Here is a 279223-nt window from a genome sequence, read left to right on the forward strand (position 1 = left end):
AAAAGCAGTCAGCAGACACCATGAAAATATCTGTCTCTCTGTGCAAGACCTCCCCTTTTTCTCAGTAAAATTGTGTGCAGAGGTAGTGTGTATCTATGCTTTAATGCAGCAGCAGATCTTCTAAGGGCTGGAGTCTGCTCTTGAGCTCTTTCAAATCAAAAAGCAGTCAAGAACAGGCTACAAAAAGATGAAAATGAGACTCCTGGAGTTTCTGCCATGGAGCATCCCTCTCTTCTGTATGTTGGAGTGACACTTTTGTGGGACAGGACTCAGGTGAGGGAAACGTGTGCCATTGGTTTGCCCATTTTAATGTGCCCTCCCTAGTGCATGCAGTTCCCTTAAAAATAGATGCAGCTTGAAACTCAAAGTCCCAAGTGGGGCAAATAAATGTAACAGGTGTCTCTCTCTGCCTGGGCCTGATTCTGGGCCAGGGGCTGGAGTATCCATCCCTGTGGGTTGTAGACTGGAGTCCTCCCCTTTTTAGGAGGTATGCATGCCATACTATAGGGGGAAAAGTGCATGTTCACCATGGATTCTGTTTGAATGAGAGGTTCTTTGTAATGTCTATCATGTCCAGGAGAGGTTTCCAAGGCTAGAGGGTCGAGTCTCTGCTCTGCAATGTCAGATATTGATGGGGAAGAGTGTGACTGATAAAGTATCTGGTCTGCCTGACTAACCTGACTCTATTAGCCACGTGTGTCAGTAACCTTGCCCACTCCTTAGAGCTCTCCCTAGAACAAAAACAGAGACACATTTTTATGATGATTCGGACTTGGTTGTCTGCTTGTTTGTAATGCCAGAGTGAACACAGTCCTGGTCTGATTTTGCATTTCTCCGGGCTTTTTTTTTTGTCAGGTTCTCCTTTGTTCTACTGCTGGGAGCAGCATGGGCTCATATCAGCTTCGTTTTTGGTTCCTCCCTGGCTGCTGTGTTTATCCCTTGCCGTGCAGAGGATGTTCCCAGTAGTCCAGGGGTGTTTGCAGCACTCAGCAGCAGCAGAACAAGTAAACCTGGTTCATCCTGGAGCTGCCTCAAGGGCTGTACAGAAAATTGAGGACCTGGAAAACTGTGTCAGTCTCTGTGGGCAATACTCAAGAGTATCAGATCAAGCACCTGAAAAGACAGCGTTCTTCCTGTTGCAATCTGCATTGCAGAAGCTAAAACCTGAATTAAGGTAGTAAAACTTCACTGATGAGATGGGCTTGGCACTGCAAGCCAGGCCCTTAGCAAACCTGTGTGAGCTAGACAGTGCCACTTGCCAGAGCCTCCTGTCCATCCCACTGCAGGCCCTGCTGCTTCCTGGCCTGCCTTTCCCAGCAAAGTCTCTGTTCCACAGCCACTGGTGGCATCCTCCAACTCCAGAAGGCTTTTCCTGATTCAGCAGGGAGGGCTCCAGCACTACTCTGTGCCAGTGCTGGGCAGGAGGTGCTTGGAATGAGAGATTCAGCTTGGGAAAAGCATGAGGGGAGTGATCCTGGTGGCACAGCTTGGCACCACCGAGTCCCGAGGCTCTTGCTGCACGAGCAGATGAGTCAGGGGAGCAGCAGACACAGCCAGAAGTAGCTGAGGGGTGTGAGTGGCTGCACTGCTAATTTTGGTACAGCTGAAGTTACGAGGATTATGTTTATGTGTGTGTGATTATAAAATGTGCCTATATCACAGTTACCACATACAGGTGTGTGTGAGTGGGTTAAAATCCATGAGGGCTGTGGTTATTTAGCTGGGGAGTGTCAAAAATATGAGGTTCAGGCCCGAATTTCAGAGGGAAAACCATTTTTGCTGCTAATCTCGTAACAGTTAAAAGTAATAATTGCCTCAGAAGATATATAAGTGCTATTGCAGGCAAATGTCTCATTTCCTGGGATGTCACTGTCCCAAATCTGGAAGTCAAGCAGTGTTCTAACCCAAGAGCAAAAGCTGCTCTTCAGAAAGCACCAGCTTTACTCCCAGCCCTTTCCAAGGTCACCAATGGACCCAGTAATTACAGCGTAGCTCTGCCCTACAATGAACTGCTTTCCTGCCAGCAATTAATTTGCCTCTGTGGGAAGAAGAAATTGAGGCTGGAGACAGTGAAATGTGATCACCACCCAGTTAGAAACCTTTCAGAAATGTCTCAACTCTCAGCTGAAATGAGGATCTTATAATTAGGTTATATTATTATTATTGTTATTATTATCTATATTATTATGTTGTTTTATTAATTAAGCACAGAGTACTAGATACCCACAGTGTGTGTGAGTTCTCTGGTGACAAGGACATGTGTGAGCTGTGCAGGGAAAACAGAAGGGCAAAGCCTCTGGAAAGCTTTTCCTTGCGTGTTACTGGTGCACTTGGGCGTTTCCCAAGATCTGCTCCTCCAGGGCTGGGAGCATGCCCTGCATGTGAGGCTTGTGCTGCTGTCCTTGGCCCTTGCTGTGGAACTGCAGCCAGCACAGGCCCTTTGTCAGCAAACTGGGAGTGGGAAGGACCTGCGTGTTCCCTGGAATGTGTTTTATGTCGAGTGGGTGAGCTGGGCAGCCAGGTACCACAGATCCATACAGGGAAGCAGACTGCAAACATCATACAGCAGCAGATGAGTGGACAAGCCTACCCAAATTGAAGATGAGGCAGAAACTGGTAGAGTGTTTATCAGGTAAAGCACTTTTCTAGTTAGAGCTGCATTTTCAGCGTTGAGGTGAAACTACACTGGGTCCTGGGGAGGCTGTTTGGTGTCTCGGTGTGCCCTGAGGTCACAGCAAGGCCCGGGTGCAGTCAGACAGGGTGTGAACAGGTCTGTCAGCAGTGGCAGGTGATTAAGTAAGGGCAAGCAGGATTCCTAGATCCCTATCTCAGGTGTCAAAGTCCAGAGATCAGTGAAATGCCAGGGATGCACACAAAGAGAAAAGGAGCAGTACCCCACCCTCCTGTGTGCTGTTCCAGCCCCGTTGTGGGCAGCATCAAAGATCCTCTGGAGAAAAGTCTGACAGTTACTAAACCACAGGAGGAAGATTAAGGATTTCTGAGATCTGTTCTGATTTGGCTGATACTGTGCTGTGTGATTTCCTAATTCCTTCCCTTACAAGCTTTTCCTGCTTTGCATAGACTCCAAGGAGCTGAGCACCTGGTGTTGCACAAACTGAAGGAGCCACATCACAACCTCAGCAAATCTGGCTTTTTATGTTTATTAAAGATATTCCCAGTGCACAGGACAGGACAATTTCACCGTCTTCATGCTCTCCAGAGTGTGGGCCTTGTCTGCCTCTTCTCTCAGTAACATCACCATGATGCTGCAAAGGGATGTGCCCCTGCTTGTTTCAGGGATCCGTAATTAGGACACAAGATTGTGCCCTGAGCCAGCAGTGCACCTACTGCATTCCCAGGCTGCACTCCAGAGGTGGAGCCACTCCTCACTGGAGTGTTTGCAGTGTATCATGCCTTCTTCCGAGGCTTCCGAAAGTGAAATGACTTGCCAAAATAAAAGAAAATAATTCACTCTGAGAATCTAGAAAATCCGTGTGGAGAAACAATGTGCTTCTATGCATCACATAAGTAGATTTTTATGGAAAAATCCAAAAAGCTGAATTAATCAAACCCAAAATTCTGTAGGAATCTTTACTTGATCTATAAATATCTGTGCAAGGTTCAGCTACAGTATTTTACAGTGGGAAGGAAGGTTTATGGTTTCAGAGAAAGACTCTTCCGTGGGAATTCTTTCTAAGGGGAAAGTTTTATTGCTGTAGTTAAGTTAGCCTTCAAAACCAGAGTCTAATTACGTATTCTGGTTCTTGGTTTTTGGAGAAATGATGGTGAAACAGGGCTGAGAACACCACTCTGGAATGAGAATTGAAATGAAAGAAAGCTACCAGATCAACCGTTTTTCCTTTTTTTTTTTTTCTCCCTTTTTCAACTGCATGGGTGGAACCACAAAAATCCTGTTTTTCCAAACAGCTGTGACATGTGACCTCAGAACCTTTCATAAGCAAAAATATCCAAAAGGGCACATACTAACATAACATTGTTGCTGTAATCACAATTACAGGAAGAAGTATTTCTAAGAGAAGATGCTGCAGTCCATCCTAGCAGGAAAACCACCTGATGGGCCGCTTGCCTTCTTGCTCAGGAAGGTATTACTTGGATCAGGCTGCAGCTGGCCAGCTGCCAGCCTCGTGGTTTGGAGAGGGAGCTGACTCGTGGCTCGGGAAACACTGGTGCTGCTGATGGGACGTGGGATGGTAGCGCTGCGTCGCAGGGCTTGCCTGCCTTTTAGTGCCGCAGGAAGGCCGTGGGGCAAAGGGGGTGGCATGACATCAATCGCTGGAAAGCCCCTGTTGCAGGTGTCTCTCCCTCCTGCTGGCAGTGATGGGTGGGGAAGTGGAGCAGAACATCCCACTGGCTTTTGAAAAAGCAGCTACATTGATGTGATTTGTTTTTTTTCAAGAGCGGTTTAACTGTGTTAGTGGCAGCTGAACTGCACTTGCATTGTGGCAGAATCCGCTCCCTGCGATGCCTCATTCAGTCCAGAGGCGCTTCACTCTCCCTTCAAGCCTTCCCACAGTAATCTCGGTGTGCAATCCCTCCGCTTGTTTCCCAGAACGCCGCGCCGAGCGAGTCGCCCCAGCAGCGCCATCCCCAGCGGGCACGATGCTTCCGGCTATGCCAGGCATCCTTGCGGGCAGGAACCACCCCCATTCCTTTGGAATACGTTGTCCCGACCCCGGTGAGGCAGGAAAGCATCCCCGGGGGAGCGGCGGCTCCTCCCTCCCGGCGCTGCGGGCGGGGCCCGCGCCGCGCCCGCCCCCGGAGCCCGGCGGAGCCCCGGCGGTGCCTGCTCGGCAGCGGCGGCAGCAGCAGCCATGAAGTCGCTGTGTCTGGTCACCGTGGGGGTCCTGGCCATGACGCTGCTCATCGCCAGCATCTCCCTGCTGGTCGCGCACGTCTTCCAGACGGTGGTGGATCTGCAGGTGAAGCAGGTAAAAGCATTGCCGCGTTGCCGGCTCGGTCCTTGTTTGCCGGTTTGTTCTGTCTGAAAATAGCCGAGGGAGGGAGGGAAGAGGCTGGCTCCCTCCTTGCAGCAGCGGTGGGTGGGTGGGTGGGTGGGCAGGAGCATCCCTGGGCCGTGAACCTCCCCCCCCCGCCCAGCACCACCCGGTTGAGCTGGGGCTCAGAATGGAGCTCAGCCTACACTGGTCCCTGGGTTGGGTAAAAATCGGGAAGAGGATGGGTAAAAATGCCTCTTCTTGAGGGAGCTTTGCTGGCTCTGGGGCAGCAGTTTTATGGAGGAGCCCTCTCCAGAGCAGCAGCACCTGAAGGGAGCAGGGGCCACCTAAAGCACCCCTTCTTTTTGCCATCTCTGTCATAAATTGCATGCAGCTTTCTTACTTGGTCTGCTGCTCCATTTACTGGTGTCTCTGGAGCAGGGCCAGAGGTGCTCTGGGCTGGAACACACGCTGTGTGCCGGTTCCCCAGGCTGGGTGATGGCAGCCAGGCATTTCACCATGTTGTTCCACACTTGGGGACACTCATCCTGTCGTTGCTGTGGATGCAGAGGCCTGCACTGCTCCTGCCCTGCCTAAGCTTTTGTTTCTCTCCCAGAGTGGCTCTGTGCATTTCTGCAGTGGCCCAGTGAGAAAGGTCAGCTCTGTTAGTAACTCTCTTGTTTGTAAACGAACAATTATTTATCTCTCTATCTGAGGAATATCATCTTAGTCCTTATCCTGACAGAGAAGCCAGGAACGCTAACCGATGAAGGGATTTGACCAGTGCTGTTGTCTAAGTGGTGACCAGATTATCTGTGATCTCCTAACCTACTGTTCTTTCCTCTGGGCTGTTGACAGGGAGCATTTCCTGCCGTGGGACCTGCGCTGTCCCAGATCGGTTTGGTTTAGCGAGCACAGTTTTAGGTTGGCAGTGAGCTTACTCCAGGCTCTGTCACTTGGAAGTGCAGCTCCATCCCCCTGATCTTGGCTGTCCTTGGGAAGGAGTCTGCCCTCCCCTGTGTCCCAGAAGTTCTACTTCCAGGTGTTCTTCTGCTGTTACGGCCAGAGCAGTGGGGTGGAAGCAGTGCTTTGGAGCAGGACTGTCGGGAATTAGGCGTGATCCTCCTTACGCGCATTATCTCCCGGCCTGCTCCTTCCCAGGAGCAACTTATGTAAGAGCAACTTGGTGTTCGTTCAGCAGGCCTTGCAGTAATGCAGGATAAAGTTTCCAGAGCTCAGGCTTTTCCTGCCTGCTGCTCTCCAGCTCGTGCTGGCACACATCTGGATTGCAGGGAATGAGGTGTCCGGCTCCCTGCCAGCTCTGAGGGCCTTCTGCAGGAGCCACACACCCCAGGCTGGGGAAGCACAGCTTTCAGCCCCAGAGCAGGGTGCTCCCAGCCACTCTGCTGATCTGGCTGATTTCCACATCTGCTTTATCCCACGTGAGCTTCCCCTCATTTGTGTGTAGTCTGGAAAGCTGCTGTCTCTTGTGTAACCGCGTGTGTAGCTTAGAAAATCTTGTGCAAATAGACAAATCTCAGTTTGGATTTGCCTTTGGAATGGGGCAAGACCTGAGCTTTTGCAAGGAGTCGCTGTTCCTTTGAAGGCTTTCCAGGCGTCCTGGAGCAGAGCTGCCTCGCAGTGAGGGGCTGTCTTTGCAGTCTCAAGTGCAGCTGGAGTGGAAAGCCGTGTTTTGGAATAGCTGAAGCACCTGTGTCTCCAAAGCCAGCACCTGTGAGTGGCTGAGGATGGCTCTGCTTTCACAGGGGGCTGTGTGCAGCAGCCTTTCCAGCCAAAGGCAGGGTGTGGGAAGAGTGGGAATCCAACCTGCTGTCAGACTTCACATCCCCTTGGAAATCAGTGGGCAGATGTGTTGTGACAAGAGCATTGGCAGCACTTTTCCCAGAGGGCATTCAAATCTCATCAACTTATTCTTTATTTGCTTTTTTTTTTTAATTTCTGTGAACTAAACGTGCCATCCCAAGCAGAATTCCAAAACCTGTTTGTTATCAGGGTCTAGCACCTGATACTCTGGAGCTTAGTGGGAAAACATCTAGAATGAACAGGTATGAATCTTCTCCAGGAGAAAGGCATTCCCAGCTGCCAGTGTTGTTGCTTTGTGCCCTCTCATGAGGAGATGCTGGTGTATTTATTGCCATAGGTGTCCAGTTGTGAATACAACCTAATATTTTATATATACATGCACATACACACACAATCAATCTTGGAGCTATGCTCCTCATTTCAAACTTGGAAATCAGTCAGTCCTTTGGCCCGGGTGTTTCCTTCATGCCACATCCCTTAGGCTGAGAATTTTAGAAAACACTTACTCTTCAAACCCCTTGAAATTCCACTGGACTTGTCGCCAGCCATCTCTTGAGCTGAATTGGCTGGAACGTTTCAGGCCCAAAAGGACGAGGAAAATGTTTTCTCCTTTGATTTAGCTGATGTATTGATCATTTTTTGCTGTTGTTGTTTAATGCAAAATACTGGAGCTCTTGGGAGGGTTTAGTATGAAAGCCTAGCTGAAGGATCCATTGAGATGCTCCTTTGGGGCAGGGCATTCCCAGTTTCCAGGAGTAGGGAGGTCTGTTCATGCTGGTCTGAACACTTAGCCCATCACCTTAACAAGTTGCATTTAAACTGTGTCATAGATGAACACATGAAAGTGCATCTTTGAATTAAAACTTTTAGGGGTTCCAGGAAATAAAATTAAAAAGGAATTAAATTTTCCGTGGAGCTTTCAGAAATATTCAGTACCACCACCACTCCCACCATCACTGCCAATAGCTGTTACAGTTGGGAGGGAAAGCTCCCTATTTATTTCCTGTGTGTGAAGCACAGTCAAGGCAAGGAAACGGCAGCAAATGAGAGCGCTGCAGATTCAAGGCTGGCTGATAATTACAGTCAGCAGGAAGGATGTTTTGGAACACTGGAAATGAGCGTGGACTCCACTTGGAAAGGAGAAGCCCTGATGTCCTTGTAATATCCTGTGATAGATGAAAATATCCCTGGTAAGATAGGGTGAAAAGCAGAAGATAAGAGCTTAACATGTTTGATTATTTGGCAGTTTTTGGGAGTCTCTCTGAATCTAGCTCAGAAGTTTGTTAATCTGGGTTTGCTGTCACTGTACAGAGCTATAAATAGACAATTTCTGTGGGAGGTGCAAATTGTGTCATGCAATTCAAGAAATAAATCTGCAATTAATATGTCCAGTGAATACAGAGATGAGTCTCCTTGGCATCAATCATAAGAGAAACAGGATCAAAAGCATCAGGTTGTGTAGGAAATCATATATATGAGGTGCTGGTAGTTCCAGAGGAGTGCTCCAAGCTCCTCAAGCGTGTCTGAAACACATTAATTTTTGAGGTGTGCACAGAATAAATGGGTTTTGATCCTATGGGGAAAGCAGGCTGTAAGTGCAAAGTGCCACCAGCTGGGCTGGCTCACACTGCCATTCAGCATTATTGCTGCCGTGCCAAGCTCCTGCCCATGAGTTTGTCTTTGAAACAGTCTTCTCTTTATGTCATCCTCCAAAATTAAAGTCCACATGAAGAGAAAATGGCTCCTTAAGTGGGAAGGCCAAGAATGAGTCCTGAGGCAAGTGTGGCTGATAAGACCCTGTGAACACTGACCACGAGCTGGCAGCTGTCCAGTATGCCCTGCTTCTGAGCTTCCACTCACAATATTCCACTTGTTTTCTCAGAAGAATAAGAAGAATGAGTGTTGATGAGAGCCATTTAATTGCAAATCATTCCCCTCCTCCTTTTCTTCCGCCTACAGGTGATGTGGTTTTCAAAGATAGAGTTTTCTTTGTGTTTATTCCTGAACATTCACTCTTTGTGCCAGATTTCTCTGTGTGGCCACTGAAGCAGTTCCAGAGTTGTGGCTACATGAAAAGCCTTGATTTTGATGATGGGGATGCTTTATAGATGGGGTGAATTTTATCCAAAATGGGTTGGTAATAAAGTGAGACCTCTATTGCAGAGCTCTACATGACAGGTGGGGTTGTGACTTTCCATATAACATGTATAGACTGATAAGGGGTATCACTGAGGTAAGGGAATTAGTGTTACATTCCTAAGTGCTTCTGTTATAAAATATTGGTTACCAAATAGACTGACACACCATGGGTCTGGAGTTGCTGATGCTGACTTTGCTGTAGGAAAGAAATTAAAGGTAGAGGACAAACAATCTTTCCCCTATTCCAAGACCTTGGAAAGGCACAAATTCTAGAGTGCCTGTGTGAAAGAAGTTTGTCATTCTCAGTTTTGCTCACAGGCCACTGAAAAACAGTCTAATTGCTTGGAAGACAGAATCTCACAGCTGTGTTGGAATCTGACATTCTTGGGCAAAGAAATCACTGAGGCCAGGACTCTTTTGGCCTCCCAACATTGAGTTGTAGTTTTATCTGTAATGTTGCCACGTTCTGTGGTGTCTTGCACCACATGGAGGGTTTTACTGATGCAGGGAAGGAGACAGGATTGCTGAGTAATAGCAGATCAGTCTCCCTTGTGAAAAATGTCAGGCACAATTGTCTGTGGGGAGACAGGGAACTACAAACCAAGTAGGGCTGTCCCTGGCCTGTGGCCAGGAGAGCAGGTGCCTGGGCTGGCTGATATTGAGTGAGCTGCTCCAAAGTGAAGCAAACCTAGAACTGGGGTCTCTCTGGAGTCTAACTCCCTGTGCTCGTTCCCAGGGCATGGAATTCCTCTCTCTCCTGTCAGTACCATGAAGCATGATAGCATTAGCAGCTCATGTGCCTTTCTCTTGTTTCAGGGAACAGTCTTGAAGAATGGCACAGAAACCTTTGAGGCCTGGGAGGACCCTCCTCCCCCAGTCTACATGCAGTTCTACTTCTTCAATGTGACAAATCCTTTGGAAGTGCTCCAAGGCGCCACTCCTCTCGTGGAGGAAATAGGACCATACACCTACAGGTAGGACCTTTCAGGAGTTTCACAAGAACTCTGCTGTGTGAGGAATCCAGGAGGCTTGGGATCCTGCTCTGGGAGAAAACCTAGGTGTTAATGTGTGAGGGAAGGTTTGTCCAGGGGAGCATGGTCACAGCCCACACGGACAGCACTGACACTCGCAGCTGCTTTCAGATGAGGCCAGTGACTTCTGTCAGATTTTGGGCTAAGTTTTGTTGGTGTGGTGCTCTTCTTCACTGCTGAACACAGAGGAAACTGATGCATCCTGGCCTGATGTCTTGTGAGCTGGGTGATGTTTTGGAGGCTGGGGAGAGAGGAGTGTTGCACAAAAGTGTGACTCATGCTCACTCAGGAATTGGTTCCTAGCTGGAGCTGCACCATTCACATGGGTAAAATGTGACCAGAAAAACATTTAAGGGTGGTACTAAAAGGGTTTTCCTGAACCAGCTCTCACTGAAAAACCTGCTTAGAGTTCAAACCTATCTCTCATTTTTACTGATGGATTTATTAAGGCCACGTGCAGTGTTAAATAATGTCCAGCTCCTAGAGCTGTCCTGTGTGGCATAGAGAGATTTGAAAGTCCCCTTAGAGATGAGTTTTCCTTCAGAACTGTATTGTGCTCAGCTGCCTGCAGCTGTGAAAGCCAGGAGCAGGTCTGTGGCAGGAAGGGCTGTGGTTCTGGGAGTCCTGGTGTTATGGGGAATTCATCACCACAGCAAGAAGATGGATTCCTGGCTGTCACCCTCGCTTCTGGTAACACAGGCTCCTCCAGGCCAGGCATGGGCTCAGTGCTAGAAGGAACTGTCTTTACCTAAGCTGCAAAATTATCAAAATCTCTTGGTATTTGAAAAAGTGCTGGAATGATAGCAGAAGCCTTTGTGGGAGCCTTGGTTTCTGCGTTATCTCTTGCCTTTCATTTTCCTCCTTCCCTTCTCCCCCTGCCAGCAATCCCTTGCCCTGTCTCCTCTGCATTCTAGCCCCGTGTCTGTTTAGTCCTGGCAAACTCTATGTGGTACTTTGGCATAATCCCTGCTATTACATGAGCCAATAAAGCTGGAGAAAAGATGATGTACAAGCTCTGAAGTTCCCAAGCTTTCCTTCAGGTGTGTGTAGTGTAACACTGGGCATTAGTCAGCAATATGTTCAAGATTAACAGGACCAGCTCCAGGATTCACAAAGCTGCAGGGCACCACACAGGCTGGCATTCAGTCCTCTTTGCCAGCTTCTTCTTTCCCCTTTGCTTAGCTCTGAGTCTCTCCTGGGTGTCTGGCGCAGCCTGGTTTGGGAAGCTGCACCTTGTCCATGAAGGAGCTCTGCAGGGTGGATGGGGCTGGTGCTGTAGTGGCTGGGCTGGTCCTGCCCCAGGGGAGGCCCAGCCTGAGCTGCTGGTTTGCTGGGAGAGCCTTGCCCTGCATCCCATGCCAAGGGCTGGCTGCAGGCGGGTCCCCGACACCATCCCTCCCTGAGGTGTTCTTGGTGGGGACAGGGAGGGAAGGAAAGAGGCTGCACATTCCAGCTGCTTCTGGCAGGTTTGCTTAGCCTCATTCTGGCATGTCTGGACAGGATTCCCCTGTGCTCTGCTCTTCCTCCATAGAGGAAGAAGGAAAGTTAGGAAGTGGAGAGCTCTCTTGCAACAGATTTCATAACCCTGGCCTGGCTGTGGCTGCAGCAGGCTGTCAGCAGTGGGTGGGGAGGAGAGGAGGCGTGTGGGAGAGCAGGGAGGGATGTTCCAGCCACACTGCACGCTCCAGCCAGGGAAGAAAGCTCCAACTCGTTCCACAGGCCCTGTGTGGCAAAGCACTGAAGCTTCATTTGGCCTTAGCACGTGGCAGAACACCCAAATGCCCTAATGTGAGGCACCTGGCTGCGTGTTTTTATAAAGCAGGGTGTCTGGGGAAAGGCTGGCAGTAGGCTGGGAGTGAACTGGGCCAGACAAGCAGGGAAAAAAATCCAGTCAGTGACAGGGAGGGCTCCAGAGGTCTCGTCCTGCAGCTCAGAGTTTTCACCAGCATACATCATCAAGCACTTGAGGCAGATTCTGTAACAAAAACATAGTAGTGCTGGTGTTTTTAAATCCTGGAAGTTGAACAGGCAGCACATAAAATAAGTAATTACAAAGTTCAAGTTGCTTATCTGCCAAGCCTGCTGAGTTCCAAAGAACACTGGAATATTGTCTGGTCTTGCACATGTTTACAGTATTTTAACTTCAACATCTTAGAGCCTCCTACTCATATACCTCATCAGGGGGTATTATTTTCCTCTCCAGAGCTGGAGAGATGTCTCAGGTTACTCCTGGCCTATTTTAGGAAGGCATTTCGCAGCTGTCTATCTCCATCCACTCAGTTCCAGCCCTGGGGTATAAAATAGATTGCTGTCCAAGAGGGTCTTGCCAAGCCAAGCTGGAAGTGTTGCCACACCAAAATGTTCCTGGGTTTCAGGGATGCTGGGGAGTGGTAGAGACACCTTTAGGGTAAGGAAGATGGGAAGTGGCTGGTTTGTAATAGCAGTAGTTTCACAGGCCTTTCCAGTTTGCTTTAGATGTGAAAGCTGAGCCAGAGTAATGCAGCCTGTTGTGGAGCTGCACTGATGGATCCACTGCAGCCAGATGGATCCAGCACAGTCTGGCAGAACAATCTCGATCCAACCTGAATGCAGAACACCAGAGCACAACATCTGGCAGAACAATTCTCCCTCACATCTTGGGACTTGCCATTTGCCCGGGCAGATGTGAAAGTCAGCAGGCTCCTGAGTCACTGCAGGCTGAGGAAACAGGAGGAGTTTCACCTCCTGCGTGTGCCAGGCGGCGAGCAGCTCACTGCCATTTCCCTTTTGGGGTTTGCTGGAGCCACCTGCTCTGTCAGCCTGCTCTGCACAGCTGCAGAATCCTGGTTGGTAAAGTGCTAATGGCAATGGAAATTTGCTTGTGCTCCTGATGTGTGTGTCAGGGTAATTAGGATCTGACTTTCGGTAGCATTTGATGTTCCTTGTCAACTGGACTGGTCTGTCAGCAATCCTGAGTTTTATCCTGCTGTCTGTGTGCTTAGACAGGAACAGCAGCAACCTCCCAGGCCTTGGGTAGTGAACAGCAAAAATTCAGTTGAATTTCTGTCATGCCCAGGATTTCTGCTCAAGAATTAAAGAAGAACTAAAATGAGGCTTGTTCTGTGGCCATGTCACATGTGAGCCCTAGTGCCACGTGCTCTGAAGCCAGCAGAAGGATTCTGGTGGGTTCTTAGGTCAGGTCCATGACACACAAGCAGCCTGCATCTTTCTGGGAGTGGATTTTGCGTGCAGCAGAGGCAAAAATTTCATTTGCAAACTGGACTTCAAGGGCAATCTCATATATGGTGCCTCTAAATCCTCCTGAGCTATCTGAAATTGTTGTCCTTCCTTTGAGGTTTTTAAAGATGAGGCAAAAATATGAAGTGCAGTTAACAGGCAGGGTGACATTTTTGGAAACACCCCGTGAGGTCTGACTTGGCTCACATAGATGCAGCAGGGAGTTTGTGTCAGTGAGGGAATCTACTTCCAAAAAACTAAAAGTGCCACCCTTTATGTGCTTAAAGCAGTAGAACAGTCATAAGTTAATTGTGATTAATGCTGTGTCTACTTGTTTAACTCAATTAGAGAATTAACTCTTGTCTTTCAGGGAATACAGGCCAAGAGTGCACGTCCAGTTTTTGGACAATGGAACCAAAGTGTCTGCTCTAAACCCAAAGACTTATGTATTTGAACCTGAGAAGTCAGTGGGAGACCCTGAAGTGGATCTGATCAGGACAGTAAATATCCCTGCAGTGGTGAGTTCTCTTTCTTTCTTGCTTGGAAGTCATCCTGACACACTTCAGAAGGAGCAGTATGTTGCTTCATCCTGACTCTCCCTTTGTGGTAGATGAATGTGATGGAAGAACAGGAGAGGCAGCTCGTGTCCTGAGCAGATGCTGGTTTCAGTTTGGGGCTGGACTGTTGTGGGGGGCTTATTTTGTTCCTCCCTCTCCTCAGGCCTCTGCAGTGCCTGTGCTTTCCTCTGGTGCTACGTGATCACACACTCTCCAGGGACAAGGGGAAATCAGGCTTGCTGGGCTTCCATGAGTCAGTAAAACCAGGGCATCAGTGATGTCAAATGCCTAGGAGGAACTCCAGCTTCTGTGTGAGGGAGTTGGGAATGCTTGGGGTTATTTTGTCATACTTGGAGAAGCTGCTTCCAAGTCTGCTTCTCAAACCAGAAACAAACTGCAGTAGAGCAGTTCCAGGCAGAGCTGAATGAAAAGAACCTCTCAGAGTATTAAAGTCAAAAATGCACCCCCAGACTGCGCTAGGTGAAAGAGAGACTCATGGTGATCACAGGCAGACCATTATTTTGGTCTTACACAGGGATAGTATGAGAACAAGCAGATCCCAATTTGTGAGAGCTTCCAGAGGCATCCAGCCTGTACTCAGATACTTGGGGGTGTCATTCAGCCTTAACTCTCCATCCTGGTTTAGCTTCAGTTGCAGGGTACCTTCATTTCAACTTTTCCCCCAGCATTTCCAAAAATGCCTGACTTTACAAATGAGTCCAGAAATGCCCCGTATATAGTAGCAGATAGGACTCAGCTTACTGAAACTTGCAGACAATACCTGTGTTTTCAATACCTCCCAGGCATCTCATGGTGGTAAGGATTATCTCTCCTTCAGATTTTTGGCTGTGATGTACTGTAAAAGGCAGTACGAGAAGAACCACAGGTTGGTTAGCCCAAAGAAATGCCCTCCTTTTGTTATGACCTTTTGAAGACCTGTTGTCAGCTGGAAAGGAAATAAACATTGGAATTTTGGGGAAATGATTGTGCAGTGGTTGGAAAGCGTCTGTGCCTGCGTGCAGCTGATTGTTTATAGCCCAGCAAATCTGACCATTGCTCCCTCATTCCAATGCCCTGGCAGACTGCCATGGAGTGGACCAGGTCAACCCCTCTGCAGTTTGCCACGGAGGTGCTGCTGCTGCTGTACCAGGAGTCGCTGTTCACCGTGCGCAGCGTCCACCAGCTGCTCTGGGGCTACAAGGACAGGTTGCTGTCCACCATCCACGTCCTGCACCCCGAGATCGACCCCGTCTTCGGGCTCTTCAGCAAGGTAACTGATGGCCACGCCTGCTGCTGCTGTCCCTGGGGGATGATGGCTGGATGGGAGGGATGGATAAGCTTTCTAAGGACAGCAACCTCCACTATTGCCTGTACTTGCTTGAATAACGTGGGCTTCGTGGAGCCACATGTGCAAACTGCCAGAAAAATGTCCTGATTTCCTTAGTAATTGAGTGAAATTGGATGTTAATTCTGTGCTGGAGCCATTCCTGGCATGTATATCATTTTGGTCTTTCTTGCTGTTTGGACATGTCTGCAGTGCTGAGGTTATTTCTGTGGGGTTGTTTTCTTCCTGAGGGCTCTTTATTCAGGGGCAGTTCTCAAAGGGAGAAAAGGCTCATCTGGTGTTGTGTTTTCTGCCTTTGGGGAGGGGTAAGGATCTTGCCCAGTCACTTCCACCTCATTCCTGTTCAGGATGGAGTTCAACGATTTGCACAGATCTCAGGGGCAATCCATCACTCCTGGGGTGGGTTTAGAGTGGTGACAGCTTCAGCTCCTGCCACCCCATTGCAGTGACCAGCCAGGTGGCACAGGATGAGTGGAGCCACTGAAAGCTCCTGCATCTGTTTGCAGATGAACGGAACTGATGATGGAGAATATGTTTTCCTGAGTGGAGAGACGAACTACCTGAACTTCTCCAGGATTGTGGAGTGGAAAGGAAAAGAGTAAGTTTCCCAGTGTACTGTTGCCTCTGTCACAATCTGCCCCTTGCTTGCCTGGTGCCAGTTTGAAGAGAATGCAAGTGCAACTTAAACCCATTTCAATCCCTTTTCTTGTTAGCAGAGCTGAGGCAGGAGGAATTGGCTCTGTACAGGTCTGATTCCTGTTTGCCTAGGCCAGGAGCTGGCATTACCTGACTCCTGCTCAGACATCTTTTAGCCCTTGCTCTCTTTGCTTCCCTTTCTTCAGGTCCTTGAGCTGGTGGACAACAGAGGCATGTAACATGATCAATGGCACAGATGGGACATCCTTTCACCCGCTGATCAGCAAAGATGAGAACATTTACATTTTTTCTTCCGATTTCTGCAGGTAAGGAAAAGACAGTGGCACTCAGGCTTCAAAGCAGAGCATTTGCATCCATTCCTCTCGAGGTGTTATGTTAGGCTGGTGGTCCTCCTCCTGTGATTTCATTTAACAGTCACAGTGGTCTGCATTTATTCATGGTGGGAAGGATGAGAGTTACAAAAAACCCTCCCAATCTGCAGTTAAGGATGCGTTATTTGAAAATGAAGATTTGTGAGGTGAAAATTTGGACAAAAACTACAAGGATGGACTGGACTGCAAGGCTAGGAACGAGGGGAATGGAAAGATTTAGATGAGCTTTCCTTAAGCTTCTTTCCTCCAAAGTCTTAGCCTGTGCTGTGCTTTTTCAGAGAGCCTAGGCTGCCCTCTTCAGAGGTTCCTGACTTTACCATGATGCTGTCTGAAATGTACCAAGGAAATCTTTGCCTTTCCTTCCTTACGTAACACCATGTCTGCCCTCTTGCTGACTTTCCAGTGCGTGAAGAACAAAACCGACCTGGAATTATTTAAATCAATATAGATGTGTGTTAGGCTAAATTCAGCACAGATTATTCTGTCTTCCATGACTGTGTTCCTTTCCTGGTCCCTTCCAGCAGAGGTACCAGCACTCACACCACGTGCAGCAGTGCCGTGGGCTGTTTTGTGCAGCAGCAGGATGATGAGATGTGCGTTTGCTGGTCAGACAGCGGTGGGGATGCAAACTGGGCATCAGCAGGGGGACACGTGCAGCTGGGTCAGTGCTGCTGCAGCCTGCCATACCTGGCCCTGCTCTGCTTCCCTGCAGGTCCCTGTTCCTGGTGTATGACAGCTCGGGAGACGTGGCCAGGGTGCCCACGTTCCGCTTCGTGCCCTCCTCCATGGTGTTTGCCAACACCTCGGTGAACCCGGCCAACGCCGGCTTCTGCGTGCCCGCCGGCAACTGCCCCGGCACCGGCGTGCTCAACGTCAGCGTCTGCAAGCAGGGTACGGCCCAGCTGTGTCTGCCCCACAGCCCCTGGGGCTTTGCAGCTCCTCAAGGGCCCCTTCCCCTCTCTGTAAACAGCTTGGAGCTGTGAGGTCCTCCAAGGCTTCCCTGAGTCCTGCTCGGCCTTTTGTTTTGGTGGTGACTCGGTGTTTTCGCGTTCCAGGTGCTCCAATATTTCTGTCAGCTCCACATTTTTACCAGGCAGATCCGAAGTTTGTAGAGGACATAGAGGGCATGCATCCCAGAAAAGAATACCATGAGACATTTCTGGACATCAATCCCGTAAGTGCAGTCTTTTTTCAAGGGTTTTGTAGGTGAATGGATCCAAGCACCTGAGTTTAGGTCACCTCCTTGTGTAGTGGGTGTTGGTGTAGTCCCGTTGACCTCAGAGAATCTGGGATAGCTCTATGGTGCTGGATGGAATGTGAGATCCCTTTGGGCACTTTTTGGTCAGCTGTCCTGTCCCTGTCCCCTCCCACTGACTGGCAGGGCAGTGTGAGAAACAGAAAAGGCCTGGAGGTGTGCAAGCACTGCTCAGCAATCACTGGAACATCCCTGCGTTACACATGCTGTTTTCATCACAGCTCCAAAACGCAGCCTGGTGGCAGCTGCTGTGCAGAAAATGAGTGCTCTCCCATCCAAAACCAGTACAGCAGTGATCTCTACACCCCCACAGACAAATGTGGGTTGAGGCAAAGAGCACAGTTATGACCTGCCTGGTTTACAGAAACAGCACTCTGACTCATTGGGCTGTTATGTGCTGCTAAAGCGGGAGGAAATTCCACAGCTCCTCTCCTAAGGTCCGGTGCAGATCCTGCTGTGTGCTGTGTACCAGGTTCTTCCTGCATTCTCACAGTTCTCATTCTTTCACCTTCACTGTTTTTTTTTAACATTGATCTCTTTTATTCCCCAGCTGACAGGGCTCGTCTTGCGGGCAGCCAAGCGGATGCAGGTCAACGTTCACGTCCGAAAATTACCTGAATTTTTGTGAGTGTTCTCTGCTGCTGGGTGGAGTCTGGTATCTAAGCTGATATTCAGCATGATTTTTTCTGCAGCGTTCTGATGGAATATGGAATGGAGAGAGCAAGTGTGAGAGAGAAGTCCAACAGAATCTCAGTTCTAAGGGGCAGTATGCTCCCCTCTCACAGATGAAGCAGATTCTGCAGTTCCACCTGCAGAGTAAAGAATGTTGTGTGGTAGCTAATCCTCCTGATGTTTACTGGTACAGCTTGGCTGTAATAACTACAACGCAAGTATTTTATCTGCCCAGTCCCCTTGGGAGACTCAGTGGTTGTTTCCCAGTGCTCAGGAGCTGTTGCAGGACATAACTCCTGCCTGAGCTGGGATTCCACATGTGCCAACTGTTGGGGGATTTTTGCTGCTGTGCCCTTGTCACTTGGACAATAGTTCCTGTGTTTTATAAGTAGGAGTAACCTTCAACATCAGCTTAGCTCAATTCCTGCTGCCTGGCACAAATCTGTCTCTCAGTTACTAATGAGCCCTGGATGGATCCCTGTCTTTCACTGCCCACCAAGTCCCAAAATATGCCCTGCTCCCAAACCAGAATTTATTCATCCCTGAGATCAAGATTGTCCTAGTCCAGCAGGGAGGTGAAAATCCACAGCAAAAAGGAACAGCCCAGGGTTTTTTTTTAGGGACACTTTCCTCCTTCATTGTTCTTGTATAATCTGTCTTCACAACCCTCAGGTGGAAAGGTCCCAAACCCATAATTTTTTTTTTCTTCCATGCAGTGAAACTGGCAACATCCGAACGCTGATTTTTCCAGTGATGTATATAAATGAGGTAAATAGTTCTGTGTCTTTCCAGCATTGTGGCATGTTAACTCTTGCAGAAATACCCTCTGAGCCAGCCAGAAAAGAAAATGCTGGTTTTTTGGTGTTTGTACAGCAATAGCTAGGAAGATGTTGCTGTTTCTTAACTGACACCCTCCTGCTGTTTATTGTAGTGCTAATTTCAGCCTTGCCAAACACTCTCAGACACTCCTTTTAAACTCAAAGGAGTTGGCCGTGAGGAAAAGGGGTGCTCAGACAGAGGCAGGACTTCAGGAGATCACACCTTTTTCTGACTCATCTGCTGTGAATATTCCTGTGCTGTGGTCAGATCACTGAATCAATTTGTGTTAGTTCCATTCCTAAACCAAAAATTAAAAGTCCATATTTTCCTTTGAAATGCCGACTAGGTGATCCCTCTGCTCCCCTGGAAGAATTTTGAAGGGGGAAGTATGTTAAGAAGCAGTGAAGCAGTGCTGGAGAGTTGTGGGAGTGTTGTTTCCCTGCCCTTCACAAAAGTGATCTTATAGGAAGCACATAAATAAATAAACTTTTTTTTTTTTAATTTCCTCTTCATCTCTCTCTGCTCCAGAGTGTTCTGATAGATGAAGCATCTGCCAGCAGACTCAGGCACGTCCTGCTGGAAGCCAGTGTTGTGACTGGGATCCCCTTTGTAATCATGGCTCTGGGGATTGTGTTTGGGATTGTTTTCATTGTGCTGGTGTGCAGGTCCCAGAGGATAACTGAAGAGGTAAGCAGCACTTGGATTTCACTTTGCTTGCTGTCCATCTGCCAGCATTTGATTTTGTTTTTGTTTTTTGTGGTTGATTTTACCTCTTGCTGTGTCTTTCTGCACGTGTTTTTATATTGTTTTTGTTGGGAATGACCTTTCTAGGGAGGGGAAGTTTTAATAGAATCAGAATAAACGCACCAAAGCAAAGGAGTGGAGTTAATCCGAGAAGCCTGGTAAGGCAGGTCTTGTCTCTGTGCCCAATTCCCTTGCCAACAGTAGTGAAATAAATCAGCCTGTCTAGAGGACCCTGAAGGATAAGATGCAAAAACTCCACCATATCTGAGGACAGATTTAGTTGGTGTCAGTGTTCTCAGCAGAAGAACTGCATTGTGCCAGTGGGTTATTTTCCAGAATCATAATGTGAATTTGTGGCCAAAGAACAGATGAATTGCACAGACAGCAACAGCAGGAAGTATTCTCCACTATTGTCTATTTACAATTCTATTGTAAATGTCTATTACAGTCTGTAAATCTGTTTATGAGCAGTTCTGTCCCAAGCTGACATGCTGGCATTAAGGTGCATGTCAGGGCGAAAGCTGATGCCAGCATTCCACCATAACAGGGTTCAGGTGGCACCAAGTGTGGAGCCTTTGATTAGAGGAATAGCCTGGGTTCTCTAGGAGGCTGTTTTGTCTTCGTAGTTGCTGTGGGCTTACTGTCTTTGGTGTTCCCTAAATGCTGTCCTACAATTTCCCTCTGTGCCTGGGGAGCCCCTCTGGATCAGTGGGATCCACTGCCATCCCATCCCTATGGGGCTGCACTTCAGTTTCCTGTGCAGGAGAGACTGGTTGCTTTTCCTTTTTTTCCTTTTCCCTTTCCCTTTCCTTCTGAGCCTGCCTGTGCTGTCAGCAGTTTAGCCAGGGTGTCAATCTGTCCCACTGCCCAAGGCCTGTCCTGGGAATTCCTGCCCCACCCTACATGCACAGCTTCTAACCAGCTCTCTTGGGGTCAAAGTGACAAAGGGACACCTGCATTCCATGCTTTTCCTGCTTTGCTTTTTGTTGCTCTTCCTGCAAACAGAGGTAATCCAGCAGTCTGCAGCTCTTCTTGTGATCCCTGGCCTTCCCTCCTGTGTCAGGGGCTGCCCAGGTCCCTGCCCTGGCTGCCACCAACCCTCTGGTGCCTCCTTAGTCAGCCCTGGCTCTCTTGGAGGGAGTTGTCCTTAGAAGGAGGAGCTTTTCCTTTCCCTGCTTGGAGTCTGGGCAGCCCAGCTTCCATGGTGGAAGGTCTCTCATGGTCACGTTTCACTTGCTGTGGTTTTGTTCTTGCAGAGCACAGAAGAAGAGAGGTCCCCGCTCATCAGGACATCTTAGTAGATTTTATTCCCCCTGTGAGCTTGGAGAATAAATGATTAGAGCTGACTTAACACCAAGTGTCCCCTCTGGAGCCACGCTCGTGTCCAGCGTCACCTTTGGTGGGACAGAGGTGGAAGGTAATCTGCGCTGTCAGCCAGGGAGAAGACTTTTCTCTCAGCTACATTACAACTTTCAAACTCCATTTGCAAACTGCTCCGGATCCCGCTTTTCTCAGCCCTGCCCTCTGTTCCTACCCGCACTGGCAGCCACAGAGGATCAGAACCACCTGATTCCCTACGGGAGCGACGCGGGCGGCCTTGCCAACGGCCCTGGGAGCGTGGACGGCCCTCTGGGAACGCAGCGGGCTCCTGGATGGCCCTGGGACAGGGACACAGGCTGCCCTGTCCACGATGTGTCCTCACTGCAGCGTGCTCCGAGCGTTTGTCACTGGTGTCCTTGCTCCTGTCACAGCACACGCGTGCGGCTGACCCGCCCCGGAGCTGCAACTCCATGTGGGACCGAGCCAGCCGGAGCTTCTCCATGCCCACCACTGCGGTGTTCCCACTCTGCTCGCTAGGCAGGCTTTTATCCTTCGGGTGTGGGCTTTGTTCTGCAGCTTAAGGCACCACAGCTCAGCGGTGTTCCTGGCCTGGAGGGGACACGGCTGGTGGGTGGTGTTGTGGGGGTTTGCTGGGAATGCAGACTTGGCATGTTTGGGATGAGAGCACCCCTCCGTGGTATGGACAGGGTCCTGAGAACTCCTGACACTTTTTTTACTTGTCAAGCAGAAGCTTGTGGCAAAAGTCACCAAGGTTCCTCCCCCCTCCCCAATTAAAAGGATATTCTCATCGAGGAATGTTTCCATCGGGTAGTGAAATGTGTTTTTGAAGTGTGTAACTGTCTTCTAAAGAGGGGCATTGGGGTTTGCATCACTTGGGCTTGGTTTGGAGTCTTTTTCCTGGCTGCTGCTTTGGTTTCTTCCCTGTGAGCGTGGGGAGGCCCATGAATGGATTCTGCAGAGCAGCTGCGCCTGGATCCCTGCAAGTGTCCAAGGCCCAGATGGAAGGGGCTTGGAGCAGCCTGGGATCGTGGAAGGTGGCCCTGCCCAAGTGTGAAAACCAGAATTCACTGCTTAGAATTTTTCAAAGTTTAATAATAATAGGATAAAACAAGGACAGTGTTTCCAGCGCTGGGGTGATCCTGGCCAAAGAATACCCTGCTGTTTTACAGACAGTGTTTCTGATGTTGTGGGAGCTCCTTTGTCTGACTGCTTATCCCCATGACATCCTGGGTGTCAGGTCAATATATTTTATTTCTTCTCAAGTCTCCATCCTGCTTGATAAGTGTTTAGTGTGTCCTCCTTAAATTTAACATAGTATTCTCTAATTGTCCTCTGGTGCTCTGGTTTGTGTCATGATTATCACTTGGACAGGCTGGTCAGTGGATAGCCTTACACTGCTTTTAGTTACACAAAAGCCTCTTTATTTTTTTACATCTTATGTTTTGCTAAGGTCTGTAACACAGTACATTCATCACACTATTATTTCCATAAGTGATACAGAGATATTATATTGATTACACCACTATTTCTATAAGCATCACAGGGCATGCTTAAACTGATATATTGTATTATATTAACAGTACTATTCTAAATATTTATAATCACGACATGCATAAGCTACTACATAGATGTGAAAGCCAGTATTATCTGGTCATTTTTCACCCATGGCAGGCAGAGGAGCAAGATGGGCTTTAAGGTGCCTTTGAAATCAAGCCCTTCTGCGATTCTGTGACAGTGTTGTCACCCCAAATCTTGTTTTCTGGGAATAACCCTGGGAAAACGCTCTGGAATCTGCCCATGCTCTGCCTTTCCCAGCATCGTGGGATGCTCTGGGTGCAGCTGCCACAGGAATGTGCCCGGAGGGAGACTCCGTGATCTCCGTGGCCAGCTGTTCCCTCATGGACGTGGGGTGCCTGTGGGAGCCGTCACTGCCAAGTTCCGCCCGCCAGCTCCTACAACGGGCACACCCGAAGGAACGGCGGCACTGCGGTCCCAGTGCTGGGGGAAATCCAGGGAATGCCCCCGATCCTCGGGGAAGAGCTGCCTGTCCTTGTTCCCCTTTATTTCCCTGCGTCCCGTGGGACGTTGAGCCTCTCCCGGCGCCCCCGTCCCGCCGCCCGCAGTGGTACAGCCCGCTGGCGCGCGCCGATTGCGTCACCGCGAGTCGCCTGCGCCACCCGGAAGCGCTTTGGCGGCGGCGGCGGAAAAGCGGCGCGTGCGGCCGGTTTTGTTTGTGGCCGGACCCGCCGCGGGGGCTCGTACGCGCCTCCCGCGGGGGCCTCCGCTCGCCGTCCCACGATCGGCCCCATGGCCTTCAACTTCAGCGCCACGGCGGGAGCCGGGGCCGCCAACCCGACCGGTGAGCGCGGGGGGGCGCGGGGCGCGGAGGGGCGGGGCGGGGGGAACCGAGCAGCGGGCAGCGCGTGCCCCCCCCCCTCTCCTGGCCAATGAGAGCCGCGGCGGCCGGCAGCGCGTGCCCCCCCGCCAATGAGAACAGCGGGCGCCTCAGAGGGCCGCGCGTGCCCCCCGGCCAATGGGCAATCGCGGCGGCGGCCCGCGCGTGTCCCCCTCGTGCTGCTCCCCCCGCCAATGGGAACCGCTGAGGCTAGCAGCGCGTGCCCCCCCGCCAATGGGGATCGCGGCCCCCTCAGGGACCCGCGCGTTCCCCCCCGTCGATGAGAATGACGGCGGCGGCGGCCCGCTCGTGCCCTGCGGCCAATGGGAGCGGCGGTGGCCGGCAGCGCGTGCCCCCCGGCCAATGGGAGCCGCGGCCGCCTCAGAGGCGCCGTCCCGCGCCTCGCGCGGACCCCGGCGGGTCCGGGAGTCGCTCTTGAGGCGCTTGTGAAGAGGTGGCTCGGATCAGCATTTTGCTTGCAATAAATTCGTCGTTTGGACGAGATGCCCTTGGAAGTTCATTTTTTAGCAAGGTAAAAGACGGGTTGACTTGTAAAGTTAGGCTTTTCCCCTTCTGCTTTTGTCACTGTCAGTCGTGGTGAAGTGTAGGACAGAACTTTCCTTGCCCTCACTTAGTGAAATAATTAATTGTTGGCTCCAAACAAGTCCTTGGGACAGGACTCATCTTTGCTCTAGTCAGCCTGAATTTTACTGTCTCTTTTACACACACTCTTTCTGGCCCCATCTGAAAGTAAAACATCACCTTGTGCTGCCTGTACACTGTGCCAAGGTTTGTGACACTCACAGACCAATATCAGAGGGAAATCTGGGATCACACATCAGGACTTCCCGTTGTCTGTCCAGCATGAACCTGCTTCAGCTGCTTCCAAGGGCTGCTGGGCGTATCAGTAAATCCAGCAAGGCTGAGGTGGGCAGGTTTTGGCAATAGAATTTGGATAAGTCTGCCCTGGAGTAACTGAGGCTTGTGTGGTCCAGCCTCAGCTGCTGGAGCTGAGTTTCATGGTTATTCTGCTGTCACGTATCTGAGTGTATTATCTGTGTGAAGATGGTTTACTCTTGCCTTCCTGATATTTTAGTAATTTTGCTACTATCTGTTACACTTAAGATGAATGCAGCTGCACTGAGCAGTCTTAGGCTGTTGAAAATTACTGTTAATGTGAATATTGAATCACAAAGATATGGCTTTGAAATAAGGTGGGGAAATGCTACTGCTTTATGCACTGTACAATTGAAAAATAATGTCTTTACAGCAGCAGTGTGTGGAGCTTTTAACTGTCCTCCTTGTGTCCAACAACTAATATTTAATGCCACTTAATACCTTTTACTCTTGTCTGTAACTATGCCTGTCTTGCCCATGGGGATGGAAAAATGCTTCAGCTTTTCTTTCCTGGGACCTGCCTTTCACTCAGAACTAATGTTGCCTTGCTCTTTTTCTGCTTCCCGCTCGTCAGGATTTGGTGGGCTTGAAACTGCAAACTCCACTGCCAGTGGGTTTAATTTTGGGGGTTTCGGATTAACTGCTAATCCCGCGGTGAATTTTAATATTGGGAATTTCGGTGTTTCCACTACCTCAACTCCACCTTTCAATTTTGGTAACAGTCTGGCGAGCGCAGGTAGATAATGCCTAAATACGTGTTGTGTGGTAAATGTTACCAGCAGGGGTCCAAGAATTACATCCCTCACTGGGGATACGTGTCCACACCTAATCCTCATATCCAGTGAAGACTGGCCATTAAAGCTCTGGAAATGGAATGGGTTGGAGAGCCACAGACATGGAGGGGTTTTGCCTGTTAAATTCTTGAGGAATAGCTTTTGAGGAAAAATAACCCCATAGCCAAAAGTCTCTGGAATGGGAATGAATCCAGGTGATCCCGAGCAATCCCAGCTTTCCCCTGTTTCCTGACATGAGATTCTTGGACTACTGCGGTCGTGTTTTCATCTTCCCCCGTGTCTCCTCATCAGCCTTGCATTGGCTGTCATGAACGCACCACACCTCAATAGTTTCTGTGCAGAAACGAATTGTATACGACCGGCACGAAGTCAGAGCCCAGCTGTGACCTGTTCCCCAAAGCCCTGCATCCCAAAACGGCCCTGCCCCAGCTCTCCGGGGACGCTCGTGCTCCAGGGAACCCTGCACGACATGGGTGCACAGTGGGGGGGTGGCTAAGGAAGCCCTTTGTGGCCCCATGGAGATCCAGCAGATCTGAGCCATCAGCTGATGTCATTTCACTTCAAATATTTCCCATTCCCTATAAAAACACCGGACCAGATGGATTTCTAGTGCTCGTGTTGGTGTGGAATTAGCCCAGGGGGTCCCGTTGCTGCTGCTCGTATAGGAATTCCGTCCATCCCACAGTGTCATCGCTCTCTGTGTCAGCGCCTCTCATCTGTTCTGTGCACTCCAGCAGTCCCATTGCGTTTATTTGCTGTGAACACTCTTGGGCTGGATTTCTTTGCCTTCATTTGAGCTGCTCCAGAAGAGACCGTGGGTAGTCCATTTGATATTTAATTTGATACTTTGGTATTCACTCAGGTCCCTTTTCAAGAAAGGATGACGAAATTTGCAGTGGGTACAAAGGTACCTAAAAATGGTGTTGTCTGCTGGTGCTCCTGCCAGGGTGTCCCGCTCGCTGGCAGGACTGAAACATGGGTGTTACAGGGAACAATTTCTTGTGCCCACTCACATCAAGATTTTTGCTGAGTGGACATAAAATCAGCTTTGATTTATGCTTTTCATTTTGTTTGTGGACAGGAGGACTGTGAGTGTAGTAGATCTAAGGAACCTTGGTTTTTTTTTTTGCTATTGACATGTCAGTTAGGAGAGACAGCATCTTTGTGACAAACCCTTCGTAGCAGACTGTCTTTTGTTGTTTGAGCATGTGTAAAAGCAGCGTGAAACACAGAGACCTTGGTTTCCCGGGCAGGTCAGTGCTCCGCAGGCTGCACCTTGGGCCAGTGCCATTGGCACCACTGGAGCTCAGGTGCTCACTTAGATCCTCTCCTGCTGGCTAGTGACTTCTTTTGCTGAAAACCTGTGGAAGGCAGACTGCTTTTGCATCCATCTACCTATACTAGTGGTTGAATCTCCAAATGAGGTGTAATGGGGAGGATCATTGGGAAACAAGGCTTTAAAGAAAAGGACCCTGTAGAATTTTACCTGTAAATTTTGCCTGTAAGCACAGCAACTGTGTGTACCTGGCCTCAGGCTTTGTTTTTTTTCCTGAGGTTAGGACTGTTTGTAAAGTTCGCAAAACATCAGGTTGTTTATTACACACTTAGCAGTGACATTGACCAGAAGTATTCCTGAGAAGGAATGTAAGAAATAGCACTGTTAGTTGTGTGTGTCACTAGGGAAAGCACGTCCCTCTGGTAAAGGAACAAGATGTCAGTGGACTGCTGCCTTTTTGTTTGCTTTCATGACACACCATACAAGTTCTGGCTTTGTGGTCTGTGTTTTGTCCCCCATTTCCTTGGACGATGAACTCGATCCCCATGCTCACTGTGAACTACATGCTTGTGCCATGTGCCATCCGTCTGTCAGCACCTGTCCCTTAACACCCGAGGTCGCTTGTCGTGTTGTGCCCAGCTCCGGGGCCGTGTGCCGCTGCCTGACCGCAGTCTGTGCTTGGCAGGTGCCTTCGGAGGCTTTGGGACCACCACCACCACCGCGGCACCGGCGTTCAGCTTCTCTGCTCCCACCAACACCGGCACCAGCGGTAAGGGACCGAGGGGCTCGCTGCCTTCAGAGCAAATCCAGGAGTGCTTTGGATTACACGGCTGCTGCGCTCTTCTTCTCAATAATCATGTACTTGTTTCCCCAGGACTCTTTGGTGCTACCCAGAACAAAGGCTTTGGATTTGGTACCAGTTTTGGCACAGGAACTGGAACTGGCTTGGGCAGTGGGTTGGGAACTGGGCTAGGCTTTGGAGGCTTTGGAACTCAGCAGCAGCAGCAGCAGCAGACCAGTGAGTATGGCCTTTGATTTACCCATCCCTTAGCAGTGAAAGCGCAAGACTGCCATCTTCAGTTGCTGGGGTAGTGGAGCAGAAGTGTATTGTAACAGGAGGCTGTTTAACACTTAAACTGGAGCTCAAGCAAGTCCCTGAGCTTCACCCTTGAGCTTCCAACAGTATTTACCCCTTTGGTTTAATGCTGGTAGAATGTAGTTAGATAACTGATGTTGCAGTCACAGCATTACAAGAAGAGGGAAGAAAAAGGCATTGAGGATAATTTAAATGGAGCTAGATAATAAGCAGCTTCAGGCTCTGAATTCACTGAATTTGTAACAGCCAGCCTGCCTCTCAGATTTAGATATTGAGGGTGCCAGATAGTGACATGGATCAATACAGATGTCTCATTAAAAAAAAAAAAATTTCTAATGTAGCATTCAGGAACTTCTGTTGTAGATGAAGAAAGGCTGTAAAAAGACACTTAAGAAACATGATCTGATTTTAATTCATTTATTTATTCAATGTTTTTATTTTGCTTGTCAGAATATGATAAGAAATTATGCTGGTGGTAGGGAGGTTGTAGGTGATACCATGGTCACGGTTGGTCAAGGGGTTCATTTATTTCTCTTCATCCCACCCAGCGTTAGGCACTGGGTTGTTCAACCAGCCTGCCCAGACACCCGCTCAGTCCAACCAGCTCATCAACACAGCCAGCGCCCTCTCAGCCCCGACACTGCTGGGAGATGAGAGGGACGCCATTCTGGCCAAATGGAACCAGCTCCAGGCCTTCTGGGGCACGGGCAAAGGCTACTTCAACAACAACATCGCTCCGGTGGAGTTCACGCAGGAAAACCCCTTCTGCCGGTTTAAGGTATGGCATGGTTCAGCTGCCCACAGAGGGCGCCGATGCCCTTACTCTGCTGAGCCTGAGCAGCTCATGGGTGTTAAACCAGAGTTTGTCACTGTAAGAGTATTCTGAAACAGTATTTTTCCAGGTAATCTGCACAGTTCTGATGCATACTCATCAAATCTGGAAATCTGGGTGGTGTGGAGGGACTAGATAATGAGCCCAGATGTGGATCATGAAAGTAACTATTTCATGTGCTAGCATTCAGGTTAGTGTGTGTGTACTTCGAACAGATCTGTGGAAATTAATTTTAATGTGTGTCTGTGTATGTTACAATAAGACAGAAACAATTAAAAATAACCTTCTTGTCTGAAAGAAACTGTGAACATTTGGAATAAGAACTTCAGGGTCTTTCTTCATAGCTTTGTCTAGATTAAAATAACCCTCTGTGAACCTGGCCTGTGCCAGGTTTAAAATCTGCCAGCCTTTATCCTTGCCAGTGCTCATGCTGACTCCATTCCCTGTGTGAAGTCGTCAGCAGTTCCAGATTTTGCTTCTCATGTTGACAAAGAATTTGTGGCTCTCCATCCTCCACAAATCCTGCACCTGCTGACTGTCTTGCTAAGCCTCAGGCTTGTAAGGGGATTTGGGGCAGGCATGGTGATACCCTCCTTCCCTGAGCTGATCCTTTGGAGTGCAAACTTTGTGTCCTGAATGTAGGTTAATACTGAATTAAGTCTAGTGTTGATTATATACATTATGAGATTTCTGTAACATTTTTGCAGCAACTGTGCCTGCCTAACAAATGTCTGGTTTTGTGTCACCTTTTTCAGTGTTACCTTGAACATTTTATTGGCAATGCACCTGAAAGCTTATTTTCTTGTAAGTTGTTGACTGGAACTGCTTTCACAGTTTCTGAGCTTTGAAAAATTGCCCATTATAAGTTGTGTAATGCAAAATCAGTTATTGTAGAGTTTCATTTACTAAAAAGAGTCTTCAGATTAAACAGTGCCAGATACTAGGTTTACTCTTGTCTCTGTGACTGGAGCGTTTCTAATGCCATGAATTCATGTGCCATAAGTGAAATACTGACAAGTTCCATCTGTGCCACCAGTGGGAGATGCCTGCAAAAAATAGGGGAGAAGGTGGCACAGGGACAGGAGCAGAGTGTCATAAGCTATTTTGGTTACTGCCTCTGGAAACACCTGGCAAAATCAGATAAAAAAAAGCATTACATGAAGGGTTCCACTTGTACACAATTCCAGCCCTAGGACACATTAGAAGCTTGCAGCTCCAGACCAAGAAATGCATGCTGCTAAGGTACATGTTACGGGCTGTTGTTTGAAGGACCACAGTGAAGTAAAATAAATCTGTTCTAGTTTGAAAATGCTGTGTTGCATAAAGAGATCGTGGAAGAGTTATTTATTTAAAACAGAAATACCAGAGGTGTCATGTGCTTAAAAACAAATTCTTCCTTAGCTGTCACTGTTGTGCTCCGTGGCAGGCTGGCGGGTTCTGCAAGGCTCACCATGGCAGGGGATTGCCCTCTGCTAACAAAACTGGGCTCCTGGGCATGTCCCCAACTCATTTCTCTCTTCAGCTGAACTTGCACAAGGGGAAAGGTGCAGGTCACCCACCCACGTGCAGTGTCAGGGCCTCACAAAGCCCTTGCTCTACACCCTATCACCAGTGCCGGCTTGGGGTGAGAGCTGATAGGCAAGAGGAGGTGAAAGCTGCCACTCTGCTTTTGCTTGTAACAAAGTCTGATTATCTGGTTCCATTTGCAATTTGGAAAAAGAGACAGTTTGTAAAATGGTCCTGATTGCTGTGAGCTCTGCTGTGTTGGCAACACCCCTGATGCGAAAAGGATACTTAGAACTTGTTAAAATCCACACTGTTTCAAAAGCTGCTGTACTGATGGGTGTGTGAAAGATTGATTTAAAAGGAGATTGATTTTATGTTCATGCAGCTCTGAATAAATTGTGAGTTAAATTTTGAACCAGTTACTCTAAAAATGGAGGAATTTAGCCCCTTCCCTTCATGCCACAACGATATGCATTTGCTAAGTAACATACCTTAATTTTTTATTTGTTCCTTGGCAGGCTGTGGGTTACAGTTTAATGCCCAACAACAAAGATGAAGATGGCCTCGTGGTCTTGGTGTTTAACAGAAAAGAAGCAGATATTCGAAGCCAGCAGCAGCAGCTTGTAGAATCACTACATAAAATTTTGGGAGGAAACCAGACTCTCACTGTCAATGTCGAAGGTGTTAAAACGATGCCCGATGACCAGTACGTGACATTCCCAGGTTGCCTGTTGATATTGCATGTTAGAAAGGATTGGTGCCTAAGTCTTCCCTTCTCCTTGATTTTAGAACTGTTCATCCTAAGTTTGATTTGTATCTCTTATTCCTTCGTATAGTTGTTCTTGTGGCATTAAGTCCAGTATCTTACCAGTGATTTTAGGTTATCTTAATGTAGTACTGCTATCACCATAGAATATGGTTGGTAAAACTGGGGGGAGCGGAGAATGTAATAGTATTTACAGCCTTTCTCTCTCTCCGTTGCTTTATTAAAGCCTGCAGCTACTGGTACTTTACATCTCACAAAGCTAAAGGAAGTTAAAAGTTATCTGGGAGAAGTGATAGCTTGGATTTTGAGTGGTTGTGTATTGTGTTAGCTCCTTTGTGCTGCTGGCCTTTTCCCAACATTCTGCATTTTGCCTCACTTAGGACAGAAGTGATCATTTACATTGTGGAGCGCTCGCCCAATGGCACCTCAAGGAGAGTTCCTGCAACGACCCTCTACGCCCACTTTGAGCAAGCCAACATCAAATCATCCCTGCAGCAGCTGGGGGTCAGCCTGTCCATGGCCAGGACAGAGCTGTCCCCGGCACAAGTCAAGCAGCTCCTGCAGAACCCTCCTGCCGGTGCGTGGGCTGGGCCTTTTGGGCTCTCTGGGAGAAAAGCTGGTGTCGGCCTGCTGGAAAACACCTGTGAAAAGAAAAAAAAAGAAAAGTTAAAAATCAGAATAATCATGTCTTGTACTCATTTGCTAGTTTTCAGATGGCTCTCTTAGCTTGCTTCTATGGCCACAGACAGCTTTGCATATATATCATTAAGGGCTTTTCATGTCATTTGATTAAATTACTTACTTTTGTGTCTACAGCTTTTATATATGTCCATGTTTAGGATATGAAAGGTTATGAAATCTGGATTGGAAAAGGCACTGGACCTCATCTTGCAGAAAAGTCAGAGTTAACTCCTACTGGGATTATTTTGCCAACTGATTTGGTACTTAGTTACTGATTTTTAAAATATTTGTTTATTGCACACAATAAGCAACTTTAAAAGGACAGATGACCCAAATAGCATATAGCATATAGTGGGAGCAGTATGACTTTAAAGTATGGATAATCCAAATGGAGCACCTATGGGTTATTCCTTTTCCCTGCTTTCAAACCAGTGCTTGACAGCCTTTGGATCTGAATTTACTGCTGCTGCTCAGGACCAGGACTTTTAAAGAGCTACCCTTTAATTAACCTTAATTTGTGTAACAGGCATTTGGGTTAGTATGATTCATAGAGTTTGTGTATTTCACAGCATTTTTATTTTTTCTGATTAGCAGGTGTAACATGTCTCAGATAGCCATACTAAGAATCCCTTTTTTTTTTTTCAGGTGTTGATCCAATTATATGGGAACAAGCCAAAGTTGATAATCCTGATCCTGATAAGTAAGTCAAATAGTGTCCAAGTATTGAAATATTGCAACAAGGCTTGAACAAGGGAGAAGGAGATAATAATTGCATAGTGCCCTACAGGAAACTTGAAAGAAAGTTACCTGAGTAGAACTTGGCCAAACACTGATCCCCTTGAAAGCAGTGAAGATTACTGGAAGTGCCTGTCTTAATCCCTTTACCCATTTAGGCGCTTAGGAGCTGTCAGGATAAAGAGTCTTACTTGGGTTCCTTGGAGGTGTGGTGTCCTCCATTACATAGATTAGTTATTGTGACTTATTTTTTGCAACCATTTTGGTTTTTTTCTCTTTCTTGATGAATGTGCTGCACCTTTGTACCCTCCAGTGGTTACAGATAAATTGGGCTGGTTTCTTTATGAAAAAGGAACAGGTTGTTTGGAATAGTGAGGATGCTAGAACTTTGCAAAAGAATATATGGTTATTTATTAATTTATAAAAGATCAACATAATCTGTGACTTTATATTAGATTCTGTTCATAATTATTAAACCTTACCATGTGTCCAGTATAAAAACATGTTGTAAGAAATATTTGTGTTCTAGGCTTATTCCTGTACCAATGGTGGGTTTCAAAGAACTTCTGAGAAGATTGAAGGTCCAGGATCAGATGACCAAACAGCATCAAACTCGATTAGATGTAAGTGTGCTCATCTTTATTGTACTTGCTGTTGACAAAGGATGTGCTATTAAATGCACCTGCCCCTGTGTGTTCAAAGCAGAAACATGAACCATGTTCTTAAAATATCCCTTAAATAGATCTTTGCCCAAAAACTGAGCAGATTGGTTGGGCTTTAATTTGTTTCATGTTCAGGTTTACTGTTTTGTTACAGGCTAATCCACACCAGCTCTATTAAGTTGTATTGGCATGGACTTTTAACTTTGGACAACCAATTTTCCAGTGCCTTCTGAAAATCTCAGTTGTGTATGAAAACAAGCATAAAGCAGAACAATAGAGGTAGAAGAAAGCTTTCTAAAATCATCTGGGTCAAAGACACCAAATTGCCCAGTTGTGTAGCATCATGAAGCTCCCAGTTTTAAATCAGGCCTACCGTGTTGTGTTATCAAAAACTTCTCTGGCTTCCAATTTTCTCCCATCTCTTCTGCAGATAATATCAGAAGATATCAGTGAGCTGCAGAAAAACCAAACGACAACTATGGCAAAAATTGCACAGTACAAAAGGAAACTGATGGCGCTTTCACACAGAACTTTGCAGGTAACAGGGATAATCTAAATAAGTCCTTTGACACAGTCTAGTGCCAAAAACAGTCTCAGAGGGAAGAAAAACCTGTTCCATCTTGTGCAGGCCAGTGCTGAAAATTATTCTGACTTCAGCTAACAGGTGTTCATTTAAGTAGCAGGCAGAGCTGTCAGGGAAAGCTCAGGTCTACCGTACTTGGGAACCTTCTTTCTCACTTACCCAAAACCACAGGATTGCCCTGAGGTCTTAGAGCAGCAGACTAAATGACAGAGCAAATCCAGTGAGAATCAGGCTGAAGGAAGGACAAAAAGATGTAGATGGGCTGGTGGGGAGACAGATGGGCCAAGTGTTCTCTAATGAACGTCAAAGGCTTCTTTTGTAGGTGCTAATAAAGCAGGAGATCCAAAGGAAAAGTGGTTATGCTATTCAAGCAGATGAGGAGCAGCTTCGTGTACAGTTGGATACAATTCAGTGTGAACTTAATGCACCCACGCAGTTCAAGGTGAGTGGCTGACAGAGTTTGGCTAACACCTCTGGGGTTTCCTCACTAAAAACATGTCAGTTTTCCAAACCATGTGTGTCTATTCGTTGTGGAAGGTCTGGCAATGTGATAGGTTGTAGCATCATGCTCTTTGCTGAATAGCCAATAGCTATTCCAGTAGTTTTGAGTTCTTGGAAATAATGGAGTCGCTTACCCCTTGCATATCTTCCAGAACATCTAAAAATTGAATGAACAGCAATACTTTCAGCGCTGGAGACTCAGGGAGTGGTAGATGCTGAAGCTGTACCAGCTGTAAATGAGTTGTGTTTGACTGAAGCCTATTTCTCTTCCCAGGGTAGGCTGAATGAGCTCATGTCTCAGATCAGGATGCAGAACCACTTTGGAGCAGTGCGGGCTGAAGAACGCTATTACATAGATTCAGACCTCTTAAGGGAAATCAAGCAAGTAAGTGTTACTGGGTAGAACCCTGGCCTACTCTTTGAACTTGATCATTTAAGCCAGACACACGCTGACTGGATCTGGAATGCCATGTTCTTGCCTTGTTTGATGAAGTCATCCTTATAATTGGTCTCAGTGCTAGGGCACCAAGCTATTGTGCAAAACCACTCTGTGGAGATAGGCTATTAGTACAGAAATGCTGTTATTCCTTCTTCAAAGAAATGATGCCAGGATTATCAATGTGCCAATGCCACCAGTCATGACACTTTTGAGAAATATTACCTAGTAAGTCTGTGAAGCTGAACAGTACTCACACTGGTTTCTGAACTGTCTGCAGCACCTGAAGCAGCAGCAAGAAGGGCTGAGTCACCTAATCAGCATCATCAAGGATGACTTGGAGGACATCAAGCTAATAGAACACGGGCTGAATGAGAGCATTCCCATCCGAGGGGGAGCCTTCAGTTGACTGGTGGAGGTTTACACAGAACATGGTAGTGGAGTTCATGGCTCACCTTCCAAGGCTAAAACTGTTGAGGTAAAATAAAACACATATCTTGTAGGAGCAAAATGGTATTTTGTCTGTTACTTTAGAATTAGCAAAGCCTCTTCTAAGCTTTTAAAATTGACCTTTGGAAGGTTTATATTTTATAAAGCTTATATGCTTTAACAAAAGAAGGAAAACTGAATCTGTTCAGATACCATTTTACTATAAAACTATATGTACTATTGTACATTTTTTCCTTTTTTCATTTTTTACAACAGCGTTGTCCTAAAAAATGCAGTGCTGAGGGGATTGTTTCACTAATGACTCAGTTTGTGGAAAGCTTAGCCTGCTTCCATGTTCTGTCAGAACGATCAAGTAGCACCATTGTGTAAACAGCTAACTTAAATCATTACAGAGATGTTTGTTGCTGTAACTCTGTTGTTCTCTGCAATACCAGTCAATTACTGGGGCAAGCTGCAGAAAGTTCATGTTTCCAGTTTCTGTCCTTCCTTTGGACTGCAAGGATCTAATGGTTATGTTTGATCACTTTACATATATGAACTATACAAAGCTTTGCTGCCCCTCTAAGTAACAGTATGTCTGGATGTTGTCTTCTGCCTTTTTTTAAATTGCCCAAGAGTAATAAATTCAGTCTGACTTTGTAATAAGTGGTGTGTGGTGTTGGCTCTCGGTGACATCAGCAAAGCAGTGACGCTGCTCACAGCTCCAGGTAAGTGCACTTCACTCTGCTCCAGGCACTGCAAGGTAACAGGCTGTCAAACCCAGTGCCACAGAGCTGCTTGGCAGCCTCAGTCCCCAAACCAAAATTAAAAGTGTGGCCCCTAGATCCTACCTGGCAGCAAGGGCTGCAGAGCAGGGACCTACTCACCCCCTACCATCGAGAGAGACCTGCTTTTCCCCTCAGTACCAAAGTCACTTAAAATAACTGAAACATAAAACAGTGATCTCTGCAGTAGGAGTTTGTACAGCAGAAAAAAACATGGAAGAGGCAAAATAATTTTATTCATTAGCCATCAGAATTAATTCCATTCATTAAATTTGAAGGATGGAAAGATAGAAATACAGCTGGAATGTGCTGGGACCTGTATTGTGCATTTGAGAGTCTTTGTGGAAGCATGATTGCATTACAATTGAAAAAGCCTGAGTGGAACTCTAGTTAAGGGGGAACATGATTAGTCCAATCTATGCTTTTGGAAGCATAGTTCCAGTTAATAAATTGTCTGCACTGGACAATGAGCTCTATAAGAAATTCAGTGAGACTAGAATTCTCTTTTGGGGGCTGGGGTAGCAGTCTTAAGTTAAGTCTTCTGCCATGGGGCCACTGCTAGACTGTGCTGCTTGTATTTGAGAAACACATTGTTTCTTGTTTTGCAAACTCTTCACATTCCAGCTCACTTCATGAGCTGGAGTCCTACCATGCTTCGAAACTAACAAACCTGCAGCATAGGCTCCCTAGCAGGGGGCTACTTGATCTACTGCCCTGGGCTTTGAAAATTAAATTATCTCAATAGATCTTTTAAACATGTGCCCCCGCTAGAGACAGTGTTGCACATTTGAGGTATTTCTTCCAACATTCTGCTCTACTACTACATGTACTTAGTAGCTCCGAACTTCCAGAACAAGCTTACCACAGCAGGGCAACACGAGCAGGGAAGTAGGTGTCATCACTGGAACAGCACTGCTGCTCACAGAGTTAACTAGAGAAGAAATGAACAGCCAAGCAACAGCAGTCTAGAAAAAACAGTTTATTAAAAGGAAAGCTGCAATCAAACAGGTGCTACCTCCTTAAAACGCTGCCTACAAGTAATACATTGACTTTCACTTTACTGCACGTCAATACACCTGTGACATTTTCTCACATTGACAAGAGAAGCTAAGTTGCATCTTCCCTTGGAGCAGGCAACTATTTAAAACACAGCTTCTTTTAAAAGCAGTTGTAATTTAAGTGCAGCTCATCTATTTCACCTGTTAGCTTCCCCAGATGGGTTACAGCTATCACCTATAGTGATGTCTGTTTTGGGCACCTGCCTTCCCTTTCCCTGCTTGCCATCTGCAGGCACACTCTAGGTTAGGTGGGACAGTCCTGGCTTTGTAGAAATCAAGGCATGGGACATGGCAACCCTCGGCAGGTTCTCAGGACGGGCGCTGTTTGACAAGGCGGAAGGCTTCCAGGAACTCGTTGAAGTCAATGTTGCCATCCTTGTTGAAGTCAATGCTGCGGACCAAGTCGTTAATGCCATCATCCGTGAGTTCAATGTTCATGTGGGAACTGAACAGCTTCCATGTTTGCTGGAATTCCTCAAAGGAGATGAGACCTGTGGAGGAGTGTTTTACATGCTGCAGCTAGATCTAATGTGGAGAACACTGGCTGAAACACAACTTAAAGCAGCAAAGAGGCATAATACAAATGGACATGGCAGAAGCGTGGGAGGGAGCAGGAGGACTCAAGCCTAAATAAAAGCACCTCTACACATATTAAAGGAAGCTCCAAAGCAGAAAGGAACACAAGGCGGTGACCAACAGGCCCTGCAGACGTGCTTACCTGAATGGTCTCTGTCTATGATCCTGAATATGGTCTCTAAGTTGGATCTGTTCCGATAAATGACTTCCAGCAAGCTCGACTGGATGTGCTTAAAGACACAATCACAGTTTTTGTCTTTCTGACACCTCTGCTCTCTCTGAGTTATTGCACATGTCTCCACAAACAATAATATTTTTTGCTCTCAAGAATTTGCCAGCAGTGCTTTATCAACCAGGTATGTTATAACTGGATCCTCTGTTCAGCTGCAGAACAGACTTTCAGCAACTTGTCCTTTCCCATCAGCGTTCTTATGGGCTAACAGTGAGCCAGGCTGCATTTTATAACCACTGTAGAGCTGCATTTGCTGGGCATCATTAAGAAACTGCTACTTGGAGAGTGGAATACAGTTTTCCTACCCACAAGCCTGCATCCAAAACTACCTCTAAATTTTGATTTCACATCCATCATCTTCGTAAAAACAGGCTGGGTGCCCCAGGAATACTTGAGCTCAGGCAAGACTTCCTGTCACCTGCAGTGTGATTTTGGATTATGCAGATACCATCCACTGTCCTTTTGTACTACAATTGACAATTTGTACATGTGAGGGATCTGGTGAGCAGCTGTTCACATCATGCTTCGATGGAAGGGGCTGAGTGCTTACCTCTTGGCTCCTCTGCTCCATGGCCAAGTCATCCAGCCAGGATTTGTATTCCAGCATGCCATCCTCAGTGCTGCGCACCAGCTGCGGCCTCAACATTCGCCAGGGCAGTCCCAGCCGCAGCACTGACTCCACTGCTGTTGCCCAGTTGCTCAGAGTGATCTTTCCTGTACACAAAAGGGAGACACCTCTAGGACACAGGCAGCAGAAAGCACGTGAAGACAAAGACAAAGCCTGAAACTGTGACATACAGCCTAGGTGCTGCTGACAGCACAGCATTATTTTGCAGTGCAGGCACACATGCTTCCGAACCAAGCCTCAGCAAGCTTTTCATCATTGTAACAAATCAAGGCTATGAGGCTGCAAACATCTGAACAAATGCGAGACACTAACTCTTGAGTATTTAATTAGAAATTTGCAGCCCACTGCCCATTTTAGCAGTGGCTGTAACAACTGAGCTGGATTCCTATGAACAGTTGTGCTGGCAGGGAAGAAAGCAAGAAAGCAGTTTTCCCTATGAGCAGTTCTGCAGCCACCATACCCCTTTTTTTCCCCAGCCCACCAATAGGCAGTTCACAGCAACAACTCTTGGTCACTGCACCAACACAGCACTCCTGTTGCCACAGGAACTCTCAGCTCCTTCCTTAAGGGTCTAACAGAGACAACTGCCATCAAAGACATCCCTCTCTTTTCTCTCGTGAGTTTGACTCCAGCGTTGAAGGGGCTCTTCATCCCAGCCCTTCTCAAGTGACAACAGACATGTTCCAGGTCATCTTCCCAAGGCTTCATCAGTACTCCAGCTGCAAGGAGTTCTTATAGGACTAGCCTCAATTACTACACTTCAGGCTAGTGATATCCTGCTTTTCCAGTACCCCCACTTTATGGTGTCACTCAGAAGCATCCACAGAGACTGAGTAATAGCAAATTACTTCTGGCAAGGTTTGATACAGCCTCCCCATGACAGCTGGTGGCAACTTCAGTGAGCAGTCTCCCAACCAGCCACTAACTCAGTCCCTTCAGCCCTATGCAACCAGGCAATGAACCTGCACATCCCTCAGCTCTGAGTTACCTGTATTGTCCCCATCGTAGGACCTGAAGGCAGTGATGAGGGCTGAGGTGTGAGCAAAGAGCTTTTCCCGCAAGGCTCGAAAGGCTGACTCCTCTACTCTGCTGATTCTGGAGGATACAGAACAGAGAGAAGCACTTGAAGGACTTGTCATGAATCAGAAGAAAAACTGCACCTTCCCTCCCAGTGCTCTACCTGGCTTGTCCATGGAATGCCCAGAGCCTCACACAACTGCTCTGCACAGCTACAGGTGCATCTCAATGCTTGTGACAAGGCACTGCATGCCCAGGGCACACTTCCCAGCCACAAGTCCCTGCATTCATTTGTGAAGTAACCATGCAAAAGCACCTCAGCAAAGGTCCAAAGTTAAAACCTGACATGGAAAAGAGGAGCTGAAGAAAATCAGCAAGCTTTAGAAAAATCCCCTTGGAATTTTGTTAACAATCCCTTCTCAACCCTTGAGCTTTCCTCAGTAACTTCAAGTACAAAGTTTAATCCCTCCTGCAGAGCTATTCTTTAGAAAATCAAGCTGTGAAAGTTCATCTCCAGAGTCAAACTTTCTAGAAGCTCACAAAGTTTTCCCTTTGGGAATTTTGACTTGGCGAATACGGAGCAACTAGAAAGCCTTGCCTTTGAGTCATAGTGAGCATATGGGCTGTCTTGTTTGCTTGGTACTGAACGAAGTGGGGGATGAGGTCTGGTCCCAACTTCACATAGGCTCCCCTGTTGCTGCCAATCTCATAGTAGTTTGAGGCTGAAAAGATGGTCAGCACCTAATCCCAAAAAAAGGCATTTGCGGTCAGCACATACATCCTGTAATATTTATATATGTGTAAGCAACACACCTGATCCCCCCTGGAGTCCACAGGCTGTGAAAGCACCATTTTATGTGGAGAAGAGGGAGAGACAGCTGGCAGCTGGCCTGGAAGCCTTGCCAAGTGTGAGTTCCTCATGGGTAGCACTGGTTACACATTGATTTGGCCACATGCTGGGCTTCCTCAGTTTTCCTGTGCTCTCTCTGAACAACCCCACTCTCCAGAGCTGGAGCGCCCTGACAAAACCACTGACCTGACTGTGCATCTTCTGAAAACAGAACTTGGCTGCAGCAGCTCAGTAGCACCCTTTTGTAGCTCATCTACAGGAGCAGCTGCACTAAGTGGGGGCCATGGCAAAAGCAGGTTCAGATCTTTTCTCGAGCGCCACACACAAGGACATGGTCTGCCTGCACAGCCGTGTCCTGAGCAGAGCAGGTGGCTCCAGATTTCCCTGAACTAAGACTTCAGATGGAAACACACTTCAGTTAACTCCCAATAAGCCTGTTGAAGGATTTTGCATGTGCCTAAAGCCCCACTGGAAGAAATGCAGAACTGAGACAAGCCACCCTCCCAAGAAACCACACCCTGGCAGGATGGAAACCCAAGTACCCTTCACACCACCCCCAACTGACCTTGCGGTGGTGACAGAACTCATAGCCCTCCTGCTTGCACTCATGAGAGCGGATGAGGAACTGCAAGTTGTATTTGTCAAGGAACTTCTCCGTCACATCAGGCCCAAAGTAGCAGCCACCACCTCGCACCTTATTTTCTCTGCAGCCCTCCTGAGGCATGGGGTCGCTCCAGAGGATGTCTAAAACCTGAAAGGATTGGAAAAGTTTACTACGCAAGTACAGCTCAGTCTCAGAATCTCTCCCTAGACTGCTGTTATAACCAGAGTGCCAGGGAGCAGACATTTTTCCTGCATTCCAGCTGAAGACTGTCACAGACCTGGCCCACCTCAGAAGTGGCAATATTGCTTGCCATGAGCTACAGGCACATCCAAAGTGTCTGGGGAAAGAGGGATGTCCATAACTCAGGCCTGATATAAGCTTTGCCTTTGCTAGCCTTAAGATGTCCAAGAGCCTTGCCTGTCTTGCTCCATCCCAAAACACAAGTCCTGGGGCAAGAACAACCAGCAGATCCGGAGGCCATTAGTGGGCTTAGTATAAAACGCCTTTGTTCTCTAGCCAGGACCTCCCACAGTCTCCAGAAATAAAAGTGCTAACTCAGTAACCACTGTGTAGATTAAGGCTTAATCCCTTTAACCCTGACTTCAATATATAACACAAGTGGAAAGGTGTGCAGCATTGGAAGGTCATATGTAATGTCAACTAAGTAGCAGCAGTTTCAGAGTGCACAGAAGAGACTCCCAGGCTGGAAAAACAAGGAAAGAAAGTCCCTAGCTGCTCCTCCCAGGAGGTAACAAAGGTACCCAGTGAAACATCCCCATGGCCTTACAGAACAGTCCTTCCTGGCCACCTACCACTGAAGAACCAACTGGTGCAGGAGGCACCCACAGCACACCCAGCTCAGGACCCTGCTAAGACTCCTCACCTGCTTCCACTCCTCCTGGCGAGTCCAGCATGGCTCATCCACATCCTTCAAGGAGACCATGCTGGAATAGGTGAGCTCCTCTGGCTCTGACTCGCTGATGTCCATCAGCCGGCGGCATGTGTCGATTTGCTCCTGCACCGTCTGCCGGAGCCACCTGGAGAACTCCAGCCTGTTGGCTGTGTTGGGAGCCTGGGCTGACTGGGGCTGCAGAGATAACCTGGGAGCTGCCTCATTTGCTGCTGCATCAGTGCCTGATTCGTTCTCCCCATTTATGGCCTGTATTTGTGGTTTTCTACTCGATTCCTTCCTTTTCTTCAGCCTTAACACAGAAATAAACTGAAAGGTATGAGAGAAACAGAGCTGATAACACAGCATGAAACCCAGACCTCCAGCTCTAGTGTGTTCCATTGGCAGACTCCAAGCCTCCAAGCCCCATTCCCTTCTTGCCATCAACTGCTGCTTGACTATGGAGAACTACTAGTGCCATCCTGGATTTGGAGCTGGGACCCATGTCCAGGTTCCATCTGCAAAGGGAACTAGGCAGCAGAGCAAAGGAAGCATTAATGACTAAAGCAAGTGTTGTGATTTTATTTGGAGAAGTAAAGGGGTATTTCCCAACAGGGTGAGTGAGGCAGAAACAAGTTAAATGATTAATCAAACTCCTTCTGGAAATCTAGGGGGTAAAAACAGGCTAAGGAACTGTGGGACAATGTCTCATTATCACTGTATTTTTATTTCAGCACCAGCACATATTCCAGAAGCCAAGATTGCTTCATTCCTTCACAGCTCCTGCATGCACACTAATAAACCAAAGCCTATACCTGAACACAACCTTGGCTAGGGCGACCATCTGTTAGATTTGTCTTGTCAACAGCTAAGCTGGCATGTAGAAATGAGCTTCTCACCACAAATCATCAACACTATCGTCTCTTGCAATAACTGGGAATAAAACCTACTTTGTCCCTTTGAATTTTCTCAAGCATTTCCAGGTCAGTGGTGTCAGAGATGCCCCCGTGAATAATGAGGACTTTCTGATCAATCAGGGTGGCCAGGGGCAGCCAACAGAAGACATTCTGAAACATCCTCAAGATTTTCTTCCCATGCACCTGAGAGAAAGAAAAAAATTGATAAAGCATCAAGTCTTCTAAATGCACAACTCACATGGTAAATGAGACATAAACATAGGCCTACCTTGTATTTCTGCATCACTTCCTTGGTGAAACCATAGCTAAAGGAACAGGAGAAAGGAAGCTCAGTGGGATTTTGCACAAGGCCCTCGAAATGGTGCTCAGCCCTGCACAGAAGCCATACCGTAAGTTCACCATGTGGTCCTCGTGGTTCCCACGGTTGAGATGAACCTCCTTGGGATAGATCAGGAGGAAGGTAAAGAGGATAACAAGGATCTCAAGGGACTGCTTGCCTCTGTCTACAAAGTCCCCATTGAACACATAGGACTTGGAAGGGGAAGGAAGGCCATTCTGTAAAAGCAAGGAACAGGCAGGTGTCACCAGAGAGGCCTCTCCAAGGTGTCCAAACGCCCTCCCCGCAGCTGCAGCCTCTCACTCCTGTCCCAGGTTACAACAGATCATTGCTCATCTTTATCTTGTGGGCCCCAGCAGTGAAACTGGCAACCACAAAGAGTTGTCATTGGTATCAGCACTAGAAAAACACCCATTTGCACTAATAAATGGACATGGATATCAGATTTCCCAGTCAGTAAGGGAATAAGCTACTGATTTGTGAAGCCATTTAAAACCAATCTAATTGACTTGGAGAATTGCACATGAACAGCCCAATTTTGCAAACATATCTCAACATGACCCATGAGATACCCATTGCAATGCCTGGACAACCTTCCTCTCCAAATTTGGTGCCTACCTTGTAAAAGATGAGGAACAGGTCATCCAGCTGGCCATGTAAGTCTCCTGACAGGCACAAAAAGATGAGTCACAATATGTTTACCTTGAACTTTAAAAAAACACTAATATGTAAATTGCTACAAACTATGTCCTTTGTTAATTAATCACCACAGAAATACTTTGGGAAGTGCAAGCCTAGAGGACAAGGATACAGTGTAAGGCTTGAGCTGAAGTTTAAGAAGGACAGTAAAAAAACTTACACCATCTGCTGAAGACTGATTTAGAAGCTTTGTTCATTTATCTTATGTGATGGCACAACATGGCACAAGATTGCCATTATATGGGAGGAAGCTTTACATTCAAAATAACAGTGTAATTCTCATTTAACATAATATTGGAGAGGTTTGTTTTCCAGAGGCTGACTGCATACAAGAGTCTGTCCTATGTATTTTTCAGAAATATCTCGGCATTTTAACATTAGTCAGAATAGGAAAAAAGTAAAAAAGCTTTGTCTCAAATTTACTTATAGGACACAAAGAGGTGTTAACATTCTGGATCTGCAGGTACACGCTGGTGCTAGCCCAGAAAAGCTTCAGGATTTTGTTCTTTAAATAATCCCAGACCACAGAACAGGTCAGACCACTACCAAGTTTTGTGACCAGTCCTCAGCTGGATGTGGTTTCTGTGATTTAATAAAACAACTCCAAGTTTGGGGTGAGAGAAAAAAGGCACCACACACTTTGCTTATAGAGAGCATTTGTGTTCCACGTTTACTACAGAGGGTGGCAGCATGCTCTTGCTCTCATTTTCTCTCTGCCCCACCCTCCCATAGGAGCATTCCACCCCAGAGGCTGCAAGAGACCCACCACACACGGTGACCTCCTCGCTGTAGCAGGTGGAGACATGGCTGATGTTTGGCAACTGCTTGAGGTGCTTCCTGGTCTCATGCAGGAGGTTTAAGACATAACGAGCATGGAGCTGCTACTAGGAGAAAGTGAAGGGATTAAAGCAGGAAATCAGTGTCCTCTGAGCAGCACCACTGTGGCTGCAAAGATTCCACCAGGATATCCTGGATGGTAGAAATTCTCTCTGGGATGACAGTCTGTGCTGACCTATGGGCTTACAAACAAGATGAGGGAAATATTGGGAAACAGCAGGATGGCAGACACTTGCACAAGGCAGCCCAGCCTCGGAACTGAGAGGGCTGGCAAGGCAACCCTAAAGCCCCAGCACCTTGTATACAAGACTATACCCACTAGGCTACACCACCTCAAGGAGCAGCAGAAATTCCAGCCCAATATCACAGGTAAGAAAGTTGCTCCTCTAGATCTTTCTTAGCTTTTCCATATTGAACCAGTCTGTGAGTGACCACATGTCCTGCAGTGATATGCTTAAAGCCAGGGTGTAGCCATTTAATGCAGCTAGAACGTGAGACACATTTGGTTTATAAGTTCTTTTTGGAGAAGGGATATTTTGGCCTAGTTTGCAGTTTAGCACATTAGCTAAGGGATGGCAGCAGAGCACTGCAGTTGTATGAAGGCTTGTCTTGTTAGTTCTGGAGTGGTACTTAGCTTCCTCATCCAAAAACTCACAATTTACATTTTGAACCAGAGTCCAAGTTGCATAGCACAAAACACCAATTTGCTGTCTCCCTCTGGGCCATCCTATACTTATTTACAAATTGAGAAATATGAACAAAAAATGATGAAAAGTCTCAGCATGAGCTGTTGCTGATTTTCCCCTTTTAAAATGAATTTCAGGTTAATATTGGTACAGCCCTACATAAAGTGTTCAGTTTTGTCAGGAGTATATTTTCAGGAAGAAGAACATTTCTATGGCATTAGGAAATACCATATAGCTTTTAACCCCATTTTGTTTAAGAGCCAGCCAGCTTGTTATACTCCAGTCAATTGAGCTTGGTAAGAAAGTTAAGACCAAATCATCTACCCTACACCCCAGTTCAGAGAAGGGGAGAGCATGGTACCTTTTTGGGATCCTTACTTGTTTCTGTTGGAAAGCTTCCAGCAAGGCCGTGGCATGGTCAGGGAGGAGTGGGAAAGAGAGATGGGGTCCAGTGTAGGAGTCTGGCACCTCTATGGATTCATAGTCACAGTATTTTTCCAGCTCTGCCTCTTTGTAACTTTCCCCACTTATGAACATGCGACTGATAAAATCCCCTGGACAGCAGATTAGTGGGGTTGATTAAAAAAAAAAAAAAAAAAAAAAAAAAAAAAAAAAAAAAAAGAGAAACAGACAAAAAAGTAGTTAAGTGGCTCCAGGTACCATCCTAGTAATTTGCTACAGAAGAGCTGTTTGGTTAGGCTGGCTCAGGAGCAAATGCAGCCATGGATGCTGGCTACTGCTTGGCATGCTGCAAAACTTGCAGTGGGGAAAAGGCTGCGGAGACAAATATCCATGTGCAGTGTGCACCTTTCTGTGATTCCATGAGAACATACTGAACCTTTATGCCTCCTTCCAGCTCCTAAGAGCAGGAATTGCCCCAGATCCCTTACACAGCTCACAGTCTCCAGACAATTCACTCTCTAATCCTGATGCCATCACTCTTGAGACTCTCAGCCACATGTGCCATCCTGAAGATTGCCCAACACTGGGCAATGAATTATGCAGCGTGCAGGCTTTGGGGCTGTTTGTGCCACATCTGCAAATAGAACACAAACTTACTCTCTTTGCTGCTGCTTGGTGTGAACTGGTCCATGAGGTAACTGAAGAAGTTGTGAAGCTGCAGGAAGAGGGAAAGCCCATCATTCACCCCAGAATGAAATTCAACAGAATATCAACCTATCATAATCATCTTTCTGGAAGTTTTACCTCTGCCCTTCTCTAGCTGTCTGATATGTTCAGCAACTCTCATCGTACCAATTTAAGTGTTGACTTTCTTGAAATGAAGTCGAAACTGGCTTTACCTTCAGCCACAGGCAGAAGTATGCTATGAGCCCCTCCTCTTTCTGAGAGCAAAGCAGCCATGTAAGAGAATTTTAATCAAAGTTAAAACCTAACAAACCAAATAGACTTGCCTACTGTGTTCACTCCAGAAAAGACTCTGTAAAATTACTCTTGTGGCTTGCTTTTGAGGTTCATTACATGCAACACATGCAGGCAGGGAATCAATAGGTTAAAAAGGGGCAGAAAACCCAGTCCCTGGCCCACTGAAGCACTTAGAGGGTTACCAGCCAGCAGCCAGAAAGTCAGAGTCTAGCACAGAAACCAGCTTCCTATGTGTTTACCTAGCTGCTCTTTTCTCGGCACCATACCTTGATCTGATCCTGCTCGCAGGAATACTCAATGGATTGAAAGATCCTCCAGGTGCAGCGGCGGCGCATTTCCAGCCGAGCCACATGGCGCCGGTACCACTGCTGAATCAAAACAGCTGCCTTGAAAGCTGGGGGACAAGAACAGAACCAAGCTGCTGAGCAGCACTGTCTGCAGCTGAGGCACCTGCAACAGCTCCTTCCCCACTCCTGAGCATGGAAGACAACCTTTCCTTTTCAGGAAAAAGTTCCCAGGAATTGTATTCTTTCACCTAAGGGCAAAAATACCTCTTCTTTTTGCCTTTTTTTGCAAGAGGTTGACCTGACCCTGCCTGACCAGAGACTTCTGAAGCACTTCCAGCCATTGCTGCTGGTTCCTTCAGCATCAGAGTTAACAATAAATTATTAGGGCCTGAAAGTCCTAACATCATCTTCAGTATTATTACAATATCCTCCCTTTCTACATACCTTGATCACTTTTATGTCCATCTTACCATCTTGAGGTGCTGGAGCTTCAGGAAACCAGAAGTTTAACTGAGGCCACACAAAGAGTTGGGGGAAGACAGGATACCAAGTTTCCTTCTAGAGTCTTAAAAATATGGGGGTTTTTAACCTCTCTTTATGCCAAATAAATACCTCAGCTTTTGCAGTTGTGGAAAAGCTTAAGAAGGACTCTATAGTAGCATAAATATCAACACACCTTACAATAAAATAAAGACAAAACTACACCCACAGTGAAAAACAGGAAGCAGAACTTGGGCCATTAATGGCACAGAATGAATGAGATGCCACAATTTCCAGGTACCTGTTTGAGGTTCAAGCCACAGACAGTGCTGACACCAGATGCTTCCCACCAAACTATGGCTATCTGCCCTTTGATCTCTTAAACACAGCCTCTGTGTTCTCCCAAATCCAGTGTGTTCCCTTCAAAAATTATTTCAGATGATGTATGTGCATATTTCAAGTGAAGTAAATGGGTACAGTTTCACATTTCCTTTTTCAAGTTCTGCCACAGAATTTTACATCTAGAATCTCTCATCCTTCTTAACTGCCCTTGATCCCACTTAGACCTGGCTCTGCTACTTGGCATCTCCATTTGGATTACACTGCGTCCCTTCCTGTTCCTTTCTGGAGCCCCACATTTAAAACATCTTCTAACACTGCTTCTCTGTCTTCTTTAGCTGAGGGGGGAAAGTGATGACTGCTGTATCCACAGGCTGGCTTCAAAATCCAAGGGAAACAACGGAGGTAGGGAACTAGGCCTGCTGCAGGAAGTGTATTCCTCTGTCACATTCACCAAAGCAGGATGAGCAATGGGAGGTGTGTGGAAAAATCCCTCACCCATACCCAAAGGCTGCTATACACTGGCAAGAGATAAAGAGATCATATTAATTCAATCAGCTTGCATTAATTACACAACAAATGGCCCTCCAGGTACTTCAGCAGGAAACAGAGACCTTTCCCTAAAGACAGTATCTCAATGGATTATATATTGATTATATATATATTATATATATATATATATATATATATATATATATAATGATCCTTTTAAATTATTTCAGCACTGGGAATTGCAGAGCACAAAAGAGGAAGATCTACAGCTGCTGTTCAGTAGGGATGCGAGACACCCTGAAGTAGTGGGCAAAAAGGTAAGATTTGGCAAGCTTTAACTCAGGAATAACTTCTGTATTCTTTGCCTTCTCTCTTGCTGAGAAAATGCTTACTGATCAGCTGGGCTTGGAAAAAATTCCTTGTGTTAACTCCACGCATACCAATGAAAACAAAAACCTTTGAAACACATGCTATGTGTTTCAAACCTATGAAAGACATGTTTTAAAGTGCATATTTAACATAAATACCACCATCAACAGCATTTAAGCCCCAGATAGGCAAGACACTGTTTTTACTCTGCTTTTATGGAGACTGACTCTGCAACTGAAAAAGCCAGGTATTCTAATTTAGCTGTTTACCTGGGTGAGCTGTATCTGGCAGTGTTTGTATCTGTTTGGGGGAAAAAAAAATCAACAAAGAAGAGAAAGGTTTAGCCACATTTCATGATGATCCAAACCATGTATTGTATAAGCTGCTGAAAGCATAGCAAAGTGGCAGGACTCAAACCAGACTTCACTCCAAGGCCAGGCCAGTTTAGCAACTCTGCTCCTACATTGTCCATTGAAAACAGGCTTCAGACCTTAGGGGGGACAGGGATGACATCTAGCATGCTGGATTTGGGCAGAAGGTCCTAAGCAGCCGCCCTGCTGCAGATGGCCAAATCTGAAGGGTGTTGAGAGCCAAATTCAGAGGCTTTACTGTTGTGGGAAACTGTTGCTGAGCTATCAGATGTAGCACAAGGTCTCAGATAAGTAACTAGTGTTGTGTTACACTTGCTCATCTTAAAATAACCTGAATTTGTTGGGAAAGGCTATGAACCTCTGGTGCTATGGGTGACAGGTAAGTCTAATTTACATCAAAAGAGTTGTTCAATAATGGACAATAGCAAACAAAGTGTGAGTCACAACCTTATCCCCACTTTCAATCCTTATTTTCTTTTCCAAGCACTCGCAAACAGTTTGTCCCATCCTGCTGTGCTGCCACTGTTCATGTCTGCATGATTCAAACAACAAAGACTGCTTATTTACTTTTTAACTCTTCCTTATATCTAAGGTCTTCCTAATCAACTCCCTTTGTTCCACAGCAGACACAGGCACATGCCCACAAAATTGATACCATTACAGAGGGCTTCAAAAAATAAATCACCACAACTTTGAGAGCCATAAACATGTCTGGATTATTAACAGATATTAAGAGCACTGTGCTGATGTAATTGGACAAAATACACAACTTTTGCATTAAAGCTTTTTTTAGCCACGCCATCTCACCTTCTTTGTAACTAGATTTATTTTGGCTGCACCAGTAAGAGCCTTGGAAAATAATCCAGGGGAAGCAGCAGGGTGACATCTCTCTCACTGTCAGCAGACACAACACCTGCATTACCCAGCAAGTGTTTCATCCGGCAGGTATTAATGCTAAATGTTGCTTCGTCTCTAGTTAGGCTTGAGTGGATTTTAACCTACTCCTCATCTAAATAGCTGTTATTTCCTCAAGCCTGCTGTCTTCTGCTGACACCTGAGAAGCCTTGTCACAGGATACTGAAACATAGAACCTCATTTAATTGCTGTGAAGAAAACCCAGAGGAGAAATACATTCAGTGCAACCTCCCAACAGCACAGGCAGGAAAAAACAGGATAAGATCACTTTCCTAAGAATCACTCACCATTTTCAGACTTCTGCAGGGAGTACTTGTAATTGACATTTACAGAACTACCAGATCCCATGTTCTCCAACCAATGTTCCAATGTCGCAGACTGGCCCAGTGTCACCAAAACCACAAAAGAGATGCAGGGAAGACCATTTGGTCAGAATCAAAACAGCTGCAACATGCCCCACAGTGCCAAGAACCTACAATTAAATATATTAACACTTATTATCAACAATCAGATGGCCTCTCTTGTGCCCAAGTACATTTTCTACTACCAGGTTTCTCCAGCTACTCCCAGACAATCAGATGAGAATTTCTGTCTCACTGCTTCACATTTCAAGTGAGCTTTATAAACAGCAATCAGTTCAGCACCTTTAGCTACTCGCATAAAAATAGGTACTGTGATTGTTTGACAAACATAAAAAAAGCTTTTTAATACTGATGAAGAACTATTAAAAAGTCATTAAGAAGCAGTATGTACAGACAAGCATGCTGTAGCACTGACAAATATTCACACAGACCCCTGCAAAGGATAACTCATTATGAGGGATGAACATAAACCTGATATTTAATCTAACCACAGCTAGCAAGAAGATGAGTCTAAAATAACAATTATCTATCAGAAGAAAATAACCAGCTTTGTTAAACACTGTTTGCCTTCATTCTCATGCATTTGCTTGAGTGTGGGAGTATATTATGCCATCAATGGCCTGTATAAAAGGATAGACATTCAGACTTTAGTAAGCTCACTGCTGTGGAAGCTGTGGTCAGGGTAAAGAGATCCTAATGCAAGATTAGGTGAAACTCTGAAGTCTCTCGCTTTGAGGGTAACCAGAATGTCATTCACAGACATTTTTCCTTTGGAAAATAAACAGTCACATAGTACTGCCAAAGCAGCCCCAGGCTGTACCACTGAAGAAGTCACAGGTTTTTATTTTCCCCTGAAATTCAGTGAGGACAAAGATGAGAAATGGAGGGAAAGAAATTAACACTTGTAAAAATGTTAAGATTGGTGTTGGCAGGAGAACACAGCTCTGTATTTTGAAGTATTTTGAAGGGTCAGGACAGAGTAACTACAGAGGCACCACTGCCCAGGAGAAGAAAAAGTCCTCCTCCTTTCCTCACTTCCTGCAATCCTTTTGCTTCCTTCAATCTCCTTCCACCTAACCCACGTCTTTCTTCTCAAAATAGCTCAGATCTGCACAAACGGTAATTGAAGGAGCATGTCCGGTGTTGTGTAAGGTGAGTGATGTATGTTGGCTCAGGAAGGTGAGCCCTGCTCAGCCACACTGCAGCACAGAGAGGTTCTAAAGCACAGCAAAGGCTGCAACTCTCTCTCCTTTGCCCAGGATGCCCAACTGTACAATGGTATCGTCACAATGCCACAAGCGGGTGGCACAACAGGGTGCCACAATGCTCTCAGCAAAATAGCCACACCATTAACAGTAGAATTTCATATCAATATCACAAATTGCCTGAAATCAATGCCAAATGACACCCAATTTTACCTCGAGCCTTACCTTCTTTGTGCTCAAATAATGCAGCTACTCTGATTTCTCCAAGGAACAATTGCACACGAAACTCACCAGTTATAGCTCTTGTTTGTAACCTCCTGTATCAGGGAAATCAGAGTTCAGGAAGAACTTTGGAACTTCTGAGCATAGGCCCATCTGGCCTACACAAACAAAAATTTCACTTAATAACACAGGTGTGAGGATTTCAACAAGTTTTAGTTTTACAGAGAAGTAACAATAAAAATTATTAATTCTTCACTGGCCCCATTCCCAGGAACTGGAACACTTCTAGGTTACTTTTGAAACAATGGAGAACAAATTTGAAGCAAACACTCAAGTATGGTGTTCAGTACTTTGCCTGCTGAGGATGTGTTCACGGGTACCACCACGGTCTGCTTTGATAAAATGTGACCTTGGATTTGAGGTCACCTTTGGCAACAATTTTCTCTTATTTCTTTCTCTCTCTGCAAAACTAACAGGCATTTATTATTTGGGCAGCCCTGCTTTAAACACATTTTTGCCATCCATAGCGAGGGATAGCCTAGTGTTAGTGTGCCCTAATTATCATATCATAAAAAGGCTTATCAGCAGATCCCACCCCAGCAGTTTCTGGAGCCATGAACTTCTTCATTTGTTGCCCTCAGATTTTTGTCAGGGCCACAGGCTGAGCAAAGGAGCATACAGGAGTAAATCAGGCTCCAATAGAATCAAACCTGTTCCAAGGCTGGATGGACTCAGGAAGAACAGAACCAGTCCAACTGCTCAGCACTTGAGATCCTTCCTCCTCCACCCAACAGTGATATGCACCCTTCCCTTCCTAAATTTATGCACTTAAGAAATGGAAGAGGAACAGAGACCCATCAAGGCACACCCTCAAAGACTGAGCAGCAGCACCACTTCAGGTACAGGTTGTATTAACTTCCATGTGAGAAACAAGATCCATCCAGGAAACAGCCAACACAAGCAAGCACTCCTTCCTCATCTTGCTCTTGGCTGCCACTCTCCTGCAGAAATACTTCCTTCTCTCGGGTGCAATCAGGAGGCCTCCACAACAGGTTTTCCTCACACCTCCTTCGCACTGGGCTGTCCCTGGTACACACCATGGCACAGAGCACCTGCCAGCCAACACCCACGCTCTAAAACCAGGTGACAAAAGCCACTGCACACACTTAAACCACCACGAAAAAGGCAAAGACTTGAGAGCCCCACATGGGCACAGACAACCAGAGGAACACCAAGTTCAGGGCCTCAGGAAAAGGCCACACACTCATAGAGAAGATGCACATCCTCTGACCACCAGAAGTAATGTTTCACAGCCAGTAGAGATAAAGCAGCCAGAATCCATGCACTTTCTGAGCCACTGGGTAACACAGTTCTTGCAACTCTTCAAATACAAGCAGAGTACTTGCTCAGTAACACCATTTAGTACGCCGTGAAATTCAGGCAAGGAAACCTTGCACAAATCCACTTGAATCAATCACCCCAAAACACAAACAAAATCCTAGCTACATTTCCTGGCTTAGCCTAATTATTTTAACTTCTCCAAAACAAAAGCAAGGGACAGCATTCTGAACCAAATCCAGTACACTGGGAACTTGTGCACATCGTAGCCCATGTGATGCTCAACCGACAGGACCTGCCAGAAGTAACTTCACTAATGTGAAGCCTGTTCCTAAGAAAGGTGATATTTCATGTATCATGAACAGGATGCCCACTAACCTGACAGTTTTATAAACATTCCAGGAATGGAGGGAACAGGTGAGCAGAACATGGAAGGCAACAGGAGGACTTAACAGACTAGAAAGTTTACTAGGGAAAAACCTAAAAGATACGTTGGAGGGAAACAAATTTTAAGTTTTGCTGAAAGAAAAACAGCATTAGTTTAAGAGCTACAGGTTAATTAAAAACCAATCAAATACTTCTCCCAAGGATCAAAATGCTAGCTGGCACTAGGAAAAGTGATGATCCTGCCTCACCTCAGAGTAAAGACCTATATAGGGCCCACATGCACATCAGACCCGGCACCACTCGCAGCTGCAAACAAGATGAAATAAAACAAGTGTGTTTTATCTCAAACACACACCTACAGGTACTGCAGTGCCAAAACAGGCAATTACAGATACAAAACTTCCAAATGCAGCTTTATACACCTTGGCATACAAAAAGGATATTTTACCTTAAACTTTAAGCTATTTCTGAACACAAAACCCTGTTGCAAAGAATTAAAAAGAAAAACACAACTTACCTTGCCAAGTCCTAATTTATGGATGTGTTGAGATAAACACAACTGAAGCTCTCCAATTGATAAATTTTGGTTGTATTCAGTACCCAAATGATCAGTGATTTCTGATGCTATTTTTTTAGTCACAGATGCAAAATCTGCTCCTCAGAATCCAAATAATAAACTAAGGTGTTCCCTTGGGCAGGCAGCATGACAGGCCATGTCTCCGTGCACGTGCAACTCAGAGCTGTTGCAGACTCCTTGATTTATTTACTGCCCGGTTATGAACAGACTTTAGAATCTTCTACCATGTGACACTTAATAAAGGCTACAGATCTCAACTGGATTAGGATTACTGAAGGGATTATGAAGGAGAAATACAGCATGTTGGCCTCTCACATCCTAAAGAGTCAGCTCTTACACACTTTCAAGCTGCCCTCTGCTAAATGCAAGCTTCTGAAGGAAAATAATTCAAGGTTTCACCCCTTATTTGTGTTGGGCTGAAAAACTATTTTGATGCTTTGTAGCTGGAGAATCTCTAGTGCAGAACAGAAGGGATGTGGTAAAAGCAAGGACAATTTATCTCTTTTTATTACTTCACAATTCCAGTACTTGAGAAAGCAGGAAAACCACTGTTTTTTCCAGTCTTTAAAAAGTACACACACAGAGCATATGAAATCTCACACAGAAATATGATCAGCAAGCTATTCAAATACCTATAAATTATTGTCTTTTTTTTTTTTTTGAAAAAGCAATGACAACAAAGTCATAGAATACCAGGCTACAGAAATACTGCCAGGATGTTTGGTTCCAGTCTTTCTTGGCAAACTCACACAAAACATCCAAACTTACAAAAAAAATTCAATCATGACTACATTTAAATGTTTCCAGCATTAAGATGGTTTTGTTTAAAGTATTAACAATCACATCTCTACATTTTTATCAAACTTCAGTTCTTATCGTGAGCTAGCTACTCACAATTTAAATTATCTAAGTTATAAGATATATTACTTAGCAGTTGATCAGTATTCATATTTTCAGCTTGTTATTAAATGAAAACCAGGAAGTTATATATCTTTTGAATTAGCATTAAATCATTGAAGGTGACAGAAAGACTTGATTTTGCTGACAGTCAGCATCTTGGAGTGTTGGTTACCACAAAAAATACAAAGCTTTCAAGAAAGTAGTTTATAAGGGGGGAAAAAAAAAAATCTATATTCCTCACTTGTTTAAACCTCATAACTTCAGACAGCTGCCAAGCCACAAACAACAGTGGAAGCAAATTGCTTCTTGAATATTCCTAGGAACTAACAACTTGGACATTCCAGGTTGTTTGTACAATGGAAACAGGCCAAATTTATGTACCAGAGCATCTGGGCACACCCCTGCCAAGGATCATCAGCCTAATGCTGCAGAGGTCAGGACGACTACACAAAGCCACACCTGTAAGGATCCTGTAGCTGTGGGTGGCTGTTATTTAAAGAAAACCTGGTGGGATCATACATCACTGCCTACTCTGTGAATTAAAGCAATGTTATTCTGGAATCTCAAAAACAGTGAGCATTTTAAAATCTTGCTGCAGGAACTCCTTCAGATTTATCATCTGGCTGCTGTACATCACTGTCTAAACTGGGTCAAGGCAAAGCTTGCAGCACTTCTATCCAGGCAGGAGGAGAGGATGCAGGTAAGTAGGTTATGAGACTCAGCACAAGGAGATAAAGGGCCCTCAGCTCCAGAAGGTACACTCAGAGCAGTTTGCATAACCAGTGCACACCCACCACAGGCAGCATGGCATGGATCTGGAAGTGGTGCTCTGTCACCTTCACACAGGTGACATTTTATCCAATGAAGAAGGGAACTTGCCAGCTTTACTTGAAGCCACCCACTGACCTCAAGTCTTCAAATCCCTCAGTGTTTCAGGAGTACACCTAAGTGTCTAAACTCAATATACAGTCACAGCACCACCTGACAAAAGCCCCACTGCTCTGCACTGTAAAACAATATATTAACTTTTACTGCAGGTAACTTGATCTGAACGCACAAAAACAAATGCAACTGTTTTTTAACCTCACTGCTACCCAACACAACCTCCTCTCGTCTACCAAGGAGAAAAGGGCATTACCACAATTCCTGAAACAGCTCCTGATTTCTGATAAATAAAATACCTGTAGTCTATAGCTGTGTATGCTACTGACTGCATATGCCTAGCATCTGCCCCCTGCTAGGCCCAGGATCAACAAATCCTCATACATGAAGGAAAAGGATGATGACCCAGAAGTAACCCCACAAGCCTTCATATATCAAGCTATCAGCTGAATTTTTTTTTTTAATTATTCCAGACATACAGGCTAAGTCATTTACAAAACATATTTATTAGTCAGCACTGAAGTACACTGCAGTTGCACAACTCATACCAAAAATAATACAAGCTATTTTTACCCATCAACATCTAGTAGAGCATGAATTAAATTACAGGACATTTCAAGCTTTCATTACAGGTCATTAACAGGATCACCTGCAACACTGTCAAGAGTTAACGAAGCACTGTTTCCTGAATGGTTCACATCTTTCATGAACCAAAGCCACTGTATTTCTCCTAGGAGTCATTTAAAAAGCATATGTTAGTCTTGCACAGCTTCTGCTTCTCACTCGGTGTGTTGAACTAGAAAAACAGGCAAGAGAGCACAGGTTTGTTCAGAGTTAAGTGAAAAACAAGTTCTATGCAACCTCTAGAAAGAATTATTCTTGCTAAAATCCAATCTGACAGAACTGCTACAAATATAATAGCAATAATGTTTTTTAAAGCTTATTTAAACTGGAATACAGTTTTTTATGCTCTTGCCAAGGCCATGCAACCAGTTTCTTGGCATAGAAATTCTCATATCTCTCTGAAGCTGTCCCATGAGGTACCTTGTGAGCTCAAGAACTTGGACTTATTCTGCACATTCACAGGACAAAGCCCCCAAAGGATGCTGCTCACATGCAGTCAATAGTGAGCAGCCATTACCAACCAAGTTTGATTTTTCTTGGTGCTAAGTGCACCATCCTCTCCTGCTAGAATTCAGTTCCTTCTGGCAGGGCTTCCTGTTATCATCCACCTGGAAACAAGCAAGTTCCATAGTGGGGCTGGTAAAAATAGCCGAACATTCCCAGAGGCCACCTCTACCATTAGATTGCAATTTCTATCCCTTCCCCTCTGATCAAAACCCTAAGATATTCTCCAAGAGTTTCACTGGGAGAGACAATATTTAACTCCCTCTAAAACAACAAGGGAACATATTTATCCAAGAGCAATAAACAAGCAGAATCAGGAATTCAGACTGGGTCAGAGCACCACTGCAATGCTTTGTCCCTCAGTGACTTTGCAGCTGAAATGTTTGTGTAAGTACCGATGCCACTTACACCTCTGCCACTTCCACCTCTTCACTCCGCAGTTCTCATCCATGTCTGGTACCGATCCGGAAGCGCAGCACTCATAACTGTGGTGTACACTGTGTTACTGGCAGGGAAAGAGCAACAGAGCGAGTGAGTGACACCCCAAAGGCAGGAAGGGGAATCCAACTAGCTAGCAAAGCAGCAGGACAAGTATTTATGAAACAAATATTGCGCTTAGGTACAGAAGGATTAGGAAAACAGACTGATTAAAGACTATTGGCACTAATTTTTAGTGTTTTCCCCCATGCAGAGCAACTGTATAAACAATTGATACTGTATCTATGTCACAGCTGAGATGAATCTTTTCCTTTTCCAATTACCTCACATCAGCATGGCAGAGGAGAGGTAGAGGAAGCCATTGCCAAGCTCCAATGACAATGACTGACTCAGAGAATATGACCAAGCTCCATATAAAAGCAAGTCATAACATGATAACTTGCAAAAGTGCAATTTCTGGAACAGCACAGAAGAATGGTGTATGAAACACATTGCTTGGAAATCAAGTAAATTGTATCTAAAAGCTTTATAACACTTCCTTTATTACAAATCAATCAGAGCTCTATCAGAAGTTACTGTCAGTGTTAACACAAACCCAAAATTTCCAAAAGTAGGCAAAGGAGTCTGTGTCAGATGCAGCTGCTCCTCCAAAGGAGTAATTTGTTTCACTACTCCAAAGCGATTTCCCATTACCAGACTGAGCACAAACAAATGCAGTTCCCTAACTGAAGTGGCACATCCAAAAGGAACGGTGTTATGAAAGTACAGGGCCATGAGCACAAGCCAAAATCTAAGCTGGGAAACCGTGTGACTCAGACACATAAGGGAGATCCTAAAGAAGTTTGTGGCATACTTTCAAGTGCCCTGAGGCACAACAGGAGGCACAGGTCAACATCTCTCAATCTAATACTTACTTGTTTAAGACTGGTTTCACTGACAACACCTGTACAGAAAGGTGGAAGAGTTGTCATTTGGGGAGATAAAGAGGGAAGTAAATGGCTATTTAGAAACAGCAGCAGAATCAAGTTATGGAAGGAATAATATAAAGTCAAGGACTTCCTGCCTTTTTTAAACATCAGGCCATTTTACAGAAGTACTTTCAAAAAAGCCCTCTGAAAGCCACTCCAATTCCCAAAGGTCACCATGTCTAATACTAAGCGCCTGTGCTTGAAATAAGAAACTGCACTAAAATGATGGGATTCACCTCCCACACTTTGCACCTGAATTGGTACAACCTGTTACAAGAGTTTAGAAGCATTTTGAACAACTTTCAGTCTTCAACCCTGTAGAGACAGCTGTGCAGTAAGCCTTGTTCTCCACCATAAAGCACAGCTTTTACATCCCTGATAAAAGAACACTTCTGCTTCGTCAAAGAACTTGAAGAGCAACTCACAATGCAGAATTTGAGAAATACCTTAAAGAGTGTATCAAAGTTGATGTTGTGCTGTCCAGTAGCATTGAGAGCTTTGATGGCTGCAGTTCTGTGGAAAAGCAACACATTATCAATTAAAACATACTTGTCTGTTCCAAAGGCTACAAAGCAGCAACACAAACATCTTCATACTAAAGACCTTGACATTGCAATGCCTGCCTTGATCTAAAAAAACCCCAAGTTGTGTGACTGAATCTCATCTCACAGTGTTGAAGTTCCTGTTACTACTCTATTGAGTACATAACAAGAAGGAGCCTGCCAATCCCTTTTTGAACACTATACAGCCTAAAAATCCCATTGAAGCACCTTCCTAGTGTCATCCAATACTTTGCAGTGTTGATCTAAGTCATTTACCTTCTACTAAATTTTGCTTTCTGAGCAAGTTTTTGGCCTATGCATTATCTTTACAATTTCTCATTCTTTACACTAACCACTGTCTCACACCCTTTCCTCTGGCATCTGTGAATATTGCTCTACACCATAGGTACTCCCTTCAGAGTGGCTTTACAGGAGCTCAGTGAGCTGCTTGCTCAAGGAGCAAACACCTGCCCATATCTCCAGCCACTTTTGCAATACATGTTCTCTCCCCACAGAGCTTGCAATCAATTTACCTGCGATCATCAAAAGGAGGAGGGGTAGTCCAATGATCATAGTTTGTCTCCACACGGAACCACCTGCAACAAGCATATAGGCAAACGAAAGGTGAATCACTAGGTAATGCATAAAGTCCAACAATCAGTATCCCTATATTGCCAAAAGGAAACAACTCCCTCAAAAGGCAATTCCCTCTGCTTCTGCAAGCCCAAGGGCCCCATGCTGGTAGCTGCAACAGCCTTTACCATGAACTATGGAACACAGGAACGGTGTGGTGACCCCCTTCTGCTGTAACCATGACCAAGAGGTGCCCCAGATCTCTCAAGGAAGTTGTGCCACTAAGCCAGTCACTCAGAAGGGAACGTGAAAAGCAAAAACCAAGTAGTTTTTTCCCTACTTACGCTCCACCTAGGGGATCAAGAGGCCAGAGATCTGCTGGCCCTCTTCTATTCCTTGTTATGACCATGCCTTCTTTGGGTGAGACGCCTCCCACAATATAGTAAACCTCAGCAATGATGGGAATGCCAGCCAGTCTGAGAACAGCGGACTGGAAGTCCTCTGCTTCACTCAGGGTCTAACACAAAAAGGAGATGACAGCAAGGTTAAGCACAAAAACAAGCAATGGGACATCTTCAAAAAAAAAAAAAAGGACCAGCTTTTTGGAAAATGGTAATTGACTCTAAAGTGCTACTTGAAAATATTAATATAACAACATAACAAAATAGCATGAAATAACCCCAGCACATGTATTCACCATCTAGGAATTCAGATGTATTAAATGGTTGTGACAAGTCACAGCTAGTTAAAACACTCCCTAGGAAAAAAGTCTCAGTACAGTTTCTCCAGGACCTTTGGCACTGGAGGTTGCCCTCCAAAAGGAATTGCTTCCTTACTGAATACAGGCTCCATACTTAGTTTCTCCTGAGAAATCCATTTGCTTACCGAGTTGCTAAGTCTTCTGTGCCACTAATTCTAATTTACTATGATGTTTAAGGACAAATGTGGTACAGCTGTGAAATCCAAGATCAACTCAGTACACTTACATGTCGCACAAGCCAGCTGACAGGGTAATTCCTATTGAGGAAAGCAGCTATAGCATTTTCCCACCATCTACCACCATCTGGGAAGAAAAAAAAAATCACTATACATGTAATTTATATACAGTGAGATAGGGTAGGTGTCAATCAGAACTAATTATCAACATTTTGTGGGAGAAACGCTAACAAGTAGCACAACCTTCAGGTGAAATACATATAGACAATATAATTCCAACTGACAGCCACAGCAGCTGCATTAACACCCCTGCTTTCCAGAAACCATCTCAGACCTGTCATGACAGGAGTGATAACAATCACCTCATTACTCATCTTACTGAAATATTAGAACAGGAATAATTTCACAAAAATAATAAAACAGCTAAAAAAGAGGTAGTGATAGTGTTTGTTACGGGGAATAATAAGCAAAGTGCAAAAACCAGAAGGACAAGTTTGTTGCTACTTAAACACACTTTGCAAAGCACAAAAAAAACCCCTAAAACCAGTCTACTTGTCACTTGATAGACCCTGATCCTGATTTAGTCATCCTGTTTCCCCAAGAGCCACATGCTCATTTCCCTCAATTTGTGGTTCAGTTGGAATGAACTGAAAACAGCTTTCACTTCAGATGCCAGCAGTCAACAGCAGCCCATGGACAGAACTGCTGTGTGCCTGAACATAGGATGTAGAGAGACATATGACTGTGGTACACAAGACTTCCTCAATCAGGCCTTCCAAGAGACTCAAACACATAATACTTGTCTTTAAGCTGAACTAAAAGCAGTTTACCCCATTGAGTATTAGCCCAGGACACTCCAGTTTAAAAGCATTAACTACTCTGGAATCAGAAGCAGTGTGCATGTAAACTTTGGAAAGAATTTAGTGAATCCAACAAGGCAGCATTAGCAAAGCAAACAGGAAGCATGAGATGCAAGTGCTCCATAGCAGAACCCCTACTCAGAGATAACGTACTGGTGGAACACATACAGTGAACATTTTGCATAGCTAAGGAGTTGAAGAGCATATTGTTCAAGATTAAAAAGAAAAATGCTTATCACCATCACAAGGGAAAAACAAATGTTTCAGATGTTGGTTCTGAGAATACATTATTGCCAGTTCTAACAGTCACCTAATACAGAACAACACAGTATCAGCCTCTTAAAAGGAATGAAGGGAAAGAAATGGAGACAACTTCCTGAGCTTTGAGTTGGACATAACTGTCATTACTTGTGAAACTGAAGCCCTTATGAACAAGGCAGTGTCCTTCCCCTCCCTTCCCCACTGCTACAAGCTTTAGTTCTCAGTAGTGGCATCTCTCAACTCTGCTCTACTACTGATATTGCTTAACTGCCTTTCCAGTGTCTCCAGACATTCCCTCAAGGCCTGCTGCCTTTCTCCTAGATCTTCCCCTCCTCTTTCCATCTGCCTTATGAGGCCAGACAACCATGGAATACAGCAGAAGCAGGAAAGGAGCTGTTTCTTTGCTGTCCAAACTGCATTTGTTATCTCGGCCACCTCCAATGGTGTCTCTTGACAAGATCACATCTTTTACAGCATTCCCAAGGCTTTCCCCATCCTTTGACACTTTCAGCTCAGGTGCCACTGCTGACAAATACCTTCTCCAACACAGCAGCCAAAACCAGGCATGTGTGCTTTCACTCCATGAGAGCAAGGCAAGCCATTCCACTTCACTTCAGATCCTTTTTGGCAACCTTATCCTCATTGCTCCCTTTGGGAGAAAAAGGCCAGGGCAGGCAACAATCAACAAAAACAACACACATCATCTACTGTGGAAGACACTTCCTTTACCTCGTTCATCTCCGGAGATGGTGAACTTGTGTGGGCTTTGTCCAGTCCATAATCCTACGTAACCGAGAAATGTGGTGCCTTGGTACGCAACCTGAAAGCGGGAAGGAGAGCAGTTGAGTGGCTCCAGAACAGGAGACTGTTGGAACCTGCAGCTTGTACTTCTTTCTATAGCTTTCATACCTACATTACTATAGCACACTGTGCCTTCATTTACATGCCAAGTAAATTAGAAAGGGACTCCAAGGCGTCAGACTCGCAGCATTTCAGTTGTTTGTGATCACTGACAGCTACAAGACTTTTGCTCAGGTTAAACTGACAAGAAACAAACAGCAACTTTTCTGTTTACAAAATAGAGACTAACAAATTTTTAAAAAAACCTCACAAAACTGCACTAGCAACTAACTGTTTTTTGAAAATCTTTGTCTAAAAACACACTCATTGGTCACAGAAATCCACAAGGTCTAAAGAAAAAACAAAGTGCCTTAGGATTGGTTCCTACCAAAACATCTTTGCCATATTCCCTAATATCTCTTTTATTTTCAGCATCTTGACATTTCCTTCTTTCAGCATCTCTTAGAAATAAGATCTTCAGTAGTAGATTAAGCTGTTCTACTTTTTCCAGTCCATCACCATAAACTGGATGTCCAGAAAAGAAAGAAAATCGGCATTCATCACACACTGCTGCATTGCTCTAACAATCCAGCGTATATGGGATGGGAATCCCATTCCTACATTAAACCCCTCAACTAAGCAGCTATGGGTTTGTCCCATTCTTCATGGAACACCACCCAGCCATGCCAACCCCAGACCATACCTGCCCACCCTTTATAAACTGCACATCCAGTGTGATCTTGCTTAATATATCAACAAAATCATAATCCAGGTTCCGACCGTGGTAAATGTTTCCTTTGTCATCCTGAGCCACAATGCTGGTACAGAATCTGCAAACAGAACAGGGCAGGGAATGACTGAAAGCACAGCTCTGGCACTGCTTGCAAAATTCTAGCTGCAGGAGCTCAACCTTTCAGTAGTAATTGAGTTGATGCTCCGCTAAATGTTTTATAAATGTTGCTAAGCAAAGAAGAGTCCAGTACCACACCACAGTCTGCAGCAGGTCAGAAATCATAGGGCAAGCAGAAAGTAGCACTTCCACTTAAAAATAACAATTATTTCATTTTTGTAAGCCATAATGAGAAGCTAACCTCTGAAAGCATCCATGAAGTGTCGCACTTCCTGCAGTTAATTCTTATTATTTCACTTCTATTTAGACTGTCTGTAACTTTAATCACAAGTACTTAAGTTCAAATTAAGTCCCATCAATAAAACTGAGGAAATTGGTTCAAGTATCAGCCACTTCAATAAGAGACTATTCTCTGGAACAAGAAGAGTGCTCTAACGCCTTGTGTAACAAGTTCAGTTTCATTAAAACAAGTTTTTTTGGTGGAGTATATTGCATTAGTAGGGAATTAACTTATTTGCTCTGTAGTTTTGAGTTGGTCATTTCAGTGATGCATGACTCTGCCTCTCAAAAACAAAGGTAAAAAATTCTTCACATAAGTAGCCTACTCCCAGTTGATAGGGGTTTTCTAGTGTCCAAGCTAAGAAACTGAATTTCAGGGGCCTCACCAGTGCAAAAGTATGAGAAGTATCCTCTGTGAAACTAAAAGAGCCAGCACTTCAACACATCATATTGAATATCAGTCCTTACTAAAAACAATATCATAAACTGAGTACTACATACCAAGAAAAAAAACAATCCAAACGCAAACAAGCAGCCACATGCTTTGGTATTTGCTAAAATGTATATGGGAAAATATTTTAGGATCCCCAGAGGCAACATCAAATGTTGATTCTTCTGCACCATGTTTCTAGGGCCAAAAGAGATAATGAAACTCAGTATTTTTTCACTGAGATTTTGTTTGCTGCCATAAAAACACTACAGTAATTTTCCACTGTTTAAATCGGGAAGTGATATTATGTAGCCACTGAACTTTCATCCAGAAAATAGTTTAGTAGTAACTTTCTCAGATAAAAGAGAGGGCAACTAATTATTCTAGCCTCCTTTCTGGCAATTTTTAAGTGACAGAGAACATTACATCACCTTCAAACATAAATCATCTCTACTTTTGGATGGGCCATACCCTACCAGCAAAAGTGATTTTTGAATTTTAATACGTTTACATATATGTACATACACAAAACTGTGACATATTAGTTGTACTTCCCAGTAGAAAACATAACCGTTTCTCGTTCCATTCAGCATTCCACCTGCCAAAGGAGAATGAAGCCTTCCGGCTGAACAGATGAAGTGTTCTCCAAACGAACAGTGCGAGTAACCCACCACGTGCCTTCCCCCACGCTGAACTGAAGCTCTGCGCCAACCTGTACGAGACCATGTAAGTACCGGACACTTACGCAGTAGATTCGTAGGCGAAGTTCAGCAGGATTCCGTCTCCGAGACTGATTCCCAGTGCTTGGCACATCCCCGCAATCTCTCCCGCAAAGGGCTGCGGCATGAACACCTCCAGTTCGGCTGCTATGGGCTGGATGACCTGGTGAACCCATTTCGGTACGCTCTCGCTGCAAGACACAGCCGAGGGGTTAACCGAGAGCGGGCCGGCGGCTCACACCCGGCACCCCTGCGCTGCTCCATCAGCCCTCCCGGCCCGGCCCCGCTGCCGCCCGCACGCACTCGATGATCCGCTGGACGGCGGCGCGCAGGAAGGCGGGCTCGAAGTGCCGCAGCACGGGCAGCCAGCGCTGCTCAGCCGGGCTGTCCAGGCTCACGTTGCAGCGCAGGGGAGCCGCCGCCCCCGCCGCCCCGCACAGCAACGCCAGCAGCACCCACGAAGCGCAGCCCATGGCGCAGGACGGAGCGGCAGCGGCGCCCCGGGGCCAGCCCGCCCTCCCCCGCGCCGCAGGGCCCGCCCCGGCCCTGCCCGCCCCGAGGCGTCACGGCCCGCGTCGTCCGTGAGACACGGGAGCGAGCAACCGCAGCAGCAGGTACATGGTACCGGGGAACGTGGCATTGCCCCGGCAGTGCTGCTGCTGGGCCGCGTTGGTGAAAGCCCGTCCAACACCGTGTCGCTTCCACACCGAGGGCAGAGGGGACAAACACACACTTGGCCGAGCTGTCAGCATGCTGGCTGACAGAGCACAGGCAAGGCTGTCAACCAGAGGGAAACAGGAAAAGAGGAGACTTGACCGTTGTCCTGAACCGCGGGGGCAAAAAATTACCACTCTTTAAGGTTATTAGTTTCCAGACACATGCACAAGGAAAGAAACTGTTCAGCAGAAAAAACAGCCCCAACCACAGTACAGCTGTGGTTTACACACTCTTTCCTTCTCCTCCCCCTACCTTTGACTCCAGCCCCTGCCCCATACTCCATTCCAGCAGCACTCTAGCTCTCAGCTACATGTGCTCTTTCACCTGAGAGCTTAACTGTGCTCCCTGCTGAGTACCAATCCCTGCCCTTCCCTCAGCAGGAACATGCAATTTGAATAAAGCAGAGAGTTGTAAAACAAAACAAAAAAAACACCACAACAAAAAAACCCACACACCCTACTTTGTCCTTCTCTACCTTAAATCCAAGTTTTTTTTTGCTCTATGAAGCAGTGTGACAAAACCAAAAAAATACATACAAGAAGGAATTAAAGTTATTACAAATACATATAAAACAAATAGCTAAGCTAAGTGAATTCCCAAATGGGATATGAAAGTTAAGCTGGCTTCCTAAAAAGAAAGGAAAAAAAGGACCCCCCACCAAATCAATTTCGATGGTACTGTGCATGTGGCACCTATTTTTATGCCACAAAGAAATCCATTTCTAACAGACTTTTGAAATGGACGGTATAAATAAGTAACTCAAGTTGTAAATAGTTGATTAACTCCATTAAAGCAGGTGGCCGGGGAAGGTACAAAGAACCCATTAATGGTCCCAACAAGAGATCAAGACTAAAGCACAGGTTCAGCCTTAGACAGAGAATCCATACACCCACATGATTTTTGCAGGTACTTGTCAAGAGACATTGGCAAGCCCCACCAGAAGGCACACCACTATAGGAAAGCATTCCTTTTTTCTCTGGTATGTGATGCTATTTTTGTATATAAATAGCAACAAAAAAACCCTATCTCCCAATACACTACCTGTATTTTTCTTTTCTCAGTACACTGTAATGAAGTATTCTTCCCCACAACACTTGAATTATTTTTTCCTGCATCACAAATTAATTTAGTATTATTAAATTGGTCAAAGCCAGCTGCTCAGACCACAGCTCACTCCATCTGTACAGTCACTCCCCTAAGACAGGCACAGACACTATATCCACATGATTTATAGACTGAGCAGAGAATTATTTTTTCTGTTGCTTAGTCATGAATTGCCTCAAGTAGAATTCTTACCATACAGTTGTGTATTTTAATACTTACACATACAAAACCCACTCTAAGTTAATTACATGAAATAAAAATAGAATTGCCTTCTTCCCTAGAATGCTTTAAAAACAGATGCCAATCCACCAAGGATGAAGGCCTGTGTCCTATTGATGCAGTATCCATCAGCTTGCAAGAGTTCCATCTGCATTTCCAAATAGATGAGAGCTAAATGTAAGGCACCACAGTCCTCCTTCTCCTCAGGGTGATGGTGGGTGCAAATTAGCATCTCCTGGGCGACTTCTCTAAGGGTCATGAAACTCTCTCCAGCATTTATTTTAGCAGCTGTTTTCTCTTTTTCAGAAGTGCATCTCTAAGAGCCAGCTAAGCACAAAACAAGAGGGAAATATTCAGGTTAGGAGCATAGCAACTGAGAAAACACCGCTACTACATCAGAACTCTGTTCAATTTCTTTAACCTCTGGTAAAAACACTAGGAGCTCATCAGCTCAAACTGGGAGCAATCATGCAAATGCTAACAATTAAGAGTGGCAGAAACATTGGGGTTTATGTACCTAAATTCCACAGTACAGTTAAAGAGCTGGGCATTACCAAACCATACACAATGAAGATTAGAACAAACTACTGACTCACTTCAAACAGAAGCAAGAAAGTTACAGTTCAGCTGAGAGGTAAGTAAAATTGGTGTTTTGTGAAGCAGTATCACAAAAGGGGAAAGGAAGCAATCTTTACAAGTGCCATTATCACCCTAAAGAGATATTATTGTACATAAAACATTTTAAGCTAGTAAAGGAGCTAGCTCTGGACTAGAGCAAGCAGGCCATTTTATCTTACCACCAAAAAGTGCAGCAGAATGCAGAAACATACAACTAAGATCCTCCAACCCACTCTAACAGGAAACCAACTTTCACAGGAAAAAAAGTAGGAATAAATGCTGTTAAGCCATTACATTTGAATTTAAAACATTAATAAGGACAAAATCCTTCAATATGGTTTTTTTTACAATAACTGAGCCAAGTATAACTGTAAACAGCAGCTTATTTAAAGTGTCTGGATTGTTCATTTCCAACCTATAGAGGGTGTTTTGAGAGCTGGTTTCAATGTTGTCAGCCCTGAGGTGAGGCAGAATGATGCCCACTAAATGTGCAGAGGACATGGACTAGTACTAGTACACAGCCTCCTGATCAACAGAAAAGCTTCAGATATTCTCTACTGGATCTACTAATAGTTCCTGTCTTGCCCTTCCTAAGGCAAGAAATTGCCAACAAATATCATTTGGATAAGGTGTATGATCCTGGAAACAACTCAAAGTTCAAGCAGCATGCAAAGACTGGCACAAAACACTATATGAGAAGAAAAAACAACAGGACCACTGGATTGTTTTACAAGTTTCTTGAACACATTTGGATGAGTTGAGTTAATAACACCTTGTAAAACCCTAGACTAGCAGGGGCTTCACCACTGAGAGCAGCATTAAGTGTCAAACTGTTTAACTGAAGTTATGTTTTCCTAAACAGCAGCTACAAGTAGCTAATAAGCAGCACTTTAATCTGTTCCTCAGGAAAGGAACATTTGTGACAAGCTATTAGATGACTTCTAGGCCAGGACAGATGAGTCTGTGATAGAACAGTATCAAGAAAAAGGTCAGACTATGGAGAGTGAACCACAATCTGCAACGCAGCTTTTCCTCTGGGGCAGGACTCAGGCAAGCCAAGCCAAGTTTTCCCTGAGTTACAACAGCAACACCACAAATTGCTGTTCACACTGCCACATCCATCTCCAACATGAAACGTTACCTGTTTCTCCCTAAAGGAACGCTTGTTCTTGGTCCGGACACTATGGCTGTATCTCATCATCATGAAGTTCTTGTTCTTCTGCTTTTCTTTGTTGGAAGAGCTGGCAAACGGGTTAATTTTGGTTTTCTTCTTCACAAATTCTTTTCTGTCTGTTTTTCCAGCCTAGAATAGACAGTGCAATAGAGCAACAGGGGGTCATGTTCCTTCATCTATCATCAACATCACCTGCCTGATGGTGACAGGTTCTATGGCACTAACAACAAATCTGGGTTCAGCATGACTAGGTTCATACATGCCTTCTCCCATACAGGCTGTATTTGTTAATCCACAGTGAAAATTTGGTCTGTTTGCATTTTCATGGACTGTTTATTTGTTACAGCCAAGATGTAACAGCAAAGAACCAAACAAATTACCTCTCAGAACCCACATAGCAGCTAGGCACATACCTTAGATATGCAGCCTCAGCATTTCCTCCTGCACAAGACAAACCCAAACCCAGAAGAACAGGATATAAGACACACCAGTTCCTCACCTTTGCAGTTGCCAATCTGGTCTCCTTGTCCGACTTGGGTTTCTTATGCAGATGTTCAATATCTCTGAGTGAAAGCAACTCCCCCCTACACAAATCCAATAAAGGTCACCATACAAAACTTCAGGTGGTAAGAAAAAAAAGATGCCCTCTTCACCCTTTGTCTCTTACCCATCCTAGGCCACTGTCTCCCCATCAGTTTAGACACAAACACTTGTTCCCTTCAGGCTGCTCCTCATGCTTGGGATAGCCATTACAAAAGTCACTCATTTTTCAAGTCCTTTTTTCGCCAAGTGTAAGAAACACTGGAGCTATAACCAGGCAGCTAGCGCTACAAAATGCTCCCTCTCATGCCTCTTGGCCTGAACAAGTCAAACAGTCTCAAAGCTTCCATAAGATTTTTTCCCCAGGTCTAAGAAAACAACCACCCCCAGATGCATTTTAGGCTCTGGCTCTCATGAGGGAGCACCCATCAACAGCAGAGCTCTGTGCTCTACTGCAGTGAAGAGCTGCATCAGTAGAGGATAGGTAGAAAAAACACCCTCAACAGCCCATAGCCTACCTGCCCTCCTCCTCCTCTTCATCATCTATTTCAATATACTTCCGTTTTGCAGCTTTGCCAGGTGCAGAATTAAGTTCTTTGGAAAGCTGGGCAAGACGTATTTTCTTGAAGTCTTCCTGAGTTAGCAGCCTACTTGTACTGACTGCTGCAGCTTTGGCTTTTCGTTCCTCTATAGGCATGCTTTTCACTTTTTCTGCCTTTGGAAAACAAAACAGTACAAAAGAATCAGAGCTTTGCAATCCACTCAGTACAAAAGAATCAGAGCTTTGCAATCTACTCCTGTGCCATAACCCATGGTCCATACCTCCCAAATACACATCATGCAATGGCAATATTGTTGGGAAATGCTACAACCAGATGTCAGGCTTTTTCCTTGTCTCATATCCAACATCTAGTGCCTGGAGTACACACACATCAGATTTTGGGAGTGCAAGCTCTCAGATGATTATCACAGCTCTGAAGGCATTGAGCCCTCAGATATAACTCCTACTTCTCCCATGCTAACAGCACATGTACTTCAGCAGCACTGTTGAACAGCACTTCAGCCTCACTGCTTCAGGACAGCTTGCTCTGAAGGCCTGGATAGTTATTTAAGAGCAGCTACATGAAGGTGAAGAGCAAGATAATCTGGTCTGCAATTAACAGGACTCATACGTATTTCGCATAGAAGAGACTTGGAACTCACTACTTGTTGCTGCTCCTCATCCGAGGAGTGATGCACATCAATCCATTCTCCATCATCATTGTCCTCCTCCTCACTCAGGCTAGCACTTTCCCAGCCATCTGTTCACAGAACAAGTACAGAGCTGTTAACACAAACTCATCTTCGTCACCCAGATTAGCAATAATTGATGCTTGGATCACCTGCTCTTGCTGCCTTTCCTTTATTTCACTTATCTCCTAACTGCATTTTGCCCTGGGACATAATCCATGCTATGCTCTGTAAAGCTTAATTCCCATCTCTAAGGCAAGATCCTAAAAACAAAGTGCATTTGGGACAGCCTGAAGCACCACAGAGTTAACAGACACTGATTCTGCTCCTCAGTAATAGTGCTCCCCACTCCCAGCCACCTAAACCAAGAAGAGAAGTACTGTGCTTTATAGCTGGGTTAGTCAAGACAGTCAAAGCTGCTGTGCCAGCTTCAGCAAACAAGCCCAGTGTTACAGCGACCACTACAGTCTGTCCCATCAGGGCCTACATTCCTCCAGCACAGCCCCTGCAGCATCTTCAAAGCACTCAGACTTCATTTGTCAAACTCTGCCTTGCTTTTAACAACTCTTCCATCTCTTTTCCGACTCAGGCAGGGTTTCCAGAGTGTGTAAAGCATTTACAAAGGAACTGAATTAAATAAGCCAAGTATTACATCCACCTACTATTTTGGTGTTCTATAATATTCAAAAGGTTTTATTTAGGAGAAGCTGAACACGAAGTTCACAGCTGTACTGTCTGTCCCTCTGCTTCCCATCTCAGTGTGTATCATAAAAACCCAAACAGTACCAAACCCCACTGATAAACTGCACTTACTCAAGGAGAGACATGTGCAAGCCAAGGCACAGCACAGCCGGAAATGAAATGCACAAACACCAGGTTCCATGTCCACATAAAATCTTAGTGATGGTGATGCCCAAACCAGAATTTTTTAAAGAAAAAAGGCCAACCTTCCTCTTGGGCTCCTCCCTTTTCCTTTTGATCCTCAACCTCCAGTACTTCTGCTCCTGGAATGTAGTCTTTGGCATCCAGTTCTCCATATTCATGAATCCTAGCTTCCACTGAGGCCTCAGTAGGCTTACCCTGTACATTAACAAAACATACATCAAGCAAGCTGCTATTGTAATATCCACCAATCCATGAAAGTACCTGGAAGAACAAGAGGCTCCAAAGACCTTTCCTTACTTTATGTGGCAGAGTTTAATGACTTGGGTTGAATGCGTCTCAGAAAATAACTGAATTTCAGGAGCATGGCTAACCATGAGTTAGATGACTGAACTAATGAAATGTGGATAGCACACCATGTCCAAAGGCAGCAGGCAGAGGAACAACACAGACTTGACTCCACCTTCTCAAGAGGATATTGAGACCAGTTATTTTTGAGCATGTCAGTTTTTAGTGAGTGCAAAAACACATGAAACACTTACCCTGAACTTCTTCTGCAGCATCTCTGGATTCAGAGAGCGGAACAGGTGGATCAGAGTTCTTGCAGACATCATCACATCTGCCCAGAAAATGAGAGTCAGGAAAAAAGCAGAATTCTGAGCAAACCAAGAGCTCACACAGACCACCAGCATTTACAGCTGACTCATGTCTAAGAGCTTATGGCTCCCTCTGATTTCTCTAATGTAGAAACACAGCACTTCCTCAGGGCTAACTCTTCTAAACAACCCCTTGTCTTGCTTTATTTTTGTCCATTAGTTCCCCTGCCATAACTACCCTTGACTGTTTTTCCTCCCATGGCTACACACTCCAAATAGAGAGACATAACCCAAACATTCAAAGTGGTCTCAGCCTGTAAAAACCAATTAGGGCAGCACTGCCATGAAGGCTGTAACTGAAGACCACATAGCACAAGAAAAAAAATTAATTTATAGTGGTATCAATGTAATATTTACTTTTATTTTTATGCGTCTTGTACTGAACAAGGTCTTGGAGCAGATCTTCAGTCATGGCTAAGGGACACCTCGCAGTGATTTCTTTTATTGCGTTGATTCTAAAAATAGAGAAAATGAATTATTTTCTCAACACCAGTTAGGACAAAGTGCCACTTACAGACTAAATTACCTTAAACTTGAAGATCCTTATACAGCATTTATACAACATTTGTAAGAGGAGAAAATCATTATAAAATACTCCCAGCAAGAATATAGAAAGTTGAAGCTAACATACTTTCAACTCAAGCAGCTTCTTGAAAGCATGGCACAAGTAACAGGAATAAGTAGTAAGTGGTTTAAAAAAATTATGTATTTTACAACATTTGGAGTTTGACATAACTCATACAATTCTGTACCCACCCTACAGTCATGACCTCCCCAGAATTCTTGTCTGTGACAAAGTTGTTGGCAATGGTCATCAACACTGACTGGATAATCTGAAAAAAAAAAAAAAACCAAAAACCCCACATACTTAACACACTTAGGTGTTATTAACAGACACATCCTTTTTCATAAAAAGACACATCAGGACATGTCAGTACAGCCCAGGAGTAATTTCTAAATACAGATTTTATTGCAGAAAAAAACATCTTTTTTTTTTTTCCCTTTATGAAACGCCTCAGAATTTGCAAAAAATGCTGCAATTACTATAAGCTTTTCCAACCAATCTGACCAATTCCCCTTCCCCCTCCCCATGCAAACAGCTGCAATTCCATGCTGCCCTGCTGCCCATTTAATATTCATCACAGGTAGAACACTGACCTCAGGAGGTACCAGCTGATGTGAAGCCTGTGCAGCAAACAGAAGAATCCTTGTCACTTCTGGAAGAAAAAGAGGAAGAAGATGTCAAAATTTATTGCTGCAGCTTGCTCCATCCAATAAACACATCCCTTAAAACTCAACAAGCTGCTCAGTCAGGCCCAAAACCATTCAAGTCTGAAATTCTTTGGGACAACTGTTTCTCCTCTCCCACCAAGCATTAGGAACTCCTGCAGCCTCCACCCAGCCACAACAGCCAGCTGAAGCAAAAGGAAATGCCCCAGAACTGCAGTTAAACCCCAGCAAAAGGAAGCAGCATAAGGCAGCCATGCTTAGCTGGTCAGGATTAGGGACTCATTCTTTTTATTCCTTTGCTCAAATCCTCCAGCAAGGAGTCCCAAGTGCACACAGCCTCCACAGAAGTTCAAAGCACTTGGCTCTTCTGGCAGTCGAGGACTTGTACTTCCTTTATCCACACTGAACTACTCCAGCTTCCCACCAAACCACTGCTACCTGTCTGTTTTCTCTGCCACTTCTATTGAATGCCTGTACATGAGAGATCAGCAGTACCTAGAGTAACTACTTACCCCTCTGATGGGGCTGGAGGAACCTCTGAACAAAGGGGTAGAAATTAAACAGAAAAAGCTGCAAGGCAAATTACAACATGTTATCTTCTTGTCTTAGAACTTGAGGTCACCTTCATAAGATGACACATGTTAAAATCATCTCATTCTAGTGTACTAACCAAATGTGTCAAGATTTTACAGCAAAATGTTATCTCCTATGTTGAGTTTGATATTTGTGGCACAAGGAAATTAACTGCACCAAGATAAATACAGGTGTATTCTCTTTGCACCTAGTCCTTACCATTTAAATCCTTATGTGCTCTGAAACTCCCCAACTTGGACTGGATTACTCTTCACTTAATTCAGTGCTAATATTTTATTACTGAGTAGTTCACATAAAAACCTCCAAGTGCAGTTTCCTTCTTGTTCAGCACCACCTGACTGAAAACTCTGTGGTCAGCACGAGCAGCTTCCCAGGAAGGTCCTGGAAGCACCAAGTTCTCCTCTACTCTTTAAGTTCAGCTCCCCTATTCCAGAGCAATAGCTTTCTCTAGGAGAGCTCAGTTAGTACCAAAATGTCTGTACCACTGTGCCATTCCATGAGGTGTACTGGCAACTCCCTGACCATCCCTACACACTTCTGGACATGCAGAAAAATTAAACCTTATTTCCAGAGGTACAAGGCTACAACATGCCCACAACCAAACCAGGCTGCTTACCAACATATCACCATAATTTTATCCAAGTACATACCTCATGTATTCCAACAAGCCTGGATATTAGGTCCATGAGCATCATCTTCACTTCAAATCGCTCCTTGCTGTTCTCCAGCTGCTTCAGCAGTTTCTCAGCAAAGTCTGGAAGAAGTAAAAATGGTTTTGCAGAAGACTGAATGAGCACAACACAGAACTCAAATGGGATCACAGTCAGAAGAGGCAGTTTGACTTCTTATTTTCAAGGCCCTGTGCACTTTCACAGAAGAAATTCAAGGTGACCAAAGCACTTATTCCAATTAGTTATTTCACTTCTCATATGCCTAAAAGGCCTGCTGTGCACAGGTTCAGCAGAGGGAACCAGCAGATGTTCCCCAACACCATAAGCACTGGGTCAGCACTGAAAACACAATGTTTAGATACATTTTGGGTTGATCTGAGAAAATTACATCTCCAGATGTTCACTGGAACAGATGACTACCAGATCAAGTGCTGTTAAGATTAACACAAACTGCACTAAGAATTCACTGCACACTCACCTTGGGGATCATGAATCAAGTGAATGGCAGAGAAGTTGAACACCTCTGGCTTGCTCTTCTTTTTCTGCTTCTGCATGGAACCAAGAGTAAAAGATATTTTTCCCTTTTTATGAGTAAAGTGCTTCAGTTTCAAGGTTGCTGTCAACAAACTGCAGCCTCATCAAGAAGACTTTAAAAACTGCCCCTGTTTTCAACCACACAGCAATATCTGCCATCTGCAGCTAAACAAGCAGGGCAACAACAGGACTTCTGCAGTAGAAGGATTAATCCAAGGTGATGGGAAGTCATACAGCCCTCTCCTCACCTTGAGGACCTTCATGGCTTTCTCCAGTTTCTTCTTGCGCTTGGTGGTCTTCTTGTTGGTGGCATAGCGCATCATCAGATCTCTGGCCGTGGGGCCATCATCCTTGGGGAAGGAACACAACACTCAGGTAACCCAGGCTTCAAATGGCAATCACAGAAACAAACTACCAGTAGTTTTCAATACCACATACTCTGAAAATTATTCCACTTCCTAAGCATCAAAACACAAAGGTACCAAGCATCTGAAAATAAAAGAGCTTAGCATTTCTCTTTTAACAGACAGCAAAGACATCCTGCCATCATTTGGGGCCAGATGTCAGACACTGAAATTGTGAACCACAGAAACATCTGGAGACAGCTAGGCAGGACAGTGAGTAGCACCCAGGCAGACAGATTGGCAAAGCCAGAGTCACCAAGATAACAGAACCAATAACAGGTCTGAAAACCAGAGAAGGGAAGTATTCGGTCACAATACCCACCTCAGACTCTGACTCACTGCCCTGTTTCTCATCCTCATCTTTCCCAAGGAAGAACTTCAAACCAGCAACTAATACCTGAAAAGTATAGTGAGATCATGTGGGACAGAGTTTACAGCCATCCTACACCCATACCTTAAGCTGTGCAAAGACTTAACTTTTTAACAGGCACAGATCTGTTCAGAAAATAAAGCAAGTTACAGCCTGAAAGCCATAAGTATTTTACAAACCCAGGCAATTTTAGCTGCCCATCATCACTCAGAGACAATCAGAACCAAAGAGCACCTGAGATACCACAATGCCAAATTCAAAGCCACCAATTGTCTTTTTATCACCCTGCAAAATAATTTCAACAGTCACTCCATGTCAACACTGTCAGAAGGCCCTACATAGGCAAGAGACAAGGTGATCCTCAGAACTCTCAGCTTGCATTAATTCATACCACTTAGCTGGTTACGTTTTTCATTTTTGTTGGCTGACTGTTATTGAATGGAACTACTTTTGGACCTTCACAAGGCAAAAACTTGTCTCAAGCCATAGGACAAGTTTTAAAGCCTCCAGAGCCAATACAGAAGGCCCAATATTCAGTCAAGCCCCAGGCAGGACAGCTGCTCTCCTCAGTTAACCATGGGCTCACAATGCTGATATTAAGGAGGTGATATCCTGGACAGCCTGTTCTGAAGAGCAGTGAAAAGAACATCCACACTCCACCTCCTCCCATGATCGCTATTTTGAGAATTAAACAAGCAACAGACAAATCAGAGAAGTTTGTTTGCTGTAACAACCTATTAAGTTGCATCCACATGAAGAAAGCAGCCAAGGTAACATCCAGTATGTCAGTTATTTCTGTTCTCACCTTGGTCACTTTGGAAAAGCAGGCAGTTGTGATGACATTCACTGTTTTGGCATCATTCCTGGGAAAAAAAAAAAACACATCTTATTTCAAGTCTAGCAATTTCACCTCCTCAGAAAATTAGTTCTCAGCAAATATTGAAGTAACTCATTTCACACAAGACATTATTTCTTCTCAGCTAAATTCTTTGGCCTAAGTTACAACTCCACTGGGCTACAATTAGAAAATTATTTATGTCACTATCTCCTGCATTATGTTTTGTACTACGTGCCACAAATGATGCCCATGTGCCCAAGAAAGGGCAAACAGACACAGGCCTGCCAGACCCACCAAATATTCCTTCTGTAAAGCTCTATCATCACATCCAGAGATATCTTGGCAGCAGTGGGATTGCTGTCTCTCAGCATGGTGTACATGAAGTTCTGCAGTGCCTATAAAACAAGTTGAAAAGATCTTTAGAGGTCTTCCACAACAGCAGGTCAGTTCAAAGTACACATGAAAGCCAAAGCACCTACCGTATTCACTTTATTGTTCTTGTGTTTAGCATTGACATTCTTGATGTCTGTCACAATGTGAATGTACAGGGTCTGCAAGTGGAGAGATGACAGGGAGTAACACACAGAGGAACACACACCCTGTGCCCAAGCACTGACACAGGGCCCAGCTGATCACCTCTCAGATCATCACTGACTTCCAGCAGGAAAAACAACAGGAAAGCATCCTATGGAGACTCATGCATTTGAAAACCATGCTGAATTCACAGTACAGCAAGGCAGGACCATGAACAGCCTCAAATACTGCTTCAAATTCTGTCCCTGCCTATTCAGGCCTGTTCTGACAGCCAGGTTTTTCACCTGCAGACACAACCAAACTCAGCAGCAGAACTCAGTTATTCGTCCAACACAGAGCTGGAACCCTGCCTCCAGCACTGACTGCTCAAACACCTGAGCTATTTTAAAGTCTACTTTCCCAACCAAGCAGAGAAGAGCTGCTTATTCCAGCATCACCTCTGGCAAGATTTTTGTCAGCACACCTTACCTTTCGTAGCAGTTTATCGTGGCACCGCAGCAGTTGAAAGAAGAGCTCCAGTAAACTCGTGGGATTTATTAGATTCTTGTTTCTCAACAGGATCAGAGCCTTACAGAAGGTCTGTAAGAGAACCCAAACTTCACATTCCTCTCCAGCTTCTCTGGATTGACAAGCAAACCCCAAGCTCTCAGCTCACACCAAGGGCAGGGTGAGCCCAAGGTGGTCTCACCATGCGCAGGTCGGGGTCCAGGACCGTGTGATGGTACGAGAGCAGCTCCTTCAGCTGCTGCGGGAAGCCGGCCATGTGCTCGGGGTAGCAGTGGGCAACCTGCAATGGACAGGGCAAGTGAAGGCTCTAGAGTACATCTGCACTTACCTCACCGGCCAGGCAAGGGGCACGCAAAGACCGAGTTTAATTGTTTGTATATCACTAATAGTCACGGAGGCCGGTACCGAGCACGGGCTAACGCGGGGCTCACCTGCGCCAGGAACATCAGCAGCTCGGTCAGCTCCTTACTGGGCTTGTCCGGCTGGAAGGTGAAGATCTCCACATGGGACTGGTAGTGGTGGTACTGCTGCAGGAACTGCACACACAGAGAACAGCGGCAGCTGAACAACACCCGCCCGTATGCCGTGCCCGTCCCGCAGCCCGCCCCAACCGCTCCCCGGTCCGCACCTCTTCGGTGTAGGAGGTGGGGTCGCGCTTGATGAGGTTCTGCAGCTGGGGCAGGTTGCTGGGCAGTTTGTTGCCCTGGCGGCCCGACATGGCTGCGGGCACCGGCACCGGGAGCGCAGCACACGAGGGATCAGCTGGCCGCCGCCATCTTAGCCCGCCCTGGCCGCCGCCATCTTAGCCCGCCCTCTACGGCCGCCGCCATCTTAGCCCGCCCTCTACGGCCGCCGCCGAGGGACAAACCTGTGCGGGAGGCGCGCTCCGTCAGCGCGGTCAGCGGGGAACGGTGGCTGCCGGCCGGCCCCGCTTCCCTCGGGCCAGAGGCGGGACAGCCCCGCGGGGTTAATTAAGCACGGAGAGGGGCACGGCACGGCACGGACCGCAGCTGTCCCCCGCAGCCTCCCGGGCACTTAGCCGCAGCATCTCGGCCTTGCCGCTCCAGCAGAGCGCTGGCTCTCCTCGCCTCCCAGCTACTTGGAGAAAATATGCTTCTCAAGTGGTCACTACACGAGCGACCTTTCGAATGGTCAGCATTAGAAAGGAATTCTCAAAGAGAAAAAAGGGTTGATTCTTATTTAGTCTTTTTTAGGTTTAGCTTTTGATCGAAAGCCTCTTCACTTGCATAATTTACACTTCCTTGAGGCAACTACTTATTTACGCTGTAAAAGAGCTGTCATTCCTTACATTCCAGTTTGCTTAGCAAAAAGTAGTAAATAAATCTCATCCAATACATACTCTTAGGTTCAGCCAGACAATATCAGAACAGCATCAAAGCTTAAACGTGGTACAGTCCAAAACAATTAACACAACCTCCTATTTAAGTTACCCCTACTGCTCTCACTAAAAGGCTTTTCACTCTGTTGGTCAGAATCTCAGAGCCAGCTGCAACCACCTAAGCACATACCTGCTACTGGGTTACCAGTGACAACCTGAATGGACCTGCTCACATGAGTATGGGCTTTGCTGTACCCCTTAAAGCAAGAACAGCACATCCACTTCTACATACCTACACAGCCCACAAAAAAATGCGTTTAGCATCACCTGGAGAGCAAAATAACTGCAAAGGTAAGAGAAAAACCTGTTACTACATTCATAGAACAGCAAGCCCTCCATCACCAAAAGAATTAAGTTAACATTTAATTATTTACCTTGTCAGCTATTTATTCGGTTCATTAGCATCCAGACCTGTTTAGCCTCTACTTAGAGGCAGCTTTACTTTACTAAGCACTACAGCACAGCCCTTAAATAATCCAGCCAAGGAACCCACTTGACCCTACAGCCTCCATGGGCTAGCCCTATCTCAGTACCCATAGCTCCAAGTTCTGCAAAACCAAAACACCACTACACAGGCTCAATTTAACCTAAAAGCAGAAAAGCAGCTCAGCTTCACACTCAACTGCTCCAACACTGATCATTAGCTCTGCAACAGCAAGGCTATTATTTGGATTTCTACAAAGACAAATAACAAGGTTAGACAAACCGATTCAGTTTCATTATCAACAAATAGAGAACAAAGAAAAATCCTCTTCCTAAACAACCTTTACTCATTTAATATTAAAAGATGCATGATTCAACAGCCAGCACATAAGTGAAAATTCCCTATAGTGTTTTTAGTGAAAAAAATCCCAATTTTATAGACCTTTTAACAAAGTTTTTTTACTTAAAAAGCCACAAAACTGAAATACCTATAAGTATTAACATCTAACTCACATACAAAACATACTTATAAAACTAACTTTTATAATTTATATTATTCTTATTCAGTAGATTAACAAAAAGACAAACAAACAAACAACCTTTAGCAAACAAACTACCAAAAAGTTACCCCACAACCACCTTTTGATACTCCCAAACAGGGAAGTGGGGGCCCTGGCATTTGTACCCCAAGCCTGTTATCTCCTGCACACTGATTGGGCTGATTTCCATTGCTAATTGGGCCAGAAATCCTTAAATTCACCTGGAAAGGCACAGCTGCTTTTTGTCTGGGGATGGTGGGGTTGTATTAAGGAGTTTACTTGCTGATTTTAAGGAAAAATCTCTCTTTTTGACTTCTGTTGTTTTGTGAGCTAAGGAACGTGTTTTATGTGTATTTGGTTACGTAGCTTCTTTTAAATGAAGACTTTTTAAGAAGTGCTGGTGGTTGTGGCATGGAATAAAAGGTAAGGTTTTTTTTGTTTGCATATTTTTTTGAGGTCCATGTGTATTTAGTAAGTTTCATTTTTTCCTTTCTGAGGATAAGAAGCTGACAGTGTTTTTTATGTTTTATTTAAGTAGTAGAGAAGATAGCTTTAAGACAGCTTCTTTAAGACAGCTTTTGTTTCTATTCAAAGTTTCTAAACATGTGTATGTCTGTTACTGGGATTATAGAGAAGTTTGGCATTTTCCCTTCATTGTTAATGAATTGTTTTCCAGTATGGAATTGCTACCTTTTGTAGGGACTTCTGGAGAGAGTGTTAGAAGGTTTTCCTTTTGTTACATAGTTGACACATGGGTTTACCATGCTCTAAAAAAAAAAGAAGCACTGAGAACCAACACACTCAAAAGAATGGATTTTGTTCTCAAGGTAAATTCGGCTCTATTAGAAAGTGAAAAAAAGGGCAAGCTGTTACTGAAGTTGCTCTTAAGGCACTGAGGTATTTCTGTGCCACGTATTTCTATTTTTTTAAATCAATTAAGTAGTAGTTGGGGCTGCAGAATTCATGGGTGGGGTAGAATTGCACATGATGTTAGGCTGGGCATTTGGAGATGGGCAGCTCTTGGCTCTCTTTTGCTCTTGCTGCAGTCAGCCCCAGCTTTTTATCTTATCAAGAGCTGTAGAGTTGGAGTTGTTACAATGTCTAGGAGGTTTAACTTGAACAAGTTTAATGTATTTGATTGCCAACATTTCATTTAAACTCCATGTCAATTCCTGGCCTTTAGTGGCTGTAGGGAATTTGTCTTCCTTGACTTAGCATTTGTAACAATGTAATTGAAAACAGGGTAATGCTCTTTTCCTAAAAGAAAAAAAAAAACCACCAAAATCTTTAAATCCAACAGAAATATTTATTTCTAGGCAATGACTCATAAATTATTTGCTGACTTGAGACATAGGATCTGTCTTGTTTTGTTCAAGGGAAAAGAGGGATGTTCCTGTAATGGCTTGAGTAATGCACAGTCACTTGCAGCTCCAGGGGGAGAAGAACAGTCCAGCTGATGGTGCTGATGTGAGGTATTTGTGTGGAAGCAGAAGCTTTTCTGCCTCAGCTCTGCTTGTTGTAGCACTTGTTTGCCTGCAGCACAAATGCTTCTTTCTCTGAGGGGAGGAATTGTCACACATCATTGTTTCAAGGTCAAACCTAGCACATTTATAGTAGTAACTGAATAGCAAAGGTTTGTTTGAAATGACAAATTGGCTTTCTAAAGGTTGCTTGAGTGCCTCCAAAATACTAATTTCGAATGAATACCTTTTCATGTTCTATGAGGATTAAAGAGGTGACACGCAAAAGAACTCTGATTTCTCCCTCTCAGGCTTTACTTCATAACTGTAGTCTAATAACTTGTAATATCACAGCACCCTGAGACTGGGGAATGATTTTGAACATTAAAATGTCTTTGAGACAAATTTTGGTGAATTATACATGCCCAGTGCAATACTTAGGCTGCCAAGAAGCCCTTTGCTCCTGGCATTTCTTTGAATTGACTTTTTTGCATGAAGCAGAGGGGAAAATGGTGTTTTTACGTGTTTGTTTTTCATAACTCTGATATAACATCAGAATAACTTATGTCAATCAATTTTTCTATCTTTGTTCTTTAAAATTTGGCCCCACAAGATTTTTTTCTTTAGGACAGCTACCTTGCACATGAAAGAATGTCCCCCAGATCACCTGCCTTAAAAGTACTCTATTCAGAGGTGATGAAAACTTCGGGTCTGTGGATTGCAGTTTCAAGAGTTAATTTAGGTGATGTTTGGATTTTGAGACTCTTATCCTGCACTGATTTGGAATCAAAGGAGCTCAGTGATGCAGAGCTGATTCTAAAATGATAAAGCAGTTCAGCCTCAATCTGTCAAGAGGTTCTTCAAGTGCATGAAAAGATTTCTATTCTGGTGTTTTGGGAGACTTTGCCTGTAAATATAAGCAGTTATTTAGGCAGAGTTTGAATAATTGTCAAAGAGAAAAGAATATTATTGTAGGTTTGGCTTCCTTTTATGCCTTCTTGTTGAATTGAATACAACACACAGCTTGATTGCAGAAAAAAGTTTATTGAATGTTTCGCTAACAAAACTACAATTGTGGGAATAAGGTTTTTGCTGTTTCATCACTCTAAATCTGAACCCTGAACTAGGGTCCTGCTCTAGCAATTTATGTTGCATTCATAGACTTTTTTGAGGTTTTAAATGCAAGATGAGGAACAAGTAAAGAAATTTGAGCCAACTTGATTTTTTGAGCCAATTTGATTTTTCTTTCTTTTCACCACAATAACCAAGAGCAGATGCGGAAGAAGGCAGCAATATCAGTAAAGCAGTGGGGAAAGTGAAATGCCCAGCATCTCCCAGAAGATTTGAGTATTCCTGGCACAGTTGAGGGCTTGGCAACTTTACAAAACACTTCAGGCTAGTGGCATCTTTTGGTCTTTGAATCTGGGAGAACTGGAAGCTTGCAGATGTCCAAGTACTAGAAGGGTCCCACATATTCTCTCAGTTATGGTTTTACAGCTCTCTTCTAGGGGCATAAATGCTGCTAATGTCACCAAAGGCCTGTGTGAAGGTTGTGCAGAGGTCACTTTAGGTAGCTCAGGGAAGGTAGGGCACAGACACCTGCGCTGATGTCTGTGGCAGCCTTGCTGGGGAGAGACATGCAGGAGGCTGAAAAGGACAGCTTCCCCAGAGCTGTAAATCAGTGTAGTTCCCTTGACTTCAGGGGAATGGCTGCCTTATATCTGCTGGGAATCTGCTCTATGGGGTCTGAGACACAGCATGGCTTTGCAGGTATGTGCTAGGAACACTGGAAGGGAGACTGAAAGCCAGGAGCTGCTCTTTGGAAATGGCACAAGTCTGAGGTTGGAAATGGGAAGAGACAAGTTGGGTTAGTGCAGGAGCCAGCATCTGGGGTGCTGCCATCCACGTGCTATGGTGCTCTACATACATTTTGGATAGGAACGGGGGTGCTCCGGGGCTCTGGCACAGCAGAGAGCCGAGCTACTCAGTGAAGCAGGAGTCTGGTGTCAGAGCTGCTGGGACCTGCCTCACCTCCCCGTGGTACAGGAGGGGCACAGGGGAGCTGTAGCACTCGTTCCTGTCGTAGGTGTAGCAGGTCTGAGGTTCCTCGCAGGAGTTGCCCTGCTGGGCCTGGTAGATGACCCCACCCAGATCAATTTCTATGGGTTCACAATTTCTGCAGCTGTAAGACATGGAAAATACAACAAGTGTGAGGAGTTAGGTGAAAAGATGCCCCTGCTGAACCCCCAGTCTTTCTTGCTTATCTGCACGTAGAGCCAGGAGAGTGCTGTGCCCTTTCTAGGTGTTCCAGGGCAACATCTGGCCCTCGAGCATCTTTTAGAGTTGCTGCGGGTTAAGTTTTGGCAAGTGAAGTTAGGAAATAAAACTACTTACAGTTCACTCAAGCGGTAGACAAAAGTGGTCCTGGGTGGAGACAGGGGGTCGGAGATGTTCTCCCGAGCCTTCAGGGGAACTCTGCGAAGGTGGCAAGAGAGTCACTCGCATGGAAACTGCTTATTAAATAGAGTCTGCTCTGTTATGAGCAATTTTAACTCTCATCTTCTTCAGGTTATTCACATTCTGACCCTTCTCCAAATCAAACCCCAGGAACAGGAGAGCTAGGTCCTCTGTACCTTCAAAGGCAACAACCCTCCCTGAGAGGACTGCAGTAATTGAGCTAAGTGCCACTTGCAAGGTGACAGGGTTGAGAGTGTTATTTTTTGTTAAACTCTGAGCTAGCAGATCCTTGAAGCTGATGGACAAGGATGTTTAATTAGTGGTTCTCCTGTTGTGAGGTCTACAGCACTCCTGCAGCTCTGGGCCTGAAGCTGGTCCTTGTTTCCCAGAGACACACATACTTCTGTTAGGTTTGTGTGAGTGGAGAGGACAGGAAAAAGTCCTGCTCTTGAACTGAGCTCCATCTCATGGGAGACAGTTTAGGCATTAACTGGTAGTTTATCACTTTAGGCCTAAACTGATATTTTAGGCATTAACTATTTTCCCAGGCTTTCTGCAGGTCAGGATGTCAATCCAGTGTCATGGGCCCTAACTGGTTTTAGGTTAGATCAACTTTTGATAGTTCATAATCTACTTCCTCAGCCTATCTTGTGGAGTTATTACTGGTCTGCCTAAAACATGAAAATGTTTTTTGTATCTGAAGGGACAAGCACCAGAGAGGTTCATGTGAGGCAGAAAAAGCACTTATCAAACTGAAATACTCAGGATACCACAGAAAGAAGCCCACATGAAAAGCTGTTGGCTTCATCAGTTCTGGGACATAAGAAACAATGCAAAGAAAACTGGTATAATACTGCATCTCCTGCTCACCATCTCTATGAAATACTTGGCTGCCACTTACATGATGCGGATGTTTCTTTCCAGGACTTCTTCCTCAGGATCTTCTTTGGAGGGGACAAACTTTGAGGTCACTGTTACGCACTGACACTTATTATTGACCAGCACGTACTCCTCATCCTGGGGACTCACTGGATAACCTGCAAGCACAGGATAGGCAATCCCAAAATCAATAGCAAAATCCTTGAAAGCTGCTCTAGCAGATAGCCAAGGGGTGAAAATGCCAGCAATGCACCATCACAGCACCTGGACTGGTTTAAGTTGAAGCTGCAGCAGGTACAAGTGAGTCTCTTAGTAAAGATAAGTTCAGCTGTCTTCCTGCTCAGCTCAGTGTGCTGCTGTATGTAGGGATGGTGGTACTGGGAAGGACAAGATTAGGAACCTGGACACTGTGCCTGGTGAAGGACAAACATGCAGGGTAACATGGGAAGAGAGTCCCAGCCACACCTGGTGACTGAAGTGCTCCTTTACTAGGAATTGGTTATGTAAGTCCACTGTCATGCACCAAGACTGCTCCAGCAGTCCAAACCCCAGTTTGGATCTCATCTCTAAATAAATGTCTCTGACCTTGCCAATGTGGCAGATGTGTCAGTTTTCCTAGAGTGGTATCTTGCCCTTCAGGTTCCTGTGGGAACAGCTGCCAAAAAGCACAGGAAGACCCAGCAAGGAGGCAGCCCCTGACGTGGCAGGAAAGGCAGGTGGTCCAGATGATGCTTGTGGTTTGCAGGGAAAACTCCAGTCCTGATTTACCCCTCCAGACTGCTGCTTCTAGCATGCTACTCAATATGAAACTCAGTCAAAGGAGGCTAAAACTTTCCAGGTGTCACTCAGAGGCTTTTGGGATGCTGCTGATGTTGCATCATTCTTGCTACAGCACCTTCAGCCTGCTTAGCAGTACCAGACCCATTTTTGTCATATGGGGACAACTCGTTTTGAACTCATATGGATCTCAGTTATTGCTTGCTCTGCTTGTCCCTTAGTTTAGTCATAAAGAAGAAACAGGCTGAAAAAAGCTGGGATAATCATATCTATAAAGGATTTTGGAGTTACTTGCACTTAAAAGCTTTGGTCCTTCCTTCCCTTCTAATATCCTAGTCTCATCTTCTTCCATTTCAGGATTTCTGAGATTGTTACAGGCACTGTGACTGTGAAAAAGGTATGAATACTGTGTAAAATGATGCCTCAGTGACCCTAGAGTCGAACTGCTGGTTACAAATGCTGCTTCTGTGGCCTTTGGCAGCATTATACCTGCTAGATAAGATTGTCTATGGAGTTCCTAGCTTGGGAAGTAAATCACTTTCCTAGCTTGTTCTCTAAGCTTCTTTGCCAACACATCATTCCACATGAGCTCTCCCCTCTGATGCAGAAACTTCCCAGAAAAGCCTCTCTACTCCATGGCTCCTTGTCTTGGCCTCTCTTTTGGCTCAAGGGAAGCCTCTGGCTTTTTGTCCATCACACAGGTCTTCCTCTGCTGTCTGTGCTGCATTCCACATAACATTGTGTGCAGCTTTTCACAAATCTTTCATCCAAAGCCAATGTTCAAGTCAGATCCTATTGGCTCTCAGGTTGGCCCAAAACCTCTCAGAGAAGGCTTTAATTCTAAAATTAGATTAACACCATCTTATGCATATGCAGGTTTTTCTGACTGCTCTAAAAATACTGCCCTGATTTAATACCTTGTGTTATGCTCTTGGCTTTGCTGTTGAAGTTACTGGTACTCCATCAATTTTTCATTTAAGATTACAATGCTAACAAAAAGTGATTTTATCTGCAGTATCTCCATGTGTCACCCAATAAAGTCCCCTTGGGGAGAAGGTATTTCAATACAAAATTTGCTAATGCTGTTCTAAATGTCCACAGGTTGCATTTCCTGGTACCTTTTCCTTCCCTCCTCAATACTTACTTACCTGGCTAGGTTTTGGATGAAATTTATCATCTTCCAGTATTGCACTGTCCTTTGATACACTGTGTAGCCCAACAGAACTGCCTGGGGTAAGCAATAAGATGCCCTCTTCCAAAAGCTGCAGGAAATGCAGGGATGCAGCTGTCTGTGCCATTGGGATGAACTCTGATCCTGCAGACCAGGTCCACCATGTGCAGCAGGATGGATTCAGATTGTCTAGAGACCTGAGACCCACACTGAGGAGTGTGCTGGGAGGACAGGCTGAGCTCAGTTGAAATCGAGAGTTTCTGAGAAATTCAGTGGAGTTACATGATAAACTACAGTTTGATCAGAATAAGTTGCTGTAGCTGTATAGCAGGATTACCAGGAAGATTTTGGAAGCCTTTAGATCTAGCAGGTAAGATCCCTAGGACTGCAATAAAACAAGCATGCATATTTGCAGTTTATTGCTCCAGAAACCTGACAGAAAAATGCCTAATTATCAAGTCTTAAATTTGGAGCTAGTCATCACTTTATCCTCCAGGCAGCAATTAAAACCCCACTGCTCTGATGCAGAAACACACTGAGGTGTCCAAGCACCACTGAAGCATGGCTGCTTGAGTGAGCTTTGAGGTTTGACTCCTGACTGTTAGACTAATTCAGAATAAATTACGCAAAACCTGCCATTGATGTCTTAATCCAAATTTTCCATTTTTTCATTCCTCACCTACCTGCCACAAGGATGATCCCCAAGGAGATGGCCAAGGCAACACACAGAGTCCAAGTGCTCTTCATCTTGCCTTCCCTTCTTTTGAAGAATGAGTGGAGAGCCTGACTCTGCCTATAAGGGTGTGTGCAAATTGGTTTCCTAAAATAAACAGCCAAGCCAACACTGGAAAATGTGGCTGGGGACTGAAACCAGGTGTGGTAATGCACCAAGACCTCTGGCTTTCGGAGGGGAAGGGAGCAGGGGGTTGCACTTTGATTGTGCTTTTTTCTGTTCTTCACCAACAGGCAACAGAGCTGCTGAGTACAAGGATATCTTGCCATCAGGGCTGGTGGGAGGTAAGAAAGTCCAAGAGTCACAGCTGTGGCACCTAATTTTGAGAAATCAGACTTTAAAATCCCTTGAGTCCTATACCACTTCAGGTTTAAAAATCAAAATCCTGTTTGGACAGCTGTCTGCAAACCTGAATTAAGGGTTGGACCTGACCCAGAGAGCCTGCAGTCAAAGCAGGAAAGGTGACAGGGCAGGGGTGAAAGAGGTACAGCCACTGCAGCTCTGCTCACTGCATTGAGGAGTTGGTCTTCTTGTGAATGGAAGAGGAACTCCATGGGATTTGTGGTTTACGAGAGGCCCTGAACCAGGTGCCAAGAGAACCCTGGGGTGTTGGGCATGCAGATTTTCCTGGAGGAGAGTGGCACTGGAGAGAGCCTGGGATTTTTTTTTTTTTTTTTGGTCCCAGATTTGGGATCATTTATGTAACTTCTGAAGAGCAAATGTTGCCTTTAATGGCCAGAGCTGTCTCTGTAGCATTTCCATGTGTCTTGTACAGAAAAAGGCACTTTTTCAGGGAAACCCAAGCTTAGCAAGGACCTGGTTGCTCTTGCTGGGCTTCTTCAAGAGGCTGAACTCTTTTGACAATGCTCCCAAGCATCCTGGCTACTGTGACCTTGCAGGATGTCTCCCTTTTCTAGACCCTGCTGGCTGAGTCCCTAAGGCCAGAACTGTTCCAAGTCCCTGGTTGTGTGCCCTGAGCTTTTTCCTCAAGCACAAAGCCCTCACCCTGCAGCTGCATGATGCAAGGAGCTTTCAGGTTACATCAGCAGTGCTCATGTGCAAGGGGAGCTTGGGACTTGGCAGGGGATGATGGGGGGTCACAGCTAACTCCTTGCAGGGCATTGGGTTCTTCCACAGTTCTTTACAAACCTTGTGCTCTCGTTAGGGATCTGTCTGTAGCAAAGCAAAGATGTGGGGTTGTTTCCTTTCTCCATCCCAGAAGGCATTGCTAACAGTTTTATGCAGCCCTCTCTCTGAGACAGGGGCAAGATGTTCCCTTGTGCCCCATTTTTGGCAGGAAGTAAAAAATTCACCTGGCTCACCAGTGCTGGTAGGGATGGCTGTCTAAAGTACTGTTTGTTTGATCACCCTTTTTTGTAAGAATTTTGCTAGAATTATACAAGAACGGAGGATGCCAGCACCAGGATAGACAACAAGCAAGGCAGGCTGGTGCTGATCTGTTTTGCCCAGCTGCAATAACAAAAAATATGGCACTGGGAACATGCAAGGAGAATATTTTCAAATGTCAGGGCAGAGACTGAGCAGAATTCTAGCTGTGTCTTTCTGTTCACTTTGGTGGTTTTCCTTTGCTGTTGGTGCTCAGCATATCTGGATTTCAGTTGCTAAATCTACACGTGTGTGTGCAGTCCCTTGGTGTGGATATGATGACATGAGAGCTATTTTCAGTCCCTTCAGCCACCTGCATGTCTCTGGGGATTTCTTGCTAGATCTTGAGAGGAAGATTTATGTTCTGTACTGTTATTTTTATGGATTACTGCTGTTTTACTGGATGACTTCTGGAATTTTATCTGGGCGAGCAGGCATTTGGCAATGGGCTGCATTGGGAGCTGGACTCCCAGCCTCCCTGCAGGGCAGAGGCTAGAGGTGGAATAACTGAGAATTGGAAAAGAAATGGGAACCAGCCCTGTGGTTTCAGTCTCAATTCACATAGCCTGTGCTTCCTGCTGCCCTCAGACATGCAGAACCAGGATTTTCCAGCTAAGAAGCTGGGCAGGTGCCTGAGTGAAGTGGGGTGAAATTGTTGTTGCTGTGCTGGGAGAGTTGGACAGCACCAAGGCACAGGACCTCTCTCTCCACACAACACACCATCCATGAGCAGTCTGCCCTGTGCTTCTCCTTGCTCCTCCTTTCTCACTTGGAAGCCAACAGAATGGTGCATCTAAACAGACCAGCAGCAGTTCCTGATTGTTGTCTTGGTAGCAGTGGTTCCATGATGTTTACAGCAAACTGGTTTGGCTTTAGCAGCTCCTGGTTGACTGGATCAACTAACTCATGCTGGAGATCATCTCCAGCTTCACCAGAAGTGGCTGATGCTTTCACTAAGTCCTGGAAAAGGTTTGAATAGACACAGATTGTTTCCTGCTCTTGGAAATTAACTTTGGGAGACATGTAAATTCCATTTAAGTCCAAGTGGAAGTTAGTATGCCAATTTTTCAAAGGGCAGACTTGATTAGGACACTTAAGATGGAAACTCTCAAACTCTCAAGGTCAGGGACATGAGAAAGGCCTGGGTTTCTCTAAGTCACAGCTGCAAAAGTTACCTGGAATTTTAGGCTGGCAGGATCTGGCTGCAGATGTCTCTGCATGGATTCACACAAAAAGCCAGCAGGACTGAGCAGTCACCTGATGAGGCTATTCCTTGTCCCCAAAGACAGTTGTATTTAGTGGTCAAGTATCAAGTGAAGCTTTACACCAAAGTATAGCCAACAAATGTAGTGGATGCTGTTTCCAGACCCAAGTTACTCTTGTTGCTCTTTCTTCTACAGGCCTGTATCCAGCAAGGTGATGGCTGAAAACTGGCAGGGACTGATTTGGAAAAGTGGTCTGAGGCAAAAACTGTGTTTGTGCAAGGAAACTTTGATCCAGAGGTGACTATGTGAAGAGGCTGAGTGTCTCAAAGTCAAAACTGAGACCTGTTTGCCAACAGATTGATCAGGATCCAAATGAATCACCAAAAAGTGAGTAAAGCACCCCACTCTGTTTCAGCTAATTTGAATATCTGTCTGACCTGGGTTTTTTTCTACAAAAGGGTGGACAGGAGCATTTATAAATACACCTGCACCTGTTCTGTGGTGAGAGAAAAGCCCCTGTACTTGTACACGGAACTGCTCTTGCTGGGAAGTGTGCATGCCTGATTTACCAGGCTCTGGGTTTCTCAGCTTGGACTGCACTAACTCCTGTGTCTCATTACTTTGTTCTTGTGGCAGGGCTGCCTGCAGCTCATACAAGCAGATTGCTTCCCTGTGTCTCAGTATTAATGTCATTTTCCCTTGGGAAGGGTGGGAGGCTGGGCTGGTGCTCTGCCATGGCTGACAGACACACAAAAACACAAAGATGACAATGCAGAGGCGTATAAATACAGACTGCATTAAAAGCCCTCCTAGGGAAGGGTCTCCAGGTGTTGAAATATAAGAATTGCTCCTTTTCTGGGCCGCACGGGATAGAGTCACGAGTGCAGAGGTGATGAAGCAGCAGCTGCCGAGCTGTGCAGCCTGAAGCTGCCTGTATCCCTGTAGAAGTGCGATTCGGTGACGGGAGAGGTCATGTGTAAACCTCGGAGGTGTCCGCGGAGCTTTGAAAATACTTCTTCTTTCCGAGTTTGATCCGGTCGTAGGGAACTGAATACCAAGTTTTGGTTACAAGGGCACAGGTGTCAGGTGTGTTTTTTTCCTCGTTGCCGTAAGATGACCGCACAGACAACAGCTGTACTGGTTGGACTTCCAGAGGAAGAAAACCCCGAGGAGGAAACAAAAGGATTGTTGTTGTTTGTTTGTTTTTTCTTCTTTTTTTCCACGTGGCATCACAGCTCGAAACGGCGCCGCCCCGCGGGCTGCCCGGGGCGCTCCCCCTTGTCCCCGGGGCGCTCCCCCCGTGTCCCCGGGGCGCTCCCCCGTGTCCCCGGGGCGTGCCCGCGCTCCGGGGCTGGACAGGAAGGGCCCGGAGCGAGCGGAAGGGACGCAGCGGAAGGGGAAGCGCGGCGGCGGAGCCATGCGGACCCGGCGCGGCACCGTCCTGCGGCCGCGGGCCGAGCCCCCCGAGCCCGCCGATGACCCCGCCGAGGTGCCCGGCGGCCGCGCCGGCCCCGAGGAGCTGGCGGACGATGTGGAGCGCTTCCACGAGGAGCAGTTCCGCGCCGTGATGGCCGCCCTGGACAGCGGCGACGAGGCCGGGGACGAAGAGGAGGAGGAGGAGGAGGTGCTGGGTCTGCAGCTGCCCGAGGACAGCGAGGAGGAGGAGGAGGATGAGGAGGAAGAGACGGAGGAGCGGAATCCTTTTGTGGAGTACAGCGCAGAGGAGGATGATGGAGAAGATGAAGAAGGTGAGGAAGATGAGAATGATGTTGAGGATGGAGAAGAGGAAGGAGGTGAGGAAGATGAAAATGACGTTGAGGATGAAGAGGGGGTCCTGTCCATGGAAAGTGACTTGGAGGAGCGCCATCCCGAAGCCAAGCTCCCCCATGAGCTCTCCTGGGGCCAGCGCAAGCAGCTCTACTATGACACGGACTATGGGAGTGATGCCCAGGCCAAAGGCAAGCGGAGCCAGCAAGAAATCGATGCTGAGGAGGAGGAAGAGGAGCAGGAGGCTCAAGTCATCCAGAGACGGTTGGTGCGGGATTTGGGGGAGGATGATTATGGTTTGGACATGATCCAGGGCTACCTGGCTAAGCAGCAGAAAGGCCACGATAGCAAGGGGCAGAAAATTGATAAGGATCTGCAGGCCCTTTCCAAGAAGGAGCAGCTGAAGCTGCTGAAGCAGGAGTCCCCAGAACTCCTGCAGCTGATGGAGGACTTTGAGGTGAAGCTCATGGAGATCAAGGATGAGCTGCACCCACTGCTGCAAATGGTCAGAGATGGCACTATCCCCCAGGGGAAGGGCAGTCGCTATTTGCAGACCAAGTATCATCTCTACCTGAACTACTGTGCCAATATCAGTTTCTATCTGGTTCTCAAGTCCAAGAGGATGCCAGTTCATAGTCACCCGGTCATTGAACGGCTGGTGGAGTACAGAAATATCATCAATGACCTCTCTGTCATAGACCAAAAGCTTTCCCCACAGGTTCGTATGCTTCTGAGGAACTACTATGACAAAAAGGAAGAGAAGCTACAGAAGGAAAACAAATTTTCGGTTTTTCTCACAATGAACGGCACCAAAAAGAAACCTAAACGTGCCTCTGTGCCTGTTAAGGGCCAGGCTGCTGCTGCTGAGTCGTCAGATGAGTCAGAGCTGGATGAGGAAGCGGCCCTAAAATACTACAAAATGTTTGAGGAGAAGCTGGCACTCAAGAGGAAGAGAACTGGAGATGAAGATGTGCTTGAAGAAGCAGCGGTGTCAGAAGGAGAGGATCCCAATAAAAAGAGAGGGGTTACCTATCAGATGATCAAGAACAAAGGCCTCACGCCCAAGAGGAGGAAGATCGACCGCAACCCCCGGGTCAAGCATCGGGAGAAATTCCGGCGAGCCAAAATCCGCCGCAAGGGCCAGGTCCGCGAGGTGCGGAGGGAGCTGCACAGATATGCCGGGGAACTCTCTGGCATTCGGGCTGGGGTTAAGAAAAGCAGGAAGCTTAAGTGAAAGTCATCTTTTTGTAAGAGCTGCAAGTAGCAGTACTGAGTCCAATAAAAATTTTATACACGGTGTTGTGGGGTTTGTTCTTAAGGAAGGTGGGTGGTATTTGGTTTTTCAGAGGGGGCTCGCTAGAAGGTGCCATCTCCAAGCGGCACAGGGGCCCTTTGCACACCTTACCCATATCTGAAGGTTTTTTCCTCTGTTGTGATGCTGTTGTGTTTCCCTAAACAGGAAGCCTTGAGAGTTTGCAGGGAAAGTATCAGGCAAAAGGAATTAAATGGGACTGGTGGGGAGATGAGGTTGGATGGATGGACCTCTTGAGGGTGGGTTGGGAAAGGGGTTCAGCAGCTGCCACTGGCCTACTCTTGTTTTGCTTCTAGTCCTGGTCCATCCTGTTCCTGTGTTGAGCTGCACAGACTTGGTTAGTAGTAGTTAATTTTTGTTCTGATTAACACCTTTGTTAGCGCTTAAAAAGTATGGGTATTTCTTTTAAATTACTTAGTCTCACGTGGTCTGAAATACTGTTTCCCTTCCTGAATTCAGTGAGAAGAAAAACAAGGACTTGTCTAGATTTTATAACCATATATATGATAGCCATATTAACTTCTCCTATGATAAATGTTAAATGTTGTCTGCTGCTACAGGACTAAGTAGCATTGCTGCAGGACCACCTTACAGATGGCAAAGGTGTTATGGACAGGTAAGCTCTGAGGGTGTTGTGATTACTGCCATGCCTTTTGGTGTGGGTAAATGCATTTTAACCCCACACCGAAGTGCTTGTCAGGAGCTGATTATGAGTGGTCAGGTCCAATCCGGGCTGTGAAGGAGTGAGTGATAATTTTTCTGAAGTTTAATAAAAACTGTCTTGGGTAGAACCTGGACTTGTATCTGGAACAGGTTTCAGGGAGCCCATGCCTTGGTTGGTGTACCATACCATCGGAAAGGTATTTGTTTTCCATAAAAAATTATTTCAGGAGAGTATTTGCTTTATTTAGTACTGTGATTGCATCTCATGAGGGTGTTTTGTGTGTGTGATGGTCGTGGGGAAGCTGAGAGACAAGTGTGTGCTCTTGATCCAGTGACAGGCCAGGTTCTGTAATACAAGCATGTAGGTGCTCTGCTTGTGCTCTGAAAGGGAAATGTGCTTTATGGGGCTCCTGTGTAAACCTTAACACCCCAGGCCTGTTTCTATCAGGAACACACTGTTCACTGCTGGCTGGAGAATATCTTGGTAATCTTCCAGGCTGTTTGTTGAAGGAAGAGGTAAAAACACAATAAGCTTAAGCTGGACAGATGGGAACAGTCCTGTCTCGGGGGCACTGAACTGCCCTTACTATGAGCAACTCCTTCCCAGGTCAGCTGCTCCCTCCCAGGGAGAAGGGTTTCAGCCTTGCTGAGGTGGGAAGCAGAATTTCCCCACCTTTAACTCTCCACTGGGATCATGATTGGAGACTGCTGCTGATAATGCTGAATTATGCTCTGGAGGCTCTGCCAAGAGGTCAGTCTGGGGTAAGATGCTGGGTAAAAAAAGCAGCTTAGGTGTTTTTTCTGGGGAGGGATGGTATTGTGTAACAGGCATCACAAAATAGCCAGCAGTGTTGCTCCCTGAGCTCATTACTACAGAACCTGCTTGTGCATGTTTCACACTTGATGCAAAAATGAAGGGCTAACTGACTTTCATGGGTCTGGCTTTGTGCTTCCTTGGAAAGCTCCGAGCAGCTGGCAAGCACAAATCGGGTAACTTGTAATTGAGCAGTAAATAAGGGAAACAACAACAAATCGGTGTGCCCTTACAGACACATTCCCCAGCAGCTCTGGGATTAGGCTGAGGCCGGAGACAAACACTGCGTGTCAGGGGCCCAGCCCTGCCTGCCGGCAGATGGCAGCTGCTGGGTTAATGAAGATTAGCCAGGCATTATGTCCACTTGATTAGTTCAGAGACTGGACAAAGCCATAAATATAATTCCCATATGCTTTTATGTATGGCTGATCACGGGAATGCTGTGATTATTAATGCTGTGGGAGGGGGGGGACCCTGTACAGTGTCTCTAGGAAATACTTGGAGTAACGTTTTGTGCTGAAGGGAAATTCCTGGTGGTGAACGGGTTTTGAAAATCCCTGTGAAAATGGACATGTGAAATCAGGCAAGGACCACAAGTAATCAGGAAAAGGAGCAAGGAGTGGATCAAAATCCTGGTTAATGCTGCTTTTTCCCTTTTCTAGTACTGCTTCTGGAGAAGGTGCTGACACTGCCAAGAAATGCTTCAGCCATGAGATGGCACTTGTCCTTGCCAGGGTCCTGCTTGGAGGGGACTGGCAGCCTCAGCAGCACCTAAAGCAGGGGGGACACACCTCAGGTAACAACTTTGTCTCACCTCTGTCACCCTCACAGCAATGGAAGGGCCTGCCCTGGGTCCTTTCCACTCGCTCCCTTGGAGCACAGTAATCCAAATGTCAGTCCTGCCACATCTGCACATAAATGATTCATATTTGAACTGACATAGGCGAAGTGTAGAAAGCTTCAAGGTATGAGCTATTCCTTTGTTTTTCTGCCCTTGGAAGACATAATCGTTGAAGGGTAATGAGCATACAGAGTTAGCCTGGCTGCCTTTGGAAGCTTGGGCAAAAATGTGCTGTGTAGTAGAGAGGGGCATAATGCTTTCTGCATCACAACCTGAAATTTCTATGTATACAGGGCAAGGAAAATAATACTGAATAACTCACATGGAAATACATTTCCTGCTGCCTTTGATTGTTGTCAAGGTTTTCCCAGCTGTGTGGGTTTTCCTAGCTGTGTTCCATAATATTCCATCACACACAGGGTTTTGTTTTACTCGTTAGCACGTAGAAATTCCAACATTCAGCTGTAATATTTGTAAGTGGATTAAAGCATCTGTTCAATTAGTTGCAACATGTTGCATGACTTGGGGCAGTGCTGAGAAATCAGTCTCCAGGAATCAGTAGCCTTTACAACTTTACGCTTGCCATTTTAATGTGAGATTTTAAAAGAAATATCACTGTGTTTTAGCTTAACTCAAGTGCATGGAAGTTAGGGTGTTCTTTAAAAATGGGCAGATTTATGTGCTTCCTGCCTTTTGACAGCACCACAGTCCACATTAATTACCTTGTCTTTTGGAAGAATGTCCCGAGTGAAATTCCCAGTAGTACGCTGTATTTGGCAGTTTTAATACTAAAGAATACGCTTGGACTTTGTCCCCTTTTGTCCCGGGATCTCAAAACGCTGCTGTGAGCTCTCACCCGGGGAAAGCCGAGAGGCGGTAGGAGATGGTGCCCCGGCTTTGTTTGACGGGTAAGAGCCCCTGCACCATCCGCGGGGGCGGCTGTCACCGGCCGGGGCGAGCCGCTCCCCGGCGGCGCGGGGGGAGCCCCGGGGGCGGGGGCGGCCGCGGCGCTTCCCGGCCGGGGCGGGGCGGGCGCTGGGGCGGCGATGGCGGAGGCGGAGCGGGCAGCGCCGCCGCCGCCGCTGGCGGAAAGTTCCCGGGACGGGGCCGAAGCGGAGCTGTCCCCCGGCATGGAGCGGCGGCCCGAGCCCGGGGAGGCGGCGGCAGCGGCGGAGGAGGAGGAGGAGGCGCGCCCTGCCTCGCCGCCGTTCTTCCTCCTCTACCCCGGCCATGGAGGCGGCGCCGCGGCCGCGCAGCCCGGGCTGTGGAGACCCCCGGCGCCCCGCGGCGGGGCCGCGCTGCCCGTGCTGGTGCTGAGCTACCCGGGGCCGGACGGAGCCCGTGAGTACCACCGGGGCTGCTCCCGGGCCGGGAGCCTCCCTCGAGGCGGGGTGGGCGGCGGGCCGGGGGTCCCCGGGCGCCGCTCCCCTCGCGGTGTGCCCCAAGCGCTCCGCCCGGGCGGCTGGCGGCTCTCGCACCACGGGCGCGCCCGGCTCGGGGCGCCCGCCCCAAAGCTGCCCCTGCCCCGCGGGGCTCCCGGCGCCGGCAAGGGCGGTGGGGCTGGGAAGGAGGCGGTCGGGGGAGGGATGTGAGCCGTGCTGGCCCAGCAGCTCAGCAAAACCAGCCCCACAGAGAGCCCTTTGAGGAGCGTCGGTGCCGCCCTTGGAAATCCAACAGGCTGTCCTGGACACGCGGGCTGTAGTTTAGGGGATGGGGAGCACCCTCTCACGTTTCCTCCTGGTGTTGGTGCGGCGAATAAATCCGTGGTGAGGGCACTGCACGCTGGAGACCAGAAGAGGCTGAAGTGCATCGCTGTGTGGGGCGTGTTGGGTGGCAAATAACGTTGGCCTTTGTAAGATTCTTTATTATGTTCTTGTGGTGTATTTGTGGAAGCTGGAGTACTCTGAAGTACTTGGGGATGTTTTAAAATCAAATAAGTACACACATGGGTACATATAGAAGAGATCTCTTTTCTATCCATCCTAAAAATGACTAGCAGCTTCATCCTCTGGGTTGCTGCCAGAGTGTGTGTGACTGAGCTTTTGGCCTTTGCTTTGTCACCTCCTGTCCCAGGTGAGCATTCACTCACTCAGGAGCTGATTTGCTTGGGCTGAGTATCTGGGTTTTTTTCGCCTTTGGAAACTGATGTACTTGAAGGCATTACTCAGCAGAGCTAGAATCAGTGAGGTAAGAAGTCCATGTCTGTAATGCCAAGAGGAGGTGAAATGCCCTGACTTTGCTCTGAGCTCTGTGAAGGACTGTCTATGACTACCAACTTATGTCCCAAGTCCCTCTCTGCTAAATTCTTGCTTGAAATGACAGGCCCCTGTCAAAATCTTCAGTTGTACTTATAATTTTTCCCTAATCAGGAGATCTTTACCCATAGTAAACCCTGTGATGTGCATGCAAGGAATTGAGCTACTTCTGTAGAAGACTTACAGAAAAAAATATTTCATCTTAGCTGTTCAAACTTTGTGAGATGCTCTTGTCTGGATGTGGGGAAACTGAAGCATTGAGATGAGCACATTTGTTGTGCTCAGGGACTTAGTGGAGAAACTCAGTAGTTGAGCAATGCTTTATCCCGTGTCAGCTTTATTCTGCAGTGATTGTTCATGTAAGCTTTGTGAAAACCCTTTACAAGATGCATATAAAAGTTCCCTTGTTTTTGTGAGCCGTGAAGGTGGAGCTGCCTGTGTAGTATCCAGTGTCACAGCTCACTCAGGGGCTGACTGATGCAGTGATAGCAGTGTCTGGAGGGAGCAGAAATCAGCCTCTATTTGCATGGTGTCTTGGACTCTGTTTCTTCTGGGGCAAGCTCTGTCAGTAAATCCCTTTTTCCCATCATCTCTTTTCTCTTGTTGTGGCTTTTTCCAGTTCTCATAGTTCTAAGAGCATCTTTCATTTGTTCCCACAGAGCAGCAGGAGCAGTTCTGTTGCAGTCTTAGGTGTTACAGGGAGGCAGTGGCCGCTACACCAAAAAGTCAGTATTTCACAGTATTTTGGTGGTTTACTTCAAGTCTTTTTCTTGTCCTGTTACAACCCAACCCCTGAACTATTCTGTTGTATTCTCACTGGATTCCAAACATCAGGTGAAGGCCAGAGTTGCTTAGGGAAGGAGACTGCAAAAGCTCTTAATGGCAGTAGCACCTGCCTGCTTGTTACAGGTGGTTCCAGACAGAATGAGCAAGGTGATGCACTTAAACATGCTGACCTGCAGCAAAACCTTAAAACAGAATAAAAGCAACTTGATTAGGCAGTCCTTAAAAATCCACTAAACCAAAACCCAGACCTTTCCTTGTTCTCGCTGAAAGCTTGCCCAATACCATGGTACTTGAAGTAGGCTTTTCCTTCCCTTTCCTTCAATTATAAGAGTTACTTCAATCCTTAAATAATATCTACGTGTTTCACAGTATGGAAAGTAAAATTTGTGCGTCACTTCTTAATTAAGAAATTGTTACTAATTTTTTTAGTTGTTGAAGTTCTTTTTGCCCATTCCTGTTTGAGCTTGCAGGGTTGGGAGTAGCTGGTATTTGAGGTAATGTGCATATCTGTTCTGGCAGAGCAATCAGAAGCAGACTTTGCAATGTAGATGCTGTGTTGCTAATTGTATCTTTTTAGATTACGTTCCATGTCAGAGATGGCTTTGTCCTTTTTGCTTTGTAATCTGTACGTAGAGAGGGAGAAAACTTTCTCCTCATGATGGAAGCACAGATTGCTCACAGGCTTTGAAAATAAAAGTGCACCCAAAGATGCTCCCTGGAGTCCTGAGGGTGGTTTGCAAATTTGTTTGGGTTTCTTTGCGTAGATTGGTCTAATTCATTCAGCTTTGAAACTCAAAATACTTTGCAGTACAGCTGAGCTCCCAAATATACTGGTGGCTGACGGAGTGCTTGGTGTTCAGGTGGTTGGTCTTAAAATTCCAGTGCAGTCAGTTCCTTAATCTTAAAAATGTTCTGGCAGCCCCCTGCTGTGTTTTGCAATCTAGCCCAAGCCTCGAAGGGCTTGTGCCAAAGTGTAGCTCACAGGAGGGTTTGTAGGACCAGTCAAGGCTGCCTGACAGGTTTGAGATGGAGAAAGAGGTTCATCCTGCACAACCTCCTCTGCATTTATCTGTGATTTCTGTCCATGGCCATCCTGGAACCCTGATGGAGCCTTATCATGTACCCTTGAGTTGCCTGGCAGTTGTATGAAAGGTTTTATGAAAACATTTTATTTGATATGTTTCTTTTGTTTCTTCATGAGATGCTTTGTTGCTTTTATCACTTTGGGGCACAGGATGGGGATAGAAGGTTTGTCTTGTGGTTTTCAGGTGGTGATTAAAAGGTAACAAGTCATCAATTAAATAATTCCTATTTGGTTTTTTTTGGGGTTCTTTTTTTCCATTTTTGGAAATAAGTAAAAGTTAAAGAACATTTTCCTACTTTAAATATCTCTGTGGAGTACTTGCAGCAAGATCATTGCATAAAGGAGCCTGAAAATAGAACTCAGCTGGAAGGGGATTACTGGCTTCTGTTCTTTCTGCATGTTCAAAGCGGACCAATGGAAGTTGAAGGGTTCCTGATTTTTTTAGCAGACCTTCCCTGGGATCCTGATGTGCGGGGCACTTGCCTGTGCTGAGTTCAGCTGAAAGACCCGCGTTGTGAAATGGGAGCTGCAGGGTTACACCCAGTGCTGTTGGTGTCTCTAATTGCTTTGAAAACAAAGAAATTAAACTGTCTGTAGGTGAGATCTGTTGGATAATAGCTTGAGCAATAGCTTATGGTGCTTTGTTGATTCTAAAGGGTTTGTTTTGAGCGTGTGCCGTTTGTTTAGACCCTGTCCAAGGGTTAGCCAGGGCCAGCAGCTGTTCTTTAGCAGTTTGTAATGGCCACTTTCACTGTGTTTAGACTTTGGGGTGATGTGGTGTGGATGCTGCAACTAGAGACTGTGACTGCTGAAAGGGTGTATAAATATACGAGTTAAGATGCTGTCAGCACGATTTATGAACTCTGTTCTCTTGGGGAGAAGAAACAAAAGTAATTCTTGTTTTCTGTGAAATAATTGCCCTTTGCATCGCTGTCAGAACAGGCTGCCTCGTGCTTGCTTGGGTTTGGCCTAATGGGGAAAGAGTTGCTGTGTCAAAATGTGCTGCACTAAGCAGGAAATTTTCACCAAAAGTAGCTGCTTCCTCTCAACAGCCAGAAATAGCAGCTCTTAATCCTCTTGCCCAGCTTTATGAGGCATGTACATGACGGGTGCCGTTTTCTTCTGAAAGCTATATGCATTAGCATGCTGAATTCTGTATCCAGCATTCTGTTTTGACATTTCACATGCCCAAGAAACAGATGTACATCCCTCTGAGTATTTCTTAGGGGAACAAAAAGCAGGGACAGTAATCAAGGTCCCGTACATTGGCCACGTGTTCTTACCAACATATTGTTCTGGTGACAGCCTTCTCCAAGGCTGACTCTCCATCCATTTCAGATGGATATTTTACATCTGCTCTCCTCAAATATATTGGAGCCACACAGGAATGCAGTCGGATAAGCTCATTTATTGGTGCCTGATAGCATTGTTGGAAGTGGGTGGTGACACTATAGCGACCCTGGGAATGAGAAGCCTGTCTGGTGACCTGGGATCTCTTGTCCCCCAGCGCCAGGACCATGTGGCTTGGGGCACAGGTGAGGTTCAGCCAGCTAGGAAGGGACAGGGAATGCAGTGCTGTTATAAAATACTATTATTATATTCTTGTTGAGAACCTGAAAGCCTGTTTCTCTTCCTGCTGAGAGACAAGATTTCTTTGTCAGCCTCATGTGAGCAGCACAATTTTCAGGGGAGATTTTTCAATTATAAGATTGGGTCACAGTGTTTGTGGTGTTCTCCTTTATTGTCCTTCCATGTGCACATGCCCCGCTGAAAGAGCTTCATCCTCAGTCACTGGAGTGCTTAGAGCCAGATCATTTTCCCTTCCTGTTACCCTGAGACAATAAATCCATCCTAACATTGTTTTGTACATGGGAAATTCTAGCTCCAAGGTGCCCCCTGAGAAGGTGGCACAGCGAATAAAACGCAGACTGCGCCTCGCACACCTCCCGTGGAAACAAAGGTGCCGATTGAATTCGTGTAGTGGCACGCAGGGATGTGCGCGGAATACAAATGTGCCTTTGTATCGCTGGCGCTGCTCCTTTGTATTCCGGGGGCGATGGATGGGGGGTGCGGCGGAGCTCCGCTCGCTCCCAAGCGGGCTGGCACAGGAGGTGCTGTGCCGAGGAGCGCCTGACTGCCGGCCCCGCATCAGCAGCGTCTCGGCAGCATCCTGGGAATCGCAGGCGATCACATGAGCCTGGGTTTCCAGCTCAGCTCATTAGTCAGCCATTTTGGTCGCCACCCTGCTCCCTGCGCACAGCCAATCCCGGCGGCACTCGCTGCCCGGGCTGCGCCGGGAGACGGGAGCCGCGCTCGGGTCTCGGCGCGCCGGGACGCTGCTCTCCGCTCGTCCTTTGTTTTTCGCTGCGGTCATCACCTGAGGAAGACACTATTTTTTGCTTCTGCTGCCTCTTTTTTTTTGTTGTTGTTGTTTTTTAAAATATATTTTTAACTTGTTTTTCCCTGCTGCCTCTGGTGGAGAAGCCAGGTTTTCTGTGGATGCTGAGGATCCATAGCCTCTAGCATAGCTGGAGACGACGGCAGGCGGTGGAAAGGAGGGAGGCAGAGCTAAGCGGGAAGAAGCAGCGTTTTTACCTTGCTTGATCTATGAAAAGGCCAGAGCAGCCTCTGTGATCCTGAGCAATCTGTCCTTTAATCGCAAGGTATTTCTGATTTTCTTCTTCAGAAAGGTTTTGTTTTTAGTCCTTATTTTGCCCCCGTTGTTGTTGTACCAGCTGAGTCATCATGTCTGCTCTGACGCCTCAAAGCGACATGCCAACCCCCACCACAGACAAGATCACTCAGGCTGCCATGGAGACCATCTATCTTTGCAAATTCCGCGTGTCGATGGATGGAGAGTGGCTGTGCTTGCGCGAGCTGGATGACATCTCGCTGACACCCGACCCCGAGCCTACCCACGAAGGTACGGTGCGGCTGTGCCCCGGGAGCCGCGGGCCGGCTTTGTTCGGGCGCTGCGCCGCTGGGGAGGGGGCGCCTCCGGCTCCGCATGCTCGTGTCCTGCCTGCGGAGCCTGGACAGCCGCGGGCACATCGCTGCTTCACATTGCCCTCCGGATTTGTAACCCAGCCCTTCGAGGCAGATTGGTGACGAATTGTCTTTGTAGCTGTGTCAGGTTTGCGTATCTCAGGAGGGAAGAAAACCGGGATGTGTGCTCAGCGAGAACATTGAATCACGATTTGCCCTTAAACCGGGGCTGATAGCTCCGTTAGTGAGCAGCCAGCCGGTACCGGGGGAGCACAGTGGCAGCACCGCAGCGTGTGCGTGGTCGTGGGGAGTTTTTGGAAAGCCCCAGCGATTACGCAGCGATGCCCGCTGTCAGGTGACGATGCCATCACAGTGCCCCTGCTTGCCTCCGATGAGCTGCTGTTTGTAATGGCTTGGAAGCCTGAAACGTGGGGATGTAGCACATCCTGCTTTCCCCTGGAAAAAGGATTTGTCATCTGGGTTGATAAACAGTTTAATAGCGGGACGAGGATTGAATGCTCTGAGTACTAGAAGCACGAAGGACATCTATGCAGTGCTCTGCCAATAAACAAGTGGGGAAGAAGGAGAGGTGATGAATTTTCTGCAGGTGCTGAGGTTCTGAGTGCCCTTGCTGGATGCACCTTTTGGTTTTAGAGCACAGAGGCCTCAGCTTCTCTCTCGTGCCTGACCCTTTTCCAGTAACTCCTGAAATGCCACTCCACCAAGCAGTCTCGCCTGGCCTGTTTGATGCTGCCTGGTTAAGTCAGCAGTGTCTAATATTGTCTTGCTGAATGAGGCAAGTGAAATTGTGGTGGGGATTTAAGCTTTAAAATAAATTTCCAAGGGATAATTTAATTTCCATTTGACAGCTGCTTGCAGTGACTGTAGCCCTTGGGTTTGGATTTGGCTTGCCAAGTACTTAGACACACAGTGGGACACCAGACAGAGGTTTCAAAGGGAGAAATTTAGCATTCCCTCTGAAGCATATCCCAGGGGTTCAGGGAGGTGAGTATTGGGTGAGCAGGAATTTAGTTGTCTTCCAATTCCCATGTTCTTGTGTGGTACACAGAGACCTTCCTTGATCTTACTCCAGTGTTTTTCAAGGTGTACTTACAGTCAGTCTTTGAATACCAGAAGGGGGTTAGAAAACAGCATTTGCTCATTTCTTTACCATATTATTCATGTCAAAAATAAATGCAAAAGAGCAGCACTGTAGCAACCTTCCTGAAGATCATTATGCATTTAAGGTAAATTAAGGTTGCTGGTTGGCTGTTTGGGGTGTGTATTTGGATGCAAGTTGTGTTTTGAACAGAGAAGGTCAGGAAAAGCATTGACAATAGGAAAGCTGACACAGCTGTATCCCGGTGTTGGGTCTGGTCCTACTGTATCAGCACTTGCTGTGTCTGCAGGGTGTGCACAGGTCAGGGGGACAGGAGCGTGGGCTCGTGTCCCTGCAGTGTCTCCATAAAAAAACTGATGTGCAAAGGTGGGAATTATGAAGAAGGAAAAGAAAAACTGCAGAATTCTTCCAAAGGCATAACAAAGGGGGACAGTTTTTTCCTTAGAAATCAAGACATGTAAAATACATGTTGCAGTAAATACCAAATCCAGAAGCTTGTTGGATTAAGATTTGAAGCCTTCCATTTGCTGTCCCTCAGCTTTTGCTGCTTCTGGAGAGTTTTGTCCCTGGCCTCTCTTCACCCTGTGATCTGCTGTGCCCCCAGCCCTCGAGCAGCCATCCTGCCTTCAGAGCCAGTCACAGCAGTTCCAGTCCTGCACAGAGCTGGAGCTTGAGAACAGAGAAGCAAAACTTTTCTTCAAATTAAAAGCAAGCAGCAGGTACTGAGTTGCTTGCAAGTGTGTATATTCCATATAACCTGTAGCATGGCCACTCCATTTAACAATGAAAGCAATTAATACGCTTTTTCAGTTGATTGAAGCAACTCTGCATATGAAAATAAGCAGATTATGCTGCTTACTGTAAATCTGCTTGGAATAGGGAAAGAACTAATTTTTTTAAACAGACTGTGATGCTAATAAGACTCTCAGAACCTGACTGGCTTTTGCAGGCCCCTCAAAATTAAATGACTTTGGTGGTGGTTAACCTTGTTCGCTTGCAGTGCGTATGACGGTCTTGGAGGCAACTTTAGGGATGGAGGTAAAAACCACCTGGATTTTATTTCTGTTGAATGTTGAACAGAATGTGTATGGATGGCTTTGAACACTGCTCTCAACTTTGGCGAGGAGTTATACAAAATAGGTTTTCTTTTAGGCTGTTTACTGGATGTTCAATTTCTATCTTGAATAATCATGTGGAGCTTCACAATAGAGCTGTGGAAATTTTTGTCTTCATGGGATCACCTTGTAATAGTGTCCAGAAGGAATACATGTGCTAACTTGAGAGAACTTTCAAGAATTACAGTATTCCTCTCTTTAATAATCCTACTCCATTTGCATTAAGAACTGAAATTTGAATTAGAATTTATAATATGCAAAAAATGAAATTATCTTTTCTATAGGGCAGAAGCTAAGGTCAGATTTTTTTCTTCTTTTTTGACCTAATTTAAAAGTTTTAGTTCCTGACATGTGCTTGTATCAGGAACAATGCCATGACAAGGAGTTGTGGAGCTCTTCAGGAAAAGCAAACGTTCTCCTTAAAACCTCCTGGCCATTCATCTGTTGCACTGATTATTGAATCATCAGTCAGGTTTGACCTTTTTTCTCCATTTTCTGTCCACGTGGTTTTTTTGTACCTCAAAATGATTTAGGGGAGCAGCTAACCTTAATGGTTATGCTTTTGTTTTGCAAACTGGCAGCAATTAACTTGGGTTTAGGGTTTCTCTAGTAGTGTGGAATAGGAACAGTAGAGTTGTGGCTGAGGTGGAATTTCTCAGTGCTTTGGGCCTTTCCCATTAGAAAATGAATTGTACTGGGAGTGGCAAGTACCTTTCAGGTGTGGACAAAAACTTCTACATGAGATGACTCTATATTTGGAAAAAGCCACTTAAAACACATCTGATGATAGAAACCCCTAAACAGATGAGAAATTTGAAGAAGCTGGACACCTGATTTATAGAAGAAATGTCAAGTCAGTAAATGCAAATTAAATGAATTCCAGTGTGTTTGTGGTCATAAATCTTGGGAATAACAGTTGGGTCATGTAATCCAGACTCCAATGCAGAAATTACTCTAAAGAGTTGTTTTTTTTCTCTTTTAAGCTGTGTCAGTCTAAATGAAGTCAGAACTGGGGAGTTTGGGCAGGTTTATGTCCCTCAGAGGTGGCGAGTCACAAATGCCGCAGAGAAACCACTTGGGCATCAACTGAACTGGGAAGTGAAAGATGGGGAAAAAAACCCCAAGGGTTTGGGTTTTTAGTTTCTTGGTGTAAACTGTCAAGGTCTAAAATAGGATGAGAAGTTTCCCATAGCAGTCACGTGGTTCCCTCTGAAAACAGGCTGGTTGTGCAGAAACATTCCATATAGCTGCACACAGTGGCAACACAGAGAAATCAGGTAATTATTTGGTAATCATGTGGAGATAGGAATAAGATTTAGGGTGGGATTAAACTGTGTGATGTACTCTGGCTGTTTATTTGTCCCATAGCTGTAAAGGAGAGTGGGCTGGGAATTTCCACATTGTCTGTGCTTCATTTCCTTCTGGTTTGTTACAGATCTTTGACTGCTCTTTTCTTCTGTATGCAAGGCACGCTGTTTATGTATATATTTAGAGATGGAATTTTTATGCAGTGGGGTTTAAAGTAAATGGTTTTCTGTTCTGAGTAGATGGTTCCTGGCATTCCAGGCTGCAGACTGCCTGGTGGCTTCTCTGATTTTGGGCTTGCCGAGTGTTTGAACATGGTGCTGAAACCCTTTGCTGATCCCTTTTCTTTGTCAACAGTTAGTGATCCATCGTGTTGGCAAACCTAAGCTGAAAGAGTTAGTTATGTACCTCCCATAACATGAACAGCATCTACCTAATTTTTTTCCTTGGCTTCTTTATTTACTATTAAATGTATTTCTAAGGTAAGGAATATCAGAATGCAGTTTAAATGTAGTAATGCTACCAGAGGTTCCCCTTTTGTAATAAAGGAATATTTGTCCAGATTTGGGCCAAGCCTTTCCCAGCAGCAGGGCTGACCTGGCAGCATCACTTCAGACTTTCTGTATCAAGCTTAGTTTTCATTTCCCAAAACTTATGCCTTGGGGTTTTTTAGGTTATTTTACTGATGGCTGAGCCTTTCCTTATGAGTTTGTTTAAAATTTCTGTACTTACAAATAATTTTAGAAGTCCTGACCTGTTTAAACACTTAGGACCTTTGGAACAAAGGATGGAACAAACTGTTCCCTGTGAGGGTGGTGAGGCCCTGGCACAGGTTTCCCAGAGAAGCTGTGGCTGCCCCATCCCAGGAAGTGTCCAAGGCCAGGCTGGGGCTTCGAGCAACCTGGGATAGGGGAAGATGTCCCTGCCCATGCAGGGGACAGAGGCAGGGGTTGAATGGGATGAACTTCAAAATCTCTTCCAACCCAAGGCAGTCTGTGATTCTGTGATTGCATTTCATCTGTCTTTGGAGGAACTTCATATCCAGATGCTGTGTGTGAGATGAAGTTCATTGGTTCAGAAAGGCTTAGACTCCCAGCTCTATTTTAGCCTAATAACTTCAACCTTTAAAAACAAAGTAAATGTTGAGCAGCAGTGTGAAATAATAAATAATTTTGATGCTATCCCATTCTCCCAGGGTTTACTTGTAGAAGCTTTCTTTGGCTTGGGAAGGTATCCCTGCTCCTTCAGTGAGATGCTGCTGCTGTGTCAGCCAGGAGAGTGACTTCAAACCCCTCTGTTGTCCAAATAACAGATGAGATTTTCGTGATTAATATATTAGAGACAAGTTCTCCATTCCCTTCCTGAAGAACTGGCTTGACTGTTCATTCCAGTGGGATATTCGGTTCCATAATACTAATCTTCCTGGGAATCTGGTTGGAATGGGTTAATTGTGGTATGGAGATTTAAAAGCCTTGGTCATCCTGTTTTCTGAACTTCCTACATAGCGAGTTAAATACTTTCTGTCATAATCAAAAGTATTGAGTTTTTCACACCCCATATGAACCATGGAAACTATAGAGTTTCAGGTCTTTGTAATTCTCCTGTGGGAAGAGTGTTGCTTGGTGGAATTTCCAGACAAGTGGGAAAATGTACAAGGTAAAAGAAGAAATGAACTCTATGCAAAGTGCATGTGGATGCATGGAGAATGAATGAAAATAGGTAAGAAAATGCTAATTTTGTGCTTTTGCCTCTAAACCTATGCAAATGACATAGTATCAGTTTAAATTCATGCAGTTCCTGCTAGTAGGAAGATGGGATTATGGCTTGTATGGCTAGAAGAGAAGAAAATATTTATTACTCTGATATTTCTCTGGGAGCTTTATGTGGGTTACTTGCTAAGGAAGGGTTAAAAATAAATGAGAAAGATGAAATGAAGCCTGTCAGTTGTCTCTGTCCCTGTTACCCAGGTACTGGTAAATCTTGTTTTGGTTGTACTTCCCTGTTTATGCTTTGGGTTAAGGAAAAATTCCAACCTGTCAGTATTAGATAAAAGACCTTGCAGTGGTGGTGTGTGGCTTCCCTTAGTGTGTGCAGGTAGGGATTCCAGGATGGTCTGAGTCGTGGGGTCCCGGGAAGCATCAGACACAGCTCCGTCCTCCTGGCCCTTGGGAAGCTGCAACACCTGGCACGGGACAACAGCAGCCATCGCTGTGGCACCTGGGGGAGAGCATCACCAGGGATTTGGCCTTGAAACAGCAGGGGTTTCCTCCGGGGAAGGTCCTTGTTGCTCCTGCAGTAGCGCTGAGCCCCGGGGGGATGCTGGTGAAGGTCTCCATGGCGCAGTGGCAGGTGCGGGCCCACGGGGCTCGGCTCTGTGCGGGCTCCGGGGCGGGAGGGAGGAGGGCCCGCAGCTCTGGACTTTGCTCACATCGTCAGCACAGTTGGCTGGGGAAGGGGGACGGAGCCTTTGCCGTGCTTTGGACGTTCTGCCGATGGCGGGTGAGCGCTGGGGAGGAGCACGGGTGCGTAAGTAGGCAGTGAAAAATGCCCAGAGTCCGGGGTGTTTGTCTGGCTCAGCTCGCTGGGTTTGGAATGTGTTAGTATTTGGAGCAGTTTAGTGGGTGTGCTGAAACCAGTTCTCCTTGTCCTGCCTGCTCCCCTCCCAGGAGACCTCCCTGGCCCCGCCAAGGAGAGAGGTGCTCCCCTGACTGAGTCCTTAGGGGATCATCACCAGCCTGGGACCCGTATAGGGCTCAGCTGGGTCACCTCTGTGGGATCTGTCATTTGGGGTGAGGGTCATGACAGAGTTCAACCTCTGCCAAACCTTTAAAATGCACTCAGTGTGTGTTTTCCTTGAGCGTGTCTGCTTCCCACGTGTGGCTGTGTCCCTGCCAGCAGCTCTTTTTGGGGCTGGAGGTGAGGAAATTGAAGCAAAAGCTGACATTGCATAAATATCACAAGTTTATTTATAAAGTAATGCTTTTGTTGCTTTTCTTTTTAGGATGTGCTTTACAAAAATGTTGCTTGTGTTAACGCAGAAACAAAACTTCTGCAGCTTCTCTGAAGCCTGCCCTGGTCTGACTCTGGGAGAAAAATGCTTTGCTCTGTTGCTTTGTGCAGACTAATGAACCTTTTTGACTTGCAGATCTCTTGCCACTATGAATTAAGTCTTGTATGATGCAAATCTCCCTTTCAGTTATGCTTTTCTTACACCTTGATTTTGAATCTTTCCTTTAGATCACGGCTTGCATGACGTTTTTCTTTCTTTTCCTTTCCTTTTGCTGTTTGCAAAGACTCTTGGGAGGATTTGACAGATGTGGTGGAGCAATTGCGCGATGATTCCGAAGGTGCGTTCCACACCCACATCTCACAGCTCTTGTTTGTGCTAATCGTTGGCTTCTGCACTATTATTTTGAGCCTGAGTGCAAAATGCAGTTAGTTTCCCTTTCCAGTGCCGGTAGCTGTGGCTTTCCTGCATTTTCTTGGTGTTGCTTAAATAAATGTTTGTGGTCTTTTTTGCTCTTTTGACTTGAAGTGAAGGTAGAAGAAGTAGATCAACAAGGGCTATTAGCCTTCTCCTAAATGCTTTCAGAGGCAGTAGTTTCCTGAATCAGGCAGAAGCACAGCTTAAAAGGTTGCAGCAGCATATGGAAGCTGAATGTTAAAAAATATTTCAGAAATCACTCTGAAGCTTTAGATTTTCTGCAGTATTTCTGTCTAGATTCTTCAGATTTTCTGGCAGTATTTGCCAAGGCTTGGCAAAAATTATTTTCAAACTTGCATTGTGAATTTTTTTAGAACTTGTGAAGTACTAAACTACAGACTTATTTGTAGCACTTCTTTCTTGGTTTTTAAGAAACTGCGCAGATGTGAAATAGTTGAATCCCCAACGTAGCAAGTAGTCAAGCAAGTTGGTACTTGGTTGAAATACAACTGCTCCTGCATGGGGTTCAGGTGTTTGCAGCACAAAAGGCTGATGCTCTCATGCACTGAGCATGGTCCTTGCTGCTCATCTTCCACCGTGGTGCCTTTAGCTGCTGTGCTGGTTCTGTGCCGGGGTGCTGCCCACAGCCTCCTCTCCTGGTACAACAGCCCATGCTGCTTCCCAGAGAAGGGCATTTTCCAAGGCAGGCTTTCAGGAAAAAAGAGGGGCTTGAGACTTCTTTTTTTCATAAAACACTGTACAAGTTGTTTTGCATTTATTTTGTCAGGTGAGAGGTGTTTCTCTGCCACAAGGAAGCAGCCGTGTTAAATTTTAGGTTACTTTAAGTTGGTGTTCTTGATGTAAGATGGAGAACCATGACGCAGTGCTAATGAATTGGCATTGCTTTCCAGTGGGGTTGTTCACTTCTCCAGTGTCTCATCATTCCCTGCTTTTGATCCAAGTTTTAGCTTCATTTTAGTTGCTTCTTCCTTGTTCTAGAGTAAGTGTGAGGAGTGATAAAATTTATTGTCACCAAATGAGGAGTACCAAGACCAGTCACAGCTTAAAGCTTTGAGATCCTGCATTGCATTGACTCTTGACTTTCAGATTCCTGGGTACAGATTGTAACATTTAAACAAATTACAAGATTCTCAAATGCTTTTGAAAACATCTTCATGGAAGCAGCTGGTTAGAAAAGATGGCTGTTCTGTAGAAGCTGCAATATTTAAATAACAGAATGTCCTAAGAGGACATTGCTTTATTTGAAACCCTGTGCAAAGGCAAAGTTCAAGGGCTGGGAATTTACTTTTTAAGGTTTATGACGTGGGTTGTGTAGGAAGCCCAGGCAGAGGTTTTGCAGTTAGAGGCAGAAGGAAATTGGAGAAGGTACCAGCTCAGATGGAGCACACCAGGATCAGACTTGTCCCAGCTTAAAGCCAGCCTGACAGTTTTACTGTGTAAAAGTCAGCCTTGCCTGCCTACCCTGCCTTCTTTAAAGGTGTGCGTGGTGCAGTTGTAGAACAAGAGCACCAATTAGTTAGCATTTAATTTTTGGAAAAAACCTTCCGGATTTTATCCAGTTTCACACTATATAAGCTAACTGGTTTGCAAGGTGAGAATCTTGGATAAACTGCACATGCAGAGTGCAGTTGCTTACAGCAGACTAAGGAAGTTGAAACCTTGGATTAGTGTGACATGGTGAAAATATTTTTCTATTGGAATTAGCCCATAACCATGGCCAAATGAGCATTTTCTTTGGTGTTCTCTTGTACAGTTCCTTTAATTCTGTGTTAGGGATGGGTTTGCCACCCAAGCAGAGTCACTGTGGATGCCTTGCTACTCATCAGATCAGTGGCCTTGGCCAGTGAGGAAATGTGATGAGAGAGAATGAGGTCTCTGTATTGGCAGTACTGTGCCTGATTTTTTTCTGAGTCTCCATTCCTGGTAATGGTGACTGTTAGCTACACTGTAGGTCATCAAAGGGATTGGAAATCCAGAGCATGTCATGTGCTCAGGGTACCTCCAGACCAGCCAGACCCAGCACCCTCAGGCAGCAGTAGTCCTGAAAGGCAGTAAAAACACCTCACCAAGTTCAGTCTTTCTGCAGTCCAGTGCTGCTCTGAGCACTGTACTCCTAAATGAGTACTTGGAAGTTCTCTAAACTATGGAAATAAATTTAGAGGAGGAGACTCGTGCTGCTGCTTCACTCTGAAGAAGAAGGGGAATGAGAGAAGTGCTATCCTGAGCTTCTTTGGAGGGACTGAACAAATGAGCTGTGCTATCAGGTTTGGATGCTGGTGCTGGCCCAGCTCTTTGTCTCCCTGTGCTGGGTTTTCCCAGCCCACAGTGACATGCACTCGGCTCTGGGTGTATTAGCTGGGCTCTTGGCTCTCTTTCTGGCTGGTGGGTGCTGACAAGGTGCCTCTGAGATACCCTCAGGTCAGGTCTCTGGTCAGGAGTAGTTAATTAACTCGTGGAGGCGGCAGCTTGGTTCAAGGGTCCCTGGCTGTTGGCAGCAGCACTGGATAAATGGGGGATTTACTGTGATGAAACTGCTGGCACCTGAGAACAGCAGCTCAAAACTTGGGTGTGACTAGCAGGCCTAAAGGTCTGGATGTTTATAATGTGGAAGAGGAAGAATGTAATCCTAGGACATCTGTGAGTTTGGGGGTTTAGTATGACCTGTTAAGAGCCATGAAGATCAGCTCCTCACTGGTGAAAACCAGTGGCAGTGTTAAAATCAAGAGAGGGAAGTGGGAGTTGGCTCCATATTATATTAAGCTTAAAAAATAGTCTTGAGGAAGAGAGATGCAAGTTGGGATAGAGGCACATATTGCTGGATTAAGTGTGAGGGGATCCAAGGTGATCTTTAGGTGGAAGAAGAAACCAGAACAAACCACAGCTGGAGGATTATTACCAGTTTGTAGCTGGGGATGTGAGTTGGGACAAGTGATGGTCAGAGACACGTTGCCAAGGTGCAAAGCACAGGTTGAACACCAGGCTCCAAATGTCCTTCTTGAAAATAGGGAGCTCCTGTAGTTATTTGAGGTATTAAGGCACCCTCAGTATGATATGTTGTCTATTGCCGTGCCACTGTGGCTTTGGCCCTAAACTGCTAGTTGATACTGATTTTTCTCCACGAAAGGCCTGCAGAGCGCCTCCTGTGAAACTCGCTGCCCCAAAAATGCCTTCAAAGCTGAGGAAACAAAAGAGCAAGGTGGGATATGTTTACTGTAGTAAAACCAGCTTTTGTTGCTCACCAGCAGTTTCCCTCCTTTGTTGCAGACCCCAATTACCTCATGGCTAACGAGCGCATGAACCTGATGAACATGGCCAAGCTGAGCATCAAGGGGCTTATCGAGTCGGCGCTGAACCTGGGCCGCACGCTGGACTCGGACTACGCGCCCCTGCAGCAGTTCTTCGTGGTGATGGAGCACTGCCTCAAGCACGGCCTCAAAGGTAACCTGGGCTGGGCGCTGACAGAGCTCTGCAGCCTGCACGGGACCCAGGAGAGGCTGAGCACGGTCACTGCTGTCACCACAGTGCCCTGGCAGGCAAAGCAAGGCACAAAACCTGCTGGAGGGGGAAGCTGGGGCATTGCAGGTGCTTTGCGGCGTTGAAAACAGCAGTTCAGTTGTCTTGGGTATAACTGGGTGAACAGGGATTCAGCTGGCCTTTGGCAAGCTCGTGACTCCTTTTTCTGCACTTCCTTGTGCTTTAGCAATGTATCCCTTTGCTGGAAGAGGAACTGCACCCCCTGAGCTCCTTTCTTAATAGCTCTGCCTAAACACATGGTTTGGGCTGTGTGCAGCTCATGCCTTGAAGCTGCTTTTAAAGCAGAGCACGTGCTTGACTGTGAAATCCTGAGTCACAGCTCAAATGGCCAAGTATGGACTGGCCTTTAGGTGCTGCCCTTGCGTGGTAGTCGCTGGAGATGGGAAGCAGAGGAGGGTGGTCTTTGGGGCTCTTCCCACCCAAACCATCCTGACATTCCAGGATACCAAGTGCCTGCCCAGCAGCAGTCCCAGAGGAACCATTCTGGCAGGATTTGGCTAATTTGTTCACTTGTTTGAGAATGTGTTATATCAGCACAGGTTTAATGGGCTCATTTTTATTTCTTTTTGTTTTTTAGCCAAAAAGACTTTTCTTGGGCAAAATAAGTCATTTTGGGGACCTCTAGAATTAGTAGAAAAACTTGTTCCTGAGGCTGCAGAGATTACAGCAAGTGTTAAGGATCTCCCAGGGCTGAAGTAAGTACACTCCTGTGTTGCACGAGTACATAATATGGGTTTTATTGTGAGAGGGATCCTGAAGAAGAGAAGGAAGGATGAACCTTTAGGAATACATCTGTCACCTTCTGCAGGTAAAAATGGATCGTTGCTCTCTTCCTCATCATCAAGGATCTGCAGCAGGAGAGCAGAGAATATGTTCTTGCTCTGTAAGGAGTGTGGCAGCTTATGGGCAGCAGTGTGTTTGCTGCTTGTGCCTCAGGCATGGGAACAGCCTTTATTGAGCATTTCTGAAGTCAGACTCAAGAGGAAGGGAATGAACAGGAAGGTTATAACAGTTTAAGTAGTTTTCTGGCTGATGTAGGTAATTCTTCTTGTACATAACTTCAGGTAAAGTGTCTGTGAGAGGAAAGCTTAGGCACCAAGCTGGACAAGATCATTGTTTTAGTTAAAGAAGGGAGGCAGAAAGCCACAGGAAGCATATATGACTTGTACAAGTTTAGTGGGAATTTAAGACATCACATTCAGGCTTACCTATTTAATGGTAAGAGAAACTAAGAAGCTTTTAGCTTGGAATAGAATAAATGGGTAAGGAAGCTTTTTGTATGAGGATCGGGACTAGGGATGGAGTTACTTTTGCTGAAAGGATAGGTGGATAAATTGGATTCAATTAATTGCTTTTGGGTTAGTATTCAGTCATGTTCATACAGACAAGTACTTTTCCTGGAGGTGTGTGCAGGGCTCCTGCAGCAGCTGACAGGACCAGTGCTGTACCAGAGCTCCTGGTACCTGTTCCTGTTGCAGAGCATTGTAATAGGAAATGAGTGGAAGTAAAGAACAGTTTTAGGGTGTGCTTCTAAACCTTGTGTTCAGAGTGACCCTTTGGAAGTGCCAGGTCCTGTTAGTGAGGCAGGAGTGGGCAGTACTGGCCATGGCTTCCTTGGGCTGCTGCTGCTTGTGCCAGGTGAGGTCAGTGTGTTAGAGGGGAAGGACTGGCACTCGAGCCCGTGGCATCCTGTGAGGGTGTTCAGGAGCAAAGCACCTGAGGAAAACAGAACTCTGGGCCAGGTGTTTCTGAGTGTCTGGCCAGATTCCCATCCAGCCTGTCCCACCCCAAGGAGTGCTGTTGGGCAGCTGTGCTGGTTTGTGCATATTCCTGTGACTTAGGCAGAATTGGCTGTGACTCAGAAGGTGATGAGCTGAAGCAGCTGATCTGTGTGGCAGCATCCAACAAGGATAAAGACAGGGATATCTTTTCAGTATGGCAACACAAACATCATGAGTTTAGAGACAAACAGTGTTGGTTTAATCGGTCTGCACCTATTTGTGCTTACATACCTCGTGTTTCTCTGCACCAGTGCCAGCTCTGTCTTAGAAGTGCAGAAGCTTGAGGTAGGGTGGGGTTATTAGAGCTGTTGGTGACTGTGCCTTGCAGAGTGTCTGGAAATGTTTGTGTCCGGCCTTTGTAGGACGCCTGTGGGCAGAGGAAGAGCTTGGCTTCGCCTGGCTCTGATGCAGAAGAAACTTTCAGAGTACATGAAAGCCTTGATTAACAGAAAGGATCTTCTCAGGTGAGTGCTGGACTCTTTTCAGTTAGGTTCACTTCTGCTGTCTCGTAAAATTCTGATCACCTTTCCCATCTCACTGCTCTGTATCTCTTCCCACAGTGAATTTTATGAGCCCAATGCACTGATGATGGAGGAGGAAGGTGCCATCATTGCTGGCCTTCTCGTAGGTCTGAATGTTATCGACGCCAACTTCTGCATGAAGGGAGAGGACCTGGATTCCCAGGTACTGGATGTTCACTTAATGGGTTTGTTCTGCTCATTTAAGCTGGAAAAATGCATTAATTTTGCATAGCTAACTGATGTAGTGAACCCTTGCTGAAGTGCTGCAGGTGCTGATGTCCTAACTCAAAACTTCCACACCTGGCAACAGTGGCTTGGCCTTAGAAACCAAGTGTTTTAAAGCAAAATGCAAATTTTCCTTCTCTAGGTTGGAGTTATCGATTTCTCCATGTACTTGAAAGACGGGAACAGCACAAAAGGCAGCGAAGGGTAGGTGCACACACAGTTGTCTTGCTGCTCCCCTCTTGGGAATGTGTGTTCAGGTGTTCCAGGCTGTCCTGTTTCTTTTTTCCAGAGATGGTCAGATAACTGCTATTTTGGACCAGAAGAACTATGTAGAAGAACTCAATAGACATCTAAGGTAACACATGTTCTCTTGGCTCTTTATTATCGTGTAGAACAAAAGACAAAACAGGATTTTAAAAGGTGAAGGAATGACTGTAGGGTTTTTTCTCTTCAACAGTGCTACAGTAAACAACCTGCAGGCCAAGGTGGATGCCTTGGAGAAATCCAACACCAAGCTGACCGAGGAGGTAAGTGTCATGGAAAACCACCAGATGCTTTGGCCTTTGGGAGTTAAGGATTAACCAGGGAAGGAGGGGTTCGTTTCAGATGTACAGAATGAGGGGTGTTAAATGATGGCACTGAAATGGCTGACCTGCCAAGGAATTTCACTGGCCATCACTACTGAGCACAAGCTAGGAAGTCAACTGTATGTTTATGTAAATTTGCAAAAAGTAAAGGAAAAAAAAGGTCGTTATAGGTGAGATGTCCACCCTGAGCATGAGTAACCTCATGGAGTCTGTGTTTTAACATGGGTCTGCTGCTCATTGCTGATAGCATAAGTGTCATAAAATATTTTGGGGTCAGTTCCCTGGCAGATGAGTGGCAGGAGGTGTTACCTGATGCAATGAGTGGCTTTTGGTGTATTACCTGCACAGTGGTGTGGTACCAGGAGGTGAACTGCAGTGGTGACTGCAGTGTTTTTGGGATTTGGCAATGAAGTTGCCAAGGGAAGCCTGCAGCATATGCAGAGTGAGGCTGTGGTGACAGCGCAGGCGTTGTGCCAGGCGGGGGGCAGGTGATGAGCCACATCACACGTCACAGCCACGCACGTGTTGGGTCTGAGCTCTGGGAGTTCTGTTTGGGTTTGTCACAGGATAGCGTGGCTGATCGCTTGGAATGTCTCTGAGCTGCTCCCGTGCATGAGCCTTACCCGAGTTGTGAGTTACAAAGCCAGAAGGAGTTTCTGAAGTTCCTTTTGCCTTTGATCATATACTTACAATAATCTGTTAGTCTGCAGTGCTGTCATCTCTGGAAATTCCTCTGGGCCAGGTGTCCTGTCCCTAAGGGTGCTGTGTGCTGCTCATCCTCCATTTCCAGCCAAATCTTCCTCATGTGCTGGGGTCAAGAGAGGAAAAAACAAGTGAAGCATGTTTTTGGTGCGTTACTGTTGTGTTTTGTTCCCAGCTTGCAGTTGCCAACAACAGGATCATTACACTGCAGGAGGAGATGGAGCGGGTTAAAGAAGAAAGCTCCTACATCCTGGAGTCCAGCCGTAAGGTTGGTGTGTGTGTGTGAATGCCGAGCCCTGGGGCAGGCCTAGCCTGAATGCCTTGTCTGGAGCAGAGTTCATTTCCTTGTGTGTCTCACACAAACCCCACAGGGGATTAGAGGAATGGCAGGTGGGCGCTGTGCAGAGAGAACAGATGGGCCCTGCCACAGGGAATCCTGCCTGGCCATAGGGATGGAGCAGGGAGCCTGCACGGAGCCAGGCACTCCCACAGCTTACAGCTCGCTGGGCAATGTGTCAGGGGACAGGAGGGAGGGGGGACTTACTTCGGGGGGGACAGGCAAATCAGGAAGTAGGAGTTGTGCTGGTTTGTCCTGAGTTGTTGCAGAATTCCAAGTGTTGGGGAAAAGCCAGTAATGAGGTCAAGTGAGGGCTGGCAGTACACAATACCAAGTGAACTGTGTCTGTTACCTCAGGCCACCAAGGACAGAAGTGCTGACGGGCAGGCACTGACTGAGGCACGGAAGCAGCTGAAGGAGGAGACTCAGCTGCGCCTGGTGAGGACAGGGGGGGCTTGGGGGTCACCCCACAGGGCTGCAGAGGGTCACAGACGTGCTGAGCTCTTGTTTGATACATGTGTAGGGAGAAAAATGCCTGACCTGAAGGTATTAAGGAAATAACATCTGCTTTAGGAAATAAAATCTTTCCTTAGACCCCTTCATCCCAAAGACAGGCTCATGCAGAATTCCCTGACTCTCTGCTAGCCATGCTGCACACCTGGCTGTGATACTGGACTGAAACTGGGGAGTTACTCTCCTTAAGGCATGTGTCAGATGTGTGACTCTGAAGTTGTGGCAGCAGCACACTCGTGGGTAGGGACTGCGTGGGCAGAAGGGAAGGGTGGTTACCCCTGGGTCATGAGGGCACCTCCTGGAAATGCTGAGGGCTCCTTGTGTTCCAGGATGTGGAGAAGGAGCTGGAGGCGCAGATTGGGATGCGGCAGGAGATGGAGCTGGCCATGAAGATGCTGGAGAAGGATGTCTGTGAAAAGCAGGATGCGCTGGTGGCACTCAGGCAGCAGCTGGATGATCTCAGGGCTCTAAAGCATGAACTGTCGTTCAAGTTGCAGGTAGGGAGCTAAGGAAATGTAGCAAATTCCAGACAAAAGTGAGAGCTGCTGTGCATTTATTCCTCCTGCCTGTTGGAAAGGTGCTGGGTGTGGAAGGGTCACAGGCTGTGCAGCGCACTCCTGTCCTGCTGTGAGAACACTGGAACATGGTGGAGGGTAAAGACAAATGCAATTTCTTCTGAACAAAAGTCCATCACGGTTCAGAGATTTGTGTGAGATGGAGAAAGCATCTTGGGTGGTTTAGTGGTATGAAAAGAGCTGTGGGAGATTGTGTTCCAGCACAGTCTGGTGTGGAGGGCCCCTGGTGTAACTCCTGTGTGGTGACACAAGCAGACTCCCAAACAGCAACACAGTGCTCAGAATAGATCCCAAAATCAACTTGACAGCAGGAAAGAGTTGCTTTTGCTCTGCATGAGCCAATGCCTTTGTTCAAAGCAGCTGAATTATATTAAGATATTGAGTATTAGCAGGTGCTGCATCATGCATTTTCCATATCCAGGAAGCTTTGTGGATGGTGGCATTATTCTGCCACCTCTACGGTGAGACATTTGTCCTTGCAATACTGACCTGGCATTTGCTTTTCCAGCACTTTTTCCTGCTTCTTTGCCTTTTGCCCTGTTGTTTAGTGTGCCAAATGATTTATGGGGTTTTATCTGGGATTTACTACTCCTTACACAAACCCTCACTGCTGCTTCTCCCAGAGTTCAGACATGGGAGTGAAACAGAAGAGTGAATTAAACAGCCGCTTGGAAGAAAAAACAAATCAGATGGCTGCCACCATCAAACAGCTGGAACAAAGGTAAGACAGGAAACTTGAACCATGATCCACTGGTGCGTCCTTCAGTGTAGTGTCCCATGGATCCAGAATGGGCCAGGGGAGAGACCCAGTGCCCTGCTGGACAGAGCTGCCTGAGGAGAGCAGTGGGAGCAGCACCTCTGGGACTTGGTTAATGAGGAGAGCATTGCACTCCATTGGGTGCTCTCATTTTAGGGTTTCTGGAGGCAGGGTGGTTTTCTTTAGAACAAGTTTGTGTTTGAAAACGTTTCAGATGATACCTACTCTGCTAATTCATGTGTTCTTTTTCTCTTGCTGCTCTTATTTTTTTCTGTTTTCTCATCATCCTCATTCTGACTTACTTATACAGTGAAAAGGATTTGGTGAAACAGGCAAAAACCTTAAATAGTGCAGCAAACAAACTGATCCAGAAGCATCATTAGACATTTTTATGTCTGGCCACCTCACAGCTCTGACATCAGAACTTATTTATGAGGAAAGAACTTGAGAATTGCTAAAAGCAACTGTTAAAATGTTAATTGTCACCTAAAGTTGATTTGGAATTTGCTGAGTTTTTAAAATCAGTGAGTTTTTCTGCCGAGATCTAGTCGGGTATAACAATCCCCAGCCCTGCCATTTAAACCGTGTTGCAGTACCAACGAGCTGGCCACCGAGCACCCCGGGACTGCGTCAGGAGGTGGCTGCGCCCAGCCGCTGCCGTCGCCGCGTGCGGCAGCGCAGCCCTCGGCGCGTGCGCGGCTCAGCCGGGACCGCGGCCAGCTCGGGACAGCCAGCTCCTTCTCTGTGTTGCCCTTTTGTGAAGTAGACGAGAAATGCATCCCTGGAAGTTGTTGACAGTAGTTGTGTGCGTGCCCCAAGCCGTTCCCCGTTCTCTTCTGTTCTGTGGGTTCAGCCCCAGTCCGAGCCCAGCGGGCATGATGCTGGCCCGGCTGCGGGAACGCCGGTCCTCCCGTAACCAGCCTGCCTGGATTCTGCCTTAGGGACTTGGGGGGAGGGTGGGAATTTATCCTTATTCCTTTAAACTTCATGTGTCCAGAATTAGTAGCTATAGGTGTCTTAGAATAACACGATAGAGTGGTAAGTTCAGTGGAAAACTCCTCTTTGCAGTGCTTCTACCTCTGCCAGGAATCCCTCCAGACGTACCCTGTGGTCCTTCCCGACCCAAGGAAGTGGAGGAGAGGTGTTTTGGGAGGTCTCTCCCCTTCCCAGAAAGGGAAGTGACCAGTTCTATAAAAATAATCTGATCTTTGTTTAAAGGAAGTGAAAACACATTAAAAAAGGAGAAGGAACCCAGTATGCAGCAGCGGGGAGTGGAAATGGAAATTTGGTCCTTGCCGTTTACTTGTCCAAGTAGTTGGTGGCTGGAAAGAGTTGCCTTTTACACTTCTTGCATTTTCTTGTCAGTTTGCTGTGCTCAAAACAAATGGAATTTGCTAATGGAACAAGAGCTAAAGCTTGGAAATGTCTCTTAATAGGCAAAATAATTGCCAGTTTTAAACCCTGGTGCAAAATCTGAAGTAACTGTAGCTTGAACTATTAAAAACTAACATTCTCTGATCAATGAAATCCCTGTGCTGGCCTCTCACAGGCTTTAGGTTTTTAAGTGCTCCTCGAGGTATCTTTTTGTTTTGTAAGGCTGGATTTGGGGAGTCTCTGTGTTGAATATGGGTTTTTTTGCTCTGGTGAGATTCCTGTAGTAATTCTTTGGTGCCAGTTCTCCTTTGACCTATGAGCTGGTGCTCCTTGGGGCGGTGAGTGACAAATGTGACAAAGCCAGGAAGGGAGCACCTTGGTGTTTTAAAAAATCCACGGGGCTCAGCCTGGTGCCCATGGATGTGAGCGTGGGCCACTGTGGGGCTTGTTCCCAGGGCTTCCAGCACAGCCCTGCTGGGAACCTCCCTGCCACGCCTGAACTGCATGCTTGAACCTATCAACTCACCCCTCAGTAACCTGCGACTAGAAACTCATCCTAACTTCCTGGAGAAAAAGTAATCCTAAGGGAAAGGTGGAAGCTTTGATCCAGGTGTGTGAACAGCTGGTTAGGGTGGGAACCCCCTGCCCCATGGCACAGTTCTGCTCTAGGAACAGGGGATGGATGCTGAGGTCTCTGCTGAAATAAGTCAGATTTAAGGATCTGGCTGCTTCTGATGTCAGGCCCCGAGTTGGGAATGTGGCAGTGTACTGATGCCTGGGGCTTAAGCCCAAGTGTCCATCCACGGGAGAGACCAGGAACATGCACTAATTCTCAATAGAGTAGCTACAACCTATGTTGCAAGTTCCAGTTGCCTGTGCAAAGCTGAAATGTAACGTACATTAAACTCCAACTGGACTTAAAATTCTGTGTACTTGAGGTTTGCTTCGAATCTGGATAAAAGTGATGTTTTCTGTTTCTCATCTAATGGCTGTAAACTGTAGTGATAGAATAAAACTATTGAAAAAGAGAGTTTCTGCCTGGTTCACCTACATTTTGCTTTGCTTTGGATTTTTTTTCTTCCTTTCCATTGTTTTTACCATTCTCTTTTTTTGGCTTTACCTTTTCACTGGGTTTTTTATTTGTTGGTTAAACTCAGTCTTCCTCCCCACCATGGCTTTTGTTTTTTATCACAAGTTCATGTGGCTCAAATCCAGATTGCGACAGGCAGAGAAGGACCGGCAGCTGGCCCTGCAGGACAACCGGCTCTTCAAGCAGGAGTTTGGGGACAAAATCAACAGCCTCCAGCTGGAAGTGGAAGAGCTCTCCCGGCAGCGGTGAACAGACCCTTTTCCAACCTCTTTTCTGGGCTGTCGGTGCTGTGTCCAGGGGAGAGCAGGCAGGGTGGTGGTAACAGGGGATGGAGAAGGGAGTCATGTGTTAGATGCCACGAGGTGTAACTCCAGGGAGGGAAATCCTTGGTAACATCACTTGGACACTGGCACAGGCTGCCCAGAGTAGTTGCAGATGCTCTGTGCCTGGAAGTGGTCAAGGCCAGGTTGGACAGGGCTTGGAGCAGTCTGATCCAGTGGAAGGTGTCCCTGCCCATGGCACAGCATGGAACAAGATAGTCTGTAAGGTGTTTGGCAATTCAAACCTTCTGTGATTCAGTGATACTTGGGAATCCAAAGCTAGTATTAACAGCTACTCCTGGGCAGGGATTGAGCAGCCAAGTCTCTGCCTGGAGCAAACACTGAAGGTGCTGGAGCAAGGGCAGTGGTTGATTTTGGTTGTCTTATCTAACACACAGTACTTTGACATGGATTTTTCCCTCTTGAAACTGCTCTCAGTTTTGCTGAAAGTCAAACAGAGACCTTGTCAAAAGCCATCACATCTTCCTCTGCAGCCTCATCACTGCAGCAGTGTCAGGCACACACACAAATCTCTTTCCTTAAAAGAGAAGAGTGTCTCCTGCAGCCTTGAGCCATCTGTGGCTTGTGCAGGGTCACTGGGATCAACTCTGTGGGAGCATTGCTGGATGCACAGAGGTTTTTGTCCTTTCTTCCCCTCCTGGCCCAGCTTTTTGTTTCTTTTTTCCAAAAGCTGCTCTGACAAGCACAAAGTGGCTTTGGTCAGCAGTTGGTGTGAGGTCCTGGGTGTGCATGGGTGAGCTTAGAAGGACATGGGCAAATGGGTCTGGTTTCGCATCAGTTGGATGCTAAGTGGTGCCAGAATTAGATGAAGGACTTGCAAATTTTTCATCCTGACACATTATGGCTAAACACACTGCGAGACAAGTTTGGGTTCCAAGAGGCAGTTTTAGGGGTGTGAAGAAAGGGTCAAACAGCTCATCAGTTGTCAATGCCAAGTGTCCCAAAACCATCCTTTATTCACAATTCCACCTGGCATTCCAGGAGCCACCTAGAACTGGAGCTAAGGCGGGAAAGAGACAGATGGTCTCACAGTCACCAGCGCAGCCAAGAAAGCAAAAAAGGCCCAAAGAATTGGCTCAGACAGGTAATGTGACTTGGGTTTTGGCTCGGGTTTGAGGTACAGTTTCCCTTGGCTTGTTTGCTTTTACTGAGCTTTCTCAGGCAGTAAATGGTTGTTGTTCATGTGCCATAACCAGAGGAGATTTGCAAAGATTTTTTATACACTCTGAACAGGCAGTTTGAACTGCAATGAGAACTGTGCAGTAACAGAGATGGCTTCTGCAGTTCTTTGTTTCTCTCTGGTCTGCCTGAATGGTGCAGACCATTTTGTCTTTTTTGACCAGTATTACACAACTTCAGTCAAGTGCTTTAGGCCTCGTGGCTCAGCTGTGACCCACATCTCAGTTGAGAAGAGGATTCTTTTTGTTGCTGGATGGGAAAGTTTGTCTCTGGTCAGCTTTTACAAAACCTCTTTAGTCCATCTTCATTCTCAGCCTCTGCTGTGCAAATAAGAACTGGTGGCTGTGGTGTTTCTGGTAGAGGGAGGTCATGGGACCCCTGCCCACCTCTGAGAGGCACAATCCCCTCAGCTCACAGCAGAGAGAAAGCACTGAGAGCTGCTCCCAGGGAAAACTGGGACCCAGATCACCCTCAGTGCCAAGGAGGGGCAGAGCAGTATCCCAAACTAGCAGTGCCAGTTCTCCCCTTCCAGTGTGGCAGGAGTGAAACTGGACTTGTCCTCTAATGCAGCTGATGGGTGAGTGTTTCCTTTTGGCAGGATGGGAAGCTCAAAGTCCAGGAAGAAAATGCTCAACTGAAACAGTCGCTGAGAGAGAACAGTGTCCTGCCACACAGGTAAGGAAGGAAACACATCTCATCTTTGCCTCTCCTTCCTCAGGTCCTGCTTTCCCTTCTCCAGTTTCTGTACCAACAGGGAGTTTGGAATAGTCAAACTTCCCTTTCGAAGAAGGATTTCCAACCTCATGCCCTTTATTGAATTCTCTGCTGCTTTTCCATAGCTCTCAAAGGGAAGGAAGAGGTTCTGTTGTTTGCCACCAGTGCTTTCAGATGGGAAATGTTCTGTGTCTCTCCTATTTATTTTTGAATTTTTTTCTATCTAAATCTGCTCTTAACTAATTTTTCTGACTCAAGAATCCTTGGTAAGCCAAATGCAAGACCTTTGGGACTCATGTCCAAAATATCTTTGGTGAGGGAAAGGAGAAGGATGTTAGGACCTCCTAAAGAGAAGGTGCTGGGGAAAGAGAACTTCCAAGTGTGATTTTAAGAAGATGTGTAAAATTGTGGTTCAGGTCACTTGTTTCCAAGCTGCATTATTGCAGAGGAGGATTCTTGCTGCAGGATTTGAGTATTTAGTTTTAGGAGTTAAAAGGTGTTTTCAAAGCCCCTGGGCACAGCTCAGTGCTGAGGCTTTGGGTGGAGGATGGAACAGCCCACTGTAAGTGCTCTGACTGCCAGGGCTCTGCTGTCCCCTCGAGGCACTCCCCAGAGAGTTAATCAGTGAGTTAATCAATGAGTTAATCAGGAAAATATCCTCTTAAAATAGCATAAAGCTGTTCAAATCTGCTTTGTCAGATACTGAAAACCTTCCAGGCCTGAGATGGTTTTTACCCGTTTCACCTGGAGTGTTTAAGCAAGTGAAGGGTCAGGTTGAAGGTTTACAGGCCTTGTGGTGCTTTATTGCTGTGTTTCACAGCAGGGGTAGGGATTAAACCTGCAGGCCTGTGCTTAAAGCCAAGCTGTTCTGCTCTAGCACCTCGACAGTCTTTTCTGTATTCATGCTCCCTCTCTTCTGCTCTCCTGAGGGCATTTTGCAATTTTTTCTTCTGGTCTTCCCATTGAACCAGGAGTGCTAATCAAAAATCTGGGGAGGATTTTAAAAATGGGATGAAGGAATTCCCTGATCGCACAGATGTTTTATTTAAAGGCTCTGGTGAGGAAAGGCCAGCTCCAAGTGACACTGTTGTTCCCTTGTAGGTCCCCCAGCAGCACGCAGGAAGAGCAGGTGGGTGATTCTCCTTTTTTTCTCTTTTCCTGTAAGTCAGCTGGACCAAAATCTGCTCCTTCTCCTCCATGCTCCTGGCAAAGCACAGCCAGACCCCCAGTGAGCTACTGGGATGCCTTGTGCTGTCTTGTGCACTGGGAATTTCTGCTGCTGCCAGCTTGTTCCCAGTGAAAACCATGTTTAGTTCCCCCGTGTTGCTGCCGAGCTCTGCCACAGGAGCCATGTAAAGTGGAATGTCTCAGTTTTGGCTTGGGATTTAGGAGCAGCTGTCAGGGCCTGGACATGCTGAGATCTGCCAGCTCTGCCAGGAGGAGGACAGCCGGAGCCAAAGAAAGGTAAGTCCTGGGCTTGAACTGCCATCTCCCACACCTGGTTACTGTGAGTTCCCTCTGCTTTTTCTTGTGCAATCACAGATTCCCGCTGGTGATGTATTCCTAGAAATGAGCCTTTGCAGGCTCCTCTGCCCTTAACAGAACTTTGTTAAATGCTCATGGGGTGATGGTTCCTTGCTCTGCCCTGTTCAGCCGTTTCGTTTTTCTCCTGCTTGTCAGCTTCTTTCCTTTTTAGCTCAGTGTTTGTCCTTCCCTGAGTTATCTGCCAAGACTTGAACCTCTCCTTGACTGCTTTGTCCTTTTCCTGCATTCCAGAACATCTGCAAGAACTGTGGGGGCACCTTCTGTGAAGCCTGCTCGGTGCACGAGCTGCCCCTTCCGTCCAGCATCAACCCCGAGCGTGTCTGCAACCCCTGCCACCAGCGGCTCATCCAGCAGTATTCCAGCAGCCCCTGGTAGGGAGCGGGTGGCACAGAGGTGACAAACAGCGGCTGTAGCTGACGGTGTTTCTGGAGTTGCTCAGGGGGATGTGAAGACGCTTGCCTATGTGCTTTGGAGGTCGGATGGGAAGCAGCTTCTTGGTGTTTAGAATCTCCTGTTACTAGAACAGTCTGAGCCCTTAAATCAGCCTGTTCTGTGGAGAATTCCATTGGGACTGTCACATGGGGCAGCCCCAAGGTGTGCCTGAGCAGTCTCAGGACTCTGGGAGCCCCTGCCCAAACCAGAGCTGTTGTCCAAATGTGGAAGTCAGGAGTGTTCTCACCCTCACGCATATGGCGTGGGTGTGTGCTGCTGCTGCTGAGCAAAGGCTCCCCGAAACCCAACTGGAGTGTTGGTATTCCTCACACCTGGCTGCACTTGAAATCCCATTTCCCCTTTTCCGTTTGCCCTGGACAGGCTGGCTCATCCTGGGAACCCCAGGCGATGGTGTGAGCAGGGCAGGTGGGCCACCAGTGAACACGTCCTCCCTGCATTTCCCTGTCTCAGGGCTCTGACCAGGGGCTTAGCCTGCACAGGGACATCCCAGACAAAGCTGTGAATGTTCTGTTACCCTCTGTGCTTTAGGGGCTGAGCCAAGTCCCTGTCAGAGGTTTAGGGCCTCTTGGATCCACCTCTCCACCTTGCACACATGGAAATGTTGTTACAATAAACCTGCCGTTTCACTTTTTGTTGGTTCAAAACTAAGTGGGAACACTTCAGAGAGGTTTCATCATTCTTTGTTACTCGTCCCTCAAGGAATTTTGCTAGTCCAAAAAGTGGGGGTGGCTTCCTTGTGTCACAGAAGTGTTTACTCCTTTTCCTCCTGGCACCTCCTGCAGTCTCTGAGACCACAGAATGTCCTGTAGTTTATAGAAAAGGGATGCACTGGCATGACAAATGCACTGGGGCTTGTACAGATGTTGTTTGGGGATAGTGGTTAATGCCTTGGAGGGGATTTTCTAGTCACTAGATTGGCTGGAAGCACATGAGAAACCTCTTGGAGCTGAGGTACTGACACAGCTGGTACTGCTTTGTACCAGAAATCATCTCTCCTAGATCCTTTCAGGACTTGGCATGTTCAGCCACCCAACCTCTATTCTCTGCTCTTTTGCCCCCCATGACAGCTTCCTGACCCATTTCCTTGCTGGTATCCCCTAAGGTATGGCAGGAGTTGTAAACAGAGTTGAAATACCAAAAGCCTGGAATTCAGGTGAAGTCCTGAGTTCTCTGAAGGAGTGAGACGCAGGAGATGGATGGAGAAAACACGGAATTTAGTGTCAATAGTTTTGAGTACTTATTGTACACATCCAACAGTGTGACTCCTCCCCAGAGAAGAAAATAAAACCCAGGCAATGCAGAGGGAGCATTAAACTGGAAATGGAGGATTAAACTCCATGGAGCAGGGAGGTGGCTGAGCCCCTCCAGAGCACAGCACTGTGGTGGCTGCCAGCTCCCTCTGTGCTCAGGTACTCTGTGTGATGCTAGAGTGGGCTCACACCTGGACCTTGGGAATGGGGGGGACAGGTTTTCTGATGTTAATTTTGTTCCACACAATAAAAAATCTTGATCATTCATATCCTGCCTCCTGAGTGGTCTTTCCATCCCATTTGTCTTGGGCAGGAGGTATGAAAGGATTCAGAGCAACAGTGTGCACCTGTGTGAGGTCTTAGATCACTCAGCTGTTAATTGATAATCCTGCTGTTTTATTAATGCAGCCTGATGCACCTGGAGCCCAGGACTGCTCCATCCTGCAGCCCTGGCCATTCCCACTGGAGCTGCTGCTGGTGCAACTCCCCACAGCCCATCACAGTTATTACAAGCTCTTAAACAAGGCTGAACTAATCTTAGCTTGTCCTCCTCGCCGAGTGGTGACACTTGAACCTGATCGTCACGCTCATAGCCACGGAATGTGTTTGCTTGGCCTAAAAACAAGGAAGAGGAAAAATAAAAATCATACACTCCCTCCGTGTGGATGTTTTCCTTTTTTTCCTGTATTTTATTCCCAGTTAATCCTCTATTAGAATGAAATAGTGCAGTTTGGCAGACTCCAGGTGGGACATGCTCAGGTGGGGCTGCAGCACAGGCACACGGGGTGGAGGTGTTTAATTCACCCAGCACAAGCACCAACAGGAGGGAGCTGCCAAGGAAGTGTGGGATGCAGGAAAGCGGTCGGACTGAACTTCCTGAACCTGACTTAAGGACCTTTCCCTGGCCTGGATTACAAAACCAGGATGGCTGGGCCTGCTCTCCCTGCTACAGGCACCAGCGGTTGGGGAGCAGGAACCACCACCCCCACTTCCTGAGGAGAATTTATGGCACAAGCTGTCCACTGTCTTACATGGTCACATCAAACCCCATCCCATCCGAAAGACCAATTACTGTGAGGCCACATCTCTGGGATGTGTTTAGCCATGTTTGCTCTTCTTGCCAGGGAATGTAACCCCCCTCAGAGCTTTTCATGCTGTGGAACTGGCACCTGTGGAATCTGGAGGTGCAGGCTGTGGGATCCAGACTGGACACCTGCTGTCAGGCTGTGGGGGTGGTTCCCTTGAGCCCCTCTACGTTTTACCTTTCAGGCTGCTTGGATACTGCAGGTTGTGAGCCTGGGGCACATGTTGCTACAACGAGAGCAGGAAGGACAGAGAGTGATGTACTCACCAAACCTGCACCTGTGCCACTGTCACTAGCAGTTCTCCTGTCCCGTGGGATGTTCGTTCAGGAACAATTCAATGGCACTGCACTCTGGGCAACGGAAGAGAGGTGGGCTGAGGTCAGACACACGTGTTACATTGGAATTTTTTTTTCCTCTGCAAAGCCCATGGCACATCACAACTTGGAAAGCCACACTCAAGTAATCTCTCTGCACAGTGTACAACAGTAGCTGGATGAGCTGTGCCAAACCCTGAGGTCTCAGTCCCAGGCTTGTAGGATCCCCTCTTTTTTCTGACTTACCCATCTGTGACCCCTCCTTGGCCATCGCTGCAACTGCATCCTCGTGGCTCTCAAAGTGCACATCTGCCTCTCCTGTGGCATCTCCACGGGAGTTATATTCCACCAAGATCCTCGTGGGCCTCAGTGGAGCAAAAAACTGAAAAGCAGGAAAGAGAGTTTGGTAAGGAAGAAACAACAGTAATGAACCCTATTCCTCAGAAACTCAATGCTTTTACTCCCAAAACCCACCAACCCATGGTGGGGGGGAGTCTGAGCTCCTGAGCAGCAAAAGACTGGGTGAAGCTGAGGCACTCCCCAGCCACCTCTCCCACCCCCTGTGAGCTCCTGGCATGGGAACTCCTGCCAGGAACAAAAATCGTCTCACGGCACCAATGTTCTGTACACACCAGTGCAGTTCCATGCACACTGTTAGTGTTTCTGTGCAGTCAGCTACTTGGAAATTTGTTTTAGATTCCCAACGGCTCCTCAAGCCTAGTGATGGATATTGAGACATCTCAGCAAGCCTTAATTTTTTCTTATTCATAGAGAGGAGCAGATCCCTGTTGTGCCTGAGGCCACAGCTTTCTAGAGCCACATGGCACTGAGGACTAACAGACACTAATTAATTAAAAGCTGCAATCCCTGCAGCTGTAACAATTAACTGAGGGTTTGCACAGGTAATGACAGAACCACACTCCATCCGCAGCCTGTTACTCACATTTATTATGTCCTGGACACTAGCGTGGGAAGGAAAACCCCTCATGTGGACAAAGTGCTGTGGTGGCGATGAGGTGTTCTCAGACTCTAAAACATTCCTGGAGCTTTCTGTTCCTTCCCTGCTCAAATCTGTGGAATGGGGGGAAAAAACATCACTAGTGCTTGCAGTGCCCCATCCCTCATGTGAAAGCTGTGGGCACATGGAGTGACATGAAGGGGCCTTGAGTGAGGCCTTGTGACAGGGAGGGACTCACTGATTTCCCCTTCGGCATGGGAGCCTCCAGTGTCTCTCCAGCCCCTGTCTTCAGAGATGGATTCATACTCTCTTCTCACCCTGGAATAGGCCATCAGCTGCTTGCTGTAGGGCATGTGCCTTTGCATCTGGTGCTTTCTGCTCACGTACACTTCTATGTACCTGGAGCCCAAAGGGAGAGAGCACACGGCACACTCAGGGCTTGGAGGAAGTACCTTCCAGGTATGTCCTGCCTTGGCTCTGCTCAGGTACTCTGCTGAGGCGCTGCAGAATTAACTTATTTCACTGGCACAGCTCTCTTTAAGGCTGCTTTTCCCTTGCTGCACTTCTGCAAACCACACTGATTTTTACAAACCCCAAATCTAACACCCGACCCAGCCCCAGAACAGCTCCCAGAACAGACAGACCCACAAGATGCCCAGGGGCACAGGAAATTCTTCAACGGAGTCCTAAGATTCTCCATATGCCTATGAAATTGATGGGATTTCACGAGCAGTGTTAAATCAGGCAATTTCCAGAGCACTGAAGGAACAGTGTGATGAAAAGGAAATATGGACATCCAAGGGAGGGGGCCTTCCAGCCCTCCTGAAGGGAGCAGCCAGAGTAAGGGAAGTAACCCTGTGTACAGGCAGACAGTGCTGACAGCTCAGCCCCCCACTCAGCACTGGGTGCTGCTGGAGGCCAGTTCTGGATAAAACCAGGAAAAATTAACGGGAACCACCTGCCAGCAATTTTGAAAACCTCTCAATTTCTTGGCTAATCACATGGAAATGGAGGTGTGTGAGCCAGATGGATGAGTCAGGTCAGCTCTTGTTCTGACAGAAAAAAATTAACAGTAGATTTGGATTAAGCTCTACTCAAGAGGAGGCAAGTCCAATTAATTAAATTAATTAATTAATCAACCAAATTTTGCCTGTAGAGCAGCTGTTTGCTTTTAGTATGAGCAGGGTGGTTGACAAACACAAGGAAATGCAGTCTGGCAACAGGAAGTAAGGAAACAAAAAGAAAGGAATTGGTGTGCAGGAGGAGAAGTAAGGTTTGGAAAACTCTTTTATTATGTGGGCTGCAGATAGAGTTTCATCTTTATTGAAGTCAGAAAACTCAGAAGGGAAAAGCAGCCTTGGTTGTTTGGGTTTTCTTTTCTGAGCACAGCTCATTTAAAAGCTGTGTAGATGTGGTGCTTACAGACAGGGTTTGGGGCTGGACTGGGAAGTGTTTAGTTTAATAGTTGGACACAACAGTCTTAAAGGCCTTTTCTAACCTAAATGATATTATGGCTCTGGGAAAAGGTGGCCTTATGCTTTGGTTTGAGAGGAAAGAGGCTCTTGTGAGGCAAGTGTGTGGCACAGGGCTCAGTGCTCTGGAAAACAATGGTGTAATTCCCAAGGGAGATGCAGTCCCAAAGAGGTGGGAAATGGTGTGGTGCTGGCCAGTAGTCCCTGCTGGGAATGGACCCCAGCTAGGTGCTTCCAACAGGCACTCCTTGAGAGGAAGTGCTGGCTGTGCCGGGCACTGAGGGGCAGGAGGGCAGCTGCCAAAACTGCCCAAAGCATGGAGGAACCTGCTGCAAATCCAGCAGGAGCACGTGTCTGAAGGAGGCACAGAACCCCTGTGCATTGAGGCCTGAGAAAACTGTGTCTATCCAGTTCCCCACTCTGAAGGCTGTCATCCCTTTTCACTGGGAGGAGAATGAATTACCTAATGAAGTACCTACCTACTTCCCATATATTCCCTGTGCCGTAGCAGGGCCTTAGCCGCCATTTCAGGAGTGGCAAACTGCACGAAAGCTTCTCCTGTTCTTCTGTCTCCCCGGTAAATGAAAGCTATGTCTGTTATTTTCAAACCTACAGATGGCAGGGGAGAAAAAGGCATTGACTGTGGCAAAAACTTGTGCTATAGCTCAGAAAACCCCCTTTCTTTTTCCCCCCTTATTTTTCTGGTTTTTGACAAGCTAATTGGGCAGCCAAATAGTTCTGAAACAACTGCTCATGCTGGCCTAGGTGGCTTTTTTAAACTCCAATTTTTTGCTTTTGGGCAGTTTTAACAGAAGACTTAATTAAAAATTGAATCAATTTGAGGCTTCAAGTAAGTGAATCCAGCTTCTGGACAACAAGCAGATCCACAGCACAAATATTCCTGAAATTTTCTCTTATTGTGGTATTTTTTTTCTGTATTTTTTAAAACTCAAGTCAGATTCAGTGAATTTCACTTTTTGTGCTGTAGAATGTCATCCTGGGGAGCCAAGACCCAGACTGCTCCAGCACTGAGCATGGGACAAGGATTCAAGTGGCATATGTGACCTACTCATCCTGATGTCACGGCTGGGAGCACCCACATTGCATTCATCTGGGCTGTACCAATCACTAAAACCCTTTTTCCTTCTCAAGTTTGCCAAATTATCCACTGGTAGCAATCCAACTGCAGATCACAACATCTGGACCCCTTCCTTTGCTTCCCCTGGCCTCAAAATCAGAGTGCTGGAAGTATTGATCCTGGGTTAGAGCTGGATCAGAGGGGCAGGGAAACTCTGCAGGGTGCTCAGAAAGCCTGTGTGACTTCTGGGGAACAGCAGCTCCTTGTGGTGTTTAAGGTGTTTTGAGTGCTTTGCCTCATCCCTTGAGGAACAACAGCATCAACTTAAGGAAGAGAATGCTTAGTAAAAGAAGGGCATGGCCCAGGCTGAGTTACCTGAGAAGAAATCTGCAATGTCCTCCTCAGTGGAGGTGAAGGGGAGGCCTCGGAGCAGCACAACTCCGTCGCTCATGGCCTGCGACTCGTCCCGCAGGTTCTGCAGCAAGCCCTCCACGTCGCTGTCATGGACCTCAAAAACTGCAAGGAGTGTGGCCACGGAGCGTTTTCCCACAGGGCACTGGAAGGCAGCACTCTGCAGGCACCCTCCTAAGGCAGCTTTCGCCCCCTGCAAAGCTCCATCCCTTTTCCTCCCCCAGCCCATGCTCTGTGGTCCTGCCCCTCTGCTTTCCCTGGCCAGCCTAGGACATTTTGGCCCAGTGGTGGCTGATCTGCTGCTCAGCTCCACCCCAGCGCTCTCATTCCTTGGGGAGTTTCACTGCAGGGTTAACTCCTGCTGCTCCAAACTCACCTTTCACATAGCGTGAGCCCATGTACCTCAGGTGCTTTTCCAGGGCTCTCTGCACGTCTGCTTTGGACTCCAGCTCAATCAAGGCATCCCCCCTGCGCCTCCCATCCCTGTTTAAGAGGAAGTGTATCCCGTTCTCACCGTTTCGAATTCTACAGCCTGGAAACCAAGGGACACACAACACAGGAACATACAGGACAGCATCAGATACAGGGATCTCTATGTCCTGACTGGAGGGCTCTGAGCTCATCCTCTCAGCACTGCAGAACACTTGCATTTCTAACATACAGTCTAACGTCACACTGACTTGCTTTAGTTTGACAGGCTAGCGAGTAATTTAAAAACTTGCATCTGGCACCTGGGAGGATGCAGCACCATATGACAGTAGGATCAGCCATACAAAGGTATGTAAACACTGTGTATTAGGATCAGAAAACAACACTGCAGTTCGAACCAATTAGTAAAAACCTCCAGTTTCTTAAAAAGAGAGAAGTTTGGGCCAGCTATAATGGCCTGTAAGACCAAGACCATTGCTTTGAATTGCCTTTGCTCTGGAGACACTGATCAAGAAGGGAAAGACCTGTCCAATTAAATTTACGAGACCATAAGGATGAGCTTCTAGTCAGTGTCCAACAGTCTAGATGTTGATTATTCCCTTTATGAGTCAGTTGCAAATAATTTTGCAACAGTAATAAGACCTCATCTTTCTCTGTCTAACGGTCTCTAAATGTTCCTTCTGTTAAGCAGTCATGAACTAATGGGCTAATACCAGCATGCAGAACAGTTACGCAGGAAAATGAACACCCATACTATCAAAGAAGGTAAGGACATCTTCCTCGGTGCACGAGAACGGGAATCCCTGCGCCCTGACGAGGTAAACAGTGTCGCTCTCCGCCTTGGGTGACGCGGGCTCCTGCTCTGCGAGACGACCTTCGTGGGACGGAGCATCTGTGACCTGGCGCGGACGCACGAGAAAAGCCCCGGGTGAGAAGCGGGAGGCCGCGGTTTCCCACAGGGGTCGGTGCCCGCCATTTTCGCGCGGCCGTACCTGGCTGTACGCGCGGAGGGCAGCGGGGAGCGGGGCCAGCACCGGGGCCGGGGCCGGGACGGGCCGGGGCCGGCGCAGCGCGGGCGGCAGCGCCGGGCCCCGGCCCAGCAGCAGCGCGGACAGAGCGCGGCGGGCGGCGGCGACCACGGCCATGCCGGGGACCGCGGCTCCGCCCCTACGACCTTCCTTCCTTCCTTCCTTCCTTCCCGGCAGGCGCTGCACGGGAAGCGCTTCCCGGGCAGCGCCGGCTGCCCCCGGGGCTGGGGGCTGCCCGCCCTCTGCCCGCCCTCTGCCCGCCCTCTGCCCGCCCTCTGCCCGCCCTCTGCCCGCCCTCTGCCCGCCCTCTGCCCGCCCTCTGCCCGCCCTCTGCCCGCCCTCTGCCCGCCCTCTGCCCGCGCTGCCGCTCGCCGGGACGGGCGGGTGTTCCCGGCCTTTTCCTGTCGCAGAGCTTGGCTTAGAATGGCCTGGCTTGGAACGGAACTTAAAGATCATCCCGCTCCACCCCCTGCCATGGGCAGGGGCGGGTACCACTAGACTAGGTTGCTCCAAGCCCCGTCCATCCTCGACATGAACACTTCCAGGGATAGGGCAGACACAGTTTTCCTGGACAATCTGTGCCAGGGCCTCACAGGGAAGGGTTTCTTCCCAATATCCCATCTAACCCTGCCTTCTGTCAGTGTGAAGCCATTCCCCCTTGTCCTGTCACTCCAGGCCCCTATGTAAGTAGTCTCCCATCTTTCTTGCGGTCTCCCTTCAGACACTGGGTACCCTGAAGCTTTTTTTTTTCCAGGCTGAAAACATCCTAATTCTCCTAGCTTCTCACAGCAGAGGTGCTCCCTCCCTCTAATAACCTTGGTGGCCTCCTCTGGACTTGCTCCAACAGGTCCATGTCCTTTCAGTGCCGAGGACCTCAGGGCTGGATGCAGCATTCCAGGTGGGATCTCACCTGAGCAGGGCAGAGGGGAGGAATCCACCTCTCCCCTGCTCCCCACGCTGTGGGGATGAGCCCAAGGCACAGATGGATTCTACCAATATAAAGTTGTAGGTTGGGCTTCATCACTGACAAGCCTTTTACAGCCCTTCCCTGGAGACTGATTTTCCAGGAGAGATGATTTTCTCCCCCTCACTCCCATCCCTGCTTGAAGGTCTCAACAGGCAGAACCTGTTGGTGAAAAATATTCCCCTTCCAGGTGGTCTGGGAAGACAGTCCTGCTGTCATTGCTACATCCAAGAGGGATAAGGAGGAAAGAGCTGGCACCAGCATGTCCTAATTGCACATGTGGGAAAGGTAAGTTGTGCTGAACCCGGAAATTTTTTTTAGGATGAAGCAAAACGAGTAGGAAAAGGCAAGCTGGAATCCCAAACCCCAACAGTGGAGCAACCCAGTGAGGGAATGTTGAGGCTCAGATCCAGGAGGAGGATGGGCCAGGGCCAGCAGGACTCCAGCTTGATCTGGAAGATCAGGAGAGCCATGACGGCCAGGATACTCCTCTCTTCTCCAGTACCCTACAGCTGTAGCCTGGGGGTCGCCAAGTAAGAGTTGCAATTTCAGCTGCAGACTGTCAGACCCAAAATACAATCTTGGGTTTTCCAGCACAAGTCTTTCATCTTGCTGTGCTGCCAACACACTAATTTATCAGAAGCCTTGAACGTTTCTTATCACCATTTTGAAAATGTGAACAAGCTACTTCATGCCACCCTCTTGCTGCTGGCTGATGCTTTTGTAAACTGTTCCTTGTAACAGCCTTTCACGTGACAGACTATAACCCTGAGAATTGCACAGCCTCTTGGCAACAGCACTCTTAACCCTTCTGGGTTTTCAAGGTAAATCATGTATTATGCACATTTTCAAAGGAATGTTGACCTCAGTGCCCAAGTGGTTCACATTCCAGTCTTTTGTGGCCTACTTGCCAGGTTTCTCTTCAAATACTCTTTAAATAAGCAGGCAAATGTTATAGAAGAAAAAAAATTGAGATAACTGTAGGAATTCATCTTGAGCACTTATCTATATCTAGATTGGCTTTTGTGCTTTCAGTTTAACTGAATAAGCAGATCCCTAAATCTTTGGGACTGAGGGAATGTTAGGGGCCTTCCCTTCTTCCCCTGTGATCCAAGCAGGCTGCAAGGAAAAGTCTTGTGAAGGGATGCACATCTTCCACCCATTTTAGCTTTGATTTGCTTATTTCCCAAGTACAGAAAAAACACTGCTGCTTGTCTGGCAGCTTGTCAGGCTTGTGAGAGTTACTTTTAGAGGGCACCGTGTTGTTGGGCAACTGCTGGCACTGAAGTTTCCATGGAATCTCAGAGCTTCCTTAGTTACATGTCAGATCAGAGTCTCTGCACCTGTGGGAGAATACAAAGGTCATCCTAGGACAAGAGAGTTTGCGTTTATTCACTCGACAGAATTGCTGTGAAATGAAGTTTCCTTAGGAGAGGGAATCTGCCTCTGTAAAAACAGCAAATCTCAGGAGACGCCTCCATACTACTGTGGACCAAGGGTTTATCTGCCTTGGAGAATTTATCTACCTGGCAGAATGACTTTTTTCTTAAACAGGTTGTTGTTAAGAACAACCGATACCAGCTATTCTTTAGTCTGATCAGACTAAAAATGAAGATCAGAAAATCATTGGATGTGATGCTAAGACAAGTGTTTATACTGGGAAGCATTCCTCATCCCTCTTTGTAATCTGCTATTAAGAAAAATTGAACTTCTGTTCTCTTGTAGTATTTTCCAAAATTATTTGTACGCTGTATTATTTTTCAAAACAAAATGTTGCTTCCCTTTTTTTTTTTGTATTCCCAATCCTATATACATGCTCAGTTTTGCAATCTCATTTTTTTTTATGCCGCTTTCAGCTGGAATGCTCTGTGTTTACCGAGCTGTGCTGAAAAGCTGAGAACTTCAACGCGGGACCGAAGCACTTTGCCAGCCCGAGGGCCTTTCCAGAGGAATTCTTGAGGCTCTGCAGCACGCTGGGTAAACAGAGATGACAGAGGCGAGGCCACAGCCGTGCCTTCCCCTTACCTTATGTAAGGCTGCAGCTCCCTGCCAGCCCCTCGGGCCGGCGGCGGCGGAGGAGAGCCCTTCGTGTGACCCTCAGCCATCCCCACCAGCCCAATATTAATGCGAGACATAAAGCCTGCACGTTACATAAGCCTCTCTCCTGGCCAAGTATCTCCTACTGCAGCAACCGACGTTTAATTTTAACTTGCCACTAAAAAATAAAACACTCCGTGGGTAGGAGGAAGTGTATGGGTGGAAATGGGGAACGGAGGTTATTCGTGTTCCGACAGCAATGTGCCAGAAAGATCAGTGATGTATTTCTGTTTGATTTACAAGGCCAGCGTAGTTTGACAGCATCTGTGGCAGAGTGCTCCCAGACCCATTCAACGCTTTGGCTAAAACAGCCACAAGGAGAATTGCAAACATCGTGAAATGCTTTTTAATTACACCATTGCTGCCCAGTGAAAGACTGGATTTTAAAGGTGTCCTGAAAACAGTAGTGTAATTTTAATTTACTTAGAAATGCACTGACCTGGCATTTTCACTTAGTCTGAAGGACAGAGAGTGGAAAATGCAGTTTCAGCATTTAAAAACGTGAGGGAAGCAGATGACTGTCAGTGTGGCCACCTAAGGCCATAGAGCTGAAACCCCTGACTTGCTGGATGGAAGGTTAGTGTTGCGTGGGACTGTAGCCTGTTTCGATGTGCTGATTTTTCCTGATAAATCTGAAAGTCAACAGGTTTTTCTCTGGCCTGCCTGCAGCAGTGTGAGGTTTTTGGGATGGCTGAATCCCCTTGGGGCACAAGGGAATCCCTGGAGGTCATGCTGCCTGTCGTCCGCTGTCACCAGAATCTGGCTTCTTACTGACCTAAACAGAGCCAGGTTTTTGCATGAAAATTATACTCTGGGATTGCAATTTCTGCCATAAAGAGCACTGGGAGGTGACTATATCTGGCTGCCGAGGGTTTATTTGAAAAACTGCACATTTTTTACCTCAGAAGTTTGATTTTTTTTTTACCTCAGCCGCCCATAGTGTAACCTGAGGGGTGCCCCTGCTTTGCTCACCAGCCCAGTTAGAAATTGCTGACAAATCAAGTATTAAGAAATACTGGAATCCCTTTTGTCACGTTTCGTTAAAAAAGGTTTGATGAGGAGGGCAGCAACGCCGTTGATACCTTGTGGTGACCTGTGGGCTGGTACCATGCCCGCTTTGTCCTGAGGGGACAAGGGGGCTCGGGAGGGGCAGGGGGTGCCGGTTCCATGGAGGTGTCGGGGGCGCTCACACGGGCCTCTCTAAGGGGCGGCGCGATGGCCGTGATGGAACGGCTGTGAGGGGACCCACGAGAAGGTTCTCTGAGGGAGAACCCCACGGCCCCGAGAGGAGCCCGGCAGTGCCGGAGCCCCGCAGCCGTGAGGGAGGCGGCGGCGGCGGCGCGGGGGCCGCTGGGGGCGATGGCGGCCGGGCGGGCCGTGTCCCCGCCCCGCGGCGCTCTCCCCGCACCCGCCCGCCCTCCGCCGCCGCCGCTGCCATTGGGAGCCGAGCCGCGCCGCGCCGAGCCCAGGCAGCCGCCGGTCCCGCTCTTCCGCCATCGCCATGAGCTTCTTGTTGTGAGTACCCGCGGGGTGTGGGGGGGCTTCTCCTCTTGCTCTGCGCCGTCCCGTCGGGCAGGGCAGGGCGGCACAGCCCACCGAGCGGCCGCGGCCGCCGCCCGCCCGGTCGCTCGCTGCCCGCCGCTCCCCGCCGGCCTGGCGCCCGCTCGCCGCTCTCTCCCTTTGTGCCCCGGACCCCCGGCGGCCCCAGGAGCAGCCGCCCCCCTCCGCCGGCAGGGAGCGGCGGGGCCGCCGCTGCCGCCGCGCCGTGAGGGCGTTTGGAGGGCGGGCGAGCGAGAGAGCGAGCCGGGCTTCCCCTTCCCGTGCGGCTTCCCCTTACGGATACGAGTTTGGAAACAGCCAAGCATCACCGGCCCCGGGGACCTGCCCGGCGGAGGGGTGTCGCTGGGTAGGCGAGAGCGGGGTCGGGGTCAAACTGCCACCGGACCGCCGAGGGGTCTCCCCGAGGTTTTACGGTATTTTCATGCGTGTTTCTGGTTTCTGGCGGGCAGAGGTCGGTGCCGTAGCGTTGTGTGGCGCAGCTGGGTCGGGAGCTGGCGTGCGGAAGCGAGCCCCGGTGCGAGGATGGGGCGGGTGGGGCTCCGCGGCCGCCGGAGCCCCGCTAAGGACCCGGCCGGGCTGTGCTGCGGCAGCGGAGAGCTCTCGGCAGTCGGGGCGATTCAGGTGCGGGCAGAGCCACGCTTCTTGAAATTTTGCTTCGTGGGCAAGAACCGAATGAACTTTGGTCCCTCCCCTTGGAAACAAAGACGAGGTACTTGTGACAATTAACATAAACCGGTTCAGTGACCTATTAATTAAGGCGAAGATGCGCTCTAGGGAAAGAAGGGCGATCAAGGCGGCTGAAAAAGAGACCCTGGAAGAGGCGAGCTCCATTAGGGCCTTGTCCCCGCTGAGTGTTCCCGCACACTGCGGGTCCCGTGGGACTGCTGCCGCTGTTAGAGGCTTACATTGATAACCAGCAGATGGAAACGTGGCCTGGGCTTAGAGAAGAGACTTTATCTCAGAGCTGGAGTGTTCTAGTAAGTTGTGTTCTCATGGAGACAAATAATCCTGGCGCTGGTTTCCTCCTCGGTTCCTCCCTTGTGTTTATCTTTTAACTCTGCCATACCCATCCCCGCTGGCCTGTCGTGCTCCGTGCTCCCGGAGGGATTCCGAAAGGCACCGGGAGGTGGGTGCAGATGATTGTCCGTGGGTGGAGGCGCGGTGCTCCTAATGAGGAGCCCAGCTGTCCCTCTCCTTCGTAATTCTCAGCTGCCACGGTGGATGGAGAAGGGGGGACAGGATTTCGAGTGTCTTGGGAGTCTGCTTTGCAAATTAGAGAGCCTCTTTCTCTGTGGCATTTGGCTAACTGGGAATGGAAAAGCATGAAAACCTCCATGCTCGGTCACAGGCAACAGTGAGATGCTCGTTTCTTTTTTTTCAGAAACCTAGGATAGCAAACCTTTACCCCCATCTCCATTGTTCCAAGTTATCCTTCTGGATGAAATACAGAAACGGAGACTAGAGTTAATGCTTGGGAAAGCTGCCTCAGCTGTTGTTGGCAGAGTGCTGTAAATGGCACCTAATTTGCTCACCTGCAATCTAGAAGTGGGTTCAAAAAAAAAGGTTGAATATATGCCTGCTAGGCCTCCATGTAACCAGGGGAACTTTCTGTGATGCGAAATTTAGCATGATGTTCTGTCAGACTTGAGTTTTGGCTTGATAAGAGTTATTCCAAGATAGTGTGTGGATGTCTGCAGGTGCATTCATAATGCTAGCTAGCATTTTGCCTGCAGCCCCCCCCCCACTTTTGCATGGTACTTGCAACACAGTCTTTCACAGTGTTTTTTCACCCCTTTGTCACCAATGTGGAGGTGCCAGCGTTTGTTCCCAGCCACGGTGACACTGCTGTCCTTCGGTGTGCAGACTCACAGTTTGGGGCTGCCGTGAGGATTGGATTGTCCTTGTGCATCTGCGGCAAGGTTTCCTGTGTGGCAGCGAACCTGTGGTGCAGGTTTGTCGTCAGGCACCGGGCTGCAGCTTGTCAGTCTGACACCCAGCACGGTGCCAAAAGCTGTGCTCTCCTGCAGGCTTCCCTGCTGTCAGAGAACAGGGGGATTGTGCTGGGATAACACCGCGTGCGTGGGGCCCCCCTTGTCTGCTGACAAATCCGTGGCTATTCTTCCTTGTTGCTAGGGCCACTGATATATAAAGCTACATGGCGGGGGGAAATAAAATCAAGGGGAACCATTGTCTTTTCTGCTTATGGGGAACACTATAAAAAGACTGTCTTGTGAGGCGATTCACTGAATTAATACAACTGGGGTTTGACAGCAATTGTTATTTTCAGAGCTGCGGTTTTCTCTTTCTGATCTGTTTCTTCCTTTCTGAAAAGACTTTGTAAACCTCTCCAACAGTTGAATAAGTTATCCCGAGTCTTTAAAAATGATTTAAAAATTGGAATTGGACTAGAAAAATATCTCCAGTTCCAAAAAAACACTGCTTGGTAAGTTTTCTCTAAAAGGAAATTACAACATAGTTGCAGGTACTTTAGCTTACATCTCCAAGGAAAAAAAATTAAAGATAGTTCTGGTGGGCGTGCCATATGGTAGCATGCTTGTGTTATCCTCTGCTGGCAAGACTTACATAAAAAAGGAAGCTAGATGAAAACCATTTATTTATAAAAGGAAAAGATTCAGATTTATTATTGAAGTTCTGAAATTGTCTTTTCTTTAAAAAAACCCCACGGAACCCCTATCTTTGTGTTAGTGAATCCCTCTCTGAAGTTTCCAGAACAGGGTTTTTTAAAAAAGAGATTAAGTAGTTGTTGCCTGATCAGTCTTGGAAGGACTAGGAGCTGCTGGAGATGAGTGAGGGTCAGTGGCTGTTGTTGGGGATACGTTTTTTGGTGAGTGAAGGCCAAGTTAACTTTTAAACCAAACTGGGGCAAGATGTGCTCTTCCTTCACTGCCTTTTTCTACAGCACAGTGAAGCCTGGCAGCTGCTTCTGATGCTCCACATGGTTTGTTGTTGTGTTTTTTTTTTTTTTAATAATTGTTTAAAATTGAAATAATACTTTGTGTGTAAATATATGTGCAGAAGGTGTAGCAAGGCATTACCTTTTTTTTCCCATGACATCTCTTGCAGATGAATACCAAAATCAGAGCTGATGGATTTGTTTTGAGATAGACAAGCAGTGTGGTCTTCCCAATTCCTCAGGCTGCTCCTGCTCTTGGAGTGCATCAGTGCTGTTTGCTTTTATTCTTTCCTCAGCTTCCCGAGGTGTCAGATCCAAGGCAGACAGTGTAGCAGCTGAGTGCTTTGTGAGTGCTCCTTCCATGCTTTTGGAGATGTGTTTATCTCCTCTTGAATGAGGACTCGCCCAGCGGACTAGTAGGCACTCCTAAACTGAAATTTGGTCATGGAAAAATCAGCAGGTAGGCATTTGCAGTTAGAAATGGGAAATACAGGGGACATCCAGGTATTTCCCCCCCTGTGTTTCAATGTATATGTTTCCTTCTGTTTGAGCTTGAGGAGTGTAAAGCTACTGTGAGATCAGGGCAGAAGCTCTCGACACAGGTATGTGTTAACATAAAATCAGCTGCTTGACCGCTTCCATTAGTGCTGTGTCCAGTTCCTGTCTTGTTTTGTTTTTTTAAGTACCAAGATTGAAAAGTCTCTCGAGTTTTCCCACAAGTAAATTGGAGAGACAACTCCGAAGCTATTGCCAGCTTCCCAAATATATTTTTTTTAAGCCTTGGTAACAGTAATTTTGAGTTTTGAGGAAAGCAGAAGTATTCTGTAGCAGTGGGGTTTAAAGGGAATCAGCTCTGACAATCAACTTAGAGCGAAGTAAAACGTGGGGTTTAGGGTGTCACATAATGGAGTGCTGCTGCCTTATCAGTGATGTCGGAGGTAGACAGCAAGGAAGCTGCTGCCTGGCTTTTATTTCTGCAAGAATGAGTCTGCCTCGGAGTCACAGAGCTGTGCAGACCAGTTCGGGCTGTGAGATGTCTGCGCTTGGCCTGACACTTGGAAAAACAATGTTTGCCCCAGCTGCTGTGTTTTGGGAGCATGTAGTAGGTGAGGTGAGTGATTGTCGCTTCTAAATGTTGTTAGATAGCTCCTTATCAGATAGAAACATTCGTTTGGAATGGAAAAAATAGCTTAGGAAGAAAGGCATTGTTCAGCGTGAAAGTTGTGTTTACTACATCGCAGTGATGTCCGGTCTTAATTGCTTCCTAATTGTTTGCTTTTATGCCACGATTGTTTTCCCTTGTTTGTCCTTCCCTCTTTGTGTAAGTGAGCCAATGCCATTAGCTGTTTGCAGGGAGGAGCTATGGGAGGAGGATCAGATTTGGGATTGATTTGTGTGCCGGAGAGTGGCTGGGATTTTCGTCTTTTGTCACCTTTTACTTTTCAGACAGAGCTTTGGGCCTTTAGGGCCTCTTCGTAGCCACATGCTGTCCTGAGATGTACATTTTTAGTTTGTTTGAAAAAGCATAAAATATTAGAAGCATTTGTCTGCCAGGCAGTGGGTGGCTGGAGGGTTGCAAGAGGCTGACAGAGTGAAGCTGCTTGTTTTTCTTAGAGGAGTAAATAACTGCATTAAATTTGGCCACTTTAAGTCTTCCCTCATAAGCAATAAGGCAGATCTTGCTGCCAGAGCTATCAATAAGCCTCTGACCCACAAATCAGCCTAAACCGCAGGATGTACTTTGCGATGTTTTTAGCATTTGTAAACTAAGCCACTTCCTATTGGAACTGAGCTACAATGAGCTTGCTGTTTGGCTTTTGTTCTTTTTTTTTTTGATTTTTCTTTTCCTTTTAAATACACAGGGAGACTGTGGGTCATAAATTCAGCTGCTTTTTAATCTGTTTTCAGCTAGAAGTATAACAATTACTTTTCACAGACTTGGAAAAATTTCTCCAGCCTCTACATTTCAAGATGTGAGACTGTGAGGATCCAGTGCTTTGCTTTGTCATCTGTGTATGTGGATCTCCCAGATGCTTTCCCAGGGCACTGCTGCTTGGGTAGATATTTTGAGGAGGGGATGTGAAAGAAGGGAATGATAGCTGAGGATTTGCATGTATCCATGCATCTTAAATTGATTCCTGGAAAATAAGTTTGAAATAACTTGTAATTTCTTAGTAAGCTTAGGTAAAAAGAGTGGTGCATCTCAGACATCTCCATTTGCTTCAAGGCTTCGCTTACCATTTCAAATCCATAGCCTGAGTCAGCAGTCAGTTCATCAGGAGGAGATGGTAATTTCGTGTGTCAGTCCCACCCTGAGAATTCATCAAGGTAACAGTAGTTTTTGCCTTGCAAATGTATTTTGGTGCTTCCAAAAGCAATCCGTGGCAGTGAATTCACTCACTCTTCTTGTGTCTTTTTTCCCCCTGAAATGCAGCTTTGCTTCTGGCTTTTTTCTGGTTTGTGAGGGCACTTCTACCTTGTTCACTCTCTCTTCTCCAGTTCACAGCTGATCCTTGTCAGGAATCCATTCCTTTTGGTGTTCTTACACACCTGAAGAGATCCATCCCATGTTCCACTTGAGTTTTTGTTGAGGTTTGCTTGGTTTTTTTTTTTTGTTGTCGTCTGTCCTTGCACCACTTCTTCTTTCAGAGTGGTCACTTGCCTCTGGAGTTAATTGCTTGTGTCCTTGAGATACTGACGTACAAAATCTTAATCTCTTCCTCACTTGAAGGAGAACATCCTGCAGATGAGGACTCATAATGCCTGGATTTGTTGTCTTTATCACAAGTCTAATTCCTTTCTTTATGACAAAGAGAACAAATGAGCTTAGGTAAGCTTTGGTAAATTCCTCTTTTGCTGAAAATTGAGACAACTGAGTTTTGATATAGAAATAATTTCAACCCAAATAATGATTGGGTGGCTTCTCTAATGTAACCTTAATGAAATAACCTATATTTTGTTTCGGTAGCTGGTACTTTAATTGTGTTTTTCCCAACTTCAGTAGCACAGGTCTGGTTTTGCTTGAATGGATTAATTGTTTTAGGGACTTGCTCAGTGTTCTGGATCCAGGAATCAAAATGGCATTACTCTGTCTTTTACTTTATGGCCACAAAATACTGCTTTTTCAAATGCTGAGGTGTACCTTTAGGGAAAAACAGCATCTCTGATGTCCTGTTACTAGCTTTTGTGGTTGACAGCTCTTCTTAAAATTTCTTGCTGCAATGGGAGTGAACAAAATAAAAGAGTAAAAGTCTGAATGTTTAAATTCATAGAATGGTTTAGTTGACTTTGGGCTCATCTGTCAAATGTTTAAGCTTAAATAACTTCAAAAGAAATGTGCTCCTGTCTATGTAGGAGCAGTCATTCCCTCTCAGATGCTTCAGACCGGTGGGTTTTCCTGACAGGAAGATACTTTGGAAGAGATAAGCAAGTTTTCCTGAAGATAGCACATACAGGGTTTTATTAAATGTGGGGGTTGTGTAAGAAATACTTGGGGGTGAGATAATGCAGTGTATTTTTAGAAAGCTGTTAGATTATTCATTGCTGCCTCCTGTCCATTCCTTCTTCCTGTTGTTCTCTGTGTCATTTCTTGCCTCCAATGATTGTTAGTGCCTGGATCCAGACCCCATTTTGCCTATTAATCCAAGTGTAAGTGTAACCTTCTGTCCCTGTTGGAGATTTCTGTTTGTCCTTTGCCATGTTCCTATCCTCAGCCTGTTTTGCATGGGGGTTACAGTAAAGGGCAGCCTTTTAGAAAGTGCTCAAGTGACTTCCCCCATGAAAATTTAGCTAAATTTCTCCTTTAACTGCCTATTCCCTAAGCACATTAAGAGATGGTTCTTTTTATTGTGTTTAAAGGGATTGAAGACTGGCTTAAACTCTTTAGTGAAGTCTTTTTTTTCTTCCTTTGGAAATGCCCTGATGCGATTTCTTAGGTTGTATGACTAGATTTGCTTTAGTCATTCATTAAGCATCAGTTTCCAAAAGCACTGATCAGCATTTTGGGAAGCCATCCATGTTCTGAGGCATGTTCTCCAAACACTATATTTGGTGTACAAATAAGGATCTACATCATCTAATTTGATGCTAGGGCCAAGCTTTTATTACTGCAATGTATCACCCACCCTCAGCAGGTTGTAGATGGCTTTCTGCAAAGCTCTGCTTCCTACTTGTAAATGTATTTACAGGGTGTGACTGTTAGCAGCAGCTTGGGACGCAGAGGGTGTTAGTCATGCACAGACAGATAATTCAGCTGAAAGTAAGGAAATCTGCGAGGCAGGAGCAGCAGCTGGCTGTGAGGAGCAGCAGACACCTTTTGTGTGGGATGCTGCTCCATGGTCGTTACATGGAAGAAGTGCTGAAGTAAAGGAATCACAGGTATCACACATATTTCCTTATGTTTCTTTTATGAATTGCTCAGTTTTATATACAGGGAAGGGTAGGTTAAGAAAAAAACAAGTGTGGTTGTGTCCATGGAATGGTTTATTTGGTACAGTCCTGCAGTAAAGAGGTTTGAAACTTTGTGGAAACTAAACTTGGAAAGGTTACTGGGTGAAGTTCTGACTTGGCATGAAGTTCATGCTGTGCCCTCCCTTTTGAGTTGGCTGATGCTAATTGACAGAAATAAGGGGTCCCTGAGGAAAGAGGGGAACATTAATGGTGAAATAGTGCTGTTCAGCTTGAAGGGAGCTTAATTAGGGGCTGAGATGTTAAAAATAATGAACTCCATCTCGCAGGAAAAAACAAAGCAGTTGAAAAAGGAGTACTTCATGTTTACCTCTTTCAAAGTTCCAATAGCTTGTGCTTTTTAAGCAAGTACTACATGAATATTAGGATATTAGAAGAAATAGATCTAGTTTGGATTGTACCTTACAGTTCCACAAGGTGTGTGTATGTACAGAGTAAATGTTAATACTGAAATAGCTGAGGAACCTAGATTGAAAGGACCCAACAGAACAGCCAAAACTAGTGCTCACTTTCTTAAAAATATAAAGTCTGTTTGTAGTAAGCTTGAAATTTTGTGGGTGAAGACAGCGTTGTGTTTGTCTCGAAGTAGTCAGTGGATTCCTGGGAGTGTGCAACAAAATGTTTGGGATATTCTTGATTCCTCTCATGCCACAGGATTTCAAATGGATGTCAGGAGGAGAACATGGGGAGGTACTTGGGTCTCTGCTGCAAGCTTCTTCGTTGCTAATCGTTGTGAAAATGTGTTTCAAGTTTGGTGGTCTTAAAGCTCTGGGAAAAAGTCTGCGGGAGACTTTGGAGCGGCAGTGCAGCGACATCCACAGAGCGCTCTCAGTCAGCCTTTGGGGAGGCTGCAGGTTTTGTGCCTGGAAGCCTTGGATCCAAGCTTTTCTGTGATGGATACTGCTGTTTGTGGCTCTGGCCTGCCCCTCTCTGTTAGTCCTGCAGGGAACAGGGCAGGAGAGGTTGAGTCACTTCCGCAGCCATGGGCTGTTTTGGGAGTAGTTTAATTGTGTTTGGAGTGCACGGACAGGGCTCTGGTAGTATCCAGTGAGACCAAATGTGACTTGCTTTGTTTATTTTTATTTCCAGGAGATGAAAGTGTATTAAATGAACGTGTTGTAAATGAAACAAGGGGATTTATTTTGGTTGTAAGCATAGCAAACTGATGATGATTTCCCGGTCATGGGATGGGGTTCTGGGCACTCGCTTGTTCCTTGCACTGGGAATTGTGATTGCTTGGGAGAATGGTTGCATCCAAGTGGGTAAACAGCAGGAACTCCATTGGGTGGAGTTGTAGCTGACACGAGTGCTGTAGCACAGCACCTCCCTCTTGTTTACAGGCACTTTCTCAGCCTGCAGATGGGAAAACGGAAGCAGAGGGAAGTGTAGGTGCCTGGCTTGGCTGGAAAACAGGCTGTGGCCACCTAACTTCCTTGTGGGTTTGGCACCATGTGCTGCTGCAGGGGGAGTGAGGGCACAGGGCACAGGGAAGCCACTGCTCTCCAAACACCCTGAGCTTGTCCCCTACTCAGAGCTCAGCCAGCAGAGGTTTCCCTTCAGGTGTGGTCTGGTGTGTGTAAGGGTTGTGCTGGGCCAATTCCACATGGGCTCAAAGTCACTGACTCTAAACTCTGTGTGTACAGCAGAAAAAAAATGAATACAGTTTAAGAATGTGCATGTGTAAGAGTTACGTCAAAGAGGGGTGGTGGCTGGGGCAAGCAAAAGCAAAACTGTTCCTTAAGGCTACCTTAAATAACTTTCTCTTTCCTGCATGTGAATCATCTGATAAACAGCTGCTCTTTTAACGTGTCAAGTCTTGTGCATAATGGGACCCGTGTTATTTAAAAGCTGTTCATGAGGTTGTGCCTTTTTCATCTGCCATCCTGTAGGGAACTTCAGGCTGTGAAGACAGCTTTTTTTCCTGGAAGGGGAGGCCAGATTTCAGTCCCCACTTTGGTGGGTAGAGAATGAAAAATCTCATGGAAACACTGATTTCCCTGTCAGTGCTCCAGTGGAAGGAGGAAATACCATACCCCTTGTGAGAAGCATCTCCAGGTTCAAAAGCCTACAGAGAATTGAAGTTACTCTGTGGTGTAGGTAATAAACAATCAGCCCCATGTATTCTGTTCCTGTAGGAATAACCATGTGCCTGGGGAAGTTTTTCAGTTCAGTGCCACTGATTCCTCTTTAAACCAACACAAAAGCTCTAGGCCTGGAATTGCTTTCAGACCATTGCCTGACCCTCTGGGAGAGCAACTGCGTTGTGTAAGAAGTTGGCAGCTCCTAGCTGCTTCCCAGAGCTGCTGCATGGGCTGCATCCTGAATTCTTGCCTTGCTTTTGTTACCTGCAGATTCAAGTGACTGGACTGAGACAGGCTTCCTGCAATGAATGGGAATTGGATTGGAAAACTTTTTGGTGCTGTAAGAACTGAAGGAAACAACACTTTGCCCTCACACTGTCTCTCTTCAGAACAGAAATGTTGTGACTATTCAGTTTTATAAATAGAAATGTTCAAGTTCACTCTCATCAGTGCAAATTTTGAACATGTTCAGTTTAATTTTACCCGCTGTCCTGATGCTGTGGTTCTCACAGGGAAAGGCTGCAGCTATTGATTTCATTGTCAAAAAGTAGCTCGAGCTTTTATTTTAGTTTCTTTGTTGGCGTGTTGGCTGCTGGAAACAAACTGATCTCACTCTGATGTTCTATTCTTAGCAGGATGTTATCATTTGAAGGCCTGTATTATTGTGTAAAGGCTGGAAGTGTTTGCTTTTCTGGAATTTGGGTCTTGTCTTAGGGTGTTTCTGTTTTTAAAAGAGTTTCTGTTTCTGTTTTTAAAAAGAGGCACAGCGGGACAAGAGAGATAAAGAAGTGCACAGCTAAAACTTGGGGGCTTCTCTGATATACTCACTCGTGTGCCTGTGGCAGTGAGTTGCTGCCTCAGTTTCCCTGTGTAATGAGACACTAATGATCCCTACTTCAAAGGTACTTTGTGAGGATTAATTGATGCTTGGGAAGGCGCTTAAAGATGAAGAAGCGGGAGTTAAAATAGGAAAAGTTTCCATGCCCTGCGTAAATGTTCTTTGCACGGTTTTGTGTTGAGCTTTTTGAGAATCTCTTGGGCTTTTCCAAGTACTTTGAAGGGCTTATTTTAGCCTGGCTGTGGTGGTGATGGCTTTGGGAGACACAGGAGTTAGTCACTCACTCCTTACCCCAGGGAAAGGGCCTCAGCATTAGGGAGCAGTTAGAGGAACGTAGGTGGCAGGTGTGTGCTGAAAATGCTGCCACTGCACAGCATTTGAGGGCCTGAGGTTAGTTCTGTGCTAAGAGGGGTAGCTTTTATGCATAAAGAGCTTAAACTTACCTGGTTTAATTCAGGTTTCCCCAAATCTGTGGCAGACTTGGTGGAAATAGATAAAAATCCCTGCTGAAAGGCTCTGTGGACAAATGGTTGGGAGTGAGGTTTAAGCTAGGCTGGCCCAAGGGCTTCTCCTGGCAGCAGTTACTGGGAAGTTTATCAAGAGCTGAGGCTGGGTATTTAAGCTGCTTTGAGCACAGAACATCTGCCAGTGCTGCGCTCGAAGCTGAGATGAGCTGTTTGAGGCAGCGTGGGGTGAGCAGAACACCTCACATTTTTCCCTTTCTTCTGGAAACATCCTCTTACCAGCCTGAGACCGAGCAGCCTGCAGAACGTGCATCACAAAACCCACCCCCTGCCAGAGGCTGGGTGGCTAAAATGACAGCTTTGCAGGAAATGTGGTGTTCTGTGACGTGGCTGCGTGGGCTCCTGCTGGTGGGAAGGGCTTGCCAAGCCTGCCGAGCCCTGCACACAGCCTCAGACACAGTTCCTCATTCAGTGCTGGGCCCGGCTGCAGCTGCCACTGCTGGGGCTGCAGCTCCCTGGGGGAACAGAAGGGAGTAATCATTTGCTAGGAACGTTCCCTGGGGCAGGGAAGGGAGCAAAGCGTCCTTGGAATTGCTTGAGAAGTCTGTTCTCCTTGGCAGGCTGTATATTGGTTGTGGCACATAGTGGGGATGGTGCTCCATGTTTCATGACCCTTTTATGTCCAAGGAAAATGGGATCTTCACTGGTTTCTCTGTCCCCTCTCACTTCTGCCTTAATATGAAGGAGAGTTCAGAGAGCCTTAACAGGAAAAGGCAGGTGCTGCCTACTGCCTTAAAGCATTTTAAAACCTTGACAGAAATAGCTGATTCCATGATGGAATATAGCTGAAAACAGAATGACCCAGACGTGGATGATTGTGTGTATTGTTGCCCACCAGGCAGAACTCTTTAAAGTTACTTTTTTTTTACTGCTTGCTCAAGGAGTTGAGGAAATAGACCTGGGTCAAGACAGCTTTCTAAATCTGTCACATGAAACAGATTGGAAAAAGTAATTATTTTTTTGATTAAATAATAGGAGAGCTTCTGGACTAATAAGGTAATTGGAACACTGTTCAGTAATGCAATATTTTTAACCAAACTTTCCAAGAAAAACCACATCCTGTAAAGATAGAGGCTGCATTAGGGTGTCTCTGAGCTGTGTTTCAGGGAGTGTGTTAACTGGCTTCGGTGAACTGCATAAATGCATGGAATTCTGATAATTTATTGCCAACGTTGTAGGTATTTCCATAGCATGCAACGACTCCCAGGCTGCAGCTATCCTAATTACTTTTCCTTTTGGATGCCTGCCTGCCTTGTGTGTGAGACCATTTCCTTCTGGCTTAGGGTGACTGTGCTGCATTTGAGAAGCAGGGATCGGAGAGGTGTTGGAGGCAAAGATGGAATGGATAATTTAGTGCAGTACTTCATTCTGTTGTTACACCTTTGACAGCTTATGGGAAGAACTTCCCTGTTTCTGGGAAGGAGGGAGCAGGGATTGAATGCTACCTAAAGGTTTTTCCAGCATGCTGCATTTTCTGCTTCTTTGACCGTGGATCTGTGCAGGGTGTTCAGCACATCTGCAGTGACTTGGTTTGTTGGCTGGCAGACTCCCGAGCTGGGGTGGGTACGGTGAATTCCTACCCAGAGTTTCTCAGAACAAACTACTTACTCAGGGAATTCCTTCACCATGCTTTCCTTGTGCCCTAGTACCAAAACCTCATGCTTACTCTTTGTGCTAAAATACAAAAATAATTGCTTGGGTTAGTTATTTCATAACCTTTTTCCAGGTTGTGTTTAGCTCATGCTGGGTTCCTTCTGCTTCTGCTGACACATGTGGAAAGATAATGATCCCAGTCTCTTCTGCTCTCCAGATGTTTTTGGTTGTATTTTCACTCCTCATGTTGGCAAAGTGCCTCTGAAGTGGCTGTGTTCCTGAAAAGAAAATAATTGTGTTTAAGTAAAGTAATCAGTCGAGAGATTTGGCGTTTTTGATTGTAGTTTTTTTTTGCAGTTTCTTCTTTGTTCAGAGCTGGTTTGAGTCTGGCCTGGCACCAGATGCAGGTGGCTGGAGGGGTGGGAGGTGACAGCAACTCCCTGAGCCGCAGAAGCTTCTCACTCCCACTGGGAGGCAATTAATTAATTCAGGATTTGTGTCTGGTATCCTGGTTTAGGGTGAGGTGCAGATGACTAGAAGGAGCCAGGAGTGTCCTGCAACAGAGCAGACAGGAGCAGGGTGTTCCCTCCTTCGCCTTCTGGCTCCTGGTTGCATTTAGCAGCAGGCTGGTGTTGCTCAGGTGTCCATGTCAATGTTCATGGCTGTGCAGCTGTATCATCCCAGGATCCCTGGAAGTCCAGCCAAGCCCTTCTTCACAGCACCCAGGATTACTTCAGAGCCCTGTGGGAAGGGGAGGGTGCTGCTGCTCCTTTGGGGCCTCAGAGAGTCAGAGCAGCTCTGGGACCATAGAGCAGAATCCCAGAATCCCAGGGTGGTTTGTGTTATAAGTGACCTCACAGCCCATCTTGTTCCAAACCCCTGCCATGGACAGGGACACCTTCCCCTAGCCCAGGTTCTTCCAAGCCCACTCCAGCCTGGCCTTGGACACTTCAGAGCTTCTCTGGGCAATCTGTGCCAGGTCCTTGAATAAAGAGAGACAGCCCTTGCATCCCATCAGTGAGAAATTCTATTTGGTTCTTAGAGAGGTAGTGAAATATTGGCCAAGTCTTTTTATATAAAGGAGTGAGATCTGGATAGTATTTGTTATGAGAATTCTGCTGTCTGGGTTTCACAGCTTTCCACTTGCATTGGAATTCAGAGCTCAGTTTGCCTGTTCTGACAGAAGTCTTCTCTCAGCTCATACACAAAAATACTCACAAATATTGACTCACTTGACTCTTCCCTGCAAATATTTAATTCTACACATCATGTTTCTGACATGTGAGCAGCTCATGTGCCATCCGGGCTCACTGCCGTGGTTCAAATGTCTAAATGTTTTTTCTAAGCCAGACCATGTTTTTCCAAACAAATGTTTAGGTAAGGAAGTGATTAGGTGAGAAAGGGGTTTAAAAAAAGTCAGAATACCTGCTAGTTTAGCATCCCAATTTTTGGTAAATACACTGCTGCAACGTGCAAATATGTGAATGGGTAAAGTATTTAATGTTCATCTTGTCTTACCTGGGACTGGTCTGCTTGTTTCCTTTTTGCTTCCCGTTCCAAAAAGTCTCTAAATATTTCCTCTTTCCTTTGCAGTGGCAGTCGCTCTTCCAAAACCTTCAAACCAAAGAAGAATATTCCCGAGGGGTCTCACCAGTACGAGCTGCTAAAACATGCAGAGGCCACGCTGGGAAGCGGCAACCTCCGGATGGCTGTGATGCTTCCAGAAGGGGAAGACCTAAATGAATGGGTTGCAGTTAACAGTGAGTCACTGGCCTTTTCTTTATCATGGGGGTGTTGGAAGTGGGCTGACACTTGGGGCACCACAGCTGTGTCCCCCTTTCTATTCCTGGAGAAAAGGGGAGTTGGAGGACCTTGCTCTCCAGAACTTCCTGACAGGAGAATGCAGCCAGGTGAGGCTTTGCTCCCAGGGAACAGGGGCAGGGTGATTGGAAACAGCCTCAAGGTTCAGGTTGGACATCAGGAAGAATTCCTTCATAGAAAGTGTTGTCAAGCATTGGAGGTGTTGGAGTCCCCATCCCTGGAGACGTCCAGGGGACAGATAGACATGGCTGTCAGAGGGTGGGGATCAGCCACAGGTTGGACTTAATCTTAGAGATCTTTTTCCAGCCTGAATGATGCTGTGATTCTAAGAGGGTTTGTAATTTTCCAAAAGTTAGTTCCTTTTGTTCCTACCAAGTTTTGAGCCTTTGCTCTGGTAAATCTCTGATGTCATTCTTTTAACTTCCTCTAAAGCTTTGTCCAAACTCTCTGCTTTCAGGCCAAGCAATGATGCCTAAATTAGTGTTTTCTGATTGCTTGACCTTGTTTCCTCCTCCTCCCTCTCCCTGCTGCATGAATTTTGCCCTCTGCTCCTAAAGAATGGATTCTTCCTTTGCACTCCGTAGCCTGTGCAGTTTTGGCTGCCACAAGCTCTGTGTTCTGTGCCCTTTGTGGGTGTTTGCTCATCTTTTGCCTCTCAGGCTTGGTGTGCTCCAGTGGTGGTACAGGATTGATTTGTGCACTGCAGTAGAAATTATGCTTGAGTTAAATGTCCTCCAATTGTTTCTGTGGTTCTGCCTTTTTTCTTCTTGCTCTTTGACATGTTTGGGAAGTGAAAACATCCCACTGACTGTCACCTTCCTGTTCCCAACCAGTCATGCAGTGCTCTGGTGCTCCACTTGCCACTGCTTCCAGGGCAGGCTGGAATTGCTGACACCATCCTTTGCCAAAGTTAATTCACACTGCATTGCAAAACTAGGCTAGAGAAAAAGACCAGCCCACTTGTGTGAGTAAGCATTGCTTAAGATGCTTCATGTATTGCTGGCATCCTTCCTCCTTCACTCCGTGTGTCTGCTTTCCTGTGTGGCAGCAATTTCATCCCTTCTCAAGTGACTTGCCTGCTGAATTAGCTGGAAAGGAATTGTAGCTGTGTAACTAAAGTGAGCTGGTGATGGGCTCCCTTCCCTCAGCATCCCTGCACCACACCAAGCTCCAGCAGTAGCTGTGAGCCTCTTCTGCTCACAGAGGGGTCTTTTCAGGAGACAGAATGTGTGACTTCAAGTCATTGTTTTCACCCTTCTCAACCCTGAGAGCACAAAACCAAACATGCTCTGCCCTTCTGCTTCTTGCTCTGCTTTCAGCCTGACTGGTGTCTTAGGAAATTACTTGATGGGCCTGTGGATTTTGAGACTTCCAAGTGTGAGATTTGCCGTAATCAGGCATTCTGTCAGAGCCTGTGTGGGTTTTCTGAACATGCTTGCCTCAAAGCAGGCAGTGGTTTCTGCTGGGAGCAGGGAATGGAAACTTAATTAACAGTTCCCGTGGGCATTTGAGAACCAGGGCTGGTGTCCTGCATCCTGCTGAGCAGTAGCTGTAGTGCTGTTTGTCTCATCTTGGCTGTTTATTCTCTGAAAAATACCTGCAGATAAAGTGGGTTTTATAAGCTGATTGCAGTGACTGCAGTTCCTCATGACAAAATGAAAAATAACTTTCTTCTCCAAGAGTTCGGAGTAGTTAACTGGAAGAGTAACTATAACAGTAGGGTTACATGGGCAATTAGGAAGAAATCCTTCCCTGGGAAGGTGGGGAGGCCCTGGCACAGGTTTTCCAGAGAAGCTGTGGCTGCCCTGTCCCTGGAACTGTCCAAGGCCAGGTTGGATGAGGTTTGGCGAGACCAAAGATAGCAGAAGGTGTCCCTGCCCATGGCAGGGGTGAAACTGGATGGTCTTTAAATTCCCTTCCTACCTGAAGCAGTCTGGGATCGTATGAGATGTTTTTGGCAAAGGTGGGCCTGAGGGAAGCCACTGTCGCTTAATGAGTACCTGCCCTCTCTAGTTGTAAAGTTTATGCTGAAAATCTTTCTTTGATTCCACGCTTGCCAGTAGAATTTGGGATTGTAATGAAATGCACCAAACTTTCAGGAAGGGAAATAACCAGGTGTTCTCCTTCCTTTTTCTTCCTCCAACTGAAGATTTTGCTGCACTGAACAATTAAATAGTTCTTGCTAGAGGCTGTTACAGAAAGTTGGTGGTTGTGTTCTGCATCTCTCTTAAAATGGATCTTCAAAAAGCAACAACAACAGAGTTATTTTCCTAAAAACTGTTCCAAAACCTGTGCTTTACAGTCTGGGCTGTAGGAATCTTGTGCTGCAGAGAGCTAACGGGTGGTTTCCTTGCTTTTCAGCCGTCGACTTCTTCAACCAGATCAACATGCTCTATGGAACCATCACGGACTTCTGCACGGAGGAGAGCTGCCCTGTGATGTCTGCTGGCCCAAAGTAAGAGCATGTTTCTCACACACTGGTGACTGGGTACAGTTTTTGAGATGATTTTTCATTTAAAAGCTTGAGACCAGCTGAGAAGAGTGCCAGGGTTAGGTGGCAAGGATGTGAAAGAGAAGAAAGATTTGAACATCTGTTATGCTGTTGGGGAATAGCAAGTTGATATTTTTTTGGTCTGTGTTCATATTTGTTTGGTGTTTGTTTATTTTTTCATTTAACCTGGGAAGTAAATTAATTATCGAAATTATTTCCCCCCTTCTTTATTTTTCTGAAACATTAATGAGGGTTTCTTAAAGGAAGGTTTAAAGTTTTTATATGCAGGCATTCCATTAGCACTTACCAAAATATTCCTTGTACATATTGCAGAAATAGTAGATATCTGGATAAGAATCCCTGTGCCCTTCTTGGATTCTTGTTTATGCTTTTGCTGAGACATCCAGTGTTTCTGCTTTTTCTTGCTCTCTGTTTCAGTTTGTTGTTTTGCTCTGGCTCCAGATGAATCCCCTGGCACCTCAGCTAAGTGTTGGTATTTGTCCTACATGAATCCCACTTAAGTCTTGGTATTAGGGCAGTACTGGGTGGTGAGAAATTGTGCTTTTTCATAAACCCAGACACATGGTCCATTTGGTGTCTCTGGGATATCTGCATGTGTTCTTGGAGACAGTTTTAAAATGCTTTCAGACCCTCTAATTTGTTTTTTTTGTCCCGTTGTGAGCAACACCTTCATAATCCCTCCTCAAATTTGTTTATGGTGAAAATATTCTCCCAGCAGCAGTTCTAACAAAACCATATTTGCTAAACAAATGGAGAGGACAGATTGACCAGATGCTTAGCAAGCGTTGCATAAAACCGCGTGTGTGATGTGTAACATACAAGCCCTGTGGTTCACCTGGGAGCTGGTACTGTCAGACTCCCCATGTGAGGTGTGCTTGGGGTTTTTCAGCAGTACTTTCCCAGATGATCCACCCTCTGGCAAGGCCCATCAGGAGTGACTCTCTGGTGCTAAAGGCTGCCCTGTCTCACCCCAGGTACGAGTACCACTGGGCAGATGGCACCAACATCAAGAAGCCCATCAAGTGCTCCGCACCAAAGTACATCGATTACCTGATGACCTGGGTCCAGGACCAGCTGGATGACGAAACGCTGTTTCCTTCTAAAATTGGTAAGGGAGTACCTGCAGCTGAGCAGTGCACTCGGGTTACTCCTGCACAGGAACACTCCAGTGTTAAAAGGTCTCCTCAGTGTGGGGCAGGTTTAGAAGGTTACATTATCTATCTGCACACACTTATCTTTGAAGGTACGTTGTACTGCATGAGCTCTGATCCATGTGTTAGTACTCCTGATAAACACCTGTCACAATTAGTACCATTTCTAACTAATGGCTGGTTCTGTTAATCGAGTCTGGTGTTTTATTCACTTGGAGCAGTGAGTTGTTTCTTTAGAAATAACAGCAGAGGATCTCAGACCCTTATAACCAGGCAGCTTTTTGTCACAGAAGAGATGTCTGGGTGTCTGGAGGAACTTTCAGGCCTTATCTCTAAAGAAGCTGAAGTGCAGCTTTGATCTTAAGTCAATTATTTTTTTTTTTTTGCTTGCCTTTTTTTGAAGTGAAGATGAAAAATAGATGTTTTAAAGAGGCTTCTTTTAGGAAAGCAGGAGGGAAATAATGACCAACCAATAGTTTAGGAAAGATAACAGAGGAGGTCTCTTAGTTGCCTTAACTTTGTAAATAATTTGAGGCTTTTGACACATACTCATTGAGCTTCTTTAGAGAAACCGTGCCTTCAGAGAGAGTTTCAGAGGCCACAAACTAACCAGCTAAGTATGAATTTCCCGTGTGCTGCAGCAGCCAGAGGAGGAAATGCCATGTACATGTGTGCAGGGCAGGCTGCAGCAGGAGCATGAGAACATTAATGGTGAGACCTGGAAGCATTGGTGAGCTCCTGACTGGCCTCAGAGCATCCAGAGCCTCTGGCTTTTAGGCAGGTCTTGAGCACTGGGAAAGGCTGCAGAAGAGCTAAGCTCACTGGGGAGACTGCTGGGTGAGGAGGAGCTAGACAGGTTTCCTGTTTTTAGAGGGTTGATACATATCTTTTTTTAGCCTGGGGAAGTGGCAGCTGAAGAGCTCATGACTCCCAGTAGCCGCTTGCCGTTTCCCAGCCAGTTTTAATAAAATCTGTGCAGTGACAAAGGTCTGCTGTTGAAACTGATTCCATCTGCTCTTGCTTGTAGTGGCTTTCACAACAGACAAACGTGGCCTGGGAGCTGAAGAATAAGCCCTCTCTTTTCTTCTTCCCAGGCGTACCATTCCCAAAGAACTTCATGTCAGTGGCCAAGACAATTCTCAAGCGTCTCTTCAGAGTCTACGCCCACATCTACCACCAGCACTTCGACCCGGTGATCCAGCTGCAGGAAGAGGCACACCTTAACACTTCTTTCAAGCACTTTATATTTTTTGTTCAGGTAAGGATATGGCAAACAGTGTTCTCACTTCCAAGCTACATTATCCCCCTTCCCTTGTGGAAAAAAAATCAGCATCGTCTGAGGTTTCCTTCCTTTAAGAGGGAGGAAAAGCTTCAGGCAGTGGAACACTTGAGGTCAGCAAGTGGCAGATGGGCAGGGGAGGCTGTAGTGGCCCAGCCTGGGCTTGGAAGCTGACTGCCGAATGAATTCTGGCTAAATAAGGCTTCTCACCTCAGCTGTACCCACAAAACTCTCTGTGTGTCTTTCTCCTCATCCCTGTTACAGGAATTCAACCTTATTGATAGAAGAGAACTTGCGCCACTTCAAGAACTGATTGAAAAACTCACCTCCAAGGACAGATAAAAGGAAGAAGACTTCTTGAAGTCACTTGTTTCTTTAAGCGAGCGTGTGGTATTTGTTTTTTGTTAATTTGTTTTTTAAAAAAAAAACAACAAAACAACCCCCCTCTGCTGTTACCAGTGACAGCTAAGATCTACTTTCTGTGCTTTTATTAGGGGAAATCTTTTCTCTGTTAGTGACATGTGGTAAATAGCTTTTTTTTTATTAATATTATTTTACTGTTGTTATTCATTGTGGAATTTCTAGCAGGTGCTGAGTGTTTATTAAGGAAACGTGCTTGGTTGAGGGATTGATTCTGCTGGTGGATGGGTTCTTGTGTTGTGTCAGTGGTGTAGCCCATTCTCATGAAGTCCCTGGAAGACTTGCTTACATTTTCCAAGTGCCTTGGCAGACTCACTTCTGAGGTGCAAAGCACATACAATACTGAACATTGCTGGAAACAGAAAATATGTACTAACACCCAGACACTTACTTGTTTTAAAAATATATATCTATGCTTACACTAGAAAAAAAAAAAAGCCATAACTTGCTGAAATCAATGATCTCCAGCTTTTAATACAGATACTTGTCTTATTTTTTTAGAGATGAATATAGAATTTTTCAAAACTAGATTACTTCTTATGAAGAAAAGCGAAGTTCTTGCTGAAGTGAAACGGCGAAGGTGGTGTCGAAATTACACAGGCCTTGTGCTTAGCAAGCAGTTGCATGCCTGCTGTCTGGGACTTTGCATATTTGCTTTTATTTTCTTAGCAGGAGAGCATCAGTTGGGTCAGCCAGCTTGTTAAGTTCCCCTAGCAGTTGCCAAATGAACAAGTAGTTTGCACAAATAAAATTAGGGAAAATATTCCCTATTAAAAAATTGCACTGGGATAGTAGTAATAATAATAATAATAAGGGAAACCTGGCTTGAAAAATAACTGCTGGAAAGGTGTTTTTAAGTTAGGAATGCAAAGCCTGGCTCTGAGGAGGGGCTCTGGTGGTCAGTGTTTGCTGTTTGAGGAAATCTACCTTGGACGGGAGATAATTTTTGGGGCTGCTTTGGAGTTATGTTACTGTGGTGGTGTTCTCCCTCTTTTAAAACCACTGCCCATCTTCAGGGAGCTCCAGCTGTTGGGAAAAGCAGCAGGAACAGGGGAAGCCAAGGTGAGCACGTGGTAGAGAAGTCCAGCTTCTGTTTTGCATGCCTTGGCTCGACCAAAAACGCAGTCGAGTTGGGGCTGGTGTGCAGGAGCCTGCAGGAGAGGTGGGTGAGAGGCCATTGGCACGGCCAGCAGGGAGCAGCTGAGCCTAGAAGTGACTCACCTGAGAGCTCCTGGGTTCCAGTGAGGGATCCTGAACTTCTGGCTTTTCCTGTGCCACCATCCGCACGACAGCGCCAAAGCCACCCATCTCCCAAATTCCAACTGCTCGGTTTGGACACGGAGTGAGCAAGGCAGGAGCTCCCAGGTGCTAAACAGGGGATGCTTCCCATTTCAGGGTGACTCCTTGGTTTGGTGTCATGTGCCAGCAAGCAGCAGGAAAGATAAAGGTGTAGAAATGAGGATTTGCTTGGACACGGCAGTGCAGTGGTTCACGTTCCTGGCACGCTTCCGCCCTAGGAGGGTTTAGTTCTTGTTGTTGTTGCAGTTTTTTTATTTTGCACAGCCAACTCTAGAAATCCAGAGGCATCTGCTGCAATTCAGCCCATCAGAATTGGAATGTATAAAAATGAGTCTTAGGTGGATAGTGTGTTTTTTTTAATTCAATATCTGGCAATAGAAAGTCTTTGACCAAGTAGTTTTTAGGCACGTAATAAAAGCTTGGAGATCATGATTTGCCTGACAGCTGTATGAACACATTGTTTAATTACACAACACTTGAAAATAACATCATTGAGGACATGTTTGCAGTAGTGGGGATTTTGGATCCCTGTGCTGTTTCTTTTTGCAGCTTTTCATTGTTGTTTTGCTTCTGAAAGCTGTGGGACCAGACGTTGACATGTGTTTACACTCTCGGAGTAAGGGCACATGGAAATGCCACTCAATGGAATCTGGATCGAGTGAATGTGTTTATAAAATAGTGCATTTATGGGTGGAAGGGAGGGGACACCCCCTGCCCCTCCACATAAACCCCAGAGAAGCCAACCCTGCTCTACTCCAGGCCCTCACTTTGGACTTTGAGGGGTGACGAGCACTGGGTGACAAAACCTCCCAGCTTTGCTCATGGGGAGCAGAAAGTGCCAGTGGGGTTGAAGCAGGCTGTGCTTCCAGGGCTGCCTCAGGCCTTCCAGTCTGGTGGGGTCCCGAATTCATGTGGTTTGTGATGCTCTGCTGCTAGCAGCACGTTGGATGTTGTCAGGGCTCTGGGTGGTGACTCCTCCCTGGAGCTGGGAAGGGACGAAGGGCCGAGCCCACGGAGCTCAGCTGGCAGTGGATGGATATGGGATGTGTTGGCCAAGTCTTTCCAGTCCCAGATAGGGATACAAGTTACTCATGCAAAGAGGAACCAAACCACCGCCGCCTGCTGCTGCCGGAGGCTGAGGAGACAAAGCAGGTTCTGAGGGGCAGGCAGCCCATCTGCAAGTATCCAGTTTCTTTTCCTGCTTACTATGCAACGTAGAGCTTTGAACTTCTGCTTTACCATGGAGATGGAGAGGAGCAGTATCCTTACTCAGTCCTTGGGAACTGAGCCCTCTCCCAGTGTCCCTGACCCTTAGTTACCAGGTAAGGACACCTACTTGCTGCTATGGACTCAACTTACCTTTCAGATTGTTCCTTTCTATTTCTCACCCCCCTTCCTTTCTCCCGGGTCACCAGACACAGTTTTGCTATGAACACATCCTGTTGGATAGCTGTGCTTTTCCTTGCTGCCCTCTCCTCCTCTCCTGCCTGCCCAGAGTGCTGTTACTGTACATAACCCCCCTTTTGGCTGGATTATCTGAGGAGCTGCAGCACGAGCAGAGATTCCTTGCTTTTTTTCCCCATTAAACTATTCCCTTCTGTGCCGGATCTCGTTTCCTTCACTGCTGGTAGCAGTTGTCTCTTTTCCAATCCCTCACTCCTGAAACCACTGGCAGTTTTATGGATGCCCATCGTTTTTTCCTGCATATCTTCTCTTTTAACACGAGACTAACATTGGTGATTTTCAGTGTTAATCCTTCTTCATTCCCCGCATTTCTAATGATTTCCTCTTGCCAGGTTCAGTTTGCAGCCTAGGAAAATACCCAATTACCTTATTTTGTTGGAAGAACCGATTCCCCAGATTGTTCATAGAATATTGTATTTTTAGGGGAGATTAATTTTTTATAGCCACTAAACTATACTCATTATTTTTGTACGTTTGCAACTTGGGGACAATTTTCCGAGCCGTGTCGTGGAGGGAGCGTTTATTGTCGTGGCTGTTGGACTGCTTGGGAATGCTGTGGTTGTGTGGTGTAGAGGCACATGCCCTGAATGTGCACTGGGAGAGAGAGAGAGAAGGATGCAATAACAAGGTTTGAATAAAAACCAACGAGGTTTCAGTAAAAATGAATGAGGCTTCAGTGAAAGGCCATTTTTGAAGGCAAAAAAGAAATTAATTCTGAGAGCGACACTAACCTTTCCTCCTCCTTGAGAATCCTGAAAATGTGGGAGAAAAAGCAGTGTAATGTATAAAAATGCAAGGAGAGAACCCTTACTGTGAGCTAACTGTGCCAATACCGCTTCAGTTTGTAGTCACTGATGGAGATTTCAGTTCTAAATGAAAACAGCTTTTGATCAAAAAAGAATAAGTTGAATGTCTGAAAATCCGCACCGTGTTTATTTGAGAGTTGTAAATAATGTATACAGATGGTTGTATGTGATGGGGCAAAATATTTAAATCCTAGGGTTTTTTTTTCAATAAGAAACTGAAGGCTGTTTATAAGAGAAAATAAATAGCTATGTTTGACCATGACTGTCTTCTTTATTTCCTTCTTGGGCTTGCTCCTCAATGGTCTCCTACTTGTAAATAGATTTTTCCCAACCCCCATGTATATTGGAGACATCTGAGCAGGACACACCCAAACCCAAGGGTGTTGTTGGCTGGCCGGTGCCCCAGGAGCTGCAGACTCCACTTTTGGCCCTGCCCAGCGGCACAGGTGACTTTTTTTTGGCTTTTCTTTCTCCCAAGACCCCAACAGCTGGAGCACCCCAGATTTCCTGCCCTGCCACCCAGCAGGGGTTCTGGAGTGCCCTGCCCCGTGGTAAGTTGCTCACACACCCGGCTGGAGGGCAGTTTGGAACAAGGTGGTTGAAAATCTGGCTTTTACTTGAATTTTTTCCACAAATCGGGGGCCACAACTGCCTTGCTGCTGGTGCCCATCCCCTTGGCTCAGGATTTTTCCCTGTTTAAACTTGGTTCTCCTTGGGTTCGGTGTCTCTTTGGGAGGTTTTAGGGTTTCATAGAATCCCACATTGGTTTGCTTTGGAAGAGACCTTAACGCCCATCCCATTCCACCCCTGCCAAGGGCAGAGACAGCTCCCACTGTCCCAGGCTGCTCCAAGCCCTGTCCAGCCTGGCCTTGGACACTTGCAGGGATCCAGGGGCAGCCGCAGCTTCTCTGGACATCCTGTGCCAAGGTCTGCCCACCCTCCCACGGAACAATTCCTTCCTGAAGTAAAGAATTCCAGCCTAGAGCCAAGAACTCCTTCCCAAAGTTAAGAATGTCTTCCCAATTATTTTCAGTAACAACCCTCTAAATTCGAGTGCCGCCGATCTCCCTTAAAGGCAGCTCTCGTGCCAGTGCCAGGCCACTCCCGGAGGGGTTTTTAAGGCACTCGGTGGCCGGAGGGTGCCTTTGTCCCTTTGTCCCTCTTTTCCCATTCCCTTCGTCCCGCGGGGCAGCGCCGACAAACCGGCAGCGGCTCGCGGCGCCATCGATGCGCTCCGCGCTCCGCTGCTCTCCCCTGCGGCGGCCCTCGGCCGGTGACGTCATCGGCCGCCCCGGCGGGGGTCCCGCCGCCGTCGCGCGCCAAATTTGAAGGCGGCGCGCGCGCGGGGCCGCGGCTCGCGCCCGCCCCCTCAGGCCGCCATGGCCACCCCGCCCAAGCGCAGCCGGCCCGACGGCCGCCTCAGGAAGGTCGCCGTGGAGGGCAACATCGGTGAGCCGGCGCCTCTCTCCTGCGCGGGGAGCAAGGGATGGGCAAAGGGCGAGTTGGCGGCTTCCGCGGCGCTCGGTGCTTTCGGCCGTGTCTGGGCGAGGCACGGCTCTGCGGACTCCTCACTGCCTACCTGCCTCCTGTCTTGTCTGATTTCTTTCCTCCCTTCTGTTTCTGCCTTACCTCTTCCCTTCAATCTCTCTTTCCCCTCTTTGCTCTTTCCCTCTATTTCCCACACTTTTTCTCTTCTTTTATCCTCCTTTTCCCCCTTTACCTTGTGTGAGGGCTCCTTCCACTACGGCAGAGCGGGGCCACAAGATTTTCTTGGCCCTTTCCCTCCGTAAAAGGCTTTTAATGGGGTCAGGAGGGACAAACGAAAGCCAATTTATCATGTCAGAGACTTTACCCTGACACCGCAAAAAAAAAAGGAGATTTGAGAGAGGGGACAAAAACCAAAGGTTTCTATTACAGTTTTTAACTGATTTACCTGTTTGGTGTGGAAGTCTGGGATAAGCTTTTCTGCACGTCTTTCCCGTTTGTGGTTGAAAGCGCCCAGGATCACGGAACTTCCCGGGTTAGGAGGGATCCATAAGGATCTCTGACCCCCACTCCTGGCCCTGCACAGGACACCTCAAAATATCACCAGGTGCCTCTTGTCAAACCTGTTTAAATTCAGATGAACTAAAGCCCTGTTGCTCCATTAACTGATCTGGCTCATGGTGGGTGCGGGAGGGTGGTTTATGGGGGTGGAAGGCAGTGTTGAGCATTAGAAATAACGCTGCTGTGGGTGATTTCTCACTGACGTTGTCCCTGGATGCTTTTCCTACAGCTGCAGGGAAATCCACCTTTGTGAATATTCTGAAACAAGCCAGTGAGGAGTGGGAAGTGGTTCCCGAGCCTGTAGCTAGATGGTGCAATGTTCAGCAAAGCTCTGGAGACGACTGTGAGGTAAAAGAGGGAAAAAAAAGCCAAATGTACCTCTGATTTCAGCATACCAGTATATCCAGCTGAGTATTTTGCAGACTCTGTGTGATAGCAACGCTTTTGCTGATTGCTTTCCCAATGTCTTGAGTTCCTCTTTTCCAGTCTGTTTGGTCTATTATGGAATAAATATTCAACATCAGATGTCATTTCTGAAAGTGGTAAAATGGTAAAGAGTTACCTGTAGCCCCTGTGAATTAACCAGGTGAGTGGAGAGGCTTGTTTCTGTGCCATGAAAAGTGTGCGTAGGAAATCAAGAGCTGCTGCTCACTTGGTGTTAGTGGTGGGATTTTTTTCCCTAGTTGCCTGTAAATCCATTGGCAATCCAGCTGCTGCTTCCCGTGCAGGTGGCTTTTGAGGGACTGGAGAACTTTGTTAGACCTGGCAGAAAGCACAGTGCCGTTTGGTTAACTCGGTGTAAAACTGAGTGGGCACGCCTTGCTCCTGGCTTCTCCTCAGCTGCGTTTTTCCGGGATCAGCAGTCTGTTCCTTTTCCCGCAGGCCCAGGAGCTGAGCACATCACAGAGGAGCGGCGGGAACGTTCTGCGGATGATGTACGAGAAGCCGGAGCGCTGGGCCTTCACCTTCCAGACGTACGCCTGCCTCAGCAGGATCCGGGCTCAGCTCGGCGCCCTGGAGCACAAGCGCGGGGACGCGCAGAATCCCGCGGTGTTCTTTGAGCGCTCCGTCTACAGCGACAGGTAGGAGCCCTCGAGGGGCAGGGGAAACCTCTCCCGAGTCAAATCACAGGATGTGTGGGCTTGGAAGGGAGCTCTGCAGTCCAAGCCCCCAGCCAAGGCAGGGTCACCTCAAGCAGGTGGCAGAGGATTGTGTCCAGGTGGTTGAAATGCTTCTAGAGGGAGACTCAGTGACCTCCCTAAGCAGCTGTGCCGGTGCTTGGCCACCCTCTTGGAAAGAAGTTCTTCCTCATGTTGAGGCAGCACTTCTTGTGCTTTAGTTTATGGCCAGCAGGAAAATGTCCAAATAAATGCCCCATCCTGTGTTTCTGGATTCAGGAGGTGAGACCTGGTCACTGAATCCCACCCCTTTATCCTTAGGTGTTCCCCCTGTTGTAATACATTGCATGAATTAATGTGTTTTAATTTATTGTAAATAAATGAGTGTTATGTGGGTTATTCCTGTTCACCTGAATTGCAAATGTTGGTGGTCTTCATGTACACAGCTCCAGGGGCAGAGTACCAGCTGTTTATTCCACTCCAGGAGATGGTCAGAGATGCTGCAGTGTTACCACTCAGCTTCTTCTCTAGTCACTGTGTTTGAGGCAATCCGAGGGATTCCTGTGTCCAAGAGAAGTTTTGTTTCCGTCGCTTCAATATCCACAGGTACATCTTTGCTGCTAATTTATACGAGTCTGACTGCATGAACGAGACCGAGTGGGCAATTTACCAGGACTGGCACGACTGGATGAATAAACAGTTTGGCTCGAGGCTGGCTCTGGATGGGATCATTTATCTCCGAGCCACTCCTGAGGTGAGGGCTACGAATGTGACAGCACCCAACACAAGTCTGTGTTCTGGGCCTGTTAGAGCTCAGCTCAGGCTGCGCTGCTCCCCTGAAGGCTGCAGTACTTGAGCTGTGACTAGGTCTGGAAGTACAAAAAAAAAAATAAATTGTTCTTTCGGATGTAGACAGTGTGTAGACAATGAAAGAGAGCTGTGATGGTAATGATTTTCTCATTTTACAAACAATACATGAGAACAGTAAACTAGAAAATACCACTGGAATAAAGCAAGCGACTGCAGGAAAGTACAGAATGCCTCTAGGAATAGCTGTTATGTGGGGAATATAGCTGTACAGGGAATGGATACAACAGTTTCCAGTAAAGTTACAGCTGATGTGGGGGTGGTCTGTGAAGCCCCCACACCTGGAGTGCTGGAGCTAAGCCAGGTGAAAGCACACCCTGTATGCGAGGCCTTATGACCGTGCTTTTATCTTGGTCCATCTAATGTTTGTTTAAAAGGAGAGAACAGAATAATACCTCCTTTGAGTGTGAAATTTGCATGAACAAGAGAAAAACATGAGGTTCAAAGAGCTCTGATGAACTTACAGATCACTTTGATAGTTTCTTGCTGCCAGCTTCCATTCAGTTTTGTTATGGTTGTAAAAAACTGTGGAATGTAACACACTGGAGTAACTCTGAGGGCTTTTTGTTTTTGAATTTAAGAAAAGAATGTATATTTAAATTGCAAAGTACAACACTTAAGCAATTTTGGCTTGTTGAGACTTTAGGTGTGCTCAGGATGGGAACAAATGATTTTAAACGTTTGGTTATTTTAAATTTGGATAGTTCCGTGCTCTTGGCATGCAATACAGCAATTTACTTGTTTTTATTTATTATATTTTGCCTTTAGAAATGTTTGAATAGGATTTACTTGCGTGGAAGAGATGAGGAACAAGAAATCCCCATTGAATATCTGGAGAAGCTTCACTACAAACATGAAAGTTGGCTCCAGCACAGGACACTGCGGTAGGGTTTGTTGAGTGGTTCCTTGAGCATGGATAAATCCTTGTAAGGATGTTCTGTGGCTTTTTCTACCAGTGAAACCTCAGCTTTTCTTACAATATGTAAATCTGAGCTGCAGGCATGTTTCTATCAGTGTTTCCTTAGTAGTAGTGTCTTTCCAGCATGTTGATTGTCGCTGGAATGACAAGTTCTCTTCACGCAGAGCTCTGAGCAGCATAGGCTTCAGCTGAACTGGCTTTAACACAAAACGTGCTGTTATTCCATTAGGTGCTGGGGGAGAATGTCTGGGAATCATTGGTGTGTCCCAGGAGCCATGCTGTAAATTCAGAATTCTTGGCTGTAATTTATAGACTGCTCTCTCCTTTATTTCCAGCTACTAATATTTGCTTTGTTCCTCTCCCAAAACAGAACAAATTTTGACTATCTTCAGGAAATTCCGATTTTAACGCTTGATGTTAACGAAGACTTCAAAGGCAAAAAGGACAGATATGATCACATGATCGAAAAGGTAAAATTTCATAAGCAGTACAAACAAATGATTCATGTTGCTCTGGAAATAGACTTTACACTCTAATCATCCTTCTAAAATATGTAAGTCACAGAGTTCCGTTCAGGTAATGAACAGTTTTACATGCTATGGCAATGCTTATTTTAAAGGTAGGCCAAACCTTTATCATTTAACTGCTCAGGTGTTCGGTACTTGAATCCCAGTGGGAGTCACGTGAGGACAACTTGGCTTTGATCTGAGTAGCTGCAATGACTTACAGACCTCAGCATGGTTTGCACATGTTTTTCCATTCTTCAGAAATCAAGTGTTCCTTCACAAGAAAAGCAGCTTTGTCTTTGATCTCCATTGATCCACCTAGGAGTGGAAGTGTTCACCTGATTAAAACCAGTCTTGCTGGCTGAGCTAGTTAATCGATGGAATGACCGGAGATGGCAGCTGTGGAGGGAGCATGCTTCCCATCTGCACAAGATGAGATAAGGCCAAGCTCTGCAATTTAGCATGGATTTTGCAGGAGTTTTCTCTGGAGTAGCTATCGGGTTATCTGGCAGCAGCCTATGCCCTGTGTTTGCCCTATTTTTTGGCATTTCCTAAATGGAGCCAGAGAAGAGATACACTTGATGAGGCTGGGTACATTGTGCTGTGTGAGGACCCAGACCCTTGTCTTTTCTTCTTCCCTCTGCTGTGATGCTCATCCTGATACTGGGCCTGGTATGTAAATCCTGACAGGATTTTCCATGCAGGATTACTGGTGCTACTCTCTGAAGCAGAGATTGGCTTTCTCATGGTGCCTTTCAAGTTAGTCTTGGCACAGTTAGGTGTTCCCTTCTCTACAGGAAGGGATTTGACCTCTTTTTTTCCCCACCTCTTTGAGCCCTGACCTGGGAAGGGGAGGGTCACAGTTGGAGAGTGTGATCCAAGATCTGTTTCCATTTCACATCAAGAATTTGGACAAAGTGTTTGCAGATGGGCTCTGTGTAGGAGAGAGAGCCTTTGTCAAAAGAATAGCATCATGTCCTCTAAAAATGGTTCCTTTTGGGAGTAGCCTGGCTTGAGTGGACAGGAGAAAATACTCCCAGTTTGGGCTGTGTCACAGCCTAGTTCCAAGGATGTTCCTGAAACTTAAAGGCAGGCATTGTGAGCTTGGCACTGATCTCCAGTATTGGATTTTCTCTGAGCAGTGTGGTTTTGGTAGGTATTGTTTCATTATTTCTTTGCCAGCCTCAGGTTCCGAGGGACATCCCGGTTAGGTGCCCTGGGTTGTTCACCAGCATTAAATCTGACTGGTGTGCTGCAGGCAGTGGGCGTGACTCTATGGTTTCCAAATGACAGCTCTTTTGAGGTGGCCATTATCCTCCTCCTGTCTGGGTGACACCTGCTTGTAATGCAGTCCTTTGTGGCAGAGGGCTCTAGTTCAGGACCACAGGAGAGGTGAGCATCATTCCATCGTGGCTCTCCCTGCATCTGCCAAATTACAGGTACCATGTCTGGAAATGTTCTTGATGGACAGGTAATGGCATGGCCGAGCCAGAGCTGCTTTTTCCCTGTTTAGGTTGTAGCAAAGCATAAAGCAGAGGAGAGGTAAATATACTTGCTGCCTACTTCTGTTGATAAACACTTAGTGTGATTGACAATATTTGTTTCTCTTTGCAGGTCAAAGAATTTTTGAGCACTTTGTAATCCTCTTTGAAGTGCACAGTCAAACCATTCCAAACTTCTATGCGATCCAAGTACAGCTTCTTCCTTCTTTTATAGGAGGCCTCTGGAGAGGCACGACTCAGTCCTGGTGATTCAGTTGTGAGGAACAAATAAACTTAGTGAATAGGGGAATTATTAAATAAATCGGTACGTCTGTTCAGTATGATGGGAAGTGACATGCACAGATTCTGAAGAGACAAGGATTCTGAGTATTTCCAAATGATTTGCCAGTTTTTGATCAGACCAATGAATTCTAGAGTATTTTGTAGGTGTTTTTAATTTATTTTGTGCCCAACTGCTATTTAATTTTGAACAAGGTAACTGGTTTTTAGATCTCTTCATTGTTTTTTTTTGCTGCATGGATTTGTAATTGATGTTTTCTTGGTTCCCAGGAAGTAAAAGGTAAAAACCATTTTTGCTGCTGAGGGCATTTTATTATAACCTGGAATATTATGGTTTAAGGTACACAAAAATGTTTTCTGATGCTTTTCATAGAAGTTGTTCTTCCGTAGAATACACTGAATTAAATCCAAATGTGACTGAGGTTCTGTATATAGCAAGTGATTTTTTATATCTGTTTCTGTTATGCACTGCAAACCAGGATATTCTATACTTTGTTACCTAGCATTTTTGGGGTTTTTTTTTACCAATTTTTTTTAGCTTTTCTAAGAACAGTGCTGTGGGTGTTGTTGGTCACTCCTCCTGGAGAGGAGTATGTTTGCTTGCTAGGCACTGCACTGGGCAGAAGGGCATTTTGCAGACGGCCTCCATCTATAAATGACGTGTTGCTAAACCATCCCATAATCGCATTAGGGATGTGACAGGTGGCTTCCTGCTTTTGTTCCAGCTGCTCAGTGTGTTCATTGAGTCTTGTGGGTGCCTATCCCAGATCCTGCACTGTTGAAAGTAGGTTTTTTAGTCTCACCTGCTTGGAGTAAGAAGTGGAGACCTCTGTGGAGTAGCTGCTGCCTGAGCCTCTTGTTCCAGGTGCAGAAAACAAGCTTCAGGCTACCCATCTCAAGTGCTGGGTTTTATGAGCTGCTTTGTTCTGCTTTAAACACTTCTGAGTGCACAGTCGGCTTTTGAAGGCATGATTTTATTGTAAAGCTTTTTATTGTCTACTGTGGTGCTTCTGCTACCTGCCTGTTGGAAATGAGATTTATTCCTTTATGGCTGGAGTTGTGCTGGCATTCCCTAACCATTGGCTGAAAAATAAAAGTGGTTGGAAAGACTTCGTAGTGCTTAATAGTGTTGGCTTCTTGTCTCATAAAAGAAGTAATATTGTGGATTGCTCATATGTAATACTGGTACTATAAGTGTATCTGGTGTAAAAACGTTCTCGAAGATTTCTGAGAAACTGACTTCACTTTGTTTTTTTCATGTGTGGGAAATTAACTCATGGGACAGAGACACAAGATTACATCAAGTGCATTGTGTGTCTGATAATTCTCAGTACAAGAGTGTTGTATAATATTTATGTTGTACAGGAAGTAGCCAGTAGCTTGGCAGAAAATCTTTTGCAGGACTTGAAGGTTGCACAGTAAGAAAAGATTTTAAGATCTTTGCTCCAGAAAGGAAGTGAGGTGGAATGGATGAAGATTCAGTTCAGATTTACTTGAAACACATAGTACAAGCTTTTAAAGCATTCTTGGCAAGAGTCTGAACAGTAACAACTTATTTTGACTAACAGTGCAATTATTTCTACAGTTTCAGCTGTCAAAATTGTGGATTTAATTACAGGAATTGGAATGACAGTGCTCGTTGCAAGGAAGTAAACATGTCTGAGTTCTAATAAAGACTTCTTTTGAAACCCATCACAGAGAGCACACAGAAATTCTGTGGCAGGTTATCTGCAGCCTGTTCCAGAAAGCTTTGCAAAATCTCTGCCTGCCAAGTTTGGGTTGGAAGGAGCAAAGTCATGACCAATTATAAGAATGTTTTTAATTGCTGCGGAGAAAAAAACAATACCAAACCCCAAACACACACCCCACTGGCCCCCAAGCTCCTGGGGGATCTGAAAGTGGCTGGCCTGGAGCACACGAGGCTGCAGTTGTTTGTATGTAGGACAGACACAGCACAGACAGCAGCAGAGATGGCCTGAGACTGGTCTGCCTGTGCCTCGGCTTAGACCTCAGCTCCAACAGTACCTCAGCCTTCTGAACCTGTCAGTATTTCCTTTGCTTACATCTATTCCCAGGCTACCACAAACCAGGATTGTTGTGTTGGCTTTTGCCTTTTAGAGATGCGAAAAATTTCTGAACTGATGTCTGCTGTTTGGTGAGAATTGTTTTTCAGCCTTTGGATGTTGTGTCCCTTTCTCTTCCCTTGGGTAAGAGATACTCTGATGGAATTGCCTAGGAATGCTTGCTTGTTTTAATCAAGAGTTATCATGATCAGGAAACAAAATTGGGATGCTGTTTTGTTTTCCAGTTAGAAAGCAGATTGAAGTACTGATTTAGTAAGGTTTTAATTGTGATGCAGGTGTGAGCAATGATCTTGTCTCATTTTAGTCTCAGTCCTTGTGGCTGTTTTCTGTATAGTGGATCTTAAGTTCTTTTCTAAGTTTATTTAAGTTCATCTTCTCATCTCTAAATGTTTCTTAAAATAGCTACCAGTTTTGTAGGTAGAACCTAATTTTCTATAATTTGGTGTCAGTTACTAGTACTGTTTTCTGTTTATTTAAGCAGACTTTGTAATAACAGAATTGTATATAAATATGGTAAGTATTGAATTGATTCTGTTCTTTTTCTAGTAATTAGGTATTCAAGAATCTCTTTGTGAAATAAAAATTACCCAGGACAAACTCACTGTGAACTCTTATGCGTAGACCAGAGAAGTCTATTTGTATGCAGCAGTAATGAGGTATATCTTAGGAAAACACAGTGTGCAAGTGCCCTTGCCAAGAGGTTTCAGCATAACCAAGTGTATAGACCACCAGGTGTTTTTTTCCAGCTCCTGTTTAGACTATCTGCGTGACTGTGAGTAAATAAATCACTCTTAGTTTCACTCTTTTTGTCTTTAAAATATTGATATCTCCCCATACCTTCAGGAATGTGGGAGGAGGCATTAGTTAAAATTGATGTGCTGTTTTGTAGGTATGAAGTGTGCTGTTAAATAATGGAAAAGGAAGGGAGCCCTGGTTTTAGGTTTTGCTCTGCAATGCTCTGATGCCATTGGCCCAGATTCATGGCCCATGAAAGTTATTTTTTTTAAAAGATATTAAAAGCCATCAGTGCAATGTTAGCTGTGAAAAAGGAAAGCTGTAACCATTTGTGAGGAAAGGAAATTTAGGAGAACTTTGGTCTTGAAATACAAACTGATGGCAAAACTGCTGCAGTCCCTGTAGCCTGTTGATAAAAGGGGAGAAATGCATGCAGGAATCTACCACTGGAGGTCATTGTGTCTCAGTCCCTGGGCTAGCTGCAAGAGGAGCATTAGGGCATTACCAGTGAATGGCTGTGGGAAAGGTAAAGGAGGAAGAGGTCTGTTCCTTGCTCAGCCAGAGGATAAGTAGTGCACGGAATGAGATAAATCTTGCTCTCTGGGAGGAAGGAGTGGAATAGAGCAAACCCCGCTGGATTAAGTGAATGACTAGAAAAGGCTGAGCTGATGGCAGGGGTTTGGTCACCAGAAGGCCTTCTGTGCAGCCACCAGCTGCTTCTGTGCAGGGAGTGAACATTAGCACATGGATAACACTAATCCCTCTGGGTCTGAGCCATGGCAGCCTTCAGGGCTGAGCTCTCACCCACACAGAGCCCCGAGCAGGGCTGATGCTGCTGCCAAGTAAAACACCTAGCAGCTCTACTAAATGAGGCTATGCACAGTGCTTACTGTGCCAAAGCAGCCTGAACTGGGCATGCATCTCCAGAATGCCAATTGAAATCCAGCAGTGACAAAGAGTGTGGATTCCACACTGGGAGTAAGCAGTGCAGGAATTTATTTTACCTTAGGTATAATGGAATGCTCAGAGCCCAGACTGGAGTCTTGCGTGCAGGTGACTTTTCTTTGGTCTGTGTTTTGGTTTATGGGTATAGAGAATCTGAGAGTAGTGTGAATAAGGCTATGGTGCATGCTAAATGAGATTGCAGGCTGTTGCTAATTTCTTGGATTTGTGCTGACTGCTCTTCCCAATGCCCTGGCAGGCTGGACATGCCATATATGATCTCCAGGAAGTCAAGGTTGTCCAGCTTGCACCATGGACGTTTGCTGGCTTCTTGTACTGCCTGGCTTGGAAAAATGTTGGCTTCTGGGAGTTATTTACAAAAATGTTGCCACTGCAGCTCTTTCAGAGGACATCCTGTGCTTTCTCCTATCCTGTATTTTGTGCTTTTTATCTCCAATTTCCTTCTAAGTTGTTGTGACTTGTATATTAATAACTGCTAGAAACATGATCTGATACAAGTTGTAACAGACAAATTAAAGACATGGCCTTTTTGAGCATGTGACTTCTGCCCTGCTCCACTTGGCTGTCTTTGGTTTTCTAGTCCTCTTCTTTGAGTAGTTCTGCTGAATTAACCCATGTGCTTGTCAGGGCTTTTCCTACCTCCTCATGGTTTCAGCACCAGCTATGGATGTATGCTGACTGTGTGCTCTTTTCTCATCATTGCCTTCAGATTTGCCTCTGCTGCTTTGATGAAGCCATAGCTGTTCTGTGCTGAGCCTCTACCACACCTTTGGTGTTGTCCTCGCTCATGGCCTTTACCCCAAGCCCTTGGCACAGAACAGTGGCCTCAGGTCATTGACTGGCTTGTTGGTCAGTCACCTGTGTCCTGTCTGTGCTGCACCTCGTGAGGAGAACACCCACAGTCACAAACGGCTTGGCTTTTTAGGTATCATTCCTGATCTGCAGTGCTGCTGCTTTCCCGAGGGTTTCCTGCAATGGTCCAGCATAGTCCTGTAGGTATTCCAGGTGTGCTTGTCCTTGCCAAAGTTTCTTTGCTGTCTCTGCTGTGTTGTCTAGAGAGTGGGCTCATGTCAACTGACTGAAGAGCTTTTTCCTGTGGGGGTTTTGGTGCAGCTGCTTTAACCAGTCTAGTTTCTGCCTGGGAGATTTGTGACACAGGAATATAGCTCTGTTTTGTGGAACTGAGCAGTCTGAGCAATTGAAGAGTGAAGGGAGATTCCCTGAGGCTGGGAGCCGTCGGGCTCTCCATTGGCAGCATTCCTTGTGCTGTTGTGCATGAACTTACACTCAGGTTTTTATGGTTAATGAGTGCCCCTGCTATTCTTAGACCTTTAGCTGTGGAGAACAGATTAATCTCACAGTTTCAGCTCTTTCCTGCTTAGGTTTACCCTTCCCCATTGACAAAACCACGGCTTGTGCACAGGACTAGCCTTTTCCTGGAAGGACAGGGTGACACTGGTTATTCCACTGCTGGTGGCTTCCAGCCTGTTCAGCATTTTAGGATAGGTGGGACCGAACTCTGGGGATGCTATGGCACGGTACACTCTCAAAAGGAATTCTTACTGTGGTTGCCAAATGTCACGGCTGTAGTGCATGCTTTAAACTCCTGTGATACACGTTTGCTGTTACTTAGGTATGTAAATAATGGCCTTTCTTGAGATCTCTTAGTGACTTAGCCTATGCCTGCAGTGGGACTGATGGAATTCGTCCATGCCGGAGATGAGTCACTAGCTCTTCCTGTCTGAAAATTTCCTTTTCTCCCAAGGTTGCTCACCCATGATACACTCAAAGTGATAATGCATCTGCATTTTATGTTTTATTGACGGTCTGCACTTACCAGTTGCCCTCAGATGAGGACACCTTCAGCATCTGGTTGCACTGTTGGCTTTAAAGACTGCTGTTAGCATTGCTTCTGGGATCGTCGGTACAATCCAGCTGGAATCATATTGGCAGGAGGTCAGAAAGCATTGCTGGAAACGTAGCAATTGTGTTTGCTTGTTGTGCAGCACAGGCTGAAGATCTCTGGATCTTTCAAAGTCCTTCTGTGGAACCCTCCTTTTAGCCACTTTTGTCATGAATTTTCTGTCTCTGCATTTGTTGGGCTGCCTTGGTTTTTTTTTTCTCTCTTCTACTCTGCTTGTCTCTAGTGCTGGAATATAACCCAGCTCTCCTTCCTGGTCTGTCATGCCACTGCCCACAAACTGAGCTGTTGCATTTCATTTCCCTACATCGGCACATGTGTTGGATGGGGATACCTAGACTGTGCTGTCATTTCACCTTCTCAGCTCTTAGCCTGGATATTTAGGCTAAAGTACTGGCTGTTCCCATTCTGATCTTTGTCTCAGGTAACTGTAGTTGCTTCAGGTCCTGGAAGACATGTCTATAGGGGATTAGATCTGTCCTACGACATTTCCTGCTGGCTGGAATAGGATGTCCCTTAAATGATCTTTTCTTTCACTAGGAAACACTTAAGGTCTCAAAATTCAATGTAGACACTAGAATTCTTGGCCTCTTAATGTAAGTACTGATTTCCACTTCTGCTCCTTGGTTTCAGGATGTTTTGTTTGGGGACTTTGTTTGTTTTTTTTGGCAGGGCAACACCCAAAACCTTTCATGCTGTCTCTGATCTGGTTAAAAAATTCCATTATGTAGTTTGTTTTAAGTTTTTGTTGTTGTTGGGGTTTATTTTTAAGGGGACTGTGGGCTGTTTTAAAATGAACTTGTATCTGAAAAAAATACCCAAACTACCAATAATTGCAAATCCTTGGTTCCTGTGTTGACTGCCTGACAGTGTGAGATCTTGGACATGTTGCTCTTGTGACCCTGAGTCATCAGTAGCACCTGTACTGCTGATAGCAAGATGTGCCTTGAGGGTTGGGCTGTATTTTTAACCTTTTAGCTGCTGTGGAAGTCGTTGGGAGGATGGCAGGAGCTAGAGGGAAATTGTCAACTGCTGTTTTTTAAAGAGCAGAGGTTGAGATAGATGTTAAGGGAAATAGATTTCTCAATGAGACAGATATTGGATGGGGAGATGCTCATATGGTGGAGCTGATTCTCCTGATATGGCTCACACAGTTTTGCTCATCTGGCAGGATATGAGAATGAGATGCCTTGGACTGAATCTTTGGCTCATGTTTGTTATTGAAGCTTCATTCAAAGTAGCTCCACAGAAATCAAACCAAGAAACAGATCATAGAGATGAGGGAACTTGTGAGTCCTTACAGGAAACAGTACATCTGTCATCTGGGGTGAAGCTGAGGTACTTGTAGGCTGGCTTTGAAGTAGGCTCTTGCTGAATAGAATCCATGAAGGTCTGTTGTGCACAATCCACTGGGAGTCTTGGGAAGGAAGGCTGGGGTGGCTTGGACAGATGGGCTGGTGCTAGTGGGGCTGTGCTCCAGCGGGGTCAAAAACGCTGGTTCTGATCCTGCAGTTCCCAGTGTGTGCTGGGGACATTCCTGTCATCCAACAGCAGCATTTCATCAGCGCCTCTGCTTTGCACAGTGATGAGAGGAGAGTCCCATCCACAGGATGGGGCTTTTCGGTCCCTCAGTGGTCAAAATGAGGGTTGGCCCTTGAAGTTAGCTTGCATGGAACTCCTGTTTTGAACTACAGTGTGTCTCTCACTGGAATGGCCAAGTGAGGGGTGAGAGTAGGCAGTGACCTGAATAAAGCAGAATACATCACATAGCATTCTCAGGGAATGGGGTGAACAGGGACTAGACCAAGCAGGTTTACAGACATTAGGAGTAAATTGACCAATGAAATTTTACTTCCAGGTTTGGAAGTACAATGCTGAAAGGTCTGCTCAGCAGTGGGGGTTTTTGTTTTTTCTAAAGGAGGGAAGGATAAAAACTGACCTGTTTTTCTGTAGCTGACAATTATACTACAGAGGTGGGACATGTCACCTAAAGACATGCCTGAAGAGCTGTTGCAGTGTATGGAGTTTCCCACCCATATCTGATGGAAGGGAAGAGGGACAGAGTGGGGGTTAGGAAAGTTCCATGCTGCTAACCTGTTACCTTGAGCGATTGCCAAAGCTTCAGCACTCAGAGAGCAGGTGGGTACTGAGTTCCTGCCTTGCCAGTGACAGCAAAACCTCTGTGCTGGCTCCTGCTTGCTGGAATTGGAAGTAAGCAACAGTGGGAGAACAAAGGCAAGGGTAAGTCCCTCAAGGAATGTTAATACCGTTGGTTTTCTCTCCAGGTCTCTATGTCCCACTTCCCAAGGGAGGTGTTTGGTGTTTTGTTCTTCACAGATGATGGCTGATGGGGCTGAGGAGGCTTACTGTGAGACTACTGTGATGATGAATTCAGTCATGCTCTGCCATATCAGTTCCCTATCTAGACCCAGGGCAGTGCTGCCACTCGAGGGTTGTGTGTGTAGGAAAAGCCATTCATGAAGGGCTGGATGCTCCAGTGGTTGTTGTGGAGTCAGGCCTTTACATCCTCACAGAACTAATGAATAAGAACAGCTTTGAAGGGGATCTCCTGATGGTTTTTCTCTGCCCAGTAAACAGGTTAACGACTAAATAAGGCCATTACAACAAACTTGGCAGCCTTTCTTGTCTTCTGTCTTCTGTTGGCACAGTTGCTTTGGTTAAAAAGCTCTTTCTGTCAGTGCAGGTTTTGCCTGGAAAAGCTGGAATCATTTATTGCAGCAAGACTTAGTTTTTACCAGGAAAGGCTGTGCTCACCCTACAAGCCCTTTGCTGGCGTCAGGCAAGGCAGAGGTGTGCTGAGCTCATGGTGCAGGCTTGCCCTCAGAGCGAAGGTCTGGGCACAGCTGTTTATTTGAACTGGGGCTTAGCTAAGCACATGTTGTAAGAGAATGAAAGTTTGTTGTTTTCTTTTCCCCCGGCACATAGCGTATTGTCAAAGAGGAACCCACCAAGTTAGCCTGTGGTTTTTATGTTTGTTTTCTTAATAGCATCTCCCAGTCAGGAAAACATGCTGAGAAAGGACCTGGGAGAGAGCCATCAGTCCCAAACCTGATGGTGTTTTTGAGGCTCTCCATTTCATGCCCTAAATGTGGTGGGGTGAGAGGGAAGGTGATCTCTAATCCAGCTAAACACACCTGACTCAAAACTTGGGTTTGTTTGCTCGAGATTAAGATATGCAGATGAGCACTCTGTCAATGTTTAATGAAAGGGCTTAGTGTGGTGGCTTCCTCTGACATTCATAAATTTGATATACTTGTATTTTCCTTTGGATATGAGTTGTGTGTTTTTTTTTCTTCCATTTCCCCTTCTTGGTAACTGAATTCTGCTGGCTTAGAGCACAAGTGCATTCAATTTTTACAAGTCACTGATGGGAGATGGAGAAAAGAGATGTTTAAGATACCACTCAGCTTCTCAAAAAGAGCATGTGAGAAAGTTGATTTCCCCCCACAGGCAGGTCCTGCTCTGGCAGGAAGGGACATCATGAGATGTGGGATTGGGCAGACTTCTACTGCTTTGGAAAAAATTATATTAGAAATGTAAAACCAGTATTGTTGGGATAGTAAGATGAAAAATATACTGCAAATATAAAATAACATGGAGAAAAACAGCCTCTGTGAAGTTGGTATTGCTGTAGTATTTAGAGATGCATTTCACCCTGGAGCTCTTTGCTTATCTCCTGTCGGTAAGGAATTGGATATGTTTAGATGATTACCTAAGAAAAGGAAAAGGGTGTTATGACTTCCTTGTAAGGAAGGCATTTGGTTATAATTCATATAGAGCAGGGAGTCTTTCTCGAGGCTGGTGAAAATCCCCAAGCCAGCCCCACTGCTGATTTCTTCACTTGTCCTGACTGCTGTTACAAATCGCTTACCACAGCAGTGCTCTCCTTGCCCCTGGCAGCATGTTGCACAACCTCATCTCCAGGGATTTGCAGCAATGTTCCAATTAAATTGGGCATCAGTGTTCATCTATTTGGTTTTTTTAAAGCTGGATGTGTGATACATGATTTTTGAGTGGCTGGAAGAAGTTAGGAGGCAGTAGAGAGTCCTTAAAAGGTTATTTAAGAACTTGAAAGTAGCTTTGCTGAACTGTGGATTTCTATTGATAGAGCAGGCCACATCAAAACAGTCCTCTAGTAAAGCTTGGGGCTGATCACAGATTGGCTCTAGTGAATGAGTTTCCCACATGCTAGTAGCACAGAATTTATTTATACACAATTGTATTTGCTAAGAAATTAAGAATTTCTTTTTTTTTTTTTTTTTTTTTTGCTACAAAGGCAGCCTGCACCCTTTGTAATCTTCTTCTGTAACTCCATTCTCCTGAATAACAGAGTCAAGGAACAGTGTGAGTTGGAAGGGACCTTAAAGATCATCATCTTTCAGCCCCTGCCTGGGGAAGGGACACCTTCCACTATCCCAGATTGTTCCAAGCCTTGTCCAGCCTGGCCTTGAACACTTTCAGGGATGGGTCACCCACAGTTTCTCCGGGCAGCTTGTGCCAGGACCTCCCCTGTCCCACAGGGAAGATATTCCTTCCTGATATCTCTTCTAAACCTGTCTACTTCTCAGTATTTCTTTTATTTTCCATGACTTGGTGGCTTTGCTTGACATGTTCATGGAGCTTGGCTTCTGTGATTGAAGGGGTTCTATCTAAATAGTGATGGTATGATGGTCCCAAGTGTGTAAGTCTCTCTGCCAAGAGACTTACTGACCCCTTCCTCACAATAGGTTTTTCTTCCTTATATTTATAGGTTAACTGGTGTAACTGGGATTTGGGTAACTTATCAATAACTCCCCCAGCTGTTTGGGTACTAGCTAGAAAGAAGCAAAAGGAGCTTCCTTCTTCCACGAGGTTCTCACCAAGTTTACTGTGTCATTTGAGGTTTGCTAGGCAGATGGCGGTTTTGTAGGACTTACTGTTGGGTCTATTTTCCATAATGATTTGGGAAAGCTAATTATTTTTTCCTCCCAGTCCAGGAATGATTGCTCATTTTTTCCCATCACTGAGGCACTGGTTGGAAATAGGCAAATATTTCACAACTTTTTGAAGCCAGCTGTGCTCCTTCCCTGCTGAGAGCCCTCCAGCACTCTCCTTATCTGCCCTAGAAGGAAAATGCAGCCTGTGTTGACATGCTTAATTTCATTTCTTCCTCTGACTGAACATAACCTGGCACAGCCCAGGACTATTCTTGACCCTCACTAGAGGACTGTATGTGATTGGGCTTAATCCCATGTCCTGCTATCATCAGGAGATGTCACCTCACTCTGCCACCTCTCTCTGTAAACCATCACTGTTTTCTCAGTGGTGCTTGGATTTGCAAAGGAGCAGGGCTTCTAAACTCCTGACAAATTTTACCACATCCTGCATAGGCTTTAGCAGCAGCTTTGAGGTTTAGTAGTGTCTAGGGAAAAAAGTTCCCACAGCATCTAGCCAGAGTGTGCAGTCACAGTGATTCCGAACAAGGAGTATTGCTCTGTAAACACACACAGCACAGTTACTGCTCAGTAATCCCTGCATCTCATTATGTTTTTGGTTTTTGGTGTCTCATAGTTGCCATTCCTGTAATCTCTTAGCACCTGGGATCTGGGTTTTGGCTTTCTTCTCTAGGAAGATTCTGGGTTTTCTGTCTAACAGGCTGGCCTGCACAGCCCAGATGGCTGAGGGCCAGTGGGTGTCAGAGTGCCCATGTAAGGCCAGTTCTACTGGGTAGATTTGGAGGGGAGGTCCTTACAGTACCCAGTGTAGTGGCAAAAGCCTGCCTCTATGCCCAGGCCATTGCCAAATCCTGAAAGTCATTCCTATATGGATATGCTGGTCCTTCTGAGAATTGTCCAGGATTTCCCAGCCTTGCCCACAAGTTAAACAGTTTTGGGGGTGTGCATATGTGTTGTGGGGTAGTTTGCTTTTTCCCACTGGCTACTGCAGCCTTGTCTTTGACTTCTTCCTTTCTCCCATGAGTGTGGTTTAGAAATGAACTGGCTAATCTGATGCTTTAATGATGGCCAAAATAGCCTTAGCCTCAGTGGTCAAACCACCTGATTTTATCTACCTCCTAGAGAGTCCTTCCTCCCTTTTCCATTTGTTAGCAGACAGAAGTATTTGCTGGATAAGCAAGGCTGGACAGAAGGAGAAAGCTGAAAGCTTGTCACACAGTAATGAACTAAGTGCCTTTTTCAAGTCCCACAGTTGCCTGCCTTGGCTACAGAGAGAAAAAAGCCCTTGTTGCTCTGTGGTAACAAGCTGGTCTGGTGTCCTGGTGGGAATGCACCTGCAGCAGAGCCTCAGGGCCTGCACAGCTAATTGAGATGTTGAAAGATGAAGCCTGGTCCAGCCTGGCTCAGCCCCACTGCTGACTGTTTCACCCGGCAACTAACAGTCCTCTTCTTTTTGCAGTGTGGCCCTGGCCTTTTCAGAGGCATCTGGGCACAAGACAAATCATCTCTTTTATTTGTTCTAGGCACCCCTGCAGCTCCTGGTATGGCTGGCAGTATCTGAGACTCTCCCAATCCTCCATCGTGCATCGTGAAGCTGAAAAGGGACTTGCTCCAGAAGCACAAGGAAGGAGCAGAAATGCATCTCAGGTAATGGGGGGAGTCCATGGTTACAGCTGTGGTGGATCTTCCTGACTGATCCACACCAATGTATGCTTCAGCAGGACACGTGATTTAATATTTTACTTGGGCACTTGTAGCTCATGGTTATATGACAGGAAGAGAGGAAAAATATGAACTGGTTCTCTGATGTCAAAGTAAACAGACATTCTCCAGTGTTTTTGGAATTGGGCTGAACAAGTGTGCCCTAGGCTGGTGGGAAAATATCTTGTGGGAAGAACCTCTGTGGTCCTGCAAACCTAAAGGAAAGTGGGATTAGACTCTCGGGTTGTTCCATGCCTGAGTAATGCCACAGAAGGAAAGGAAAACTGGTTCCTGCTGAGTGTCAGATGTCATGTTAACAACAGGACACTGTGCTGCTGTTACAAAGGGTTTAACTTGGAGACCTGTCAGCAATTAATTGCAGTTGACTTTTAAAACAATCCTTTTTTTAAGTAAAGAACATTTTATTATTAAATCTGCACTTAACCTTCACAGGCTCAGGAATTTTAAGTGTTTGAATTGGTTGCAGAAGCAATTTAGCTCCTAAATCCCTTTAGAGATGAGATCATGCCAGTTCTTTCCATAACAAGAGTGTACAGTATTTATTTCTGCTTTTTATACAACTGCCATTTTTTTGAATTGTCTTTTGGCTCAGCTACTTAAAGCCAACCTCTATTATTGCCACAGTGTTCTGACTGTGCCTTCTAATTATAAGGCACCCAGGAGGAATTCAGTCTAACACCATCTTCCTTCAACATATTGTTACATCATCTGCAGAAGGATCAGAGAGATAACCCTTTGTCCCAGGTAAATTAGAGCAAGTGGAACAGCAGAAGCAAGCTGGCATTACTTCCTCACGGAAACAATGTGAGGGTACACTAGGGAAAGGACTGGCTGACCACAGAGCAGACTTGCCTTCTGGAGAGAGGAGGTATCCCACTGCTCCAGGCTTTGGAACAAAAATGTCCCAGAAACAGTGAGGTAGAAGCTCCAAAAGTCACACTGCTGTTTAACATGTCCTTTCCTACTCTGGTTTCTGGAGCTGCTGAGGAAGTGTGCTGGCTCTAAGACATCTGCATTTTTGCTTGGAATTAAGTAATAGTATTGGTATTTGCTTGGTATTAAGTAATGGTTTGAAGGACTCAGGAGAATACATAAGGGATGGATATCTGTTGGAAGCAATCTCGATGCTCTCTGAAAACAAGAGACTCATAACATTTCAGAAATTACCATCGGTTTTGGGTGTCCCTGTTGGGGTTTATCCCCTTTGGTCTAAAGTCCCAATTTCTAATGGGAAATAACCTGCATGATGGAATCTGAGGGAGCTGAAGCACCTTGGTGTTTCTGAGAGTCTCCAAAGGGGCACATGCAAAATGGATTCACGGCTCCAGTAAATGTTGGCTGGAGAAGGGGCCACTGGATGGAGCTCTTGTCCTGTAGTTGGCCACCACTGGTTACCTGAGAGGCATGACCTGTACCGGTGAGTAATGCTCCTAGAAAACCAGTCTTTGAGCAAGGTAAGGGGCTGGGATTCCAGTCTGATAGCATGGTGGTGCTATTGATAATGCTGTATTGTTTTCTGAGAAACCCACACCTCCTGGTCAAGAAGGGAAAGTTCAAGCAGTGTGATTAGCTGTGAGCATTTGGGAGACCACATTCATCAAGGTGGACAAGCAGGTATGGCCACCACCAATCTGGGGAAAACCCAAGTCTGAAAGGTGTCAGGCAAGGATTTGGTCTAAACTGGTGGCTCTGAGCTTTCAGAGCCAGATGCTTGTGGTTGCAGTTAAGCTGCTCACCTGAAAATCAACAGTTTTCCAGATGTAAGGGGGTAATAAATCCAGAAAGAAAGCTACATGTATGTGCAGCTCATGTAGTTAGCGACATCAAAACTGAAGCATTTCAGAGAAACATGATCCTGTTCTCCATGGAGATGGCTGGTCAAACTTCATTCCTGTTGTTGGCTGGAAGGAGCAAAATCACAAGGTTTAAGTCTGAGGATTGCTGAGACTGACACTGTTGGGAGTGGGGATTGCAGGGAGTGAGGGGTTAGAGAAGGTCATGTGGTTGTATTTGGCTGTTGGTGATGGTTTGAAGCTGTGTCCTGAAGGGAAGTGCTTTTAGTGGAAAGATTTCCAAATGGTGTTTGCCCTAGTTTTGTGACAAAGATGTTGGTCAAGAGGGGATTTTAATATGATTAGTGCTTACAGGCACACAGTCTGAAATAGCTTAAAGGGTCTACCTTTTGTTCTTTCTAAAAGTGCAAAAGGGGAGGACACTTCTTCAAAACCTACTGAAGATTTCATTTTTTTAAAAACAAAGACTAAGTGTATTGTTTGACTTGACTGTTGGGCTTTCTTGAACTGAAATGGGCCACATTATGTAATTTTATCTGCCTTTTACCAGGCATTTAAAAACACGGCTTTTGCTAGTTGTCCGCCTGGTTAGGAGTTAAAAGGACAAGTGAAATAGTGCTTATGACATACTGTGTATTTTTTAAGACATAGAGTTCTTTCAGAGGAAGGAATTAGAATTGGAATGCTTCCAAAATCCAGTTTTAATAAAGTGTGCGTGACTTCAGAAAGGAAAAATTCCTTTCTTTTCACTTGGTTGCTCTTCTCATAAAAAGAGTTTGGATCTGTGTGTATGTGCCTACACATGTGCATGTTGCATCATCACTTTAGGCACAGGTTTAAGATACTGACTGGTGGGATCTCTGGATTGTAAAATCACCTGTCAGAATACCTTGCTTTAAGGACTGTGACTTGCCTCCTTTGTTTATTTTTGCTCACTGGTGTGGGATAATATTTGCAAATGACCGGTTTCCAAAGAAAATTAAGTGTTTACTGCAGGAATTTGAGTCAGGCTCAGGGTTGCCTGACATGTACCATTTCAGGTGCAGTTATGCATCCAGCACTTTGTTTCCTTTGCCTGCAAAAAGTGCCAAGGATGTCATATGTGGCTGGTTTGCCCCCTGCCCTTCAGGGGAGAGCTAACCCTGCCCTTCCAACTCGCTGTCCTGGCATTCCTTATTAAACATTCCTGACTGACTATCCAAAGCCTTCCTTTATTCACTATTCAGAGCCTTCCTTATTCTGTGCAAAAGATTATTAGGACAACTATTGGTAGCCAGTGGTAGCCAGAGGGCTGATAGCATAGCTGAAAGTCAACAGTGACATGTTGCAAGGTGTCACTCTATTGAGGCTTTTTAGAGTGTGCTCCCAGCTGTTCTACCTGCTTGGTGCTGCTTGGACAGAACAAGGCTTAGTTCTCTCTTGTGTGCTGGTCGTGGGCCACACACTGGCCTCCCTGTCCCAGCAGGAACTGCCTCCCAAACAGCTTCCCAGGTCTTGGGTTGCTGGCTGTGGGTGCTGAGAAGCTACTGGGAGAGGGGTAAGGAGTTGAAAGAGGATGTGGGTCACATTTTTTTTCAAGTTCTTTGTGGCATATGCGTTATGGCACAATGCCTCTGGAAAAGTAAACAGCACTTCAGGTTTAGTCATGCCCTGTGCTTATTATAGTCCTGCTGAGGGATTCCAGCAACTTGCCAAGTGCCAGTGCCTAGCACTGGATAGGCATCCCAGCCGCAGAGCCATCTGCCTGGTGGGTTGGGAAGAGCCTCTGACAGCTGGTGGAGATGCTGGGTGGGAAGAGCTGGTGCACAGACAAATGACATGCTAATCCCCAGTCGGAAAAGGGGGGTGATGCCAGCCGTGCGGGACGGGGATTTTTGCCTGGCAGGTGTCTGCAGACCTGCTGGCTCCCCAGAACAGGCTTTCCTCTCCTTCTGCCAGCGCTGGCCTTGTGCTCTCAAATTAGTCAGCGCTCGGGCAAAGCGCAAACAGAAATCACATAGCTGAGAATCTAACTGTGCTCTGCCTAGGTGCTTGTGAGGGTCATCAGGAAGGTTAACACGAGGCTTTCTGCTGTGTAAGCTGCAGGAAAATTCTTCTGCCCAAATTCCTGCTTGCTTGCTGAGCTTTGTCTGCAAGAAGAGTGAAGAGAGCGCATGAGAAAGCTCTCCAGGGAATGAGCAGCGGGATGGGCTTAGGAAGAACAGAGTGCTGTGCTGAAATTTGATTTTCAGCAGCTGATATCTTCTAATATGAAGTTGCAGCCCAAAAATATAGAGACAGAATATAAAAATACAGCAGTGAAAGTGACTTTCCATGCTAATGGCTAATTTTGCTTTCTGTTTTTAACTCTGCTCAGAGTTAGCTTTGAATCTACTTACATGATGAGGACATCAGCACTGCCTGGTTTTGAGAATCAGGCTGGCATTTGAATGCAAGCTGAAGTCTATTTCTGCAAGTGTGATGCAGAGCACTCTCACCAAACTGTTAGAATTTCCTGCTAATTGTGGTGTTTCATTTCTGGCCAACTGCATTCCAGAATGGCCTCTCTCTAATGTGCTATTTACTGACTCTATTTTAGTAGATAAACTCCCCAGCTTAGCAATAGGAAATTTCTCTTCCTTGTACAGTGTTCTAAAGCCTCTTTAAACTGGACAGAAATCTATAGGCTAATGTGGTGATTTTGATTTATTAACTTGGGTAGGTATAACTCTTCCTGTTGGAATGTTGACAATGTTTGGCATTGAATGGAAATTCTGGCACATATTGTATAGGAGGCCTGAGGTCTGTAATAAATACAAAGGCCATAAATATTTAAGGTGTATTACATACCATCCTACTTTTAACACATCCTTTAGTACCATTTAATGGGAAATAACTTAGAGTAGATCTAGGAAAACAGCTTAAAATGAATCTGTGATACTCTGTCATTTGTGGGAAATGGAAATAAGGTTTCAAGGCAATGCAGATCAGCTTGGTGCTACAGGATTGGATTTGTCAGCACGTGCTTCACACAGAAACACCTGACCTGACCCAGACATGGTCTTGAGCTGGGAGTCAAGGCAGAGGTTCTGCTGAACGGCAGAGCGGGGCAGGCCCCCAGACTGGAGGTACCTGGGAGGCTTCAGACAGCCTATCCTGTCTCTGGTTTCCTGGTTCACAGTCCCTCAGAGGAATGGACACCTTCCACTTGCCCAGGTTGCTCCAAGCCCCATCCAACCTGGCCTTGGACACTTCCAGAGATGGAGCTGCCACAGCTTCTCTGGGCAATCAGGGCCTCATCACCCTCACAGGGAGCAGTTTCTTCATAATATCTAAACCTTCCCTGTGTCCATTGGAAGCCATTCCTCCTTGTCTTGTCACTCCTGTCCTGCCCTTGTAAAAATTGTTTTCTTGTTGAGAGAATGTGTATCTTAAGTGTTGTTTTGAGAGTTTAGAGTGAAGCCTTCTAATGGGAGAGAAAAGGCAGCCAACAGGTCCTTAGCACTGGAACTAAGTTTGCTCTTTCCAGTGGAGAAGGAACTTCCACTTGTTTCCCTGTATTTATTGGTTTGAAAGGCTGAATGTAGTCAAAGTAACTGTTAAGTGGAAAACAAGGGTTTCCTAACATGAAAACAGAATCTTTCCAGGGCTTAGAATTCCACATCTGTAGCCTGTGGTGGTGGAGATGTAGCTAGGAATACCAACCGCCCTGTTTTCAGATTCCTCAGCTTTTGTCTTTTTCCAGTGAGTCATTATCTATTTCTGTGTGAAAAATTGTAACATGAAACCCCTTAAAAGCACTGATCCCTACAACAATAAACAATTAAAAGGAAAAATGGAATCCTTCCTCCAGCAGAAAATCAGAGCTGAACGGCACTTCCAAGGAAGAGCGTTTTGTGATGTCCTTGATAAGAGTAACAACAATAAAGGTCATGAGAGCTCTGCCATTCTGAGACGTGATGCTGCTTGCTCAGACAAGTGGCCCCTGCTGGGACTCAGATCAGGTACGTCTGATAATGGGGATGGAACAGCCGTGTTTATTTTTGGAGTGTGTTAGAGAACCTGTTTCTGGTCCTTGCTCTTCTATAACAGTCAGGTATTTATTTACACGGTCAGAAGCTCCGGGGCTTCTCCTGTAAAAAGGAGTTTATGTATCTGAACAGTTCGTACCTTTCCTTCTCCTTTGTGTGCTGATGGCATAAGATCTTAGAACGGAAGATGGAAGGGGAATGGGATATTCCTTATCTAAGATTATACTGTTGCCAGAAAGAATGGTTTCGCCCTTTGTTTCTTTGCAAGGAAATAAATTGTAAATATTGGTGGTGTAAAATCTAATTTTGGGAGGATATTCCATATTATAAAGTATCACGACGATGCAGTGGACATAGAATTCTATCAAATTATTTGTAAGATGATCAGGAGTGCATTTTTTTAGTTTGTGTGCCAATCCATATTGAAGAAAGGAAATCAGGAATCTCAGGGGTGGCCTTACCCTGTGAACCAAGTGTTCTTTGAAAAACTAAATGGGTGAATGTGACTGTGCCTGATTGTTTTGTATATTTGGGCCCTTCTGTTTTAAAATCTTAGCAGCTAATTTGAAAATTAATTGAGGGACAGCATTTTAATTTGAAACACAAGCAATATAAATATAGTAGTCAATGACCTATTCAAACAAGTCAAATTAAGTAGCAGCAGGAAATCTGAATATATTGGTGAAGTCTTTTATTACAAAACCTTCACTTCTCTTGTTAGACATGAGAAAATGACTGATGATGTGTAAATGGAAAAAGATCTTACAGGAGAGACATCATAAATAGAGGCCAGACTTTAAGCAAGCCCTTACAGAGTGAGGGAGAAGGACAGTGGATTACAAAGTCAAAGTTCAGGATCTCTCCTATAGCCCACAGGAAAGATTCAGGGACCCTTCTGTAAGCAGAGGCTTGTGCAAGGATTGTGAAGGACATGGTTCACTTGCTGAGGGAGAGGGAATATTCTGTTTAGCAGTTGATGGGGCTTTACCTGGAAAGGTTAGAAAACTGCGAAGTCTGGACACTTCTATACTTTTAGTCACTTCTCCATATAAAACCAAAGATAGGCTGTTGTTTTGACACTTCAGGAATGCTTGGTCACAAAATAGATGTGAATGATAAACATCACTTAAGCCTTTTACCTGCCTGCATGATATGGTAAGAAATGCCTGGATTGCTCTGCTTGCTTCCTCTTCTGGGGGACAGGAGGGAGCTCAGGCAGCAGCTGCCAAAACTGCAGCTTTTGGGACTTAGCTGGAGGAATTTGGTTTTGTTTTCCCGTACTACCTCAGAGGTCTTTGAACTTATGATTTTGAGAATCTCTTTTGAATCCAAGTCCCAGGGTTTTGGGTTTCCCTTTTACTTAAGGTATTTAGTCCAAGGAGTGTGGTGGGCACATTGAAGTTTTCCTTGGTGTAGTTGCCATGCAGTGTTTTCTGCTCCTACAGCTCCAATTTGCAAGTGCCATTGCATAAGTGTCATGGATAAGGTTGTATGGGTTGCAGTGCATGGGACACATTCTCACTGCTTCCTGTTATTCACTAAAACCAGTGGACTTGAAATAAATAATGTTCAGCTGCTCTAATTTTAGCATAAAATTAAGATAACTTGTTGGCCAGCATTATTGTTCCAAAGACCGTAACATTGTCCAAGAAACCAGCAGGACTCATGGGCACATTCTGCTGGAGAGTTTTCGCACAATATCCACCATACACTGTTGTCTGTTGCTATGAAATAATCTGAGACGATCAAATGCTGGATAAACATTGCATAATCATCAAAGAGATCAAGTTAAGGTGTAGAACTAGGGATGGAAGTAATTGTGGCACTAGCATAGACTTGGGGAGGGGTAGAGAGCTGGAAAAGAGCATTGAAGCCACATAGGTAGGAAGGAACAGACATCCTAGTTAAAACACTGGTGAAAATTCTTGCAGGAAGCTCCATGCCTGGTACTTTAGTCTGATCTCATGGTATCTTAGAATGATTTCTTCTTCTTTCCATGCAAAGGAATCAGAAAATATTTTTACCAAAAAAAAAAAAAAAAAGGGAAATATTTAAAAATTTGGATAATTTCTCTTGCTTTGTTCCATCTTGTTGCTTAATTAGGATCTTCTTCATCCTAAAAGAATGACTGCTCTCTTTGTAATGATGTGTTTTATAACATGAATATTCGACCATGCCAGAGCATCCAGGCTGACAACACAGAGTTGTCTTTGCTTACCAAATCATCCCAGACTCGTGCTTCTTTCATGTGTTTATGCAGATTTATTAAGTCCATTCTTGTCATCCCTTAGCAGAAGAGATCAAACAGAAGATAAACCACTCATGCCTGCAGCAGCATTCCTGTGTTGGCCAACTGCCTATTCTTTTTCCAGAGGCACATTACTCCATCCCACCCAGGAAAAGTGCGCTGGTAAAAAGTTTAACTTCACTCTGTGCTCTCAGGGTCATCAGAGAGAGAACCTGGCAGGTTGGCAGAAGTAGGGAGATTTTCCAGCAAACTGTTTGTTAAATGGCCATGGAAAATGTCTGACCAATCAAAGGGAAGGAGGATGGAGTAATGTCAACTTTTTGGTTGATGAATAAGAAAAAGCTTTAGCAGATTTTTCAACTTGGTGTTTGTCTGAGTTAGCAAGGAATTTCAAGTGATTTCAAGAGAAATGGATTCCCCCGCTGATTTCACTGGGTGCCAACTCTGACTTGGAGATAATGTTTACTAAATTGAGTTAAAAACTTCCCTGCTTTTCAATACAGGAAGGAGGAAAAAGATCCTGTTAAAAAGAACTGTAGAGACCATTTCAGAGCTATGGTTTCTGGTGACCTCTTAATAATGCACAGCAGGACAGAAAGAATCAGTGGTCAAGTTCCTTGGCTTCAGACAAATGAACCCTATTTTCTGAGGCTGGGCTACTTCAGCCTGTGACATTCATGGCACGTAACATTTTGCAGGCTTCCGGTGACAGTTCCACAAATGTGACAACAGGGTGTCAGCTCCAAGAGGAAGGAGCCTTTTTCATGTCTTTGCATCCCAGATAAATCCCCTTGTGTTTTGAGTTTTGGCGTCTTCAGCTGATTACTCATGCAAAAGTGTGAGGGGAAATACTACAGAGCTAATTATAATCCCTTTTAATTAGATCCTGCAGCAACCCCTGCAAGAAATTTTGAGTAAGTGATGCACACACTCTGTGAGATTAGTGCTGCTTTGCAGCCAAAACCATAGAATCCTGGAATGGTTTGGGTTAGACGGGACCTTAAAACTCATCTGGTTCCAAGCCCCTGCCATGGGCAGGGACATGTGTCTCTGCAGCATGTAGGTATGGGCCCCAAACCATAGAGCACAAAGAAGTGTTGGAATAGATGGACCTGTAAGTGTTCTGCTGATACTGGGGAACTTGAGGAAGCAGCTAACAAAGCAGGAATTTTTGATTAAACTCATGGTGATACAAGAGTGGGAACCATTTCAAATATCCACTCTGTATCCTGAATGTGAAATCATTCTTAGGAAACTGTTATATAAAAGGTCTTGCAAAATTACCTGCTTAAACCATGTGTCCATTCTGTGCCTCCTGTAGCATTGGCAACAAGAGTGAGTGGTGTTATTCCTGTGAGGCAGGTATTGGATAGGATGTATGGACATGTGGTTAGCTGTAGGTCTCCTGTCTCTTCTTCTTGTGATTTCCTCTGTCACAAAAAGTGCTAAAAGAAGTCATTTGGTAACTGAAGAACCAGATGATTTATTGTTGTTAACAGGAAAATTCACAAAATTAAAATGAGCCCTCATTTGGAAAGCCTTGAACTTGTAAATGGATCAATTGAGCCAAGTTTTCCAGGAAATAAACTTGAACCTTTAAGCTCAGCACTCCCTCTGGAATGGCTGAAATGCAGGGCTGCGTGTGCTCTCCCTCTACTTCAAGGGCTGTTGTGCTTGTCAGTTTTCAGGCTCCCTGAGAAGGAAGCTCTCCTGGCTTCTCCTTTGTGCAAATCAAAGCGTGGAGAAGTTTAAGAAACCTGAGCAGGGTTCTGGGTGAGTCAGTGGTGTTTTCCAAAATTCAAGTCAGAGTCTTTAACCCTGGTCCCACTGGCAAATCAACCAAGAAGCAAGTTAATAACAGAAGGAAGTTAATTCCTTTCTTCTTTGGTTCTCAAAATGCCTTCAAAGAGGATTTTAGGATCTTTCTTTAGGATTCTGATTCTGCAGAGAGCAGCAAAAGTGTTCTTCTTTCAGTTTTTTTTCCCCCTCCTTCTTTCCCAAGCTCATTTTGGGGCTTGTCTTGTGTTGCCTTAATATATAGATGGGATTCAGTTTCTTTTTGTAGAAATGCTAAATTGTTATTGTATAGGTTATATTTTATAGTTTTATTAGAAGGCACTGTGTTAGATCTTATTGGTAGACAATACATTCACACTCAGTTTATTGGTTAGTACATGGCATTTTGCATGACTATCAAACTTCTGTATTTATAGTTAGTTTACATTTTTTTTCTACTGATTTTCATGAGATAGATCTTATTGTTCATATAGGTGCTAGTTGCTTTTCTCCTAAGAATAAGTTGTGTTAACAAGCTTTCATATTAAGGTTGGTTATTCATGGGAATTTGCCAATTACTTAGCTGCACTTAGAAGAAATGACAGGCTAGCCATAAATTGAACAGAGCAGGCCTGATTTTATGAGTCCTTTCTTTTATAATCTTTCTACCTGTCCACAACAGTCTTAGTTTAAGACAATTTAAGGAGAATGCTCTGTACAGGTTTAACCAATACCTTTCCATTAATAAGGAACAATTACAAGTGGGTACAAGTGAAAAAAAAATAGGTTTACTAACAAGAGGATCAGTAATAGGCAGAAAGTAACAGTAAGCAAGTGCTAGATACAGAATTGCTAAATCTCAGAACCCTGAGAGAGAGAGAGAGAGAGAGAGAGACCTGAAGTGCCGGACAAGTGGCAGCAAGTCATCTTGAGAACCTTCCCCCAATACAGCCCAAAAATCGGATCAAAGAAATATGTTCAGAAAGGACACAGTACAGGTATTCAGACTTGTGAACAGCATCCATATAAACTACTAGTTTTCTAACAAATAATAGTGTATTTTAAAGATGATTGCCATACTGCTTCAACAACTCCAAAAGATAAAAGAGATTTATTTTGTTTTCTTTCTGAAACACCTTAAACAAACATGTTCGGGACTGTCCTGTGTCTTTTCCAAGAGCGTGTTGTGCTTCTTCATGTTTTCAGTAGGGATTTAGAGAGCCTTACAGACGAGTGGTGAAAGGTAGGGATTGAGCTGGCCAGAGCAGGGATGTGACTTGTCCGCCTGTCATTCCTGTGGACAAGATTCAAACCTCTCTGGTAGGATGTCCAGAGGCTTGGCAGGACAGGGTGGTGCGAACTGAGAGGGAATCTAATTAGTGCATACAGGTGTCTGGAGGATGGGTGTCAATAGGATGGGGCCAGGCTCCTCTTTCCAAAGAAGGCCTTGGATAAAGGAGGAATGGGACATGCAGCAAGGAGTAGAGTCTGGCATTGCTCCATCTTAGGGTCCTGGAGATCAGCTGCCCTCTCTGGAGTGTATTCCTGTCACTGGAGCTCTGCACTGGCTCCCTGGCGTGTGCTTTTCTGAGCAGGGGCAAGTTTTCTATGTCCTGGGCTGGAAGCAGGCTCTTCATAGAAGGAACAGACTTTCACTTAACCTTTGCATTTGCTTCTGCAACTTATCTTCAAGGGCACATCTGGACTGTTTTGTACCATAGTGTGTTTTAGTATGACCTATTACTTGTCTGACACCTGTGCTAGCTATAGAAGCCAGAAATGTACATTTTAAGAGGCAGTTAAAAATAGCTTGGGTTTGTTGTAAATCACCCTCCCCTACTTGGTATTAATTTCCATGGAGCTAAAGAATTTAAAATTCTCCTGGTTTCTACAATGGCTGCACCCTGAATTCGGAATATTGCCCCTTCCAAACAGAGTTTTAATGTCATCAACAGTAAGTTCTTTCCAATGTACTGAAATCCTTAAGACTTAAAAGAGAGATAACTGCTGGATAGTCTGCTGTGTTCTTTTTCTGTGTCTTTTCATTCTTTTCCTTCTATCTTGAGCCTTTGAATTGAAGAGGATTCAGTTCTTCATTAGGTGTTCTTGGACTAGGAGCAGTATTGCTTTGGCTTTGTTCCCGAACACAAGTTAATGTAAGGGGATGACAATCCAGCTTTCCAAAGGGAGAAAAAACCCAAAACAGAATAATCTGATGGACTGGTTGTCAGGCTGTCAGACAGGTGTACCAGACTTGTATGTTCCCAGGTAATTTGACAGTACTGACTTCATTTGGACCATGTATGAAAACACTGACATGTTTCTGCTTCCTAAACCAGTATGCATCAGAATACATCTTCCTGTGGGCACTGTCCTTGGATAACTCAGGGGGCAAAAACCTGGCTAAGTTTCCTGCACAGCACACTTAATGTGCTGGTCTGAATCTTATTTCTAGAATTTATTTCCATGCTCATTTCTATCACTCAGTAGCATTTCTTAAATCAATCATGCATTAAAATGTTTTCAGAATTGTTCCCAAATGTCCTAGCAAAAAGGTTGCAGGAAAAAGAGCATGTTGTGAAGAGTTAATTACAGAAGGAAAATCTCTTCTGAGGCTTAACTGGAGGCTAATAATGAGTTTCCATTGCCTGGAGGTGCATTGGATTGAGAAGGAAATGGGAAAGGCGCTGGAGTGGAGTTAAACTGGTTTGTTTTTTTCCATGCTGGAGATGGCAGATTAATAAGTCCATTCCTCTTTGTACCTGTGCATCGCAGGTGGGAGCATCTCCCCATGTCCCTGGTCTGCTTCCATCCTAAACATTTGGGAGCAGGGGCTGTGAGCCTCTTTGTGCAGCTCAGCAGGCTCTGGAGCAAAGCAGGGTGCTGGCAAGTGCTGCACAGGAGTAGCCAAACAGTGCAGCCGACGCCGGCGTTACCACAGCTACGCCTGCTGCAGGACTTCAAAGGGAAAGCAAAAAACAGTGCTTCAGCCATACGTGACCTGAGCTGATTCATGCTGCGAGTTAATGCCTTTCCAGAGACTTGCAGTGTCTGAGATGGAGGGGAAAAGGGATTTCCTTGGGCTTTTGAAAAGGGAAGCACATGCTCGCTTTGCTTGTAACTGCTGAGTAAGGAATGTGATAGGTTTAGGTACAACTGGAAGTGTACTCTATGCTCCGAGACAGTTGGCTGTGGAGAATTAATATAACTAGAAAATTTTACCCATCTTAATGTCTGAGATAAGGATTTTGGGGAGGCATATATGGCATTTTGAATGAGTTGTCAAACCTTTGCTTTTGGGTTCAGAACCAGGATAAGGGCAAGTGTAGATGCAATGAATAGTAACCCAAGTGACACAAGAGAGGAATACTGAAGTCCATTGCTGAACTACAGGTCTCCAATGTCTTCAGTGTACATCAAGAAAATGTACATCCTGGCTCCCAGTGCCAGCTCTTTCTTTTTGGTGGCAGGTGTTATCTGGCCTTCATCTGGAACTGGATGCAACTTTCCCTTCTCATTATTGCTTCTGCTTGTTGGCAGCCTGGAGCTGAAACACGAGATCGAAGTTGTGCCGTGTCCTCACATCTGCGCATGCTGCCCTGAGGTGGGGTCCCACGGCAGCAGCATGGGAGGGCATGCAGCAGGATGTGGGGCTGGCTTGTGGAGGGACCGTGTTTCCAGGAAAAACACATGAGGGGAGGGACGGGCTGAGGTGAGCGGGGTGAAGGGTCAGGTGCTCAGGTCAGCCCCAAGATGGGCAGTCTGGCCCACAGACAGGCAGCCAACACGTATTACTTACTGCGTCACTGGGTGAAGAGCTCGCCTTTCACCTGTGGCATCTGCAGAGCAAATTGTAGCAGTGGGATACTACAGTTTGTCCTGGACCTCATGCCCTCTTGTGCTGGCAGCAGAAAGGTTGGGTGTTCATGGGGTGTCCCCCGCTTTGGGGTGGCAGGAATTGCTGCTCTTGCTTGACTTTCAGAGGCTTTAATGGAGACTCTCCCACAGCCTGTCAGGCAAATGAAGCAAAATGTCACAGGGGGGAAACTATTTTGATCCCTTTCACTGGGGGGGCAGAGGGGCGGGAAGAAGTGGGTTATAGTAAATGTCATACAGGCCTGGAGCTGGAGTGTCCGTTCAAGTGGGACAGCGTTTGCTGGGCTCTGCCTCTCGAAACTGGAGCAAATGTGGAAGGCAAGCTGCTGCGAGCCCTTGGTTCTCCTGCTCAAGGAACCCATGGGACAGCTGGATCTGTGGAGGGACTGGAGGTAGGTCTGGGCAGCCTGGTTTGGGATGGGACACTGAGAGGCAGAATTGATCAGGAGGGGGTACAATGATCTCCAGTCTGAAATCATAGCTCCACCTTTTCTCTCTGTGTCAGCTTTGGTATTTCACCAAGTTTTGCCTGTTGATACGGGTCATGACCTGTATAGGACTCTTCTCAGGTGCAAGGTCTTTTGCACCAGCTCCGTTATTGTAACATGAGAGCTTTCTGGAGAATTTAAGAGCTGGAGAGTCCTCAGAAAGCTAGCTCTGGGGTTTTCACTATCCTATGCCTTGCAACAAGTCTGAAATAATTCAGATATCCAGTGGAAATCTGTCACTTTGCTTGCTTAATTGCTGGTATGTGGATGAAGACAGAGTGATTTCATGAAAATTCATTTTTTTTATCCCACGTGCGATCTGTCTAGCCTGTGCTAGCATATACAGTTACTTCTCGGATAACATCAGCCTTGTGGCTTGTTGTCAGCAGCAGCTCTTGTGGAGCCAACTTTTTGATCTGTTTAAATCATTCAGATAAGTGGTATAACATCTCCCTGGAACACTGGGATAGCAAGATAAACCACGTTCCGTGTCAGGAAGAGAAAGGCTGTGTGTCTCTGTATCTCTCAGAAGCTGTTGAATGTTTTTCTGCATTAATCTGCAGCCATAACGACCCAACTCTAACCTGCAGTTATTAATTGGGAGCAGAGCCAGCAAATGCTGCGGAGTTGGAGCTGATATGCTGAGAACTGTGGAAAACAAAGCTAAGGAGAGGAGCAGCAAAGGCAATTGGTTTGTGATAACTGTGTGTGCAAGGAACAATGAGGGACAGAGGAAGGCAGGGGATGTGTATAATGGGCTCTGTGTTTCTCAGAAAGACCTAGTTGGGAAGATGTGGCATAAATAAATCTTTGAGTCATTTCTTTTCCAAACTGAAAAGCCTCATAAATGTGTTGCCGCAAACCATTTGTATGCTGAAGATGTGCAATTTGATAAGGTATGATAGATTGTGCTCTAAGTGTGACAATAGTAAGGGCATGTTTAAACACAGTATTTTCCTTCTCCTGTGCAAAATGTTTGCAGTGGGGCAGGGGAACCAAAGTACTGGGATATATTGCTTGTGCCACAGTAAGGGAAAAGACAGGAATGACATCCTAGGGGAGAGCTTTGGGGAGTTGATCTGGGTGCTACAGCATTCCCCAAGAATCACAAGGCAGAGACCTCTGGCCATCTGCAGGGGTTGCTGCCTGGCTCAGGGTCTTTTCCCTGTCCCCAGCTGCATCTTCCACCTGCTCCAGACCTCCAGCACAGCTGTGAGGGCAGAGATGGCCAGGGTCTCTCCAGGAGACCCTGCCTTGGGGCTTTCTTGATGCCTGTTCTGGGAAACAAGAGTGGCTGTGGGAGCGCTTGGGGCTGCAGCACAGGTGAGAGGGGTGGGGAGCACAGCGCTGGCTCACTGCCAATGCCATCGCTTCTTGCCATTCTTCCTTCTTTTATTTTCTTTCCCCACCCCAAAGCATGGGAATATAGTAATTGCATTTTGACCCAGTTTCCAAAATCATTGTAGCATAGACTTTGGCGGGGAGGGGTGCTGGGGGAACCACTTAGGAATGAAAACCAGCCATTAGCTAGTACCGGAGGGGCAGGAACAGCAGCAGACTGTTACAAGTATGCACTAACAGCCTTGTAGAACAACTGTTATCCTGCATGTTTTTATGGGAGGAAAAAAGGTAATTGCATCTACATTTTTTTGATATTTGATCCCTGGTACACAAATCTTTTGAGCCTGAGTTCAGGTTGCTTTCAGCTGAAGCCTCTAAGCATAGAGGCTTGTGTCAAGTGCCTGGATTTTCAAAACCTGGCTGGAGGTTTCATGGCAGCCTTTCTTGTGGTTATTTCTGGTGCCTCTGACTGCCAACTGGAATGCAGTGCTGTAGATCTTGGGGAAGTGGAAAGGGGTGGGTGTGAGTGCCTGTATGGAGTAGGAGCCCTTAATAGCAGGAGGCTTGGGTTAAGATGGGGTTTTGAAATGCACAGAGACTTGGGGAGCAGATGTAGGTATGAAATCCAAACCAATTTCCTCATTCTGGCTATTAATATGAGACGGAAAAAAGGTCCTTTGAAGTAATTTCAAGCAGCAATTAATATCCTTTGGAATCTCCCCAGCAACTCCATGAGGAGTCTTGGAATTTAACCTTACAAAGTAAGATGGGTGGGAAAGGAGAAAGAAAAGGCCAGAAGACATTATCTCGAGGGATGGGAATACAGTATCCCTTAGCTTCTGCTGCTCTGGTATCCTCACTGCCTCTGTCCCTGTCATGGGTAGGGCACCTGGAATAGTTACACGTTAGGCCTAGGGATACCACCAGTGCTTGAATATGGCTTATGCTGCCTCTGCTGCAAGGGAGAAACAAAGGATATCAGTGCCCCAGGCTGCGTTTTTCACCACAAGCAAGGCTGTACGTGAAGACAGCATGCCCTGGAGAGCAGCTCTTGCCTGCTCCACTGATGAGCTTGGTAAGAGAATGCTCTGGCCTTAGAGGATGAGCTGGTAAGAGCCTTGAGGATGTTCCCTCCCTTGGTGAAGATGGATGGGAGCTTTGAGGTTGGACCAAGTGTATGGGGAAAAACATAGACAAAAGTTCAAGGCTTTGAGAAATGGAGATAGTCCTCATGGGCTTGTATTACTCAAATGATATGTGACATTCTCCAAAGGCAATATTTTATTCTGGAGTTGTACAAGCATAAAATGAAAGCCTGCCCTTTGACAGCACTTTTATTTTGTTAAAACGCTCCACCAGAACATGCTGTCCCAAATATCTGTGGATACTCTGTCATGCCTGAACCCTAAAGCACACAGAGCAGGATGTTGTCTCAGGACAGTCATCTCCTGTTGCTACACAAATGTTGAGGTGAAGCCTGAGTTTATTAGTTTTCAAGGCAGAAGATATTGTTTCTGCACATTTTTATTTCATACAGTGCCTTAATTTCTATTAGTCTTAAGCCGATATGCCTTGGATTTATTTTGCTTGCTGGGAGGCCGGAGAAGCTGAGGCCAGTTGGACATTTCATCTCTTCTATGTGGCATCTTGGTCCTCATGGCTGTTCTTGCAGGTCAGTGCTCCTGAGGTTTCACTGCCTGCCTTTCCCAGAGCACCAGACATTCCTTGGCCTTCAACCCCTGCTCACCAAATTGCCTCCTTCCTGTGGAGAGGAGCTTGGATGTAAGTTGTTGGCTGCAGCCTTTGCTAGGGACTGCTGCTGGAGGTAACCACGAGTATTTAATAGGTGGTTTCAGCAACAGGTCTTGTGGGCAGGTTTCTCATCTAAACTTCCTGGTGCTGTCTCACATAAAATGCACAGCTTAGTGATTGCTGAATGTGGGGAGCAACTGTCAATATCATGGAATCATGGAGTGGCTTGTCTTGAAGGGGTTCTTAAAAGTTACCTCATGCTAACCCCCTGCCATGAGGGACAGGGACACCTTCCACTAAACCAGGTTGCTGGATATGTGGCAGGCGAGGTTTTCATGCCTACGGGCTATCTGTCCAAAGTTTTTACAGTGGAGTGTGTTGCTTTTGGAAGGTTTCAGCTCAGCTTGCTTCTCCCTTTCTTTGGGAAGAATCCTAAAGATCTGAGGCTACATGCAGGGGGTATTCCTCATCTGCCTGCAGTTGCAGGAGTTTCTGCAGCAGAAGGCTGCAGAGCTGGAAAGACCATTGAAAGAGCAGCCAGCTCTCAGGGGTGCTTTTCTCTTATTTTTTGGCCTTGTTTTGGCTTGGACAACACATTTCTCCAGTTTCACTTTCACTCAGTTGTTTTTTTTTTTCTCCTAGAACGCATTGCTCTTCAAACAGCCCTAAAGTGGCAAAGCTCTTTTGGAGTTACATATGCTCCCAGGGAACTGTTGTTTGCTCTAAACTAGACTGTTTCTGTTGGAGTTACCTAACAAATAATTTAAAAGTCATTAAGTCCTCAAAGCTTTATTTATAGAGTACAAGTTTCTGGCTAAATGTGACCTGCCAATGTTTGGTTTTCAATATTTTGTTTAGGAAATGTTGATATAAAAGATGAGAGACAGAACAAGAGATGTGAAAACCCAAAGCCGTAAATGATGCTGCTGTTTAATTATTTGAAAAGAAAGGAAAACATTTCTGATGACCCAGGATAGACAATGGGATGATAAACTGAAGTTCTAGGCAAAGGAAGAAAACCCAAACCAACAAACCAAGTCAACCTATGTTGTGTGGCATGACAAATTGTGTGCTCGTTAAAAATTATCAGAAGTTGAGAAATGAAATGACAGACAAGAAAATAAGATGCATTGTAAGTACCAGCCACTTCTGGGTAGCCTTTTTTTTCTGTATCAAATGAGGGCCTGAAGAGGGAAGACATGAAAAGTTAACCAGTGGAAAGACATTTTTCACTGGGAATAAAGTCTGTATTATCACAATAGGAAAATGCTTAAATACAAAGGGCTGAGATGAACTGAGAAAAAGAAGAAACATTGAGACAAGTATGTGTTGTTTAAATTGGCAAAGTGAGGGGAAAATAGTGTTCCAAGAACAATAACCTAAATGGCACTGTAAATCAATCGATGGTAGGTTGTCTGGAGCTGAGCAATACAGATGCCCGTGGATTTACTGTGTAGTTTCCTGTGGTGGTAGTGTGATAGCTTTTTTCCCAAGTAACCCTTGTCCAACATTATCTGAGAAGACTGCTCAAGTGTGTATATGGTTGGATGAGGTAGAGAAATTGGTGATTGATCTATGTTTCTGATGGTGTATTTCAGATTTCCTGCAGTTGGCATTTAGCATATCCAAAGCCCTGTGGAGGTGTCCCAGATGGCATTTTTTAGCATCAAGAAAAGATGTAGTCTTGAATTAAGAGGGTCACAGTGACCTGCCATTCAAGTTACTCTTTCCTTCAGGATATTGGATGTTCAAGACCAGATGCTCTGTTTTGTAGAGGCAAGGATTCAATTTTAGAGAAGCAGGCAGGAAGTAGTGTACATCAGGGAAAGCATTTCTAATCCTGATGCCTGTCACCATCTGCTTGTGGGAAGTTATCTTCAACCAGAGGGTAAGAAGGCTGCTGTGTTTTGACAGTAGAAATCCAAGTAAGTTGTAATTTTTTTCTGTACTAGTCATGTGGTTGGACTTGGCTTTCCACTGAGAGTGAGTGAGATTCCTCCTCGTCCTTCCAGTCAGTGATAAAATATTAGAAGCCTTCCTGAGCTGGTGTGGAGAATCTTGATAAAAATGCTGGTTGTTGCGCTGTAAGGATTCGGTGCTCAGAAGAATCAATCTGGGTCACAGTAGAGGTGCTCTGCAAAAGGGCTGAAGGGCTTCTTGGCCCATCCCTCTGAGCTTTCTTCGTGGCTTTTTTTTTTTTTTTTTTGGCACAGGATGCCAATAGCTGAGGAATGAGGAAGAGAAAGAAACTCATCAAAATGACAGCTGGGGACAAACTGGGAAAAGAAGAAATCCTTCTGATGTAAATACTGCTCGTCCCATTTGCAGTCTATCCATATCACCCCTATCAGGTCTGTACTCCATTTTTATGTGGATACAATGAGCCTTGTGCTCAAGGGGTTTGACTTCAGCCTTGGATTTTCCTCCTGTGTTGAGAAGTAAAAGGATCTGTGTCACTTCTGATCTGCTTTCTGTCTGAACTAACTCTGAAGCAGAGAGCAGGTGATGTGTTTGAGAGCACAGAAGTGTTTCAGTCAGCTGGACTTCTTCCTTAGCCCTCTCTTTCAGAGAGGGGAGTATTTCTTGTCCCAGTGTCCCAACAGTTGGAGGTGCCGGAAGCGTGTGTTTCGGCATCCTACGCTCCGGTGGGTATTGTGGGTGTAGGAACAAACACACTTGCTTTATTTTAACAAAGCTCTGACCAAAGGCTGGTTTGGCCTCGTTCCCTGTAGCACAGGACGCAACTTGAGGCAAATGAAATGTGCTTTCTCCCTGGGCTGGGTGTTGAGCTGCCCAGATGCTCACTGCTGAGGGGACACTGGCAGCTCACCCCCCTCGAGGGGGGCTGCGCCTGGGGCTGCCTGCGGACCTGGGGGCGCTGGGGGGGATGGGAAGCAGGGGTGCTTCCCAGCAGAGGGCCCTCGAGCAGCACTGCCGGCTCCCGGCCTGTGCTCTCCTGGCCCCAGCAGCTCGGGGGCTCTGGCAGAGAGGGATGCACAAAGTATGGCAGTTTGGTGTGCTCTTGGAGGAGTGGCTCTTGCTGGAAAGATAAGGGGTGGTTTTTTAAAGAATGCAGTCCTAGAAGTTGGTAGGATACTGGCAAGGCTTGCTGCCAGGTCTGCAAAGCCCAAACCTGTGTTGCTTCCCAGAGGAGTGGAACACAACTTGGTGTTTTCTAAGCTATTGAGGTGAACATGCCATGCTTTCAGTAGCTAGCAGAAGCATTGGAAAGTACCAGAAGCAATAGCCCCAGCTGATGAAATCCCCATGGCTCTTCTTTCGCCCTGAATGAAGGAAGTGCTGTGACCTGAGCAGCTCTCCAAGTGCTCCAGGATGGCTCATAGCTCTCAAGCAGACGTGATGCATTATTCATGAGAGGCACATCAAGCATTTCACAAAAACCCGCTTAACCCTCCTGTGTTCTGCTCTGTCTTACCGCAGCTTTATGCTTTTCAGCAGTTCCTGTTTCTGCCTCTTCTAAATGAGTGAGCCAGTGGAGGGAAGTCAATGTGAATTTGGCAGTTTTTTTTCCAAGGGCCCTGCAGTGGTTTCACAGTGAATGGGCAGGCAGGGCTGAGCAGGTACTCTTACAGAGCCAGCACCCCACTGCATGTTGTTTTCACTGTTAACTGAGGAAGGGAGCACTGTTAGAAAACTTTCCAAAAGCAATAGGTTTGCTCACCTTACACCTTGACTAATCAGCTGTCAGGGAGTGCTTACTGAGATGCCTTGTTCTGTCTAGATTTCTTGGGAAGTGGATGGAAAGGACAGACAAGTCCTGATTCTTGGTGACTTGAATACAAATATGAGAGCTACAGAGTTGCTTTTTGTGGTTCCCTTGGAAATCAGTGCTATTGTACTAATTCAGCTGTAATACTAAGGAATGCACTGCAGGAATTTGTTGAGTTCAGCGGCTAAAACACTGCAGTTCCCATGTCTATGTAAAACAGACCAAAAAACCCCTGAAACCTCAAGGTCACAAGGAATCCTTGCTGTGATCAAGGATTGAGTCCTGAAAACATGCGTGAGGGCTTTTGTTGGTGTACAAAGGATTTGCTGCGTGCACAGGTGTGTTCAGGGTGAGCCGCTTTTGTCATGGTGACTTGGCATTAATGTTTGTCAGCCAAGGAAAAGATACTGAAAGCCTCTGTGATAAGTATGGCTGTGGTGTCTCTGCACCTAGATCTTTTCATTGCAATCTTTATCCTCCGAAACTTCCTGACTTAGGTAGAATTACTTCTGACTTAATCCAACGCAAATATTTTATCACTGGGTAGTGTGCACAAACCCCTGGAAGTGCAGGAGCTGCCAGTTTCCATCTCATTCAGCATCGCCTCTGACTGACAATGCTGTGGTCAGCATGAGCGGCTTCTGAGGAATCTACCAGAAATGCTGTAAGATATATTTATGGAACAACCTGCCCACAGGGAAAGTTTTACCCTAGTAGTTCCACTGAGCATGCGTGTGTATGTGTTTTCTAATCTTTACCATCAGAACTTTGCCTGTTCTCGTTACCCATACACACGTCAGACACTGTCATTGACAGTGATACCTTGCACGACCTTGCTGGAAAATGTGTTCCTGAGTGAGCTGAGTGAGGAAAATGCATGTGTCCTGGGTGAGAAGGCAGACCAGTAATTCTTGTAGAGCGGCAGGCATTTTGGTGAAGGTGGGGGTCCTGTCCCATGCCCTGTTGAGGCATTGCCTTGGCTGGGATGTTGGCGAAGGCCGTCAGCTCATCTCTTCCTCACCAAAGCTTCGTGAGCGGGACTGAAGCCAGCAGGCTCGAAAGGCAGGTTTAAACAGTCAGCCAAAGTCTTCCCAAATCCAGCTGCTTCTCTGTGGCCTGTGCAGTGAGGGGAAAGCTAGCGGGCTGTTGTGCTGAGTGACGAGCTCTTCTCCGGTTATTAAATCACACAGAGGAAAATACTACAAATGGCTGGGGAGGTTTGGCAAGGGAGCGTGCGAGCAGAGGTGTGTCAGCAGTGCCAGAAGGTACACAGATACATGTGCTGGACAAGTCCGCTCTAGCCAGCGGGTTTTATTTTGTCAGTCACAATGACAGACAGGATTATTAGTGCCCTTTACTTGGGTGCTTGTCTGCACAGAGAGCATACTCATTTTTAAACTTGGTCGAGACAACTGCCCTAGCTCTTGATTTAAGGACTTCTGGAAATGGCTCTGGTAGCGTTTTAGATGATTAAACGCAGCAATGTGATATTTGAAGACTGACTTGGAATCATGCATCCTGATAACAAAACATTTTTTTAGCCAGAAAATTCAATGCACAGGTTTAAAATGACAGTATTTGAAATTACAGCGAATTGTGAGGAACTGGAATTGGTACAGTTATTTAGGTTTGTTTCTGAAACAGCGAGCTAAGAGCCGGTTGCTGAGAAGCATCCCTGAGGTGCTTTCATTGAGGTATCACAATGCTTGCGGGGATCCCAAAACCCCCATGAGTTATCTAAATGGCAAAAAACCCCAACAATTTTCTCAAGTAGCTAACGTGTCTTTTCTTCAGGAGCTCCCTGTATTTAAAAATGAAGTGAAGTGAAGGTACAGACTAACTGGCACATCATTAAGGATTTAGGGCATGGAGACAGCAGTCCTTGCTTTGGAGCCTTTGGAAAAGGGAAGATGTACAGTTATTTGGGTTAGGACTTGAGCACACTAAGTTTTTCAACTGATGTGGTGCTCTGCTTTTGTTAACACAGTGACTGTCATTAATTGTAATGAAATACAGTTGTAAGTGATGGGAGGCACCGCTGTTCCCACTGGAAACTCACTGGCTATTGAAAAACAGGTTCTTAAAAAACTGGATTTATTAAAGGGAACAGAGAAGCCCAAGCCCTGACCCATTCATGTGCAGACTGAGATCTTCCAGGAAAACATGAAACAGCATTAGAGTTCGGTGACTTAAAGCCAATTGACTGTTCTCAGTGTCTGGGGACAGCATAGGGGTGGCAGCAGCAGAAGGGAGAGGAGGAATTTGGCAGGGAGATCCTTCTGCAGCGCTCTCGCTCTGCTCTGCAAGTGCTGTGGTTTCTGTTGCTGCTGCTTTTTCTGCCTGGCCAATGGATTGCATATTATTCCCTAGTACAGAGTTTGGATGGGTGACAAAGGTGGAGCTTGGTAGCTGAGGAGCAGCTGAAGGGGCAGTTGCTGAAGAAGGGGAGTTTTCCCCCTATGGAGCTACAATAGCCTCCTTTGTTCTCTTGAGAGTCTGTGTACTTCCCATGATGGATTGCAGTTCTGCCATGTTCCTTGTGAGCCTTCTGCAGAGCTCCGTGGTTTAAAAATACTTTATGGATCTCGTCACCTTGGCCTGGACAGTCAAGCTGAGTGCAGGAGCTACAGCTGACTGAACAAGATGTGGGATATTGGCACTTCTTCTCTTGTCCAACAGAAATCTGGAGGGAACCTATGGAAAGGCAATTAGTGTCTGTGTAGGAGAGAGAGGAGGAAGTAGGACTGGGCTGGCAAGCAAGGTGAGCCTTGCCATGCTCGAAGTTAAGGGGAAGCAACGTGTAAGGTACTATTTCCTTGGAAAATTATAATGAACTGACTAAATTATGGTTTCTATATTTTTCCTGTGGTTGTTGTTGTTGTTGTTTTAATGTTTTTGAGGTTTTTGTTTCGTTGGATTCTGTTTGGTTGGGTTTTTTCCAGTGCTACGTGCTTTTGGCCCAGAAGCGCCCAGGGCCGTGCGTTTCCAGCGGCAGGGAGCCTGCCGTGGGAGTGCGACAGGCTGCCAGCAGCCGTGGGCAGCCCGCGGCAGTATCCCGGCGGTGCCACCCGCCCCGCTCCCAGGGAACGCATTCCCGCTCCTCGGGGAGATGGCATCTCCCGGCCTGAGGCACAGGGTGGCCACGGCCAGGCCCACTCGCAGCCGAGGGTGGGGAGGTCCCGCAGCCGCAGCCCGCTCCCAGCCGTGGAAGTCCGCACCTGCCCCGACGCGGCTGGGAGCTCGGGGCGGGGAACCGCAGCCCGGCCCTCAGACTCCTCCTCCGGGCTCCCCGCCCCGGGCCCCGTGACGCCGAGCGGCGGCCGGGGATGGGATGGGACGGGACGGGCCGGGATGGGAGCGGGTGAGGGGACGGCCGAGCCCGCCGGCGGCTTTAAATGCGGGCCCGGGCCGGCGCCGCCAGCACAGCCGCGCCGTTCGCTCGGGCTGCCGCGGGTGCTCACCCGCACGGGCACGGGCACGGAGGGGCAGGTGTAGGGTCCCCGCCATGCCCCACTGAGCCCGCCCGCAGCCCGTCCGCAGCGCCCGCCCGCCGCCCCGGCTGCCCCGCAGCCCCCGCCCGCCGCCAAGCTGGAGGAGCGCCGCAAGCCCGAGCCCCGGAGGTGAGTGAGCAGGAGCGGGGGTGGAAACGCCGGGCTACGTTTCTCCCTCCTCGGTGTTTTTTCCGGTGCCTAGCTCTGCTGGAGCCAACTTTTAAAACGCTTTATGGTGCTTGAAAACTTTTTTTTTACCGTTTCAGTTAATCTTCAATGAGTTGTTAGCAGCCGCTGAATAGGAAGCCTCCTCCTTCCCAGGTTTCCAGTTTTCCACCTGGTATATGGTCGCATGGAGTGTTTTACTATCCAAGACCAGCTCTTCGCTGTTTGTTTGCCCTTTCTGTGCTTCCTGTGAAGCGCTGCCATCCAGAGCGAGAGCACACGGGGAAACGAGGATTTAACCATCTTTAGGCTTGTTCCTTTTTTCTTTACAACGTTAGTGACTAACGGATTTTTCTTGTTTGGAGCCTATCCCTTTGGCCCTCGCGTTCAGGAGGAGCATTCGGATGTGCAGGGAGCTCCCACGACATGATGGAAAAAGGCACCGGGCTCTCCCAGGAGAGCGGGTCTCGGGGTGCGTAGCGGCAGCTCCGTGGAGTCGTTCCGCAAAGCTGCTCCTTAGTGAAGTTGGGTTCCTAAGGAGCAAGGTCGGGCGCTGGGGCAGATCTGAGCAGTAGCAGCTCCTTCGGAGAGCTGCTCCATGTACTATATATAGCTACTTGCTCCTTTTGTGTCGGAGAGGTGCAGCTACTGTGCATCTGATTGACTTTGTGCCTGCGCTCCCAGCTGCTTAGGGACTTGTATTCTTGTTGTTCCTATAATGTATATATCTTCTGTTTAAAAACAACAACACAACAAAAACCCCAACCAACCATCCAACCAAAAAAACCCACCCAAAGAACAACAAAAACTTCACTAGTTGGATTTAATAAAATGTGCACAGTTGTATATATTTTATGTGGGACAGAGTACGTTGCTAAGTGCTGGTGTGATGGGCTGCAGGAATACACCTAGTTCTTATTCTGGTTGAGATGAATAGGAAATTGTGCAGAGGCCCCTTGACCAAAGCAACCTTCAGGCTCCCTAACCCCAACAACTATTGAATGAGAGACTTAATTTCCAGTCCTATGCCAAGTAATTAAACAGGACTGTTTGCATCTGTGTTTGCTCAGAGCATTGTACATAAGCTGATATATCCTAGTCTTTCCCTGAAGTGCCATTCCATGCTCAAAGACTTTTTCTGGTGACTCCTGGATTAGATGATGGAAGAGTTAATTTTGCAAAGCCTGGTTTCAGCTGGTGATTTTAGCTCTCATCAACTTCACCTGCTGCTGAGGGTTAGTGGGATTGGAAGGGCAAATGCTTGTGTAATCTGCAGGGATGCTTCTTCAGCTTCCTAGGAAGGAAACACAGACTTTCAAGTTCCAAAAAAAAAAAGAAAAATAGGAGGATTTGATTGTAACTTACCCGTCACCTCTACTGAGTGTGAATTTTACATTTTTAAAAGCGGTTGCTGGGCTTCAGGGACCTGCATTCCCAAGATTTCAAGGAACTGGCAACTGTACACTGCTGACCTCAGATGAGTGGGGGAGCAAGGTGTGGTGGTAGGGTGAGGAGGAATTATGGATTTTTTTTTCTTTTCTTTTTTCTTTTTTCCAGCTATGGGGAGGAGAGATGAAGCTTTCATTTGTGTGCATAGGGCATTCCTGGCAAGGTAACACCCTGCACTCATCCAGTCTGCTCCCAGCAAGGTCTGGCAGGATCTTCTGCAGCTCAGAACTGTGCAGGTCTTTCTCTTAAACTTCCATGTTACAATTTTAAATCTTGAAACTTCTCTGCCATGTTCCTTGTTCCAGAAAACAGCCTCATGTACTGGTGCTATCTTGTGTTACCACTTGCAGCAGGTTTTTAAGAGGAGTTTTTAAAATGCAGTGGGTGTGGGGTAAATGCTTCAGTTACCGATGTCTTAAGCTGATAAGAAAAGGTTGAATTTATGTGCGAAGTGCAGTTCAAAGAAAAACATCCCCGTGAGAAGTAAAAATCTATAACTCCTTTTGTTTTCAGATCTACCTGCTTATCAGACAGTGTGTCTCTGGCTGAAGGTTTTCTAATGCTGCCACCCTAGACAGCTGTAATTAATAAGCTGGAAGGGGTTTTGGGCAAGGTTGTGAAGGAAAATAGCTGCGTGAGAGGCTAAAGAAAAAAACCTGTTCTTATTTTTCTGCCAGTAAGTGTGCGAACAGCTATTTGCAGTCAGAGGTGCTGCTTTGCCAGAAAGATGCAGTCATAAAGGGAAAGGTGTTGCTTTGAGAAAGGAAATGCTGGGGGAAATGTGCTGTTCTGAGAGGTGGGTGCCCAAAAATGGGCTGTGTGGGTTCAGCAAGTGATGCTTCTGTGTGTGTACATGCCATCTGTTAGTGCGGATTTACTAGTAAGCCAAATTCTCTTTAATGTAATTTTTTGGATTTTATGCCGTGATGTTGTTATACACGTCCATATCGAAATAGCATGGCTTTTACTGGTCTGCACTCCAGTTCCTCCCCATGGGCTGGGAGAACCAGAGGGCTTAGAAGGAGAGTTTGAAGGTGCCTTGTTGGCGGCAGCGTTCACGGCGCTGCGGCACTGCTGGCTCCCTTGGTGCTGGTGAGATGCCTTCATGGCCCCACTGTGAGAGCATCCTTGTCACGCTCCAGCAATCCGCCTCACAAGTATTTGCTGTGTGCATTAGGTTTAGAATTTGAACTCTTGCTTTGAGCAAATTAAAAGGGTACTGATAACTTCTTGTTCCAAGTCAATTAGCTGCTTCCGGCTTCAAATCCACTTAGAAGGCTCAGAAGGGGGGGAGTGCTCTTTGAAAACCCAGTAATAGCAGTTTATGGTTAATATTGATAAAGGAGCACGTGTCTGTGTCATTGTGCTGCGTCTGGTGGAAGGAAAGCTCCTCTTTTGTGCTCCCTCAAAACATAAGGACTTGGATGGGGAGGCAGAGGTCTTTCTCTAAACTCTGTTAAGAAAGCTGTACACTGTGCGGGTTGAAATGAAAATACAGCTATAAAATGGTCAAGGTTGCAGTGAATTCCCACAGCCACTCAAAGCAAGGCTTCTGTCTCCCTGCCCTTGAACTTTGAGTCACTGTAGCATCTCGTTTCTCCTGAGTTTGCTCAGGATTGTGCGCAGTTTATGGCAGGAATGCTTTTTATTGCTGTTGGACAGTGTCAAAGACAATGACTGCACCCGTAATTGGGTGATAAAAGAGTGCGTAGCATAAGTAAAAAGCTGCAGAGCTCTTGCTTTTCAATGGCTTAATTACATTAACTGAAGAGATAAAAATGTCTTTGAATTACTGTCACACAATTATGAGTCTTTCACATAAGGAACGTATTTGAACTTGCCATAGGGACTGGCAGTGTGGTGATTTGCAGGGAAATTTATGAGAAATTTGAAAATCAGAGAAAGCTACATCTCGGTTCTTGGCATTCAGTTTGATTTGGAACAGTACATTTCTGTCCGAATTCAATAGGCATGTAGATCCATGCTGTGGAAGTGTGGCTGAGCCTTCTGAGCATGGCAGAGGAGGTTGCATAAGGCCCTGGTTTTATCTCATTTTCTCACCAGAAAAACCAGAAGAGTTGATTCCATGTCACCAATATCAGAATCCTTTGAGTCTGTGGTACAAATGAACTTTCAGCTTCTGAATTCCAGAAACGTGTGCTCTTAGGAAAGTTCATTCTGCTGCCAAAGTAAAACAGAGATTGAGGGGGGGGATTTAAAATAGATTTATTATTTATATATATATAAATATGTATGGAGGGAGGGAATATGACTGATCTATATATTTTCTACTCCCAAGGAAATGCCTTTTGTGGGGGAAGAGAATTTTCCAAGTGATTCAAATCCTAGCTGTATTATATAACTACCTTTATAGGGGAACAGGATCATATTTCTGTTTTGCTAGCATATAATAAATACTTGCTAAGTACTCTGTATTAATTCTATCTTGAAATAAGCTTTAATTTTCCTTTTCTAAGTATTGATCCATACTTCTGGCATCCTAAAGTGAGTTGAAGAACTTGGTGGTGGGAATTGTTCCATGACTTCTTTTAAGACTGAGAAATACTCAAATAACTTAATTCTGTTATTAATGATGATTATAAAAGCTATTTAATTTTATTCAAATTATAGTTAGTAATGTATTATTATTAATAATAAACTTATATGTATCTATAAATAATACAGAGCTAGGGTACCTCTTCCTTTGACCTCTGCAACGTGGCTGCTGCTCATCTGTGAGGTTGCTTATATTTGATGTGATTGTTCCCCAGGGGAGATTGAATTTTACTTTCTTTTGAAAGTTATTACAATGAGCTGGTATTACGCAAGAAGTCCTGGTGGGTTTGCATCTCCAACAAATTTTTGATTTTTTTCACACAGGAGTTATTACTTTGGTGTGTTCTGTCTTTTTCTGCTACTTTTTCTGAGCAAAACATGCAAACACTTTGATGACTGTGCAAATGTGTAATCTGATGGCAAAGATGACAACTGAAGTCTTGCGTGCCAACTACTCATCTTTACTAAAATTTTTCGGTTTTCTCTATTTTGTACAGTAAGTGCACAAACGGAACATGGGTCTCTCTTTCAATGGTGTGTACAACTTGAAGATTATGGTGTTTTCCTCGTAAGGTTTTTTAATAAATTTTTACTTCATTTTTATCACATCTTGAAGGTTTACTGAGCTAATTTCAACTCTTAACCTTGAACAGAAGGTTGCAAAAGGTAATTGCTTTTATTGTACCAGTGGCTGTATAACACTTCAGACACATTGTCAGCCCTTCAATATAAGCGTAAAGGTCTTTTCATCAAGGCTACTAAATATGAGGTTGATAAGAATGAAGCTGGGAAATAGTTGCTTGGTAGCTCAAGGAAAAGTGGCATTTGAATACATCAAACCTGTCTGTTGCACTGGAATTGAAGTGTATTTCTTAAAAACAGGAATTGGATCTGCACATTTTGCTGAGGTCTCAGAGTTAGCAAATGTGGTCATCTTGAAGCGGATGTTACCTAAATTCTTATTAAATTTGTCTAGTCTGAGCTCACTTCCCTGGCTGACGCTTTGTGCATTCAGCAGACACAGAGCACGGCTCAAGACCAGCAGCCCTGCTCAACAGAGCCGCCTGTGTATTCTTCTGGGCAGGAACAATCATCCTCAGGGGAAAATAGATGGGGCTTTGTTCTCTTGTGTCCCTAGCAAAGCTCCGTTCCAGAGCCTCGATGGTACAGCAAGCCAGCGTGTGGTGCCGTGGGAGTGTTCCACATCCGTTGTTTGACATCTCATGATCTCTTAGGTGAGCAGTGATGGGGTTTGATTGAGCAGTATTGTCCCAGCACAAGTGTCAGTGTGGCACTTCATGGAAGCAGTGCTGGATGTGCTTGTAGTGCTGATGATGGAGTCTCAGTGCAACATCACCTCTATCAGTGCAGCGACAAAGGTTGGAAATGTGGAGCTGTTGCCTTAGTCCCACAAAATATTTCAGTGCAGGTGACTTCTGGCCTTGAGGCAATTCAACTCATTGGCCTTTAAGGCTGTGCTGAAGTGCTGTGCTGGGGTGAGTCCTGCATGAGTAGTTCTACTGGCATGAACGGAAGAAATGTGTGCTGAGATAGGACAGTGTGTGGGGAGAATTCATCAAGTGGGGCCAGAGGGGTGCAGGGACAAAGTCTGGATTGCAGCCATGAGCTGTATGCAGGGTGGGGTTGGAAATCAGTGAAGGACCAGTGCAAAGTCTTGAGTGCATTTTGATAGGCGCCGGGAAGGTGGTGTTAGAGAGAGGCTGTAGAATAGAGTATTGATTTAGAGTAGAGTTGGAACGAACTTAGAGCCATCATTTGTCCACATGCCTAGCTTGTCGTTTCAGTCCCAGTTCACTTGTCAGATTACATCCTTGAAGTTTTGCAAAAGATACCTTGAATGGATATTGAAATGCTCTCCATTTCTGAGTGCATTTGTCTCTGTCGTGTTAATTGGCACATCACTGGAATGTGCATGGAAAGGAGGTTATTGTTGCCCAAGAGCAAAAACTGCTTCTATTGGAACCTGATAGATGCAATGATTCCCTGTAACTCTGTGTATACTTCTCACTCAGGATGAAAGAGTATGTTTCTCCCTTTTAATCAGTGGTGAATGATCAATTTTCTATCCCAAAGCTGGGCTTTAGAAACAAAGGCTGGCTGTCTCCCATGACATACAGCTCCCGTGTCATACAGGTTTGGAGAAGGCCTTGCTGTGTCCATTGGGCTTTCCCGTGCTTGGGGAAGAGGTTTTGCACTGTGCCTGACGAGGTGGGTGCGTGGTTCCAACTGTGCTATTCTGGAGGGTTCTGGCTTGTACGAGGCACCTTGCTGATCTTTGAGTCTGCTGGGCTTTGTGTTGCCACCTGGGCAACGCTCTGAAGTTCAGCCTGAGAGCCTGCTAGCATGGAAGGAATGCGAGCAAGCCTGGGCTCGAGCGTGGGCTTAGGCCCATGCTTTGTCGGCAAGGCAAGCCCAGGCGCCCTTTCTCGGCTATTGTGGGCACGGAGCTCCAGCCAGGATGCTCTGAGTGCTCAGCTTCATGGCTTGCTCCTATTTGCAGTAGAACTTGAAGGAGCAGGCGTGTAACTGCCGTCCTTGGACTGTAATTTAACCTGGGATGAATACTCTGGACTTGTGAACAAAACAGTGAAATGGCAGGAATTGCTGCAAAAAGAAGACCTCTGTATTTCCAAAGTTTTGCTTGGATCACGGCTCTCTTCCCTTTGCCAAGAATACAGTGTTTAAATTTTGTTGAAAGGGAATATGCTGCAAAACAGCCCTGTGAAAAAACCCCAAGTGTGTGTTCCAGTGTCAGAATTCCCTCCAGAGACTGAGTAGAGGGAGATTGTGTCTCCAGCTTTTAAAATAATTACTCGAATTAAAGATCAAGCTAAAAGAGCCGAGTTCACTGAACATTAGCTATGCAACTTAATTTGTTAAAAAGCATTGAAAAAACAACATAAGCTCATCATGCTCAAAATGTCTCTCAGCAAGTAACCTGGATGTCCCCTGAATCTTCAGAAATGTGGGAGTATAGACATTCCTGTGAACTTTAAAAGTTTTTGTAATAACTTTTCTATGAATGGGGCCACTCTTCTTGAATGAACCTATTTCTGCCTTTTTAATTCTAAGTGTTGAATAGGACACCTTTGCATTAAGTATTCTTGGTCTAGTAATGCCTTGGGTTGCTCTATTTTCCTGGAAAGGCTTGACTTGTGACTCAGTGAAGGTACCTGTGGGTTTTTGTGAAGTGGTCAGTTCAGCTCTGAATGTGACCCTTAACTTGTAATTCTCAGAAATATCTATGAAGTCTTGATCTGTGGTATCAGCCCAACTTTTCTGGCTCTGTTCCCAGACCAGTCATTCCACTAGCAATAAAAAAATGCAAGATAATGGATGCAGATAACTGGGATTTAATATTACTGTAGCCATTTCCCGTTTACCTTTAAACAGCCATGTTGCAATTAGGTGCTGGGCATAAAGCCCTTCTTTGTTAACAGGTGTCTGCAAGAAATGTGTGACTGATGACCGTGTCTGGGTTCAGCTGTGGTGGCTCTGACAGCTTAAAAAAGGAGTGGAAAAGCTGCTTGTGCTTTTATGAATATGTATTGCCAAAGCCAACCATTTCAGGTCCGTTACAGAAAGTTGTTTTCCCAAGGCTTCTTGTGAAAGGATGGCTGCCTCCGGTGTTTTGGGCAGATGCATATGGAAAAGAGGATGAAAGCAGATAGTGGGTGATTACCACGAGCTGTGGGGGATTCCATCATGTCCTCATGCATGGCCGCTGATGCTTCAAGGTGTACCTGCTGCAGCATGGGCCTGGCCAGATGCTTTGAGATGTACCTTCTCCAGCCTGGAGTTATCCTTTGAGATGTCATCACAGGTCACAGCCTGTTGGCTCCAGCTCCCACTGTGGTTGCAGCCTCCCCAGGACAGCAGCACGGTAGCCCTGCGCTGGGCCCCGCCAGCCCAGGCACGTCGTCATCATTGCTGTTATCAGAGCATTGCCAGGCCCAGCGGAGCAGCCTGATAAGCACCACGGTGAGCACCGAAAGCAAAAGCTGCTCCTGACGAGCTCTAGGCACCATATGCAGCCAGGCAAGCGTGCCCATGGCAGGAAAGGAGCCTGCTGATTAGTATCCATACAGCTATGACAGCTGTGAATTCCACCTAGCACATTCCAGTCAAATCTGCCGTTATTTTGAACCCTTTGTGCCCTGTACTGGACGCCAAAAAGGACCGTCCCGATTTAACCCCAGCTGGAAACCAAGCGCTGCACCTCTGCTTGCTCGATCCCACAGCAGTAGCTGCAACATTGGTGAATTCCCATTTGTGAATTGTGTGTTTCCAGCACACATCCAAGCCGTAGCCCTGTACTAGATACTGAGAAGAAAATTAGCTGTACCCCAGACAGAGCAGCACAGAATGTTATATCTGCTGTTGTTCTTGAGGGTGCCTTTGAGTTTATAGTTCCTAAAGCTGAAGTAGCAACTCTTGCTTTATACAGAGTTCTAGAGGAAGAGGAGAGAGAGTGTGGGACCTGTAAAATATTTTTTATAGCTCTTGCTCGTGTCAAAACACTATTGCTTGAAACCTAATGGGTAAAGGGCTGAATTGTACAAGCACATGGGAAATCTGAAGAGAACATTTGAGGAATGTCTGGGAAATTCATGTTTATGGACTAATGATCAGAGGGAGCCAACTACCATGCAGGGAGAGGAGCTCATCGCAATGGAAGAATTGTATAAGTGGTGGTAGAGGAGGCTGAGTAGCCTTCCTTTGATAAAGGAAGATGCAAGTGATCTTAATTTTGTAGGTTTTCTCTATCCATAGGATTTTTTTCATAGTCCATTCCTAGAGCAGATGAAGTTTTCCAGCCACCAAAAGAAAGACTGATGGCAAAGTCTCATTTACTCTTCTTTTGCACAACTCTGCTTGGTCTTTTGTCCAAGCTCAGTAATCATTATACTGGTGGTTAGGTTACTTTGGGGGCCACAGGACGTCCTGCAACAACGCTGCTTATCAGCATAGCTGTGTTCCTACCAGTTTTGTCCCACAAGTTGTTCTTCCAGACAACATTGATGGGTCACAAGGAAGGAGTTCAGAAGAAGTAGCTGTGAGTACTTTCTGGCAAGAGATTACTTTTGAGCTCTCGGGTTGTTGTTTTCTTCACAGTCTTGTTTTAGGCTGATATGAGTAAGTCTATTTTGAGCTGCCCTTAAATGGATGTCACGTAGAGGACAGTCTTGTTAAAACTTGGGAGTTGCCTGCTCAGCAGTTGGGTTCTGCGCTCTTAGCCGTGGTTGGAGGATACAGTAATCGCAGCTTTAGGGCACTGAGAACCAAATTAAGAACCTGACTCTCCCATGGAGCAAAATGCCAGTCCTGAAGCAAAGACATTTTGCTGGTGAGGTGAGTTGAGCATTGCTAAATGGATTGCCTTTATGCTGGATCATGCGTTGTCTGCTCATACCACTCTGCTTTTATGCTGCATCATGTCCGTCCCGTTGGAGCTGGTGTCCTGGTGAAGGAGCCGGTACCACGCTGCATCTGCTGACTAATGCCAAGAGAACGCGATCATGTGCCCCCCGCCTGCTCTGGGCCAGACTCTCATTAATGACTAATTGGTCTGCAGGGCTGAGTGTAAAGATCACAGGCTGGGCCTGCTCTTGACTGGTGTCACGCGCCCGAGCTGAGGTGTCGAGTGGGTCACCACAATGTGCTGCTCTCGCAAGCTGCGTGCACAGAGGGGCAAGGGGCACCTGAAGGTGATGCTTTGCTCCGTGCCCCTGTGACCTGCTCCCTAGAAGTGTACAAAATCCCCCTTTGCTTTCTCTGCAGGCTCTGTCAAGTGTGTGGCTGTGTGGATGAGCTCTCTGTGGGCTAGTGGCTGTGTCAGTGAGGTTTCCCCAGACTGTGTTATATCCCAGTGGCTGCCAGTGCTCTGGAACAGGTGTTTCCTACCAACTTGCCCCTCTGTTACCATGTGAAATTTTGAGGAGGGGAAGTTTTCCTGACTGTAGGTATAATATATAGTATCACTGGTTAATGATATTATATATTATAATATAATTAGTTATAATACTAATATAATTAGTTATAATATCACTGGTGATAGCCAGACACCATGCATATGGTTGTCCCAACAGCCTGATCACAGCCCCCAGAAGACACAGCAGATGCTCTCCCAGGAGCAGGAGCACAATCTGTGGCTGTGTGGAAGGGAATTGTCACTTGCAGTTGTGTTTCTGCTTAGTGATCCTCAGGGGTATCACTTGTGAGGGACCTGTATCCTTCTGGCTCTGTGGCTTGTGCTGGTGTAAGCAGTGTTTTCTTGAGCACTTGGCACTCTTGGGAGACAGAATGGCCACCCGGGTCCATGCTGCTTTGGGCTGTGACTGACTCTTTTTTGACTGGAGCTTAAATTGGTGGAAGTGATGAAATTATTTTTTTCAGTTCAGTCTCAAGTTATAAAATGGTTTTGCATTTCACTCCCCTCTCTCCTGTCAGAAAACATTTCTTTATCTTCAGTAAGCTTCCATTGGCTTGTGGTTTTGTGGTTTTTTGGGGTGGTTTTGTAGTTTTTTGTGTTTTGGGTTGTTGTTTTTATTTCTTCTGGGTTTAGGTTGGGTTTTTTTTTTCCTTTTTTTTCTTCCCAGTGCAGCCACTGAAGGCAAGAAGGGCATTTAGTTTGAAATCTGCCTGTTTGCATTTCTGGCTCTCAGGTCTGCATTAGTGTTGAGTGTCTATTATTGAATTAGGTTTTGATGCATGCACCAGGACCAATGCCAGTGACCTTCCTCAGCAAAGATTTTGTCTCATCACCCCTGGGAATGGTCACCATAAAGTCTTCTGCATGAACAGTTGGCACTCGAGTGAGGATGAGGTCCAAAGCCCACTGTTTTTTTTTTCCCTTGTCTAATATTTTTGGAGTCCTTTCTTCTGCCTGAGTCTTGAGTGTGTGTTGGCATTTGTTTTGGATGGCTTTGCCCTTCTGTTTTAGTTTTACAGCTGTATGCTCTCTCCACGCTCCTTTGGAGGTGAACTCAAGTGGTATCACATCTCTTCTTACTTTGGAGCAGCTGCTCCAACGTGGAAGAATTGCAATTTTACCGAGACCATCATCTAGTAACCAAGTAAAGTTTGCATAATTTGGGGATAAGTGCACTTTGAGAAGTTCCTGCTTGTGTAATGCCATGCAAGTGGTTAAGCAGATTCCCAAAATGATCCATGTTAAAAATATCCTTTATGCTAGATTATGTTTTTGAAACCAGCATATTGTGAATTCACGTATCGCTTCAGAATGCCAAGAACTGGATCAGAAACGCTGTGCCTGCACTCTGGGAAGTGCTGAGAGTGCATTAGCTCCCTTGGCTGCTTCAGATATGTCCAAAATGTTTTATACAACCAGGCTTTCTGCCTCTGCCAACCAGAGCTCGAGTCTGGATTGTGCTGGATCAGGTCTTGCCTGTCCTTGTTGCAGCAGCAAGCCAGCACATGCTCTGTACCCATGTTACCATCAGTGGTCCAGAGATTTATGATGCTTTTAGAGGGGCTTCAACATCTTGGAGGTAATTGGTGGGACAATATGCAGCTCTAGGAGTTGTACACTTGACAGTCAGAAGCCTGAGGGAAGGGAAGAGCTTCAGACTGTAATTACAGAGGTGAAATTAAGCTATGAGCTGGTCTCACACCTTTTGTGTGGTGTGATTGCTATGGAGAACTTTCACCCCAAAGCACTCGCAGGAGAGGACAAGTGCAGGAGCTAGCTGCTTGCTGGGAAGGCAGGATTGAGCGTGCCAGGTTGTTTTCCCTGGAGAAAAGCAGCCCTGGGTGAGTGGTGCCAGTGGTGTGCTGCCCCACCCCTCATTGTACACACTGCCTGTTCCTTTGCTCAGTGGGAAATGGACTTAAAACACAGCACTGCCCAGCCCAGATAACTCTTTGCTTTTAGACACGGGACCAAGCTGCCCACTCTAACATCCTCGTTTACAGTTGGGCATTTGCCTCAGGATCAGCCTTCCCATGCCTTGCTTTTGGAGGTTCCAGGTGAACAATATGCAGCAGATGGTGAAAGTTTTCTGCAGCTGTTGTTTCTTTGTCCAGGTTTCTCTATAGGAGTATCCAGATCTCCTGCACTTTGAAAATTGTGTGCTGAGCTGATGTAAAATACACATTTGAAACGTTGCTCTGCTTCTTAGCCCATGGTACCTGCTCCTGTGTGTGTGACTCAGCACACTTAGTCACAGATTCCTCAAAAAGAGCTCTTACAAGAGGCTGGAACAAGGAGCAGCTACTGTATAAACCAGCATTGGTTTCAAATAGACACATGGTCAAGTAAGAAGTTGCCTCTCAGGCATAAAACTGTAACAAAAATATTGCAGGACATGACATTGTTGTGGTAATAAATAGCCAAAAATAGTTCAGATGCCACAGGCTGGCTTGAAATAATAATTTTTAGGAAAAATTCAGTACTGCACATGGGTTTAAAACCTGATGCCACTCTGCCTCTACAGAAAGCTATTTTTGTGATTTCTATTTTTCCATTTCATCCTTTCCAAAAACAAAGCTATGAAAATGTCTGATTTATGTTCTCTTCAAACAGATACATTCATAATATTTGCAGTCCACAATCGCTTCTTCCTGTGGATTCATCTCATTTGATTCCATCCCCTTAAGCTCCTGCCAAAGAGCAAGCTTGAATTCCTTACAGGGTGTCTCTGTACCTTTTCCTGGCTGTAGCTACATGAAATACAGCAGATGGATGTGGGATGTGTCAGGAGCCATGTGCTCGACAGCAGAGGTTCACCCTTTCCTGCAGAGGGGCTTGCACTGAGATCCTGCAGTTCTCAAATGAAGCTGGAGTTCAAGGCAGCCTTCTTCTTGCAGAGTCACCAGCTGAAGAGGCAGCTGACCTTATCAGTTTTTATAGTCACGTCATTTTATGGTAAGTCATTTAATCACAATGAAGCAAAAGCTTCAACTGTTACGCCTACCCTGGCATCCAGTGACAGTGTTCCCCTTATATTTCCCTGTGTTTTGATAGTGTTACTTTATTGTTTGTGCAGAAGAAAGCTGTAGCTTCATTCACTCCTGATTGTTTTTCCTAGTAGTTACTCTATTTTTGGAACCTATCCAACTTAAAGAGTTCTGAAGTTGTTGGAGATCAAAATTGAAATCCAGGTGATGGAACTTATTTTGCTATTGTGAATGCAAATGATTCTTATCTTGGTTTCAGGAAGGTGCTCTCGCAAACTTCACCTATGAGTTGAGATAAAACATTTAGAGTTCTTGACGTTCCAGTCTGTAAGAGTTTTTGAAAACAAGATTTAGTCAAGAACTGAGACTTCTATTTAAATCCTGTCACGGGGCTTAATTTCAATCCCTGAGAACACCTCTGTAACGGGAAACATTTCACCTAATGAGGTGACTTAATTGGGAATTTATTTGGTTTATAAATATTATGCTGCAAGTTCTTTGTGTGCAAAGCGGAGGGTTCTGTCCTGCTTTGCTCCGGGTGAGTACAGCCTTTTGCTGAGGAAGCTTGTAAATAAATGCTGCTTTAGAGCTGACAGGGGAAAATGCATCCAGGATAAATTTGGCAACATGTTCCAAGAGTGCATCAACCAGGCTGTGCTGAGTATAGTTAGAAGCTCTTTTTTTTCTTTTTTTTCTGCGTGATAGAGCCCATATGCAAGTATGTGAGAAAACAAGAACACATCAGGGCCCTAAAAAGAAATTGGTCACATTAGGTCTGTTTATTCATGTATTTGCATATGGGCTGTGAGAGCATCAGCTGGGACCAAGTCTCCTTCCTGGTTTCCTGTTTACTTGGCCACTACAATTGCAGTGTCTGAATGCTTCACAGGTTGCAGAGAGAAGGAATAATGTTATCTCTGTCTCCCTGAAGCCCACTGACAGAAGCAGCCTGTTTGGCTTGCTAACTCATTCCTTTTGGGATGCACATACACATGTACCCACACACACTTGGCATCTAACTTGGGTGGCTTGGTGAGGGCACTGGGTGTCACTGGCAGGGAAGCCTTTGGTGGCTCTTCTCTCTGCTCAGGTCCAGGTCCTGTCTGTGGGAGCCTTCAGGTCTGGCTATCCATCTGTGTTGATCCATCTGCATTTGAAGGTTGGATGATGCTGCTTGTCACAAGTAGTGTTGGTTACACCTGTGGGAAGCAGTGTCGGGTTGTGGATATATCCTACCGGAGCAAGTCTCCCCTTTTGTGTTTGAGAGGTATGTGGTGAGGGGGAGCAGTATGTGGTAGATTCAGGGTAAACCTTGTGGGATTTGGGACCTGCCAAACAGCCCACGATGCCCCGTGCACTGTAAGCTTGGGTGTGTCTTTTCTCCTGCAGCATCCCCATCCTTGCCTTCCCACTCCACTTTGAAAATGGTAGTTTTCTGAGGAAAACAGTCTTGATAGGTCACTAGTGCTGTGCTCTGTGAAGCAGACAGGGTGGTTGACTCTGCACACTCAGGAAGATCTTTCCCTTGCCTTTCCTGGGAGAGTGGAGAGCTTCCCCACGTGTGCCTGGCAGAGCTGTGGCGCAGCGGGTGCCGTGACAAGCGCCCCGGGGCTGGTAGCTCCCACCGATCCGCCGGGAGCCCTGCTGCCGGCGCTGCTGCTCTGTGACCTGGAGCTCTGCCTCCTCCCTCAGCCCTTGACCCACTCCACGCCCCAGCTCGTTGGGCTGCTCTTTAATGTGACTTTCTCACGGCTCTGTGTTACGTTGCTCCAGTTACGGAACTGGCTCCATTTTTTTTCCTTGTGCAGTTCAGAGTTTGCTGGGGTTTCTTCCTGATTGCAAAAGCCGTTGGAAATGGGCAGAATTGTAAAAGCTTATCAGCGAGCAGTAACTCTCCCTGCTGGCTCCCCAGCTCTGTTAGGCATTTTATTCACTCCGGCGAGTTGTAACTCCGCGCAACATCTCGTGTTGCCACATCAGTCCTTTTTATTTACGCCAAACACCACTTTCCCTCTCTCCAGCCCTCAGCCTTCCAAGTTTGACAGCTCTGGAGCGGAGCAGCCGGGTGGTGGCAGCACTCCATCTCCCGGGGGTGCTGGCAGCCGGCCTCTGCCTGGAGTAGCACGGGAGCGGTAACTCCGAGGTTACTCGCTGCTTTGCACTGCCTGGAAGATGCAGTGCAAGTGTTTGGTGCTGCAACCAGAGACCTGCAGGAAGAATTCATGTTGTGATGAGCAGAACAGATGCTGGCAGATGAGTGCAGCCATTAGCAAGTCCGGGCTCCCTGCTAGTACTAAACGGGTCTTGTTCTTGCCGAGTAGCTGGGCAGAATATTTCAGGGAGCTGTATCTGCCGGCACTTTGCAGGCAGAGCAGAGTTGCTGCTGGCTGTTATGTGACTCTTGTTCAAATCCTATTGACACATAACATCATTTCTAAAAATGTTTGGCACTGATCTAATCATTGGCCCAGAGAGACCAGTTACTCAAGCAGTTTGTGTTTTTTTCACTAGAGCACAGTCTGTCAGACCCTGAAAATAGAAGCCCAATATTTTTTAATTTTTTTTTTAAGGTTTGTTTCCAAAAGGTTGCAGCAGCAGTCATGAGGATATGGATCTAGACAAGAAATGCCTGAAAACCCCTTTACCTTCCAACAAGGAGTTGGTAAACCAGGTTTAACTGACAGCACATTTCTCTTCTGAGGCCCTAAAATTTTTTCCATGCTTTCTTCTTTCCAGTCTGTGTGTGCCTTCCATGGGATAGTAGTCTTGCTGCAGTGCTTCACCAGTCTTCCCCTGCAGACTCAAGGGAAGATTTTCTTGTTGTTCCACATCGCTATCTTTTTTTTTCTTTTTAATTTCTGCAACTTCCATTTCATGGTATTTGAAAAATTCCAGGAGGCTGAAATAGTTTCCCCATGCAAACTGGTAAAGGATGTTTTCTTGGTAGATTTTGGCCCACAGAAATCCTGTGATAATCTGAGAAGGGCAGACAAGACCAAGTCACGGGAGGTAGTGCTTGGAGTCTAATCACTAAACTCCTGTGGATTAGGGCTGGGGTGCTGTGCCAAGGTGACCCAAGCTCTATTCCTGGCCCTTTCAACCCCCCCAGCTCCTTTGGATACAAGTTTCAGGGAAAGCATCAGCCTTGCTGATCAGTTTTCCAGCCCTCTTGAGCTGAAAACTCATGGCTGTTAAATGAGATAAACCCATTCCAGGCTGGCAAGGTGATGTTCCTGGGAGGGTGGGGGCCATTCCCACTGCTGTGGATGCTCAGCACTGGCAGGGTGATGTATGGAAGGATGCTCTGCTGTCATGGGGAGGATGGGCAGACATTTGCCCAGGGAGAAGGTAACTGGTGAATTCTCAGCACTGTATCCCTTGCAGGCAGTGGAAATTGCTCTCTTCTTTTGTCTTTCTCTGCTCCACCACGTTGTTGCTAATCAGTTGCCATGGGCTGATGTTGCCAAGGCTGGAAGAGCAGGCCTTGGGACACAGTTTAGGCAGAGCTGTGGGACACACAGGTGCATTACACACCTGCACATGTGTGGGTGCTCAGGGAATGGAGCTGAATGCCAGGATAAGTACGGACTTTACAGAGGAATAAAGCTCCTGTAGTTTGTGTTTGGTCTGGAAATCCAGTCCCATCTGTTCCAGCTGTTTCCAGTTGAGTTTATAGCAAGGAGCTACTGTGCTGCTTTGCAGGAAAAAAATAATTAAAAAAATATGAGGTTGTGCCTTTACAATCATTACAAACAGGCAAGGGTATCCATGGAATATGTTCCCTCCTGTTGCCTTAGAAAAGATGCATAAATAGCCTTAAATAATTTAATGAAGAGCTGGAGCTTTCAGGGGAGGCTGGTGTGTGCCTGAGTGCTGGCTGGGTGTGCTGTCCTGGCAAGGAGCACGTCCCGCCCCTCTGCACCCTGCAGCAGCTGCTTGGGGAATGGCACCTTTCCTAGCTCAGGGAAATTTCTGCTTCAAATCCTCTGGCTCCTGGAGTTCAGGCAGAAACAGACTATGTGAAGGAGAAGTTGGCTAAAGCAGTGGAGGAAAACTTGGCAGAGGTGGGAGAGTGGCTACTGAGGTACTGCTTTTATGAAATGGGACTCTGGTACTTCCTTTTGTGGCTGAGTCTTATTTTTTATTTTCCAGTTAGGTAGCCAGGCATTGGCATGCAAGGTAGACACCCTAACGCATTCTGAACTCTTGGTATTCATCTGTTCAGTATTTATACCCTCCTGAATTTGAATATTCCATTAAGATGATCCGCAAGTGTTTGCTGCTATTGCTCTCAGAGGATTTTGAATGGAAGCGATATGGATGGGAAGAAGTTTTGAAGGCCTTGTCTCACTCTGAACCGAGTTTGTCCCTATTTCCCTGAGGGAATACAAGGAAAAGGTGTTGTTTTATGCCTGATTTTTGGTATGAAAACAAGTGACCAGCTTGGTCTCAGCTGTATTAGGATAGAAAGCTCCCATGGCGACTGCCCAGTAGTGAGTAGCAAATGTGTACTTAGCCTCTAAGGAGATTATTTAACAGTTCCAATTTTGTTTATTATTATTATTTTATTATTTTTGTATTTGCTTGTCAAGAGTGGATTTGCAGATGTACCCTTGGAACGCAGGCAGGGTCTGACTTTGTGGGGGAACCACAGCAGCAGGAGTTCTGGGCAGCTCTGTTGGAAGCACGGCGATGGCAGAAGCGTGGAATTAGGAGCCTCTGCTGTCCACAGAGGCAGATCAGAGGTGGAGAGAAAAGGGGAGGGGAAGGAGGGCAACCGCTAAAACCCTTCCCCAAATGGATGAATGAATGGGTGACACACATAAATGACTGCTGTGATGATCTGACTTACTGTAGCTTGGTCTCGGGATAATCCTCATATGTCAGATTTCTGTAAGGCCAGCATGTGACACAAAGCCGGGCTCCCAGCACACAAGTGTGCTGTGCTGGTATTAGAGGCTGGCCAGAGCCCGGGCAGTGCTTGGAGCGTGCCCGTGGCCGTGTGGGGTGTGCCCACTCGCCTCCCTGCACGGCATCAGAGGCAAGCTGCCGTCCCACGACGCTTGGCTGTTGCATAGACAGCCCCAAGCCTGCTGGTGTGGTTGTACCTTTTGGAAAAAGGAGGAGGAGGGAAAAAAGCCAGACACAAGAAACAGGAAAGCCCCCAGAGACTTGTAGCTGGGATTACCTTGTTCACACCTGTCACCACTGATGTCCTCTCAAGGTCAGATTCGGAGCTACGTGAGGCCAGCTTAAAGCAAACGCCATGTGAAAGGAGCTCTATGAAGAAACAGCAGGCACTGGAAGGAGGACAGGAGTGCCCACAGGAACATGAACAACAGCTTGCAAGTTAACCTGCCCAGGACTTGGGCTGGTTCAAACAGCTCGCTCCAGGAGAAGTCTGAGCATTCCTTTTTTCTTTTCTATTACTATAGGATGGAGGACGAGGCAGTACTGGATAGAGGGGCTTCCTTCCTTAAACATGTATGTGATGAAGAAGAAGTGGAAGGTAAGAGACTTGGACTGCTGGGGAGGAAGGGTGTCTTTGCTTTGGTGTTTGTATGTAGGATGGGCGCAGTCAGAGGGCAGAGAACCAGGGTGCCTTTGGGTTGCCCAGTACTTCATCCTAAAATTGACTGAAACATGAGTAGGCTGGGTCAGAGTGGAAGTGACTTTTTAGAGAAATCCTCTATTTTAGTTCTGGAGCGAACATTGTTGGGTGCTGCTGGCACACACTTCCACTTCCCCCAAAGTCCTGTTTGCTGTGCCTTGCATAATGGCTGGGAAGCACCAGAGCTGTTTGCTTTGCTTTCCTCTAGGAACAGAGTTTTGCAATACTTGCCTATCACCACTGCAGTCATGAGCATGGAAATGTGGAGGCAGGTGGAGAAGCCAAGTGGAAAAACCAGCAGAATTTGTACCAAGTGTCAGGGTGGACTTAAGGTGGGAAGTGAACATTTCCCTGGTTTATCCTTTGTGCTTGGGAGGCATAAAGAGAAGAGTTTTCCCTTGAAGGAGAACTTTTTAACAGAGAAAACAGTTTCCTCACTTCATAGGGAAAGAGTAGACTCCCTTGGAAGTGTTTTTGTTTTTTCTCTAACTAGAAATGTTGTGAAATCCCAAAGGTAATAGGAATTTAAAGGAGTTTACTTCAAGTTTCTTCCTGGAAAAATGGTGAAGCTGATAGGAGTGAGTAAATGGCAGCAAATTCTCTTTTTCTCATTTTCTGAGGATTGGTTGTCTGTGGGCTTGATAAACTAGTAGGGGAGAAGGAGGAGAGCAGGATAGGGTAGGACTTTACTTAGAAGGGAGAGGATTTTACCTTGCAGAACTATCCTTCCTTCCTGACTTCAGGGTATAATTTTATTCTAATTTCTTTATTTGCAAACAAATGCCTGTGGCTTTTCAATTGAAAATGTGTTGAAAGGTCTAGAGTTACATTGTCAACAGTAATGGACAGGAAAGGATCCAGCAGTAGGAGAGGAAATAGTCTCTAAAAAGAGGAGTTAGAACACTTCCAGCAAACCAAGCCAGTCCTTTCCACTGAAAAGCCTGTGTTTTCTTCCTGTCTGGAATGAAGTAATCTATGTTCAGCCACTATAAATCATCATATTGGGTTTAATGAGGCTATTTGCTGTCTGCAGGGTCAGGTTTGTATTAGCCTTTTGCTTGTGGAATAATTGACACTTTGGCACAGCAGAAACATTTGAGGAGCGGGAAAGAGAGAGAGGGCACTTTTTATGTTTTACTGTTTTAGATGTTGCTACGTGCTGTTTTGAGGTGCAACGGCCACATGTGATGCTCCAGGAATATAATACAAGTGGTGGCTGGTGATGAGCGCAGGAGGGTCCTTCTGGCTGTCTGCAGGGAGTGTGGTTACTGCTTAAAGTAATATTTGTGGCTGTGGTGTGTTCATATCCTTTGCTCTGTTGTGGATATCCTCATTCGGTTTAGCTGGGCTAACAGTCCCATTGCAGCTCATCTCGCTGTGGGAGTGAGGAGTGGAGGTGAAACAAGTGCTCCTAATTGTACTTGACAGGCCTCTGGAGCTGGAGCTGCTCAGCTGAGCCTCTGGAGAGCCCCAGAGCTGTGCAGCCAGCTAATTCCCTCGTGCTGAAGGCAGCACTGTGATTCCTGCCAGGCTCCTGGGAGCAGCCCAGCTAAATCACCCAAGGATCCAAGGCCATGGCATCTATCAGGGTCACAGGGCACGTATGGTGCTTGGGTGGGTCAGCCAGGGAGCCGCTGCTCAGCCGCTCTGCTCTGTGCAGAGTGGGACAGCCTGGAATTCTCAGCGTGCCTGGCAGTCTGGGGCACTGCAGCAGTGCCTGTAAGCATTAAAGGCTTTGGCACTTTGGAGAGATTTTATTTGTCTCCATTTTTCCAGCCTCAGTGTTTCTGCAGTTCTCTGTGTGTCCTCAGCTACGTCTGTCTCTCCACAGAGATCTGCATGCATAATGTGTGTGCATATCCCATGTGCACCCCAGATGCAGTCATGGTCTGCATGTATGGGATGAACTGGATGCTCACAGAGTGGCTGTGGTTGGAATTGATCTCCAGTTCCAGCCCTGCCATGGGTAGGGACACCTTCCACTTGGTTGCTCCAAGGCCTGTCCAACAGTTCCAGGAATGGGGCAGCCACAGCTTTTCTGGGCACCCCTTACCAAGGCCTCCCTATCCTCACAGGGAAGAATTTCCTCCCCATATCTAATCTAACCCTGCCTTCTGTCAGTTTAAGATCCAGTGGAAGGGCTAAGATGTCAAGTTGCAAGATCTTTGGCCAGCACTTGGTGCAGATGCTTTTAAGTCCCTGTTAGATTCCTGGACTTAGAGTGTGGTGTTTTAAAGGAGGCGAGTATCTGTCAAGAGACTTAATTTTTTCACTGAAAGTGAGCAGAGAGGAGATTGTTTCTTTTCCTTCCATGAGGGAAAGGGGCGTTTTAACCTTTATAAGAAGAGATAGGGCAGCAGGAGTTAGCAGGAGAGAATGGGAAACTCTCCAGCAGATCATTATATCTGCCTTGGAACCAGGCTGCTTTTGCTGCTTTGTAAGTTGCTTTGAGTTCAAAGAGGCGAAGACAGAGTTTTGAAGGTGTCGCTTTGACCATCCCTCTTTGTCATGTTCTTTGAGAGAAGAGAGGAATGCGATTCGCTGTCAGTGATGTCCACAGGTTATGTCTGTGGGATGGGGATAGCAACTCTGGACAACCACATCACACACTAATTTGATTATGTAGTTGTGCAGGGGAGAGGGAAGGTTTGGCTTTTTAAGAAGGGGTGAAAATGGGCATTTCTAGTCAGGAAGATGTTGAGAAATTTTCAGGGTGGGATAGTTGTCCCTTGTGCCCTCACTGAGTAAATGTAGCGTTAGCAGAAACCGTACATACCTGACAGAAGTATGTCCCTTGGGCCTGCTTCCAGGGATTGTTTAGTCCAACCCTCAGGTGGCACCTCACCCTGGTCCTACACTGGAATGTGTTGCTGTGATATCAGCTGTTGACATTTGGAAATTACTCCACTTCAGCTCCTCCCTGCTGCCTGGATCCACGAGAGGGCTTGGTGGCAGATTCGGTGCATGTTAGGTAGGAGGAGTTGCTTGGCTGGAAGTGCCCAGAAACGTGACCTGGCGAGCCAGGGGATTTGCCCGGGTCTAGGGCAGAGCATGAAGGAAAGCGAGTAGGAGTTGGCTTTCCTGGGGGAAATCAGGAAGAGGCATTGCCTTGGGCTGTGCAATAGGATCCTTCCCCTTCATTTCGAGCACTGCACGTTCCTTTCCTTGAAGGTAACGCTGTGCTGCTGTAATGCCCCTGTGAGGAGTGCTGGTATGTGTGACATAAACAGATTACTTAATAACTGATTTTGCAAGAGGGGAAAAGTAAAGCTCCACCTTATCCTGCGAGATAAGGTATTCTTGGCTCTCTAAGTGTAACTTCCCCCGGGCTCACTGCCACGCTGACTCTGTGGTGGAGTGGAGGATGCTGGGTTTCAAGTCTGATGACTCCACTGCAAAGCCTGAGGAGCACCCCAGCTCCATGTGTTAGGAAATGAGGAGCAGCATACCTGTCCTGCCTTCCAAATGATGGGCAATGTAAAGGTTTCAGTAGCACCTCTCAGCCCTGCTGTGGGAGTGAATTCAGGAGAATATGGTGTTAGGGGAAACTTTTCCTGGGTCCTGTTATCATTGTGGCCTTTACTGTTGTGCTCTGCAGAGAGGCTAACCCAGGGATTTTATAACAATGTTCCATAACTACTTGTTCCATTTTAGCACTTTCCTCCTCCTTGCTTTCTATTCTCGACCTGGTTGTGTCATTGCACTTTGCTGGTAGAAAGCTGTGTGATGCCATAAGCCCAAGATTAGTCCTTGGTGGTTGGATCAATGAGGAGAGAGGTTAAGAGGGCAGAGATAACTGTGAACATCTTTACCTGTAATAACAGCAGGCTGACGGTGGGAAAAATGGGTTGTATTTGCCCATATACTTGGATTTCTTTTTCTCCTCTCATCCCTGCAGTCTGTTTTTGATCCGTGACTCTAGGCAGACCCTCCTCCGTTTTCAAAAGTAACCAGATGACCTGTTTCATATCAAAGTATTTAATTGCTTCTGAAATAAATGTGATTAAAAAATTAATCAGGTAAAATCTGATCACAGAATGTGCTCGCTAATATTCTTTGGTACCATTAATTTATGTGTAGAAGGAAACCAGGCTGTGTTTTGCTTCAGTAAAACTGAACTGGGCTTTACTCCTGGAAAAGTCAAACTCAGAGGACTCAGGCAGTGCATTTATGCTCTCTTTCCATACAGCATCTGGCACAACTTCCCTATGAGGATGGTGATGCCCTGGCACAGGTTGCCCGGAGCAGCTGTGGCTGCCCCATCCCTGGAAGTGTCCAAGGTCAGGTTAGACAGGGCCTGGAGCAACCTGGGCTAGTGGAAGATGTCCCTGCCCATGGCATGGGGGTAGAACTGGATGAGCTTTAAGGTCCCCTCTGACTCTAACCATTCTGTGAGTCTATGAACTTGGGAATGGCAGGTGGAGTTTGGAACCCAATGCTGCTCTACACAGCTAAGTAAAAACAACACAGGTAGTTTAGATCTTCCCAGCTTTGAAACACTGTGATGAAAGATTTCAGGTCTTCAGATTCTTTCCTTTCCAGCTTTAATTCCCCACAGCCTTTCTCAGGAGAGTGCTTACTCTTGGCAGGGTCCAGCAGGTCATTGTACGGAACATCATTCTGGTCACTGCCACTGTCCTTCCTCTCCTATCAGCAATCAGCATTAGCCCTGAGGTTGCTGGGTGGGCTGAGGAGGTTTTTGATGCCCGCCTACTCCATGCTCAGTGAGAAAAGCTGCAGTCTGAGTTCAGAGGTGATAACTGACTTTACGTAAGGCAGTGATAAGCTGGCTGTGCAGGCAGGAGAAGTGGAGAAAACACTCTAAGGGCAGCTGAGTCAATAGCTGGCATTGTTGGCCCATGGTGAAGGAAAGGTGGTGGTTTCTTTGCAGTGGTGATAAGTTTTGTGCCAGCCTGTGCTGAGTGTGAGGTGAAGGAACATGTTCCCATACCGTTCTGACAGTGACTCGTTTTTTCCCCAGCTCCACTCAGTTTAGAATCACAGAATCACTGGAATTGGAACAGATCTTTAAGATCATCAAGTCCAACTGACTGGAAACTATCATCAGTTCTCTGACCTGGCAGTGAAACTACTTTTGTTGGGGCCCAGGCCAGCTAGAAAGAGGGTCCTGACATGGCACCTTTCAGCCTTGGGTGGGAGCAACTGCTCTCATTTCACTCAGAATTCAAGTCTAGGTTTGTTTGACTGTCTGCTCCTATCCTCCTCAGCCCAATAGCACCTTTTTAAAGGTACAGTAACACTGGATATAACAGTTCAGCATGGAGATTGAAAATCAGCTACAGCCTTTGCTCACTTGTCAGATGCGAGTCCCAGATGTGCTTGTGAGCCTTCCTGGATTTTTCCAGAACATATAAAATGAAAAGGTAACCCAAAATGTGTTGGTCATGTTGCCTGAGCTGGGGCTAGGTAATATAGGAGTTTTGTTCCCTCTCCTACCTGTGCTTCTCATACCAGAACTGCAGAGCTGGACTTAACCTGGAAACTGGTGCTGGGGCTGTAGCTTGCTGGTTTGAGCATCATCCCAGCCTTCCTGGAATCCTGTCCCCTCCTTTCCTTCTGGCGGAGTTCCTACCCTGGTAGCAGGACGCCAGACTGAACCAGAGACTGCGAAGGGGTGCAGGGAACTCGTGTGCTGCTGGGGAGACGTGGGGAGCCTCTGTGGGGGCACCTCTGTGTGAGCACCGTTCTGTTTGCAGCGTGGCCTTCCGTCAGGCACCTGTTCCAATAAAACTGCAGCCTTGGAATCCAGGGTTGCTTGCAGAGCTGCTTTAAGGCTTTTCCCAGAGAATGGAGGCAGCTTTGGATGCCTTAGTCATCATACCACAGCTCTTACTTCTCTTGGAGCAGGGACTAAATCCTGCCTGCCTCTGTGAGCCTGAGAGTGTCAAGTACAGCTTGGTACTCAGTTCATTCAGTCTTGGTAATTAATGAGATGGAAATAGAAAAGATTTTCAGCCAGGATCAGTTCTCTTGAGTGGTCATTTGGAGCATTTTGGAAGGGGACATAATGTTAAAGGATGCCAGAAAATCCAAAGGTATCATTCTTCCCAAGAGCTAAATCCAGCAGTCCAGCACAGATCCCTTTCTCTGCCCTGTTCATCAGAGCCCTGTGTTCTTCAAGTTTTCTTCAACTCTTCTTTCCATTGAAGCCAAGCAGTTCCGGCCAGATTAGATCAGATCACAGCAGGATAGGTTCGGTGGCTTTTCTAACCTCTCACAGCTCCAAAGAAGAGAGAAAGAAAAGCAGCTTACGGGGTTGTGGGTAAGAGTCTCGCAGCGGCTTACGTAAAGCTCAGGGAGAATACCCTCACCACATGTTCATTGTTCTGTCTGAACAATGCCCACAGTTTTATTTTATTTTATTTTATTTTATTTTATTTTATTTTATTTTATTTTATTTTATTTTATTTTATTTGTTTTATTTATTTTATTTTTCTGTTTAGATATTTTTTACTTGAATTTATATGAGCTCTGTCTTTTAGAGCTGTCCTGTAGCTCAGATTTAACTCACCTTTTACACATGCTTTGCTGGAGTGGCCTCTGAATCTTGTTAGGAATCTGGCAGGTCCAGACTGGGTCATGGATCATCCATTTGGAACAGAGGAGTGCAAGCTTTAGGCAAATGGCTAGGTAGATTTCCCTTCTGTCTAATTATAGTTTTGTTACATGGGAATGCTTTACATCCCATGCTGACTTTTTGAAGATATTGAAGTGCTAGAAGCTGATGTTACAGAAGAGAAAAAGGTCTCTAATTTCCACACTGTCTTCCCCTGCACAGCTCATTCCCTGACCCTCATAGGCATTTCAGTCAATGGCTGCATGTTAAAAGGTGAAGTAATGTAAATAAATGAAGTTATCTTTGCACAAGTTCTCTGTTTGGTTAAGAAACTCCATCTTCCTTGCTGATGGTGATCATCACTTGAATCTTAGCCATGAATTTGTGGTTCTTCTGTTGGAGGTGGCAGACTGAAAAAGATCCCTGATGTTTCTAATCTTGTTCCTTCTTCTTTCCTTTTTCTGTGGCATAGTAGCTCAGGATTGTCTCTCCTGAAGCCTGTTTTATGTTTCGCCTTTTCTTGTCTCTCCTGAAGCCTGTTTTATGTTTCGCCTTTTCTTGTCTCTCCTTCATGGCAGGCTCATCTCCTGATGGCATTTATCAGGAGGCATTTATCACAGGTCTGTGAACCTGCTACTCAGCTTATGGTTGTTGTTCCCATCGCCTGCTGGATTCATGCTAACCCTTTTCCTTGGCAAACTGCCACAGCACGGAAAAATTGGTTAATTGCATAGTACTGTTCTTTATAGGAGAAGGGATTTGGATCTGTCTCCAGCTAGTGCATTCAGTTTTGTTCAGATTTCCACAAAGTGCTCTGAATCCTTCTGCCATTTCCCTGACTGTTGGATTTTTACTTGCATGGAAGATTGGTCCCTTGAATACCAGCATGTTTTGAAAACCCTGTGGGGATGGGTGGGTGAGCCTGGGACTGTGCCTGGGCAGCCTGTCTAGAGGACTGATGATGGTTTGGCTTTCCCTGGAGACTCAGTGTCTCTGCCCATATGCATGAATGGGAGCAGCACATGGCTCTTGCACAGTGCTACGGTAGGTCCTTGTGTTCTTTGTTTCTTCCACAGCTGGTGTGAACAGTTCTCTGGTGTGGGATGTCCTGCTGGCTGTGCTTCCCATTCTGGGAGTGCAGAACAGCTTGTGGCCTGGAAGGTGGAGCTGGCTGGGGTGCAGGTCCTGCCCCTCTGCTGCTGCCAGCACCTGCAAACCCATCTATAGCCAGGTAGAGCTAAGGGCACCTGGCGTGTGACAATGTGGTCTTTTGTTCTTACTTCTTGAGCTGATTTGAAACTAAGCAGGGCTTAGTTTGGGACTTCCTTAGTGCTACTTTTAGTATCTCCCTTTAAAATGGATCATCCCTCTGATTTATTTGTCCTTCTGAGCTGTGGGCTTTTTTTATATTGTTAATTTTCTTTGATTCTCACACAAAATGAGAAGCACCTTTTGCCACCAGCCCTAAGTTGGAAAAGCAGGTGCTCTAAAGTGCACTGACCTGGCTGTGATCCTGGCCGTATCCTGGCTGGTGCCACCTTTCTCTGTGGGCTTGGCTGTGTACTGACACCTCCTGGGGCACAAAGCCGTGCTGCCTTCTGCTGACAAAGCACGTGGACCCTCTGGTGTGACTGTAGAGCAGATCTCTAGATGTTAGATGTGGGGGCTACCTGAGGCTTTCCATTCCACCTGGGAGTAAGACTGAGCTGTGAAAGGCTGGGCTGTGAAAATGGGCTGAGAAGGTCCCACCTTTCATGGAATCACAGAGTGTTTGGGTTGGAAGAGACCCTAAAGGTCATCACATTCTAACCCCATGCCATAAGCCTCTGAGTGACATGGCTGGGTCATCCTGAGCAAAGCCTATTTTTCAGGTGGCCCAAAATATTTGGCCAGAGCTGGTGGGGAAGATTTTGGCTTTGTGGCCAGCTGTAGCCACAGGGTCCAGTCAAAATCTGATCAGTTTTAATGTGGCTCTCCCTGTTCTTTGCAAAGGAGTCTTTAAAGGGATAAACAAAGTCTGGGTAAAAACTGCTAATGCTCAGCTTATTTTCAGTCCTTTGTACATTTTTAATATTAGATTTTGATCTTGTTTTTTATTAAGGTGCTGGTGTGAGATTCTTTATGGGCTGGTCTTACCACGCTCTGTGTCTCAAGAATCCAGTCATGTGGAAAGCATTCTTTCTTAGATGCAGCAGGCAGACTTTATCCTTTGATCCCATAACTTTCAGCTCTGGTCTCCAAGTGACTGAATTTTGGTTTTGCTGATCAAAAACCATTCCCTAGTACCCTTTTTTTAAAAGAGCTAGTGCTTAAAAATGGAGAGGGTCATAATAAAGTGGTCTCTCAGAATGGTTGTGGTTGGAAGGGACCTTGAGGATATCTTATTCCATCCCTCTGCCATGGGCAGGGACACCTTCCACTAGGGTTGCTCCAAGCCCTGTCCAACCTAGCATTGATGATGAGAAGATATTCCTGCAGGCAGGGAGGGAATGCTGCATTTCACAGAACCTCAGCTGGGTGATACACAAGTGGGTTTTCATCAGTAAAACTGATTCAGGGAGCCCAAACTCCAAATCTGGGTGCTGAATCATGAACTACTCTTATTCACTAGCTCTTAGTAAAGCAAAAGGTGTGGTTTCAACTGAGTTTTTCCAGGAGAACCTCACTGATGATGACTGCCTTTTGTTTTATTATTAATCAGATGAAGCGATTTTATTGTGAACTTGGGGCACAGTAAACATTCTCTGTGGTCACAAAAGTCAAAGATTTCAGCTACAGTCAGTGTAAGTCCAAAGAAGCCCCAGTGTCACTTAGAAGAGAACAGGTGCCACTGGGACCTGCAGCTCTGCATGTGCATCGTACGGGTGGTGTTTGAGTGTGTGAAACAGCCGCTGGTGTAATGAGGACCCAGGGGATCATGGATGTCCTGGGGAGAACGAGGAGGGCCGTGGGAGCAGCCCCCCACGGGGAGCTGTGCTGGGTGTGCAAGAGAACAGGGCTGGGTTACCCGAAGTTGAGCGCTCAGCTCCGTGCTTCCCGTCCTCCCCAGGCTGTGGGATCCTTGTGGTGCCTGTGTGACACGTTGTGTTTCTCAGGCAGTGGTTCTCATGGGAAAGGCTGGCTTCCCCCGGTGAGTCGGAAATGTCCCAGGAGCCCAGAGCATTGAGAGTATGTGTCAATTGTTTCCTCCCAGGCGCTTTGGGAAGGGAGCCTAGAAGATTATCTCAGCATTTGGAACAATATAAACAGATGCCAAGCACTTCAAGTACATGGAGAAGGAAAATGTCTTGGCCTCCCTGAAGAGTTGGGGGAGTGGGGGTGGGGGCACAGCAAGGAACATTAAATAAGTCTCTGCCTTCAGACTAGGCAAAAGCAGCAAAGTAATGCAGATGCTTGCCTGTGTGTATACAAGTGAGTTTCATATTACCAAAATCTCTGCTGTGCACACGTGGTCCAAAGATTAAAGAGATTGTCCAGTTCTGTTGGCAGCATATTAAAGTATTAAGACTGCAGGCTCACTATGATGTGTTTCTATTATCAAGCTGACCACAGAATTCAAGTGATTCATAGGGGAATGTTGTTTAATACAGATACCTTTTGCATCAGGTTTTTGAATAGAGTTTTGGCTGTGAGAATCCCTTGGGAAGGGCTACCACTGCCCTGTCTGTCTGGGGTCACCCCCACCCTCCAGCTCCTGCTTGTGCTCAGATAAGATCTCCCCTTCCCTGTCCCTGTGCTGTGCTCAGGCCATCTGCCACGTTAAAGCTGATGTTTCCAGTTGCTGGAAGAGCTTTCTGGGTTTTCTTTGGCACGCAAGAGCTAAACTGGATCTTCACATTATCAGTCTGGGAGGTCTTGCTACAGATGTCTCTGTGGCTCTGCCCTTTTCCTCTGCAGTGTGATCCCTTTCCTCACAGATGGCGACTCTGACAAGAGGCAGCCGACACAGGACCCTGTTCTGTCACTGTTCCACTGCTTGAGTTTGAACCTGCTCAGCTCCAGAATCTTCTTTCTTCCATCTCTGGAAGTGTCCAAGGCCAGGCTGGATGGGACTTGGAGCAAACTGGTACAGTGGAAGGTGTCCCTGCCCATGGCAGGGGCTGGAACAAGATGAGCAAAACATGCAAAATAAAGGTTGAAACATGCAAAATGAAGGCCTCACAGCTGGCCTCAGGAGTGTGTGGAATTTGAAATGGCAAATGCAGGGTTGTTTTTCATTGGCAAATCAGTTAGTTACAGAAATGGAATATTTTGTGCCTGATTTTGAGTTGTTTGGTCGCCAAGACTGGATTTATCATAAGTAGGAATTAGAGACACATGTTTAGTTTGTGGGTCATTCATTCAGATGAATTTGTTTACTCAGTCTGTTCATCTGATTCAATCACTGGGATAAAAAAACGAGGAAACCAAACTTGGTCCAAAGTAGAGAATCCAGCTCTCATTTCTCAGGAGTTACTTTGTAGGAGCTGCTTTTATAGCTTACAGTGAGATGTCTGAATGATCTGGGCAGAGAAGATGACATGGAAGTGCTTTCTGTAAGCACAGGATATTCATCCTAAGGTGGCAGAAGTGCAGAAAGCCCTGAAAAGAAAACATTTTTATCAGACACAATAGGCACAATCATTAGCAAATGTGGTTGAAGTGCTTTAGTTTGAAATCCTAATTTCAGTGCAAGGGTATCCTTGGGATTTACAGCCAATGTATGAAATTTGGCACTTCTTCTGTTACTAGTTAATTTTTATTTTGGAAAGTGTCAAGTAGGAGTTGAACTTGTGTGAGTAGTCCTTCCTTCTCTGCTGTGTTATAATAACACCCTAATGGTACTTAGAGCGTGGGACCTCTATAGTGGCACCTGTGTAAGGTACCTAATGGTACTTTGACTCTTGTTATACAATGGACTGCACAGTCAAGTGATGTAGATTTTGTTGGTCTAAGCTCTTCAATTAAACTGAATCCCTTGGCATGAGGTAGTTGTTAAGCTCAGACAGTGTATTTGGTAAAACAAATGGAAAAATTAGTGTAGAATGTATTTGAAAAGCACTCTGTTCGATATTACAAAATGAGTCTGATGGCCTTCTGTGGGGTTTATTTTTGTATTTAAATGAGTCACGAGGACAACAGTTATCTGAGTCTCTACTGGCATGTACTCTCAGAAATGATGGGATAAAAATAATTCTGCAAATGGTAGCTACAGAGCTCCAAGCTCACATCTGGAGACAAGAAAAACAGAACTAATTAACATTAGGCCAGCAAAGAGGGATAGTTCACTTGCCTTCTGGAGTGGAACAGGGATAGGACAAAGAGTAATGAGTTCAAACTGAAAGAGGAGAAGTTTAGGTTAGATATATGGAAGAAATTCTTTCCTGTGAGGGCGATGAGGTCCTGGCACACATTGCCCAGAGAAGCTGTGTCTGCCCCATCACTGGAAGTATCCAAGGCCAAGTTGGATGGGGCTTGGGGCACACTCAGCTAGTAGAAGGTGTCCCTGCCCATGGCAGGGTTTTGGAATGAGATGAGCTTCAAGGTCCCTTCCAACCCAAACCATTTTGGGATTCAAAGACATGTGCTGGCCTGTGGTGCCCAAACTGCAGAGTGCTGAAATTAATATTGGTGTACTTGTGTTCCCCAGGTCACCACACGATTTACATCGGGGTCCATGTGCCGAAGAGCTACAGGCGGAGGAGGCGTCACAGAAGAAGACCCGGGCACAAAGATAAGAAAGAAAAGGAGAAAATCTCAGAGAACTACTCGGACAAATCAGACGTAGAAAATGCTGATGAGACAAGCAGCAGTATCCTCAAACCACTCAGTGAGTACTGGTTCCAGTTGTCAGTCATTACAATGCTCCATTGTCTAGGGATCTGCTCTCGGAGGACGAAACTTGACCCATGAAAACAATGGTCTCATGTTGCAGGATTGGAGTGGTCTTAGCCAGCTGCTGTGGGATAGCTGCCTTGGCTTGGAAAAGGCATGGGCTGGAGCAGACATTTCATCCCTCTCTATCACCTGAGTTGGCCCTTGAGGGATGCCAGGCAGGAGCAGGCCGAATGTTTAAAAAGCAATTTGACACCGTGTGTAAAGAGATAGCAAGCAAGGGAAAAGACTGAGTAGTTGCCTGGGTAGATCTATTGCAGCTTCTACCCTGGCTCTGGGACGTGCACACATTCTGGAATTCCAATACCCCCATGGTTTCGGCCTCATGTGTCACTAACTTGCAGTGCTAACAGCTTCTTTCCCTTTGGTAATTAACCAGTTTCAGGTTTTGAAAACAAAAAGAAGACTGAAATGGAACTTTGCTGTTATGTTTGAGTATCTGTAGAGATTGAATATCTAAATATTAACAGGCAGGTGAGATCTGCTTTGGATGCCCTGTGCCTCTATTCCCACCAGAATTGTTAAACAGAGGACAGAGGCCTTTAGCTAGTGCCATCACTGTGCAGAGACTGTCACAGGATTGCATTCCCCTTCCCCTTGTATTCTCTGTTGGCCACAAGCTTGTCCTGAAATCTGGGAGATGCCTGCTTTGGTAGGAGCAGTGGGGGAGATGGGAAGGCTAGTGGGGTTGAGTATAGCAGGGCAGCCAAAATGTGATACAGCTCAGATTATTGAGGCTAATTCCAGATGGCTGGAGCTTCATTTGTAAGTGGAAAAATGCTTCCTCTGTGAGAGATCCATACAACTGCATCTTGGATTGAAGCAATACATTCATTTCTCATTTTGAAGTCCTGTTGCTGGATAGTAGCTGTAGATAGAGATAGTAACATGGGACAGATCAGTCGTATCTTTAGCCTGGTTACCATCTTCAGAGAACAGCACCTGGAAATGAAAGCAAGTCAGAGATTCCATTTGCTTTTCCCAGCTCTTGTTCCCTGGTTGTTCCAAAAAAGGGTTTTTTGTCAATGCTCAATGGAGTTGGTTTTATACCGAAAGACATAATTACCCATCTCAAAATGTCTTAAAGTCAAATGTTTTAAACTTAATTTTTGTGTTTACACCTCTGTTCTTTAGCATACAGGTAACCAGGCCTGTAGAAATTGTTTTTTCGCTTCTGAATGTATCGTATCCTAGGGAAATTGTTTGCATGGGCTAAGTGTGCCTATGTTTGAAAACCAATTTCTTCCATCAGGTTTTCATGTCCTGCCTTTCATTTTGCCCATCCTTGTGTCTGTGTCATTTGAGGAGGGGTTTGTGGTGTTTTTTCTCCTCTCCTCTGTTGTTTCTATGCAGTAATACATTCTTATCTGCACTTACACCTGCAGGTAAGAATATGCAGTCTTTCCACCTGCAGTTTTCCCATAGGCTTTTCCACCCTGAGCTCTTTGTGCTGCAGATTTTTAGAGTGGAATCATGTACATATTCCAGGTGTCCCATACAGTAGCATTCATACCCCATCCCTGGGCCCTTTTCTCTGGTGTTCACCATCTCAGGTATCCGGATACTTTTCCAGGTCCTTGCAGGGACCTGCTGTTTCCTGCTGGTGGCCAGATCTTTTTACGAGCTGGCTCATGTAGCTTGGAGCTTTGTAAAGGAGAGGGGCAGTTCAGATTACTGTCTTGAATTACAAGTTACCTCATATCCCTGGGTTTTTTCCTCTTCTGAAACTCTTGTCTTCAGAGCTGACCTGAATTTTGTGTTTCCCACCCTTTCTTTTGCTCTCTTAGATGCCTTTGTTTTCTGTCCACCAGCTGTGTCACACAAGTGTGTCTGACAGAAGCTCATTTCTCTCTGGGCAGCAGGTACCAGCTTAGGCTGGTGTCCAATACTGGCAATCCTGGCAAGAAACATCAGGTAGAACCCTGGGGTTTTAATCTTTATCCCATAATAGTAATTTACTGAGGGGTGTGTGCCTCAAATTCAGTTTCAAAAGAATATTAGAAATAAGGAGCTGGGAAATATTGCCCAGCAGCTTTAATGAAGCTGGGAGAAAGCTGAAATGAACTGTATTACAGATATTTAAGGCAGTCAGTAAAGAGTGTGGAATATCAGAAGGTGAAATATGTGTAGTTGAAAACAAGCAAAATCTGATCTGACATGCAGAAATCTCAAAAGAAATCTCAAACACTGTGGTTTTTGGTTCAACATATGTCATTTTAAGAAATCCTGAATTTATATAAAGAGCTCCTTCTCTTTGTTGATTTTTGCAATTATCACCTTGGCCTGTATTAGACACTGTCAGTTCAGCTTGGGTGTATAACTGGGGATTTAGTTTATCTTCTAATACAAGGACAAGTATACAGAGCTTAATTTGAAAAATCTTTAATAATGTAGTTGTTAAAACAATTTGTAGAAGTTCAGGGAACAACTTCATTGTCCTGTATATCAAGACCTTTTTTTTTCCCCTGAGTAGAAAGCTTAAGCCAGTTGTGATTTGGTACTTCACTTGGAATTCTTGATGTGTCCCTAAGGACCACATCCTAAGCTTCAGTATCTTACCTGCAAACAATTTCTCAGCTTCTTGGATGAAAACTCTGCAATTAGACTTGGACCAAGTCTTGGTTTGACTCACTGGGTCAAGCTGCTCACAGCAACCGAACCTGATGGAACATGTCCACTGATACCAGCAAGAGAATAAACAGGTCCAGAAATGCAAATCTTCCCTAGAAAAGTTTTGTTCCAGTTCCAAACCAGTCTAGCTGTTCCTCTGTGTTTGGGAATTGGTGCAGTCTGGAAATGTCAGTCCTTATTTTTTTTCTTAGTCTATGTCCAGCTGAGCCAAATGAGTCAAACTGTGGTTGTTAAAGACAAGCTACAGCTCTCCTATCTGGAGAGAGCTGGGCAGATGAAATGTGTACAGATACGTTTTATCCTAAGGAAATTAGTGCTTGGGAACCATGCTTCCTTCACAAATCCAGGCAGGGATACTTTGACAGACTGAGGAGGCGGCAGAAAGGCAGTGTTCCCTCTGCAGAGCCCTTTCAGGACATTCCAGGCCTGCGGGGCTGTCTCTGCTCTCTGGGAGCTTTGGTATTCACACCTTGCTTCTCAGGCAGGACTGCAGACAATGACAAATCCCTCTTCCAGGTGAAACATCCCAGCACATCTGGTCTTAAAGCACCTCCTTTAACCAGCCTAGCCTTGGTTTCCATTTAGGGCCAGTCAGGAGGAAACGCTTTTTAGGCTTTGCCTCATTGAGTCAGCTGGTGCTTGTGTCAGCACAAAGAGGATGGTGTAGTTTGCTGCTACTTGCAAGGGGTGAGACAAGGGAGGAACAAGGAAGGCGGATGAAGTTTCTCTGAGTCCATTTCCCTCTTCCTCATTCTGTACTACTGGTGTACAGAGATTTTCCCATGAGGAAATGCATCTCTACTTGATCTGGGAAGGGGTTTTTTCTCATTGTCTGGTAGCCCTCCAAGTCACTTTGGCTCACCTTCCTGGCCCAAGCCCAGATGCTGCAACACTTTACTGACTTTTTAAAACCACTTGTGGGTCTGACAAATTCTTACTGTCAAGAATAGAATTCTCTTAGTGCTTGCAGCCCTGAAGAGAGTAAAACCTGATTTTTGTGAGGTGTCAGAATATTGCCATGTTGATAAATATAACTGCAGAATCTAAATTTTGGAGTGCTTAAAAGCAGGGATAAGAGGACCCATATAAAAAGAGAGGGGAGGGATGATATATCAGAGCGTTTTGAAGGTTTCCAGTTGGCTCAGAGAATTCTTCTTGCACCCACCAGCAATAGTTCTTAAGGGTTTTAATGAAAATCCTCTCTTGAGCCTCAGATGTGGGTTTGGAGGAGCGCTTCTCCTGTTTGCAGGGAGTTACTCCATTAAGGTGCAATTGGAGGCTTGTGCTGCCATTCTACATGGAGTGCATCTCTCTGACTGAAGGTGAGATTCTGGCTAGATGGATCAGATTTGCACCTGAAGCAGGTAAACTTCTGGTCCAGCTTCCCAACTTGGAGTGCCTGCTTTGCAGGAAGAGTTTATTGTGGACAATTGGATGGGTTGCCCAAAGTGGTGGATACCTCATCCCTGGAAGTGTTCAAGGCCAGACTGGACAGGACTTGGAGCAACCTGGGGTAGTAGAAGGTGTCTCTGCCTATGGCAGGGGGTTGGAATGAGCAGATCTTTAAGGTTCCTTCTAACCCAAACCATTCTGTGGTTTCCAGTGAGGAGTGCCAGTCTGACTGGAATGCTCCATTCATAAAAAGATCAAATTGATTCCACAAGGATATTTAGACATCTCTTTAGGAACACTCAAGCTTGGTGTCTACCTTGAAAATTCATTAAGACAGGTGCTATAAATAGCAGGAGAGAGCTACAGGATGGAAATACAGGATGAACCTCTACTTAGCAGAGCAGATGCAGCACAGTCAGGCCTGTGCCAAGAGTTTTCTTTCTGTTCGTGCTACTGGATTTTTCAACCATCCAATTTCTTTCCTGACTTTTCAAGACATGGGGTGGGATTTTCCAAAAGCTTTTAGCCTCAGCTCACCACACTGATAGCACTGACAGTGTTGAGAAATACCAGGCAGGATGGCCAAAGCTTAATTGTTTTTGTATTGGCACTTGATGTAGGAAAGGTGGTTGGAGAGACTTTGCCATAAGTAGAAGGGAATTTTGCTGTTTTGGTCTTCAAGAACTGCGTGGCAGGCTCTGGACTGGTCCCAGGTGCTGGGGTCAGTTGAAACAGGTCTTCTTCTGCCCCTCCAGTGCTGCAGGGAGCTTGCTTAGGTCCACTGTAGTGCAAGTGCAGAGCTGAGTTAAGCACAGAACTAATTAAACACAGAAGTGCTTGGCTTGCAGCCGTGCCCTCTGTGTAGCTGGGGGCCTGTTGGAGCGGCTGGCAGGGTGCAGCTGGCTGTGTCCATGGGAAAGGGCATGGGAAGGTGCTTGGGGCAGGCAGGCTGTGGGCAGGGCAGGTGAGGAGGTGCTGACACAGCCTTCGGTGCAGTCGGTCGTGCTTGCGTAACGCCGGCAGAGACTCCTGATCCTGAGCCTGGTGTCTGGCTGTCTGCAGCCCACCCTGCTTCCACGGTGGGCAGGGGCCTGAGCGCCATGGGCTCAGTGTGGTTTGTGTTGGAAGGGACCTCAAACCTCACCTCCTCCCAGCCCCTGCCGTGAGCAGGGACACCTTCCATTGCCCAGGTTGCTCCAAGCCCTGTCCAGCCTGGCCTGAACCACTTCGAGGGGTTGGGTGTCAGCAGTGTCCCTGGGCACCCTGTGCCAGGGCCTCACCACTCTCACAGGGAAGAGTTTCTCCCTGATATCTAATCTAGGCCTGCCCTGTGGCAGTGTGAAGCCGTAAGGATGCCAGTGGTGGCAGTTAGGACTTCTTGAGGTGTGGGAGTGGCAGAGAAGAGACTCCTGTGGGAGGGGGTGCTTCCAGCAGCAGCTAAACCCGGCTGCCTTCACCCCTTGCTTAATCCAGCTCTTTCTGGGAGAGGGTCAGGATGACATTTTTCTTGTTCCTGTGGCCTCACTGCAAGGCTCCCCACCTCCCAGTGAAACACTTGGGCAGGATGAAGGGGCATGGTGATATGAGGTTGGGTCTAGATTTGACCTATCACCCTAGGCAAAAGCTTTCCTTTTCCTCTTGGCAAGAGTACAGGCTTTCGCTTGGGCAGCTAATTAAAGAAAATGCTCTTTTTTCAACAACCCTTGCTAAACATGTGAGATTTTTTTCTTTTTTATTTTGACTTGCGCATGTGCCAATCACATCAGGGCTTGTTAAAAGCACTTCTGTTTGTTTAAAACATTTTGCACTTTCCTTACACTGAATGTTCGTTCTGCATTAGGTAAATGCAGAATATACAGCATGGAGCTTTCATTCCTTGCTTATGGCAGCTTGGAAAGGAGGTTAGGTTTGGATTTTTTTATTCACTTGTGAAGTCCAGATTTCTGGTGGGTGTGATAAAAGGTAGAGGTAAACTTCATCCCTATTTAGGTGTGTCCTGAGGCTCCCAAACACAAAACTATTAAGTAATCTGGTTGTTAAGACAAATGCCGAGCACCTCAGGTACAGGGGATTTATTATTTTCCAGCCCAGAAAACTCTGGGAGTTGGGATTTTTCTCTTCAGGGTAATTTCTGAAGTTGTTTTTCAAGAGTGAGGGTTGGTGAACAGGAGCAGTTGTCCCCAGATGAGTTATGTGCACTGACTGATTAAATTTGGGCATGGCTCAGGTACCTGTAGAAAGCCTGTAGGCACACAGTTTGTGGAATTGGGAGTGGGGCTGTGGCCGAGCCTCATCCCCAATGGGCTACAGCTGTGCCAAGCAGGTGAGCAGCATTGAAGGGAAGGAGACAGGGAGTGCCCAGGTGTGCTGACCAGTCACCAAAGAGAACAGAGGGCACACAGGTGTGATGCATGAACCGTGAGGGGGTGTAAAAGGTTGAGTTTAAAGAACAAGAAGGGCAGCTGCTTGCAGCCATCTGAAGTGGTGTGGTGTTACTCTGTATAGGCTGAAGCTCTCTGCAACTGTATGGTGACACTGTGTGTTGTGGCCGTCTCGACGGTGACATATGCTGCAGCATATGCTGCGACAGAAGCCCACGTGTGCAGATGTGCTTGGAGGTGGCACATGGCATCTGCACTTCTCCCTGCCACCAGCTGCCCTTTGGCTACTCCCCGGAGCTGGTGTTGGAAGTCTTCAGAGGGGCCTTGTGCAAATGAAAATGCATCTCACCCTAATGCAGCAGTGTTCCCCACACTCTCTGTCTTCTCTGTCCTTCCCCAGTCTCTGCAGTGCCACCAGATGCCCTTTGGGAAGGGACTGCTCAGCCACATAAACCAGCCCAGCCCTATGTTTGCCATGGTGCCTGGTTCCTCAAAGGAAATCAGTGGTGTGGGCTGAAATTCCCTTCTCCAGCTTGACTTGCTCCTTGTGTAGTGTTTCCAGTAGCGCTTGTGTCACTCGGTGTTTGTCAGTCACCTCCAGCTGCAGCAAGGCTGGTGGGTGCCTCAGGTGTCATGTAGGATCTAGAGAGTCTTGTATTCCTAGGATTTCAGTGTTCCTGGACTGTGATGATGTCAGGATGGTGCTGGGGAGTGAAAGGGAGTCTATTGTCATGTGCCATGTGAAACTGTCCCAGGTGCCTGGGCATGGAATATTGTGTCTGTAGAGGGGAGTATTTTCCACCTGTGCAGAGACCAGGATGAAATTGTTCTGGTCTGAACTCTTCAGAGATGTATGGATGCCCCTGGGGGAGGAAGAGGGAATAAAATCAAGAAATGATAAAATGATAATGGGCTTTTGGTGATGATTATTCCTGGGGGCAGTGCATTTAAAAACACAGTGCCAGCTCTTCAGGGAACTTTTAAAACCTGCCTCCGCTCTTTCCATCTTTAAAAAACAACCACAGCAGTTGCCATGGCAGTGACACCAATATAGACAGTGGAGCTATTGAGTAATTCCACTTAGGTTGTTGTCAGCTTGAAGTGATCAAGATCCATGGCCCTGAAGTAAAAAAATGAATTTGAGTAAGAAGTACAAACACTTCTTGCTGCCCTTTTGGCTCTCACACCCAAATGCTGCTGCCCTGCTGCCACACCTCTAAGTTTTCTCTGCAATTTGAAGAACTGATAGAAATAGTTTTGGTGTGAGTCAAAGTTTAAGGTTCTTCTATAGCTGTAACCTCTCCTTGGGAGAGGAGTTAAATTCCTTAACTCTAACTGGTTAATATTAAATTAATTGTGGCAAAGTTTGAGGTAAAATAGCAAGAGTTATTTGACAAATTGGGTCTGGGCAAAACAGAGAAAATGTCCTGCAAAGCAAGTTCAGTCTCAAAATCCTTTGGTTTTGGGGTAGGTCAAAGTGACACAGTATTTTCATTTATTGATCACTTCTGCCTCAATTAACTGCATGTTTTCTTAGATCTATGACTAAGCCTTCCTTAATTGAGAATGGTCTTTGCTGCTTTTTTCCTGATCAGGCAATTCTCTTAGAAATCTCCCTTGGCCCAAGGGGACACAATTAGTCATGTAGATGCAGCAGAAAATAATTCACTATAACCTTCACATGATATTTTAAGCCACAGGGTGTGTAACTGTCTACTTGGTGGATTGAAAGTGGTTCTTCAGCTTGAAACTTCCTCTGTGTTTCAGTACCAACAGAGACGCCATTGGGAAGATCTTACAGGGTTTTTATTCCCACTTTGTCAGGGTAGGCTGTTTATATTTTAGATAGAGCAAAAGAGAGGCTGCTTTCTTTCCTAGTATGGAGAAGACCTGCTTTAACTGGAGCTTGCTGTGTTAATCTTGTGTCTTGAACTGATGATAGCATGTGCCACTATAATTACCTAAGCCACCTTAATGCTTTGCCTAATTCTGTTCCCTGTGTTCACGTGAAACTGCTAAGGGACAGAAAAGTCCAAGGAATTTACCATGTGGGGAAAAAATCTCTTTTAGAAACATTTTGATTTGAAGCCAGAGCTGTTTCTCCAGCTGAGAAGGGCTGAACTGGGGATATGATGGTTGGCACTGCAAAGCAGCACTTTTTGGACTAAACTCCATGTAAATCTCTTAGACAGTGTGGGAACAAGCCATCCTAAAGCTCTGCATTTCTCTAGATGTAAACAAGGGTTTAACTTTTACTGTCAGTATAACCAACATCTGGATTTTCTTCTCTGAACCTTTCTTTGTGTTTTCAGTTGCTTCTTGTGAACCTCATTGAATTTCTCCTGTTGGGACCATTTCAGATGTCCATCCTTGATCTAGCTGTTTTTGAAGCTGGTGTCCTTTTTTATTATTCTTATCTCACCAGTAAATTGCCCATCAGCAGAGCTGGGGTAGGTTTGCCAGTCACTTGTTGCTTCTGCCCTTGGAAAGGGGCACTTGGCTACCCTGGGAGGGGCAGGAGAGGGCTTAGAGGGTGAGGATGGGGTAACAGGGGGGCTCTCAGTGCTTCTTGCGGCTTGGAATTCAGTCTTCTCTCATCCCAGGAGGGGCAGAGAATTATGTCCATGACCTACTAACCTCCAGTTGGGATTGTGGGTTTGGGAAATGATTGCACAGATGGCAGTGCTGGCATGGCAGCAGATGCTGCTGATCTAGTGAGTGGAATTGCCTGACCTTTCAGCAGTGGTGGAGAGCAGTGCAGGGGTGTCTGTGGTAGTGCAGGGCTGCTCCCTTCTCCCTGATACCAGCGCTTTCTGAGCCTTTTCCTTTTCACTTGGCTCCCCCAATTTGTCTTCTCCTCCAGATCGAGCTGGCACAATGACAATGTGGATGATGAATTTGATTGCACGGGGAAGCTATTAGGGAATTACATGATTAAGAAACACTTGGAGGAAGAACCAGAAATCTTGAGACCAAAAACCTGTTGTACTCTAGTGACAGCAGGCTAGAGTGACCACCATACAGAATACCGAGCTGATAGCAGAGGGCTCTCTCTGCACCCCTACAGACAGTCCATGCTCCAGCATGGACTTTGTGTAAGTGTGAACCCTGAAATAAATATATTTGTCATGGTTCAGGAACACTGAGCCTCGATGTGCCCTTGCAAATGCTCTTGAGGCAAGGCCTGTGTTCAGGCTACCTCTTCCGCAGCTGTGGGTCAAGTCCAAGGACCCACTCCGGGCTTTCTCTGTCTGGGGAAGTGATGTTGGTGATCTTGCTTTGAAGTTTGGAGCAGATGCTGTGTGGCAAATGTGTTCATGCCTTGAAGAAACAGCAACTTATCGAGAGGCAAGAGGTGCCCTTCTTTTATCTCTTATGACTTTTATCTCTTTGACTTCCTGATGAGCCAAAATTGTCTCTTTTAGCTGTGATGTGAAGGACTGGCAGCCAAAGGGCCACCATGAAAGGAAATGAAAATTGAGATTTCCATGTCACAATCCTGAAGAATAAACATGATAGGGTGGAGAAGCCTCTGCTTTAGTACTTGATCATTGAAAATCATTTGCTTTTCACTTTGTTAGTGCCAGCCATTTCTTAGAAAAAAAAGTGTATTTGTTAAAACAAATCTGTATGATATCTGAAACAAAATCCTTCAGAGCTATGGGCTATTCTGCTCAGCTTTGAATCCTGATAACGACATCTGTTCAAGCAGGGGAGAGTCTTTGCTTGGATTTATTTGCTGATTTTGTACCCACTGAGTGAACTTTAAAGTAATGGTATTAAGCCCATCAAAATTATGTATATGAAGAACCTGGTCATTTGCAAGCTAAAGAGGAAAGCAGATGTTAACTGAAATGTAAGTGGTTCTGCATAGATGTGCTTGTACTTGCATGGATGGATTTATGTCTCAGAAAAGGCAGAGCCCTTGTGTCTCTTTTTCCTTATGTTTGGATACCCCTGGAAGGGCATTGTAGGCCTCAGCAGTTACATGGAAATAAAAGTATGCATAAATCAGCAGAGCCTTTCCTGTTCTTTGTAAGGAAGCCTAGGAACAGACTAGTCCCAGCCTGAATGTGGTATTGGGATGTGTTCAAGTCTTGCTTCCAAGTGGAGACCTTGATATTTAAATATAGGGATGGGAACTGAGTTCATCTGATCGAGCAGGGGTGCTTGGTTGAGCTCTGAGCTGAGGGTGTATAATAGCCTGTGAATTGCACGGCTGGCAGGAATGGAGAGGTGTTCTGAGCAGGTCTGTGGAGATCTCCAGCAGTTACCCTCTGTATTCCTGCTCCGAGGGCAGTTCTGTGGCACTGGCACTGCCTAGGCTTGGCCTTCAGGATCTCTGTAATAACTCTGCTCCATCGTGCTGAAGCGATGCGGAGTTCAAATCCATGCTTTGCCTCCTTAGGACCAGCCCATTTTCCTGGCTGCAAGCAGTGCTGAGCCGAAGGGAGCTGGGGGGTTGCAGGAGGCAGACAGCGTAGGTGTCAAATCCCATTTGCACAGCACAGGGAGAAGCCTGCTGGCTCCCCGTGAGCTGGCTGGACATTGTGCCTTGGAAACCCAGCCACAGGAGTCTGCTCGGAGTGCCTGGCCCCGTGGGAGCCAGCAGGCGTGGTTTGAGAGGGGATGGATGGCACTGAGGATGGATCAGCTTTGTGTGCACGACACAGGGAATGAGGACAGCAGCTGGCAGGGCTGCACCCACAGGTCCTTGGCTGGGGGTGCCTTTCAGACACATAAAGAGCTCCTAGGATGTGAGTCAGCAGTCAGGAGAAAAGGACACGACTGAAGAGAACCACTCACAGGGAAGAACAGCAGAAAGAGCTGGCTGGAGGTGGTGAAACTTGGTGTGCTTGGTGCAGGGAGGGCAGAGAAGTTAATCTGAAACCATAACATTTAGATAACCACAAGATTTAGATATCAAGGCACTTAGCAAGTGTCCTGCACCAAATCTGGGCAGAGATGGGTGTTGCTCAGACTGGGAAAAGGTAAAGTAAGGTATTCCATGGGCAGTGGTCCAGATGAGTGAGTCTCTCTGCAAGAGAGATGAGGCTTTGAGTATTCCCTGCCTGAGAGCTCCAGATGGGCCATACTGAAACCCCTTGTACCTTCATTCACATTCCATGGCCTGGATGTGGTGTGCCAGTACTGTCCCATTAGGAGGGTGGTGACCACGGTCCTGTGGGTTGTATTGCAGAGTCAAACACCCCATGCTGCCTGTGGAGCTGGCTGTGTGAAAATAGCAAACTGGGGACATGGCAAGCGATGGATCCACAGAGTTTTGGAGTTATTTGGGGGCAGTTTGGTGGGGGGGTAGATCAGGAGTATCCTGATGAGGAAATGTGCTTACAGAAGTCACCTGAAACTGCTTGGTTTCAAGTCCATGAAAACAATGGAAGCTTTGAGGCTAGAGGGGAGTTTCATGGATGCGTAAGAATTTCAATGTGTGGTGTTTGGTCCTTGGGCCTTGCAAAGCTTTCTGGGCTATCCTGCAAACCTGTCAGGCTCCAGACACTGAAGACAAGGCTGCTGCCTGCTCCTTGCTCCCAGGCAGAGTACTGACTTGGCTGCTCAGCTGGGCACAGACTCTTCCTTGGACTTTGGGTATTCCTAGAGAACATGCCTGACCCCATTTTGTTGGACTTGCTCTTATTTGGGTTTCCCTTTATCTGTGTGGGACTTGTTCTGCCTACTTCGTATATCATGGTTTTCTTGCCCCAGCCTGCTCCAAGGTAAATTGCCAAGGATGAGAAACTTCAGAAGGATGAGTCTATAGTAAAAAAAGAAGTTCACTCAAGTGATTTCATTCCAGCCTGGATTTCATCGTGGGAATGGGAGCTCACTCTGAAGAATGAACTGCTCACCATCAAACAATATAAATTTATTTAGTTGCAACAATTGCTCCTTTGGAAAAGCCTACCTAAAGCTCTTGGGGGGGGTTAGTCTAGGCTTAGCATTAAAACTGAGCTTGAAGCATACTCTGCATTCCTAGTGACAGGAAAATAGTGTCATCCAGAACACTTGTTTCATATCTACTGCAAGAAATAGGGATTATTTGAGGATGGACTGTTTTAGATAAGTGACTGTCACAGCTTGTAGAATTCTGTTTGCTGGTTGGAAGCAAAAGAAGCAGCTCAGGAACCACGGAACATGCTGATTACAGTTATTTACATGGGTTATTTTAGAGTTAAATTTTGTCTGTTGTGCAGATCAGGTATCAAACTCGTGCTCTAAATTCCCAATTTAGACTAATCCTGGAGTCATTTAGATTTTCCTTTGGCCTGGCCCAAGGGTTTCACAGTGTGTTGCAGCTCCCAGCGATGCATGTTATGTGTGGGTATGGGAAGGGGGAACAGGAAACTGATGAAGGTCTAGAGATGGGCAACGTGCCTTGGGATCTGCCCAGAAAAATGGTGCTGGGGGCTTTGTACTGAGCCCAGTCTGGTTTTTGTTCCAGCTGTGTCAATGTGAGTTTAATTCAGCAGTAAAGAGGGAAGATTTCCAAATATTTTGCCTCATCTGCTTAAAATACATATGTATGTATATGCAAAACAGACAGTATTTTGTAATGAATTTTTTTGCCTTTGGAATGAGATTGTTCTTTGTCTTGTGGGTTCCTTTAGGGCTTTGGCAATAAATAAGAAGCTTCCAGCTGCAGACAAAACCACATTTGGGGTTAAGTGTGAGCAATTTTTGATTGTTGGATATCCCAGCATCACCTTGTCCGAGGGTTTGGTCCTGCTTTGGCCTAAGGATGAGAGGGACCTCAGTGGGACAGGGACAGGCTGCCAGGACCTTGTGCCAGCACCTATCTATAGGAACAGCGCAGGCAGAATGAGAGCTGTGACCTAGGACAGCACCAGCAACAAATTTAACCCAAAGCATATATTTAGCCTGGCTGCTTGCAAGAAGATTTAAAGCCATATTTAAAGCTGAGCATCTGCTGAAGTGCTGGGCGGATTGCTGATATAAATAGCTACCAGCACTAGAGCTGCTCTGGCTACATGGGGAAACCTGGGAGCAGGCAGGGTTTCAGGGAGTGCTTTCAGCTTCTTTTTTTGCTGGGATGACCATTCCTGGTATCTGTTCTCTTTGTCACAAGTGGGACAATTGGAGCACAGGGGACTAGAGCTGGATTGGCGGTTCCCTGCCCACTGTCCGGGCTGATCTGGGAGTTGTGCGGCTCTCCCAAAGTGTGGCTCTGGTCAGAGCTGTCCCCCTCACTGAGCGTTATTGTAAACTGATCCCAGGAGAATGAGTCTTCCTGGGAAAGCAGCCAGCATGCTCTGTATGGTTCGTCTTGCTGTCCCTTTGGAAGAGCTTTCTTTCCCCAGCAGTACTTAGGAGGAACATTGTCATTTTCCCAATTATTTTTACTTGCCTTAATGCCAGCTCAGCTGTCAGTAAATGAATTGCCAGGTGATTTCATAGTTTATCCCAACTGTTGCAAAAATGGGCTTATACAAAAGAGGTCATTTCCTTGAGTTGGGATTGTTCTGGAGTCAGAGTTAGGGAGATGAGCAGCTCCCTTTGGAGTTCCCCTTGGAAGCAGTGATTCAGTTGTGGACCTTCTCTTTGAGTCACAACTGAGACAGACCTCCCACCTGTTGTGGGGGGTCAGGCACTGACACGTGTCCCACGTGGAAAATGTCAAGAGCTGCTGCTGATGGTCACAGCAGCCTGCTCCTCTTTTTTTCCTGGAGCTGCCTTGGACAGCTGTGTCTGTCCTGCTCCAGAAAACATTCTCTTTGCATTGAGGTTTCATTTCCAGTCTCAAAATACCTTTTCTCCTGTGTGAGAATGGCAACATATGGATTTTTGTCCAAAAACCTGTGGAATACAGGGCTTTTCGTGTTTATGATGCTTCTTAATTATAGGAGGGTTCAATATTAAGAAGCTGAAAAATATGGCAGCTGGGTAAGGTTTGTGGATGAAGAAGGTCTTGTTCCCCAGCTTCTGCCTAATGTCTTTCCTCAGTCATTAGAGCAAAATAGGTTCTAGCAAACCTTATCCTCATGAATTCTTTATGGAGAAGCCAAGTCCTGGAGATGACTTGCATCCTGTTACAGCTCACAGCTGGTACCAGCCCTTTCTGGGCTGGCATTCAGGACATCCCATATTTCACAGCAGTTGGAGCGGTAGGCTTGTAACTGAGACTTGGTTGCGTTTAGGAGGCTGGGGATGTCTTCTTTCCTTTGCTTTCCTAAAGTGGATATAATATCTACAAACAACAAAAGGAGCTTTTCTTTGCCCTTCTGCACAAGAGGATATAGATTCTTTGCAGTCAGAAATTGTCTGGTTCATCCTTTCCTTAGATTTCCCAAACCTGCCGTTCTGTGCTAAAAGCAGACCTTTTTCAGGCAGTTAATTTTCTCTCTCTGTGGGAAATCCAAACACTTTGGAAGACCATAGATCACCTTCAAGTTCAATTGAACATTATTTTGGGGTTGGGAAAATATTTAGTTCGCCTTTGTTGCATCTCTCCAAGGTTGGTGACTTGGCTCTTTCTGCTGCAGTGCTGTGACTAATCTCATAGTTTTGCTGTTCGTTAACGTGATTATGGGCTTTTCTAAAAAGGGAAAGATACCAGGACATTTGGCTCATTCCTCCACAGTGGTTATTGCACACTTCTAATAAGTGTGCTAAATACCCGTATTGATCAAAGTTCCTATGTTTATAGCTGTTTTTGTCAAGGAATTTGGGACAGGTGTGAGCAGGGTAAAGAAATGGAAGGTGTGATGCTTGGGGGGAGAACCTGTTCATTCCTGTTGTCAAAAGGGAATGTGGCTGCTTTGGAAGCCTTTGAAGATAGAGAGAAAAGGCAAAATAATATGCAGATGTAAGGAGCTACAGGGAAGGTTGCTGGCTGGGAGGGAAGAGATCTGATAGTGGTCATGGATGGTGCAGTGTGGTACTTCCATTGATACATGCTGATAGTGGCTCTTTATTTTCAGCCTCTTGAGAATGATTGTGTTACAATAATTTTGGGATTGTGGGGCTGAGACTGACTAGAAAAGCATGTGTATTTCTTTTCACTCATTTTCTTGAAATGAAGTACAGTATTTACTCTGGGATCACTTTGAGTTTTGGAGACTTGGAAAGTTGATCTCCTTTTTGACTGCAGCCTGCTGGTCTTCAGCAGCTTCTGGAAATAAGGATTTGGATTTCCTCTGAGGTTTCATCTGGAAAAAAGGTTGCGAGGGGAAAGTTTTGGAAGTGACAACTGTCTAAGCCTGTGACATCCGTGATCTGGCCTGTGCAGTCATCTCGGGCAATGTGCTGGAATTTTACATCTTTTCAGTCTCTGTGGGTCAGGCACATAGTATTTATTGTGAGCAGCTCCTCTCGCTGCCTCTGCTTGTCTGAGGTGTCTGGAAGCGGCGCTGACGCTGTGGGGTGTTTGCAGGTGTTTGAACTCGGTGCCTGTGGGAAATGCAGAGACAGGATTTTGCCAGGTCAGCTCTGCACAGACACAGTGTGTGTAGGAGCCACTGCTGCTGGTGACTCGTTCCTGGCAGGGTGGCAGGGCAGGCTTGGATGGAATAGCAGGAAAAGCTTCTTCTCTGTGAAGGCAGTGAGGCCCTGGCACAGATTGCTCAGAGAAGCTGTGCCTGCCCCATCTCTGGAAGAGTTCAAGGCTGGGTTGGATGGGGCTTGGGGCAGCTTGGGATGGTGAAAGGTGTCCCTGCCCATGGCAGGGGATTGGAATGAGATAAACTTTGAGGTCCTTTCCAACCCAAACCATTTTGGGGTTCTGTGATGGGGACACTGCTCCTCCTGTAGCTTAAGGTTCTGAGAGGAGAGACCCAGGATACACATTTTAAGAGTGCTTGAGATGTTTTAGGGATGGGGGATGGTGTCAGGTGGTATTTGGTGCTCAGTCAGCTGCCCTTGATGTGGAAGTGATGCTATCTGTGAAGAACATCCTTCTGGCTCTGGAAAAGCCCTCCCAGCCAAGGCAGCACGTGATGAAGATGGGGGAAATGCTCTTTGCTTGGAAGCTAACAGCTTCAGAAACATAAGGTCAGTGCTGAACTTGTTGTAAAAACATCCTCCTCCAATGAAATCTGGTGTGATATTTCTCTGAGGAATGTGGGTTTGGTGTCCTTCATTTGGGAGGAGCAGACAGATTTTGCACAGCAAGAAAAAGAGTAAATGTTTCGCAAGGATTATTTTGCTTACTATCAAGGTCACGTATTTTCTTGCAGTTATGCAAAGCATGTGCTTAAAATGGGAATCTCCACTGGAGGACAGCTTTCAAATCTTGGAAAAGACATCCTTGAGATTTATTGCTCACAATTTCCTGTCTCTTTGGAGAATAAAAAACAAAAATGTTTTGAAGAAAAGCTGTTTTATCTAAATCTGTGCATTGTACTGTTCTCATCTGCGATGTGATTTTATAGGCAGAGGTTTGACTTCATCTCAAAATTAAGCAGAAGAACTTGGGTTGTAGTTGAGGGATCAGGTATATACGAGAGACCTGTTCTCTGCTCCATAGCTTCTCTGGTACCACAAAGTTGAGGAACACCTGGAAAAACAATATTTTTTTCTATATCTTCTTTTCTTTCATGTATTTAATGGAAGTATGTAGCAAACAGTCCTTGCCTGGTTCTGCTGGGGTTCCTTTTCCACCTGATGGAGTTTCTTGCTCTGGAATAGATGGAGCCCCCTTACAAGTTGATTTTCCTTGTTCAGAACTTCTTTGCTGTAGTGACAGAGCAGAGCACGATGGTTGCTGGAAAAGGGATTCTCAGATCATATGTTCCTGTTGCTCACAGCTGCATCCTGGCCAAAGTTTACCTAGTGCTCTGTGGTGGAGGATTGGGAAAGGAGGAGATGGATCTCTCTGTTCAGCACCTTGGTTTAACTTAGGGCTTTAAAGGAGTACTTGGAACTGGGAGGTAGGAGAAGTTGGGGAATTTAATTTCCCTGAAAATCACCTATGTATTTTTTAACATAGTATTCCTGTCTTTTTTTTTTTCCCAAGTTCAATAGGCTTTAAGACAAGCCTTTGTGGAGAAATACAAAAATCCCTTATTGGTGTGTATACACAAATAAATCAGTTACAATTTGGCAATCCAGAATGGCTGAGCAGGATCCATGTGTCCCTTGGCTTGTGTATTACACATTCTTGGGGAATTCCTTTCCATACTGCAGCTTCCAATTCTTAAAGGTCTTTTCCATCCTAGGGGATTCTGTGATTCAGTGCTGCCTTGCACTTCCAGACTGCTGTGTACCTTCTTCACTGGGTTCATGGTTCTCCTTTCCCTGGAGCCATGAAAATGTGCACCTCACTATGGAGAGTTTAGTTTAGTGGGTGAAGTAATGCATGAGACGCTTCATCAGCTCTTCAAGTTTGCCTTTAAAAAAATAGAGTACAAGAAGTCATGCTTCATTTGAATCACCAAGTGGTGAACTTTATTTTAAATAATGGATTTAATCTGGTGATATCATTGTCATGATTTCCTTGGTTTGCCATTAGTATTTCTTTCACCCTGAATCTGCTGTTCCCTCTTGGTAACCAGGCCACACTTTATAATACCTGGTGTAATTTGATAGCGTGATGTGCAGGCATCCAGCATCCTGAGTTTTGTGCATTGGATGGCCAGATGTTCATGCTGATATTCACCTGGAGATGGAGAGGACTTCCTTTTGGATCATCTTTTTCAAATTCCATGTGGATGGAAATTGAAATTCCATTAAAAATATCCAAGGGGAAGGCTGTTTTTTTTAGGTAATGGTGCAACTACTTGGTGTTTGGGTTTTCTCCCCAGTTTAAATCCCTTTAGGAATTAAGGGAGCATTATCCTAGCTAATGAGCTAGCTGAGTTCCCTCTTCTCCTTAGATCTCATCTTCCCACTCCTTCCTTTTAGCTGAGAATTCTGAAGAAATAAACAACCTCTCCTGTTGTCACATGGTATTTAATTTTTTATTGAGCTGAATAATTTAATAATGTAAACCAACAGCAATATTCCTTCTGCCCTGTAGAAGATGCCACTGTGAAAAACCAGATTAGCAGATTTGTGTAGTCTGGGCTGAAATTATTAGTTTTTGATTCTTGTTTGCATTTAGCAATTTGATCTGCTCAAGTCTTTGGAATCAAACACGTACTTTGTGCTCTCTGTTCATAGAATCATCCCAGAATGGCCTGGGCTGGAAGGGAACTTAAAGCCCATCCAGTTCTATTCCCTGCCATGGCAGGGACGCCATCCACTAGACCAGGTAGCTCTAAGCTCGGTGCAGCCTGGCCTTGGACACTTGCAGGGATGGAAAGCTGTTGTCCTGTGAGAGCCTTGGTGGTTGTCTCTTGGGCAGCGGTGGGTGCTGACCCCTTGTGTGTGCTGCTGGGCTGCTGCAGTGCTGGCAGGGCAGGGGCTGGCAGGGCAGGGCTCGCACGGCACGCTGCGGAACGAGGAGCCACGGACGGTGTTACGTGACCCAGGAGCAGCCCTGGCTCCGGCGCTGCCTGCAGGCGGAGGCTCTATTAATAGAGCTGAGAGCAGATGATTGCTGGCGTTACGTGACTGTGACTCTGGAGATTACGGGGAAGGTGTTTGGGGTGTCAGGAAATCACCTGTGCGGGACATGCCTGTTTGCAAGGGAGCCGGGACTGCAAATAGATCCTCTTGAAACCGAGAGGTGTGGTAATGGATGTGATGGAGAGTTTGAATTTGAGGCACGGGTGATTAAACTCCTTTCAGGCAGCGCAGAGCTCTTCAGGACTCGGGAATGGATGAAATGACTGTGCAGGGAGGGCAGAACATAAATGCTGGTTGTAATTTCAAGTAGGTGCGTCCATCCTTGATCCTGCTTCAGTTTTTCTTTATGACCTAAGTAATATTCTGATAAATTCAAGGCATCCTTCAAATTCATGGCATCCAAGGAACTGTGAATTCCTCTTCTGTGAGCAGTCACAGGTATTACCTATCTGAGCAATGTGCTGATCACCATCATTATTCCAAGCACCAGATCTTGAATGTTAAGCTTCTACACCTGCTATTCCTGTAAATTCCCTTTGGAAAGGCCAGTGTAGCTTAGTGTGGAAAAAGTAAAATTATTTTTGAGTCACATTTCACTAAGAATGACTTGGTGAGTGAAGCTTTGGCTCCCCTTAGTGCTGTCAAGTTTGTTCAGTGCCTCGTTACCTTATTTTAAATCAGTCTTTTGCTTTGTTTGACTCCTGTGGGAATGAGCAGGTCCAGGCGTAGGTAAGTGGCTAGTGGGATAGTTCAGCACCTCTGTGGCCATAATGTTGTTTTCCTTGCTGTTGTTGCAGATATAATCTGTGGTTAATCCCCCAAATCTGAACCTGTGACTCCCCAGAGGACCTGAAGCCTTTTGTTGGTTTTGATTTGCAGCCTTGTTATAGACAAATTAATGGCCCTGAATGACAGCAGAGCAGCCAGAGACGAGAAGAAAATGAGTAATTAACATATATTGGGTATTACTGATTGCTTTTATGATTATCTGGATTTTAAGGTATTAGCTGGAAAAATAGCTCCTAATCCCTTATTAAAGATAAAAGGCAAGTCATTAAAAGTAGGAGGTTGTTTTCAGTCCTGAGAAGCTCTGGAAATATGTCTTGGCTCCAGCAGCATACTAACCTTAAAAGCCTGTAATTCCAAGTTACTCAGCTTAGTTGTTCTCTTCAGCAAGGGAATTTCTGAAGTTTCCCATGTGCTGGGAGGCGGAGGGGACACAAGACAAAGCGACCCTTGTCATAGGAGCTGCGTGCTTGGCACGGTGACAGGGCCCTTTGAATATCCTCAGCATTAGCTGGGCCTGGCCCAGCTGCTGGGCTGGGAACTCTGGGCAGCTCCACGGAGGGGTTATCCCTAACTTCAGCTTTTTGTCAGAGGCAGATCTCCTGTGTGAGGCTCCCATCTCACCCGGACTCCTTTGTTCCACCCCCTCTTGCTATTGTGGCCACTTAACTGGTTTTGTAGCCATCTCACTCATTCCATGGAATCGTAAAAATGGTCACAGAATGGCTTGGGTGGAAGGAACCTTCAAAGCCATCTTCTTCCAGCCCCCTGCTGTGGACAAGGATATGTTCCCCTAGACTGCATTGCTCAGAGCTCCATCCGACCCAGCCCTGAAAGTTTCCAGGGATGGGGCATCCTCCAGTTCTCTGTGCCAATGGTTTTCCACTCTCTTTGTAAAAAAATTCGTGGCCATCTAGCTGGTTTCAAGGCCATCTGACTGGTTTTGAGGCCATCTAGCTGGTTTTGTGGCTGTGCACTAACGTGAATCAGCAAAACAGGCCAGTCCAAGCCCAGAGTCCTGATCCCAACAGGGAAGGGGGAGCAGGAGCTGAAGTGCTGGGAGCAGAAAGACAATAAAAGTAGGGAAGGGTGATGTTTGGCTGTTGCTATTCTTAAACCCACATGGAGCGTGTGTAGGTCAGAAGGAAAGCAGTAACACCCCTTGCTGAGTTGTAATAATTAATCATCTGCAGAAACTTGCCAGAAACTGAGACTTTCTTAATAGTCAACTATTTTTTGTTTTAAAATGAGTACATTCCTTATTTCTGGGTAATGAAATTTGAGTACCAGTAAAACCATAAACTTTTCAAATTTATTTCCTGTATTTTAACAGTTCTGTGTTTCAATACATTATGTTTATATGCTCCAGCTATACTTTTAAAAAGTAATTTAAAATGCAATGGGACCAGTTAAAAAGAAATAAAGATGGCATTTAACTACTCTAAGGAGATCAGTGCTTGTAAAGAAATTTACATTGGAGGCTATGCTGTTCTGATGAAATACAGGTTGGAAAACACTGCTCATTTTTGCTTAGCTCTTTCCATCCTAAGTTTTTTAAAAGATTACCAATAGTACCTGGCTGATTTGTTCCACTCTTAACTTTTTTCTCAGTTTTTTTTCCTTAGTCCTGGACAATGTTTAAGATCAGCTGGGTGCTCAGTGCTTTGATGCCACAGTCAGTTTTTTGTTCTTGGGGGAGGATTTTAAAAGTAGAGTTTGACTCCCTGTTGGGTTGGTCACAGTTGATTCCCTAAGTGCAAAGGAAGCAGTTCAGCTTTGTTTTGCTGTTTTCCTGTTTGGTCTTGGTTGTGCTGGTGCAGCCCTTGCTGTTTCCAAAGAGTTTGTCAGTATCTTCTGATCCAGAGTTGGCATTTTGTTATTTTTCTTTCTATTCTCATTCTCCAGGCCAGGATGCCAAACAGGTCATTAAACCCAGCGTGGGGCTTCCAGTCTCTCTTCATTATTAAAAGTTCTCTGAAGCTGTGGCAAAGTGGTCATGTTTGGGCAGCAGATGGGGTAGCTGGAGTAGAGATCACCTATCTGGGAAGCTCACTAATGAAATAGAATAAATGAGGTTGGAAGGTGCCATCAGCAGGTCCAAACCTCTGCTCAAAGCAGGGCCAGCTTAGTAATTAAGTTATTAACTTTGCTTTCTGAGTTATGGTGTCATGTCTGGAGTGCTCTGTCCTTAGATGGCAGTACAGTGACACAGGGTCCCAGGGAGGCACACTGTTACTTCTCCTACTCATGGAAGCATCCTGATATCTTTGGATGCTCAGGACAGTCTCCTGGGGCACCCTTTAAGCACAGGCAGTGCAACATTATCCTTGCCAAGTGCAAGGAATTGCATCTTCTCTCTCTCCTTTGCTGTGGTTTCATCCTCCCCTCACATGCAGTAGATTGATCCTCTTGTATCCTCCTCCTCCTCCTCACATGTACCACAAAGGGGACGATGTGACCCTGTGAAAGACACCATATGGTGCCACTTCGGGGTTAGGCTGGGGCCTGACCATTAGGAAGGTCAGTGCTTCTGCAAAATCCCCCCCAGCCATTCCCTTGGCCCAAGCCATCCCCAAACTGACCTCCTACTTAGGTTTTCTTCCCAACTGTCTAATCATTAGCAAGCTGCTTAATGCACAGCAAAAGACCAATTAACCCTAAAGCATTTAGTGAACTACATGTAAATTAGTTGTAAAATGTCGCTGTAAACATTAAATGTTAGGCAATTACATAAACCAATAATTGCTAAAGTTGCATTTAGGAGCTTAAAAGAAAGAAAGAAAAAAAATCTGCTTAAATAGCACTTCGGAGAACTCTGCTAATGGTTTTGTTTTTAAGTGCAGCCCTCCCGGTCTGGGTAAGTCCCAGCAGGCTGGGGCAGTTTAGATTCCATGTGGTTTTAGTTGTGTAAGAAAAATGAAGGCATAGTAACCTTGTGCACCTTTGTATACTGCAAGGAAAACCTCCAAAGGGCACAACCTGGAGTCTAGAAAGAGATGGTAGAAATATGGTAGATGGTATCCCGTTGGATAGCAGTGCCAAGTAAATCAGTGGATTGATGATTGTTTTCTTCAGATTCAGTCTGCGTGAAACATTCCAGACCTGACTAAAACCTTGGGTCTGCACAGGGTCTGGTGAGGTGTGAGCACAAAGGGCTTGGCCACTCATTGTGAACTCATTGGGTTCACTTCCATCTTCTCTTCTTTGTTCTGCAGACTTCCTCCTCCCATGTTAACCTTTGGAAAAGGCTAAGTGCCTGTGCACCCACCTGTGTGCTGGAGTTTCACACCAAGAGGCTGCTTTGCCTTTCTGCACAGTTTTTAATCCCCTTAATTGGCTGTCTCACTCCAAGGTGGTCTAGGTCACCCACTGCTTTTCAAGCTCCTGCTGCTAATGGTCTTAAATAATTCATTTTCCTTGTGTGCCTCACGTACTTATCCTCCAGTGTTTAGTGGAATCTTTCATTTCTGGTAGTTTTCTTTTGACCTGGGCTTGTGTCAGACTCAGATGTTCCTAAATGGGGCAGTGAAGTGTAGCTTTGCCTCCTTTATTCTATGTATTTGTGCTTTACTGCTGGTTTAGAGCCTCTTTGTTGTTTCGGTAAAAGTATCTCTCTGCGTGGCTTATGTTGCATTCCATAAGGAGTCACTAAATGTGTCTCTAGATACCAGATTTCTCATTTGTCAGTGAAAAAACAAGTTGGGTTTGTTTGAACTTGCTTTCTTCCTTCCTCAGTTTTGGCAGTAGCCTTTTCTGGAGTATATTGATCTTAGTTACATTGCATTCACTTACTGAAAAGCAGCCTGTGCTTAATTTTCCTGGATAAATCCATTGGATAATGGTCTTTTATTTTTCTTGTACACAGTTTTACTAGTAGATCCTGGTCATGTTCCTTTCCTGAAAGTGGAAATATTTTATACTTATGTTTCCTTGATTGAATTACAGAAATCTGCTTAAAGCTGCAAAGCTACCTTTCAGCATGGATGAGACCCCAGCAAATCCGCTGTTTTTTTCCACCACAATCATGTTTTCCCTGGAGGTTTGGTGCTTGTGTAGGAGGTGGGGGTGAGTCTGTGAAAATCAGAGTTAAAAGGAGGCAGAAGCTTGAACTTCACATGCTGTTGCAAGGGGAGACCGATGAAGAGCAGGAGCTGCCCAAATGTCAGCAGGCTTTTGAGAAGGAGTTGAATTGGGAATTTCTGGGAAGCTGCTTGGAAGGAGCGTGCTGCTGGCAGCCTGGAGCCGTGCCGAGCCCGGAGTTAATGGTAGTTAATTTTTAAAGGCAGGCCCGAAACTGGTTATTGTGTCTTTGTCTCAATAGGGTCTTTCTGCTCCCAAATGCCATTGCAAGAGCCCTTTGCTGAGTTTCCTTGACTCGACCCAGAGAGAAAAAGGAAATGCCTTCAGAGAGGTGATTTATCCACACAAAACTGCTTTGCCGCGCTGCTACCTGGTGGGATAGTCCTAACATCTCCAGGGATGCCAAGTGAGGGAAGTGGCCTTTGTCAGGATTTAACGTACAGAATAAATGCAGGCACCCAAAGGGACAAGATCCACCTGATGGAGGTTGCTTTGCAGCAGCAGGGAAATGTGAGGAAAACCAGCACCCAGATGCGAAACCAACTGGTTTTGTAACCACCCTGTCAGGCCAAACCCTGGTGCCTTCCTGGTCAATGGAAGCATTGTCTGGATTCTCAGGCTGGCTTTCCAGCTTTGTAGATAAGCAGTTGTGAACTGTTCTGAGCCAAAAGGGCAGCTTGTCACTGAGCAGAGCTTTTGAGGTGGTGGGAAAATAGAGAAGCCTTTTTCAAAGCATCTCAGAGAAGGCTGGCACCTTCCTCCTGCTGCAAGTCAAGGTGAAGTGGCCTCCTGAGCTCTGGCTTCTTAGCTGGTTGGAGCAGATGATCCTTGAGGTCTCTCCAACCTGGTGTCCTACAGTTCTGTGATTCTGTGATAGTGCTTTTAGTGTGGAGGTTTGTGTAGGACGAGGGGGAATGACTCCCCACTGACAGAGGGCAGTGTTAGATGGGGTATCAGGAAGAAATCCTGTTAGGGCAGTGAGGCCCTGGCACAGGTTGCCCAGAGAAGCTGTGGCTGCCCCATCCCTGGAAGTGTCCAAGGCCAGCTTGAATGGGGCTTAGGGCAACCTGGGCTAAGTGGAAGGTGTCACTGCCTGTGGCAGAGGGTTGGAACAAGATGATCTTTAAGTCCCTTCCAACCTAAAGCAGTCTGGGATTCTATAAAATGCATATTTACATTGTAGCTTCCCTCTCCTACTTAGAGTTTGAGGCAGGACAGGTGATGAGGAAGGAATAACAATGCAGAAGTCCCCAGCACGTGCATTTAACTCTCGTGCACCAGTTGGTCTCTGCAAGGATGGTGAGGAATAATAACGCACGTCTCCCTCTGTGCCCGGAATGGATGAGGTGTTTGGCAACATCGAAAATGGGGGACAGAATGAAAAGAGCTGAAAGCAAAAAGTGTGGATGCCAGAAACATTCAGTACTCTTTGAGAAACTGCCTGGCAACGGAGGTGGGCTCCACTGCAGCCAGAGACACGGGGTGAAGGGCTTGGCGTGCACGGAAACTGTGGGAATAACTATGGAAAATCCTCACCCACGTGTGTGTAGTTTCCTCCCTGTGTGAGTGGGTTCTGTCCTGCTGAGCCCCTGCTGAAGGAGACTTCCAGAAGTGCTGAAACAGGGCTGGTGTGGAGATTGATTGAACGGGACAAATAGACAGTGATGAAACCCTGCTTGTGAGAAGAGCTTAATAGGCAGAAAATTGGCTATTGCAGCCGGAGGGCTGGTTGGGAAGTGCAGAGAGGGAAGTTTCCTCTTGTCGTTGAGTGGAAACTTAAACCCAAGAGAAGAGCCCAGAGTTGTTACAACTGTGTCCTTAGAAGTGTCGCTGTACCCTCCTTGTTACCTAAAGGAGCTAAATGAGCAGTGGTAGACTGAGTTATAGTTTGGCAGGAGAGCTTGTGGCTGATTCAAGGAAACAGTGCTGCTTACAGGGACTACAGCGCATCAAACCTGCTTTAAAACCGTCTTTGGGGAGCAACATTTCAGTGCTGGAGAAGAAAAGGGTTTGGGTTTTTTTTTGTATGGCAGAGGAGCAGGAGTTTTCCCTTGTGCTTATGATGGGCAGTTGCTTTGTGGCCACATGGTGCAGTCATACTGATGGAGGTAGGGGAGGAGCTGTGTGTGATCATGGTGTGCTTACAGTGTTTAAAGTACCAGAACAGGACCCAACAGGATCCCAGAGAGGTGGACAGCACCAGTCTCTTCTCTCACAGGAAGGAGACTGTGAAATCCACATAGCTTTAAAAAGGGAAACCAAGAAAACCCAAAGAAGGAAAATGATGAAAATTAAGGAGTGGTTTTTGAACTCAGTTCTGTGTGGCAGCTGCTGTGCTGCTGTTTCACTGGGGACTTGACTGTTGCTCAGATCCAATGGAGGTGTGGTGCCAGACAGCATCCTGTGTCTGTGTGACAGCAGGAAATGTTCCAGACCTCTGAAGAAAGCCAGGGTTTCCCTAGGTGCTGCTCTTTCTTTATTAAAATCTTCTTGGCAAATGTTTGGGAATAGCTTCTTAAAAATGTGCTGCCGTAGCAGTTTGACACAACTGGAAGTATAATGGCTGACCTCCAGGACTGGTCCAAAAATACCTTTGTTATCCATATTTTGCAATGAATTGCTTATGGTGTAGTTTGTATCAGGGTTTATAACCAGTATGGTTTGTCACTGCGGACTAGTTGGTTTGTAAAAGTAAGTGTCATAGGCATTGCTGCCTTTAAAGCAAATTAAAAATGGCACTTGGAGAACCTAGAAAATTTTTAAAATGTGGTATAGAAAGACGAAATTCCTGTTTTTCTGTCAGTTTGGGAGCCAGTCACTTTTGATTAGCATCTAGCTGTGGCCTACCCACAGGGAATTGCATGGTGCATGTAAGCCCAATTTGGCACCCTTGGAATCAGGAGAGCCTGGCACTGATGTGAGCAGGCAGAGCCTCAATCACACTGTTAATAGGTAAAATGCTTGTTAATAGGTAAAATGAGCCAGTTTGGCTCAACTGGCTAATTGTGTGTCTGTGGGAGACTATCTGTTCCCATTTCCTTGGGATTCTGCAGCTGCCTCTGCCTCTGGCAGGTTGTGTAGATATTACAGGGTTTGGCTGCAGCTGGGAAAATCAGTCTTTGAAGACAGAGTCTTTCTCGAGTGGAGCAGTGCTGGGAAAAGCTCATCATGGGACTTGGGATATAGCATGTGGTGGTCTCTCTATCACATCCATGTGGACAGAATTGGCAGGCTGTCTTCTTTTATAAGAATTGCCTTTTGGGGTAAGGATCACCAAATTTTCATGAGATAGTGCTGTGTTTGTTTAGAAGTTTCCCAGACTGATTATGCACATTGCATGAAGTGAAACATTTTTAGCAGAAGCATCCTTTTTCCTCTCCCTGCATCTCCAAGGAATGTTTTAACCAAGTGTGTATATGCACAGTGCCAAAGACCAAGGGCGCTGGGAATGTCCAGGTGTTATGTAAATGCTGCCATTCTTCTGGCACTTGAGAGAACACAGTATTAGTAAGAATTTGTCCAATACTGAAGTTTTTTGCAGATCAAACACTTAATATATGCCACATGCTGCAGAGGAGCTTACAGCAAAACATGTACTATCATGCATTCCAATAGTCCAGCAAAAAATTGATTATTCCAGAGGCATCATTGCTGTTCATTATGTCTGGGAAGGGGCTTTATCAAAGGATAGGGAAGATTTACTCCAAGACAGATCAGGCACCTCAAAGAGCATTCGCTGCACCCCACAGTCATGCAAGAAGTGGCCTGGGGTGGGATCCAGGTACTGTGGGGAGCGTTCCCTCCTGGCTGCCAAGTTCTGCCTGTGGAAAGTCTAATCTGCCTCACAGCCAGCCCCGGCACGGGGTCAAAAAGTAATTGGTCATAAGCAAAGACGCAAAACAAGCAAAAGAGAAATTCTCACGCTTGCTTAGAGTGATTAGCTGGGGAGCAGATCACCCAGAGGTGATTCTGTGGGACCTTGGGAAAGGCCGCTGTTTGGCCTTGGAGCAGTGTTCCCAAAAACTCAGAGCAGTCTTTCCAAAAGCAATGTAAATCCATGTGCACTCAGTTTCTTTGGTGGTGCTCAGGGATGCTTGTGCTTGGTGGAGCTCTTGGAGACTCGGGAAATCAGTTCTTACCTGGGGACCCTCACCAGTTCTGCAGAAATTGGTGTTACCTGAAGTGATCATTCTCCCTTCCATAAAGGAAATAACAGTTCTTACCTGCAAAGGTGCAGCAATAGCATGCATTCTGTGTGTACAGAAGTGCTGGACAATATTGCTGGTAAAACAGGAGAGCATCACCTGTCTTACCCTGTGGCCTTGGCCCAGTGTGTGGATGCCATACAGGAACCGGCAGAGGTGTCTCAGGTGATTATTCTCAGCATCTCCTGGTTTTAGGTGGCATTCCATTCAGGTTTGTCTTTAAAGAAAGCTGGTGGGACTGTGGTTCACCAAAGCCTCCCCATATGCCTTTAGCTGGCGTCTTGTGTTGATAGTGACACACAATTAAAGTTGGTTTTGGTAACAGAGAATTTTGGAAGGGAAATCAGCTGAACTAGAAAGGAAACAAATTTAAATCTGTTACAGGTGTCTGCACAAGTGTGTCACTGCTCTGACTGTGGATGGGTTTGACCCAGGCTTTGGCAGAGGGAGGGTGGCCTCAGAAAGGAACGGGAGTGCGATCATGTACTATTTTAATAAGCCTGCCTGGAAAGCACATTTGACAAACAGCTTTCCTTGATACTGGTTCCACAGGCTCTGGGGAGGGATTTGCACCAGGTCTCTTGGGGATTTCTGTAGCTGGCAACGCACTTAGAAATAACAGAGAGCTTTGTGTCTGATGGTCCCTTAGGCCTCGGGTGGAGGAAGCAGTTGACTGAGGTGCAGGTCCCCAGGGTCTTCAGAAGTGTCCCTGATAACAGCCAGATGAAAAAGCAGGAGGAAAAGCATGTCGGCTGAGTGGAGAACAGGCTGCTTAACTTGTGCATCAACAGAGATATTCCCTGTCCTCCATCCTGAGGCAGCACTGTACACCCAGAGAGGCAGGCTGAAACTGTCTTCCACCCACCACCAGCCAGGCCCTCGGCACCGAAGCAGGAGGTGGCTTTAGGATAGGGGCCGGTGCCACAAAGCCCCTGGTACTTCCATGTATGGCTGTGCCATTGCACCGGGCAGCAAGGGATGGCTGCCACCAAAGCCATTGCCTGAGCAGGGCTGGGAAGCTCAACCATGCCCCATTTCAGATCATTGTTCTAGAATGTGTCTCTCCCTGTTTCTGAACTCCTTGAGATTCCTCTCTCTTGATGGAGATTGATTTTTGCCTTTGGGAACCCGAGGGTATACATTGTGCTCAGAATTGGCCTGAGCTGAACTTGGAGAAACTGCTGATGTGTTTGCTCTTGTGCAAGTTACCATTTTAGAAGCTGCCTCATGGACTGTGTGTGGCTGAATGAAACAGGAAAGGGAAGAGGGGCAAGTGAGAGACATCCCCCATGGATGGCATTGCCTCTGTATCCGTGTTGTGTTGGAACACTCAACCCTCTGCAATTAATATGTTAATTCCTCTCCCATTCAGGGGAAAAATATAAACCCAGCCATCTAAATTTGTGGATTAGCCTTTTCTCTGCTGCAAATGTCTGCTGACCATCAGGTTGTTCTCTTGAATAAGACAGCAAGGAAAACAGCATTGAGCAGCCTGAGCTGCTCCTGGCGTCAGCGGTGCTGGTTTTAGCAGCTCCTGAGCTGCACGGCTGAGGTGGAAGTGAAGGTGATGGCCAAGGCTGGGCCAGCCTGGCGAGGTGGTGCTCAAAGGTCGGGCAGGCAGAGGGCTGAGGGGGTCACCCCCCGGGTTAATGACTCTCCAGTCCCTGAGCCCGGTGCTCAGCTGGCTGCCCGTGCCTAGCACACGGTGTTCGCCTGCAGATTGAGATGAAAATAAGTTCTCCTTGCTAAAGAGAGCACATAAACAACCCATAAACGGCCCATTAACCCACAAAATTGCAATAAAGAACATGTGGTCAAGCGAGCATCAGGGACCTGTGACCCAGCAAGAGCCCTAATGGGATTGTGAGCCTTATCATCGGCCCTAAGTGTGGATAATGGGAAGTTAGCAACAGGAAGAGGAGGCAGGCAAGAAAGAAGGGGTGACGGACGATGGACACCCAGGTTCAGTATGCAAAATACTGTGGCATGATCAGGTTATGGGTGGGAATATCAGGGTAACACTTCCATATAGTAAAAACACTTCAGAGTGACTCGAGAGAGACTTTTCCCATTGGCTCCAGTGGATGCCTTCAACAGCTCAAGAAGCTCTGCAGTCCCTTCTCCTACAGCCTCTTCCAAGCAGCAGCCACTTCTGTGGTCCACCTTGCTTGTTGAAGCAGTAAGATGGACATGTATTTTATTTGTTTTCTAGCTGTGATATTCACAGAATCACAGAATAATGAGGTTGGAAGAGACCTCTAAGATCATCAAGTCCAACCTGTGAGTTCATCAAATCCAACATATATTTGAATTCTATTTGAATATAAAAGTATGTTGAGATTCATTAGTGTAGGTGAAGGGAGAGGATGATGGAACATGCATGATATGGATGGATAGTCTGGCATCTCCAGCCCTCTGCCACGGGCAGGGACACCTTCCACTTAGCCCAGGTTGCCCCAAGCCCCATTCAACCTGGGCTTAGACACTTCCAGGGATGGGGCAGCTACAACTTCTCTAGGCAACCTGTGCCAGGGCCTCCCCACCATCACAGGGAAGGATTTCTTCCTGATATCGCATCTAACCCTACCCTGTGTCAGTGGGACCCCCTGGTCTTGTCACTCCAGGCCCTTGTCAGAAGTCTATCTCCAGCTCTCCTGAAGTCTGCAGGGAGCCGAATGCCTCGTGATGGGGAGGCTGCTGTAGCAGCAGGGCAAGGTCCTTGGCTCCCAGAAGATTCCAAGGGCATTTGTGATTATAAATATACTTTCAGTCAAAAAGAAATCTATATCACTGAAACATCATCACTCTGAGTAATTTAGGAAGAAAGCTATCAAAGTTTATTTAAGGAAAAGAAAAAGGAGTAAAGGGCATGTTTTTTACCGGTTTCTTTTTTCCCATTGCAAATTGAGAGTCTGTTTACCCTGGAAAAATCAATGTGGTTGGACACCTGATGTAATTAATTATTTTGCAAGAGACAGCCAGCTGATCTTTTGAAAAGAAAGAAGTTTTTAGCAGAACTGTTCAAAGTTCATAGTCTGCTGTGTATCTCTAATGCTGATAAACATCCAGCAGAGACGATGTCTGTCTTAAAATTTCACATGGTTACACCTTTGTTTTAAGGTGATATGCTGAGAAAAAGGCTGTAGACCCCAAGGAGCCCTCCAGCAAGGTGACTCTGGTGGTGTGGGCTCCACTTACAAGATGCCCTTGGGCCTTGGGATGATAGGGACAGTGATGTTCTCAGGTTTGAATTTTGAACTCTTAACCAGGAAAGGGTTTCTGTCCTTTTTCTTGAGCTTATAATGCAAACAGGCTTTGCTTGTGCTGTGTGTTGAACATAGTTCTTTTGCCTAAACAGGCAGTCTTTTCCAGCCGGGACCAGGTTTTTTTTTCAGTGCATTGGTGCCTGACTAAATGCATTGGGTTGCCTTCTTCATGTATAGATGAGACAACCCTTCTGTTAAGTGTTCCTGTGTTTTTCAGTGGTGGGCTGGGGAGGTTCCAGCCTGCCTTGCAGGCCAATGGCAGCCCAAACCTGGCTGGCAGGGAGGGAGGGGAAAGCCAGCAATGGGATGCTGTGCCAGCAAGTCCCCAATTGGTTTGGCTGGAACTGGTTTTAGGTCATATATAAAAGGGGGTGAAGGATCCGGGCTGCTCAGAGAGCGGCAGGTCCTCGGGCAGCGCCACAGAGCACATTGGTTCTGAGCTCCATAGTGCTTTATTTTCACAAGGACTGCAAATTGCTGTAACATAGTTAAGGTCTGTAGGAAGAGACAAGTTTTCCTGAACTTTACTCCCAGCTTGAACTTGTAAGAAGTTCAGCGAGAGGCAAGGAAGGGGAGAGAGGGAGATAGAGGCACCCTCGCTCACGCCCCTGCGTCCGCAGCGACGAGGATGTCAGATGGCAGAGGCAGCCTGGAGAAACAGCTGAATGGCCTTGGGGAGCAGGGCAAGGAGAGGAGCCGCACGTCCCTGGTCATCTCACAGGCCGTTAACCGCAGTATTTTCACCTCTGCAGTCTCCCCTGCCGCCGAGCGCATCCGCTTCATCCTCGGAGAGGAAGATGACAGCCCCGCGCCCCCGCAGCTCTTCACCGAGCTGGACGAGCTTCTGGCTGTCGATGGACAGGAGATGGAGTGGAAGGAGACTGCAAGGTGGGTTGGTTTTCCTTTACCCTCAAAGGGAAGGGCAGCCAGCAGTGCTTTCCATGGGAGATTCCTGGTTTAGCATTCCATTGGGGAATACCCGTGCTGCAGGATCGCATGGGGAAGCCACAGAAAGGAGCCTGTATAGTTCAAATTACCATTCTTTGATAAATGAGAGAATTTTAGGGTTTGTTTAAATTTTCCAAAAGTAAAACTAGGAAAACAAGAGAGTGCCAGATTGATTGAAGTAGTTTGCCTGTGGAGGGAAAAGCAGGGGTTCAGTAGTGTTTTCCAAAGGGAAATATGACCTGGCTGGAACTGAGTCATAACTTCCTCCGGAACTGGAGGAAGTTGCCAATTCCCATTTGGCCGAGTCAAAACTGCTCCCGTGCTATTGCCCCAAAATGGCTTTTGAGCCTGGTCCCACCTCACAGGGACAGGCTGTCCCTGTCTTCGTGAATTACTGATGGAATTAATTCTAAATAGGAAAAAAAGCTAACAGGTGTTTTCTTGTTGAGAAATTACTCAAGGTGCATGTTAAATGCTGAATAGAGTTGCTTGCTTTGAGTTCCTTGGTTGGGTTCTTTGATGCTGCTGTTAGTTTTGTCAAAAAGCCGTGACAAAAAAGCTGGGATGTTTTTGGGGTCTGGCTGCTACAAGTTACATGTAGTTTATATCTGAACACCACTGACCTATTCCAAATTGCCCTCACTGAGACTGGGGATTTTTCTTTTCCTTTATGGTGTCTGGGCTAAGCTCTTTCCCCACCTCCCCCTCTTAAGGGCGCTGTCTGTGTTCAGTGTTACCCTGTTTGGTCACCGTAATGTTTTTTACCTGTGATTTAATGAGTTGCTCCACCACCTACCCCTTTACCTCTTAATTTATTTTTTGCTTCTCAGTTGCTTGAGGAACTTAATGACTTCTCACCTTTTGCCCTCTAACTTCTGACTTGTTGCTCATCCTTTTTCTCCCTTTATTGTTCTTCTTTCCTCTTACCATGAATTCAGCACTTCTAATTTAGGTGTTTTTACACCTCAAATTGGTGTAATTTGGTAGGAGTGCTGCATTGAGCGGTGTGTGGGGTTCTTTACAGGGTTCTTCTCCCAGGCAGCAAACCACATAATGAGAGGAAGGAGCCTCAAGTTGTGCCAGGGGAGGTTTAGGTTGGTTATTAGGGAAGATTTCTTCACCCATAGGGTTGTCTGTGCAGGGTAGTGGTGGAGTCCTTATCTCTTGTGGGATTTAACAAATGTGTAGATGTGATGTTTAGGCACATGGGTTGGTGGTGGCCTTGGCTTTGCTGGATTAATGTTTGGATTAGATAATTTCAGAGGACTTTGCCAATATGAATGGATCCATGATTCTTTGTATAAATGACAGAATGTAACAGGGTGCTCCCTGTTGAAGTGCTGTTAAATTTCTAAATTGGCTCAACCTCCTGCCTTTGTGGATAGTAATCTTACAAAGTGTCTGATAGTTCAGGATTTTTCAGTACATTCCCAAAATTACTTAATCTTGCACCATAGAACCTCCTGAGAGCTGCAGAGCATCTCCCAGAGCATCCAGAGCTGGCTGGCACTGTGCTTCAGTGGGCACAGGATCTGCCAGCTGTTTTGCAGTTGTGTCACATCTGCGGCTGCAGAATGCTCTCTTCCCACAACTGGCAAATTGCAGGAGCCAGTGCTGAACACAGGAAAAAGTGCAGGGCCGTGCAGGTGGAGGAGAAAGGAGAGGATAGAAGAGGCCTTGTGGGGCTGATGCTTCCCGTGGCCCCAGTGTAGAACTGCACAGCTCCCAGATGGGGAAAGCAGTGCTGCCTGCACACTGGTGCAGGGCTATAGGCTGCACTCATATTTGAGATAACAAACAATCAAATTACCTTCCTCATCTCCCTCCTGCTCTGTTCTGACATCTATTTACACATTCCTTCTGTCTGCTGTACCTCACTCCCAACAGCCCCGTGCAAGATGTAAGAGGGTGAAGGATAAAAATGTAATTCCTGGCACAGCTTATATAACAAAAAAAGATAATAACAGAAGTTTAAAAACCCCATATCCACCATCCCACAGTCCAGCACTGTCATTCCTTTTCTCTGTAATCCCATCATTTTCCTGCAATCTCTCTGCTTTATAAAGTGACAGTCCCTATACTATGGTGGACATATCTTGGTCCCCAAAGACACTTCACTGAGCCTCATGACAGGCTAGGGCCCTCCAGCTGCTGCAGGTCTTCTCCTTTTTCTGCTTCACTCTGTGTCCTATGACCACCTCTGGAATGCAGGCGTTCCCATGGTAGTGGAGCTGCTTAGTGAGGGTGCCCCTGCCCATGGCAGCAGTTTGGACCTCTGAGGTCCCTCCCAACCCACACCACTCTCTGATTGCATGAATTGAGCAGGCATTTTTTCACCCAGGTTTCCAAGATAATGTTTGGTTTATTGTGTTGGGATTGTGGGTTGTAGTGAGAAAAGTAAACAAAAAGCAAATATTGATAGTTGTAAGTAATCACTTTCCTTGGAAAGACAAACACTGGTAATTTGCAGCCTTCCTCCTGTAACTGGGTAAATGTAACTCAGTCCTACATCACACAAAGCCCCTGAAGTGCACAGCTTTGCATCCACCCAGGTCCCTCAGGTGTCCTAGGAAACAGTTTTTGTGAACTAAAAGGACCTTATTAATTGGAGATGAAAATCAGACTTTTATCTTGAATTAAAAAGCAGCTTTAATAAAACAAAGTCTCAGAAAGAGATTATTGCAATTGTGAAGCATAATTGATTAATCCTCAAGTAATACATTTTTCAGGATTAAAGATAATTTCCCTTGCTGTTAATAATATTCTTTTGAACAAATTTATGACCTTCCTTACCTTACGTGTGGGGTGCTTTTTCTTAATAATCTCTTTATATTAGTCACTGGAATTTTCATTTTCCACATATATTAAAATGGCATCTCAAGAGGGAGTTAAAAAGCATTTCTGCTTTGCCATTAGGGTGTACTGAACCACCTTTTCCTGATCCCCCAGTTTGCACCAAAGCTGTTGCTGGGTGCTGTGGTGAGGAGGAAGGTGTGGGCCAGCTGAGATCCCCCAGCCCTCCCAGGAGCCCTGTGCTCCATCTCACTGCCCATCCCTGTGTGCTCTGGGCTGGGCGCAGCAGGGCCAAGGGCAGGGTCAAGGCTGCAGGGACACGGAGCCTCCTGCTTCCCTGCTGTTGGGATGTAGTTTTAGGGATGTAAAGAGTGTTTTGCACAACCAGGATTTACCCTTTGCTCTCACCTTCCATTAGAGATAAGTTTTCTGGGTTTTTCAGACCTGCTTGGTTAAATCATTAAACAGCAGCTGGAGGGAAAGAACAAGCTCCTTAGTATGTGCCTTCCCCTTTGGTGGCTCAATTGTTCTCCAAGAGCACCTTCAGACGTGGCTGGGATGTGCTCCTCTCTTCCCCTCTTTGCCTGTGGGCATGGGACAGCAGTATTCCATGCTGCCTCCCTCTTGGCAGTTTCTGATTCCATATTTTACTGCCTGAAATTGAATCACAGAATCAATTTAGTTTGGAACAGCCCTCTAAGACAATAGAGTCCAACCATTAAATCAGAACTGCCAAGATAGTGAAGGACAAGTTGCCTTATTTGCAGAAATGCTGGTTTATTTCCCTGCAAGGAGGCAACATTAACCCCATCTCATTGTTCTGCCCTGTTGCAGGTGGATCAAGTTTGAGGAGAAGGTAGAACAAGGTGGGGAGCGATGGAGCAAACCACACGTGGCCACCTTGTCTCTGCACAGCCTGTTCGAGCTGAGGACGTGCATAGAGAAGGGCTCCATCATGCTGGATATGGAAGCCTCTTCCCTCCCACAGGTGGTGGGTAAGTACACCAGGCTTGGCTCTTTCTCTCACCACTTCCCCACACATTTTTCTTAACTCTGGTATGGCTTTATGGGTGGTTTTAATGAAAAAGCACTGCTTTTCCAATAAAAGAGAAAAATAAAAGAACAAAGAAAAAGAGGGAAAAACTAGAAAGTACCTGGAAAAAGATAACGGATAGATGAAAAAGGTAATTCTCAGTGCAGGAAGAAATCCATTTAGTTTATGTTCACTGTGGAAAAGGTGATATGTGAAAGGGCCACGTCTGGGGACAGAGACACCCATCAGGTACTGTTCATGCAGAACAACTTGGGCCAGGAACTGCTCTTGGGTGAGGTGTTCAGCTGCCCACTGAGGGCACATAGGGCTGTGTTTAGGAGCCCCCAGCAAGGAAGAGGGAAGAGCACCCCCAGCACCAGCTGCTGCTCTGCTCTGTGGAATGGGAGGGCAGTTTTTATACAGTCAGATTAGCTGTGGCCCAGGGTGACACTTGGTGATATGCTGAGAGCCAAATCATGTTGCCTGTGGTGTGTTTGATAGCTTAGAGAAAATAAATTTTCCAAGTGAGCCATCCAGTGGAGGGACATTTAACCAAAATGCTGAGTTTAAGAGCCCTTACATGAAGAGATTTAAAAGAGCAAAATTAAGTACTTCCTCTGCCAGAACTCAGTGTTTTGAATGATTATCTCAGGAAGTAAGGTCAAAATTATCCTGGCACAGAATTCTCCCATACACTGGATTGTAGGAATTACAGCTGCTTATGGTGTTAAATACAGAGTTTTGAACTTAATTTTGCAAGTGCTTATGCTGACATGTGTCTTCCTCTGCTTTTGTGTCTGTGAATCCAAATGCACAGCTTTGCAAACTTTTAAAAAAATAACCCCCCCCAAGAACCTCTCAAGTTTTTGGCTGAAGGTGAACCTGCTTCAGAAGCTGGTGTTCATGGTCCAAAGCCTTAAACCCTCAAACATTAAATTTTCTTTTGAAGTCCCTTCAAGATGTCACCTTCAATCTCCTTCTTCAACCCCCAAATTAAATCTAATTCCTAGGAGATTAAATTACACATCGGTGGCTGCTGTTGCTGTGGCACTGTGACACTGTCCTGAGCAGGGTGGTTTTGCTGGTCCAGACCCTTAATCAGACAGGTAGGGATATCCAGCACTGGATTTCCAGGATGATTTAATCATGATCACTTAACTTGTGTCTGGTAGTGACACACAGGAAAGGAAAACTCCGAAGAAAAACTCTCTTTGTTGTTTGTGTTTTATCAGCAAGAGGGAAGGGAAGTACCAGCTAGAGAAGGATAAACTTGAATGAAGGTTCTGAAGAAAATACTCCAAAAATCACTAACCAAAACCATGAGCAAGAAAAGTTCGTATTAAAATAACACTTAACAAAGGTCAGCCTTTTGGCAAGCATGTTGTATAAGGGTAGCTACGTGCGTATGCCCACCCTGTCTTAATTTGAGAGGAAGAACTAGGTGCTTCCTTAGGGATTTGAAGAGGCATTAATTCTTGGGCAGCACGTAGAGGATGACTTTCTGACTCACTGAGTTAGCAAATGTGATGCATGTCCTGCCTCCCCCTTGGCATAACTTTTATTATTAGCACAAATAAAAGTTACCAGCAGACAAATATGAGCTGCCACTTGCCCTCAGGGGACAGCACATGAACTTGTGTCACCAAGGGAACAACTTCATGTGAGACTTACTGCACAGGGGACATTCTTCATAAGTCTGGCCACCTTTTTGTCTTTTTCCTCTGGGATAAGGGAGGAGAAAGGAGGGAATTGATGGGAAGTGAGCAGGCATTGAGGATGCTGGGGGCCTTTTCTCCTGGTGGGTCCATGAAAAGTAAAGCCATATAATACATCCTGTGGTAACTGGAGCAAGTTCTGCCGCTTGTAGTTGCTGTCACTTCAGTAGTGCAAGTGAATGATTTAATTAGTGGCTCATCTCCAGGACTTCCTCCTGTCTTTAGATTAGGTTTTACTGGGGGCCTGCAAGGTGAATTCAGACCTTGTTAAACCTTATAGAAGATTTTCTGAGTGCTTTTTTGAGCTTCATGGAACTTGCAATAGAGTAATAGTATCTTCATTAAAGTCCAGGCTCATATGAGACTCCATTTCTGAGCTAAGAACCATCTTACCCTGATCTTTGAAATAGTCTCTGTGACATGTAGGAAATAGCAGAAGGGAGTCTCAGTGCAATGGGTGTGTTAGTGGCTCATGCAGGAAATGCTTATGTTCTCTTTCAAGAGGAATGTCTAACAGATTTTCATACAAATAAAAGCTGGCTTTGAGATGGTAAGAAAACCTTCAAAAAGGCAGGGTTGAAATGCCTCCAGCCTCTCTCTTTGCTCTCCCTGGAAGCAATTGTGAGCTCTGTGGTTAACTTTGCTCTCCCCTCCTTCCCTCTTCCTATGCTGGCCACAGAGATGATCGTTGACAATCAGATCGAGACGGGGCTGTTGAAATCCGAACTGAAGGACAAAGTCACCTACACACTGCTCAGGAAGCACCGGCACCAGACCAAGAAATCCAACCTGCGCTCGCTGGCTGACATTGGAAAGACCGTCTCCAGTGCAAGTAGGATGTTTTCCAACCCCGATAATGGTAATGCAGAGGCTACCTGGCTATAGCCTTCTCTGTCACAGCAACCCGCCCGCCCAGAACTAACTGCGTGGCCCTGACACTGCTTCCTAACCCCGTGGAGTAGCAAGGCTGTGCTGATGGCACATCAGCAGGCTCTGCAGGCTGCTTCGGCCCTGGCACGGCGCTCTAAGCACACCTTCACTGGACTGACAGGGACAGGGGCAGGCAGGAAGGCAGGAGGGTGCTCTTGCAGCTGGAGTCTAGGAGATGGTTTAGGAGCAGTGATAAGAGAGATTCGCCAAAAACTTTGGTGGCACCTGAATCTTAAAAGGCTGATCACCTGAAACATTTGGGCAGAGACAAAGCTTCCATGCACATTCCGTGTCTGTAACAGACAGTGTCGGTGGCACTGTCAATCAAAAATCACCTGGCAGTAACACCTAGCTTGCATTTTATTGCCATGCAATCATTGTCCAGTGGGGTAAAGCTGATTTCCATCTTGCTTTATTCATCCTAAAATAGTTTTGTGGTGTGTATTGTGAATATGTGTCCTCTTCTCTCTAAAAGAGGTGTAATAGGTAGTGCCATGTTGGTAGTGGTGTCCCTAAATGTGTGTGTGTGTGTGTGTGTATGCAGACAGCTACGGAGGCCTGGGCACTGACTTGGTGCTTGCTCCTGGGTGGAGATTTGGGGTCTTCTTGCTCATGGTAATAAAAAAAAGAGGAGATTTATGCCTCTTGCCATGCCTTGGAGTTCTCTCGACTGTTTTCTCTGGCAGTCTGAAAATTGGGCTAAAAGTTGCCATTTTAAAATACCTAGAAATAAAAGAAAGGAAAGAAACTAATTTCTTCTTGCTCCACCAAAGGCCTCTTAGCTTGCTGTGTTTGGCTTCTAAAACTCACCCTAACATTCCTACCTAACCTATTCTCACACTTCATTAATATTTCCTGCTTTGGATCATCCTTTGATTTTGCAGCAGGAGAGTGTGTGTGTGTGGAGACTGTTCCTTGCTGTGGGTGATGCCTCTTGTCGTGTCCAAGTGCCTTGATAAGGTGGTGAGTGAGCGAGTCAGGCAAGGTGCAGTAATGTGAACCAAAGGAGCCTTCTCAGTGAATATCCCTGCAGGAGGCCAATAGAGACGAGAGGGACTGGACTCTAGGGAGAGCACTGGGAGGAAATGACAGCTTTAGGGAAGGGGCTCAGCATGGCCAGATGAGTCCTATAGCTGGAGGAGCCGTGGGCAGGGACTCCTTCTGCTGGACCACTTTGCTACAAGCCCAAGCCAGCCTGGCCTGCTGGATGCCTTCCTACGGTGTGCTCCCCACGGTTTGGATGGAAGGCACCTACTTTCCAGTACCACCTCCAGGACCTTTGGTGGCCAGGTTTGCTGTGGGGAGCAGAACCCTGGCCTGTGGCCATGGTGTGTGGGAGGCTGAACAGCAGACAGACACGTCTTCTGCTCCTGGTGCTCAGGTGTTTCAGTTGCCTCTTGTAGAGGATGCCCGCAGTTCTCAGCTGCAAACCCCTTTTCCTGCACGTAGGCAGAACTTATCCCAGGAAGAGTGATGCTAACAAAGGGCATTCCTCACATTCTTATTCAGCCCTTGCTCATTTTTCATGGCTAAAGGCCTTCTTTACTTGGATTTTAAGTGATTTCAATTTAATTTCTTGTTCTTGTTTGAATGGGCTGTGCAGGTCCTGGCTCAGTTGGACTGATTCTCCAGGAATTCTTTCCTGGTCTGGCCATCAGCCACTCCTTTTATGTTGTTCTGTCTCTGTTCTCCCACCTGGGATATTGATGTGCTCTGAGGATGTATAACACACTCTGTTCCATAACAGTACAAGTGCATTGAGACTTTAGGAGGGTGAGACTGATATACAGGGGAAGTACCTCATGAATAGTCATTACTGTTATTTATTATTTACACTTCAATGAAAAAGTAACTACAGAATGTATGTGATCAGGTTATACCTTGAATATAATGGGTGTCTTGAGTGTGCTTTTGACAGATAAAAATTTTATGAGGCCAGCAGTAGTGCAGCTGTCTATTAGCATAGCTAATCACCCTAATGACTGTGCCACCGGCCCCAGGCACTCAGAAATTTCCCTAGAGTTTCTTTCCAGGTAGGTGTTTGTTTTCATTTCAGTGTCAGTGAAGCTTCCATCCAATAGGTCTGAGCGTCTGCCTGCCCTCTGCCCAACACCTTTATAGGCTGGTGTAGCTGCCCCCTGCTTGACTGACTCAGCAGGGACAACCTCTGCAAACCAGCCAACCTGCTCTTGAACACTTCCAGGGGTGGGACCTGTTTGCTAGATCTGAAATTTGGAAATATACCCTGGGCTCTGGCTCAAAAAAAATCCTGAGGTGCCTCTATTGCACTTGGTTCAGAGTGCTTAAATAATTGAAGTGTTAGGGCCTCCAAAATGTTCTTATTTTTGGCTTCTGAGATGAATGAGCCCCATGCAGTTATCTGAGATGGCTCTAGAAATTCAGGAACCTAAGAAAGAGACATGTCTCTGCCCATCTCCCTGCCATAACTGTTCCTGGAGCATCTCTATCCTTTCCCAGCCCTCCCTAGGCATGGGGGTGGCTCTGTGGTCCTGGATGAGTCATTCCCAGCCCCCATCTTTGATGTCACTGCTCTGTTTGAAGGTAAGGTAGTGATCAGATGGGAAGAGACATGGCCAAGGTGTGCTCTGACACATGCTCTTCATTGCTGCATCATAGAGGTTGATGTGAGTCATGCTGTTGCAGGATGTTTTGTCAGGAATCCCTTTGCTCTGGGAAGGGAATTGGGCAACAGAGGGTAGTTCCTTGTGTGCCATGTATGGAGGAGGATAAATCACAACACTCCTTTGCTGTCTGTTCAGTAGGAAAAAGATGACTGCCAAAATTCTGGGCATACAAAGCTGGACTAAGCAGTCTCTCCACGTTACCTTGTGAAAACACAGCCCTTTTCCTTGCTTCCATTGGTCGAAGGTTGAGCTGTATGAAGTGTTCAGCAAGGATATTTCTGTGTTACATGTTGATGGGACTCCTGCAGGGGTTTTTAATGGGTTTTTGCTAGGTTTTTGTGTGTGTCTAGTTTTGTTGAGTGGCTTTTGAAGAGTTCTTTGTATTCCTTCCTGGCACAGCCCTTGTCCTGCATCCCTGGAGCAGTACATAACATCTGGGCTAGCATCTCTTCAGCTGGCACACCTTGGGATTTGCCATGCTATAACATGGGATCTGTGGTCTCCATCCCTTCTGCAGGAGCCTGAGGACTGACCAATATTTACCAGCCTTCTGTGATGACATTTGCTCTCCATTTTGAGATTTTTCTTTCAGAGCTTTGTGCCTGCCAGCATTTTGGATAATTTAACACCTGTGGGAGCCTTTGGCAAGTGAGAAACGATCAAATGCTGTTAAACCCAAGCTGGCAGAGCCTGTAGAAAACTGTGATGTGTTTAAGTGAGTGTGTTTAACCACCATAAATAATGGCACAGTCCCATCACCGCGTGGGTGCTGCCTAAACACCTCCTGAGCACTGTTGGTTCACACTGTGCTGGCAGCATGGTTTGGTTGAGTGGGAACAGCAGGCTGTTGGCGAGGTGTCAGCTGAGGCACAGACAGGAGGGTACCTGGCTGCGGGGGGAGAAAGGTTTTATTCTGCTTTAGAATCCTAGAAGAGTCTGGGCTGGAAGGGAGCTGAAAGAACATCTTGTTCCAGCTCCCTGTCACTGGAAGGGACACCTTCCACTAGCCGAGGTCACTCCAAGCCCTGTCCTTGGACACTTCCAGGGATGGGGCAGCCATGGCTTCTCTGGTTCAGCATTAATCAGTTCAGTGCTTTTCACATGAACTGTGAACTGTGACTGCTGCCTTTATAGCTGAACAGTGGCAGCAGCTGAACAATACCAGAAATGAAGTGGTGTCCAAGGAATGCTTGGAAAACCCCTATCCATGTATGTATTGGCATCATTGGAAGCATTGCAGACTAAGGTGAGCATTTCCAAGTCTGGATTGGTGTGCCTGAGTGTGTACGGATGGGGTCAGGATGCTCAAAGTTGGCTCCTGGGACATAACCTGATCTTTATTTTCAAAAAACCTGTTGTTACTGATGGTGCTGCAGCCTGGAACTGTTCAGTGCCACCAGCACTGCAGCTGCTCCCTCAATTCCTTGAGATCTGCTTCAAAGATGCCTGAATTTCAGACACCAGGGATGGAAAGTTGTGTCCAGTCCTGCCAAGTGAACGCTGCGAGGTGAAGCTGCGGAGATGTCAGGATCTAAATGAGTGGGCTTTGGTGTTCGCTCAAACCTTCTCTCCTGCCTGGCTTCCCTGTACCACTGCTTAAGCCTTTCTTTCTGGCATAATTTTCTTTTCTTTTAACTTTTCCCCTCTGCTCTCTTCCTGCTCTTTGCTGCTGCTCCTGTCTCCTGCTTGGCTGGCACAAGCACGCAGCCCGCTCGAGAGCTCCGTGCCCTGCCTGGCCACGCGCACGTTGGACGATGAACTGGGAGTGCAGCGCAGCCCCAGCGTGGGATGGCTCAGTAAGTGCCGGGCAGCGCTGCGGGCGGGCGGGAGCACGAGGAAGAGGGAATTCCACCAGGAGCACGAGGACGAGGGAACTCCACCAGCCAGGCTCT

The 279223-nt window shown here is 46.1% G+C and overlaps 12 protein-coding genes and 1 long non-coding RNA gene across 26 annotated transcripts in view; 8 read left to right on the forward strand and 5 right to left on the reverse strand.

Annotated features, from left to right (window-relative positions):
• The first annotated feature begins 4758 nt into the window (after positions 1 to 4758).
• Positions 4759 to 21717, forward strand: SCARB2 (scavenger receptor class B member 2). Of its 2 annotated transcripts, none has more exons than XM_021529573.2 (12): positions 4759 to 4949; positions 9735 to 9892; positions 13536 to 13683; positions 14804 to 14992; positions 15574 to 15665; positions 15910 to 16029; positions 16808 to 16986; positions 17151 to 17269; positions 17901 to 17974; positions 18739 to 18790; positions 19370 to 19528; positions 20842 to 21717. In XM_021529573.2, the coding sequence occupies exons 1-12, from the start codon at positions 4833 to 4835 to the stop codon at positions 20881 to 20883; spliced, it is 1449 nt and encodes a 482-aa protein (XP_021385248.2). In that variant the 5' UTR covers positions 4759 to 4832; the 3' UTR covers positions 20884 to 21717. The 2 variants fall into 2 exon arrangements, with proteins under 2 accessions (XP_021385248.2, XP_021385249.2); XM_021529574.3 differs by lacking the exon at positions 20842 to 21717 and adding an exon at positions 19673 to 20792.
• A 1396-nt stretch (positions 21718 to 23113) lies between these two features.
• On the forward strand, positions 23114 to 35181 carry NUP54 (nucleoporin 54). Of its 3 annotated transcripts, XM_021529570.3 has the most exons (13): positions 23114 to 23285; positions 24793 to 24954; positions 26974 to 27057; positions 27163 to 27306; positions 27933 to 28162; positions 30241 to 30428; positions 30869 to 31065; positions 31815 to 31869; positions 32434 to 32527; positions 32997 to 33104; positions 33472 to 33591; positions 33925 to 34035; positions 34367 to 35181. In XM_021529570.3, exons 1-13 carry the CDS (start codon positions 23234 to 23236, stop codon positions 34493 to 34495), a joined length of 1674 nt encoding a protein of 557 aa, XP_021385245.3. In that variant the 5' UTR covers positions 23114 to 23233; the 3' UTR covers positions 34496 to 35181. The 3 variants fall into 3 exon arrangements, with proteins under 3 accessions (XP_021385245.3, XP_021385247.1, XP_077639202.1); XM_021529572.3 differs by lacking the exon at positions 24793 to 24954 and having other exon boundaries at positions 23115 to 23285; XM_077783076.1 differs by lacking the exon at positions 23114 to 23285 and having other exon boundaries at positions 23640 to 24954.
• Positions 35182 to 36448: 1267 nt separating this feature from the next.
• Positions 36449 to 49841, reverse strand: PPEF2 (protein phosphatase with EF-hand domain 2). Its single transcript, XM_077783077.1, is given in 16 exon segments — positions 36449 to 36849; positions 37077 to 37164; positions 37717 to 37880; positions 38783 to 38889; positions 39410 to 39552; positions 40227 to 40412; positions 41149 to 41484; positions 42105 to 42254; positions 42340 to 42419; positions 42422 to 42626; positions 43027 to 43073; positions 43874 to 43988; positions 45009 to 45184; positions 45690 to 45747; positions 46280 to 46407; positions 49554 to 49841. Coding segments are annotated over 16 exon segments (2226 nt in total). The 5' UTR covers positions 49615 to 49841; the 3' UTR covers positions 36449 to 36667.
• A 5785-nt stretch (positions 49842 to 55626) lies between these two features.
• Positions 55627 to 64483, reverse strand: NAAA (N-acylethanolamine acid amidase). The gene is made up of 11 exons (XM_021529568.3): positions 64267 to 64483; positions 63990 to 64154; positions 62389 to 62515; positions 61575 to 61665; positions 59775 to 59851; positions 59133 to 59305; positions 58749 to 58811; positions 58120 to 58186; positions 57620 to 57648; positions 56676 to 56772; positions 55627 to 55935 (listed from the first exon to the last, which is right to left on the reverse strand). The coding sequence occupies exons 1-10, from the start codon at positions 64434 to 64436 to the stop codon at positions 56697 to 56699; spliced, it is 1038 nt and encodes a 345-aa protein (XP_021385243.2). The 5' UTR covers positions 64437 to 64483; the 3' UTR covers positions 55627 to 55935; positions 56676 to 56696.
• Positions 64484 to 65444: 961 nt separating this feature from the next.
• On the reverse strand, positions 65445 to 77587 carry SDAD1 (SDA1 domain containing 1). The gene is made up of 22 exons (XM_021529567.2): positions 77414 to 77587; positions 77217 to 77321; positions 76967 to 77065; positions 76747 to 76857; positions 76224 to 76295; positions 76039 to 76139; positions 75712 to 75769; positions 74859 to 74933; positions 74381 to 74482; positions 74077 to 74146; positions 73578 to 73681; positions 72846 to 72903; positions 72262 to 72320; positions 71860 to 71936; positions 71461 to 71558; positions 70990 to 71066; positions 70513 to 70645; positions 69539 to 69636; positions 68854 to 69050; positions 68295 to 68379; positions 67763 to 67924; positions 65445 to 66330 (listed from the first exon to the last, which is right to left on the reverse strand). The coding sequence occupies exons 1-22, from the start codon at positions 77501 to 77503 to the stop codon at positions 66280 to 66282; spliced, it is 2082 nt and encodes a 693-aa protein (XP_021385242.1). The 5' UTR covers positions 77504 to 77587; the 3' UTR covers positions 65445 to 66279.
• A 4275-nt stretch (positions 77588 to 81862) lies between these two features.
• On the reverse strand, positions 81863 to 86668 carry JCHAIN (joining chain of multimeric IgA and IgM). The gene is made up of 4 exons (XM_021529585.2): positions 86574 to 86668; positions 83965 to 84100; positions 83001 to 83081; positions 81863 to 82788 (listed from the first exon to the last, which is right to left on the reverse strand). Exons 1-4 carry the CDS (start codon positions 86635 to 86637, stop codon positions 82587 to 82589), a joined length of 483 nt encoding a protein of 160 aa, XP_021385260.1. The 5' UTR covers positions 86638 to 86668; the 3' UTR covers positions 81863 to 82586.
• A 3956-nt stretch (positions 86669 to 90624) lies between these two features.
• Positions 90625 to 92278, forward strand: UTP3 (UTP3 small subunit processome component). The gene has a single exon (XM_021529583.3). The coding sequence runs from the start codon at positions 90632 to 90634 to the stop codon at positions 92213 to 92215; it is 1584 nt and encodes a 527-aa protein (XP_021385258.2). The 5' UTR covers positions 90625 to 90631; the 3' UTR covers positions 92216 to 92278.
• Positions 92279 to 95658: 3380 nt separating this feature from the next.
• RUFY3 (RUN and FYVE domain containing 3) lies at positions 95659 to 126451 on the forward strand. 5 transcript variants are annotated; one of them, XM_021529561.3, is made up of 19 exons: positions 100818 to 101659; positions 108555 to 108608; positions 111971 to 112144; positions 112818 to 112935; positions 114384 to 114485; positions 114582 to 114705; positions 114910 to 114971; positions 115057 to 115122; positions 115225 to 115294; positions 116232 to 116324; positions 116751 to 116831; positions 117236 to 117403; positions 118105 to 118202; positions 120828 to 120947; positions 122025 to 122127; positions 122821 to 122897; positions 124038 to 124065; positions 124326 to 124400; positions 124713 to 126451. In XM_021529561.3, the coding sequence occupies exons 1-19, from the start codon at positions 101482 to 101484 to the stop codon at positions 124854 to 124856; spliced, it is 1935 nt and encodes a 644-aa protein (XP_021385236.1). In that variant the 5' UTR covers positions 100818 to 101481; the 3' UTR covers positions 124857 to 126451. The 5 variants fall into 5 exon arrangements, with proteins under 5 accessions (XP_077639204.1, XP_021385236.1, XP_077639205.1 ...); XM_077783078.1 differs by lacking the exons at positions 100818 to 101659; positions 108555 to 108608 and adding an exon at positions 95659 to 95952; XM_077783079.1 differs by lacking the exon at positions 108555 to 108608 and having other exon boundaries at positions 100944 to 101659.
• Positions 126452 to 126559: 108 nt separating this feature from the next.
• On the reverse strand, positions 126560 to 133076 carry GRSF1 (G-rich RNA sequence binding factor 1). Its single transcript, XM_031504659.2, has 10 exons — positions 132924 to 133076; positions 132686 to 132830; positions 131879 to 132034; positions 131467 to 131607; positions 130493 to 130622; positions 128780 to 128940; positions 128527 to 128654; positions 127830 to 127965; positions 127536 to 127619; positions 126560 to 126799 (listed from the first exon to the last, which is right to left on the reverse strand). Exons 1-9 carry the CDS (start codon positions 133074 to 133076, stop codon positions 127561 to 127563), a joined length of 1209 nt encoding a protein of 402 aa, XP_031360519.2. The 3' UTR covers positions 126560 to 126799; positions 127536 to 127560.
• Positions 133077 to 133306: 230 nt separating this feature from the next.
• On the forward strand, positions 133307 to 136156 carry LOC144246238 (uncharacterized). Its single transcript, XR_013339908.1, has 3 exons — positions 133307 to 133642; positions 134114 to 134211; positions 135780 to 136156. It is a non-coding gene; the product is annotated as an uncharacterized LOC144246238 (long non-coding RNA).
• Positions 136157 to 136470: 314 nt separating this feature from the next.
• On the forward strand, positions 136471 to 161008 carry MOB1B (MOB kinase activator 1B). Of its 2 annotated transcripts, none has more exons than XM_021529560.3 (6): positions 136471 to 136596; positions 151591 to 151757; positions 154180 to 154273; positions 155305 to 155438; positions 156576 to 156739; positions 157025 to 161008. In XM_021529560.3, the coding sequence occupies exons 2-6, from the start codon at positions 151703 to 151705 to the stop codon at positions 157100 to 157102; spliced, it is 525 nt and encodes a 174-aa protein (XP_021385235.1). In that variant the 5' UTR covers positions 136471 to 136596; positions 151591 to 151702; the 3' UTR covers positions 157103 to 161008. The 2 variants fall into 2 exon arrangements, with proteins under 2 accessions (XP_021385235.1, XP_021385234.1); XM_021529559.2 differs by lacking the exon at positions 136471 to 136596 and adding an exon at positions 137432 to 137535.
• A 1120-nt stretch (positions 161009 to 162128) lies between these two features.
• On the forward strand, positions 162129 to 168145 carry DCK (deoxycytidine kinase). The gene is made up of 7 exons (XM_021529581.3): positions 162129 to 162198; positions 163025 to 163143; positions 163684 to 163877; positions 164520 to 164667; positions 165549 to 165664; positions 166070 to 166169; positions 167820 to 168145. The coding sequence occupies exons 1-7, from the start codon at positions 162129 to 162131 to the stop codon at positions 167844 to 167846; spliced, it is 774 nt and encodes a 257-aa protein (XP_021385256.1). The 3' UTR covers positions 167847 to 168145.
• A 26191-nt stretch (positions 168146 to 194336) lies between these two features.
• The window catches only part of SLC4A4 (solute carrier family 4 member 4), a 125175-nt gene continuing 40288 nt past the window's right edge, over positions 194337 to 279223 (forward strand). The window contains exons 1-7 of one of the 6 annotated variants that reach the window (XM_077783080.1): positions 194337 to 194461; positions 223417 to 223490; positions 235799 to 235978; positions 268020 to 268155; positions 271843 to 272003; positions 274436 to 274588; positions 279032 to 279127. In XM_077783080.1, the coding sequence (XP_077639206.1) occupies positions 194379 to 194461; positions 223417 to 223490; positions 235799 to 235978; positions 268020 to 268155; positions 271843 to 272003; positions 274436 to 274588; positions 279032 to 279127 (883 nt within the window). In that variant the 5' untranslated portion in view covers positions 194337 to 194378. Of the gene's footprint in view, positions 194462 to 204821; positions 205001 to 217877; positions 217950 to 223416; positions 223491 to 235798; positions 235979 to 267657; positions 267761 to 268019; positions 268156 to 271842; positions 272004 to 274435; positions 274616 to 279031; positions 279128 to 279223 lie in introns of those variants that run through there. The other 5 variants (XM_021529556.2, XM_021529551.3, XM_021529552.2 and 2 more) reach the window with 5 other exon arrangements.

Source organism: Lonchura striata, chromosome 4, assembly GCF_046129695.1.
Source record: "Lonchura striata isolate bLonStr1 chromosome 4, bLonStr1.mat, whole genome shotgun sequence".
Classification (NCBI taxonomy): domain Eukaryota; kingdom Metazoa; phylum Chordata; class Aves; order Passeriformes; family Estrildidae; genus Lonchura; species Lonchura striata.

Coding starts and splice junctions, on each gene's coding strand:
- SCARB2 (XM_021529573.2), top strand. CDS start 4,833: ATGAAGTCGCTGTGTCTGGTCACCGTGGGGGTCCTGGCCATGACGCTG. Junction 17,270..17,900: donor CATTTCTGGACATCAATCCC/GTAAGTGCAGTC, acceptor TTTATTCCCCAG/CTGACAGGGCTCGTCTTGCG. Junction 19,529..20,841: donor CCCAGAGGATAACTGAAGAG/GTAAGCAGCACT, acceptor TTGTTCTTGCAG/AGCACAGAAGAAGAGAGGTC.
- NUP54 (XM_077783076.1), top strand. CDS start 24,681: ATGCCTGTCTTGCCCATGGGGATGGAAAAATGCTTCAGCTTTTCTTTC. Junction 24,955..26,973: donor TAACAGTCTGGCGAGCGCAG/GTAGATAATGCC, acceptor TGTGCTTGGCAG/GTGCCTTCGGAGGCTTTGGG. Junction 30,429..30,868: donor AAAACGATGCCCGATGACCA/GTACGTGACATT, acceptor TGCCTCACTTAG/GACAGAAGTGATCATTTACA.
- NAAA (XM_021529568.3), bottom strand. CDS start 64,436: ATGGGCTGCGCTTCGTGGGTGCTGCTGGCGTTGCTGTGCGGGGCGGCG. Junction 64,155..64,266: donor GCCGTCCAGCGGATCATCGA/GTGCGTGCGGGC, acceptor TGTGTCTTGCAG/CGAGAGCGTACCGAAATGGG. Junction 58,812..59,132: donor CTTGATCCCCTAGGTGGAGC/GTAAGTAGGGAA, acceptor TGCTTGTTGCAG/GTGGTTCCGTGTGGAGACAA.
- SDAD1 (XM_021529567.2), bottom strand. CDS start 77,503: ATGTCGGGCCGCCAGGGCAACAAACTGCCCAGCAACCTGCCCCAGCTG. Junction 73,682..74,076: donor CTTGATTCATGATCCCCAAG/GTGAGTGTGCAG, acceptor TACTTCTTCCAG/ACTTTGCTGAGAAACTGCTG. Junction 70,646..70,989: donor TGCTGCAGAAGAAGTTCAGG/GTAAGTGTTTCA, acceptor GTTAATGTACAG/GGTAAGCCTACTGAGGCCTC.
- JCHAIN (XM_021529585.2), bottom strand. CDS start 86,637: ATGAAGAGCACTTGGACTCTGTGTGTTGCCTTGGCCATCTCCTTGGGG. Junction 84,101..86,573: donor GGGGATCATCCTTGTGGCAG/GTAGGTGAGGAA, acceptor CTGTGCTTGCAG/GTTATCCAGTGAGTCCCCAG. Junction 83,082..83,964: donor GAAAGAAACATCCGCATCAT/GTAAGTGGCAGC, acceptor CCACCTTCGCAG/AGTTCCCCTGAAGGCTCGGG.
- UTP3 (XM_021529583.3), top strand. CDS start 90,632: ATGCGGACCCGGCGCGGCACCGTCCTGCGGCCGCGGGCCGAGCCCCCC.
- RUFY3 (XM_021529561.3), top strand. CDS start 101,482: ATGTCTGCTCTGACGCCTCAAAGCGACATGCCAACCCCCACCACAGAC. Junction 112,145..112,817: donor CCTCAAGCACGGCCTCAAAG/GTAACCTGGGCT, acceptor TTTGTTTTTTAG/CCAAAAAGACTTTTCTTGGG. Junction 122,898..124,037: donor AACAGTGTCCTGCCACACAG/GTAAGGAAGGAA, acceptor GTTCCCTTGTAG/GTCCCCCAGCAGCACGCAGG.
- GRSF1 (XM_031504659.2), bottom strand. CDS start 133,076: ATGGCCGTGGTCGCCGCCGCCCGCCGCGCTCTGTCCGCGCTGCTGCTG. Junction 131,608..131,878: donor GGGCTCACGCTATGTGAAAG/GTGAGTTTGGAG, acceptor CACTCCTTGCAG/TTTTTGAGGTCCATGACAGC. Junction 127,966..128,526: donor GTGTCCAGGACATAATAAAT/GTGAGTAACAGG, acceptor CCTGCTTTTCAG/TTTTTTGCTCCACTGAGGCC.
- MOB1B (XM_021529559.2), top strand. Junction 154,274..155,304: donor GTGATGTCTGCTGGCCCAAA/GTAAGAGCATGT, acceptor GTCTCACCCCAG/GTACGAGTACCACTGGGCAG. Junction 155,439..156,575: donor GCTGTTTCCTTCTAAAATTG/GTAAGGGAGTAC, acceptor TCTTCTTCCCAG/GCGTACCATTCCCAAAGAAC.
- DCK (XM_021529581.3), top strand. CDS start 162,129: ATGGCCACCCCGCCCAAGCGCAGCCGGCCCGACGGCCGCCTCAGGAAG. Junction 163,144..163,683: donor GCTCTGGAGACGACTGTGAG/GTAAAAGAGGGA, acceptor CCGCAGGCCCAG/GAGCTGAGCACATCACAGAG. Junction 163,878..164,519: donor CGCTCCGTCTACAGCGACAG/GTAGGAGCCCTC, acceptor CAATATCCACAG/GTACATCTTTGCTGCTAATT.